This window comes from Pagrus major, chromosome 2 (genome assembly GCF_040436345.1).
Source record: "Pagrus major chromosome 2, Pma_NU_1.0".
NCBI classification, from domain to species: domain Eukaryota; kingdom Metazoa; phylum Chordata; class Actinopteri; order Spariformes; family Sparidae; genus Pagrus; species Pagrus major.
Window position 1 is genome coordinate 9,947,252 of NC_133216.1, and position 288,358 is coordinate 10,235,609.

Here is a 288,358-nt window from a genome sequence, read left to right on the forward strand (position 1 = left end):
GCATCAAGCAGCTCAACATGTCAATATTAAAATGCTATAAAGCTTTGCTAGAATACAATATAACCTAAAATGAGATAAAACAAATATCTCTTCAAAAGAAACAAGAATCTGAACAAATATGAATTAAATATGAATATAAACACATTTTCAGTCAAGAAAAGGTCTTGAAACAGCATTTAGATCTTCAAGTTGGGCAACAGAATTTAACAATTTGATGAAAGAGTAAAATATGACAACAATGAAGAATGGAGGATGAGGCTGCTTTGTGAAACTTGAACTCGTGACCTCAGTGTTTCTGAAATCCTCACTGCGGCCCTGCAGGACGACGTGTTGGATTCAAAGTCTTGTTCATCTTTTAAATTTTGTTAGAGATTCCCTCCAGACATTTTTTAAGGACACATAAAATATACTCTACTACAATAATCATTTGAGTCTGGTATGTTTTTCCCACGAAAAATCTAATTACCTCTTTGAACATTCTCAAAGTTAAATCTGCTCTTTCACTCTCATGTCAGGATGTCTCCTACTTCACCTAAAAGTCATTTTACGGTGAATTTTAAGTTTTGTCCCTCTTGTGTCAGTTGCACATTAGATAGTTGTGTCACAAAATCGTGCTTGTCCACACGTGTTAAAGTTTCCCTCTTCAATAGATGAAAACAGACTTCAAGTGTCAAACTCTGCACAGTGAAGGTCAAAATGTTGAGTTAAATTATCTCCAGCTCGTTTCAATAGTTTGGATTATTTCTGTTGCTCTTTATTGCTTCTATTGAGACTCATTAAAAAGACGATGAGGCCTCGTCAGTCTTCCGTCCCCTCCTCTCCTCCGAGTCCATTCACCGGCCTCTGAGAGCAGAGCTGGGCCTCCTCCCTGCTGTGTGTGCCGGGTTTAGCTGGAGGCCGGCTGAGTCAGTCAGTCACGTCCCCTCGACGGCTGGATCTGGACTGGCCGTGGGCAGCCCCCCAGAGAGGAGGTCCAGCGAGAAGAGGTGAACATTAACCCAGGTCCCATTCTGGGCATCCCACTATTCCCCATAAATCATTAACCCGTCCAGTATCGAGCCGGTGACAGCATCAGCATGACAACATCAATCTGTCAGGATTCCTCCAAACCAGGACTTCTTACAGATTTTCTGCCTCACATGCTAATCGAGTGAATTTAGACTCATTCTGGTGAAAACACACTCGCACTTTCGCCCCGCAGAGACTCATCTGAAACACCTCAGGTGGTCCATTTATTCATTTTGATTGTTTGTTTGTGTGATATGATTTCTTTCAAGTCAAATCCCACTTAGAGAACAATAGAGAAGCCTCATCTCTCAGGTGCTTCGTCCTGTCTAATTATTGTTGTTTTCTTGCACGGTGACAAAGTGAATTTCCTCTCAACATTTAAATTTTGAACAAGATGACAGGGACGTGACAGCTCTGTGTAAGACTGATCACATGTCAAGGTCCTGCAGCAGGTTTCTCACAGCAAATTATAAGAGATGTTCAGTATAGGATTTCACAAATGATTAACCTGCCTGAATAACTGAGGCTCCTTCAATCAGTTCAAGATTCAAGACTCAAATTTAATTTATTATCTTAGGACAGGATCGTACAATATACAGTATATGCTACTCAAAAAAGCAGAAATTATATTAATAGATTAATAAATAATAACTGATAAAAATACATCTTTAAAATATTCAAGTGTGCTTGTCAGACGGCAATAATTTTGTTTATTGACTGAAAGTAATTCATTTTAATAAATTGCCTTCATTGAGAAATCTCTTCTTAGTTTTCAGTGACAGTCTTTCACATTTTTCTTACAGGCTAACATGTAGAAAATACACTGAAATAATAATTTAATGTGCATTTTAAACAAACCCTCAGTCACCAGTATGTTGTCACTCTGGTGTGTGAACAGGTTGCGTGAGCTGTTTGTCGACAGAAGGGGAAAGTGAATCCTGTTTTCCTTTTGCACTGTTTACACTGTAATGATTTCAGAGTATCAGTTTTTCATAAAGTGGCTCAACAAGACCCTGAAATATTCAGGTGTGCAGATTGCACAGTGCAATGTCTGTATGTGTGGCATCTGTGCAAAATGTTAGGTGTGTATGGATGTCGTGGTGTTTATTGATCTGTGTGTGATGCTGCATGTTAACTGTATTTTGATTGTACATGTGTGACAAATTTCTCCTCAAATCTAATTTATTATCAATGTTTTTTTGTATAAATTTAGCATTATAGTACATTTTTAATGATTTATTGAAAATGTAATTGTGAAAATAAGTCCAATTGCTTTCTTCACTTTTGGACTTTGAAGAGATGTTTGGATCCGTCTGATATGGATATTACAGTAGTAACTTCTGTTAAGCACCTTGTATGCTTGTTATTAAGAGCTATACACAAAATAATGGTAACAAAATATCAGTAATTCCTCTTATTTACTTAAAAATGCCTAAAATCCTGTTATTTCTGCTGCCTTTAATGTTGCTTTTATTTTATTTTGTCTTTCCACTTTTACATCAGTGTTACCGCTAACACTTTCTTTAATTTAATCTTTGTTTTCACTAAAGCAGTAAATAAGAGCGCCTTGTCTTGCTTAACACTATGAATAAAAATGTTTCCCTTTTGCAGTAACATACTAAAGAAATCCTCTTTATTTACTATACAGAGTTAATGATTTTCTGATGCTTAATGGACAATAAAATAAACAAGAATCTTAATTTATAGATTACAGGATTAGTTCAAATGAAGACCTCCCCGTCTTTCATATTAAGAATAAAAAAGTGAATGCTAATGAGTCGAATTAAATAACCTGAGATCAAAAGCCACTGGTCTGTTCTCGAGTCCAGCCTAGCTGTCACTGTAGGTGGTGCTGCTGGCGATGTACGGCGAAGGCTACTGACGGATCTCCATGACTGTGCAGGAGCACAACAGAGGCCTCCTTGATGTGAAGCCTTTTGATGGAGGACTCCTGTCACAGCAGCTCCATACATGTGTATGTATTTCTCCACAGAGAGGCTGGCGTTAACTCCGGTCGCAGTGACCAATTAGCCCTGGCAGAGCGGCCTCCTGACCCTTGACCCCTGCTGGGCAGTCTTATCCATTAACCCCTTGGGCCTCAGCTGGAGTTGATGTAGTGTCCTTTCTTCTGGCTCTGCTAAACACACGGCCACATTCAGCCTGCAGCTTCCACTTTCTGTCTCTCTGCCCCTCTCCTCTGTTCCCCGGGTGGCAGCTCGCTCCTCGCGTTGACCTCCGAGTCCTCTGACTCTATTGGTCCGTCGTCACCACGCAGAGTCTTAGAGCATCCTCAGCTTCATAGTGATCATCCTATTGCCTGCTTCTTCTCCCATTCTGAGCTTATGTAATGTCAGCTTTATTTCTGGACTGTGTACAAACTCCCTGAGGGGCAAGTGAGAACATTTTCATGTGGAGATCCATTTTCTAATCTGAATTGTTTTCTCTCCTGTGTTCATGACTTAAGAACTGGTGGTGGAAGAAAGTATTGCAAGGATGATCTTTCTAAGTTTTTGTGAAATCAGTAAAATAAATAAATAAATAAATGAATAACTGGTGGAACAGAGTGAAAAAAACTGTCTATTTACATTATTGTTTTTAATAGTAGTAGTAGTTGTAGTAGCAGTAGCAGAAGTAGTAATAGTAGTAGAAGTAGTGATAATAGTAGTAGTACTAGTGGTAGTCGTAGCAGTAGCAGTAGCAGTAGCAGTAGTAGTTGTAGCAGTAGTAGTAGCAGTAGTGGTAGTGGTAGTATTAGTTGTAGTTGTAGTTGTAGCAGTAGTTGCAGCAGTAGTAGTTGCAGCAGTAGTAGTTGTAGTGGTAGTAGTAATGGTAATAGTAGAAGTCGTAGTTGTAGCACTAGAAGTGGTAGTAGTAGTAGTTGTACTAGTAGTAGTAGTAGTAGTTGTACTAGTACTAGTAGTAGTAGTAGTACTAGTAGTAGTAGTAGTAGTAGTAGTAGGAGTTGTAGTAGTAATGGCAATAGTAGAAGTACAAGTTGTAGTTGTAGCACTAGAAGTAGTAGTCTTTGTAGTAGTGATAATAGTTGTAGTGGTAGTAGTAGCAGTAGTAGTAGTAGCAGTAGTAGTGATAGTAGCTGCAGTAGTTCTGCAGTAGAAGAATCATCACGGCCCACGTTCACAATCAAAATGTTGTGATCAACATTATTTAAATCGTTGGACTGATCTGCAGCACAATGCTGCTTTTTATCACATGATGTAACAATGTTATCCAGAGCAGCAGTTGTGGCAGTTACTGAGCTATGACCACATCTACAGCCGGACTGCTGAGCTGCAGCTCAGGGACATTGTTTTCAGCTGTGGGTTGAGCAGAGAGGCTTGTAGATGATAGGACAGCTCAGATAGGCTAATGTCACCTGAGTGCAATGGAACGACCTCAACTGCTTTCCATATCACCTTACAGACGTATCAAAATCTGCATAATAAAAGCAATAGAGCCAATATTACTTGTAGAAGTAGCAGCAGTATCAGTGATAGGAGGAACTTATATAGTTTTATTGCTTTAAGTTTTATAGTTGATGTCCAGTAAGTCTTAATACTTGTTAAGGAGCTTGAACTTGGCCTGAGGTCAAATGTGTGCATTGCAACTTGGGGTTTAACAATTTATTATATTTCAAGATATAATATGTAATATTTCTGCATTCAAATGTAAAAAAAAAAAAATGACTAGAGCTTCATTATATATTTGTTAAATTGGGTCCTTGTGTGAAGAAATCCTAGTTTTATTTAAGGAAAATGTGGATTGTGGAAATGTGGTCGCCTGTGCAAACACCAGAAACATCACATGATACGTCAGAGAGTAAAGAAGGAAGTCGGCTAATGTGACGAAACATAACATCAATCAAACTTGAATCAAGTTTGTTTATTCTGTTTATTCAGTCATGAAAACAAAGAGTTTGATTATTCAGTTTGTGAAGATCTTTCTCTTCTGATTAAAATGTCTTCCCCAAACCTACACACTGCACCTTTAAAGTTTGCTTCATTAAAGCTTTAAAAAGGATTCAGATTGTCAGTACTCGGCCTGAACTCCCTGCGTTGACCTGCAGCCTCTTGTCATGGAGCCCTGCGGAGGGAAGCCTTGTAATCCACTGATGTTGCTCTATTTGGTTTTGAATGAGGCCTTTGATTTTTAGACCCAGGAAGCCTCTAAAGATCTGACCACGTCCCCTTTGCTCTTTTCTCTGGCAGAAACTGAAATACTGGGAGGCTCATTAGCATCTGTTAGAGTTTGAAACACAACTGTAAGCTCTCTAAACATGAGACATTTAGCTCAGCTGGGAATTAGGGTCTGAATACAAACTCGGTTCACTGTGATCCAAAGAATTTTCTGCTGACCAATTAGAGATAATAGTATTCAGTATTAGTTTACCTTCATCCCTCGTGCTTTATAGTGACTCTTGATATTTGGTGCATAAGCTTAATCAGGGAACACTGGTGTGAAGTTTCTGCTGGTCCTAACTGATTCATTTTCTTTGACCTTATATCTCAACCATCTGATGTTTTGACTACATACAGTTTTCTGTCAGTAATCACTTAAAACATTTTATACAAATGACCTAATTCATATCTGATCAACATGCCTAATTGTAAAGAGTCCGCTCAGTGTTCGCTGATCAAACTCACAGAAGACTGAGAGATCACAATAAATCTGTCCGCATGCTGAGGGTCCTCCTGGAAGTGAAGAGCTTCAGTCTTCGGGACACTTCTGACTGAGTTAAACCAAACGATCGTCACCTCCTCCGCAGCTGTCTGGATCGGCGCTGCATTTTTCCGATCCAAACTTCCTGGGAGCAGAGGATCATGGACTCCCCCTTCAACTCCAGCATGACTCACAGGCAGCAGAGCGTTACAGGGTGAGGTCATGACTGACGACCAGAGCCAAAACTGGACAAATGTTGTCGATCACAACATACAGTGCCGATAACAATTTCTCCAATGACAATATCAGGTGCTGCTTGTAATGATGAACCAATATTTCTGAGTTTGTATTATTACCTTATTAATATTGTAAATGTTAAAATTCTGAGTTTGAATTTCTTCTCCAAAACTACATAGTGCCCCTTTAAAGGTTGATAATTTGTCAGCGTTGTTGAATTTCTGAAGAGGTCTGAGGCAAAACAACAGTTAATCATGCGCGTTGTTACTTTTATTTTTGATCCATGAGCCTTATGAAATATTAAAGCCTTTAATGCATTACCCTCTTGGATGCCTCAGACTTCTTCAACATTTCTAAAAGCAGAAACCCAAACTTGTGTACTGTTTAAAGCCTGATGTCAGTGTTGTGTTTGTATCCCCAAAATAATAAGTGATGAAGGTTTATTTGTTGTGAGAACTTGTTGGTGATTAACATGTGAACACTGAGCATAACGTGAGTTAACCCCGCGTGTGAGCATGGGTACATGTGGTACTGCTTAATATAAACATGATCTTTATCTTGATCCATTGAAGCTGTGTAACTATATTTTTTACAGTGGGCTATATGTCAGTACCAGATAAAGGCTGAGATGAATGACGCTATCATACCATGTCGGGTTCATTGAACTTGTTGCTTCAAATGCAGAGTGCACTTTAGATCTATGAACTTCAAAGAGGCTGTTCGCTTATCACACAGCAACACCACAACATCTTTGTCGAGGCTGTAAACAGGACAAATGCTCTCAGCTGCTCCTGATCTATCTATCTATCTATCTATCTATCTATCTATCTATCTATCTATCTATCTATCTATCTATCTATCTATCTATCTATCATGCAAGAAATAACCAAAGCCACGTATTCATTTTGGAAACAAAAAAACTTTTACTTGAAATGTCAATATTTTCTCAGAAAGTATAAATAATGATTTATGATTGATTTCAATTTTATACAAAAATAATACATTAGGAGGAAAAAAAAAACAAATCATGTCCTGTCACACAAGTATGAGTGCCCTCTGATCAGATGGCAGTAGACGTGCCGATAACAGTCACAAACCAACCAAACATAATAATAACAATGTAATGACCTAATATTGAACAGGAGACTGGATCTGCCACACTTACAACATGAAGGGTTTGATGGTCAAAATGGCCTTTTGGGTAGTGACAGTGAAAGGAAAACGTATTCTTGATGCTGAATTTGGTCCTCAGGTCAACCCTTCCCATCCTTGCCCGGCTAGCTAAACTGTGACTTTGTGTTCAGATGTACAGAAACAAGGTGTAAAAAGGGGGAAAAGATTGTGGTGAGTTGAGTCAGAGGCTGAGCTGAACACAAACACACACAGGCATCACGTTAGCTAGCTATCTTACAGCTAACAGTGAACATTTCTGCAAACCAAAGATACATTCAGTTTGTACAATTCATGTATCATATAGAGATTTCTACAAGTGTCATATCATGTTCAGATTACGTGTATATGAGCTGACTTTTATGTCATGAGGAGGAGGGGATGGTGATGAATGTTGCTTGCCGAGTTTCAGCTTTTGTAAGCGTGAAGCCAACGGATATTGCTAACGATACGTCAGGAACTATTCCAGCCATGTTGGTGACGACAAAACCTGATATTATGTTTTTTGTGCCTTAATAATATAATAATAATATTAATAAAATTGCAGCATATCCGTGGTTTGCAAAAAAGTACATTGCCGACACTTCTTCTGACGATTGGCTTGAATAAACAGAAACAGTCGACTTTGCGCTAATGACATGAAAGTTGACAGCTCGCTTCCTTTCCTATCTGAACACACTTCTGTAGTGCTCACGAGCAGCTGCTCCTCTCCCCTACATTTCTCAGTCTGTGTGGATTCCTGTCTGATTAGAGCAGCTGCTGTCACAACATCGCCCTCATTCATGTCTCTCCTCTTCACTAAACACCAGACTAAGACGGCTGTTTTCTTTCTGAATACTTGTCAATATTTTCATTCTTTCGACCTCAGCGGGGGGTCCTGCGCCTTGATTTATGACGAGGAGTTATTGACAATATTTGTCCTGTTTTGGTATCTCCTCACTTTGGAGCAGGAAGTCGGCGAGGGAGGAGGGAGGAGGGAGGAGGGAGGGCGAGTCCCATTCCTGAAATTCACCTGAACCTGTGTGCAAACAACATGGAGGGGAAGGGCCACGTTTAAAGAGTGTGAGTCAGTTCCCCTGAAGGCAGACGTGGTTTACAGATACTGCAGGCTCACAGACGAATAGAAGCCGTACCTACACTCGACTACTCTCTTATTCTTTGGCATATTTGTCCCACACATCTGCTTTTGCGCCATTTTAACAGGCAGCTCCAGTGTACAATAATTTGTTGGTGACTTCGCTGATAGTGCATAATTCATCTCCAGTCTCAAGTGTGTGGAGTTCTGTGCAGAATCCAGTTATACAAAGCACTGCATACACATATAGACGCATTGCATAGTCCTTTCAAGATTGTCAAAGTCTTTTCAATCACAGTATACACATTGAACAGCTCGACATGATGAATCCCCTCGAGCATTCACCGCCTGCACTTGTGCTAGTACAGTAAACTGAGTGTGAAAGAATAACATGGAAGACTCCTTTAAAGCCCAGTAAGAAGATCAATAACAGGTTATTGTGATTGTCACACAGTTCTGCTCACGTGCTCACGTCGTCCACGAACCTCTCGTGAGTTTTTCCAGCCTTCACAGAGGCTGATTAGTGTCTCTGTCGTGTCCGTGTGTCTTCATATTTCCACCTTAAATCACAGTGTAATATAAGTTGCCTTCATTCAGGTCCGTACCACGCACAGTTTCTGAGCATTTTTCTGGTGCTTTGTTTTTGTTCCTTTTTTTAAAAAAAAAGGAGGCATAAAAAAAAACTGAATACTGTTTTCAAAGATTGTGTTAAAATCATCCTTGTTGATCATTTGTGTGCGACCGAGGGGAATCCAGTCTCTTCCCTTCCACTGTCCCCATTTCTCATCATTCACCGCCTGGCCCGCCGTCGTCACTCCTCTCGTTTGTTGACTGACTCATCATCCAGCCGCGCCGTTGCCGGTTATTAAGAGTTGTCATGGTTATCGCGGTGAGAGGGTGGAAAAATGTGCTCCGGTTGCCGGGCACCGAGGAAGTCAGGTGTACGCTCTCACCAGGCCTGAAGAGGACACTGAAAGGAGGAGGACGAGAGGGAGAGACATGTCAGATAAAGTAGGTCTGTGTTACATAAAACAATAAATACAACCTGTCCGGTAACACAGGTATATACAGTATAATGTCATCATCAACACGGCTGGAAAACAGCTCAGTCCAGTAGTCAGTCAGGTACAGTTCTGAGGTACTCGTCTATTTTATGCTGCTTTATACTCCGTTGCATTAACAGCTGTAGTTGTGTTTACAGGATGAGGCTGTAAATTCAAAACATACTATAGTTTATTAAATATTGTAATAGGTTAATGTAGAGCCACTACTAACTACAACCTTAAAATTACACTCACATGTTAATCAGTTAAAGACATCGTGTTAAAATATTACTTAAGTGAAAATCACCCGTATGTAAAGTACTTTAGTAGAAGTCTTAAAGTATCTGATATTAAATGGAGAAAAGTATCAAAAGTACAAGAAAACGAACAAGAAAATACTTGTATGTATATATTGTACACATGGGGTTGATCTTATATTCTGCATTTTTCTGATGATGATAAAATAAATTAATTCAAAAATGTTCTACTTTGGCTCCAATTAAGTAATCTTCAAAGTAACAAGTAACTAAACTTTTCAAATAAATGTAATGGAGTAAAAAGTACAATATTTGCCTCCAAAATGCAGTGGAGTGGAAGTACAAAGTAGCAGAAAATGTAAGTACAAGTACCTCAAAATTGTACTAAATAACCTTAGTACAGTAAATGTACTTAGTTACATTCCATCACTTGGCATATACAGTATAAAAGAAAGAAACTGCGAGTAGCTGTGCTTTGAATGTCACTATTTTATACCACTCGATCCTTCTTACTCCATCACATTTGTCTAACAGCTGGAGTTATTAGTTATTTGTTACAGATTAAGACCGTAAATAAAAAACACAAGTTATTAAAATACCACTTCATGTACATTTATTTCCTGATATTTATATACTTTTAGAGTATTATTGCTACTTTTACTGAAGTAAATGTTTTGAATACTTCTTCCAACACTGGTAAATACATCACTCCTGCACCTTCATGTGCCACACCTGACCAAATACATTCCTCATCCTTCTTCTCCTGACGCTGAAAAGCCTTGTTTCCATTGAAATGCCTCTTTTTTTGGATTGTTTGTGGAATTTATTTTTTCTCCAGGGGTGGAGGCGGGCAGGCGACCCGGGCGTGACCCTGCGGCCAGCAAATAGCCTCACCTGATAAAGCTGACCCGCAGCTAAGACTTGAGTCATTAGACGGCGGGCTCTTAGCAGAGGTGAGTTTTAAACAGACTCGGGTATAATGGAGGGTTCACGGTAAACAATGAGTGTTATAAAGCCGGAGCATGTTGGTCATGAGAAGAAGTCTGCCCCGGCCAAATAAAGTCCTGATAAGAAAATACCTGGGAGAGCCTGCGGGCTAATTGCTCTCTAAATAAACTGGTTTGTGAAATGCCACAAAGGTGGAAGGTAACAACCAGTACATTTACTCCAGTACTGTACTTAAAAACTATATCGATACTACAATACTTGTGCTTTACTTGAGAATTTCAATTTCATGCTACTTCATACTTTGTATAAATAAATGTAAATATAAATGAAACAATTTATCGACTGAGAAAATAAATCTGCAGATTAACAGAGACACTGTAAATTTTAGTTGACGTTACTTAAAAAAAGTCAGGAAACCAATATCTCAGAATTACCAGGTAAAATAGACTATTTCAGATTTAAGTTGTACGAGCTTAAAAGTTTAGGAGCTTAAAATAATTAGTCTACTTTGCTTCGCAATTTTACCTCGAAGTAAAATCCCTTTGTCAGATTTTACAGTGTAATAAAAAACTTTAAATTTAGATATCTCATTGTTAAATGTAATATTTTGGGTGTTTTGGACTATTGGTCTGACAACACTTCAATTTACTGAGAAAATAAAAAATCTGGAGATTAACTGAGAACAATAATAATAATAATAATAATAATGCAATACACTACTAAAAATTAAATCACTGGTCCCGTTTTTGGCTTTTGTATACTTACAAAAAGTCTAGTTGGAGCTTCTTGTCACGTCAATTTTCGTTATTTTAAACTTGCTTAATTTATAGTTCATCAATAAAACCACTCCATCTGTATAATCCAGTTTTCTTACAGTATTGGGAGAATTAAACCGGTAGTTTCGAATGTTTTTGGCTTTTGGATCCTTACAAAAAGTTATGTTTCATTATTTTAATCTTGCTTAGTTTACAGTCCACCAATGAAGCCACTCCACCTGTAGTTAGTTACTCTAAAACAGTATCTAGAGTATTAAAGTATATCGTGACTAGATTGTATGTTATGTATCATAAATAAGATCTGTATTTTTTATTAGTAGTAGTGGATGTACTGATATATCACTATTTGTATTGGTATTATTTTGTGTAAAAGTCATGTTAAGTGTTTTTTCCACCAATGGGTGCAGCTTTTATCACAGCATACACCTGTTAGCTGTTTTGCAAAAGTATATCAATAAACAGCTGACTGTCCCTGGCTTAGATGCATCTATTTCACGGCATCACAGAGATTTGTTTTCCCTCCTTCCTCCACAGAGGATACACCGCGCTCTGACCTATCATCCCATCAACCCATCAGTCTGTCAGTAGCAGCGCGGCGGTACGAGCGCTCTGCCTCAGCGTGGGAAATTGAGCGTGTGAAAGCACCGTGGACGACATTTCAGGCTAGAGCGATCACCGAGAGCAGGGAGAAGTAGGAAAGAGGAAGAGGTGTAATTACCCAAAAAACTCCACCCCCCCACCATCACCCAGCTCTTCTCATCTCCAGCCCCACTGTAGCATGGAGGAAAGTAGAAGAAGACAAGGGATGAGAACTTTGATTAAGAGCGAGGCTCATTTCCTGATCGCAGAGGAAAACTCTCAGCAGGGAGAGGAAAGTGGAAGGAGGCAGCGTTAATCAAGAGGCGTTCAGGTCGAGGGAGCAGGTGATTGATTAGGAGGAAATAGGAATTCTGAGGAGTAAACTATCCATATATCTGCCTTGCCTGTTAGTTTGAAAGCATCTGAACAACAACAGCAGCCCCAAACAAAAGCAAAATAACTTAAATGATTTGACTTGTGTGCGATTTTGTTGATTTTGAACTGATAAAAATGTATTTACCCAGGAGAGACCCCCGAGTTGCACCATCTTGTTTACAGAAGCGTCCTAATGTGACAGGAATTAAAGAAGTCAGCACACAATCATAACACACACACACACACACTTTTCCAAATTGTAATCTAGTTCCTGCTGTTAGTGTGTGCTTGGATTGAGTGGTGAGGGGTGATTTTTAAGTATCAATGGGTGATGAGTGAGCTGATCAAAGTGTGTGAGTACTTTTTCGAGGGAGATTTGATGACAAGACAGTACTTTCTGTTGCAAAATACTAAAATTACTGCAATAATACCTCAAATGTACCGATGATTCTCATGCAAATACCCCCACATTGTTTCAATCTAAAAACCCACAGACAGACAGACAGAGAGGTGAGAACATGCATCTACAACTGTGGCTCCTCTGGGATGTGACGTATTGCGGGCTAAAGACTCACCGTCTTGCTCGAGGACATGGAGCTGAGGGTGCTGAGGCTGTTGGCGTCCGTGACCACCATGGCTGAGGGGAAGCGTGACGGGTGGGAGTATTGTGGGGGCTCTTGCTTGTGAGGATACACTGCGAAAGGAACGTCAGAGAGATAATTAGACTTCAACACACTCTACACATATTGTAGAAAGTGGGATTAACATGTCATATAGCAGGTCTCGGGCTGTATAAATACTATGAAAGTGGTTATAAAAACACTGGCAGAGTGTTAATGTAATAAAAATAAATAATTAAGTGATAAAAAAATGAAATTAGCAGAAAATGAGCACAATATGATAAATAAACACAATTTCAAGGTTGATATCTGGTTTGAAGCAGCCGTTTTTCTGCAAGATATCACATTTTAATGCTCACAGGATATGTAGTGTGACATTTAATGAAACTCTGGGTGTTTATCTTAGTAATATCTATTCTAAAATATAGTATTTATGAAGGGAACACTTTCTCTTTTTGCTTTAAGTATTGAGAGACAGTCTATAGATTTTATAGATTTATTTTTCCCTGTCAAAGAAGGACAGTTTCATCCTTTCAGACCTCTAAAATGTATCAAATTAAACAATTAAAAAAAGTTTAAATCACTTTTTTTTTTACTTTTCATAACCTACAATGTAAAATCTGACAGCTACTTTACTTTAAAAAAGTCGAGAAACCCAATTATCTCGTAAAGTAAACTAATAATTTTAAGTTATTAAAGCAGAAGTAGAAGTATAGTGTTACTGACTGTGTGAGTGTGTGACGGTAGCCATGAACGGCTGCTGGCTCATGTGGCTGGGGGACTGCTGCATCAGGCTCTGCTGGTGGGGGCTGTGGAGCTGCTGGGAGAACTGGACCGGCTGCAGCGCGGCGAGGCTGCCCGCCACGCTATTGATCACCGGCACCGTCTGAGACTGCGATGTGTTTAAACCTATGAAGAGACACGACCAAGATGTCAGTCAAAACTTGTCGTGACAAAATAAATGAGCTTCTGTGTTGTGAAGGGACGGATGGAGGACTTACTCTGTGCTATGGCCATGACTCCAGATAGAGGCATGATGAGGTTCTGTGTCTGCTGGTGGCTGTGATGGGCGCTGTGGATGTTGGTCAGTGTGCTGACTGGAGGAAGTCCTCCACCTGAACCTGAAATCTGGGGACAAAAACGAAGGAAATACATAAAATTACTGCTTTAATATTTTCTTATAATAGACTACGACACTTAAAAGTCATGAGAGCTTGAGCGTCTGCTGTGTACATCCATATAAATGTATTTTTCAAAGTGAAACAGATGTTGGCTGCTAAACAAACAACAGACATAAATGTTGACTTAGTTCAGATTCTTTTGTACGACACCACACTTGTGTAACTCCACTCATACACGGCACACAAGCAAATACTGATAAGAAAGGAAAGCCGGGGGAAAAAAGTCATACTGAAAATGTCAGAGTAGAGAGCTGTGCGTGAGTTTGTGCAGCACATTGACAGCATTTGCATGTAAGTTTATCAAATGCTTTAAAAAATAACTGCAAAAAAAACAACTTCCACACATGTGCAGTAATGGCTATCGAGCTCTGGATCCTCCCACTCGGAGGGGGTGCTTCGATTTGACTACTGCCAGCTGCCCACAGAGGACAGACACACATCTGCAGATAAGAAACTGTCAGCTCTGACCTGCTGCACACCACACTGCCTGCCCTCCCTGTGGTCATTTCCCATAATGCCGCTCCAAAAAGGCAGAAGTGTTTCGATCTGACAGGGAAGTTCATGAACAGTTTTGAATATTTCAGTTGCAGGACTTGATATTTTACCCTGAACAAGATACTGTACGTGCTTTAAATGGTTGGATTTTTTGGCAAATATTCTGACAGTAAATTACACATCATATATCAAAAGTATTGTTAACTGGAAAGCTTTGGGTCTGTGTGCTGTTTTCCTTGTCACTGATCAAATATTGGACGAGGGCAGAAGGGAGAAACTCTGAAGTAGACTAAAGACAACAGTGGGTATGATCGAATGTTGGCGTCATTTCTCTGGCAGAACAAGCAGCGCTCCACCTGCGTCTCCTCTCTGTGAGGCATTTAATCAATACAAACAGAATGTTTCTTTGTCAGGTTTATTGGCTGAGCGGTGGACATGCCTGGCGCACTCTGGTGAAGGCTGTGTGCTAGGCCAGCCATGGCCTGCCACCCCGGCTCCACCTTCCAAACACAGCAGCACAATGCGCTATTTGTTGGCTCCTGCTAGCGGGTCCATGGGACAGGAGGTTCAGGAACCTGCTTTGTACGTTTATGCTAAACGTTGGCCTGGTCTTATCTAATCTGAGGCCGTGAGGGCCCAGGTGTGTTCACTCACCATCTTGGCATCAGGTGACAGCAGACTGTGGCTGTGGTCCAATCCTCCCGGAGACACCTGCTGGAGCACCGACTGGCTGGACGGCATGGCGTTGCTACTGTGGTGACTGATGGTCGTGGAGGAGGAGACCTCGCCGGGGCCTTGGCTGTAACGCACTGACAGAGAAACACACAGAGGGTTAGATTCACTTGTTTTGGCTCACAGCTGCTGCGTAACTATAACAGTTATATAGGGCAGAGAGATAGTGGCGAGGGCCTCAGTCTGAGCTGCAACACCGCTGTCGCTCCGACCAACCGGGCTCACCTGCTCTTTGACTCAGACAGCGGAGGACAGAGCAAACAAACACACTGAGCCGTCCGCTGCTGCTATCTGCGTAGCTCAGCCAAGGCCATGAGCTGTGTACACGCACTCATTACAGCAAAACTCCCATCAGACTATCTGATCTGACGATGTCCCCAATTACGTCAGTGTCAAGTTTCATACTCAGATGCTTCACAATTTAGGTCTTGCATTGAAAAGTAAAAAGTACTGAAGTAATATCAAGTAGCAGTATAAAGTAGAAGTATATATATGTAATATATTACATTTTCAGATAAATAATACTGATAAATTAAAGTGTCAGCAAATTTTACTGTTTTAGTTGGTTGAGGTTGAGCTAGTTTGAACTTTTTAACGTTTAACTCATAAATTTGTGTCAAGTTTTTAGACATTTTTGGGCACGATATTGGATAATTGTTAAATAAACCATATACGAAGCGAAATTTGGAAGGTTATCATGTTTTCTGATGTAAAATATTTTGAAATTGTAAAACTAATGAAAAACTTCTAAAATCTAAAGCTGTCAGAGAAATATAGTGGAGTAAAAAGTCCACCATCTCCCTCTGACATGTAGTGGGAGGTGGTAGAAAAACAGAAAAATGTACTTTTTTTCAGATATTCAGAGCAAAGCTGCACTGAAAATGACATCCGTCTTTTAGTGCCATCACTTAATCCCGTGTCTAGACTTCTCTCATCAGAGGCCCAAAGGAATGCTTCACCCCGCCACCACCGACAATCAAATGCCTGTTTGCCGATTCAGGCCCCCTCTGATACCAACAGAGTAAACATTACACAATTACAAACAATGTCAAACACATTCTTATCCTGTGGTCTCAGAGAGCCTCCCTCCCTCAGTGACAGTGTAGAGACAGACTCTGTTTGCACTCAGATCTCCCATCTTTCCCCCGAGCCCTCCGGCCCTGACCCAGGTGTGTCAGGCCTGAACGCCCCGCCGAAGTCGGCCAGACATGACAGGAAGCATTGATATACAGCCATTTTTGAGATAAAAAAGAGGGAGAGGCGCTGACACTAAATGTGACCAATGAGGGACGTATTGATTTCCTGTCGCTGCTGGAAACTGGAGCAGGGTGTGTTTGCAGATCTGAAAGTTTGCTTCAAGTGTGAAGGAAACAAATTGGCATCAGTGTTCCTGTATCACCTACATACAACATGTCACTTAGTGAGCTTTAAACTTCTAGGTGATGTTGTTTTTGGACAGTGCCAGGTAAACTGCTAGGCTAAGCTAACCGTCTTTAGGCTCCAGCTTCATATTTAACTTGCATGTGACTGGTGTCGGTCTTAACAAGAAAGCAAACCATTCATTTTCCATAATGTTGAACTATTACTTCAGCTACAAGTACTTTAAACCCAGATGCTGCTATGTCTGAAGCGCAGCCACAGAGCCGTATTTCATCCTAGCTAAAGTACCTGTCCTCCATTTTGTTCAGCCCTCAGACTGCACATTGTCTTCTGCAACATAGTCGCAACCCCACAACACTGCACCATGCCTTGTAAACACTGCCGCAGAACAATAAAGCAGTCCATTGGACTCATGACCCCCATTGCCACACAATAGAAGAGGACTCATAAAAAGGCAGTTATCTCGGTGCTGGGCGACCTCTTAAAGTGTCTCAGGGAGAAAAGGATGCTATTCAGGCCAGTTTTGTTTCTTTGGGTTCGGTAGTAATTTTAACTGCAGGGAGCCTCGAGGTAAATAAGTAAGACTTCAAGAGACTTAAGGGTTTTAAAAAAGCTATAGAGGGAAGATCTGATTTTCTTGAGATGCACCAAGATTATTTTAAAACTGTCCCAACTTTGCCCTGGCAAAAATCCATGAAACACTGAGGAGTCCACTTCAAGAGCTGGGGGAGGGCGAGAACTTCACAAGGGGAGTGGTAGCAAGGATCTTCAGCAGGTTTAAAAGGCTCTAGCTCCCTGTGTGACCCATGTAAAATCAAAGCCGGCCTCCCTGACCCCAGGCAGCGCTCATTGTAGTGGCCCTGCATATGACAGACCTCCTGGGTCTCTGCAGGACGTATCCATGGTCTTTTCTTTGTGGCTCTCGAGGAGACACAGAGCAGTGGAAAGTGCAGAGCTCGACCGTCCTCTCTGTGTGGGCGTGTGATTCCTGTTTTAAGCTAGCCTGAGGTGGCAGCGGAGGATCCCCCCTACTGCTGTATCTGATCTGGAACTTCTGAGTCTGCTGGATTTGTAACGTGCAGAACGATGCTTACACAGCGATGACTCAATTTTATGGTGAATTCAGCTGCGAAATTACCAGCGGAGGAAGAAATATTTACTGTTTACGTAAATAAAAGCACAAATAATCCAGAAATACTCCATTTCAAAAAAGTTATGCATTAAGTATTAGCAAAATGTACCTAAAGTACCAAAAATAACAAACACTTGTCAAGCCGAACTTGTAATGGAAGTATTATATTTCATGTTGTTGTTGATTGTAAGCAAGTTTAAACTACTTCACATATATTGAGTTAGTTTATTGCAGCTGTTCTGTTACACGAGTTTCATCTTTGTCGGCCTGATAGTTTTTCTAATGTTTAAAAGCATTTGAGACGCTTTAAGGGTAAATGTCTCTTCGTTAGGATGCTGAATACAAAATGTTTCTTGCTTGCAATAAGCAAAAAAATCTGCCGATGGTACAATTAAGAATTTAAATTTAAAATGTAAAAAAAGGTGCTATATCTCACTGAGTTATACAATACGATAAGATACGATCTACTTAATTGTCCCTGTAGGGAAATTTGTTTCTATTTTATATTAAGAGGTTTTTGACAAGAAATCAGACAAATATAACTTGAAGTTTTTGTGGCGTAACAGCTCATAGACATCTAAAAACTGACATGGGGCCAGACACTGATTTTTGTAAGCAAGATAGTTTGGAACCAAATGTTTTAATCGTTAACAATATATTTGTAATATTACCATAGGTTGTTTTTTTAACGTAAAATCTTAATCTGAACTGGTCTCAGTTGTCAAAAAAATATACAAATAAGTAAGAAGGAGTATTTGTATCAGGTAATATCCAATAGAAACACACAAGTTAAGTAGCCTCTGAATACCTGCACTATGTATGTTTTGGGGAAGACATCTTAATGAGGGAAAGATCGTCATTGACTGATGTTTATGCCTAAATAAACTGAATAAACAAACTGACCTTTATATTTGGCGGACTCTGCCAGCTTTCTAGCTTCAAACAGTGTTCAGGGACTTTATTTACCTCTAAGAACAGCTTGTTTATTCAGTTATAGAAAAAAAAAATTCCTGAGTTTGTATCATTACCTCATTAATATGTTAAATATTAAAATTTTAATTTTAAAGTTTAAATTTCTTCTCCAAAAACTACGTAGTGCTCCTTTAAGTACAGCACATGTATTTTGTGTACTTGCAAATGACCATGTCTTTGAATCATTATTGCATAATATGATGTAATTTTGTCGACACACAACATATTTATTTAACTAACTTGTTAGTGCAGATCGATGTTTCAGAGTAAAACGCCGTCAATAAGATGGATTACTTGAGCTCAGTAAACGTTATTAGTGGATGAACAGTAGGTAAATATTGCATGTGAAAACACAGGTGCGTGCCTGCTAACGCACTTTGTAATCTCCCTGCGATCAGTTTCATTTCAGAAAGTAAAAAAGGTCACCGCCAAAACGGCACGTCACACTGCTCCACTGTCTATCCAGTTGTGACCAACTGGCCAACGAACTGTAACAGAATCAATAAAAACTCCCAAAGTAAGAGGAGTTTCTTTGATCTGACCCAGCAGTGACCTCTCTCGTATGACTAAAGGTGTGGCGACGCTTTAAGGAGGGGGGTGACTCGCTTTCTCTATAGGCGAAGAAGGGGTCATCAGTCCTGTCTGGCCAGAAAAGAGCCAATACCCCGGTGGACAGCTCCTGCTGCTCCAAGTCTGCACCCAGCCTCTGCAACTATGCTGCTGCCCATAAAGGTGATGGGGGAGGCTTTAAAATCAGTCCTCCTCTGGGCCCAGCAGAGATAAATGAACCTAGGTTACAGTCACTGCAGTCTTCTAATACACCACAGACAATGGGACCTCCTGCTGAGGGAGAGTATAGAGAGTAGAAGTCAGAGGAGCCCCTTATCAAAGGCCTGGGAGATGTAGTAGCAAAGGATTTTAATTGTCCATTAAGCATGCATAATACAGGCCGTGCCCTAGCAACGCAATGAGGTGCCCTGCTGGGATATTATTGTCAGGCCAGGGGCTGACACTGAAAAACAGCTGATGCTGTCGGCAGGATGCCAGCAGGACACCTTGTAAGCAGCCAGCTGAGGGGTTTTTTAGGCGAACAAAGTGCTTTCCGCCATGCAACCGACCCTTCCCTTCTGCAACCTTATCGCTGACCCCTCTGCCTCTGCAACCTGAGGTCAATGCCTGGTCAGGTGTTCTGGGCGACAACAACAAAAAAAAAAACCTCAAGCAAACAGACAATCCACAAGTGGGACCAGTTTATCCAAAGGTAAAAGAGCAAGCCAAGGCAAACAGTTTGTTTTCCCTTCAAAGCTCGCCTCGTGTTCGAACACGAGAGGACAACAATGGGCTGTGAGTGAGTCTCTCAAATCACAGTTTTATGGTGGGTGAGTGATGGCGCGGAGGATAATGCTCCCTGAGGCCTATCAGCTTTGTTTTTATGTCGTATACACCAGGTAGACTCGGTCAATACTAATTAGTCCAAACGCAAACATCGGGTCAGGGTTGAAATGGTCAGAGCAACAACGCACAGCATTTCCTTGTTTTGGCAACTGCCTGAGCCGAGTCATTAGCAACCTGCACGGGAGGAGGAAATGTGGAAATGACGGCGTTATGGCGAGGGGATCTGGATGTGTCTGTCCCCCCCTCCCTGACCCTGGCCTGACCCGGGGCCTGTCACAGGATTGCTGCCCTTTGTGTCGTGCTTCTCCATGCTGACTTTGGAGTGGAGATTGCAGGTACAATGTGGATTGTTCTCAGTGTGTTTTCAAAGATCAGAATAACAATGGCATTTGCTCAGCTCACTCACTCACGCTCATTGATCACTTGTCCCCTCTCTCTCTGCCTCTCTGATCACATCATCACGGCCTCTGACCATCTCTGACAGCAGTTTCACACCGGGGAAAACTAAATCATGCAGTATTGGGCGTAAATACCTGAAATTGGATCTTTAAATTGATGTCAGCGTATGTTTTTAGTGATCCTCTGTCACAAGTTGTAAGCGATGACATTTAAAGGGGGCTGCACATGTTAAAAGATGTTGCATAAAGCTTTTTGTGGCTCCAGAGGGAGTTAAGTTAAATCTGATTAACTGCCTAAAGTGATGTCACTTGAGTCAGCGTTGCTCGAGGACCAGTGATGGAATGTAACTAAGTACATTTACTTAAGTATTGTACTTTTTAAGGTACTTGAACTTTACTTGAGGATTGCCATTTGACACTAACGCTACATATTGTACTTTCACTCCACTACATTCATTTAATAACTTTCCAGAATCTTTGACCAAATTTTCACTGATTGTGTTGCACTGTGGGTAATGTAGGCGCCATGTTTTTTACAATGAAGAAGAATGTGTGGAATAAAAAAGACTATCTGTGGTTCAGTTGTGAGACTTTTTGAGTGGAGTGCTGCACTGCAATCATGACACGTAGCAGAGAAACGTCGCTCGGCGTCTTACTTGGAGGTGAAGCGCTGCTCTGATGATGTGGCGAGCTGTGAGACAGCAGAGGGTTGATGCTGTGCGGCTGTGAAGTGATGGCGTCCATGGCCAGCTTCTGCCTGAAAGCTTCCTCTTTACGCCGGTTGGCGAACCAGTTATAGACTCGCACTTCGGTGACCAGATTAGAGCCGAGGCCCTGAGCTTTGGAGGGGGAGACGCCTCTCTGGAGACACTCAGCTCTGCGGAGAACAGACAGATGCACAAGGTGAAAAAATGGCTTGGATACTGTTTGGGTGACATTTTTCTAGGAAGGTGTCGCGTTTTTCTACCTGTTGCACTCCTCCACTAAAGTTTCCCGCTCCTCCTTGCTGGGGTTCTTCTGCCGTTCGTAGGCCTGATACAGGATTTGCTGGGACGCGGGCCCCCACTTGAAACGGTTACGTCTCATTTTCTTGCTGGAGGGTTCGCTGCCGACCTCGTCACCAGGCTGACCCTGACCGGACGGGTTGAACTCTGGGAAAAAAAACACCGGATCCTGATTGCCTTTGTCTGTCATATTGCTGCCAGAACCGTGAGCTGCCTGGTTGAACTCTGAAAAATAAGAAGAGGTACATTCAATAAAACAGAAAAGTTATTTACAACTTCAGTGAGATCCAGAGGCCCGATTCTACAGGTGCATGATGGAGGAAATGTCCAATCCAACCTGATATCCCTGCAGGTCTGAAACCCAAATAAAAGCACCGTGCTGCTGCCAGCTACACATTACAGGCCGGGGCCAAGCTGTGAGAAACTCAAATATTAACTTACGTCGGAGAATTTCCCGCTGTTTCCTGACGTACCAGGTGTAGAGGGCCGCTCGCTTCTGCGTTTTCATGGGCGTGCCTTTGTTGAGGTGCTGGGAGAGGTGAGACTGGTTGAGCCCTGTGATGTCCACCACCTCCCGTTGGGGGATGTTGTGCTGCTGCATGTAACCTTTGATCATGCGGGCAGCACGCCATGGGTCCTCTCTGGGTTCAGATAAAACACAGGAGCAGAAAACGCACTCATTTCAACACTGAACTACACGCAGCTTTCAGAGGGAAGTAATAAAGGAAAAACAACCTTTACCACTTCAGATTTTATGGCTGAAAGTTTTTTATGTTTGTGTCGTGCTGTTAAATTTAAAGTGAAGAAATGCTCCGTGTACAGAGGACTTTAGATTTCGGTAGTTTTGTTGATATATAAAAAAGTCTTTATTAAAATATTCTGCTCAAATACACATGAACTTGCTCCTTTAACTTCACAGTTTGGAGGCCTCAAGTTTAAAGGGACTGTAGCGATAATAAGGCCCCTGACAGACTTCCCGTTTATCACCGCCGCCCGTTCAATAGGCAGTAAATATTTTCAAAGGTTAGTTCAAGTGGATCCAGGCAGGTTGAGAAACTTGGACTTAGTATTTGTCGCTTTAGCACAAAGATTTGCTTAGATTAGTAAAACAACCATTAATAAAAAATCTAAATTTAAAGGACGAAAAACTGTGTGACAAAACTTCTGGTAATCCTCAAGTAAAAAGATATTTGTGACATTTTTTTTATTTTATAAAATAAAATGCAAAATAAAAGTCACATAAATAAAGTTTGTCTTTTATTTTTAAAGCTGTGACTTGATTGAAATAAAACAAATTGAGAATTAATTGATAATCAGAGGAGAAGCTGATTAAAATTAGCCACAGATATAAATCACACAAAAAAAGGGAAAACACATTAAGTTGCATCCAGTTAAACTTTAACTGTATTTTGCATTAAAATCCTTCATTATTCACAAACACCAACGATTTTTTTGTTTTTGCCTGAGCAGGAACATATTAACAACATAAATAAAACACGTGTGAAACGCAGTCTTACCCTCGGATGAGAGATTAGCAGCTCCAGACACACAGACATCAGTAATTATAGCAAATCTACACACGTCTGTTTGTTTTGGAGAATGTGGAGGCCTGCATCTAAGTCTGCGGGTTAAGTGGGAGATGTTAGTTTATAACTTTTGACAATGAATAACCAGATCTCCATTCACTCTAATCACACGCCACTGTGTATCTTTCAGTTGATGATTTATAGAATAAAATTAATAATAACTTAACCACACGTGGGTTAGTTTTGATATTCTTCCGGTGCTTGTTGGAGCCTCAAATATTAGTTTTACAGTGAATCAGGCGGCTGAAGTGGAGATGATTAGAAATTAAAAACGGATTTACAGGTTTGATGATGAGTTCATGACCCGTGAAAGAAAACGGGGAAAAGGTTATTTTTAAATTTAATTTAATCAGGACGTAGATAATAAAATAAGTATTATTAGTATTAGAATTATTTCTTTGTGTAATTATTAAAAAAATATTATTATCTGTATCAAACTTGTTGATAATATTTTTTTTTTTAAATCCTAAACTCTGATTGGTGCCGGTTCACTTTCTCCTCGTGAGTTTTATCGTCGGGAGGTGGAGTATAGTTAATAATAAATAGATCTTAAGTTCAGCTGATATTTTCCAAAGGTAAAGAAATAATAATCTTTCTGGATAATTAGTAACCAGAACCGAGCCGTGGCGCGTTATTTTAAAACTGTAAACACAGACGGGAAAAGCGCCTTTACGCATTAAAAAAAAAAAAACTTAACTTTTTTTAAAAAACTTTTTAAACTTTCTCCTCAACAGGGAAGTTTAATCTCGTTTTTTAAGAAGTCAGATGTGGTGTAAAAACTCACGCCAACATGCGCTCCACCTCCGCCCTCTGCTCGGCGGCCTCCTCCGTGTTGAGCGACTGGAGCTCCTTCAGGATCGGCGGCGTGTCGTAGTCGTCCCCGTCCTCGGAGCCCTCGTCGCCGGACAGCTTGCCCTTGCTGTGCCCGTTGGTGAGCGTGTGGAAGACGGGCTTGGAGTCGACGTCCGCCGCGCTCATCTTGCCGCTCTGAGGCGCGGCGGGCGACATGGGCAGACTCTCCAGTTTTACTCCAAAGCCCGGCGGGCTGGGGTCCATGTCGTCCAGGGCCTGGATCAGCACATCTCGGGTGACTCCTGAGTCCAGCAGGGCGCTGAGGAGCTCCTGCTGCAGGGATGTCAGCTTGGAAACCATTTTAGAGAACATTAAAAAAACACAACATAGGCCTGCTGGGTGCGCGCTGCAGCAAGAAGAGGGGGGAAAGAGAAAGAGGAGGATGATGATAAAATAAAAAAAAGTGAGAATAAAGTCCCTCTCTTCCTCTCTAGTCCAGTGTTTTTCGGCTTGCTGACACCTGCTCCGAGAGGCTGCTTCACTTCCCTGTTGGAGGGGAGGATGCAGCTACTTTGCCATGATGCTTTGAGAGAGCAGGGGGATATAAAACATGATAATGAGTGGGCCGGCTGATGGGAGCCTTATGTAAATCCACAGAATAAGGCCCGCTCTGGGCCGAGGTGGACATGTGTTTACACTGCTGCACTGCTGCTTTTATTGGCTCCCCTTATCAGCAAAACTTTCATGGACTTTGGACCCTGTTGTATATGCCATAAAGACTTTTAAGAAAAGGCGAGCTGCGCATATTCACATCGCTGGATCTGCTGCTGGGTTGTTTTTTTTTTTTATTGTGGTCTTTATTATGAGGCAGAAGTAGTTCAGAGGGACGCTTTTTAATCATTTCTCTTCTATTTCTGCTACATCTACGTGTTTAAATGCTCTCATTATGACTTAATGGGATTATCGTGGAGGTGTTAATGAGGTGTCCTCATCACTTCATCTGTTTTAATGAAGCTAATAATCTCATTAGTTCTCACATTACCATGTTTATGTTCATGCAGGTGTATGTTCGTGTAAATAAAGATTAACCTAGATTTTTTTTTTAAAATTCTCTCTGAAAAAGCAGCAAATAATACAACATTTAATTTATTTGTTATTTTAAATATAGTAGCCTCTGAACCTTGGGACAAAATTCCTCAGTTAAATTGCCCCAATTGTCTCTTATCTTGGGCACAAACACACCACACAATATAAACTACTCAGGTCCCTTAAATTACTAAATGAAATGCCTCAGTTTTGTCTTTTTATCTGACTTTGGCAAATTTAGAAAAAAAAAAAAACAACAACTCACAAACCTTCACTTGAGCGAGGAGGTAAATAAACTCTTAATCATTGATGTGAATGAGGTTACGAGGGATCACTGAGTGTCACCTGTTGACCTCTGTTTACCTGCAGAAATAATCTGTAAATAAAACTGTAATCAAGTTGGATTTAAGCTGTTTATTCTCATTTTAACACCTCTGGAACAAAGACGGAGGAATAAGGTCAGTGAAACAGGTGCAACGCCGCTTAAAAGTTCAAGCAAACTCATCTAGATTTGATTTTGTAAACTTTATTAAATATTTTTGTTAACACGTTAAATCAGGTGTTTGGCTGCATGTAGTTTTAATAAAGTTTGCACTTAAAATAGGAGTATTTAAGGGAAATAAAGCAGCTGAAATAAACCCTGAAACGTGGATTTGCCTCATTTCACTGTTGATGATTATGTGGAGCCGATGGAGGATCCTCAACCTCAAAGATTAAAAGCTGCTGGATTTCTTGAGGTGAGCAGGAATTTTCTTAATTAATTATTAATATAATAATTTTCAGGTTTAAATGACTGTTCTCTAATCTTTAAGATGAGAACATGTCAGGGGAAAATGTGATATGTGACACACTGGAAGAATGAAAACAGTAAAATAGCACAAATATAAATAAAAACAAAGTTACTATAGTTGGATATTGTTCATTATTGCTGTGGAGACTGGTGTGTTTCTGATTTAGGTCAGCGTGTGTTTGTGTAAGAAGTGATAAAGATTAAATAAACAATATTAAATGGCTTTAAACAACTATGACACTGAAGCCTCTGAAGGAAACTGTTCAAACACCCTTCAGACTGAGTTTCTTTAACTTCACTCTCTGTTACATGTCTGCACAACATTTAAAATGACACTTAGTGGTGAAAATGATATATTCACAATACAAAAATATCTTTATTACCTTTTTCTGATAAACTGTGACTCATAATGTGAATTTAATTGCAACAATAAATATGGAAAGACATATTCAAGGCAAAAAAAGCATTTTTTTCCCCCAAATGTAGTCAACATTAGAGGACTAATCTACTTTCTGAGGGTTTTACACTCAATATTATTTTATTTTTTAATGCTTGTATGATGGCAGACTCACATCTTCTCTTGATGTAATAGAAAATATTAATAAACTCTGTTGTAACGCCTGCTGGAGCCTGAAAACTGACCAGGAACCAGGAGTTAAAATCAGCTTGACCTCCCGTAACACCGGTTAGCTTTAGCAGTGATGGAGTGTAACTAAGTACATTTACTCAAGTACTGTAAGTACAAATTTGAGGTACTTTACTTGAGTATTTCCACTTTCTACTTTATAAAGTGAAGTTCTCACAGGGCAGCGAAGCTTCAGACATATGATGGTTTCACAGATTATGATGTAAGTCTGTAGATTAAACAAGCCAACAGTATATAAATGAGTGAAAGTGGGCTCGACCTTCAACATCTACAGCAGAAAAAAGCAACATTAATACAATAATATTAATCCAAAAACATCAGATATGCACTGTCTGCATATAATGAGCACTTTCATTGTTGATATTTTAAATAAAAATAGCTGATATTACTCTTTTTTTAACTTAAGTTTCAGAATACAGGACAAAGATCTGAATATATCCATCAGCAATGAGCTTCTTTCTCTATGAGCTCAGAGTTTAAAGCAGATAATCCAATGACGCATTTAAAAGAGACTAAATTGGTTTATTAAATATCCTTTTCTCAGTGTTGATCCGGCACCACTTCATTGTAAACAGAAGCAGCGTGACCACACAGAAGCCACTGAACTCCTCTGTGAATATGTACGATGGTTTACAACAAGATACTTAGCCAATTATTGGTTAGACGTGTAATCTTTCAGTGTAGTATCAATGTGGTTGATCATTAGTAATACGCAGGATTGCCCTAAACCTATTATTACCAGGGGCAATATGATGCAGGGGGACTTGTTGTCAACATGCTGTGCAGAAAACTGATGATCCTCACGTAACTTTTAAACATTTTTAAAAACTAGAACGCTACAGGAGGACCGTAAAAATTCAACAAGGTCATTAACAATCCACTGCTGAGTCCCAGAGACACATTAAAGCCTCTGAAGGAATGTTAATGATTTTATTATAGTCACGTCTTAATAAAGAAACTTTTTGTTCTATTCACAAAAACCCTGAGAGGTGTTTCTGCCTCTGCTTTGAGTGTCTTTACACAGATTACAGCGCTGTCTTATCTGCAGCTACTGTTGTATAAAGTTTCCCTGATGGACGCCTCAGCTGCCCTTCGCTCCGCTGTGTAAAGTGCCGGCCGCTGTGTTATGTGGGTAAAGTTAATAACCCAGTGGAAACGGATAAATTACAGTCTGTCTGCAGCTCCGTCATCTCCGCTGACAGGTTAATGACTCCTGTGTCAGTTTTTAGGGCCTCGGAGAAACTGATTGATTTTCTTAATAACAGGATAAATGGGACGATTTGTTGTGTGACAGTGAAGAGTTTCACACAACCGGAGGAGAACAGACGGGTAGATAATGGTTTGAAACTGAAGATATGTTGAGTTAAAGGCACATTAAAGATCTGAAATACATTTGACGCAAACATTTTAAAAGAAATAGTCATGATAATTGACATGAGTGTTAAAAAATGAGACCAATTTGTTCAAATTTAATAGAAAATGTAAAAAAAAAAAAACATGTTTTGTGAAAGCCACTTTTCACCAGGTGACATATAACACACTAAAGTGCGCCTCTTGCCACCTCTGGGTGGGTGACAACACATCTTTCTGGCACTTTCACATGTCTCCATTCAAAATCTGTCAACCATTAACGACAAATAATAACAAGCAGCAAAAACAGTTTATCCAGTAAGCAGAGCATCACCCCTGTTGGGAAAGCGGCCTGAGCACTGGAGCGTAACGTGGAACACGCACTGCCCATTAGACGGTTTCACACAGGTTGAGCAACCGGGGAGGACAGGGACCATCCGGGGCCCGGGACAGTGCACCTGTTCCTGTCTATACCTGTCCATAGATCAGACTTCAAGGTATACGCAGTTGAAGGATACAGCAGCCTGGTATATGTTATGTCTTTGTCGAATAGAGCTCCATTGTTTTTAAAAATCTATTAAAAACACATGAATGGATGTTTATTCTGCCTAAATCCCACATACAACATCCTCCTGCTGTAAAAAAACAAAATGTGTATTAGTCCACAGCTGGAAATAGTCCCCGACAAATGTACTGTTTAGTCCTATTTTACGAGCGTCTGCTAAAAACTACAGTGCCCAGTTGTTTTATTAAATTATTAACAGGTTTTTCAATATGTAAATATAAACGTGTGACCCGTTGTTTTAGATTGATGTCGTCAGTAGGAGCCAGTGTGTAACAGACAGAATGGGGAAGTCAGACAGTATTGTGAGACGGACAAACACACGAATACTTAGTTTTTATATGTTATTTATTGTTTTTTGTATTGTTTTTATTCTATATCAGTCATCAGTCTGTTCATATAACTAGTTGATGATAAGAAATATAAAGAAAGTGGAAAAACGCTGGCTCAATATGCATGTTTTTTTTATAATTTGATGACGTTAGGTTTCCTTTGATATCAACAGCCCACTTTGAAGAAGGCCTCAGGGCTGAAACATCATGAAATTAAAAAGAAATATGAACATGGAGCCAGAGTGCGCGACTTTTCTGGTCTACTTCTAGTGATCAGCGCCTCATTACAGCCTTTGGTTTGCATTATCTTTCTATGAATAAGAAAAATATATAACACACCAGCATGATCCTGATGATGGCAGCCAGCCGTCCTACAAACCCAATGCGTCAGTATTTGAGTTGGGAATGTGACTCAAAAATCAACTTTTCTTAAAAATAGGACCTTTAACAAGACAGAAAAGAAGCAGAAAGAAGCATCGCTGCTCCACAACAATTGTGTTGAGCTCTTCTGGGTTTGCTTTTAGTTATTTTCACACAGGACTCCTCTTCAGACATGTCAAACTATCGACTAAAGGTTTGGAAAGCAGCATGTATTTGATCTGAGTCACCGCTGAAAATAGGAGAATCTAGAAGAGGGAACCTACATTGATTGAAAATATGAACTAATTCTGGGTTCATGGGTTCATTTTTGTTATTATTTAACTTACAGTATTTAACCAAAACTTTTTTTTGCCACTAGTCTCCCCCAAAACCCAAAATAATCTCACCACAGGGTCTGTTGAGTTGCTGTTCAAAAGCTCTCAGTTATCACATGATCATGTCTGAACAGTTGTCGTCATTTTGTTTTTAAGTAATTTTAAGAGCTTGTTGGCCTAAAAATTGAGAGTGAAAGTTTCATGAACTTACATCACACCTGTGTAAGATCACACCTGCTGCAACACGCTGAATTAACATGCGTGATTTTCCTTATTTCGTTGGCGTACACTTGATCTCTGTGACATGTTCATGCTGTCAGGAGAAGCTCCAGGGACACTGTGAGTACTGATGTTGTCTCAAGGTGTGCTTGGCTGCTCTCTGCGTCTTCACTCACCTATGCTGACCTCTGGCTCGTCACCCCGCGGACCGGAACATTTGGAAAGTGACTGAAATAAAAAGGGCAAGGGCTACGTGGTGTGTGCGTGCACTTTCAGGAACCAGCGGCCATGTACCGTTCCACAGACTGAGCTGGACCTTACCCTCAACCTGAACCCTCCGACCGCCCTCCTCCTCCTCCTCCTCCTCCTCCTCAGAGACTGCAGACGACTGTTTGCTGTCATATCTCACTGACATCTGTCTCTGAATGAAGAGGCAGACATGTAAAAGTCTTTTTTCTGAGCGTTATTCACAGTTTTAAAGTTTTGACTTTAAGAAATAGTTTCGCATTTCGGGGAAATATACTGAGTTGCTTTCTTGTCAGGAGTTAGACGATTGATAACAGTCTCATGTCTGAATAGCAAATATGAAGCTTCAGCCAGCAGCCGGTTAGCTTAGCTAAAACATTGAAAACAGCTAGCTCACCTCAGTCAAAAGTTACCAAAAACTGGTTACCAGCACCTGTAAAACTGCTAATGCTACTTGTGGCCTTCCGGCTCAAACCAGCAATTTATTCTGCTAAAAACAAAAAGAAATAAACTCTTCTGGAGCTGACTTTGCGATAACATTTTCCAGAAAACACTAAACGAAAATAATAGTGTAGCTAACTGCTGGTTAGCACGCTAAAATGCAGAGGTTTCCTATGAAGCTACATGAGTCAACATGAAAAAAAACTCAAGCTAGCAAAGTCGTCAATATCTATCGTGTTGTGCTCGAAACATTACAAAAAAAACATATATGACAAGGGAAAATGTTTTTAGTAATTAGAGGCCATTGCTAAAATAAATTCAGAAAACAAGATTTATCAACAACAAACATATTAAAGTATTAGCATATAGCAGCCTAGACCAGTAACACTTTACAGACGCTTCTTTCACAATGTTAGCTTATACTTATTTTGGGCCGCAGTGCATCATGCGACGATGTAATTACACGGTGTGGCCACTATGAAAACTGGCTTCAAAAGCCGGGCGCTCTTCCTGCTAGCTAGCTGCTGGCTTTAGCTTTATATAACATGACAGGTAGACTTTTGATCGCCACATCTCAACTATCGATAATAAGGCAAATAGATGTGTTTCCCAAAATGGAGAAATTCATTGGCCAGCTAGTTGAAGCCACTACAAGGAACTTTCATTTTGATTTTGGCGCCCCCTTTGGACAAAATATGACGATGGTGAAGCAAGGAAAACTTAATTTTCGTGCCGTACTGTACCACGAGACTAGAGGAGCTTCTTTCCTCACGCTGGGAGATTCCTGAATTCATCCTCCGCAGTCGGCCATAAAATAATAATAATAAGTTGTTTAATGTGTAGTAGTACAGGTTCTGTTGCCCATAGACAGAACCAGGCTAGCTGTTGCTAAGCTAACTTAATACGCTGCTGGTTATATTAATATTAAATATACAAATATAAGAATGGTATTGATCGTCTCAACCCAATTAAGCTTATTTGGCAAATTGTTAACTGATTTCTCCTCAAGAAGAAGTGAGCGATCCAAACTTGATACAAGAGGGCAAACTTCCAGACCTCGCCTGAAGAAGAAACGACTTGTAATTTCAGTGTGTTTGTTAGTTTTGGCAAAGAGTCTGAACATTATGTGCTGGAATTTACTCAACCAGGAAGTAAAAGTAGCAAGAAAAACAAACAATCCTCTGAAAATAATTGAAGATTATAGAAATAAAAAGATAAGGAGTCTTTGTCACAAGATCCCCACACAAAACCTCATTAATCATGCAAATCCTCCGGCTATTTTATGATAATCACACGTATAAATCCATCAGTGATCAAACTTTTCCATGAGTGCTTTGATTGCGTCACAGTTTGCCTTCATTGGATGGAGCAGCAGCTTTTGATCTCTATCAGCGCGAATGAGATTTCATCAGACCAGCCATGAATCACGGGAAGATGAAGAGAGATCAGTTTGTTTCTGTTTGCAGCCGACTGATACAAGCGAGGATAAGGAAGAGGAAAGTGATGGAAGACGTTGGGCATCTCATCCGCTCCTCCCGATTCATAAACATGACCTGTGGATGATCCTGCGCCGGGAGAGCTGGGAAGTTCGTAGCGCTGTTGGTGTGTGTGTGTCACAGAGACAGTGTTGGCTCTGTCAACACGCACTGCAGCAGGGTGTGTGTCTGTGTGTGAGTGTGTGTGTGTGACAGAGTGTTTCGATTCGAGCCAAAAGACTTGAAAGTCTCTCGAGCGTGTTTGCTCTTCATGCACAAGGTGTGTGTGTAGTCAGGGATTGAGCTTTTCCTCCTCTTTTCTTTTGTTAAATCACGTCAGATCAGAGCTGCTTTGAGGTTTGGCTCTCAGTCAAGTCACGGCAAATTGGTTTTTGTCTCAGGGTTGTTTGATTACGCCTTACCTTCTCGCTCGTGCACCCTTTTTTTTTATTATGTTTTCGTGCCATGGCAAAGCTAGCTGATAAGACACTCCAAACAGACACAACGGATTTGGGATTTTCCATCCTGTGAAGTCACGAAAGCTCAGACATGCGAGAAAATACTGTCATGAAGTATTTTGTTCGTCGGGGCAGCACGACCCCGAACATCACCCCCGACGATCCGATACTCCCACCACACTTTGGCTGCATCTGAGCCAAGCTTCCCCCGGATACGTCACATGAATCCTGTCCTCTTAGCTGTGATTTCACTTCCTTTATCTGAAGGAACAGGAAGGAGATGTTTGACGGGCAAAGGTCGTGAACCCTCTGCAGGTCAGTTACAGAACCAGTGGGGTCATTGTTACCTGTGGAGCCTCTCAAGGATAAAACCACCCGACCTCCGGCTCACCCCGCCACCCCGACCTCACACGTACAGCACAGGTTCACACATTGAGATGCCTTTTGAGGGCAAATTCTGACATTTGACTGGAAATCTGGGATTGGATTGAGGAATATGGAATAATAAAAGTCTTGAAAGCAGCGACCAGTGTTTCCAGATTCACCTGACAGCATTTGGTCCAATCAGAGCCAAGAACAAAATAATTGGTCCTGTTATTGCTGGTTTTCTGCTTTGTCAGTGTATCAACAGTGTAGCACAACATACAGAACCTGGCAGGTTGTCATAAGAGGTGATGTTACACAACATTTAAACACACAGTGAGTCATTTCTGTGGCAGGCGTCTCTCAATCAAAGAAAAGACGTGAAGTGTTGGAAGTTGTTGTCTTCAATCATTAAACAACCACTGCTGATGAAAGTGTATCTACATGACTCAGGCAGAAATATTCACAGAGGAGGTAATGTTTTGATTTTTTTATTCACATTATGTTTAGTTTTTCTGTCTCCCCGCTAATTAATCAGCCGTCGATGGCCGTTTACTTGATTTTTCCTTGCCGTCAAACTTTAAATCTATTCCCCCTCTCTGCTGTTGTCAGCTGTCGTTACGGTGCAAAATCGTTGCGACCCTCCTCCGCCCCGTTCACCTCCACCTCATCACCTTCAGCCATCCTCTCCATCCCATCACCACCACCAGCTTCTAGGCTCCATCGGGGGGGGGGGGGGGGGGGGGGGGGGGGGTTTCCTATACTGCTCACAGTGTCACCCTCCCTCTTTAAATATAATGGAGCCTAATCACCAAAGACTCTTATTTCTCATCTGATGTGCACATTAAGATTGTATAAAATATCTCCAGACTGAAATCCTCTGATGTTTGAGCTAAATCAGAATAATGACTGGGACAAGAAAAAGGTTTGAAAGGGGGGATCTATCGGTGAAAACATCAAAATGTGAGGCTACAAAAAGTTACCCAAATTATCACAACCTGCCCCAAACTATTTTCTGCATCCAGTTAAATAAAAAGTATGACAAACGGGTGGACAGCTGCCCAACCTGGCAACAATAGTGGCAACAACAAAGTGTACACATGCACATTTTTGATAACTTTCCTGATAATGAAGCTCATGACTGTGATTATATTGGCTCACTCCAGTATTCTCACTCCAAACTCAACATCCACAGAGGTGAAATATAAAGAGAGGGCTCTACAATAACTTCTTGTGCCATGTTTTACCTACTTTTGTGTATTACTGTTTGAATGTTTTTACTCCTGACAATTTGCATCAGGTCATGAGGTGCATTTCCTCCCTGACGTGTCAAAGTTGAATTAAAATGAATCTTTTTAATTTATGGTTGAGTCAGCTTTACTAGAATTCACGTAACTTACACAACTCACATGTTTTTTGACAAAGGTAATGCGTGCAAGTCTCTTAAAATTAAACTTGTAGTTTTCTTTCTGTAATCTGGTGTCAAATATAAAATGAGATCAATAATATATGAAAATGTCAGGATACCGCAAGAGAGGATAGATAGTCAATAACAACTTCATATTGAGAGCGTACTCATTGTGTGTGTGTGTGTGTGTGTGTGTGTGTGTGTGTGTGTGTGTGTGGCTGATGATGATCTCCTCCCAGCTGCTGCTGCTGCTGCTTCTCTCTCCTGCAGGCTGGTGGTCAATATTGACTCAGGGATCGAAGCAACAGCCACTTTATCAGGGTGCACATGTAGGGGGGCAGACCTGCCATCTCTATGGCATCAGGTGGAAAAAAAAAACAGAGAAAAGCTGCTCATCCAGTGTCATACAGTCTGAAAATACTGCAATATGTTGAAATCACAGCAATATTTTGAGGGTATCTTACTTAAAAATGTCACCACTCAGATCCTGTTGGAGGCATAGAAAATGTCTCTTTTCGTACCAAAAGGCCTTTTTAATGCAGGTATTTTGGCTTGTTTTAGTAGAAGAGGCTCAGGTGGTCCACTAACTCATGACAGTGTGAGATAAGCAGATTTTTAGACAGAAAATAAAATGCTAAGTATGAAAATGTCTTTTTCTTGAGCTCTAACGCAGGCAGAGGAGGTTGACAGCAGCGTCACAGTCAGACAGATTGACTCTGAGAAAGTAAATGAGCCAAAAAGCACACGCAGGCACATCGAGGCATGAAAAGAAAACCGTTGCCAACGGCAGGACAAACACACCGTTGTGTTCTTGAGGTCAAAGCAGACGTGGTGTCGTTGATATATGTGTGAGATAAATGTCAACAGAAATACAGTTGATTTTAGACATTTATTTGGAGCAACACTCAAAAATGTGTCGAGCAGAGCTGCTAAAAGCTTAACGCCTCAGCAGGTCGTTCATTTCTCTTCTTCTCTGGAAAACAAAACGTCTATGTTTTTCATCCTGAAAGCACAACTGTACCCAAACAGCGTGCAAAGAATGAAGATGTCCCATCAGCCTGTGCAGATATCCCCTAGTTATCTATTAGTGACTGTTAAACTGGTCAGCACTGGACACATTTGCATGACTCGGACACCGGCTCATGGGCCCCATAACGCTCTGACACTGGCATACAGTTCCTTACCACTGCTTCATTTTGCATAGTTTTCTGTGGTCGAGGAAAAGAAACATAGGGCTGCTTTTGTTTGAGGGTGAAGAGGCAAAGCTGCTGCAGGATGTTGAAGCTGAACCTCTCGCCGGACTCACTGCTGTCACCTAGTGAACGACGGGACGAACAGCTCCCAGTGCGTGCTGAGGTAAGACTTGAGCGTGATGCACCCACTCTCACGCATGCAAAACTGTCGCTGTTCAAATTCAATCGATCAACTTAAATTTGCTTTGTTTTCTTATGTGAGAGTTTTATTGTGCTGGCTGCGCAGCGCCCACAGCACACAGCAATAAAAGTTCAAACACACACACACATCTACAGTATCACCCATGACCTTATTCTGAGCAGACAAACTGTGCCAGGTCCATGTAAGGTGTGTCAGCGTGCGGTAAATCACCTGAGAAAAGAACATGAGTGAATCAGATCCAGGCCGTTAGCTGCTGTACTCGGCGGGAAGTCAAACACGCCTACAAGGAAGAGTTTGTGACGAATTGGGGCGCGATAAGAAGTCTCTTTATTTGGAAACGAGGTTGGAATGCAGTTATCAGATATTTGCTTTGCTCTCGTTAACATCCAAACGCTGTGTGAACTCTTTGTTGTGCTTTGCAGAGAAGTCATTTATGCTATAAGGAAATTAACTAAGACAGTGGCTGCAAAAGATTTTTTTTGGGATTGTGAGGTTACATACAGGATTGAGGAGGTATGACAGTTTGACATATGAGTCTGCAGCTTCTTGACTGGAGTAAAAGCAGAAATATAAAAATATAAAAGTACTTATTTACAAGTTAAAGTCCTGCTTTTCTGCAACCAACTCAAGTAAAAGTATGTAAATATTATCAGCACAGTGTTGATGAGTATGTATTTTATTACTGGATTGTTATTACCGAGTGTAATCAACCCTGTAGAGTCTGTCTAATCGTCCATGAACACACTGAGCTTGTTTAATTTACAGTGACATAACTTTATTTATATAACATGTAGACAGGGCCAGATTTAATAGAAATATTACAATAGGCAGGCTGAAATGTTCAGGGCCCCCTTACATGCACATTTTTAAAAATAGTTTTTGTAAGCAAACAAAATACCTTGACTGCTATGATCATTGTAGCATGAATATTATATATTTATCTATTTATCTATATAAATATATGTAGCTTACAGCTGTGCATCTTTAAGAAATAAATTAATACTGTACATAAACATCGAAATAAAGTTTTTTTTCAAGTTTTATGTTTTTAAAATGTTTTAAATGTGTGTTACACGTTACTCCGCCTGGGTCCGGCCCAGCGTGTAGAGACAATCTTTCAAACTAGTTCAATATCATTTATGTCTGAGATCATAAAATATGCTTTGACAGACAGTTTTGAAACTATGGCTTGTTTATATTTTGAGTGATTTACAGGCATTTATAGACTATAGACATTTATAGACTTCTTCAGTTGGATTTGTGTGTAAAAAAAATGGTGAAACAATATTTTCTACAACTTTGAATTGTTCTTTTGAGTATTTTTACTAAAGATTTGTGACATTTTTCATGTATTTCTCGGTTGGACACCTTCGCATGTGGCGTCAGGAGGGTTGCTGCCAAAAATTAACCAAAATCATCCTGGACTCAGGTTAATGTTCCAGCGGTGGATGAAGTATTGAGATGCTTCACTAAAGTAAAAGTAGCAATACCACACTATGAAAATACTCTACTGCAGGTTAAAGTCCTGCATTCAGTATGAGCAGCAATGTGCTTAAAGCTGAGTGAGGAAAAATATTAATCATACTGTTTATTCTTTTATCTCCAGTGTTTCCAGTTTTTAAGTGAAATGTTACTGTGATTCTTACATTTTAGATATCGTAACATCGTGATACGGCCTAAGTGTCGTCTTCTCCCGGTTTTAAAGGCCGGATTACAGTAAAGTGATGTAATTATCTGAACCTACCAGACTGTTTGTGAAAACTACCGACAGTCGTCACTAAAATCAAATCAAAAATGTCAAGAAGTAGATAAATTACTAAGTTCTTGGCTCTTATTGGAGTGTAACATTATACGTATCATAGTATTACTACTGATTAATGTGAAAATTAAATGTGTGAGGCGAAGATACCTCATATTAGTTGGACAGGTATCAACAATGTTACTATAAGACGGTCGTGTAACTCTTGATCTGCAGATAGCTGAATAATAAATGTAGTGTAGTAAAAGTACAGCATTTGCCTCTGTTAGTGGAGCAGAAGTATAAAGTATCATAAAATGTAAATACTCTTCTTTAAGGACTTTAAATCATTTAACCATACTTAGTTATCCTCCAGCACTTCATGAAGGCAGGACTGTCTGCAGCAGGGCTGATGTGTCAGACAGGTATTTTATAAACAGATCTATTTTTCTGGTTTTACATTATAGAAAAGAAAACAGTGTTTTCAGTCACAACCAATGAAAAAGCTCATCATCAGAGCGTCCTGATGGTCTTTAGGCGACATGTGATCCCGCCTCCCTGCTGCTGTTTTTCTTTCTCTCTCTCTCTCTCTCTCTTTTTTTTTTTCTCCTCGTCTGCGCAATTAGAGATTCAAAAGTAATTACCTGCTCGGCTTCCTCTGCGATTAAACGGCAGGTTCACAGCCCCCTGATTAATGCAGAGGCATGCACAGCTGCCATTAGCAGCCATGAGAGGTGGAACATACTGAGGGAAAGGCTGCAGAACAAACACACTGCTGTCCAGGCTGCATAACACAGGATTACACAACAGCAGCAGAGATGCACACACAACAGTCGTCTAATATCATACTTATATCAGGCACTTTTATTCTATTATTGATCGTTTTTACTTTATTCTCTTACTCTCCACATGCTGCGTGAGACCAGGTTGTGATAAAGTAGTTAAATCCTGATTCTCAAGTACGATTTTTAGACTCAAGCGCACGCATCCTTCCCCAAAGAAAATCTTAGTTTTCCAGCTAAAAACATCTGCGTTTTCCTCATCGTTTTATTATAATTGTGTACGAAATATTGAAAAAACTAGAGTCTGAATGAATAATACAAAAAAAGAAGAAAAAAAACATACACAAGAAAGACTTTATGAAAAAGCCAGCTAAAGACGTCTACTTAAAACTGACTACAATCAGATCTGGGAACAGTCATTTCCTTTTGATGCTCTCCACCACTGGTTTTACATTTACAGTATTAGGCTTGGGTGCTTTATATGCACATATTTAAAAGTTGTGACTGATTTAATTAATATTTAACTACATCTGAATAATATTTATTGCAAAGTGATGACTTCTGGCTATTAGAAAGTCCACTTGCCTGCTCTGTGTCCTCTTTTGTAAGGAGATGTTCAACGTCACAAAGACTTTTACTTTTTATACTTGGAGAGCCTGCAGCCTCTGTAACAGCTCAAAAACTGTACTAAACACTTATTCATGAAGCGATTTTATGGTAATAATTTTGAGCTGATGACATATTTCAGAGGTCTACTGTACAAAGTTACACATTTTTGAAGCATCATGGTGTCAACATAACTGCAATAACTTCTTCAATTGCATCGTCACTCTCCCTCGTCTTTCCCCGTTTCCTGCTTCTCCACTTTCAGTCCGTCCAATAAAGCTGTAAATGCCAAAAATATTTTGATATACTCTATTTACACGGCTGTAAGCCTCACAGATACTGCTGCATCACAGCTGAAGCGGTGCATTTTTAAATACGTTTATTTTTATTGCCAATCAGATTAAAAAAACAGATTCTGATCATCAGAAAATGCTGAATATCGGATCAGATAATCAGGCTGAGGATGAGTCGACCAATAACTTGTACTTTTGATACTTAAGTACATTTAATATAAGATACTTATAGACTTTTACTCAAGTACTATTCATATGAGTGACTTTCACCTTTACCACAGTAATATTTTAACACGATATCATTACTTTTACTTCTTTAAGTGTGACTTTTGGGTACTTTGTGCAACACTGACTATAATGGAAACTCGATTCACAAACATATAACATCTGAGTTAAACTCGAGCTGTTATGAGGCTCTTTAAATCCATCTTTTTCTCTTCAAAAAGATATTTTAAAGACACTTAAATTTATGAGTTGAACCTCCTTCTCTCTGTCCTGCCACTATCCGACACTCATAGATTTTTATTTTGGCCATAAACACGCCAATAACATGAAAATGCGACGGTAGCAACAATGACCTTTAGTGTGAAGATTATTTTTTCTGTCAGCAATTTATTTGCCTGGTCTGACAGATGCAGTGGCAGGTTATCTGTCCGAGTCTATGAGCTCTTTTTATTTCTTTTTTTTTGTTAACAGTTAATGTGTAACCGGGTGTGCGAGAGGAATCAGCACATTTCCTTTTACCTCATACGCAGATCAATGTTGGCGTGGCTTCGCTGCGAGCGAGCTAAATGGGATCATTGTGGAGGCAGACAGTCACACATTTCATCGCGCCTGGAGTTTTGGTATCAGGAGAAGATGTAAAACTACTGATGCAGCCGTACTGGGTGTACTGGAGGAGAAACAACTCATTAAAAATAACAAGAAAAAGCTGAAAAAACATTTTTATAACAACACCTGTCAGTCACAAGTGACGGCAACATCTCAGGTTCATCTGTGGTCGCAACCGTCAACTCGCTAAGCTTCGATCTTTCCATCAACCTGTTTTTACTGTAAACATGAACTTTGATAGGAAAGGGCTCATGGGAGCTCCTCTGAATCTTATACTTTGCTAATTTAAGTCAGCTTTTGAACGTTTAAGATTCTGGCCCGGTGCCACCTAATGTGCAACCAAAGTTATCTATTATTTCATGAGTAAAGAGAAAAGCTTCACACTCAGTCAACCGTGGCGTCTGTCTTGTCCCCCTGCGATCGCTTAAAGCACCTACAGTTACCGTCTTTGTATAGTCATCAGACATGACTCTCTGTTCCTGTAAACCAAAACCCCCGCGGAGCTGCTTTCTATCTTGTTTATGTTATTTTGGTCAGTTTTGATTGAAGTCTGGCTAATTATTCTGCAGGATATTTAATAATCTTCTTCTGATTGTCGACCCCAGCTGAGAAATCACACGATAATTAAAGGGATGAGAAAGAAACTGAATATTCTGTCACACGAAAGTTAATGTTTCTCTACATTTCAGGTTTATTTCTTGTGAAAGAAGGAAAACTTTCACCTTTTTCAGGCCTTCAGATGTCTCAGAGGACGAGATCAAGACCAGAGTCTGCAATCTACTGACGTATCAATACAGTATTTACTGATTAAACTACTTTTGCTCCTCATAAAAAGTGATCCAGTCGTCTATGTGACAGTGGCACCAACCATAATACCACCTGGAAACGCCAAAGTCCTTTCAACAGTCGTCATTTCAGTCAAGACCACAAAATTCAGCCTCGCGGTGGCTTTAGAGGAAAAGTCAAAGATGCATCATCACCATGAATGTTTCAAGTATTTATGCCGATCCGTCCATTAGATGGTCAGATATAAATAAGTGAAAAATGTGGCTGCTGGTGACTTTACATGAAAAGTCAGACGACTGCCAAGGTCATTAAAGGTCCAGTGTGTAGGATTAAGTTGCAGTAGGGGTGAAGTTAAAGATTGCAACCAACTGAACACCTCTCACTTCACTTCACTTTTCTTTCATGTCAGTATATCACATAAACCACTGATCTGCTTCAAATGAAAACACAGGTGGTTCATTTTCAGAACATGGACTGAAAATTAGATTATTTTCTTTCCAAAGCCGCCGCCCCCTCGTCCTCCTCCTCGTCCTCCTCCTCCTCCTCGTCCTCCTCCTCCCTCCTCCCCACCAGTGGACTCTGGACCCGTCTCCACGCTCCTCTGCTCATCCCTAAAATTAATTCATCCGCACATCTCTGTCCCTCCAACACCACATTAACCCCGACCACAGGAGGCATCCTGTTGGAAAAAAATGTCCCTCTCTGGCTTCACGGTGAAACATCAGTTTGACCTTTCCACCTCAGACCCTCTCTCTCTGCTCCTTTCCCACCCTCGTCTAGATTTCAACATGGACTGAAGGCTCGTAGAAACCAGCCAGGTGTTGTACGTGGGCAGAAAAGATTTAAAGCGAGTATCAGCGTGTTAAAAACATTTGTTTTTACACCTGGGATATGAAAATCAACTTAAAATGAAGTTGAACATGTCAGTTGTAGCCATGCATTCGTGAGGAAGACTCATTTCAGAGGGTCACGCCACACTGGCTGCTTTCTGGAGGACAGAGAAACTGTAATTGGGGGCCATTAGCTGTTGACCAGTCATGCAGGGTCGGTTTGTAGATTGAGACATGGTGACTGCACAGTCCCACCGCCTGCATCAGTGTCCCCTACCTGTGTGACTTCCCCACCCCCCGACCTCCCTGAGCAAACCCCCTGCATGACCCCCTCAGTCCACACACACACACACACACACACACAAACACACAATGTCCTTTGGGTTTTTGCGTTGTCTTCAAACAGAGTCAGGGCCAGAGAGACCCGACAGCAATCAAACAAATAAAAAAAAAAGAGACTTTTATAACAGCCTTTAAATCCAGTCAGGGCTGTTTAAACTCATCCGTTACCTGCCTGACAGCACCTGCACTGCTTTGTTGTGAGCCAGGATCACCTCCATCTTACCTCTGCTTCAAACCTGTGCTGCCATCTGACCAACATTTCCAATACATGAAAAGGTTGTAAGCAAGAAAACGCTGAATACAAAAATACTTTAATTCAATACTGATTTCTAGAAAGTTGCCATAAGGCCTTTGCATTAAGATAAAGAATAGCATCTATGAGAATTTATCAATATTATTCATTTATGAGCATTTCTTGACAAATGAACTAGCCTACTAATTGAAAAAGTAAGCTAAGCTAAGCTAAGCTAAACTTAATATCAATCCAAACTAGCCTGAAACCAAAGTAAGTTAAACTAACCTAGAAATGAACTGGACTAAGTTAAGCTAAGCTAATCGCTCAACTAAAGGTAAAGTAACTGAACGCGACTGAATTAAGCTAAACTGGTCTAAAATGAGCTAGCCTAAGCTTAACTTAGCTAAAGTGAACTGGACTAGGTTCAGCTAAGCTAATTGCTAAACTAAACTCACTGAGGTAAACTAACAGACTAAACTGAGCTAAGACATGTTACGATTAGCTAAGATAAACTAGACTTGAACTAACTGAGCTAAACCATGATAAGCTAAATTAAGCTAAGATTAACTAAACTAACCTAAACTAGAAGCCAATTTATACATTTAAAATAAGCTAAGGTAAGCTAAGCTAACTGCTTAACTAATCTAATACTAACGTGATGTAGATGTTAGGTATGAAAGGTTTTCCCATCTGTGATCTCAACATAATGCAAAATATTGTTATCTTAAGTAGCCTACTGGAACAAAATGAGTAGTAAAGTTAATCAACATTTTGTGTAATATTCTTCATTTAGCTTCACTTGGCCTCAGGTGACGGATATTTTCTCAGATCAAACGACTAAACGGACATTAGTTTCATTGTGACGGGCAGATTATTTCTCTCCTGGGTCAGAAAGTCCCAGTTCAAGATTTTAATCAGGACAAAATGTTATAGCAAACTTTTTTTTTTTTTTTGCAGAGGCCCCCTGCAGCCACAGAGCCAAATCAGTGAAGCCAGAGTTTCACAGTCCTTCTCATAAAGAGCTGCCCTGCTTTATGACCCTATTGCCCAACATCACATGCCTTCAGTGGTGGGATATGATCTGAGATAAGGCAAGAAAGTACCGAAACAAGTCTCACTCTCCTCCTTCCTTCCTTACGCTGCTGCTCACACAGGTAAACTGACAGGATGGGGAACAGGCTGAAGTTTGGTGCGGGACAATAAAGTCTCCTGAACGAAACGTAAAGTTCTGCGTCTTCTGATTTCTTCTTCTGAAGAGGTGACGCATCAAGACCGCTTCTTCAGAAGATATCAAAGTGGGATCTGAATCACTGAGATGCCCTTATTGCATACAAGTTTTATAAATCATGTCTTTATGATAAGCTGATTACCTTATCCTTGACAGCAGCGCACAGCGAGGGCCGTAAAGGTGCAGGATTACGAGGTGATGGTCCATAAAGGGTTTGGCTCAGATAAGGTTGGTTTGTGGGAGTGAAAGAGTGGTGACTTTAGGTCAACAGAAACCAGGTTTTCTCACTGACTTACTTACTTACTTACTTACTGCAAAACACCCACATATGTGGTCACATTGTGTCGATTTAAGAATGGCGAGGTTCAGTTTTTTCCAGGAGCAAACTCTCCTTTATGTGTTTCCAGTAGTGTCTCTGCAGACAAGGTCATAAAAATATTGCGGCCCATGAAAGGCAGCCACTTCAACCTTTAACCTGCTCCTCACTTAGTCATGCAGGATGTTTGCTAAGACTTTAAAACTGAGCGTTATGTACTTGTTTGCATAAGTATGTTGTTTTTACGTTTGCTCCGTCGTCGCGTCGACCGTTTCTCTTCCCACTCCGAGGAACTTTATGCCTCCAACGCCATGCCAACAATCACAATGAAATGCCTCCCCGCTGAGAGATGAGTGGCTCTATTAATGAGCCTAATGGCGATACGAGCGATACCTGAGTGAAACTGCGCGGGGTGACTGCTTCTGCCACTTCCCGTAGTTCGGTGCAAACCTCCATGGCTGCGCTCCATTCGGAGGAAACCATTAGAACAAACTGCTCTCGGGTGCAGCAAAGCAGACCGGACGCCATCATTTATGAACCAAATCACCTCTGGGTGCCCCGTGCAAGGACAAAGCACCAACTCTCACAGAGCAAACATGGAGGAACGAAAATCCTTTTTTCATTTTTTCCTCATATTTTGTGTCTTTTGTCACAGTCTAATCTGTAACTATTAATAGCAAGTAGTATTTTCCCTTCAGTCAGGGGAAACTCCACTTTTTCTGCCAAACTTCCTGTTGCATTTCAAACTTTTAATAATAATAATTAACGATGCCGGTAACACAAGCAACATAGCATCATCCCTACAGCTTGGTGCAATGTTTTGACGTAGTAGAGAAGAAACAAATCACCTCTTGAAAGTTCACCAACGCAGCATGAATGTTCCTCCTTTCACGAGACAAACAGGAAGTTATTTTAATCTGAAAGTCTCTTGTTTTTCACATTTACATCCTGGACATGTCAAGTTGTGTAAAACAGTATGAACGTTTTCCTTCGAGGACAGCTTGTTCACTCAGTTTATTATTAAAATCAATCAGTAAAGATTTTTCTCTTCCCTGACACATCGTGCACATTTAAAAGCTGAATTAAATCTTGCTCGAGTCTCATTCGTGTTCAATAAATGTTATGATTATTGTCACTTGATAACAAGGGCTTTCTGGGGCTCTAATTTTAACGTCATAGTCGAGCGTCACAGAGCTGAGCGCTGATCCAACACCTGGCTCCTACAGTCACATCATAAACAAAAAGAGAGATCTGTCATGAAGAGAAAGGTTTCCCTCTTGTGGACAAAGTGTGGAAGTGCATGAAAGCTCAATGACTCATTGAGGACTTTTGAGTCAGGACTAATCAGCCTCAAACACCTAGTACATGTATATGTAGCAGCTTGTAGCCTTTATTGAGAGAGCACAGCTGAGAGTTTGAGAGGAAACACTGGAGAGAGAGGGACCTGAGGACTGAGCCTCCTTACAGGGGTCACATGCTCCCCCAGGTGAGCTACAAGGGCCTCCGACACAGTTATATTATAATAACTGTCATCATAAGTCAAATTAAACGTACCTCAAAGACTATATCTGGTCTTCGCCTGTGAAGCAACCGAGGGACGAATGAAAGCATTTCACGTGAAAAGCGTTTAATTGGTTGAAACATTTCACAGGGTCGAGATCAGAGCTGCTGAAATGAATTCATATTAAAGAGAGAGCTGATGTACGTCTCATTTATTAAGTGCATCAAAGACATCTGTCTGTCTGTCTGTCTGTCTGTCTCTCAGTACGACTGTGTAGCTGTATAAGGCCAAACTGTTATGTAATACTGTTTAATGGTGATGCAGTAATGTACATTATGTAAGGAGAAGAAAAAAAAGCCCTGTTTGTTTATGGTTTTATACATTTATATGCCCTCAACAAGAACGTCGGTGTCTTTTAAAAATGTGCGTCTGTGTTCGGTTGACACGGTGTTGAAGCTGCGGATGTCACTCGGTCAATGTTACTGTTTGTTTTATGCTGAATATGTTCACATTATTGACAGAGCAGCAGCCGTGGATACGTCCTCTTGATGCAGAGTTTCTCCTGTTGCCTAAAAATTGCATCTGTTGAAGACCACAGCTGTGCAGCATTCACACCTCCACTGGAAATTAATATTTTCCTGTTTGTTTAATTATCCTTCATTGCATTTGATCACATTTTATTAACTGTTGCTTATACTTTCCTTTAATTGCACATAAGCTGCTTTGTTACTCGTGTCCTCAGAGAAAAATTTAGCTTCTGGTGCCCATTTTTCTTTCTCCAACCACTGAACACACAGCAGTCATGAGCGCGAAGCAACACATTTTCATTTTCGAGGGTTTTCATGCAGTCAAAGTTGATCTCTAGATGATAAAAACATGTATTTCAGCCTACACACTGTGTCACTCTGTCCCATGCGTCCAGCTATTAACATATTCATGTGGCACTTTTTTTTTCCCCCCCTTGTTGCCACCATCCCTGATGTTTGAGTCTGAGTCATATGCCTCGGTGTTATGCCAGTGTTAAGTCCGCCCACTGGTCATCTCACAGTCTATGTATGAGGCATCTGCAGAGCACAAACATTCACCGCATCAATGAGAGCTACGCTCCGAACAAAACGCCAGGATATTTTCAGCCTGAGCCACAACAACGGCCTTTCTCTGATGCGTTTCAGGTTATTAAAGCGGCTTTCAGGGCCATCGTGTGAGGAGCTGAATAGAGCTGCATGAGAGCAAATGGATAAAAATATGTCGCACTAAAAGGATCTTTTAAAGATCTGAATTTGAATACCGAATGTCTTTAATTGAGAGCATGAGATGCAGCCGGATTTGTGCTTTAACACCGTAATTAAGTCAAATCAATCTGACTCATGCATCTGGAAGTTTTAGGGCCACGGTTCAGACACACAAACTGCATTTTTCACCACTTTAATCATCAAACTTAATGTTTAAAACCTGCCTGAGAAGATATAACATAAAAAAATATGTACTGAATCTTTCAGGCAGCGAGGGTTAATTTCTTTGTCCAGTCAATTATCTGAGCGGTCTATATGTGAATGTGCTCTGACCATGAATTACAGCTCTGTGTGGGAAGATGGATGAAGGCAGCCAGAGGCTACAGTATGAAAGAGAAGCAGGCAGGTATGTGGGGGGGAGAGGAGACGCTGATGGGAAAAACAACGGTGTAAAACATCAGTGAAGGTTCGGTGAAAAGAGCAGACAATAAGCCTGTGACGCACAAGTGAATGTAAATGTACGACCATTATGCTACATCTTGTTTTCCACATTATTCAGTATATGTGAATCAAAGGACGTTAATGTGGTGAATACAATCATTCTGCAGAGAAACTGCAACAAAAAAGCTTTTTCTAATATTTAGGCAAAGTCTTCTAGTTAACTCCACAGGGTATCCTGTTTCGCCCAGTTTGACCTCAGTCTGTCTCTAGAAATTATTCATTAGTCACTTGTCCTTTAATTTGTCTGCTTTCTCAGCTCTGCTGGCTCTGCGTGCTCCTGTTTCTGCAGATTTCCACTGACAGACATCACGTAACTTCCAGCTGAAAACATTACACAAGTGAAACTCAACACTCCTACTGCTTCTGTCAATAAGAAAACAACTGTGACGACGCGGACACAGTGCAAAACATCTCCAGTGTTGCTCCTGTAACAGGTTGTTCTGCTAACAATTTAAAGTAATGTTTCTATAATGACATCATATTGTAATGTATACCATGACATCAGCCCTGATCCAGACACATAATGTCTGGACTGAAGCTGGCGGCAGCCATGTGCACACACGTGCCAACCAAACAGCACCAGCTTCAGGTTCACCTGACTGAAGGTTTGTTTATCGGTGGGATCAGCTGATGTGGTGTTCAAACATGGCTCTGGATGGCAGATTGTTGGACACCACTAGTGTGTGCAGCACTGATGGTAAAACAAAACAAAACAAACTATTGTACAAGCAAAAACATCTCTGATCAGTCTGAACGTGTTTGATTTGTAATACTTTGGACATAAAAGACGATTAAAAAAGCCTTTTGTGGCTCCAGAGGAGGCTGCGTGTACTCCGTGTCCGAGTTGGTGTGATTTAAATGCTGCATCAGTGTGTCACACAGATGAGACGACACCACAGCGACTGACGTCACAGCTACGTGGTTCGTGCTCCTCGTCTCTGAGTGAAGGTCTCACACTTGTTGCCATGGATTGTTTTCCAACACAAGACCACTTCAGCCTCAATAAATCCAACACCGTGAGCACAGGAACCTGCGTAGTGTGTTCGTCTTTGTATTGTCCGTTTTCCATTTCCATTCCATCCAAACATAAAAGCATCGTGGTCCTATTTTTGTTTTTAATAAACCTCTTAAGTACCTGATGCTGGATGTCTCTCATGGTCTTAACATGCAGTTCAAATGAGCGTCTTGCAGAGTTTATGAGCCATCTGCTGATTTGAGGAGCTACTGTAGCTTCAATAATGGATTCATGTATTTGAAGTGTTATCAGTAACTATAATTTAAGAAAATAGTTAAGAAGCCCAAGGTGACTTCCTTAAATTGCTTGTTTTGTCTGACAGTCAGTCCAAAACCATAAAATATCTGGTTTAAAGTGATATAAAAACAGAGAAAAGGAGCTAATTCTCACCTTGAAGAAGCTGGAATTACTTACTTGGTCTGAAATAACCACAATAACCACTTTTGGTGGCTAATTTTAGCATTCATTAGATAGATATTGCTGAGTAATTAGCATGACTCAGTCACTTTAGCACGCTTGTCTGCTTGTGTCAGCTGTTATGCTATAAATGTTAGACAACCGTTATGCTACAAATCAGCATTAGCCACCATACCTTTACTGCTTGTGTTGTTAGCTGCTGTTTAGCAAAAGATAGATAGCCTTTCTTTAAAGAAATTGTTTGACATTTAGGATTCGTTATCTAACAATTAAAGAAGAAGAGTGATAGCCTAGCACTCTCTGAAGTAAATATAAAGCTAGTGCCAACAGCTTGTTAGCCTAGCTGAGCATACGGGGGAACAGCTAACATTAAAGATATACAAACTAGACGTGTTGATAAGTGAGCTTTCGAGATGCTAGTATGTAGATTTTGTTGTCAAGCTAAGACAGTGGTTTCATTTCAAGTCTTTATGCTAACCTAAGTTAGCCGGTACTTGTGGTGGCTTCATATAATTAGCCTAATTATAGCCTGTTTAGCAAAAGTTAGGTAGCCTTGCTTTAAAGGAATGGTGTGATATTTTAGGAAATACACTTGTTTTCTTGCTAACAGTTAGGGAAGAGGATTGTTAGCCTTCCAATCTCAACAGTAAATATTAAGCTAGTGCTAGCAGCTAATTAGCCTAGCTTAGCACACAGGGGATCGCTAAAGATATATAAACTAGATATAATAGGTTAATAAGTGAGCTTTCAAGGTGCTGGTATGTAGATTTTGTTATCGAGCTAGGATAGTCATTTAGCATTTTCTGTCTTTATGCTAAGCTAAGTTAGCTGGTACTTGTGGTAGCTTCATATAAAGGATGATTATGGGAATTATATCCATCTCTTGGTAAGAATACAAATAAGCATTTTTGTGAAATTATTGCACGTGTTTAAATATGAAGCTAACGGCTGCACGCTAGCTTAGCTTAGCATACAGACTGGAAAAAGGAGAAATAAGCTAGCCTGGGTCCGTCCAAAGGTAAAAAAAAACACTCAATTAATGTTCACAATGATAAAATAAAAGGCCACAGTGTAATAAGTCAACAATTAATTTTTATTTTATCGAGTTTATACGATTTTGGTTCTGTAGCAACCTACTGGATATTTCTAATGAAGTGCAATTGTACTCAAGCCGGTTACAGTTGAGAGCAATGACAGGCACACGTTTTGTGCAAAATTTAACAGCATTGGAACGGCTCCTACATATACACAGCAAAAATACATGCCAGAGGAAAACAATACTAAAATCAGTTTACATCGACAATAGTTAGGAAGACTTCCCGCGAACACAACGTCTATCCAAGCTAACACTTGTGGGAAACACATTTCACCCATTGTTGGATTACGGGAGATAAAGACTGAGCAAACATTCAGTCTTTACGCACGGCGAGAAATGTGTGGTGTTATCCAACTCCACGTGCTAAATCCCTCCAACCTGCCCTCACAATCCAAACATTGTGCGTTGCCATTTCAAACTAATTATATTGACATGACGAAATGAAATCCTAAAATCACTGTGCTAGACAAGAGATACACCTGCTTGCAGTTGCTTAATTAAGTAGTCCCAACTCCCAATGTCTGGCAGTACACTCGCAATGCAAATAATAAAAGGTTAGGGTCAATGCAACTGGAACGTATTACAAGACGACACGACCATCTGAAACACAGGGGTGTTGGTAGCCTTGGTAGAGTTGCCTGCAGATGTTTTTATCAATATCACCTTCCTAGCTTCATAGCAATTACTGGGACAAGACACACACCGGCTCAGTCCAATATCTACATACTCAAAAGTGAAAGTTAAATAAATTATCTCGCTTCGAAATGAGCTTTTAATTGTGTCTGATGACGGCAGAAGAAACGGTGATTATTGTCCTCCAAACATGCAGAAACACAGGATTAAAAGATATCTAGGTAGGAGTCGGGAGGTTTTGGTAACCAAGTCTGTAGCGTTGTTACTCGGACATTACAGGCTAAGGTCTGTGTGTGTGTGTGTGTGTGAGCTGTAGTCGCTCCGTCGTCCCTCACAGTGTAAATCTAAAGATCAAACTAAACATCCCTGGAAATGTTTGCACTGGCTTGTGTTGTGTCAAGTGTGTTGGATGTTGTGACATCTTGTTTTCTGAACACGGCTGCTAAAAAAAAATGTCACAGCTGTTGGGTTGTTTTATTTTCGAATCGAAAACGTTAAAGGTTTTTGTTTGTTTGTTTTTTTTTGCATCTACAGACAACAGAATTATTTGAAATAAGTAAAGACGGCAGTAATAAAAGTGAACTCATGCTGCGTGTTCTCGACCGAAAGAAGTAACGACTATCCTGCCCCCAGTTAACCGGCTTTTCCTTTTTCGTGTTCGCACGTTAAAATCTTTGATGATGAATTGTTTAACTGGCGCGCGCGGTATGATTTTTACCATCTAAACCGACAGATGGGGTCTCATAACGGGGTCGGGCAATGCCGCTCGTGAAGGAAAGCAGATGCACCACTACATTCTACAGCTTTCCTTTATTATACAATCAAGGGCCACGTTGAAATCTTTCACAACCTAGAATTTTTAACAGCATCAACAAAAACTACTTCAGTTGCATTCAAATGGCAACTATCGAAAAGTAAACTTACTGTAACATACATATTAAATAGTGTATAGTCCATGCAATTGCGCACGGCCGGTTTTGCATCGTTATGGTATGTCGTTATTAGTGTATGGGAGACATCAGCCACCAGTGCATTTCCGATTTCGGTTTCAGGGAGAAGGACTCCTCAACACCCATCAGAAACTTCTCAGCCAGACTTGAAGAGCAAGATGGCCACTTGGCCCAAGTAGAAGTAAATGAAATGCTTTGTCTCGTGGGTGACGTAGCTGCCGAAGTTCCTCCCGACGATGCAGTGCCAGGTGGGGTTGTACTTTTTGTCAAATTCCTGAAAAAGGTCAAAGAAGAAGAAGAAGAAGAAGAAGAGAGGATCGGTGAACATTAAGTAACAATCAATGAAGAATCAATGGTGGCAATCTGCAAATCAATCCTGTTATCACGACTGAGGCTGAAGCTACCGTGGAGGATGCTGAGGTCACCGTTATCTGTTGATCTGCTGATTATTTTCTGTCTCCAACCCAAAAATATAAGTCATACTGTTAACTAAAATAAATGTTATTCGAGTTAACTTTGATGGACTACTACATCACATATGACCCAAAAACTGTCACATTTGAGAGCCCCAAAAACAAACTAAACTACTTTTGGGGCTTATGAATAAAAACTTTATTGATAACAGTAAATAATTGCAAATTAAAATACAAAAAATGGTCTTCAAAACACTGAAAACCTGTTTTTTCAACCTGATCTAATCATATATTATGATTATGATATTATATTTATCTATTTTGTGTTCGTTTGTCTCTAAATATCTAATATAACATCTGTACTGTCATGTTAGGCAAAGCAAGGCACATTTATTTGTATAGCACCTTTCGTACGCAAGGCAATTCAAAGTGCTTCACATATACAATGATAAAAAACTAATGATAAAAACAAAAATACTAAAAACAGATGATAGCAAGCATGTTAGCTTGTTAGTCGCCTGTAAAGCACTGTGATTTGCGCTAACGTGTGAAGGCTGCAGTATAGACGTATAGATTGAATGCAGCCCGGTACATCGACCGGCTCATTTTAACAGATAAATGCAGAAAAAGACTTGGCGTGATTTCAAAATTATTACATTCTCATATGTATCTCATATATGTATATTTTTTAAAAAGTGTGTTCATCAGCTGATATATTGATATCCCTGATATTCACATGTGCACCAGCTCCAAAAAATCAAGTATCAGATTATCCAGTATAAATAAAAAATGACTGATTAAACCCTAATCAGCGCGTATAAAACAAACAAACACTGGAGGCTGTTTCTGGCCTCGGGGTGGGGGTGGGGGGGGACTCCTGACCTCAGCACTAATAAAATCCTGGTTGCGGCCCTGATCACAAGAGCCTCCGTCTCCACACTGACCAAAAATAGATCAGAGAATAAAAAAGGGCTGTGATTTTTTTTTTTTTGCAGATCATGTGCCAATGATGTAAGCTCACACACACACATCAGAGCTCCACTCTGGATCGTTGTCTCACCTTCTTGATGTAGGCTGCGATGTCCTTCTCTATGTTGTACTTCTCCATGGCCTGCGTGGCACAGTCCACCGCGTCCTGCTGCATGTCCTCGGACATGTCCGCGTTCTTGATCACAGCTTTCCTGTCAGTCATGGTTGAGGATGATGATGGTCGCCTGCTGAGGTGGAGGAAGGAAGGAAAAGGGAAAAAAGGAGCACGTTCACTCACGCAAGCACCGCACTGAAAATTAACACCGCACGTGGTGGTGATGGGGATGGTGTTAGGCCAGCCGGGATCAACGCAAACATCCCGATTTTTTTTTTTTTTTTTTTACGCAGACGATGGAGCCGCTTGGCACCGCGTTTTTTCTCTCATCCGCACTGATTCATAATCATAACTCACAGTTATGTTCACAACTACACGATGACTTTAAGCTTTTTCTCTGCATAGAAACTTGATACAGGTGGAGTTGAATTACTTGGCAAAATCACTTTCGGATAATCTGCATCAGGAGAGCAAAGAGAAAAAAAAAAAGTACCCAGAAATGTGGGAATAATCACGTGCACAGGGCAAAATATGCATCCTGTTATCGACACATAAAGGTGTGAGGAGTCAAATGCTTTATGACATCCCGTAAAATATAAACTCAACGCGATGAGAGCAACTGGGAATCAGAAATATGTCAAGACATGCAAGTCAATCTCACATTACAACCAAAAAAAAAAAATCTGCAACTCACCTTTTCTGGAGCCGCCTGGAAACACTTCTCTCCAACAAACAACAATATGTATCAGACCAAACCAGAGGAGGAGGAAGGTTTTTTTTTTTTTTTAGATGATGCTGCGGCTAATTGCTTTTTAAAGATTTACACAATAAGCATGTAGGTAGGTTGTCTCTCTCCGGCTGTGCTGCTCGTCCACAGCTTCCCCGCCCCTCTGCTGCATGCTGCGCGCTGCCATTGGCCGAGCCGCAGCCTCCCCGTGTGTTGCGAGCGATTTTCTCCAGCTCCTGTCTGCCGGCATCTTATTTCATCCCACAATGCATCATTCACAGTATACACCACTGGCTGTGGGCTAAAGGGAAACGAGACCTTGGCTGCAGGTAGTGTATCATTTGGCTTTTTTTCATCATCAGCCACAAGCTGAGAGACACTGGAGCTGTGTGACCACTGAACGCATCATCTTGTGTTGCGTTTAAAGGGATTAAAGCAAGCCACGTATCTTCCAGTTGCTTTTATCTTTACAAACACATGATTTCTTATATATATTGTTTTAATTTCATGAAGCACAAAAAGCTTTAAAGTGAGTCACACGAGGTGGTTTGTGTTTCAAATAACGACAAACTCAAAGTGTCCTGGTTTGAAAATGTTTTATTGAAAATGCTAAGAGAAAAAAAAAGAAAGATTAAGCAAAGTAAAAACATACAAACTACTATCCCAAATCAAACCCTCATCCCAACCGCCCCAATTTATTATAATTCCTTCATACCAGGCATCTACGACTCCATCCTTTGATCCAACTTCCTGGTCCTCTGTTTTCGTTTTCTTGTAAAATAAAGCCATTACCACTGAAAAACTTTAAAATAGGCATGGGGGGGCCTAAAAAGATGTTGCTCTGGGACTCCCGTTAATTAGTTCTGAATTCAACTCTCATTTGAATCCTGGAAAACTGCTCCCGTTTCCGAGCATCCATCCTTTGCCTATCCCTTCCCTAATCGATCCACTCATCCAGCTCCAAGGATTGGGATCCACTGAGCCACTCCTCCAATCAAAACCTTGAAATACCAGGAAGAAAATCAGAGGCAGACTGTTAGAATAAAATGTCAAGATTTTTGGGCCTAATTATGTTTTTTTGTTCAGTTTTGAGCACTCATGTCAGATCAAAGAAAGAAAAAAAACGCCACTGAGCACAAAAACTCCCTGAAGTTAAAACATTTTAACCAATGAGGACATTTAAAGTTAAAAGCGGGACGCTTTAGCAACAAAGCAGTGATTCAGATTTTTTTTTTTTTTTTACATTTGACAGCAAAGATGTTACACTTACATCACAACACTTGATCTAGGACTGCTTATTCTGTCACAAGTCAGAGTAGCATGTTAAAAATTGTATATATATAGAGATATATATATATATATAACAAAGTACAGCACATATGGCTCTGTTAAATGACATGCATGATATGGAAACCTATCAAAAAAAACGTTCAATTTATGGAATATGAAGCGTACCATTGCCTCGACCTGATTGCTCCTCAATTAGATGTCCTATCCTGACCATACAAATGAAATGTGCTCCACAATGGTTTTATTCCAAATCACTTTAATCCTTCTCTTCAGATGTCTAAAGGAAGACACAAGGGTAAAATACAGTTAAGCATCGGGCTCCCCGTTCAAAACAGCCCACCCCCACATTATCCAATGAGAAGCTATTTCTTTTTAAAAAAATTAAACAAAGACAAAACTCATTTCAGTACTTGCAAAAACATTGAGTGCATGTAATAAAACAACTCAAGGTTTTTGAAGTTCAACACGGCACAATTTCTATTGCAAAAGTTGAGAGGACAGAAAGAAGGGGGGGGGGGGGGGGGGGGGGAGAGAGAGAGAGAGGGAGAGGGAGAGGGAGAAAACAAAAGGACAAAGCAGCTGGAGAGGGTGAGGGGAGAGAGTGAAAGAGGGGGGGAGTACATCTACATACCAAGATCATCCACAAGGACATCGGGACATGAAATGCAAAAATCAAAAATCAATTGCTGACATCTGGAGGAACTCATAAGAGGTAAAAACAGGAGGAAGTACATCAAAAGGGCAAAACATCGGTGGTAGAAAGGTTTAGGAACGGGAGCGAGAGCGGCTGTGACGAGGCGAGTAGCGGGGTGATCCTCTGCCACGGCCACGGGAATTGCTCCGGCTGCGGCTGGCGCTGCGACTGCGGCTCCTGCTCCGGCTGCCACGGCTTCGGGAGCGTGATCTTCCGTAACTTGGGCTGCGGGGACCGTCTAATTTCACACGAATGTAAGCAGTCTCTCCCTGGCAGACACAAGAGAACTTGACATTGAAAAGACAACATTCCTTCCTATGGTGGAAATACCATAGATGGACATGAGGGCCAGGTGTTGCTTCAAACATGTCAGCATTTCCTCAAGTACTCACCTCGACAACAGCAAAGAAACATTATCCATGACAATCAAATCAGTACACATACCTCATGTGAGCGGAATTTGGTGTTGTCCAGCTTTCGAACGGCATAGGTCATGTCTTCTTTGCGCACAAACTCTACAACTCCGGTTCCATCTCTGAAAACGTCGGCGTAGCACACGTCGCCTGCTTCGCGCATGTGATCTTTCAGGTCCTGCCAGCTGCCACTCTGAGGGAGTCCTGAAACACATAAACAAAGTTTTGTCAGCTGTCATGCGGTGAATTTTACAGCGTTGCTCATGGGCGAAAACTTGAAATGTTTGTGGGAACTAAAAGACTCATTTGTTTATTCAAAATCGAAACTGCAGGATTACATAACACAGGAGAGTTCTCACAATGCGGGAACTGGTTTAGCTTGAAAACAAGAAATAGTTTAACACTGATCGTGCTTGTGCCGTTTATTATAAACATTAGTATGAACTGTAGCAAAGTAACACGCTATACTGTATTATTTAGTACATATTATGTGTTACATTCGGGTGTTTAATGACATTTTTATGGTTTCTTCTATACATCTGGCTGAGGAAAGAACATTGTTCCTGACTACAAATAAAATGTTTTAAATAAAATTCATTAAAGTTTGGAATTATAGAGATCATTACTTCAGACTTGCAGCCACAACAGAATTTAAGGACACATTGGTTTGTATATTCATCAGTAACATTACTGTTAAATAACTTATTTACTTGCATTGTTTACATTACATTCGATCCTATTTACTATCACTTTACATTTTATCAGCATCTCCCTGCATTAACTCGCAGCCAAATCCACACTTCATGCATCAAATTAAGGGAGAATTACACTACTCAACATTAGTTAGGGATATTAGGATATGGGTGCATATATGCACATGCATGGATATGCAATAAAATACAAATGACGTGTTGCAATATTATTCACAAAACAAAAAATTCAGATACGTCTCAAAATAAACAATCAAGTGAAACACTAAATTATCCTAATATCACTAACTAATTTTGAGTCGTGTAAACTGACCCAGCCAAATGTGTTTAAAACATCCACATTTAATAAAGTCTATTTTGCTGTCGTATATGTGGAGCACGTCAAACAAAAACAACAACTGGATGGGACAATAAAAGGTTTTATCACGTATTAGAAAACACAATAAATTGATCACACTGAGTTTTCATTATTGGGAAAAAATCCTCCCATCATAACTTTAAAAAGCTGTTTAACTCATAGCTCACATATTTCATTTGACTTTATTTGCATATCCATGCACATGTATATATGCACCCATATCCCAATATTCCCAACTCATTTTAAGTAGTGTATATTTGTGCAGCAAGACCTTATGACTTATTGTTAAGTATTGCTACAGATTCTCTGGTTTGTTTGTTTTTCACAAAAAAAAAAAAAAGATGTGTCCTGTGATGCAATAAAAATATTTGTTTTCTTACAATATGCAAGATTAAAGTGATGTCAGTATGTTTGCAATTTTAGTTTTTATTTTAAAGTCTTAAAAAGGTGCATTATGCAGTTTGGGGGAAGAAATTTTAATCAGAAGAGAAATATCTTCATTTACTGATTGTTTTATGCCTCAACAAACTAAATAAACAAACTGTTTTCATGGCTGAAAAAACTGAATAAAGAAACTGTCCTGACTGAAAAGAGAAACACAATTTCATGCTGTTTTACTTTGTTTATATTTGGCGGACCCTGCCAACTTTCTAGCTTCAAACAGTGCTCTGGGAACATTATTTTCTTCTGCGAACAGCTTGTTTATACAGTTATAGAAAAGATTAATATTTCTGAGTTTGTATTATTACCTTACCGGCACTATGTAGTTTTGGAGAACAAATTTACAACATTAATGCGCTTATAATACAAGAAATATTTATCTTTTCTATAACTGAATAAACGAGCTGCTGTCAACACTGAAGCTAGAAAGATGGCAGGGTCCGCCAAAGCAAAGTACACCAGCATGAAATTGTGTCGTCCTTTAGGGTTAGTTTGTTTATTCAGTCGTGAAAACAAGACCAGAGTTTGTTTAGGCAAATCAGTCAATGAAGAGCGGCCTTTGTTATACAGATGATTATCAGGATAATAATCTGGATCACATTATTAGTAAGGGATATGGGTGCAGATATGCATGTGCATGGATGTGCATGGATGTGCAATTATAGTCAAGTCAAGGAAATGTGTCGCAATATATCCCTAACTAGCTTTGAGTAGTGCATTGAGTAGTAATCGTGACATGAACGTGTCATATCGCGCCATGCTGAGTTTGTTGTGAACTGATCGCACAACTACACTGCCTCTTAAAGTCGCACTCAGCAAAACAATCCTCCAGACAGCAGTCCGAGGGATAGCACTCCTACATTAACAACAGCCTGATGCAACAGCCAAATAAGTGAGCGAGTAGTTTTTTTGCACGCTTACCCGACACAATGACCCTGTACTCCGAGCGTCTGGATGGAGGGCCGTACCTCCCTCTCGGAGCTCCACCGATCCCTCCAAACCCGCCTCTTGAGCCCCTGCCGCTCCGGGGAAACTCCACACGCAGTCTGTAGCCGTCGTAGTCGTACCCATCGCGTCCATAGACCGCATCATCGGCGTCCCTGTTGACAAAACAGTTTACACCTCAGCACACGGAGGGGCTGCGAGCGTCAGACATTCACATGCAGAGGGGGAAACGCTGTCAGACGCTGTCAGACACTGTCAGCCATGTTAGCAGCTAGCTCGATCTGGTTTGCTAATCCGCCTTGCAGACGCGCTCACAACTACAGACATTTAGCTTCGATGTCTTTATATTTTACAGTTTGTTTTTCCATCAGCTGCAAAGAATGCACGCCGAAATGAACATTGCACGTCCAAGCGCACTGTTGTGAGCGCGTTAACTCATCTACAAGCTGCACACAAGACACGGGGTGTTCAAATACACACGGGTAAAACATGAGCGCAAAAGCGGCTGTGTGCAAAAGGTAAGAGTTTATAAAAAGAACTAGGTGAAATGCAAAATCGAAAGCAAAAGCACACAAGTGACGTTTCCTTACTATAGAGCTGTCTGCGTGGGTGACCGGGGAATAGTCTGAGCCCGCCAGTAGTGTGCAAGCACATGAGTCGGGTTAGCCACACAATAGGGGCTGCCTCGGCCCGACAAGCTAGCTGTTAGCCTAGCCTAGCCTAGCCTAGCTTAGCTTCCTCACCTGGGGTCTTCGAACTCAATGAAGGCGAACGGCGGGCCCCCTCTCCGGTTCTTCAGGTCGATGTCTCGGATCGTCCCGTACTTGTAAAACACGTCCTCCACGTCTTTCGTGCGGATGTCGGGGGGCAGGTTGCCCACGTAGATCCGACAGTCGTTGTTTCCAGCAGGGCCTCGCACGACACCCGACATGTTACCGCTAACGGTTAGCTGGCTTTCTTTAAAAAAAATAACGGTCCTTCTTCCTTCTCCGAGGTCCCGCGACAAGATGGCGGAGCGACACCGAGCTCAGGCTCCAGTCAGTCTTGCGGGTCGGGGGGGGAGGACAAAGCGCTCAAATTGGCGCCCGGTTTCGCAGCCGCGGTGTGCAAGAGTATTTACCGGGATCAGCGATGCTCTCGGCGAGGCGCCCTCCACTCCTGGTTTTTCTTCAGGAGCCGCACTCCTTTACCGAGGCATTCACGAGGACCGGAAACACCGCAGCCTCGGCGGACACATCCGCCTTACGAAATAGTCCGCGGGCTCGCAAGGTGCGGCGCCGACGCTTGTTTCTTTAAAGGAGCATTATGTAGTTTTAATCACACCTGACATAAACAGACTAAATAAGCAAACTCTCTTCATTTCACGACTGAATACACAAACTGACCTTAAAGGACGATTTCGTACTGTCTTACTTTGTTTACATGTGGCGGACCCTGCCACCTTTAATAATTTGAATAATTGGGTAATTTGCAACCGTAATCCTGTTTGAGTACTCGAATTACTTTTTCGTTGTAACGAGTATCGTTTTAGTTCTGCAATTCAAGTAATCCATTATTTAGTTACTTTTTCATAAAAGTAATCCATTACTGTCTTTTCCTTTCATACTTCATTCTTGAAATCTCAGATTTTTTTCTTTAATATGGCCCTAAAACTCTGTTGTTGCTTTTAAAGGCCATACGCACTGTAATCGTTTGTATGTACTGTAGGTATGTGTTTGAAAAAAAAAAAGCCAATACGCTTTTTCAAATTCAAATTCAAATTCAAAAAACTTTATTTGTCCCCGGGGGGCAATTCAAGGTAAGGCACGTGGAGCATTTGTACACAACACAACATTTAACAGATATACAGCACAACACAGAACAGTAAGCTAGTTAAAATAAAAAAATATATATAAAAATGTAAAAAGGTATAAAATATAAAAGATTATGAATAGATAATTGTCGTATTTTTGCTTTTATTGGTTCATATGTATTGTTCCTTAGTTGCATTTTTAAACATCATATACTTTCTGCCTCTGCCCACTTCGCTGTCAGACTGTTACATAGAATAAAGAGCTGTAAATGTTATATTGTGTCTGTCATTTCTATTATCACGCTGTGGAGTTATTGATTGTGGGCCGTAAAGAAGGCAGTAATGAGTCAACACGTTCAAAGGTGCATGTACAGTTGGCTACACGCTGTCTGGACAACATGCACAATGAGTCGCAAAGAGGTTTTACCGTAATATTTGGTATCTCCGAAGCACTATACCGCGTTACTTTTCTCAGCAATGCTGGTTCTGGAGGCCTTATTTTCCTCCGAGAACAGCTTGTGTATTCAGTTATGGAAAAGATCAATATTTCTGAGTGTGTGTTATCACCTCATTAATATTGTAAATATTAAAGTTCTGAGTTTGAATTTATTCTCCAAAATCACATAGTGCCGCTTTAATTAGTTGATTTTCTTCACAAAAATGTGAAGAAGTGCCCCTTCCTTTTAAATAAACAATAAAATAAAATGTCCAAAAATTATATTGTACCAACATCTCCAATAACCTTAATTACAGAGCCGGACCAATAAACAGTTTTTTGGGGCCGATACCCATATTAGGGAGTAAAAAAAATGCCATTATCGCTATATCGGCCCATATACACACATTTTACAGTGTAACAATAAACTTTATCGTCTAAAATGACTTAATTGAACTGAAACAGTAAACTCTCCAAGTTTCGTTACCTGCACTGTGTTCTTTAAAACCAAAAAGTTTACATATATCGGCCGATATCAACAACATAGATGCCGATCGAGATATATCTGATAGCCCAATATCAGCCGATAATATCAAACATAGAAGTAAATAAAAGGAAGGGCTACACATAAAATGTGGATCTGTAGTTCTGAATGTGTAGCTCACACAAACATAAATTACATATTTCAAGCTCATGAAAAGGAGACTTTTTCTGACTCCCATTATTCACTCTGTTGTTTTGTGAATAAATGCAATAACTCGTAAATAAGACGTAAGAACTACATTTTATTGTCCTCAAATAAACTGTTATACCTTTTAAACGTACTTTTTATTATGGGTGATAAGACCAGTCAGAATAAAATATAGACTAGAAAACTCCCTCTTGGTCATAACAAAGATAATACAAAAACATACCAGCCTGTATGTAGAAGTGTTGCATTGATAATAAGGATCTTTGTCAAAAGTAGCACAAACTCTTCTATGTGGCAGAACAGTTTAGGTGTTAAGTTTAAGTTTAAAGACCCCTTTATCACAGCGGGTCACTTTTTTTCTTAAGAAATATTTTTTCAGTGTCCTCTGGAAACAGTTTCCATTGTGTTTTATCTTTTTGAGCTCTCAGGGCCACCGTCTCTCCTGGCAATGAGACTGAAACATCAGAAGTGTCTGACATCAGGCTACCTGAAATTCAAGTTTTCAGGTGAAACAAGACTCCACACCAGACTCAACCTGAACACTGTTTTATTGTTTGAATGCTTACACTTGAACTATCAGATTATTACACACTGACACTATTAGAGAAGACTATTCAGAATGACAACACGCAGGAAATCACATTGTGCTGTAAGTTACTGTCGTGCTGATTGTACTTTCCTCCTCCTGCAAATTAGCTTGAAGGTAATTCTGATGCAATATTTCTAACTGTGCACGCTCACACAGAGAAGCTTCAAAGAGATACTCCCACGAAGTTGTACGTCAGAGATTCACTATTTTTAATCACCTTTGTTGTGATCTCTATCTAACATCATTGCTCTGCAGTTAAAATTCAGTTCACGCACAGCACATGGCGAGTTAGCATTTGTGATACGAAGCAGCAGATGCGGGGTTTTAAAGCTTTAATTGTGGCGCTGTCACAAGAGCGAACGGCTCGTCCATAACAAAAGTAAAGCAAACATCTCTCATTTCGATTCATGCATTAGAAATACCCAAGGCCATGTTCTGATTGTCCTCATTTGTCAAGGCAAGAAAACACGCTGTTTCATGTAACATCAACACGAGTGTCAGAACGCTGAAATAGCTAAACGTCTACATTAACGCGTCCTCCTTGTTATGTTAATGGGACAACACAATGCCGATGGACATGTGGCATCTCATCTACTCAGTATGCGTGACAGGAACCATAGTTGCGCTGGCAGGCGTCGCTGTAGTTATCACCGCCGGGGTACTTCCCCTGACATGCCAGACTGTTCGCCTGTGGACGGAGAGGACAAGAAACACTGGTTAGTGGAAGAGTCAAGGATGTATCTGCTGACAGTAACAGGTGGACATGCAGTACCTCTGCTCTCTTGATGAACTGCTCAGTGGCGACTTTCTCGTTCTCTTTGTGTCCTCTCCAGGCTCTGAGCGCAGACGCCTGCAGGGCTCGACCAAAGGAGAACGTCAGGATCCAGGGTTTGGCCAGAGGGCAGTTGTTGATGGCGTTGAGGTGGATGGAGGCCTCCTCCTCGCTCTGACCGCCTGAGAGGAAAGCCACTCCTGCAGGGAAGAGAAAGAAACATTTTATTCTTATTTTGTCTCTGCAAACTTCAAACACATCAGTGTAAATATCCTCTCCAGGCTTACCTGTGACCGCCGGGGGAACCGTGCGGCGCAAGGCGGTGATGGTTGCCATAGCAACCTCCTCTGGGCTGTACTTGGTGGAGCAGCTGTGTCCGCCAGTGACCATGTTGGGTTTGAGGAGAGTGCCCTCCAGGTACACGTGGTGGTCCGACATGGCTTTGTACACAGCAGTCAGGACCTGCGAAGACAGTTGAAGATTATTCATCCCTTCCTCTTCTTTTCATTGTAGTAACAATTTCACACACCCGTGCACAAAGACAAACAGAAACCCGCCTTCTCAGTGATGTACTGGCTGCGTTTCAGGTCATGATCTCCATCAGGCAGAATCTCCGGCTCTATGACGGGCACGATGCCATGCTGGCCGAGAAAGGAGAGATCATCAGAAAGAGACAAAGATGTGCAGGGAAGCTATTGCACCATGTCATACTGGGTCCTGACCTGCTGGCAGATGCTGGAGTAGCGTGCAAGAACGTTTGCGTTCTCTGCGATGGCCAGTTTAGATGGATTGGTGTCACTGACTTTGAGCACACAGCGCCACTTTGCGAAGACAGCGCCATCCTTTTTGTACTGTGCACAGCGCTCTGACAGTCCATCGAGGCCTACGGGAAGAGGTTTAAAAAACACATCCATGAGTTGTCTTGTAACATATGAGCAGGTGACTAAAGCAAAACTGACAGGTCTGACCTTGTGTGGTGGTTTCTCCAGAAGTTCCTGCCAGGGGGACGACACCCTTGTCCACCTGAGGAATGAGAAGCAGAGGATCATCTCACATATTTGATCAGAAAATCAACCTTAAGATTAAAAGGGTGGTTGTGATTTGATACTCCACCTTGACGCCGACCATGATGCCCCTGTCCCTGATCATCTTGACGAAGGACACGCCGTTATCAGTGTGCTGATAGAGAGTCTCATGGAAGAAGATGACCCCTCCGATGCAGCCGTTGATGCGATCGTCCGCACTGAAGAGAATCTGCCTGAACTGTCTGCGGTTCTCCTCCGTGTTCTCCACGCCGACCTGGGCCAGACGCTTGGCCATGCTGCCTGTGATGAACACATGTTGTGCAGGACGTTAGTGTGCACTCTTTGGACTGCTCTCGATGGCATACATATGTGCTCCAAAGTTAGAAAGAGAGAGTGCTACCGACCCACAGACTCGTCTGCAGCCAGGATGCCCTTCCCTGGAGAAACTATGCGTAGAGCAGTCTCATGCAGCTCCCTCTTCTGAGACTCGGAGAGTGTGGGGATCTGGTGCGTCATCCTGAGTGAGTGATTGTCCTTCAGCCTGCAGCCTCTGGTAGAAGATGTGACCTCATGATTGTATTATTCACACATTAACAACCACATAACCTAAGATATTATCCATCCATGAAGCTTGTTAAGACACAAAATGTCTTAAGTCTTTAGTCTCTCATATCAGCTTCTGTAGACACAGTTCTCAAAACATATAACCCAATCAAATGTCTGTCCATAAACCTTTGAGTGCACGACTGTTTGATAAAGGAAATAAAATACTGATTACTTCAATGTCCTGTAATTGTAGATCAGAGGAATTAAGCCACTTATAATTCACCAAATATCACCCAAAGTATTAAGACAATATAAGATATTATTATTAGTCTTTTTGAGGTCTGCTGTGGTGAAATTCACGTATATACACTCATAAAAAACTTGCCTAAAACAGTGACTTTAAGTATTGTTATGACATCTAATTCTTTTATATAGGTTAAATGTAAAGGGTCATACTTAATGCAATGTTTTTCTTCCATGTTGAGTCAATCTGTATAAATGAAATAATAATATAACAGAATAAACAATTTGAAATGCATTAATTTGATGTATAATACTACTAATAAACACATTTTGTTTATTAAGTTACAGATAGTCACATTAAGTCAACATGACAGATATATTTTTGCATTGAATATGACACTTTACATTGCACTCATCCAATAAAATTAGGTAGAAAATGTACATGTAGTTACAAATCTGAAGTCAATGTTTAGTTAAAATTGTTTTTTTAGTGTAGAGTCGCACAAGAAACAGAATAAAGAGGTGGAGAACAGATGCACAGAGGCCAAAAGTAAAATGAACACAATGATTTTTTATCATGTAAAAGAAAGGAAAACATGTCAGCTTGGACATCTCTGCTGCAAACTTAAGACAAAGCAAGTTTATTTATATCACACCAATCAGACACAAGGCGATTCAAAGTGCTTTGCAGGGACGTAGAAAAATAAGACAGTCAAACATTATGAAATGCAAAAAATTGCATTTAAAAGACGATAAAAACAAAATCAAGCAAATAAAAAGTTACAGATTTAAAAGAGGTTATGATTTAAATTAGATCAAATATAAAATCGACTTTAAATACTCAGTTGTCTCCATTACAGTTCTGTTTACATCAACTTGATGCAGGTGCAGTCAGGTGCAGTGAACAAAACCTGAAGTCTGAAAGTATTTTTAAAAAGTAATTAAAGAGTGGTAAAAGTTCTCACCTGACAGAAAGTGAAATGTGTCCTGTCCTCTGATGAGATGAACACTGGCGGAGACTCCCCGTCAGCTCTAGTTTGTATCCAGCTCAAGTGTGTCACACCTCATAAGCCTCCACCCCTGGGCGGCGCTTGCACACCCACCTTCGCCCCACATAAATTAGAAGATTTCTGATGAATCACTGTTCTATTTAAATAAAGAACGTTTTATTTTTGTCACGCAGATGTTTGTTTTTAAAGCTGATACGTCCTTTTAGCATTAATTCAGTCACTTTGTGTTTAATAACTCAAACTAGTGCTTCTAAACTTGCAGTGTTGATGTTAATAAGATGTTCATATCCGTTAATTCAGGTTTTCATACATACTATAGTGTTTTTTAGCTCTAGCTCCATATTCAGGCTGATTGTGAAATAATAAATGTATTCTGTCAGCACCCTCCTACGCCTATAGCAACCCAATTTAAGCGTTCAACCATCCCCCCGTGGCGTGCTATTTTTATTTTAATTAGTAAAAATGGGCCCTGAGGAAAGTTTCAAGTCTCCTGATGATTCGGTCGGCCTTCACCCTCCAATTCACTGGAGTGTTTCAGTCTCAGAGCAATTCATGCACTCGGTGTCTTCCTTTAAATTGTAAAAGAAACGTGTCAGAAATAGAAAATCATTTCCAGGTTCCACTCAATGTAAATGAACAGGCCCAAATTAGACCCAAAAAATTAGGTCAGCTAAATCATTTCCCGTTTTGAAGAAGGGATTTTCAACCTTTTTTCTCCCTCTGTGAGTCCCTGGCTTCTGTTTGAGAGCTCAAAAATATAGAAGTTAGTTTGTTTTAAAACGCTAAAATAGGAAATAAAATGATGCTTTTCTGCAACATAACCAGGATCATTCCCATCTTTCATGTCAAATCCTGATAAGTTTAAGTCCTTCTAAGTTAAAGGTGTCGAATTATGTTCCTCTGCATCGTTTCAGTTCAAGCTGCGTTCAGGAAACTGCATGTTTTCTGTTGTGTGTCCTGTTATATAATGTCACTGTTATATAATGTCAGTGGGACGACTCTGCGGCATTTCAGGGGACTCCTTTCTTCACTATTGTGGGTCAGTGTGCCTCTGAAACGAGATATGGGTCAATGGACTGCCTGCCACTATACAGCCACAACACAGACATGGTGGACCTGCCTAAGACAAGGGCCTGAGAGGGAATTCAATGTCAGGAGGCAGCGGGGAGGAGGAGTCGGTGCTCTCCCATTCAGCAGATACAGATCTAAATAGATACGTGGCTGCCTCCGCCGGGACAATCCTCTTTTTTTCCTCTGTTACCTAATTAAAAAGCATTTAATGATGATGCTTTATCTGGTCCTCAATTTTCTGTCCTATTAAGGTTGTCCTCGATGGGTTTGTGAGCGCTCCTCTAAATAGGTCGACCTACAACTGAAAGTTGGCCTTAATATATCCAGGTACAACGTTCATATGATAACTGATTTAGATTAAGACGTTTGGTCTGTTAAATACAACAGTAGAACTGATTTACTTGTCTCACAGAACCATTTATAGACACATTCAGATAAGTTTAATCTTTAGAGGCTGTTAACTTTGATTCATGATGGTGAAGGAGGATTTTAAAGGCCTTTATTCATCTTAAAGTAGATTTTTGTCAGCTTAAAAGTTGATATTTAAAGTTCATTCTTCACTTGCTGGTCAGATCGTTTTGTTAACTGTCATTTTCGAGGTTCAGGATGAACTTTATCGCCTCAGTTTTTAAGCCAACATTGACAAGACGTCTTCAAAGGGACTGCTCACCCCAAACCTGTAGTTCTCTTTATCCATCTAGATTTTCGTGGTGTGAATTGCAGAGTTTTGGAAATATCAGCCATCGCATAGCCTTCTGTCTTCTGTTGATAGGTAGTTACATAAGTCTTCTGGTCTTGTATGAATACCGAATCTGCTAGAAGACTGTGAGATGCAACTGAAAGCTCTGGAAAAAGCGAGAAAGTGGAGCTTGAGTCAAGATTTTCTTACTGTCAAACCAGTCCTCCATGATCATCAATGAAGTTAAGAGCTCTACATTTATATTGCAGTACAACAGGCAGCAGTATTTAGATCCTTAACTTAAGTAAAAGTACTAATACCACAGTATAAAAATACTCTGTTACAAGGAAAGGTCCTGCTTACTTAAGTAAGAGAACATCAGTATAAGCATCAAATTATAGATAAAGTGCCTAAAGTGCTTATTATACAGAATGTTCCATTTAATTATATTATTGGATTATAATTACTGATGTATTCATATGTAAGCATCACTAATGCTGAAACTGAAGGTGGAGCTAATTTTAATTACTTTATATACTGCCGGGTAGCTTAATCTAACTAATGTTGTCAAATAAATGTATGTGAGGAGTAAAAAGTACACTATGGCTTCCAAAATGTATTGAAGTAGAAGTACAACACTTGAGTAAATGTACTTTGTGTATAAGAAAACTCACATTTGTAAATGTGGACCCTGATTAATGAGTTTATTCTGGCACTCGATTTTTTAAAATGACAATTGCTGGACTCAAAAAGCACATAGTAAAGACAAATCTCTATTTCTATATATATACAGCCATGTCAGTTTGTGTGCTGTAAAACACAATCCAGAAGTTAATGACGACACTTAATAAAGATGCACAGAAATGGAACACTTCTCCCCCATTAACCGACTTTCTTTGGTAATAAATAATATCCAATAATAAATACAAGTACAGGTGAGAGCGAGGAGATCGAAGATAGACGTTAAGGAGTACGAAATGTTTGCTGAAACAATCGAAGCTCGAGGATAAGATACTTTACTGTAAATTAACAAAAAGTAGTAATAATAATATAAGGGTATCTCAAATACTGGCTCATGATTTACTGACGGCAATACAAAATGTGGCAGAACACTGGCTGCAGGACAATAGTAGTTAACAAATCTCTTAATAAACGATATACAAAGGGAAACAGATCCTTCAAACACTGAAAAAATAGAGTTTCTCATTCCCAGTCAGCTTCTGTATTCAGTCCAGTCTCATGCTTCACATGTCTGCTCTGTGGCTGGGCTCAGGTCTACAGGAGGAGACAGTTCAGTGGGAGTAGTAGGAGAATGAAGGATCTGATCACAGTCAAAGTTATCAAAGCAGTCCAGTGAAAGACCTCTCCTCGCTTTGGCTGCCCAGTCGGGATGAGCCCTGAGCTCGAGGATGACGTCGACGGGCGTCTTCTGAAGCATGAGAGAGTCGAACGAAGAGCCGCGAAAGAAGGCCTGCATCTTGAAAGAGTCCAGGTTACGAAGCCGGTTCGCTGGATTCTTGCACAGAAGCTGCATCGATGAAGAGAAATTAGAACAGATGAGTGTGACACGTCAGAAGGATCACAGAGTGTAAGTTAGGGAGAAGAGGATGACATTTACAAACCTCAGTGAGCAGTAACGTCAGAGCAGAGCTGAAGGTGTCAGGTAGGACGTAAGGAAAATCTATGACTTTGTTCAACATGGTGCTGTGGTCCGGCTCTGCAGGGAGAGGAAACTGCAGCAGGAGAAGCACAAACCTCAGTGACCAAGTATAAAGATGGACATACACCGGTCAGCCAAAACATCAATACCACTGACAGACAAACTGAATATCATTGATCATCTCTTTACGTGCAATGTGGGAAACTTTGGGTCCTTTGACACAGAACACCCGTCTAGACACCAGCACAGAACAAGCAGAACCCCTCATAGCTACAGCGCTACCTGATGGAGGAACATGATAAAGAGCTCAAGCCGTCAACCTCCAAAATATCCTGGATCCCAGTACAATCGAGCACCCATGGAGCAGATCGAGTCCGGTCAGGGATATGTCGGCATCCTTTCCTTTTCTTTTTCGTGCACTGATCCGCTTACTTGAACAGCCAGTCAGAGTGATTTCTCTCACCGACAAGCCGCCGCCAATACTGCACGCTCATTTGGCCCTGTTTGTTCCAGAGCTGTTTAGATGGCCGATAAGACCCTGACACACCAGGCCAACGTCAGTGGCACTAGTCGATGCGGTGTGTCCCGCACCGTTGGCTGCATCTTTTTGGCGGCTTTTTGGCCGATCGACCGTGTAGAATTGGCAGCAGTTCGTCAGTGAGAGAAATCGCTGGGATTGGCTGTTCAGGTAAGCAAATCAGTGCATGAAAAGAGAGACGGAAAAAGAAAGAGAAAGCCCCTTGAGCCTGACGCTGTACTATCCAAGATTTCTCTACACACAGTTTGTATATCAGCAGAGAGGTATTTCCTTTCAGGCAGGTGTAAAACGGACAAGCCTGTTGGCCGCCAGCTGCAGTCTTTGTGTGTCTTTGCACGAGCCGGGTACGCAACAGTCAGCCTTCAACGTCCTTTGAAGACATTTTGGTGTGTCAGGGCCTTTATGTTTCAAAGAACATCCACATGAATACCAGGACCTAAGGTTACCCAGCATAACACTGCATTGTAAAGAGATGATGGATGATATTCAGTATAACTGTCAGTGGTTTTAATGGTTTGGCTGATCGATGTGGATATAAATAGATACTTTATTGATCCAGAGGGCAATTAAGCTTCCAGAAGCTTATACGACATAAACAAAACACCAGTAAACAATATAAGAATAGAAACAAGAATACAGATTTAAAAGCACAGCAGTGAAATGACAGGGTAGCCGCCAGAACGACTGCAGAGAGCTGTCATTTCAATAGAGTACGGGCAAACAGAGGTAGTTCAACTGTAAGGTGAGGGTGTTAAAAGTAAGATTAAATTAAATATATTATCAAATACAAAAGCAGAATACAGAGCCAATAAACACAGAGTTGATGTGTCCTCACCTCTCCTTTCACCAGTGAGAACAACATAATGCCGAGGGACCACCAGTCAGCAGCGTGGTTGTACGGACCCCCGGCTAAAACTTCAGGAGCTGTTCACACAAAAACAGGAAAAAAACAACTCAAAAAGATCAACATTAATCATAAAATGAAAAGGGGGAAGCACGAAAACATGTAAATTGCATCACAGGTGCATCAAATCCACAACTGGGTCAACTGGGTCCAATGGGAGCAAAACGCAGGTGGGACTCTGATGTCGCTGTGATGCAGCGAACCAACACGCTGAAGCTCAAGCAGCCACACATGACACTCTGCCGTGAAAAATATTTTATTCACAAGGAAATTAAACCCAAATCTCACCCATGTACTGGATCGTCCCACATATCGTGAACGCTCGTCCTCCACGCTTGAGCCGCCGCGAGAGTCCGAAATCAGAGAGACGAAGGTGACCTGAATTTACAGAGTGAAGCAGGAAATGTTTCTGCAAAAGTATTCAATTCAAATGTGTTGTTTTATGGCTTATGCTCATTTTTCTTATTGACGGATCTATTGTATACGTATTGTTTTTGTGTTAGTTTGTGTGTTGTCCTTCATATGTTGTCTGCTGTGACCTATCTGACTTGTGCCTCTTCTTTAATTTGTCATCGAGCATTTGCAGAACTATTACTTAATCAAATGATCGCTGACTAAAATGTTTGTACAGACCAGAAGTACAAAATATAGACAGTAGACAGTTACCTCGATCGCTTAAAAGTATGTTCTCCATCTGAAAGAAAAACAGCTAAATTATTTTCCTAAAAAGTCATAAATAGAGAATAAATATGTTAAATATTTAATAAAAATCATACCTTTATATCTCTATGCATGATCCCTAGGTCATGAAGGAATCCTAGATGTAACAAACAAAAGACAGGAAGTGAGAATATGTGACATAAATACAAAATAAGGAGCTGTCTATGTGTTTGTCTGTGCCCAAACAGACAAAAACAAATAAAAAAAGTTCAATATGATGAACTCTTGATGCTTAACGTCTGACGAAAACTCACCCAGCGCGCCGCCCAGCTCTGCAGCAAAGAGCCGAACCTCATCCTCCCCAAACTGGCCCTTCAGTAACCAGGAAGTGTACAAGTCTCCAACGCTGCAGTAGTCGCACACTGCAGAGAGGACGAGACACAAACACAGAGAGATACTTATTATGTCTTTGAAAGCAGCAACTGAGCTGACACAAGGCAGCGTGTTCTGAAATAAAATGTCAGAAAATTAGGGGGAAACAATAGATTTTCTCATCTTGTTGCTGGGGAATGAAGGGAGGAAGAAATCAAGTCACAAACACACACATGCCTCTGACTTGTTAAACCTGGATACACTCATATCTGATCACAGTTGATGAGAGCTGGAGCTCATGCAGGAAGCTTTACCCATCGCTCTCATTAGATGGCAGTGTACCTCTTCAGTATCCAGCACTGAGATTTTTCTTTTTAAAGGATGCAGCAGTCGGACTGCGTGTTTGACCACAGGAGAAAAACTGAAAGAAGGGGAAGGAGAGGAGGAGGGAAGAGGGTTGAACTGTGCCATCGTTTCTATACTTATTAACTCACTAATGAAGAGATGGCGCTGCGTCTGCCAGCAGTCCTGCAGATTGTGGATAAATGGGTGTTTGAGCTGCCGCTGCAATGCAACAGTCAACACACACACAGAGTGAATATAACAGTAAGAAGTGGACAGGGAACTTCCTATAATCCATACAGTGTATATATAAAAGAGTGATAACCATCATATATTCAAATGTTACTGATTAATAACTGGAAATTTTATCCTAGTCTGAAAAACTCATGCACTGGATCTACAGATTCAGAGCAGAGAGTTGGTTAAAATGTAATTAAATGAAGAAGAGGAGACTTATTTAGCTTTTTAATTCTTTCATTTTAAAGGTAAGATATTACAGAAAGTCAGATTGCCTGTATTCAGAAACTGTCTTTAAACGAGCTGTCAGGATGATCATAATAATGTCATAACTATACAGTCCGCACTCGGCCACGCCTTGACTGCGGCCGTGGTTACAAAAACATCGGTAAAGCTGATGCAGAAACACGAGCGGTGCTGCCTGCTCAGGCCTGTGTGAGCTGACCAATCAGAGCAGACCGGGCTGTTAGTTACTTAAACGGATATATGTTTTTAGGTGTGTCTTAGGTGTGCTTCGCGCTGCTTCTCCACACAGGGGGAGAGCTGATGGTCATGTACTGCAGGTGATACACTGACTGGGGAAAAGTAGCTCATACAGCCCCACAACAAAAGACCCAAACTATCATAGTAAAGAGACAGTAGCTGCAACGGAGCGTTGAGACAGAGGGGGAAAAATAATACACCTCAGTTTAGATTATCGGCTTTTAAGCACAATAATAAGGCATTTAGTTACCTTTTCCCCACAGCTGATAACTTTACACTATGATACCTGAATGATGACTTCTTCTTTGGACTGCTCCACCGCTCCATACTTCAAGATCTCGGACTTTGGTAGAATCTATGCAACAACAAAAATTATCACACAAAAATATGTTTTAAGTTATTTACAGTGCTGTTATAATACTGATTATTACAAACCTTAACAGCATATGTCTTGTCTTTGAGAACGTCCTTCACTTTCAGGATGGGTCCATATGAGCCTTTGGCTATGAAGCCCAGGACCTGTGAGCACAGAAGTACAGTTCACTCAATGTTTCCACTACTTTGCTTTCTAATTCAGTTGGACAGTTTTGTGTACCTGGAACTGGTCTTGTCCAGGAAAAGTACGCATTGGGAACTCAGGCAGAAACACAGAGATCATAGACCTCTCTGTGACTGACGTCTCGGCTCTGTCCTCTGGAGGCAGCGGGAGTTTGGGGACGGCCGGTCTGACGTCCGGTCCCACTGGCCGAGAAAATACAGCCGAGTGTCCGAGTCTGTGAGTGATGGAGACCCCAATGTTGGACAGGAAGCCATGACTGAATCGACGCTGAGCAGCTGGTCCCTCTCTCTAGATGAAAAAAATAATAAGAACAATGCTTGAATGATGCTTTATGATCAGGAGTCAGATGCAATTAGGTAAAATGACCCAAATACTGCACTTAGTAGGGATGTAACTGATAATAACTCACTTCTCATGGCTGATACTGATAAGATAACAGGTAGTTTCACATTCTTGTATTTTAAAGTTCATAACCTGTAGTTTCTGCACACCTGAGGGTGAGAAAGGCTGGCTTGTTGACTCGATTAAAGCAATTTGCATTAAAGTTTTGTATCATTGGCTCCATTTATCTGCTAAGATTTCACCAATAACATAAAACTCCCAACATCGGGCCGATTATTTATCTGTCTGATTTATATTGTGCATCACTTGTACTTAGTTACACTTTTGTGGTATTTTACACGTAGATAAGGCAGTTTTTTATTTTAATTTTTTTGAGTAAAAGTCTTAAAGTATCTATTAAATGCACTTGAGTATCAAAAGTAAATTGCACACGTAAATGCTGCTGACATGTTAATGCATAAGTAACAACAGTAATGTATTATATGATAATAAAATAATCTGAAAAGAGCAGTTCTGCAGTTTGCTGATTAAACTTCTGCACTTTAACTTGAGAAATCTTTTCAATGCAGAACTTCATTTACATTTCTACAATCTTTTTTACTTATGTGAAAGATCTGAATACATCTTATAGCCAACAAATGCAATGCTGCATAATCCATTTACTCTATAGCTACTAATTATGACTTATCTGCATTTTTAAAGAGATCTAATAATAAAATTTGTATTGAAATTAAACGCACAAAATGTTAAAACATCCCATCTACAAATGAGACACATTTTCTATATCTTATATCTGAAGCTAATCAGCTGCATTAGTGCCACAGTCAAACCAAACATCTATTGACCCTGATGCTGCTTGTTGGAGGGAAGGTCACTGATCACTTAACAGCTGATCAATAGCTCTATTCTCGACAACAGGACCAACCCAGACATCTTGAAGCACGGATTGAATCCGCTTAAAACACGGATTTATTCACACTTTACGACCTTTATTTTGAAAAATCCCGACACAGTAACTTAATTGTGAGCCATTTCACCATCAGCTCTTCAGAAACATGGCATCTGATATTTTCTTATGCCATAATAATTATCATCATAAGCAGTCACTCACCTGACTGTGTCTGCTGATGTCGCTGCCCATAAATAAACCGAAGCATTTCACATTAAGATGCGTAAAAAGGCGTCGGATCGTCGTCGCGCGTCCTGCTGCAGCCGCGCTCCGTCCATTACAGCATCTTTGCTCCACGTGTTTGTGCGCGAGGATGGAGAGATGTTTGCAGACAGTCATCCAGAGAGGGACGAGCTCCATTCCGCTCCAGTTAAAGCTGTCACATTAATGATCAATCATCCTGCCTCCTGCTCCCAAACTTCCTGCACTCACAGACCTGCCTGCCTGACCCATCTTTACATTTTATTCTTTAAACCAACAGCAAACACACAAACACCGCTGAGAGACTGTAACACTTTTATTGACAGAGAAACAATAAGCCAACAGAGCCGATAGAAATGTGAATGCATCTGCTTTTGCAACATGATCTGTTTTTAATTGAAACATTGAGGGCATTTTTTTTTTCTTCTTCTTCTTAAAGGAAAAGTTCACCCAAAAAAATAAAATTCAGTCTTTGTCTTTTCACCTGCAGGTCAATGGAGAGTCAAGTGAAGGATTCCTTGAGCTCCGCAGCAAAACTGTGTTGCAAAATGTTTTCCTAAACAACTGAAGTAGATGGAGACTTGTTTTAAAATATACAAAAAGCAACCAAAACAAACAACAAAAACACAAAATGGCTCCATTCTCCACTGACATAATGTAGCGTGACGTATAGCCGCTTTACCAACTGCACGATCGAAGTTATCTCAGTGCTTTTTCATCCGTAGCTTAGTTAAAATACGTAACTTTGTGTATATATTGTTAATAGTTTACCATTTTTATTCCTTTAGATAAATAACCGTTAACGTGAGCGTGTGACAAGCTATCGTTGTTAGGTCGCCATGACCGTTTCTTACGCTCGGTGCTTGTAAGAGCTGCCAAAAATGAAAGCGACTGACGTATGCGTCTTGTGAAAGCGAGCGGTAAAGCTCGGACCTCAACGCTAGATAAGGGATTGTTCAGTGTCCAGCTACATCTTAATCTATCGATCTTAAAAACACTGTGTACAAATTAAAAGGTAAACTATCATGTGCAAAGAGAACTGTGAAAAGTTAAGTATGTTAACACACTTCAGCTGAAAAAGCACTGAGGTAGCTACAGACGTGTACTACACAGACCTGAAGAGTTAACAGCAGAAGCAAAAGGCTGTGCAGTTCGTAAAATCGATATACGTCACTCTACATTGTGGAGAAGACAGCTCGTCCAGCGAAACCAAAGTCTCCAGAAGCCCCGAAATCCCACATTGATTTGTAAAGATGTTATTCACACCCTCTGTGTGCACTAACGCTTTTAGCTTCGCGGCTACAGTCATGATTTCAGCTTGAAAAAGGTTGCAAATAACATCTTTTATAATCAGTTTGGGATCTCTGGGCTTCTGTAGATGTACGGAGCCATTTTATATAATGTTTTTAGTGTTTTATTTACGCTTTAAAACAAGTCCCCATCTACTTCAGTTGTTTAGCAGAATGCCGCAACACTATTTTGCTGTGAAGCTCCAGAAATGTTTTGTGGACTACGAAACCTCACCCGACTTTTCAATCAGCATGACGGTGAGCAGATAATGACTGAATGTTCATTTTTGGGTGAACTGTTCCTTTAATAGAAATGTGACTGAGATAACAGGCTTAGCAGCACAGTTATACAAGTAATTCAACAGAAATGGTTACAAAAATATCAAAATACTTTGCATAAAAAAGTGCTTTAGTAATAAAATTACAAAACATACACTCAGCGATTAGCTGCAACACATTTGTTTCTTTTTTCTGCCACAATACCATCAAACCAAGTGCCACATGATACAACACGTTGAAACGTTTTCGCTGCTCTGTTCTTGATATATTGCACTGGGGTGAGGTACAGCTAGCCGACAGGTGCAGGTAAAATATAAAATAGCTTTTGTGGTCATTCGTGGGAAACGGCCTTCCTGTCAGGGCGACAGTCATACAGCCACACGTCTTCAAGCTTTAATCGATAAAACACATCTGATATATTTATTTATGGCATTTCAAAATCTAAGTTTTTACAGCTCGCAGCATTGAAGGTGCTTTCCGTTGAGTCTTATTTATTCTAGCAGACTTTGACGTACAGTGTTCCTGAGCCAGCAGGAAAAGGTGCTCTCACTCTCGCTTTTACAGAAGCAGAGGGAAGGAAACAGTGACAGTGAAGTGCGAGCTACATACTGTTAATCTTCCTCGCTACATTCAACGCAACACAAGTGGTCATTGTTTTGAAAGTGTTTGAAATGCAGAGTGATATTTTAGATGGCACACACATAAACATGATAATATATTTGGTCAGAAATGGCACCCTGGTAATCCTGGAGCTGTTTGAGTTCCCTCAAATCTGAGACACACAGGAGTGTTTTAAAAATAAAAGAAAAACTCCAGAATTTCACTTTAAGTTCAGCAGGCTTGTATGATACAGTAAGATATGCCATAAAACTATTTGAAATGCTCAACCATCTCCCTTTTTCATTGAGATTCACAAAGCCAGGCAGATATTCTGACCCCTAAGAGGCAGAGTTTCCCTGATCCCCACACTGAGGGAGCGTGGCAGCTGCTGCTGTGGATCATCCAGTCAAGCCCTGACGTGGTGTGAATGTGCGAGTGTTTGCTGCTTCACTTGCGTCGGCTGAAGATGCTCTTCTTGCTGGAGCTCTTGTCTGCGGAGCTGAGGCCGATGAGGAGCCGAGCCTTCTCATCTTCCTCCTGCTGCTGCAGGCTGTTGTCAGACTTCCCTTCAGACGCTTTCCCCCGCAGGTCTGAGCCTGATGCTGGCTTCAGACGCAGCTTCTCCTTTATCATCTGAGCGGCGAGGAGCAGAAAGAACAAGTTCATATTTACACTTTACTTTTAAAATCACACAGAAGAGCACATTTTGTGTGGATTTAAAGTCCTAAATGTTGTGTACCTGTGCCACAAGTGCTTTCCGGCTGTCCCTCTTCACAGCCATGGCGAAGTCGAGCCACGTCCAGGTGTTGTTGTGGTACTCCAAACAGGGAAGAACCAGGTTCAGGTCCTTCCAGTCCACACTACTCTTCTCTCCCTAAAGACCGGAGAGTTTGTAGAAGCAAGACATAAGTTCAAAAGCTAAAAAAGAACATCTGACTGGAAATAAAAAAGTGTGTTACGTGGTTACCTTTTTTTGGGGGGGACACTTGCTTATTTACAAATCCAGCAATTATGGAGCTGCAATATAATTAATTTGCCAAACATTCACTTTGTTTTTCACTGTTTTTGGTTTCCACGAACTCCTGACGGAAATATCTGGCTCATTAGCTGCTAAATGTTCCACTAAGTTCACCATCTGGTTGCTAAGTGTGATTTTTTTTAAGTCTGAGAGTGAACCTGAACATTCAACAACCGAAACACAAACAAATTCAGCATTTTAATACATATTTTATGTAAGACATGTTTTTTTTTTTAGAAAAATATTCTATATTTATTCTTCCAACTCTTTGTTTTACTATTTATTCTCTTTTATTTGAATTGTTCTTTATTGTATAGTAGCTGCACAGCCTTGATATTGTGCGAACTCACAACTGAAACCTTTCAATCTTGAATCTAGAAACATATTGTACTCTATGCACAGAAAACTCACCTTATAGCTGACACAGAGGGGCACTTGGGGAATCTTGATGTAGATGAAGGAGTTGTTCATAGCAGCTCGCTCCTTCATCTTATCGATGTCATCAACAGGATGCTGGCAGGGAGGAAATTATAAATGCAATTACGTTTCTTTATTCGATTTGTTCTTTACATCCGAGCACAGTCGATCAAAATGCATTAGTACCTCTGGAGCTTTCCTGAACGACCTCCTGACCCCAGCAGTGCGGTTCAGTCCCTGGGCGGCACCTTTGCTGGGGCCCATCGCGCCCATGGTGTCCTCTGACGACTGCCGGGGTTTGACAGGGATACCTGTGACACAGACCACATCAGAATCAGCACTGTGGCCTCTGCGTGACTCTGCACCCTACACCTTATACTCCCACTGAGTCTCTCACACATATCTCAAGGTCATATCCAAAGTGACACAGCCGTTTAATAGCTCAGAGGGATTACATAACACAGTAATGGATTATTCAATACCACACACACACACACACACACACACACACACACACACACACACATCTGGCAGAGAACATGGAAACTATTATTGATCTGGTAGCTGGTATAGATTACAGGCTGGTGATCTCACACAGTGACTAAGAGCTACTCATCTTACTGCTGTCATATCGCAAACATACCCGTGGTAACCAATCTGAACTTGTCTTCCTCATCTGTGACCTCCTCCTCTTCGACATTTCTTCCTGGGAAGAAGAATCCCATCATCCTCTTGAAGAACTGGTACATCAGCTGGATGGTGAGAGGCACCACGTTCACCTGACGATGGACACAATAAATCTTCAATAAAACACGATGCAAATGTTTCTGTGAATGTGGCTGCATGCGATGTGATGTTCTTCACCTCGAAGTGCTCCTTAACAGAGATTCCTCCCACAGGGGGGCGCACTTTACTGAAGATACGCAAAGCGAACTGGCGTCCGGACTGGCAGTTACTTTGAGGACGAAGGACCACCTTTAAGAGAGGAGGGAGTTTATTTTATCCTCATCAGCAAAATAAAGCCTGAGTGAGATTTTGATGTCACTTTAAAAACAGAATACTTTGACATTATTGATGATATGAACACGAGTACGGACAACGACATAAAGGTTAAGTAAACGTAATGAGTCCTTGGTCAGACATGCATCAATGAATCCTTCAAATGTGTGCATGCAACACCGAATATGAAACTCTGATGAGCCACTGGGTGATCCCATCTGAACAGACAAGATGGAGTCAACACAGACATCAAGTCTTGTCACTGTACGTACCCTCACACGCTGCACGGAGTAGACCAGGAAGAGAGTCATAAATATTGCATACTGTCATGGATGACATTGCACTTTATAAACTTAAACCTATAGTTTACATTCAAACCCTTTCCAAACAAGCTCACACAGTGCTGGTTAAACGCATCACCGCTAGATTAAGCTCTCTTTAACAGGATACCAAAGTTTAAATCTGGAGTCCGTGGCAACTTTCCTGCACTGGCGACGATGCATTTTATGTTAACCAGCAATGTCTGGTTTGCCAGAGCTGAAGGAAGGAGCCACCATAGCAGCAGAGCAGGCTACAATGAATAGGAGTATGGCGTCATAAGCATGTTGACAGTGTTTGTGTAATTACTCTTACTGCCAGAAGGGGGAGACAAAAGTTCCACACTGCAGGTTTATAACTGAACTAAAGTCAAATAAATGCGGATTTCATTAAGTTAACTCCAACAAATACCTAAATACTGTCAAATCTGAATAATGAATGGTAAATGTACCTTGTATGCTGCATTGGGCAGCAGGTTGTTCATCGTGAACCACCCTAACTCCAGAAGATGCTCTGCTGTGTCATCAGACTTGTTGAGCTGTGAGAAGAGAGCATTCAGAGTCAAAACGTTATTTAATACTGAATCTTATGATCCACATAAGGAAACGAGACCATCAGGAAGAGGTGATATTTATCATAATTATTCTTAATGCCTGTCACTGGGTTGTCTGTCTTATTTTGACTGGATAAGTGAGAAGAATGTATCTGATTTACTCACCTTACTGTACATGAACCTCTGCAGCTCCAACTCAGCGATGCCGAGCTGTCCGTCCTCTTCGGTCAAACACCAGCGGGCCTGGGCGAAATAGATCTCAGTCCTCCTCACCACACTCACATCCTCTGGAGGCTTACGCAGCTCCAGCTTGTTTGCCCGTTGCAGCTGGAAGTCCTTAAAACACCTGAAGGAAAGAAAGAGATTTAATTTGGCTTGCGTTCCACATCTTTCTCAGTGCTGGATGTGAATGAGTGCTGATGTGAGACCTGATGAGGATGTTGAGCTCTTCACTCTTCATCTGCATGTCGTTCTTCTCCTGGTTTAGCTGGTTCTGCAGTCTGGTGTTGATCTCCATCAGTTCATCACTGCTCAGCTCCTCAGGTTGTGCCTGATGGATGATAGAGAGTTAATGTTTCATTCTTTCAATTCTCTTATTTGATGTCAATTCAGTGCTGTCCATTTTACTTGTAAACATCACAGATCAACCGCTTTTTTCTTACTTGATTCATGTTTACATATTATTTTGTTGAGTAAAATATTTGGTATAAAAGCTGGTTGTGACTCACTCTGATGTTGGAGTAAATCTGTTTCTCGAGGCGTCTGATCTGGGCCAGGTGCTGCCTGACTGCCTCCTGGAGGTGAAGGATGCTGCTGCGCTGCTCCTCAGGGTTACTAGAAATCTCCAGCTGGAAACGCACTCGCTGCTTCTTCTCACTGTGCTCCTACATGTCCACAAGGTTAAAAAAACACTTAATAAACAAAGATGAAACATTGGTAAGGACATGGAAATCATTTGTAAACTGGGTCTGTTAGCCTACCTTGCGTCTGGGCTCCACGTGTAACAACAGGTTGTTGACGATGTCCAGGATCATAGCGTACTGGACCGGGTTAGTGGATATCTCCAGATCATGATGAATGAGGGTGAAGGTGTCCACAGCCCCTGTTAAATAAACAGAAGAAAGCTCTTTAAATGCAAGGCAAGGCATATTCTGTATATTCTTGCATATTCAGTATGCTGGTGAGCAGACATACCAGCCTGTTTTTTAAGCAGATCCTCTTTCTCATGATTATTCCTCAGCTCGGGTGGTTTGATCTGTGTGGCCACCTCTGGGTTGATGTCGTGACTGTAGCTGATGTAGTGCATCCGGCAGCTACAACGTGAGATGATACGCTGAACCTGCTGAGCCTCGTTCACCTGCGCTGGTTGGTTCCAGTCTACAGACGCAGAAAGGACAACTTCAATATCCTTAAAATAGTAGTTAATCAGAGTCCCTCTACAGCAGTACTGTTTGCGTACTTAGGAAAGTATGTTTACAGCGCAGAAGCAGTGTGGTCATTTACCTGCAGTGGTGCTGACCATTCCTCCCACAGCCTGGCCGCTCTCCATCAGCTCCAGCACTGAGTCCAGGTTACGCTGCCTGTGCTCCTCTATGTTTTTCACCTACACACATTAAACAATAAGAAGCAAATCAGAGCAGGAAAAGCACAACACACAACAGGTGACTTACTGTAAAGCCTTGGTTGTGATGTTGTAGTTGCATAGTTAGTTTTTTTTTTTAAACCAGGTTTGTTACACCAGACTAAAAAAATTGCTATGCTATTTGTCAGGGGTGTAACAATGAGGAACATCAGGAACAAGAAAGGACAATATGAAGGTAGATTAACTTTATAAATTACCTTCACCTAAGGACCAGTCTACATTGAATAAGTGCAGAAAGAATTCGTAGTAGTTCCTATCCTTTGATAATACATTGCTCTAACACTACATTTTTCTTTATCCCTAGTTTAATATGAGTTGGAAGAGAAAGTAAAATCATCAAACTTGTACTTGTTAAAAAAACATTTGAACAGAACAGCCTAACATAAGTACAGAGCTGTTCTTACCTCCAGCCACAACTGTCTGTCTTCTTGCTCAGATGGATTTGGCTCCATGGTGGCAAAGTACTGCATGCCATCCAGCAGACAGGTCCAGGTGGTCTTCTGCTTCAGGGTGTCGCTGTACCAGGCCGGGTGGTGTTCACACTGAAGCAGCTGAGCCTTTGCTGCCGACACCAGCACGCAGCCGGCCGTTTCTGTGCCACGCAGCATCATCTGGTAAAATAAAAAAAGAGCACAAGAAAATCAGATTATCGATCTCAATTCATTCATAAAGATTTGCTAGATAACAGATGGAAACAACAAACAAATAAAACAAAATTAAAACTCTATTATGAAGGCACCTGACAGTTGACCAGCTCGATAAACCAGTTGCGGTTGTAGACATCATCGGTCTGACAGGCTGCGATACCACACAGCTGGTCGCTGACACCTGAGTCCTCCTCTGAAAACACCACAAACTTGTCTGTTTCCTCAATCAGTTTCTGGAGCATCGATGTTCCTGAAACAAAAACAAAGAGGTCAGTGCATCCTAAGAGACTCAGCTGTTGTCTTTGTCTGAGTCAAGCTATTTCCTCACCTTCATTTTGACTTTTTTCTGCTCGGCTGACTGTGGGCATGACTGGTGTGGTCGGGGCTGTGGTGGGAGAGTAGTTTGAAGGGGAGCGTTTGAGCTTCTTGGCCTGCAGCTGCGTGTCGATCCTCAGACCCTTCAACGCTTCAGTGGAGAGGTTTCTCTTCAGCACAGATGCCTTTTTATAACCGTCGTACAGCCCAAAGGCGATGTTCCTGTTAGTGGTGGTCCAGGAAGCACGCAGGTCCACCAGGCGCAGTTTGTGAGTGTAAGAGGCATTCGTCTCATCCTTCTGGTTCACCTCCTGTCAGACATATTTCAAAAAGGTCTCAATCATGAGTGCAGCCAGAAGGAAAAGCAGGATTAAAGTCCGGCCATCTGTGGGGTTTTACCTCCTCCATGCGGTTGCTCTGCCGCTGGTAGCTCAGGGAGGACAGGCTGAGCAGGTGAGTCTTCTTCACCTGGGCGTTGATCTGGTGGTCAGCTGTCTCATCCCAGGTGGAGGCCATCAGGTGAACCGTCACCTGAGAGAGCTCACTCACCATCTGAGTCACATTCCACTCAGAGATCAGCCTCCTCATCACAGTGCCAGCTGAGGAACACACACACATGAACCCACATTAAAAAAAACATACAACCACTTTAATCATTTGTTTTTTCTTGAATGGTTTTGATGCTAACACCCATACCTTGTGGAATAAGTCTCTGTGCCCCTCGAGTGAAGACGTGGCCTTTGTTGCACTCCACTTGGATACCTCTCTGCTGGGCAAAGGAGGCCCAGTAATGCACCTGAAAGACACACAATATGCAGAAATGTACACATACCAGTGTGAAGAAATAAAGTGGAAGAACTAAATCATCTGTTATGAATCAAGGTACAGACTGAACTGTGTAAGTGAATGCAAACGCAAACATAAAGCAGACTTTTACTTGACTGTTGCTGGAGGACGGCCTAGAAAAACACTTACTTGTAGTTGTGGGAAGGCAGCTGTGTAGGACATCTGTTTGTAGTGCTGACCCAGCTTCTTGCGGACCGGCCTCAGGCTGTGGAAGAGCTTGCCTCTGCAGATTGGACGAGATACACCCGTCCAGGTCGCCCAAAAGTTCTGCATCCAACGCAGGGTGCTGCTGTACAGCAGGATTCTGGGCTGGGAGGCTTCTGTAAAATAAAAAAATATATGACTGTCGACAGCAAAAGTTTCGGATGACATTTTGAATTGTTGGTATTACAGGAACATGTTTTGTTCTGATAGGAAGACTCAGCTCAACTAGATAAAATGTCTAACAGAGTCGCTCGTACCTGTGCCACAGTGCTGGTTAAGGTCCATGGTGATGGAGAGGTTGAGGTTCTCAGAGCGAAAGGCTCTGTAGGAGTCATGAGGTTGTCCTGAGGTCACATCTGCAACGTTCTCCGCACAGCAGAGCATTACAGCATGGTGGTCATGGGGGTTGCCATGGCAAAGCCATTGGAGGTCGAGGGTCATACACAGGTTGGGCAGGTGTAGAAAACAGATATCATCATACCTAGTGTGGAAAAAAGACATTTGTATCACTGATTCTTTACAAATACAGTTAAAAGTTGCACTATATTCACCTCTGATGGCTTCACTTACTTCGATGCTGTCCTCACATTTACATCCAAATCTCCTTTAAAAACAAACTGCCCCGGGTTCCAGTCGTAGTTCAGCTTATTCCACTCCCAGTGCAGGTTTTCAGTGGTGTTGTAAGGGTCCTGTAAGAAAGCAAGATCCATCTTAGATTAGGTGATTTATTATCACAACTGTTGTGAGATCCACTTCAGTTGAGTTTTGTGATTTTACCTCTGTAGCCAGCTGATGAAGATTGGCCTGATCGATGTCCATCACCCAGCGCCCGTGCATAAGGAGACGACTTTTGTCCCACCAGGCCAGAGGAGGTGAGGGATCAACTGTGGGTTTGGTCAGCAGGTCAACGGACTGGCCAATCAGAGTCCAGGCAGGGTCCCAACACGGCCCCCAAACAATAGTGTAGAGATTTATGTTAGCTGTAAGAAAAATAGAGAATATTGAATGAGAGACAAAAACATTGAGAATTTTAGAGAGTAAACCTCAAATTACCCAACAGGAGGATTGATGTTTATGACTGTCTTGCATCATACTGATTATGATTCACCAGTTGATGCATCAACTCTCTGCCTCGACTTCAGGAAACAAAATCATTTTACTTCCCTTCTGAACAAGAATAAGTGATAGCTGCTACAAACTTTTATTTCCACTATTATTATCTGTGACTTTCTGGTTATTTACTTAAACGTTACTCTCTAATAATGAGTCTATGCATTTTACAACATTTATCACCATGCATATGCAGGATTTCTGCTTTTTAACTTTGGTTTTGCAAATTCAAAATCCGTGACAATTCAGGGACAATGAAAAGCTGCGTGTATATGATGGGACCGCATAATAAAAACCAAACAGACAAAGAATGGCATGTTGACAGCATGACTTGCATGACTCACATTTGAAATCATAGTAGAACTTGAGCGGTGGCATGTTCCTGTGGACCGTCACGTCTCCCCACGGTGGACCAAGTGGGACAACCGCTTTGCGATGAGCTCTGACCTGTCCGTCCTGCTCGGTCCCGATCAGACGCCCTGACAGCTTCCAGTCCCGGATCTCAAACAGGTAACGAGGGTAATCCCGAATTCTCACTGGCACATCGGAAAGAGAGGGAAAACATCAATTACTTTTGTATGTGTGGAAAAAACCTCAAAACATTGAGGCTTTAATTTCATTTTAGTTTCAAGTCAATTTTTGGCAACTTACCCAAAAATGCAGTCAGTTTAAACTTGACGGCACGGCACCACTGGACCACCAGAGGGAGTCCGTCTCTGGGGAAGGGACTGATCCCGTCGATGTCCCTCAGCTGCTCTCTCACCCTGTCTGGTCCATGAAGGGATTGATCAGCCAGGACCACCAGCTCCAAGTCTGACACTGTCCAGGTCAGCAGGGACTTCCTCATAGGTGTGTTGGCGTAGAGGCGGCGCGAGCGCTGGATGTAGATCTCAATGTGCTTCTTCTCCAGAGAACTATACAGCTCTTCGATCTTTCTGGCAGGGAGAAGTTCTCCGTGCTGCTTGCGCAGATCTGCCACCTTCTTATCCAGAAGCTGAAGACGCTTTGCACTTTCCTTACTCTCGTCCTTCATGAGCTCGTAGTTGTCTCGCAGCTTGATTTCAAAGATGTCGTCCAAGAAGACAAACGAGAACTGGCTGATCTTGAACACGAGATCCGGAGGCAGGCGTCGGATGGTAGTGTCTTTGCTTTGGGAGCGATGCAGAGTCTTCAGCCACTTCTGCACACTGATGGCCATGTCAAAGGTGTTTGAGAAATCGTACTGGTAAGGAAACTCAACCGCCATAGAGGGGCAAGTGAGGACCCAGACACGGTTGTGAGGAGTGATGAGGAAGGGGAAGATGTCTCTGTGCAGCTGCATCTCGGTCAGCTCTTCGTACATTTCAACATCTAGATCTTTAAAAGTGACGATGTTGTGGCCGTCAAAGTTGAAGATCAGGGAGGGAGAACGCATGCGAAGGGAACCAGCATGCTTTGATACTGAGACGGACTCAGTGTGCAGGAGGATATAGTTCTGTTTGCTAACATGGGCTGTCAGACGAGTGCAGCCCAGTTCAACACGCACACACAGAACTCTGCTCTGGCCTGAACTGATTTCACTCTCTGGAGATTTGACCGGACTATCTTCGCCTTTCTCTCCACAAAGCATGAGCCAACAAGCCTGAGCTTCAGTCAGGTGCTGATATAACACCATGTGGTCCGGTGGCGTCCATTCAACTGTGAACTCCTCTTCACATTGAACCTGATTGAGACGGAAAATATGATTGCTGACACAGAGATTCATTCAATCCAGAAAAAAGACAACTGATCGTGATGTGATTACCTGTAAGGTGTGGGTGGTGATGTGGTAGGTCAAGGCTATCGTGGTGAGTTTGAGCACAGGGTTGGGGGTTTGGGAGGCGGGGCAACATGACTCCATGTTCTCTGTGAGTGTTTTGATCGCTGACAAGCTGACACCTTGAAGAGAGACTGTGGAGCTCTCTGCAGAGCCCAGGACACTGACGGTGTCCATCCGCAAAGACACGGCTCCTGAAGAGAACACAGGCAAGTAAAAGATGATGATTAAAGGTAACAGTAGAGAGCCAAAGCAGAAATGTTTGTGTATCCTGTGGTCATTGATCACACAAGATGTATACACAATAACATGGATGCAAAGGGGCATTTGTAAGAGGAGGGACTATTTACCAACTCTAAACTGGTTTTATGTGACTAAACAATAGCGATCCTTTAACTGACTCGTTTGAGCTTCCCATATAATTGAGCATTGTAGTCCCTGTAGACAACAAGAGCGTTTTCTTGACAAAAAAAAGTGTAAAAGCAGCAGAATTAGGACCTGACTTTTTCATAAAACCACTATAAGGCACAGTTTATGTCCCATGCAGTGAATTCCCGAACAAAGCCAGCAGAGCAGCGAACACCTCTTCGTTACCGCGCTACATTCTTAAATACTCGGAAATAACTCACCTGCCAGATTCGACAGTGTGAACACATTAACATCCTCCAGACAGCAGTCCAGTTTAAACAGCAGGTGTAGCTGTGAGGAGTGGGTGGGCTGGACAGCATCGTCACTAGAGGGAGACACCGAGGCCACGTCTGACAGCTGTGGCCCCGTGTCCCGAGGAACACAGATGAGGGACAGCAGGCGAGACAGACACAGTGCACATGTTTCTGAAAGCTCCACTTGGAGCCCTTTCAGATTGGACTCCACGCTCAAACTCGGAGCATGGCTGCTCGTCTCCATGTGGGGTCGGTTGAAACTGCCCTGGAGGGATGAGATTAAAAACAATCAACCAATCAGTCAATCAGATATGACAACAAACCCTTTGACTAACTAAGTTACTGATCAAAAACTACTTTAAATTGGAACAGCTTGTTCTGATTGAACAGCTTTGATCTAATTTGTGGTTGGAAAACCTGGTGGATTCAGACAATCTGTTTAAAACTATCATGCAAATAATTATAGAAACAAGAAAAGAGAAGCATGCTTAGGACTTGAAAATCAAAAAATGTGAATTATTTTATATAAGATGTTTTATACAAACAATAAAAACAAGTTTGTTCTGTGTCTCCTACCTGAAGACTGAGCGAGTCTAAAATTAGTGCCTCTCCCCACACGTGTTTGCCAGGAGGGTGGGGTGCTTGTTGGATATGAGAGCCCTGACCCACTCTCCACCAGAAGTTGTCCAGGGACAGTGAGGCACGCTGGTGCACGTTCTGGGACTCTGGGCTCTCTGTGTCATCTTTAATGTCAAGGAGATGCAGCAGTTCTGCAGACACAGGAAACACAAGTCAGCGTAAAATATATTTTTGAGGACACACAGTCAAAGGTCCTGTTCACAGTTTGTTGTATCAACAAGAGTCCTGAGTGATCCGATCACGTCTCGCCTCCCAAAAGCTGTTTGAACAGCAGTTTTAACTGATTTCTCCATTTTTCCACCATTTTATTGGTGGTAAACATCAAATTTTACAAACACAGTAAACAGTAGCTAGTAAAGGCTACTTCTTTGTCTTGTCATATCTTTATATATTTTTTTGATCTTCTTATCTGTAAATATGTCTTATCGTTTGTATACAGTAACTCTCCTGTTACTTATAAACTTTATTACCTACCTGCCCTTTGCTTCTTTTGTTTAAGAATTCTTTGTTTGTCAATACACACTTGATTTCTTTTTGTCTGCTCTTGTCTTTATTTACTTTGGTTTAGGTTTCAATATACATTTCTGTGAAGGAAACAATAAAAAGCACGATTGGTTGATTATTGGGTTTGAGGCAATTGCACTAAACAAAAGACTTTTGACATATAAGGTTGCAGAGGTATTGCGATTTAAGTTGTTAGGAATACAAACATAAGCTACTAAAAGCTAAGAAAGGAGTGCAAGTTAATGTGTAACGTTTAAAGGGCACTCTAAGAAAAGATCTTATCTAATCTAGTTTGGCATGTTTGAAAAAGGCTGACCCAAATGTCACCTACGGAGTAAAAACCGTGAAGAGTGAGTGAAAGAAATTGTGTTGCAACAATAGTACAGGATTTACATATGATGTAAAGTCATAACATGAAGTGCTATTGCTGAGGTTATTCTTTAACACAACAATGCCCTCATTTTGCAAAGCAGCAATAACATCATATGACGTTCACGTGCTTCTCTCTGCATGTGTGCAGCATGTGAAACACCTGCAGTACCTGCACTGGCAGACAGGAAACCAAGAGCAAAAGGCGTCGTGTCTCCCAGCTGAACGCTCACGTTGACGTTGGACACAGAGGAGGTGATCTTCACGGGAGCATCCAGGTGAGGGAGGCGCCTGAGGAAAAGGAGGGTGGGCAAGTAATCTAATGGACTACACAACACAATAACATCATGGACCAACACAATACAGAATGAGTGATGCGCAAACACAAACATGGGTAAGAGGGAGAAGATGATAAAAAAAGGTGTTAGATGATTATTTTCACTGCAGCGGGAGATTTTTAGTCAAGCGGTTTTCTTTTGAAACTCGCCTTTTTCTATGAGCTGCCTTCCGGTGGATTAGCTGTTCCCATGGAAATAGATTTAGCCAATGAGAGAACTCCTGATGACGGTAGTGGATGATGCAAGTGTTGACCGTGAATGACCCCGCGATGTCCATCGATGTTACCTAAAAGCAGAAAAATGTCAAAATAATGTCAAATATGAGTCATAGTCTTGTGCTGCGACCACCGAGCAGCTTCCTCACCTGCAGCGTTGTCTTCAGAGCGTTCACACAAAGGATCCTTTGCCGACTTTGTGAGAGGAGAAGTCCATCTGCCAATAATAAAAAAGAAGTGTTACTCAAAAGTGTTCTTCCTTCATCCAACTATGTGCATTGCGTCTGGCACCCAGCTGTCCACTCACCCTCTAGAAGGAGCTCCAGGCTGCTCTGGGGAAAGCTCAGCTCAGGAGTGAAGCTTTTAAGAGGAAGCTGCTCGTCGTCACGTCCATAGCACACTTTTAAAGACTTCAGGGTCCAGTTCAGGTGTCTGCGCAGGAAGTCATAAAAGGTTTAAAATCGATAAGTCGTTAAATAGGGAATCAAATTGTGCACAACAACAATAACTTTATGCATCTGATGGTAAAATGTTGACTCACCTTTTCTGGCTGTGCATGGAGAGGGTTACATTTGTGTTATCAAATTCCACATTGACCTTGTGAGGAATCAGCTGATGGAGCCGCTCCACAGTCTCAGTCTGGATGAACTCAGTGTTTTCACACTCTGAAAGGAAACAGTATTAAAACTATTAAAACATATTATGTGAGGTGTAATCAAAAATGTCAAGAAAGCCATTAAAATTCTTAAAATGTGTTGGAAATAGGTCATGTTACATGGAAATACCTATAAATACCTAACAAAGCTTATGTGTCATTTCCTCTTTTGTCCCTTAACAGTCTGTATTTATAGAGGCAAAACTGCCAACCTGAACCATGTCTGTGCTACTGATGTTTAAGTGTAAACAAAACATTTCTTAAACATCTCATTCAGTGAATAATGACCTAAAAGACCTGTAGATGTATAGACAATAATGAAAAAACAGCAAGAAACACACTCTGCTTCAAATATGTGACATGATTTAAATAACTTTTTCTTACTTTTTAAATTAATTGGGCTTGGCTTTCTTTGATTTGGGAGGTTAAACTGTATCTATTTTAAGCATGTGGACATTTCAAGCACCTACAGAGGTCAATAAAGCTCTATGAAATGATCTTGTCCTCATTTCCTTGCTGACTAGCAGAACAGCTAAGAATATCAAAGACAACGGTACACATTAAGGTATTTTAGAAGAAGCAGAAGATCACTGATGTGAAGCCAGTGGAAAAACAGCTATTATGGTTGTAATTCAGGGTTACAAATACACAAGTAGAGAGAATTTGGAAAATACAGGAATACACTCATACAACCAACCCAGCAACATCTTCAGAGTAAACAGTGCTGCTTTTTGATGATCTTGTACATTTACAACAAAACTGCAGGGTGGATACTTTGTTAGGGCTATAAGGACACTTGCCCTGGATTATGGCATGAAGGACTGTCATAACATGTCAAGTGTTCAACTATGACACAACAAAAAATGGAAAAAACTGATATGAAAATGGCACCAAAAATAAAAGAATCAGGGGCAAAGGGAAACTGATAAAGTGTTGGAAATTTAAATCAGTTGTTAAATTATTCTTATAATCAGTTTGCATTTGCTCACCTGAGGCATTGTGAATGCTCTTTTCGGGAGATTGAGGCACCAGGAGTTGGCTGAGAAATAGTCCCTCATGCAGCTCTGCTATAAGCGTCCTCACATTCAGGGACAAACAGCCCGGCTTCATCTCTGGCAGGCTCACATCTCCAGACAGCAGCAGGCTCAGGGCCACTTCAGCCAAACATATATCCTACAACAGAGAGAGTCAGAGAGTTAGTCGCACACACTTTCAAATCACAAGTTCCTGTTCCAGTGAAAACAGCAGAACTTACCAACTGGCTGCTTTTAAGCACTTTACTGCTGAGCTGCCCGACTGAGAAGTCCCACGCCAGCCTGTAATACAAGTAAATACGCTGAAGCTCGGTCCTTGGTCAGGATGTTCAATCAATCTTCAATCAGTCTTTATTAGTATAGCGCTAATTCACAACAAAAGTCATCTCATGACACTTTCCAAATTGAGCAGGTCTAGACCATACGCCTTGATTAATTATTTACAGAGACCCAACATTCCCCCCCATGAGCCAGCACTTGGTGACAGTGGCAGGAAAAACTGCCTTTTAACAGGCAGAAACCTCGGCGCAGAACCGGACTCAATGGTGGACGGCCATCTACTTAATTTATTAATTAAATCAGATCAATGGCCGACAGAGATTACAGAGTGTGGACTGTGTAGTTACCTTTTACTCTGGTGGTCAAGTAACAAGGTGATGCCTGTAATAGTCATGTGCCACAGAGACTCTGACAGCGCGATGTTCAGCACCATCACATTGATGGAGCTGATGTGGAATGACAGCAGCTGAAACCGCGAGATAGGAAGTTAAGATATTGCCCAATAAATATCAGTTTTGCAAAAGATTGACCAACAGCGAGGCTCCATACTTGTGACAGAAAGCGCAGCGTTGTGGGGCTGACTGTAATCTTCCCAGACTTTTCCCCATGGCTCTTCTTCACCAGAGGTCTGAGCGGTGCTTGCAGGTCAAACCTAACTCTGGTTTCGCCGACACACAACGCCAGGTATCTCCTAATGACACAACCATGAAGTACCGTCTCAAATAACAGAATTATATGCTTTTGTATACGAGGGTTAAGCAACTAGAACTGATTTGTTAAAAGATTTGTAACTCAAACTATGAATCTAACAAAGAAATGTGAGAACTTACGGCAAATCCTGGTTCAGAAGTTTACTTGAAATCCATATTCTGTCAATTTCCTGCCAAAAGAGAGTCACAGTTATGGGCTAGTTATGGGCTACATCGCGATACACAGTATACAATCTCTGTATTTTGAAATCTCCTAAAAAACACTTCATAAATGCTAGGACTGGACAACAAATGGCTACTATTCTGTCACGCATGAACTAAACAGCGGCCACCTGTAACCCGAACGTTTCTCTTGAGTTGAGGAGAAAAAGAAAACAGGAACTCGATTACAGGCGTCTCTCCAGCTGAACTAACTCAGGGAAAAACAAGGTGCTGTCTGGTGATGTTGCTCCCCTCATAACAAAGCAACCCAGTATGTCTTAAAGGTACATTTCACAATTTCAACTGTTACAGGAGGCAGGATATTTTACAGTTTAACAATTAACTTGAGTGTCTAAAATACATCAGTGCACTGAAACAGTAAAACCCACTGGGAATTTAATAATTATAAATCATGTCAAGCATCTTTTTCTGCATTATAACCTCTAAAAATAAAGTTTTCATATCAGTGCATGACAGGAAAAATATACGCCGATCCCATTATCTGTAATAGGCTGATAATATCTCCTGGTATGTTCAGATAAACGCATCACTTTACTGTAACGCAGCTTTTCAAACCAGGAAATGACAACACTTTCGCCATATCACGATATGACGACATCAAGAACAAGTCCAAAAAGGTACCTTTGACATATTTTGTGACAGTAAACAAACAACATATGATGTGTTCTGAGTCAGACGTCGTCCCCTGACATGGTAAATGGGCTCACAACATAAATGTCATGTAAACACAGTGTGTCTTACCAGAGTATGCTGGGGCTGAAACTGGATACTAACTCCCTGGACAGAAAACAGCCCTACTGATTTGATCTTGAGATCAGCATTCAGTGCTGTATGGAAGAATCGCACAGCCAGGGTAGATATGAGCCACCTAGAAAGGAGACGACAAGAGCAGAAATATTTGATTTTTCTTCTTGAATTTATGTAGAAAATCTGGGTTAAATTTTTACCAGCAGTGTTGTCAGTGCTTCAGTGGCAGTCACAGTAGAAACTGACACATTTCTTACCTGAAAATGACCCATAACACCACAGTCCCAAGCAGAAGAATTGCAAGGAAGGAAACCAACAAGAGAGACATTGTGTCCCAAGTTGTTCACACCCAGATCTTGGACATGGGTCTGGCTGCTCCTCTATCAGCTATCAGCTGCTGTCAGAGAGAGAGAGAGAAGTGCACTTCAGCTTCAACACACCTCACAGCCAGGTGTCTGTAGCTACGTGGCTGCTACAAAACAACGATCAATAACTTGTCTATCAAGTGTCTGACTGAGGCTTTTGCATATTCACACACGTTAGAGGGTGTTTTCTTCAGCTAACGGTGAACAGCTGGCCTCTCAGTGCTAACACTGCTAATTAACTACAGTGTTGTTACAAACCGAACATGGAAACGGCACCTAGCTAAACTTTACCACTCAGCCGTGTGTAAAAAAAAACCTTTACCTCAACTTGCTCCTCGTTCACGACCCACCGGTGGCAAAACTGTGACTCATTGCTACGAGGCAGCAGCGTTAGCTCAAAGTGCCCAAACACGAAACAGTTAAAGATATCTGCCGCCGCGTCATCCACAAAATCAGTAGCAAATCTGTGCTAGCATGCTAACGCTGCGGGTAACCTAGCATAGCCGCGGCAACTTGAGCGCTATTTTTTGTTCACTGCCGGCTTCCGTAAGGACAAGTTAAGCATCGAGCGTACTCACCCCGACATGTTCAAGGTGTTGTTGTTTCACAGCACAGTGCTGCACAGAGCAGCTTCACCTGACAGCCAGCTAGTTCTCAGCTCAGACAGTAAACACTCACAGCTCAGCTCAGCTCAGCTCGGCTCGGCTCTGGTCCGCCCTGCTCTGCTCAGCTGGCTGCTCCTTTCACCTGCAGCCGGGAGAGGAGCTGGAGCTGCTCAGGCTAAGATCAACCTCAAACTTAAAGCAGTCCACCTCCACTTCATAAACACCAGACATGTGACTCAAGTCAGGCAGTACAAGTCTTAACAACTTCCTTACTTTTAAACGTATCTGTTCAGTCTGCCTTTTATGTAGTGTCTTATACTTTTTATTATAATTTAAATGTGTTTTTATTTACATCTTCCTGCTGTTTTCATTCTTACAACAGGTTTTGTGCAGTATTACATTTTATTTCCTTTGCTTCCTATCCATTTTATTGCAATTTGTTTGCATTAGTCTCTTAACCTGTTTTTATATCATGTTCTTTTTTCAATCACTTTGAATTGCATTTGAAAGGTGCTATATAAATAAAGTTTGATTGATTGATTAAGTCACTTTTCCCCTCCTAGGAAACATTTGTCTTACCTGCAGTATCCAGCCTTTATAAAGAGAAAACACAAGGTGTCACTGCCTGTCAAATAATCATTATCCTACCTGGTCAAGTAGTACGACAAAGAAATTAATTTGTTTATTGCGATTCAGGGAAATAAATGTTTATAATAACTTTCTTATTGTCTTCTCAATTAAAAAAATATTCCCTCACCCATCACTTTTCAAGAGCCAAGAGACCAACAGCCAGACAAAGAAAAAAGTCGTTTCAAGTTGTTTATTTTCTGTCGAGTCAATTTGCAACCTCAGTCGATTTGAATCTACATCTCTGATATACACCCACTAAAAACGATTCATACAAAGGTAAAACTGAGAAAACAGACAGTAGTAATCAAACTATTTGAAATGTTAAAGAGAAAGATTTTATTTCAACCAAGATGTTATTTCACAAATGCTACATTATACTGAATGCATTTATCTGTAGTCAGCTTGCTCCTACACACACTTGAATTGCCAAGCAGCAGTACAAGAGTCCCAAACCCCTAAAAACTTCAGGTTCACTGCACGTCATTGGGTTTTGGTAATTTGATGAGCAGCAAATGTATGGGACTATACAACATCAACAATAGGGCAGGTCCTGCATTGTTACATCATGTTGTGGTGCCGTTTCCTCAATCAAATTACCGCATTTTACCCATTTAAGTGTCTTTATAAAGCTCTTAGGGAGTGCTACTGGGAGTGAAAAAGTAGTATAAAGCCTTTTGTGGCTCCAGAGGAAGCTGCATGTCATCTGATAAATTGCCTCCAGTGATGTCACTCGGTGGCTAAATTGCATTTTGGGAATTGAAGGTGTCAGGTTTTGAAATATGATCAAAACTGATACATCAGAACCAGAGATGTCGCCTTTTTATTCCATACCTTCGTCTTCCTTTTTTAAAACCTGGTGCCTCCGTTATCTGCAATGTAACTTAGCCACTGAGCGACATTACTGGAGGTAATTTATCAGATTACATGCAGCTTCTTCTGAAGCTACAAAAGGCTTTATGCCAGTTTTTTTCACATATGCAGTAGTACTCCCCAAAACCTGTAAACACCCTTTAATGTGTAAAATTGGAGGAATTACCCTTTAAGAGCACTAACAGGGACATGCACGATGCACAGAAGGTGAACTGTGGGAGGGTCAACAAGTCGGGGCTCATAATTCGTTACAAATAAGTCGCATGAAATTGATTTTTTGCCCACGTCTCCGCTGTATTGATAGGAACAGCGTTTATTGGAAAAATGTCCAACAAATTGAACAAGTGGTCCTTTTACAAAGTGCTGTCGATGCGACTGTGCCTCAAGGCACGCTTTCAGGGAAAGATTAATCTCACACTGCCAGCCTAAAGATAATTGAGTTGTCATTACTGTAAGATTTATACTACAGGTGCCTCGTATAGCAACTCATCATCAAATGAACTGGTGAGAAATTGATTGCGCACAATCTTCCAGGCGAGCCTCTTCATCTCACGCAGCAGCTTTCTGTCTGTTGTGTTTGGCAAACCACTCGTCGCTTTTATCTTCAGCCATGGCCTGAAATCATAAAAGCATGACGACAGCACAGTGAATATCCAGCACATGTTGCATATTTAATGTGGAGGGGGGAAAAACTGGAGCAGCACCAACCTTATCAAGCAAGTCATTTCCTTTGGGGTCCACCATGGACAGCTGCCTGAAAGCCTCGTCTCCCACAAAGCAGATTTCATGACCATCCTGAAACAAAAACATGGTCCAGTTAACATTTTTAACAGAGATTCATTTCACTTGATTACAGCGTCATATTGGTTCAGCACTCACTGGGTCAGCCAAGATAACCACTTCCACTGTGGCTTTTCCAGGAGTGTCCAGGCTGACTAATGGGGTGAGAATTTTCTGATTTTCCTTTTTCATCAAGGCTTCAAGGTCAGGCAGCTGTGGAATGAATTATAATATTGATGAAAATTATGATTATGACGATGCTTTTCCTGTAATATTCACACAAGGACGTGTCCATGAAATAATGTCTTACTTGCTCCCGTGGGCATGAAAACGCAATTCTCCCAAATGCTGTCCCATGATCTACTGTCCCACTGATATCGTGAAGCTCCAGTTTACACTTAAGATAAAAAATATATAATGAAAACACTTAGATTGCAGAAGACAAAATACAAAACATGGCTATTTATTTCACAGTTGACTCACTTGAGTGTCTGCAAATCCCATCAGCACTGTTTTCTTTTCCTCATTCTTTTCCATCACCTTCATTCCCAAGAGAGCCGTCCAGTACTGGGTCGATTTCTGGAGGTCTGATACCCCGAGACAGACCTTCTGCACTGGGTCTGAGAAAAAAATGATCAAAGGTTGCAGGTGATTGGTAACAGAGGTAAAAACAGTATGGCACACTGAAACACCTACAACGACCATACTGCACTCAATGCCCTCTGCTCAGTGCTGTATGAAGGATATAGTCACATACACATTTACATTTAGGAAATAACGACAGTAAGCCCTACTTCAAGAAACTAAACCATACTGCGCAGTCGTGACATGGTTATTTTACCATATTTTTTTGTTCAAGCATATTTAAAAGTCGTAATAGCAGCAGATCAGAATTATTCTTCAGTAGATATTATTATTTAAGGATTAATCAATGAGTGGTTTACTGAGTAAAATACAAGATAGTGACACATGTTTACTGAGTCTGACTCTAAAATTAAATTACTTTCACAATAAAATGCTATGAAACAAAGCAAATCTTTGCATTTTTGAAGCTGCAACCAACTACTATTTGATAATTTTGCTGTGTGTGTGATAAAATGACTGTTATTATTAAGTAATTTTTAAAACTGAACTCTCCTGAGAGAAGAGACAGAAGTCATTCCTGTGACACTGACCACTGGGAGGCTGCTCTTTGTCCACAAGGTAGAAAGGATACCCTCCTGGAGCCTGGGTCCGATACAGAGCCTCTCCTACCTCAGTAAGAGGCCACCCCAGACGTTTAGCATTACTTACAGCTTGGCTGGACTGCAGAGTGAGCCCCTATAGTGAAAACATATATGACAATATCTCTTTACAAAGCTGTTGTACCCTACATAACACAACATGCTGCTCTCCTCTGTAAAGTTCCCAAATGAACTCTCACCTACCAAGAAGTCATTGCCAAGCTGATACTCTCCAACCCCATAATTGTATGTCAGCTCAGCGACAAAATGGTCATCTTCTGGACCAAAGCCAACCATCGTCTTGCTCCACTTCCCATCGTAAGGTCTGTGTGGATAAAGGTTGAAGGCAGCGGTCAGTATTAGGATATTAACAGCTTTTAACTCTGATGAGCTGAGGACAAAGTTCAGTTAGCTAAAGATGCCTCATATCATATCTACCCATTACAAGTTGCTTTGCAGCCTTCCTCAAACTCTTCATGACGTAAAATCTAAAATGGATGAGAAGAGATAAGATAATAAGCATGAAGTATTAGAACATGTGTATCAAAACACTCGAGTTTCGCTCATATGACATAAGAAGAATTAGCTTAACTAACAGCTAGCAAAGTAACGTTGTGCAACACTCTGCCTGAGATTAGCTTATCACCAACTTAAGATCCATCAATGGATTCAGTCCCATTAAATGAAGCCCAGAAAACAGTACCTTCATGCCCAGCACATCTCGGTAAAACGTGGCTGTTTTGGTCCTGTCACCAACTTTGAAAACAAAGTGCAGCGCTCGTCTCAAAGCCATACTTCTTGACAGATGTTGTGATGTGCGTATTGTAGATCGGTGTGCAGGCAACGACTGAGCGTCCTTGGTGATCGATGATTCTGTCGTCGATTGGGGGAAGCTAAATACAAAATACCGGTATTTACAACTGTAAATACAAATTCTAGCTATTATTTCAGTTTGTATCGATTGCTTAACATTAATATACTATCATGGACGAGCGAAACAATTTTACGAAACATACAAAGCAAAATAAAAAGTAATAAAACTATGTACGCCACCCCCACTCACTCAGACTAATGGTATCACCGACTATCCCGCATTCTCTCGCGAGGTTACAGCTGGGCAGCTACTTTAGCTAAAAAAAAGTAAAGAAAAATCATTTAAAAAGGATCAAAAGGAAATGTAATTGTCTAGTTTGGTAATATTTTAAGGCAAAACACCAACGCGAAGGGAATTATTAACATTAACCAATATACTAGATTCATTTTAAACGCGTAAATGTAGTTTTATGTACGCGACAGTTGGCGGCGCTAAGTAGGCTAGCTTGTGTTTGTACTCTGAGAACAAGCGAAGAAGAAACAGGACAAACATGGCGGCGTACATGAGAGGCGTGATATGTCTTCTTTCCACAGAGAAAAATGCCTTTCTGACCCGGGGAAGCGGTATTATTGTGGGATCGAAACGGTATGTACGCGGACTGAGGAGGAAACCGGTCAGAGTCTTGTTCCCTGAAGATGGGACGGATAAGGTTAATGTTAAGCAGACGTCTCAGTCTCAGCCGGCAGGGCTAAACGTCAAGAGGGAGAGGGAGGTAAAAGTCACCGCTACAACAACAAGGCATCAGGAGGAAAGTGACTTTGTGAAGGCGAGGATTAATGTGCAGTCAACTGTAAAGGATGCTCATGTGACAGTGACAAAGGATCAAGTTGACGGACTGCGCTTCGAGAGGGCTTTTCCTGGAGACAAAAGACTGGCGTAAGTAAGAGCAGTAGTGGATTATTGCAATGACTGTCACAGGTCACAACACTGGCATTCAAACAAAGAGGGCTATTGTTAATCATTAGATGTTATAACCCTTGTTTCACTTTGATCAGGTGGCAAATAGGATTTAAAAAAAGGATTAAAATATCTAGCAGTGTCTAACATAATTGAACTAGCTTCACATCGACCAACTACAGCATTAATATGTGTAAATGTTTGGTCAGATTCATAATTGTGCTCACTGAGCCCTCAATAAGATCATTACATACTTTAAGAGAAACATTTAATGTTTGAGTAGTTTGGCATTATCCTTTGAATGAAAAAAACAAAAACATAGTGAAAATATGTCAATATTCCTCAAAGCAAGGTATAAAAAAAGTTTCTCATGTTCACACTGCCTGTTATCGATCATGTTTTCTCAATTTCTCTGTCCTTCAGGAGGTTAGTCAGTGTTGCCCGTTCGAGGACTTTCCGGGAGCACCAGGGTAAAGTCCTCCTGGAGGGCCGCCGTTTGATCTGTGACGCCCTGGATGCTGGAGCCAACCCGCAGATGGTGTTCTTCAGTACAGTGGATCGGCTCCGGGAGCTGCCTTTAGACAAGTTGAAAAGAGCCACGCTCGTCAAAGTCAAGTTTGAGGACATCAAGATCTGGTCTGATCTCGTGGCCCCACAAGGGGTGATGGGTGAGGGTCATTTGTTTTGTTTTGGTTCATCATGAAGCACAGATGCTCTTGAGTTGTTGTTGACTTTGACTTCTTCTTCTGCAGCCATATTTTCTCGGCCTGACCCCTCACGGTTGAACTTCGCAAATAGTGGTCATTCAGTGCCGTTGTCCCTGATATGCGACAACATCCGAGACCCTGGAAACCTTGGGACTATGTTGCGATGTGCTGCTGCTGCTGGCTGCCATAATGTCCTGCTCACTAAAGGTATGCTCAGGTTATTAATTAAATATGTGAACAAGAAAAGTCCCTTGAAATGAGCTTTGCGTCTTTGCTTGTAGTGTTTCAAATCTGTTTACTTTTTTCCACTGACAGGTTGTGTTGATGCTTGGGAGCCTAAAGTTCTGCGTGCAGCAATGGGCGCCCATTTCCGCCTTCCCATCTACCCTAGCTTGGGCTGGAATGATGTTGAAAATCACCTCCCTAAACCTGTGACTGTCCATGTGGCTGACAGCAGCTGTGACACAAGCAGAGAAACAAATGATTCTCAGGTTTCTCACAAACTGTCCAAAGCAGGAGACTATGGCTGGGTCAGCGCAAGGCCTAATAACAAAAAGATGCGCTACGAGGAGTACGATTCTGATTCTGACTCGGATAATGAATTTGAGGGACTCTCACTTCCGAGAGTGGACACGAAGCTGTACCACGAGAGCTGGGCTCAGAGCCCCGCTGCTCTTGTGGTTGGTGGAGAGACACACGGTCTGAGTGTAGAAGCGGTCCAGTTGGCTGAGAAAACGGCCGGCCACAGGCTCTTTATTCCTGTCGTGCCTGATGTGGACAGCTTGAATTCAGCCATGGCCGCCAGTATCCTTCTGTTTGAGGGCAGGAAGCAACTTTTGAAGCTAATGCAGACATCTGGGAGGAAATGGAAATCTAAAGTTGAGCAGCAGATTTCATGATGTTTGTTCTAAATATCAGTACGTGACTTTTGGTGTACATGTGTGCAAATAATAAAACACTGAATTTCTGTGATATAATCATCTGGATTCATGCCCAGCGAATTTATGTCTTGTTTCCCTTTCATGTTTCTTCTTTTTAGGGCTGCAGATAAATTAAATTTTCATCATCAGTCAATCTGATTTTAATAATTTAATATTTTTTGTCTATAGTAGACAGTCAGTCAGACTCACCACAGCTAACGCTCTTTATAAGTCTTCTCTTTCATCATACAAATGTCAAACATGTTTGAAATTAAATTTGTGTCCTCACTGAGCTATTTATCAGCGTAAAGTGGAGTGGAAGTATGAAGTAGCAGAAAATAGAAATACTCAAGCACAAGTACCTCAAAATCAAGCAAATATACATAGTTACATTCTCTAAGAGCCTTAAATAGACGACTGAACCTGAGGCACATTTGTTCTGGAGGGGACCAGACTTCCCATCTTTTCCACATTGTCGATGCAAATATGCAGAACTCACTTCCCGCCTGGACTTAGCACATGAACAAACATTCAGTTCATCTGCATATCGTCTCCTTTAATAACTGGAATATTTGCATTGAGTTTCTTTATTTAAACACTTCTAACAGAGGAACCTGCGAGTCGTTGCATTGTGTGAATTTATAATTCTAACTTTATCGATGGGACTTAAAGAGGAACCAAACTTTGTGCTTGCCAGTGAATTTTTAATGGGTGTGAGAAGTCATGACTGAAGTAACAGAATACAGGGATTTATACATTCAACACTTTCCCAATGCCGTTTTTTTTGTGCCTTCAGAAATAACCCGGCCTTTTCATTAGGGGACCTTCACAGAAAATCCTCGTAATGACTTTGAGATGAGAACCACCATTAACAACTGGCAAGAGATGACTTTCACTCACAGCGTAACACACACAACAAGACACGGGGTTTAAAACATCAGTCATTGGTCTGTTACAAGCAAGTATAATGTGATCTTTACTGTATGTGCACCTGTCATACTGGTTTGTTTTCTTTAAATAGGGCCATAAAGGCTTACGGCTACATCCAACTGAGATTTAGCACATCTGCACTACATGTGAATTACAAAATGCATTTTATTCTTTCTCAACATCATTCAGAAACCAAAAGTAACAACAAGGATCTTGCAGACAAAACACAAAGCAAAGAATCAGCTGAATAAGTAGGTCCATCGGGTAATTCTCTGGTTTTTCTCTAGAGTTCAGAAAAGCTATCGAGTGAAAAAAAACCAACACTTTTCTTGAGGCCAAAACAAACAAAAAAGAACCAACAGAATCTCCGTATATATTACTGTAGGGACTATCATCAATGCAAGGCACCACAGGAGAAAGAGGACTCCATGAAAAGAGGAACATGTCTAAAAAAATGTTAAAATGTCAGTAAAAAGTGAGACATCTCTCTAACAGTCTGACAGAGTCAGGGGGGAGGTGGGAGAGAGAGAGAGGGTGAGGGGCGTAGCGAGAGGTCAGGGTTTGGATGATGGAGTGAGTCCCATATAGTGTGTCCAATTTATATTTGGACTTCCTCTTTAGATGGGCTCCGGTTTGAGCTTTTCAGCCAGGAAGTCGCCCACAAACTGCTCCACTACGGTCGGCGTGATCTCCTCGACGTCGCGGACGTACTTGGCCCGGGCCGACATGTCCAGGATCGTGAGCAGAGGCGCCGCTTCCGGGAGGTTCGTGTAGTCCCGCAGGGAGTCGGTCATGTCATCCTGAAGCGAAAGAGAAAAAAGAAACGCAGTGATTAATGTGATGTTGCATGATGTTACAGCGTGGTCCTTACATGTGGGGATGAATCATTTCCTACTGGGAACAGGCCCAAACCAGAGCCTCTGTTTGAAGAGACTTATTTACAGGTTTTATTGGGAAGTGGAGAAAGCTCAGAGGAAAGAAGGAATGACTTGATCACATTTCAAAGCAAATTCAAAAATGTTTGGGTACAAAATGTCTCTGCTCTGATAATATAACCTTTACCATCAGTTTCTTGTTATCAAGATAAATCTGAGGCAAGCAGAAACACTTTTGCAGGAAAAAATTAAGTGCAGATTTGCTGCACACTGTGAGGTCCAAGTCTAATGAAAAATCACTGAGTCATTGCAGATCACTTACATATATTTTGAAAATGCCATAAAATTGTGCAAAAAGATACCAGGATATCACATCCCTATGAGCGACAGGATACTTTTTTGTGTTATTTTAATTATAATGAAGAGAATGTACAAACAAGAGGACAAGTATCTGGAAAAAATACTGCTGATGGATGGAAATGGGGTTCAGTGGAGCCTCCCTACCAAGGAAAAGTGCATAGAAACTGAAGAAGACTATATGGAGGAAAACACTGACATCATTTGAGATCGCAAGAAGCTCTAGTGGAAGAAAAGGAGGAGAGAAGGACTCAAAACAATGACGAAGACTAAGGAAAGGACAGCTGATTCAGTTGATCAAACCGAGAGTGGAACAAGAACTTTGTCCTTTTTTTCTGTTGTACTTTCTTTATTAGGTTTGTTTATTTACATGTTCCATCATCTCACAATTCATCACGGTGCTGAATCAATGCCCTGTTTTAAAACACTCCTCAAAGCACACTTATATAAAGCTGCTTTTAACTCTGATTCAGATGATTATCTTTGTTTTATTATGTTTTTACTTATTTTTCTCTCCCTGTTTTAGTCATCCTGTTGCCTTTATATTTGCCCTTCTAATACTCGCGTCTCCTTTTGACTCTTTCATTGTGTTTTATGTTTTAGTGCAACTATACTTGGTAACTCTGTTTTTTAGTGCTATTTAAATAAAGTTTTTAAAGTTATTTTTGTTATCTGTTCATCCTGTATGTTTATAAATATTGAATCATCAATAAAAACCAAAGTGCAAAAAAAAAAAAGAAAGAAGAACATGGAAACTTTATGGAAAGTGCAACATCTCATTGCCGGCAGTGTGCAGGAAATCAGTTTCTTTTGCATGATTTCATTTTCTTACACATTTTTTGATGAGGTGTGCACTGGACAGCTTTTAAGCCGCGGAGGGAGGAGCTCAGTGCATTTCCACCGCTAGAACCAGGGTTAAATTAATCTCCGGGGACATTATTTTACCTCAGGAAAGTTCCTGCTCAGGGGCGAGGAACCTAAAAAAGAAGGAAGGGTCATTACGTCACTGAATCTTGCTTTGGTCACAGCTGTTTTGAAGTCTATGGGAGATGCATGGAGAAACACACTAAAAACCAACATATCTTTCTTCATCAGAACTCATACAACCTAGATAAGTTTGGTTTTAGTGCGTTTCTCCATGCATCTCCCAATGATTTCAATAAAGCTGGCACCAAAGCGAGATCCGGGTACTTTGGGTGTAAACATAGCTTTAGTTTTTTAACTTTTGGGACTTGTTATTTTTAAATTAATGGGCAATTTGACCTCTTCAGGAGTCTTTAAAACCTGTTGACCTTTAAGTCTTAAAGACCTGTTGTCTTATGCAAACTGAGAAGTTGTCCCAAGTAGAAATAGCTTGTTTTGGGGAGTTGCAAGTCAAAAAAGAAGCACTGGTTTAGACATCACATCTTCATCTACAGTAAAAACAAACTAGTAATCTTCAGGTGCAGCGACGTCACCTGAAAAACACGCAGCAGGATTACGAGTGACGCAGTTTCAGTGACTGATAAACATGCAAATCAAACACTGGACACGTTCCAGGAGAGAAGTTACTCATCTCTGTGCCGCTCATCAGTTCAGACTTGCTCGTTGTGAAGGAAACTAGGACAGCGCCCATTACTTGAACTGTGCTACATTGAGATTACCCCGTAAAATTCAGAACTGCCTGGCACAATCTTTATTAATTCACACTTCTTGAAAGAGAATATGAAACTCTGTGCCGTCTTCCTGCAGGCAGCCAGCCCAGAGAGACCAGAGAGCTGCTGCTTAGTCACGCAACCTGCTGCGTGGAGAGACGGGAAGGAACCAGGTGGGGGTCCAACAACATCTCTCCTTTAAGAAAGCTCGCTCACATCTGATACGTGTCATCGCTGACTATCTGAACAACATGTGGGCAGGAGGGAGAGAGAGAGAGCGGCGCAGAGCTGTGAAGGAATGTGTTTCAAATAGATTTGATTCCAGTTCCTATTTCTTTGCCGTGGTTTTGTTCTGCCTGAGGCTCGATGTCACCTCTCACCCTTTAACGTGTCGGGATCACAAACCCTTGAATCACGAGCACGAAGGCAGGCAGCAACTTTTAAGCAAGCTCGAAGGAGTCATTAATTATTGAGGCTGAATGAGAAATCACAGCCTTTTGTAATTCAGCTTCAGTTCCAGGCGAGGCCGCTTGTGGAAATTGGCATTCCTGCCTCGACAGAGATCCTCATCGAGTGTTCTCGGAGTCAAATAGATTTCATGGGTTTACGCTTTGTAAGGTCACACAGTTGACTTATTAAAGACAGTACAGCTAATATCATTTGAGGCATTCTCCTTTCCTCATGACAGCATGACCTGATTTCCCCTCAGCTTAGCTCACTGGCTCAGAGGGAGAGTCGCAGAGATTAAAGATCACTTTCATATGGAAAAGATTATGTTGAAAATGCAGAACTAACAAGAAAGGGCCAGAGGGTGGCACTGCAACAAAGAGTTGGACTCCTCACAGAGGCAGCTCCTCTGATGTTAATACTGTTACTGATTTATGCTCCAGTGTGAGTTTTGTCAAAACAAAGTCAAAGATGAAGCGACTCTGGATGGATTTCCTGCTACATATATAACGCACCCTCTCTGCCGCGTCCTCCCCGTTATCAGAAAATCCAACGCTATTCTTGCTAAATGGATCAAACCACACAATCAGCTCTGAGGCTTCTCATTGAATAGCTTTGGCGGCGCTGCTACCTAAAAAGGATAAGTATGCCAAGATGAAGCCTGTGACCTCTACTTTGCAGAACTGCTAACAGATGGAACAGATGAGCTGCAGTGTGCTGCTTTGTTGAAGGCAGCTAACTTCCTCGTTTTATTACGCTGCAAATCACCATACATTAACCACTTAATACACACAGATGTAGGCTGTCACTAAGGACAACACTGTTACGAGTGAAATAGCGCCCGATTCTCCTGCAACATGCCCTCACGCAGCCGTAGATTACAGATCATCTGGGTGTAAAGAAACCACAAAGGGAGAAATTCCACAATCTGTCACCGTGGCCTTTCCAGCCCCTCCGATATGAGGAGATGTAATCTCAGCGTCAGTCTTCGCCCCCGTAGGAAGTCATGCATCTTCTTTTGTTTGGCTTCTCGGCTTGTGTAAACTGCTTCTAGTGAGGTGCAGCTATTCCACAGGCCCCCCGCCCTCTGCAGCTCAGCCCAGAACAAAAAAGACAAAGGGCCTCTCTGCTGCAGCCTGCGCTCACAGCTGTGATAAGGCTCAGCGTGTGTTTACCGTGTGGAACCTGCTGGGCCGTGTCAGGCTTATTCTGATTATGGATGCACTGTGGCATTTCACAGACGATGACCATCTGATAAGGCCTGAACTGAGACTGATAACAGCCCTCCCCCGCTGGCCTCTGAGTCCATCTCACTGGCCAGCTTTGATGTCTTGAGATAAAAAACACTATTTTTGTGTGAGACCATGCATTAAATGGAGAGATGACCTCATCGTGACCTACATTCACACTATGTAAAGTGGAAAATGGATTTATTGAGCTTCAATGCAACTTTTCTAACTTCTGACAGAAGAAACTTTGTGTGTGTGTATATTTAATAAATACTAGAAGGCTACATTTCATGCTAGCTCCTCTGTGACATGAGAACGCTAACATGCTCACAATGACAGTGCTAACACGCTGATGTGTAGAGGGTGTAGTGTTTAGCTCGTTCACCATCTCAGTTCAGGGCGTTAGCATGCTAACATTTACTAATCAGCAACAAACACATCATCAGTTTGCAGGAATTTGCTCATAAACATAATGTAGAAGATATAATTCTGACCTGATGATGGCGCTAGATAACGTGTCACTGGATCACAAAGTTATTGCAGTTTATCCTGAGGGAGACATTGATGTCATGGCTGCTGACTCACAGGCACAAATGTGAATATAGCTGCAACTAACTTATTTCACTGATAAATTGATTAATCGTTTGGTCGATGAAACTTCAGAAAACAACGAAAAATGCTCATGAATATCCTCGATCAATAGTCCCAATCCCAAGAATACTTAAAGTTTGAGTTTTGTTTCTTATTTATATTGTTTATATTACTCTTATTGCTTTTTTACTCATTACTTATTACTGTTTTAACTGATGCTCTATAAAAAGGCCCAATAAAGGATTATCTTATCTTATCTTATCTTAAAAGCTGGATATTTCAATATTTGAGAGCGTGGAACTATCAAGGATCATTTTTGGGGTATTTCTGCTTGAAACAACAGACAAGTAATCAAATATAGAAATGATTGCAGATTTAGTTTAAGTCAATTGACTTATCTTTTTTGTATTTTGTTTGTTTTTGTTATTTCAAGTGATGCTGCTTGTGTTTTGTTTTTCACCTGTGTTTTGTGTAATGTAATTTAAATGTGCTCTACGAATAAACTTGACTTGATTTGAGTCATTAGGATAAATTCAGTGGGCACAATGAATGTGTTGCAGTCCGTCCAACTGTTGTTGAGACGTGTCCCACGAAACAACAAATGTGAATGTAGCAGCAGCGAACAGTTATTTTCATTATCAAATAATCTCCTGATTATTTCCTTAAATAACTGATCAGTTGTTTGGTTTATAAAAAAGTAGCATAGCCAGACCTCCACAGCACCGTGTCAGTGCTGGAGAGGAGTCTGGCTGCACCAAGTCTCATCACACAGCTGCCTTGGACGGCACTTTACCCCAGATGCAGTGAAGGGGCTCATGCAAAATAGTGTAGGGTGCCATTAATGAACAGGTTAGTGTTCGAGTAACTTTCCATTTTCAGTGTGTAGGTTGTTGCGGGGGAAATAGGCGATTAATGACAGGCTTTTTTCCGAACAGTCTACATCCAACAGACACAACAGTGACAACTGCCCATCAAAACATCCTCGAGGCCGAGGTGACCTCATCAAACATCTCACAAATGTCTTGTTTTTGTCTGACCAACAGTCCAAAACCCCAAAATATACAAAATGACAGTAATGTAAGACCAAGGAAAACAGCAGATGTTCACATCGGAGAGCCAGGAACCATTTTTGCTTGTAAAAAAAAGGCATTTAATCGAATATCAAGATTAAATTTTAAGTCAGTTGACTAAAGTCATTTGGATTCTTTCACGGGGCACCATGAACATCTGTACTTCTGTGTCTTTGCAATCCATCCTCAACTCAGAACCACAAATTTGAACCTCATGGTGGCATAACGAGAAAAGTCAGGGGACCAACAAAGACGGTGGTTGTCGTCCTGTGTGGGAGAGACTGTCAACAGAGTGTCACAGCAATCCATCTAATAGCTGTTGAGATGTTTCAGTCTGAACCAAAGTGTTGGACCGATCGACGAGTAAAAGACAGAAGACTGTGGCTGCTAACGTGGCTAAAAACATCGTTTTCATTAAGTTTTACACACAAAATCAAGCACGGGAAAATAAAGCGTTGGAGAGCAGAATCACGGGAAACAGTCGCTGCCGCTCGCCACAAAAATCAATTAAGTTCTTATGTGACTGGATAAAACCACCAGAGTTCATTTCGCATGCAGCAGCCAGTTCACAGCAGAAATGAAAGAACAAAAGATCTTTCATTCGGCGTTTATAAATCACTATACGGCTCTGTGGCGTAACAAGATCCTGTGTCATTTCTGCTCAGCCTCCCCCTGAGAGACTGCCAACATACTGCTGTCTCATGGACACAGAAAACCCAGCAGCTGGTCTGGCAAGAAGCGTGCGACTACCAGGGCTAACCCGGGCCAAGGTGCAGGAGTCTGAGCCCAGAGCCTGAAACGGGAAGTGATATCTGACCGTGAACCCGATCTGGAAATGAAAGCTGGTGATTTCATAGCCGGTTGAACCAGAGCCAGGAAATTATACCTGTGCTACATGGACATAAAAATATCTGCCTTAGCATGTGTGCCACAGGGGAAACAAAGCAGACTATAACACAAGACGCTTCTGGATCACCACGAGCTCCAGGGCAACAGTGTCTCTTTGTGTCAGGTCACATAAATATTGGCGCACCGACAGTGAATACAAAACACCGGACTTAAGCTTTTCTCCTTCTGTGTTTCGTGTGTCAGGAACATTTCGAGGCTGACATCAAGACGGAGGCATCGGACAGACGCAGGGTCAGACAGTTAGCACATGTGCGAGCCCCACGGCCCGAAACCCGAGCCCGCCCTTGGTGTGTGTGACACGAGAAACCAGTGCGGTCGTCCCAACTGGGCGGAAGGGGAGCTGGAGGGCAGAGAGCAGGCGCGCTGGGGAGAGGTAGCTAATCTGGTAATTATGTCTGCTGCTGCTAACTCCACCAGCTCTGGAAAGGTCGAGACAGAACAACATGAGATAACGAGAGTTATGAAAACTCCAGGGTCCGTCCCACACAGCGAAGACGTGGGAGGAGATAAACAAGGAGCCGATGGAGGGATTATTTGGACGCAGTCTGAGGGAGGAGGGAGAGTCTGCTGGCACGCTCTGCGTCTACCCATCATGATAAGGGCACCCAGTTGAATTCTGGGTAGTGGATAAGAGTGAGTGTGACTCTTGCAGGTTCAAGAGGCAACAATAGGGGCTTCTAGTGCTGCATTTTCAACACAGACAAGGTGTCGGGTGCAGACATCGGTGATCAAAGCCAAATATTGATCAAACATTGATCGATATCAGCTCACTAAAGATATATTAGTATCAGTGGACTACTACAGACAGTAAATAAGTGGATGGAGCCTCCGGGTGTGAAAAGTGAAGCCAAAGCTGCACACTTCCTAATGTCCAGCAGGGGCCGACTGCACTGGTTTCAAAAAGATGTTAAGATTCTATATGAGCTTATGAGAAAATGACCCTTCTTCTTACTCGATTTATTAACTCAGTCAACAGTTTCCGAAAGAGTTTAAGGTCTCAGTTGCTGGTTTCAGGTCGTCTTCAACACGATAAAGCAGGGTATAAGGCTTTAAGGCGTGGCTACCTTGCGATTGACAAGTCAGGCTGTATACTGTATGTGATGACTGAAGCACAGCACCAAGCACGGCACCACAGACAGATGAGTTACTGTATGTCGGACAAGAACACACGCAGCTATAGGCTCGACTTCAGCCATGCAGAGTCTATGTGAAATGGCATTTCACTCTGTCTTGAGTGGCCTTTGAGTGGCTTATCTCACCTCTCCAGCCACAAAGAACAGCAGCGGCGTCTCCTCCTCCTTGGCTTTGTACTTTGCCATAAGCTTCTCCGCTATTGGCTGAATGAGCTCCTTGGCTGGCTCCAGTTCACCTTCCTCCTCGGCGTCTGAAGGGAGCAGGAAAAAGACACAGAAAGATGTTTAAAAGTATGGAAAAGAGACACTTTGGGGAGGAACAATGCACAGATGAGTGAAGTGAGAGACAAGGAAGGAAATAACAGATACATGAGCACATGAAAGGAGCTGTACAGATGTTGTCTGTCTTGTTTTTTAAATCAAGTTTGACCTGAAAAGACATCAGGATGGTCTCAAATCTTGAGGGTCACCTCTATTTTTTGGTGCCGTTTTATGATCATGTCCCAGTAGCATAAGGTCCTATATTAATGTCCAAGACATTTTCTATGCTAATTCACAAACCTCCAGCATTGCACCTCCTCTATTAACATATAAATAGAGAGATAAGCACTAGAACGCAGCCCACAGACCTTTGGACCTTTTAGCACTGGAAGAATTTTCCACAGACTCTGACATTCAATACGCTTCACGTAAATGCCACTTGATTCACACACAAGAGACCGCGGTCTACTCACCCACAAACAGGACGAGGCAGGGCCCCTCGTGGAGCTGCACGGCGTTGGACTCGCTGAGCTCCAGCACGGGCCGAGGGTGCCAGGGAAAGAGCCGGCACTCCGGGTCGTTCAGCACCTCCACGCGGCCCTGTCGCGTGATCATGTGACCTTCTGCGTCCAGCAGAATCAGCGTGGGAATACCTGGCGAGGGAGAAAGAGGAGGTCAGGGAGGTTATGTTTCCCCCGCGTTTGTTTGTCAGGAGGGTTACATAAAAACTAATGAAAAGATTTTATGAAGCTTGGATGGAGGATGGGTCTCGGCCCAGAATAGACCCCATTAAATCTTTGGTGTGGCTCTGGATCAAGCGACGGATCCAGGATTTTTTTTCACTTTCTTTAACATTGTGAAACGGGACGTATCTTGACATTTTTGTTAATTTCTCAGGGAATGCTGCATGGATCCTGATGAAAAAAAAAAATCGGGCGTATTTAGGCGGCTGGTATCTATGAACGAGTAAAAAAGGGACCACTACTGTTTGTGCCACTCTAGTTTGATGTTTCTTTGCTCCTTGATCTCCTTGAAGCAGAGGTGTTTCTGGTCCGCCATCTTGCAAGCTGACCCCAAAACTCTTATCTGAAGACTCAGAAGACTTGGCACATTCAACCAACACGAGATGGCGGACGTTGCTTCACACTTCAGAGGAAAGGATGTCTTATTACTCTGAACACATTTCCTCTTTTTCTCCTTTTTTGCATCGTCTCCTTGCATCTCGCCTAGCATCCTTGTTGGGAGGGAATAAGACAAAATGAGCCTTAGTTTTCAATTACTCACCTTTGCCTACTCGAGGAGGTTAGAAGAAAAGCAAAAACAGCACTGAAGCAACTCAAGCTGTTGTTGTAACGTAAACTTCTGCCATCTCGTGACTCTTCTGTTGTTTGCTTTTGTTTGTTACCAATCAACTGGTTAAATATTGTTTTTACATTTTAAAGTGGCGACAGAAAACTTCCCCCCGTGGCGGTTCCAAGTGGTATTATTTTCGCCGCTGCTTTTGCAAAGACAACTGGATCCTTTCCTTTTTCCTGTCACAAATAATAACACAGGAAAAAACAAGAGTTTATTCAGTCATTTAGTCCGTAATACAAATGGACCGTCAGTTATCCTTCCTTTTTCCTGGTGACAGCGTGCTCGACCGCATAAAGCCCATGATCTGTGGATCTTTACAAATCAAGACTAGACAGTCTGACAGTGGCATAGCTGTCAGTACTGACAATTGAATTTAATCTTGAGCTTAAAATCAAATAGTGGATTCAGAGAGTTGTGAAACCCTCAGACAAGATGCAAGAGAGGGAAACGTGGATGCAATTTCAGAGCCTTGGGATGAACCAAAAGAGAAGAGGGCAGGAAATGGGCAAAAGCGTGGGAGGTAATTCGGGTCATTTCCGTTAATTATCACCTCATGACGCAGCCTGCTCCGTCTCCCACTGAGATTTTCTTTGCTGTGAGGATGATTTAGGCTGTTTTTGACCTCTTTTTGTGTCGTTAGTGGCTTTCACCTCTCTCCTCCTCCGTCTGCTCTCACTCCTGACGTTCCCTTCTTCTTTTCCTCTTTCTCACATCATTGGATCTCACCGTCCCTCTGATTACAATCTCCCTCCCTCATTAGCAGCCTTATCATAAACAGACACCAATGTGAGTGAGCGTGTTCCTGTCTGCGCATGTGGAGCGAAGTCAACAGAGGTGGGGGCCCAACATGACGTGCATGGGTCTGAGTGCGGGAGGGGTGGGGGGCAGCGTCGACTCGTTGCTCCGTGCATTCCTCACATTGTTTGCATGAGAGGCCGGAGAGAGCCGGCTCTCAGCTAACTTCATCCACAGTCGTCTGCACACGCAGAGGAGGGAATGAGGAGAAGTGAGGAGGGAGGAGAGGGAGGAGAGGGAGAGGCAGCACTTCCTTGGTGAACAAGACTGTAAACTTGATAACCGGCCCACATTCTTCAGGCTGCAGGGCAATCTGTGTTGCTGTTTGCCTGCCCGGCACAGAGAGCTGTCAGCCATCGCGCCAGCCCTTCAGAGTGTGACATAACCAAACTCGACAGCAAAAATACACTCTTCTCAGCTTAAAGGCCCGAAGGAGGAAGTGGCTGTGAAATACCTTGTATTCCATAGAGTCTGTTGAGTCGTGATCGCCGAGCCTCGTCTGGATACGGCACCGCCAACCACGGCATCTCGCTGAAGTACTGCTTGAAGGACTCCTCCGACCTGGAGGTAACACAACAGATGGTGATTCAGGGTTCTCGATTAACAGCCGAGCAGAGAAGACTTATGATTATTTACGGCCTTGACAGATGTGCGCGTCGATCGTACCTGTCAGCGCTGACGAACACGATCTCAAACTTCTTTCCCGACTCTTTGACGGTTCGATACGATTCCACCAAAACCCGGGTCAAACTGCGGCACGGCGGGCACTGACAGAGAGGAAAAAAAGGGGATAAAGGGACATGAGTGCCTGAACAAACTGTACACAACGCTTCGGGTATTTCCAAACTCTCCTCCACGTCACCAAACATCTTTCTACAAACTAGTAATTCTCTCTTGTTTTGTATCCAGCTTCTTTCCAATGTAGCCCCAAACTCTTAAACACTAATCCTGCTGTAATACTCAAGCTTGAGAGAGTGTTTGTTGCTCTGTGAGTGTGTGTGTGTGTGTGTGTGTGTGTGTAAGTGTGTGTGTGTGTGTGTGTGTGTGTTTGGAGAGCCCACACTCTCTCCAGGCAGGGGGAGCGGTGGTATGGCTGGCATTAAGATGACATCAGCGTGCCATGGCAGCAGGAAGGAAAACAGACCAGTCTTGACTTCCAACTTCTCTCTCTCCCTTATGCTATCTTTATTCTGTCTGTCAGCTTTCCCACCGTAGAGATAGACCGTCAAATATCAACACTGAACACTCACAATAACCTCCGTGACTGTGCTAAGAGAAACGTCAGGAAAAGTATCTCTGTACTTGGTTTCAGAGACATTAGAGTAGATTTTCTTTGAGGTTTTTTGTTATTTCTGTATCATAAATTAGCTTAAATATTGTTATTTTCTGGTTTGGAAGGCTAAATTACAGTTACATGGTACAATTCTCTGGAATTGGTGAAATTAACAATGACTGCCATGACCTATTTGGTCATCATATTTTTATTTTTTATTTTCTTTGTTGCAAAATATCTTATAGATGCACCTCAGTATGCAGTGATTAACCGATTTCACGATTAACTTTGGTTTAAAATGTCTTGGTTTTGTAACAGTAAAGGCTCTGCAGAGTGTTTCTGCTTTCACTCTAAGGAAATGTGACATTATGGTACATAATAAAATAAAAAAATGGTTACACAGTGAGGAACGTTTAAAAAAATACAGACAATTAACCGGCACAAGCAGCAGACTGCAGGCGGAAACAACAAATCCCGAGAAGCAACAGAAATCAGTGCTAGAATATTGGCAGATTATCAATCGATGTAATTGGCGAAAACATTTATCTTCATGAAGCTTTACAATGGTGAGAAGCAATGCATTAGTATATCGACAAGTTTTTCTGAGGTACTTTTAATCTTCTTTATCTTCTACTTGATATCGGTTTTCAGTCTCCTTGATTTCTAATGAGCTGTATCGGCCCTGCTAAAGCCATATTGGTCGACTCCTACTTTATATACTGGTTTCAGACACCTGGATACGATTTTATCCTGATTTTGAGACAATCTACCTGGAGTACTCTGATAGAAATCAGGATACTGAGGCATGTAAACACTTTATCCTGCTTTCTAAACATATGGAAGTTGTTGATGGAACAAGAAGAAATCAAGATTTATCATATCGTATGTAAACGAACTCAATCTAGGTGCAGTTGTGTCTGTATATTAATATGTAGAAGTATTTTACATAACTTTTATTTTTAATGTGAAAACAAATAAATAAAATAAGTTCTCATTAATAATATCTGACATGTCGTAACCTATCCATCCTACTTTATTGACTAGATGCAGACAGTATTTCATTACCATTCAAGCTGATTGTAGCGGATACAGTATGTCAAGCAGGTTTATTGATCCGGTCATAAATACTCATCATACTGACACAAAGAGGACGGTGGGAGGGAGAGTGAAGCAGCACAAAGCCTGGATCGACTCACTGCTCATTAATTGTCTTCTTCCTCGGTTGCTCATAGAAGTAAACACTGTGCGTTTGTGCTTTCTGCTCATTATAGTTCGCACGATGCGGCGTCGACTTATTTGGGCTTTTGTTTGTGATTGAACTAGTTTTTAGCTGCGGTTTAACTGTAATAAGTTAAAAGAAACATCCTCTGATGCTGCAGGGGAAACAGTAAATGCACAGTAAAATGTAGGTCATGCTTCTCTGCCACGGGCCATTTCAGGTCCCCGAACATCAAGGAGGAAAAAAAACTTAACGTGCACTACTGTGTCGACGGATGCCAAGGCCAGGTGTTGGCATTTCACGTTTGTAAAATTACTTTAATAGGGGGATAGATTTACACGAGTAACCAGGGGGAAAAAAATGCAGCACATAAACTCCCGTAATGGCTTTTGTGACTTGTCCTTTTCAATTTTGTATGGGTCTGGGGTGCGAGCCAGCCTTCAGGCGTCACTGTTCTGACGGGCCGGTCTCTGAGGCTGCCGCTCTGGCAGCTGCTGTGCTGACTGAGCCCGCGCCGCATCTCATCAGGAGCGGTCCGCAGATGATTTAATGCCTTTCATGCATCACTGAGTCATGACCTTTACTGGATATCAGCAGGTCCAGCAGAGAAGGAGACAATAGTGATGATGTCAGCGGGGCGTGGTCGCCAGTGACGGCTTCAAAAAAAGGTCCATAGGTGGCGGTGAAAGGACTGACAGGGATAGTTAACCACTGTTAATGTAAACACACAATCACAATGGAGTCGCCTCCGCCCTCCTGCTCCTCTCTCTTATCTGTCTCCACTAACTGCTCCGTCGCTTCCTGCTCCGCTCCGCTCTGCCGCCGCTGCCCTTTCTTCTCACCAAGAAACAGGAGTTAGGAAGCAAAGTAAAGTAAAAAATCTTTGCCCTTCTTCTGTCTTTTCTCTACTCACCCAGTGTGCTGAGAAATAAACTCCCACATAGTGTCCCTCCAGAGAGCTGCTGTCTGTTGTCTGCCTGTTGTTCCTGAGCAGAGGCCCTGCCACCACCTCTGCAAATGGCTTCGGTCCCCAGGGGAACTCCAGGCCTGGGAGAGGGGAGGAAAGTGGAGCAGGGCAAAGGAAAGGGATGGAAAAAGAAAAAAAATCACAAAAGATAAGAAAACAAGAGAAGGAGTCTACAGCCATCCTAGCAGCTCTGCAAGGCTATATGAGTTACAACAGCTAAAGGCTATCATCAGCATGCTAATGTTTACTATTTTAACCAGCGTAGTTTAGCATGGTGATGCTGGGGAAAGGTCAGGGGATCTCCAAAGTCATTAAGATTCAAGGTTTATTTTGTTGAGTTGTGCACTTATGTACATTATCTAACAATATTCAAACCCAGAGAAATCTGTTATTGCATTCAAGGTATCGATGCATCACATTTGGTCGCCTGCCGCTAAAACTTCTGGCAGAGAGTCGGAGAGTAAAACTTTAAACATTATCTCCCCGAGTCATGTCAGATAGATTTTCGTCCGCAGTGATGGTTGCTTAACAATGAAGACGACAACTCCCATGATCCCACGTTACTTCACGACGTAATCAAACTGAAGATTTTGTTTTTCATTGTTTTGATTAGGATATTATCATATCCTCTGTGGGCCGTGAACATCTGTAGGAAATTTCACGGAAATTTTAAGTATCGTTTTGTCCGGAGGCCAAATACTTTCAGTTTAGAGTCATAGATGACTAAGGAAACCAGAAAATATTCCCAACTTAGAAGCTGGAACCAGAGATTATTATAATAACACCAGATTCATTTTTTGTCTGACAATTGATTGTGGCCGACCAATACTGGATTTTTTGGGGGAAAACCGATACCAATATTAGTGAGTATAAAAAAAATCCAGATATCGATATACCGGCCAAAGCGGTGCATATCGGACAACACATTTGTGGAAATCAATATATCTGAGATAATCTTTGCTCTAAACCAAAGACTGTCATGGCTGTTCATTATCAAACACTGATGCTTCCTTGTCTTGTCTAAGTTACTTACAGGCTTTTTTGTGACATCTGTTCTCAGAAATAGACACCAGATTCAAAATATGGTTTTAATGACGACTGAAAGCGTCGCCTCTCAAGCAAATGAAGGTTGCCAGAAATTCTTCCCTCCTGCTCTCTTCTGCACTTTCTCATTTCCTTTTCAATCTGTCTTCATTGTTGCCGTCGAGCTCTGGAGATGCATTTGGCACGGCAGGCGAATTAAAAAGGAGGTAATCATAAATAAAACCTTCTATGGCTGGTTCATAATGGCCTCTTTATGCGAGCGTGGTTGTCTAGGGCTTCATTAGGCAGGAACGACACGTCTGCACTGCGCTGCAGCGGCCTTTTATTGTTGTCCTGATTGTAAAAGTGCACTCCATCTTTGCGCTGCGGGCTAGTCTGCCGCCACTCAAGTCAGGCCTTTCATCGAGAGTGAAAGGCAGAGGGTCCTGAATCGTTCACCCGCACCTCCCAGTCTCGATGTATGGCAAACTTTTAGTGCCCTTTTCCTCTCCTAACCGTAGCTGCTGGGGCTGAATTGATTTGTCACGTCAGGAGCTGCTCTCAGTCTGCCTCAACATATCAAAATGTGCTATAAAACAAAGAAGCAGGCCTGTTTTTTTCTTTGAAAGCATGCAGCATAGTCAGAAATTTAAGGAATAATCAAGAGCCTGGGCCTGCATTTGCTGCCGGGGCCAGAGATTAATCTCTTCTGCAGCCACGTCTAGTTTGGAGGAACAGTTAATGAATCGTGGATAATACTGCAGGCTTGGACTGGCTTTCATTAACCAGGCTGCAGAATCTGTCACAATCATGTGAAATCCATTCTGTGCAGCCATAGTGCTGCTATTCTCCCTCCTCACATGACCAGTGGCACTTTTTTTCATGCTGACCTGACAGCGATGTTTAAAAATATTGAGATCTTCGCAGCCACAGAGGACGTCCTCTGTGCAGCCAAGGAATGCAAGCCCGCTCTTGTTAATTCTCTGCCTCCACTTCAAAGTGCAGAAATTATAGGGTTTGCAGATGAGGGAGTGAGACATGGACACGCTATAATATTCATGCAGCACCATAATTATGGCAGCATCAACACAAACGAGGGGAGGAAAAAGTTATTGCAAAATGTTTGAGCCAAATGTGGAATGATGTGGCGCTGCAGGATCTCCACATGGAGCTCTGATGGAGTATTTGGTAAACATCATTACAGAGGATGACTGTTGTGTCTGTGTATGCAGGTGTGACTGTACATTTTGGTTTACTCAAATTCCTGGAGTTCATCTCACTCGTTTAAACTGTACAATACACTTTGGTTAATTAAATACGTCTAGTCAGAACACCGCGCTACAGTATTTGGAGTTGTTGCACAGTAAAGTTTTATTATCATTACTCCACTTGTTTGAATTTTATTAGCACTCACAGCACTTTAACATTAAGTGTCTTTCCATTCACCTGCTTTATGCACATTTTCAAATTGCATAGGAATAGAAAAGAAGAGGAGTGGTAGTGCTGGGGACAAAACAAAACAAAAAAACTGTTGAAATATGGGCGTAAAACGCCAGGCTGGTGGGGAAAAGTTGGTGTATCAATAAAAACAAAATTAACCATCGACTAGTCGCTTATTAGCACACATATCAGTTGCATAATGGCTCTTTATTAGTCATTACAGAGCACTTATTTAAAAGTTTTTAAGACTTTTTCCTCAATAATCTCCTAATTACTGCTCATTGATAGTAAGTACGGAAGTTGTTGAACTGATGGTGTGATCGGAAAAAAAACGACTCAGTCTTTAACTCAAAACTTCCACTTATAAGAGAAGTCTTGCTCATAACTAATTTACAAGTAGAAACAATTAGTTATGAGCTGATAAACTAATAAAGAGCCTATATGCTACTAATATACAGGCTAAGAAGCAACTAGTCAATGGTTAATATCTGTACCTTGATGTAAAGTGTTAGTGTTAGTGTTTCCATCGAGGAGATGAAAAATGGCGGCAGACAAAAACATCAGATCTCGGATGTATTAAGAAAGATGGAAATGGTGACGCCCCTCAGCCCTGGTGAACAATTAGTCCCAGTGGACACTCATGGTATTGCAATGACATAACCTTTGACAGGACACCTGCGACTGTTTACACGATTAATCATTACTCTTTGTACCAGCACCGATGAGACGACCATGTTATTGTCAGACTTGCATCTGGATTTATAAAAGACCAACGTAACTGTTTCTTTGCCTGTCATCTGTCTGTCATCTACATTTTCCTTATTCTTCTTTAAAAAGATGAGGGTATTTTATCGCAGCAGCTTGACTTTATCCTGGTCATTTAAATCGATTTTTCAAAGTACGATCGATTTGTGACACCCCCTGATGATGGACGGTGTCCTAGAGCCCAGAAATGATAAAGTGTGTGATAAGAAAAGGAGGAAACAGCAATGCATATGTGCAACAACATGATGGCAAACTTCTTTTTTAGCTCATGTGCTCGGCAAGTACACTCAAGTGAGTGGGCACCATCTTTGAGTCTGGTCCCCAGCTCTTTTAATAAGTCCATTTCCCATATTATTCTCCATTATTTCAGGTTCGGCTGTCACTCACACAATGGCTTAATGGCAGCTGAGTGGTGAATTAATGCTACCAACTCTGGATGTGACCAGCTGGTACTATTCAGATAAAAAGCACTAATGCACATTTTTGGGGCACCTTGCCTCGGGGGAATTCAGTTCCTACCTGCTGCTGTTTTATGAGGGACAGGTGGAGGAGATACGCTGATGTGAACCCAGAGTGAGTGAGTTTGGGTGCGTTACTGTCTTTCTGCCATTGGTTAAAGAGACTATATTCAAGGAGAAGTGGTTTTCTATCCATTACCCACAGCCCAGAGAGGCTAAAGAATGCTACCCACCAAGAATTCATGGTTACACAGGTTTGACAAAATGTAGAGAAACCAATCTATGTTTTTCTGTCCTTTTGACCCTCAAATGTCTTCCTATTACCTCATTAAACTGCTGTATTTTTATGGTTGAATGGTTGGTGGTTGGGGTTGAGGTTAACCATTCAGGAAAAGAGGATTAAGGTCAGAGCTTGAGGTGAGGGACTAAAAATAAATCATCGTCATGTCTTCACTAATAATAAACCACGAGCTGTATGAGCGCGTGCGGCTGCTGATCTCACCTTTAGGGTCATCTCTGACCACCAGCAGACCGTTTCGACACACCACTTTCCCCGTAGTTGCGTCCACAAACACCAGAGATGGGATACTGGTTACCTTGTACTTGTTCCACAGCTTCATCTGTAAAAAAAGAGAAAAAAAACATGAGAGGAGATGTTAGGAAAGAAATGTGGATGGAAAGAGCGAGTCTTAAATTATGTCTTCAGTGCAGCTACGATACGCTCTCCTGAAACACGACAGTGTAAACGAAACAAACGTCAACTGAACCTCATATATATTTTACAGGACAAACACCCTCTCTGTTGTTTAAAAGACACTCGGGAGACCAGAAGGTAGAATAAAATATACAGGAGTGCAGTCAGCCCTGAGGTGAATTAGCAGAGGGTGAGAAGCACACTGCTGCACTTTAAAGAGGCTGAACTGGAGCAAACCCCTGCTGTCCCTGCTGTGTCATGAATAAGAGTAAAAAGTGGGAATGCAGCTGAAAAAAGGAACATTTTCACTGCAGTAAAGACGAAATTTGAGCCTTGTGAATTATTGCAGCTTCTGGGACAGACGGTTCATACTTTCATAGGCATTTATGAGCGCCCATTGGCCTCGAGCGCAATCATAATACCTCCAATATGAAGCGCCGAAACAAATACGACCTCATAAAGTCAAGAGAAGAGGCTTTACGGTCTGAAATTTGTGCATGAAACCGACGCTATTTATAGAGTTCAGCGATCAGTGGAGTCCTTAACATCAAAGGGCAGATCAAGCATTTCACATATCTGAGACTCGCTTTCCATATCAGAGGGAAGAGTCCTACGCCGTGAATAGAAAATAGCCGTGTCTTGTTAAGAGCGGCGTTCGGCACTGTGCAATGTTGCTGCTTCAGCAAGTACAGAAGAAGGAGAAGGAGAAGAAGAAGAAGAGGAAGAAGAAGAAGAAGAAGGGGATCCCTCGCATGAAATCCCAGAGCAGCTTAGGAAATTCAGACGGGGAAATGAGAAACACCTTCTCTAGAGAGCTACAGTGTAAGAGCGTGTTTCAGCCTCTTGTATTTAACCTATATCCTTCCTGACCGGTACGAGTAGTGTGAAGAAGCAAGAATAAATACTGGATAAATATGCACACGTTACTTATTCTTTATTTCTTTGCACTGCTTGTAGCCTTTAAAACATACAGAACAGACTTCCAAGTGTATGTTTATGGTGTTGGCTGTGGATTTAACCGTATTTATCAGTGTCTGTTGTCTTCGTTCCTCGCTGGATGTCTATTTCGGTGTACTACAGAGAGAGCAATGTGAACTGAAATTCTTTCTAGGTGTCCACAAACTCGGCCAATAAGGTTCAAGTCTGGCAGTCCACAAAACATTTCAGGAGCTTCACAGCAAAACGGTGTTGCAAAACCGAAAGCAAACATAAATTAGCTTCATACAGCCCTTCTGGCGTAATCAATCAATCTTTCTGGAAGCTCCAAGATCCCGAATTGTTCTGAAGAAGACGTAACTTTTAGCGTAGCAGCTCCAGTGAAGACTTCAGCTTCAAAAAGGGTGTAAATAACATCTTCACAAATCAATTTTATGATCTCGGAGCTTCTGGAGACTTGGATTACACAGGATGAGCAGACTTTCCCTCGGCATGGGGGCGAGTAGACTCCGACTGAATATTAATTTCTTTATGTGGACTTTGCAGGGAATTACATTAAAACAGAAACAGATCGCAAAATTGTCAAGAGGAGAAGAAGTAAAAATAAACACATTTAATACAGTACTATCCAATTTACTACCTGCTGCACCCTGCCAAGCACTTAAGCACCCATTTAATATAATGATTTGTGCTGTCTGGATGCTGCAGTAGTTGTTCTAATAGCTTGTGTGCCAATTGAAGCGAGTGCTGCTTTTCTCGAGGCTCGGTGCAATAAGCTTGGAGTTGGGTTACTGAAGGTTGATGAAAACCTTTCGTTGCTCTTATTGTGAAAACAGTGACTTCACCGCGGCGGCCGAGCTCACAGATCCTCTGAATGAGAGAGAAGAAAGCTCGCACTGTGTATGTTTTACGCATACTGTCACCGCGCGTCTCTTCTTTCCACGAGCTGCACACAAGTCGCACTCGCCAGAGGTCGACCACAGGCCCTCTCGGACAGCGGAGGTCAGACGGTCTGTCCCAGGGACAAGACGACCCGGAGCCTCCCGACAATGTTGGTCTGGAAGTTGGTCAAAAGCAAAACTTCAGCGTCTGCCACAGTCAACAGTTTTACCACACGTTCCATGCTGCTCTGGAAACTCAATCTCGGCTCACAAATTGATGGGGTTAGGGGCATTAACTGTGACTGTCTCCGAGAGCTAACGCGCCTGACACCATTTCAACCGGCTGCCTGCTGTCACCCCGGCTGATGATGTGAGATTGAGAGCAGGATTTAGGTGAAAGAGTGTGTGAGAGGGACAGGGAACTAGAGAAAAAAAAGCAGAGCGATAGGGTGATTGGTTCTGCACTAGGTCTAAAGTGTCGAGAAATGTATTGCGTGTCGAGGCTCCACACGGAGGTACGTGACAGCGTGATGTGATTTTGAACAGTCAGGTGCTCAAAGAGACAAATAACATGTGAAACTTAAAACATCTGCTTTCTCACTAGATCCCTGTTTGAAGCCAACACTCTCTTATAAAGGTGCAATATGTAAGAATTTTTGTTTAAAGCATTAAAAAAATTATTTAAATTATCAACAGAGTGTGAAGAAATAACAGTTTTGACTTTTTGACGTCTATATATCGTCTTAGAAAGATATCTACTGAAGTTAGCATGCTATCCAGCTAGCATCGACCAGTCCCAAGCTCCTGTGGTGGACTCTCTCCCCCCCAACTGCTAAGGTCGGCATGCTAACATGCTCATTATGACAGTGCTTGCATGGTGAACAGGGCTGCAACTATCAATAGGTTCCTTATCAGTTAATCTGTAGATTATTTTCACCATTCATCTGTTGATCATTTTGTCCAAACATTTTCATCATTATTTCGACTGATTTCATCCAAAGAAACATCTTAAAATAGCTTCTTTTGTCCAGACAACAGCCCGAAACCAATGAATCCTCATTTATCATCATAAATGACAAATAAATATTTAAATTTAAGAGGCTAGACGCAGCAAATGTTTGAAATTTTGCTTGAACATCACTGAAATGATTCATCGATTATCAAAATAGCTGGCAATCGACTTTCTTTCCACCGACTAATCAATCAGGCGACCAATCGCTGCAGCTGTAACGGTGATCGAATGTGTGCCGTGTTCGTCACCAAGCTTAGCATTTTTGCATGCTAACATTTGTTTATTAGCACATAAAACACAGCTGAGGCTGATGGCTAAAAATACAACCCACCCAGTCTATTGCCACACTAATGCACATCCTCTAAGATAACGTGAAGGGATACTTATTTTAAGAGTAGTGGAAGGTGGCTGTGAACCAGATCGTCGTTTCACTGCTCTCATGCTGCAGCATCGAGAGAGCAGCTGAGAGATTTGTGTAGCAACCTAAGAGGCAGAACCAATTCCTCCTCTTTGTCTTGCCACTAATTTACTGCATCCTTGAATCATGTCTGCCTGGTGATTTGGCTGCAGATCAGAGTAGCTCAGTATGCTAAATCCTCCGAGGGGTTCAGATCTGCCTTTAGAATGAAAGGGCTGTTATGATTTCGGGTGGGGGGGGGGATGACTGACCTTGTAACTACAAAAGCAACATGTCCTGGAGTCTGTCGCTCAAAAACACAAAACAAATGGATTTCAGCACCTTGAAAGATGATTCATTGAGCATGGGAAGAGGTGGAAACGCTGAGTTTTCATTGTCATCCACTTCTGAATCCTAAATCTTCCTTCAAGACACCAGCTCAACACTCTTCCCTCTGCTGTCCTCCTCCTGAATAGAAAACATGAGGATCGCTGCCTCATCCACTACCCCCCCAAAACACTGTTTCACTGTCGAGAGCCACAGGCTGTCGATACTATCCGAGGCAATAAATACAGCATGTGACATGATATGTTGTACCAGAAAACACACATAAATCATCCTGTCAAATCTGCCCTCTTTATCTGGCTTTGTAGAAGAGGTGTTAAGGATCTGTTTGTCAGTTTTATGAGTCCGAACATGACTCATTTTATTTAAGTGTTTCTTACGTGCTGCTGGATGTAAGCTGAGAATATTAAAAGGAAGAGTCTGGGGAAATATTTGCTTTCATGCGGAGAGTTACATGAGAATTGATACCACTCTCAAACCTGTTTGAGAAATAGGAAGCAACAGCTAGCAGCTGGTTAGCTTAGCCTACAGCTAGCAAAACCCAAACAGGAAATATTCTGGCACAGTCAACCCAGCAGAACCACAACGTGTAGTTCTTACACTTTGGTTTTTGTACGATTTATACAAACAAGATACAACGCTGGTATACCAGTTACCTTTGGACAAAGCCAGGTTAGCTTAGCTGTTCCCAGTCTATATGCTAAGCTAACCTAAACTACCTCCCTGCCTGCAGTAGCTTCATATTCATTATAGAGGTATTTCCCAAAATCTTCTGCAGATTAACCACCAATCACCAAACAGCCATTAGTTGCAGCCACAACTGCTCTCCGTGCTGATTTATGTTGAAGAAATACAAAAAAAAAGTCTCCCCAGCAGAGCAGTCAGAGGCTAATTAGCATGCAAACTGCTTGCAGACTGTATTCACTGCATCTAGATTGCATGTGGCCGGTCCCAGCTTCCTCCAAGGGCGCCTCTATTCATTACCGATATCAACAGAGTGTGTAACTATATAGCCGGGCAGTATGCTCGGATATATAGTTACACACCGCTTTAAGGATGCTGCTAACCCCCCGCAGAGAGCTCGCCAACTCTTAAGGCTCGAGGGAGAGCTGGAAATCCATACTAACAATCCATTTACTCTCTTGGACATGCAGGCATTATCCTCACACTGCGCCCGGTGCTCATCATGCTAATTGGATCACGCATGGCTGCGGATCCATATCGAGAAGAGGGAGCAAATCAGCCCGCTGTGGGTCCAGAGCAGATCAGTGTGCAACGGACGTACCGGGGCTGAACATCTTATCGCCACACTGATGAAAGAAAACGCAGATTATTTCTAGATGTGGCTAAATTTGTATGATGGGGATCAATGCTGGGGTTTATTTCCTACCCACTCTAAACTGCAAGGGAGCCAAAAAAAAAAAATAAAAAAAAGGAAGGGGGACAAACCTCCTCCAGAGAAATCCACATTTCCATGTTAACTGTCATGCATGGCGTTTCACTTTCATGCCTCTTTGCTCTGTTGCACTTTATGGCAACACTCTGCTCTTTAAGAGGAGGTTAGTTTACGCTGAGAACCCCCAAAAGATTTAAGGGCTTAACGTTACACATCTGTACACATCTGCTTCAGTTTTGACCCAGCCCAACGTCCCGGCAGTTAAACTCGGCCTCTGCCGCTAACCGTCGGGCCTCTGCAGCGGCGCTGGTGCGTTGAGAGAACTAGAGTGGAAGAAATTTCATCACTCAACGTGCCCAATTCACCTCATCATTGTTCCAGCTCCCATCTCCTCACAGATCTGCTTTCACTGGGCCGGTCAGGCCCGAGGCATCTGCCAAAACGCTCCCATCGCTGCTTCATTACAACAGCGCCACTACAAAGGAAAGTCAGCCCTTTACAACAGAGGAGATGAGAGGTATCCTGCTGTGATGCTGATAGCAGCACAGCCCTTTATCTTTGAGCACTATATCAGGGACAAATGGTGATAATCCAGCAGATATCTTGGAAACAAAAGGGCTGAAATGTTCATGTTATTCATCCCAACAACTCGCTGTATTCATTATTTATAACTGCACATAGTAGATTTGTGGAATTTAATTTAACCTACTCAGGAATTCATGAACCCATTTATTATCAGGCAGTAACGCTCCTCATATAATCTTTTTTTATTCATGTCAAGGGGGATTTTTCAGCGCAGTTTTACAGCACAAGCTGGGGAATTGTGCTCCACTTTATCCAGAGAGGACAGAGAGGAAACTATGTCCCAGCTTGATTTGATTTAAATCTTGATATGCGGGGGAGTTTTCCAAAATAAAATAAAAAAAAAAAAAAGGTTTCAACATTGCTCTCCAGCACCGATCGATGGGTTTGTGTGAAAGCCATTTGTTAGAAGACGGGAGGTTGTCAGTCTGATGGACTGACCGGCCCCCCTGAAGACATGTTCAACAAAAGGCATTTGTCTTTTATTAGGACTTTTTTATTGAGAGTGCCTGCAGGCGGTGTGATCTCTGACCGTAAAGATTTACTGTAGTGGCGTCAGGGCGAGCAGGCTGGACTGGACTCCTGGTTTGCCTCTTGGCAGGCTCTAACACAAGCCGAGGTCACCTGTGCAACACGGATTCAAACTAACATGCCAGCCCATTCACCAGGATATAAAGTTTCTGCAAACCACAGATACGTCCGAGGTCGACATTTGTACCAAACGTGGCATATTACGTTCACATTACATGCTTATTAGCAGTTTGAGCCACACCACTGGAGATTTTTGAGGACACCTGGGGACATTTCCTGCCGTTTCTGTCGTTTCTAAACCGGGTGTTTTCTTCATGGCGACCAGAACTGGCTATTTTTCACAGGAAGTTGGACACAAAACAGGTATTTTAAGCCAAACCACAATGCTTCCTCACCCTAACCAAAGGGTTTTTTGTGTATAAACCTTATCAGAGCAGAGTAAAACAATGACAAACGAAGTTGCAACATCAAGAAATCTCCAGGTTTAGCTCATCTGTGGTTTCTGCCTCAGCTGACGTTTATTCGGGCGATTGTGTTGAACGTGCTGGTGCACAGCAGCACCGACAGTTCGCTCATCACGTGTCGGGCAGCTTTCAGGGTAAAATCTAAAAAAAACAAAAAACATTCTGCATTTTCTTCTCAGTCTTGGGTCGAAGACAAAACTTCTCCTGAACACGCTGCTGTAACTCCCTTCTGGCAGGGCCCCCGCAGCCAGTTTAGACTTACATTCCTCCACGCTGCACCCCACCTCTGCTCAATCTGCTCCCGAGGCTCTCAGCAACTGCCTGTATCCACTTCAAAACCCTGTTGCTGCTCTTCATGGCTACAAAGGGAGCCCCCACCCAGCCACCCACCTACCTCTTACCCATACTTCAGCCAACACCACGCAGGCTAGTGTGTGTGCGTTGCTTAGCGCTTCCATCTGTGCCGCTTTGACCCGACTATCGCTTTACCCCGGTCAAGAGTCTTCACCGCCTCGGCTCCCCCGGTGGTGAAATACACATCTCAAAGACTGTGACAGCTGCAGAGTCGCTGCCCTTTCTCTGCACTAGACTGATGACCTATCTCTTAATATGCTTCATTTCCAAGGCGTTTTGCCACCTCAGAACTACGCTTTCATCTTTAGGTGCTTTACTGTCACCTGATTTTTTCTCTCTCTCGAGTGTCATCTATATTCCCAAAATACAAAAAAGTACAGGCCATTCACTCCAAACCTCCGCGCTCCACACTGTGCTTATTACAGGAGGCTCATCTTGCACTAGCGCGTCCATTGTGATGTGGCAAATGCACTTTCCCAGCGAAAACCGTCGAGCCGAGAGAGAACACAGCGGGCTTCGCGCCATCCTGAGCCTCCTCGATGCAAAAACGTCGCCGCTATCTCCTGTATTTTTATTAATCCTAAAAACATCCTCCATCCGAGCCCATTTTTCGGTGGTGGATGCTCCAGAACGCAGACGAAGGCGGGGAGGAGGGGGGGGGAGAGACGCCGGCTAAATTGCTTTTTCGATAAAGGCCCCCCGTTGCCGCGGCAACCGCACCCCTCCCACACACACACACACACACAAAGTCAGGACATGTCACCGAGTGCCAGACACATTGTGGGCTCTTAGTTAATAATTCAGTGATAAATTAACGGTTTTGTGAGGAAAACAGGTGCCAGAATGTCAGAGGGCTTAGGGTAAATAACCCAGAGGAAGAAAAAAAAAGGGGGAGAAAGAGGGAGAAAGAGAGGAAGAGGGAGGTGTGTGGGTGTTTCCCCCTCTACTAGCCTTGTGTGGAGGCACAAAAGCGACCCCCTGAATACAGCCTCTAAATCCAAACTTGGACCCTGCATGGCGAGAAGTTTTTATGTAGTGAAGACCGCGGTATAAAAAAAAAAAAAGCAGGGGGGGGGATTGTAAAGGAGTAAAAAAGCCAGGGCTCAATAGGTATCTGCAGCATTGTCTCTCCACAGGCGTGGGCTGCCCTTGAGGCCTACATTCGGCGAAGGCCAAAAGGTCAGGACGGCAGGGGGTTGCATTCTTCACTCCCAGCGGTGTTTGGACCGGTCCGCCTGCCTCCCTAACCCCCTGATAGCCTTTACTGTTCTTCCATTTCTCTCTCCGGCGATCCCTCTTCCTTTATGATGCGTTACAAAAGAGCAAAGTGTAAACCTATTTCACACACACAGACACACAGAGGCCATACCCACACTAGCGTGGAAAAAATGTAAATTGCATCCTTTTCTCTCCGCTCCAACCTCCCGTCCACGCTAAACTGACATTTTCAACCACACGAACGCATCTTTTTGAAAAACGCTCTCCGTCCGAGGAGAATAAAATTAAAAACAGCAGCGCTCTAGACGTTGATGTCTGGTTATCATGTGATTTGAGGCATCTGCTTGTCCTGTGATGCATTTTTTAAGAAGGCTGACTTGCTGCCACGCTCCCTTCACATGCTATATTTTTGTAAATAATGGTGGAGATGGGATGAAACTGCAGGCTTGTGCCAAATAATCACCAGACAATGTTTTTAATTAACCTTTAAAACCTGAAATAAAATGAAGCCTAAAAAAAAACCACTGCTTTGTTCTTGTATTGCAGTTTAGAGGCAGAGCTAATTAGTAAAAGCATCACATGAATGATGAGGAACAGTGAAAGATAAGATAACATACACAATAACGACACCATAGATAAGCTAATACAGTATGATTACCGTTGATTTTGTTACCACTGGGCTATTATTGAAAACAGTATACCGCTGCAATGGGCATTTTGTTTTTAGTGTTTTCTTTTATACATAACTTGTAAACTAGCTAACACTAGTTGGCTAATGTAATACTAGCTAATCCTTAATGCTAGGTTAACTCTGTCGGGCGGGGTTAGAACAACTACTATAACCAGTTAGTCAGACGTGCTAACGTTTACGCGTACATACGCAGTGGAGTGGCCTTGTGTAGTCACCCTAGCGCTGGGTTAGCTGGGTTAGCCTAGTTAGCTGGCTTCTTAGCCAACTGGTTAGCGAGACATGCTAAAGTTTTACGCATACATAGTGGTGGATGGACTTTAGATAACGTCTAACCCCACACATTTCAGTTAGCTAATAAAATACTGACTGTAACACAGTTAGCTGGGTTAGGATTAGGCTACAATTGTTCACCAATTAGCCAGACACGCTAACATTTGCTCATACATACTAAACAGTGGATGGTTTTTGTTTTTACACAACTTCTAAGCTAACAAAATCCAGTTAGCTGATAGCTGCAGTGAATAGCTAGGTTACCTGGGTTATTACAGTAAGCCAGTTAGCCATACATGCTAACGTTTACACATGCATATACCCAGAATTAGTCTTTCTGATAGCAACTTTCAGAAAAGAGTGAAATGAAATGAAAAGTAGATCTCTCACACAAACAGTCACTTGTTATGTTTGTCCTGATGACCTTATTCAGGTGAGTCTCTGCAGGTAAATCATTAAAATCTGCTGCAAGTCAGCAGTAATGATTTACCTCAACGCTTTTCCCAGGACGACATTGTGTCATGATTTCTCAGTTATGTTGTAACTCACACCTTCAACCATCAGCCTGCATTTCATCAAGTCGAGGCCTGCAGGATCTGACAGATGGAGACGATATCGAGGCCGGTTCTGGCTCTGGACCAGCTGGACCGGCTCTATCAGTTACCTCCGCGTGACCCTCCGAGACTGGCATCGTACTCTCACCGGTGATCGGCCAACTCATGACCTGGAAAGCCCGGTGCATTTTTTTGCAAGTTATTTTTCACAACGTAGCGCCAAAAGTTAATACAACACACACTCTCTCTCAACTGGAATCTAATACAACGTGGGATGATTGTGGTCAGAAACCGTTAACGTCAGAAAACCACTTTGTATAGCCTCATTAAGTCTGTGCACTTGGGAGGAAATCTCAGTCCATTACGTATTAATATCGAGACAAAACACACATTAGAATAAGCCTTTCAGCGCAACGGGATTTTTTACGCACATGCCTCTTACACTTACTGCTCAATTAGCGACACTCTGCAAACAGACCCGCAGCACCCTGCGCATTAATTCTTCCCATAAGCCTACACGTTACCATTTCTCCGGTTCCCCTCCCTGGTTTCCTGGAGCGCCGGCGGACGAGGGAGGGGGAGGTTGGTTGGGTGTCGGGTTTAGACAGCTTCCCTGGTGCGACCTCTGTTTGACCTCACATTTAACTCCCACCGCTCCTCCTCCTCCTCCTCGTGCTGGAGCCCTGGGAAGTCTTCACGGAGCCGCAGCTCAATCCCTGATCCCCATCACAACACAACACATTAATATTTATGGAAATTTGAAGGCAACATTTCAGACACATTATCAGCGTTTTGTGCACAATCAGGGCAGCGCTGGATTCTACATGCGACGATCAAGCCGACAGATCTCCAACATTTAGGTGGCTCCTTTATGGGCCGATCTCTTCGTGAGAAAATAAACCGCACGCATGCAATTTCCAGTATGAAACTGATTTATAATGGCATTCAAATGGTGACTGTATCACTGCATCCTGGCATCGCTTAAGAAGAAGCAAACCAGACAACTGCCGACGCACACAAAACACAGACTACATGTCAAACAAAGGCGCCTTTAGACTGTCACACTGTGCGAGACTGATCTAATAAAGTCCCGGGGCTCATGCTTTGAATATGAAGCAATTCAATGAATGAGATTTGACTGTAGCGCTGGCATCATCTTCGCTTTTAAAAACCCTCAAGACAGTGAGAGGAGCAGATTGAGAAAGTGGCTGCAGGGAAACAAAAAGACAAAAAGAGGGATGTGTTTGTGTTAGAGCTCGTCCGGTATATCGTTTAGTCGATATTAGCCTGCCACAGATCGACGTACATGTTGTCGATATCAACTGAAATGCAAAGTTTACCGTTTCAGTTCACTGATGTCATTAAAAAAGGTGCATGTGTAAGAATTGGTCACCTGTCAAGTTTATTGGCTACTCAAACCAAATAGGGGGGCCGCATATCACAAAGGGTAACCGCTAACTGCTGCTAACTGCGGCTGCAATTAGCAAGTTTACATTTTAGACGCTTTTGTCCAAAGTGACTTACAGTAATTCATACATTCATACACTGATGGCAGTGGCTGCCATGCAAGGTGCCGACCAACACATCAGGAGCAGTTCGGGGACACTTTGACATGCAGACCAGGGGAATCGAACCAGCGACCTTCCAATAACAAGACGCTGGCTCTACCCCTGAGCCACAGCCGCCTTTTTACTCCCCTGTATCCGTATCAGCCCCAAACACTACCGGTCGGATTCACAGAAAATGAAAATAATGATGAGTTGCAGCTCTGCAGGGTTTAATGTTGATTGTTTGGTTTGTAACTGAGAGTCGTTGCAGCAGTTTAAAGTAGGATTTTGGTCCTAAATCACACAGTCGCATTTCTGACGCAGCCTCTCTGAGGTTCAGACTTCAGTGGAAGTGTCTCACAGTAACGATCTAAGAGCATCATCCGAGGATTTCATCATGTCTCTCTCATAACGCCACTGAGGGATTTTACTGTCAACCTAAAAAAAAAGCCGGATAGTCCATTTAGATCTGGAATTATAGTTCTGAACACATCCAATAAAGCAACAATATACACAATAAGTGCCTTGATGTTGAAACACTGTGTGCTTGGCAGCGTGAGTGTATATTTTTCAGTCCAATCTTACCCTCCACAGGCAGCGAGGAGCCTCGTAAATCACAATGACACCCTGCGTCTGGTCTGCCTCGTAAAACAACAGACTTCTGACAGAGGTAGCACTCAGCATGTGAACAGACACACAAACAAACACATATAGATGCTATATATAGACATGTGAGCCTCACAACATCCTGGAAAACAGAGTCCAACTTCTCACAAATCTACCTTCTGCTCCACAACGTCTGAGGGGAAGTGATATTCTTACTCTTTCTGTCCATTACCTGAGCGACAGTGACATTTGGATACATGGTGACACTTTATATCCGTCCATTAGCCCGTTTCCTCCTCTAGTCTTACGCTCATTAAAAGTCACATCTGTTTGGCTGGCCCCCGTGCATTTTATAGCCGAGCTGTACATCTGGACCCCTCTCGTATCTCCTCTCCCCTTACACTCCACGCACGCCTTTTTCCTCGGCTTATCCCACCGCCCCCGCCGCCCTATCCGACACTTTTTTCCAGACTCCCATAAGCTCCCTCTCCAACTGAATCAGCCCGTATTGGCCAGTTGAAGATGCTCTTGGGTGCAGATTTAATTTCATCCAGATTAAAATGTGGCAGAAAAACATCATACGAATCAAATATCCGCCAAGTCTGGGCCGCATGTCTGGGAAAAACCTTGAAAGCAGGCACACACAGCAAAACATACCCGTTTATGTTGCGTTATCAATGAAATACCACTTAATTATGGACTGTAATTAATGCAGGTGAACATTTAAAAAAGGTCCTTATGTTTTATCTCGACTCCTACAATTTAATTGGGACATGGGGGATAGTGTTTCACTACGTTTCCATCATGACAGAGTGTCTTACAAAGCAGGATGAAGAAAAAACAGTAGATAAAAAGGAAACAAAGACGGTGGAAATAAAAATTCAACTGCGAGGACACCGACAGCAATAAAACACAGAACATAAAAAGGACATTGTAAAAAATGCTTCCCTGTACAACTGAGATGCTACTGATCTGGCCTCCAGAGCCTCGACGGCTAAAGACCAGGTCACCTTTTGTTATGAGTCCTCGGTACAACCTGTAGCGCTCTGCCAGAAGACCCGAGGCGACGCTGTTTAAAAACAGGTCTGATGTGTAGCTGGGAGCCAAACCCCTGCTGAGCCTCAAAATAAACATCCATCAATTTTCTAGATACTTAAGGGGTCAGGACTGTGGTGGCAGCACAGCAAGTGAAGTGTTTTTTTTTCTTCTCCTTCTTACGACTTCCTCCAGTTTCTCTTGGGAGATCTCCAACAGCTCCCAGTGCTGATGAGGGGCTGGAGGGTCGGGGGGCGTCTGAACCACCTCGGCTGGGAGCGTCATTTCTCCTCCCTGTTGCAAGTTTCAGGCATGAGTGTGACATCAAAAGGTATCGATAAGCTCGGAGGCATACTGTACGATTCCCGTGGATCCTCAACGATTCTGGTTCTTGAATATCATCCCTATTTGTCCCCTGAGCTCCAGGTACCGGTCGGAGCAGCAAAACCCAGCTCTCCGTTTTTGGCTTTAAAAAGGTTCTGTTGCTGGTTTAACCTCTAAACTACGGATTTCATGTTTTCTCGACCAACTGTCTTAAATCCAGAGACACGCAATCTTTTCCGATATGAATTTCTCTCAATGAACTCGATCAACAGCTGCACTGACACTGTCAATTTCAAAAAGTAAACCATATGCACAATATTTAGGTTTGTTCCTGTCTTTCCAGAAACCATCTTCCAAAGTCCACTTTGTCGGAGCCGTCAAAGACTCAAACCTGAGCCGAAAAAGTGCGTTCAATCTCCCCTCTAGGTCCATTAAGTGGCTCCTCTTCTAGATCTTCTCCAGCTGATCGGCCTGCAGAACATCACAAACTCCAGATCAGCTCCCAAATTTCATTTCAGGTGTTTTGTCAACGACTGTTCAAACAGCAAGAATCTGGGTCGAAGGTTCAACAACATTAAAATCCCAGATTGTCTCTGAACAGAAGGTTTTCCAAACAGTCTCTACCCACAGCTAAATTACTATAAACAACATACGTAATGTGAGAAAACGAAGATGATGAAGTGTTTATCTTGATGGATTACATACCTCAAACAAGTGTCGTGCCTCTACGGGCCCATTTTCAGTGAATGTCTTGCAAAAAGCTCACGGTATGCTGATTTGGAGAACGGTTAGCGGGAAAGTAAAACATTACATTTGAAGCTAATTGGCTAAAACCACCAGTGTAGCTTTGAATTTCAATCACGGCATCAGAATAACGAGCAACAAATCGTATAATGGCTCATAAAACAACATATGCATCGTGCTGCCTGTCCTACATGATTAATCTGAAACCTCACACAGGCACCGTTGAGTCCTCGACTGCTGGACGCTGCTGAACTGTGTCGTGAGGGTTTTAGAAACGTAAACAAACATCGGAGAGGCAGAACGAGCAGCAAGAGACCTGATGAAAGACGGCTTGAACAGACGGGCGGACGGAGGAGGGCGAGAGACACGAGTGTCAATTTTCAGGGTCACATCCCCCCTCAGAGAGCTGATCTTCAAGGCAAAGCTGAGGTTCAAAGGTCAAGCCTTTAATAGCCCCGCTGAAACAGCAACGGCCTTCAAGTCATCCGTTCACACCTAACCTCCGTGCAACCCCTGATCCTCCCTGACACCGACGTCTCAGCTTTTAAACTAAAAAAAAGGAAAAAAAAAAACCTCCCTCTGCTTTTACTGGGATTTGTCTCGTACACACCTGTGAAGACTCTCAGAAGGAAACGCAGCCAAGAAATAAAAGCTGCAGCTTTCCCCCCCCCCCTCCTTGATTCGCTGAGATAAAGCGAGCCGTCCAGCGTCTGCACTTGAAGCTTCCCCCTGCATCAAAAACACCGAGCGGCATCAGAGGAGAGAGTGTGCGCTCGGCGGTGTGTTTGTAATTCAGCTCCGCAAGCCTGACAGACGGATCTGAGGCCTCCCACGGATGCAGGCAGAGGTCACCGGCACTCGCTAAGCCTCGGTTTCCTACAGATTCTTCTGATATCTTATTTCAGCAGTTCAGGGCCGACGTTATGTAATCCTCAACACATCTCCTTTATTCATTTTTACCGTTTTACCGCTGGAAAATGCTTGAACCACCGGCAATTAAAACCCTGTATCAGCGTGATGCTGTTTGCTCGAAAGCAAAAGGACGACGAGAAGGAAATAACAACCCCGACGTGGATTTAATTCAGCAAACGGTTGGGAAGCGTCTTCGATTGACGAGCCGACAGGACCGTTTCTGATTCCTCGTTTAAAATCATTTAAAATCCAGCAGCTTGTTGAGTTCAGAAACCTGGCTGAGTCTGAACACAGTGTGGGAGTTAAGTTATAAATCACTCATAGCAGCAGACAAGGTCGTTCTTCATGAAGCGTTGTCATGGAGGAGATGGTGGGAAACAAAGTAATGATCAAGCTGGAGGGCATGTTTTGTAAAAGGCTACATGATATATTGTGCTGCACAGTGATAATTTATGCTGCATTCACTTGTAGTGGGAATTGCTGATGGTGCCAATTCGGAAAACCGATAGTCCGACATTCACACCGACTTCACGCCGTGTTTAGTCAGCTGTGTGGAGACGGGAGAGGAGTGTTTGAACTTCTCTCCCCACGTTCTCTTATTTCATTATTATTTGTAGACATTTTCATGCGAACAACATTATTAACGTCTTCCAGATGAGACGGCCTGTAAATCTGCTCCTTCATCTCCACACGTCACGTCGGCCCTGTCTCTCTGTGACGGACAGATTTTCCCTCTGCTGTCCGGCGCGGCTGCTCGGAGCAACTATTAACACCTCATTGTAGTATCAGTTGGTTTTTGAGTCTCAAATACTGACGCTTTGGGATTGTAGGTCGGGTTGCCTGCCAATCCGAAAGCGTCAATATTTGACGAGTTGGGAACGAGACTCAAAAATCAACCATCTTACAAAAAGGAGCTTGAATCTGCAGATTAACAGAATCATCGTTTATGCTATAAAATGTCTAAAAAGAGCCCAAAGTGGCGTCCAACCAACATTCACTTACTATCATGACATTTAAGAAGCTGGAACCAGTAAATATTTGACATTTTTGCTTGAAACTTCCTTCGACCAACAATCAAATATGTGACGTTACTTTGCAATTTATTCAAATATCCTGAAGCGTGTTTCCTCTCGTGCAATGTATCGTGTCTATTGTGCCTGTCGTTACACCTGCCCAGGGACTGCAGTTGAAAATTAGCCAGGATGGCTAAACTAGCACATGTACAGGAACGTTAACAATGTGCAACGTCCCTGTAACTCTGAACTGTGTAATTAAAAAAGAAAAAATGACTGAAACTTCAAAATGATTATCAATTTTCAGCTCTAAACGCAGCCTCTCACGAGCCAGTCGTAGCTCTGTGCAATCAACACCGGAGCTTCTGATCACACGTACGTCAGCTGCTGCCAAAAGCTTCTGTCTTCATTCTCCCCACAAATCAAAGCTTTAAACTCTTAAAGTGTTTTAAATATATATCAGGCTCTAATTAAAACTGATTTCTGAGCAGTTCATAGATATTATCAATGACTGCAGCTCTGCGAAGACATGATTACCTTTGGTTGAGATGTTGAGACTTTCTTTTTTATAAATTACCGTCCATCTCCAGTGTTTTACACATTTGTGAAGCAGATCTTGGGATCTGTAAATCAGGTTTAACATTTAGAAAAGAGGGTAAAACATGGTGCAGCTTTGTGTTTTCAAGATCAGTTCATTCCTTTATAGAAAGAGCGACAAAGGGGCGGCAAACATGAGCTGGAACGACGGATCTTTATCTGTGTGTTCGTGGTTAAAAAGCTCTGGAAAGCACACCAATAAATCCAGGACTGAAAATTAATAACAGGACTCTGCTTCCATACTGTACGTCACAGGCCGTTAGCTCGGGGGACCTTTGTGAGTAGAAAATGGGAGTCTGGTTCAAAGTGTGGGGAAGGGATGTCCTTCAGTGCCTGGACTTCCTCCAACAGTTCACTGGACTCAGCTACAGGAAACCTGCACAGAACTGCAGCCAGAACAAACTGTAAGAGGTGGAAGAAGAGGATGAACCATGAATGACTCTCCTGAGCCGCTTGTATAAGAAACAAAAACTGCTTTTTAAACAATTCAGTAAGCGTCTTACGTCAGGAAACACGACTAAACCACATTTCCTAAGAGCATAAAAAGAAAGATAAAGCAACAATGACGTCCTCCTAACGAGAAGACCCTGAATGCATCATTGCCACATACTGGTTTTGAAAAGCCGTCCAGGGAAATGTGATTAATGTTTTCCACAAACTCAGGAGGAGGGAGTCCCAGGAGATTTTGGACACAGAGACAGAAAGAGAGTTGCACTTTTCAAAGTAGTCGAGTTCAGTAATAGGCTAGCATTAAACTGACGAGTCCATTGCCAAAGAAAGGGAGGCCCTCCCATTAATATGAGTCATGGAAGACCACAAGCAGTGGTCATAAAAACGCAACAGCCAAGAGCAAATTAAACGGCAACACAAGAAAAAAAAAAAGGAATTAAACGGTTTTCCGTGCAATCTGGGGAAAAAAGACAATCACCAGCTTATTTTATCGTCTTCATTAGACCAGATGTTCCAACGTCATCCCCGATCCTGACAGCTCGCGTTGACCTCCGTGCAGACAAAGAGGACACACATGGGTGAGGTGCAGCTCTGCCTGCGTCTGTGGCGGCCAGGAATGTGCTGTGGGTTTACTGGGTTTATAAATAACCGTCAGAAACAGGCAGACACAAAAGGCGCTGCTGTTCTGAGCCGGACCACTCTCACATAGCACCCTCTCCACCCTCCAGGTTACTACCAGCGTCTCACCGGAGCAGTTAGCACCAGTGCACGACCCACCCAGCCTGCCTGCCTGCCTGCCTGCCTGCATGTGTGTATCCCTGCAGCTCCTGCATCACCAGACAAGAATAGTCAAAGCAGCCTTTAAGGGCAGACAAGGTGGTAGTGTGTGTGTGTGTGTGTGTGGGTTAACCTGGGTGTTATTTCACGTTATCATTTAAAAGTTGATATTGTACTTTGCATTGTATAATTTTATAAACTGTGATTGTTTAGGTGAGTTTAGTCAAGTTTGTATTTTGTACAGGGTGGCAGGCGCAACCATTTATCCAATACTTTAAGAGATTTTTAACCCTTTATCCATTTGCTTGTTTTAGCTCATTTCAACCGTCAAGCCGATGCTTTAAGCTAACTAAGTACGTTAGTCTTTAGCCATCAATCCATTGATTTATGCTAACTAGGTATATCAGATTATTGCTTTTGTTGACCTTTTACAACCATTTTTCAATACTTAAGCTAACTATTTCTACTGTATTATCACTAGCTATCGAGGCCCATTTTAAGCATTAATATATAATCTCTTTTTAGATGGCTAAGAGCATGGATTTGACGATTAAAGTTAACAGTTATTTCCAATACTTAAAGCTAACTTTCAACTGTTTATAAATCATCTTTTGCTATTTAGGTCTATTTAACCATTCATCTATTACCTTATTTTAGCTAACTTTAAATGCCTATTCTTTACTATTTATTTATTACTTGCTTTTGCTATAGTTAGGTCAGTGTGAGCGGGGAGGTTTAGTTTATTGCATTCATTTTGTCAAGGACCAAGCAACAAAAATATTAATTTCATAACATGAAAAGATACATATTGTAGCCTATCGTTACACAATTTAAGTACGAGCCAATTTCCATCTGCAGGGACAGTCTCTCAGCAGGTAAAAGCTTGCTAACTTTTTCATGCACTTTCAATTGCAACATGTGGTGTGCAAGTCTGAGTATTTTATCTTTATGTAATTGTAATTTATATATATTTTTTTCAGTTTTGTGAGCTCCTCCACCATCTTTCCACACACCTGCAGAAACACCCCCTGGGGGTAACAGAGCAATACAACCCACCTGACTGGGACCAAACTGACAACAGACAACACATCGGCTCAAACAGCAATAAGGTAGCTTCAGAAATAATGAGACAGTGTGGCTGTAAGGATGTGGCTGCGTAGCATAATGGCATGAAAAGTGGCAGGCAGTCTTTTTTTGAAAAGCAGCGAGTGTTTCTGTGCAAAGAAAAAACTATTGGCTGTGCCAGAGCTGATAGGAACAGATTATGACGAGAATCAATCCGTGCTGCCACATTACAGCGTTCATCCCTTTTTCTCCCGGTTGCTGGGGAGCAGGAGCCTGCTGCTGTCTGCGCCTGGAGCTCGACCAAGATAGAAATCAGCCTGGTTTTTATCTCTCAGTCCTCTCGTCACCTTTCCAGTCCTCCCCTCTCTCCATCCTCCACCCTTTTCTCTTTTTTCTTTTTTAAATGAAGGACAGTAATGGTATGCATTGAGGTCGTCTGAGAGGCGGGGAATGAGGGAGGAGGGGGTGAAAAGGTGATAGGCTGCACAATAGCCAGTCACACCGCATTTTAAATGCTTTTCTCCGACACACAGTAGAAATGGAAAGTGAGGAGTGCTTGGACAATATGTCCTTATGTATGTCCTGTTCTACGCGCTGTGGAAAATTGGATTGTGATGCCGATTTCTACTCTCCCCAGTGTTATTTGTCAGTGACACATTTTTCTCTCAAAAAAACACCACAAAGAAAATACATCATCCGAACCAGCTCTATTTTCCCTGGCCAGGAAGCAAGGTTCCTCTCCTTATAGGGCGCTTACCACAGAGATGAGGGAAAACAACGGGAGACTGAAATTAAATGTGTCTGCGTCAAATTTATCATGTCTGTTAACACCTCGATCCAACTCCGTCCCTCCTAAACACTCAAACTATCCATTTCAGTCGCAGACATTGAAAGAGAATACGGATCGTTTTAGATATACACCTTTAAATGCTGACTTTTTCTCGACGTTTTGCCGTTTTTGAAAAGGACGACATAATGTTTTCTGCACTGGCTGGAAGACACGGTGTTTTGTAAGGCAATATGTTTTTTGAGGGGAACATTTCCTGGCAGCGATTTCCATTTTTCCCCTGTGGGTGTGATGTGATTGACAGAGAGCACGGTGCAGTTGTGTTGCACGCACTGATGTGAAAAATACTCAACTTTGGGAAAGTGAAATAACACAATACAACGGGAGGGGAACTCTCGAAAGCCAAACCTCTGTTGTTTGATTTGACGGATTACGTACCTCTGGCAATTTTCACATTTGTCGTGGCTCTTTTTTTATACAACGTAGAAAAATCAATAAGAGGCGACGGCTTCGTCTGAGGGGACGAGAATATAAAGGCTTTATATTGTCGTCTATGCATCTGTGTTCAAACTTACCAGTTTTGATAAATGATTAATTACCTTCGCCAAGGAGGTTATGTTTCGCTCGTGTCCATTTGTTGGCTGGTCGGCAACAAGAATTTTCTGTTTCTCTCTTGTTACACTGCTGTGCTTTATGCTCTGCTTAGGTTTAGACACAAAATCCACTTAGTTAGGGTTTGGAAAGAAATACCTATTTTGTTCGCCATGGATGGAGATGAAAAATAGGCGCATTTTTAGCCACAAAAACGGCTGGAAATGTCCCCAGGTGTCCTCAAAAATATCCAGTCTGTGACTCGAACTGCGGTCGGCTGTTTGGCAGCCTTGTGGGTTTGTAATAACGCCACCACCGTCCCCTCCACCTCCTGATGTGAAAGGCGGCTAATAAGCATTTAATGTGAACGTGATATGCCACGTTTGGTACAAATGTCAAGCTTGGAAGTAGCTGTGGTTTGCAGAAAAGTGCTAACATTATATCTTGGCGACTGGGCTGTGGTTGGTTGGTTGGTTTCAGCCCAGGATGGGTTCTGCCCAGAATAGATCCCCTTAACTTGGTGTGGATCCGAGGATGGGTTGAGGAAGTTTTCCTAACTTTCTTTAACGTTGCAAGATGGGGATGTGGATCTAACGGATTTAAATCATATCTTATTTAATATTGGATTAGGTTTGATTGAATTAAAGGAGACTGTTTGGGATTGGCGGAGGTATACACTCTACTGAGTGCCATTCTAGTTGTTAGAGGGACTCGGTGAGAAAATATTCAATTAATTGTTCCTTCCAGTTTATCAGATTTGTTAAGAAGGATTCACGTCGTCACACAGCAAATAAAGTTGTCCTTAAACGTTCTCCTTCGCTCTCACAGCCACCGTGCGGTTGTGTGCAGCCCGGTCTTGAACTTTTACAGGCCCATTCACAGCATTAACGTCAGTGTTTAGCCACATGCAGAGCGTCTACAGCTGCTCGATGTAGAGCGGATCTAATTAAATGCTGTTCCACATTAACAGGATTGAGCGAACCTACAGATTTCTGCCTGCTCCCTCCGGCCTGTGAGTGGCACTCGGTGTAATGCACACGAGCAGGAACCGGATGAAGCGCTTCCTGGAATATACACACATCCTGCCAGACACAAGCGAAACCGACATCCGTACACGCCGATGACCGGCGCGCATTGTGCCGTGGGGTGGTGGAACATGGCGGCGGCGCTACAGACGCACAATGGGGCAAAGTGGATGGATCGTCACAGTGAAGCTGCTTTTCAAGGCTTAGGGTTTTTTTTTTTATGTAGCTCCGGGCAATATCTAGAGGTGTAACCTGTAATGTCACCCTCAATCTCAGTCTCAGTCTAATTACAGGTTTAGCTCCACCTCACTCATCTGGATTGAAGTTAATATATTCTGTCTTTGCCTGCAGTCATTTTGTTGTCACTGGGCTTTAGGGCTTTGGATGAAAACCCATGTAGCTCGTGTTTTGCTCTGATTGCTGCCAAATACCAACCAGGAAACTGTGGTCTGTCAAACCCCATAGTACATGTGGTGGCCTACAGAGATCACTGTTTGTATGTGGCTGCATTTCCCAACGTAAACCAGCTGAATCTGAGTGCTGAATGGTGGTTTGTCCATATCGGACGAGGCACGTCTCGATGAGAGCAGGACGATGATGCTACATGCTAATTAATTGGCATCATGCGTGACAACGACCCTGTAGACTCCCGACTCCACATCTTCTACTTGTATCCAGCTGGAGAACTCGGCAGTCTGACTGGACAAAATAAAAAAGGCATGACGATATCCGAGCTGAGAGCTTTCAGATATAAACAACAGGCCGGTGTCCTTACAAATATGCGAGATCCGCAGCACGATCTGCTCTCCCGGCTCTCTGTTTATGTGCTCACTCACATTTGTTGAGACAACAGAACAACTGGTTGAGATCTCGGCGGTCGCTGCTTCAGATGACTGACTGCAATGACCGCGCAAGACACGAGTTTGCTCAAATAATATTTATAATTTCTGGCAGATAACCTACCACGAGCAGACCGCACAGCCTGCTCTCTGCTGCTGCACGTCACTCCCGCTCACCTCAAAATTTATAGACCTGAAACATTTCCTTGCCATTTCATTTACCCCTATATCATAACAGCCCACTTAAAAACAGCTTGAATTCACTCTCATAGGGCAAGTAGAACAAGACACGTAGAGGAAATGGCCACCGAGGTCCTGACATTAACAATCTTCACATTATTTTTATTGCATCATGACAGTGATAACTGCAATGTGCAGCCTGAGGCATGCCTGAAGTACACAACCATGAATGTACTCAGTAGGAATAAACCAAACCCATGCTGTTACCACGCTACCATTAAAAATAAATAAATAAAACTGTGGTTTGTTGGCTTCTGCAGAGGCTAAAAATCCAAAAAGGCCCAGCAGTGGTCGAGAGACTCCCACAACATACAGTATGTGCTGTGTGACACAGAAATACTTTTACTTCCTTACAATTAGTAGCTCTGAAGCAGAGAGTAAAGTTAAAGGTGCAATATGTAAGAATCTCCACCTATTGAATTCATACTCAGAACAAACAGAGGGCAACATATCAGCATGAAACCACAATCTGTAGCTGCTGTTAGCTACTTAGCTCGGTTAGCTGTGCATCTAGTGGTCTGGGAGTGTTTGTGTTAACACTGCTAGCACAGGAGCTTTGAATCGGGACAGGCCATAGCTAGCTGGTTAGCATGCTAACTTCAATAGCCATTTCTGCAACACACTTCATAGACTTCCTAACATCAAATCTGTAAATTGTTCACATTATGTTGATAAATTGGTTGATTTTTCAACTTGCATTCTTACATTTTCCACCTTTAAGCCCAAAGAAGACAAATAAAACATCACCGCCGTCATTTTTTCGCTATGTGTGTGTCAACCAGCGCATCTTTTATTAGCATCTGTATTCTTGGAGGCAGAGGATGAAGAGAAGAGGGCTCCCAGAAGCTACAACGATAATCTTGTCAAGGCTAATTTTGCAGTGTTGATCACAGGGAAGGTTTGACCTCACAGTGGAGCCAGACAAAAGAGCAAGTGGAGAATCATCATCCAGACACCAAGTATATCTACACTTTCAGGCAAATCCGACCAGAAGTTGCTGAGACGTATAGCTTTGGATCATTTTACATGTTAACGCTGTATGCAGCTTTTTGTTGATGAGTCTTTTTGTCTCTGGCAAGAAATGAATCTGGGAAGCAGTTCTGCGACATGATCGCGTTCCCAGAGGAATACAATGTTCACTTGTTGTAGCCAGATCAGTCTGGGTGGTCCAGCCAAGTGAGCAGCAAATGGACCAGGCTGGACTGGTTCAGCCCAGATTGGACTTTTGTATAGGACACTTTTTTTTCCCTCCAACGCATTTCCCTCCTGTGAAATGACAGACCTGACAATGCTGCCATTTTTCATTTTTAATGAGCTCACAAGCATCTTGAATCGCCTTTCTGTTTCCACGGGGAGATTCAGTCAGCAGTTTTCATACATCATACGACAAAAACAAACGAAAAAAAAAAAGACACTCTCTGGCCTACATGGAATCACCGTGGACTATGAAGACAAAAGGGACATGATGCAATGCTGCTTTTATAATTGATTTGGTTCCACAGTCCAGTCGATAATGGTCTACAGAAATCCAATAACCGCTAATTGCTCCTCCAAACATGAGCGCTTGGCTCGTAATGACTCCACGTCTTTCACACACTGTCAATTTTTTTTCTTATGTCTCTATAACTACAGCTCATCTTGTGCTTCAACCCTGTAATGAATTCACAGCGCGGCGGTCCTCCCTTCTTTAGATCTTAATCATTAAGTGAAGTAATTGCCCAAGATTGCTCAGGGTCCACTCGGCCATTTGAAGCCCACCAGTCTGGTCCCTTAGCAACAGAGATCTGCAGCCCGAAGATGATTTCCTGTGTCAGTCAAATTGCAATCAGAGCTTTTAGCCGTTGTGAGAGCATCTATTCTCGACAGCTGCATACATCCTGGTTTTAGGGATAAAATTCTTACTTTTATACTTATCGTAACCATTAATCCTGTCACTCTGTTCATGAACTGTTTGTCCAACACAAACCTCTCAGCACAGCAGAAGAGAAAGAAAGTGTTGCAGGCGTAGATCGGTTTAAAAATCACAACATACTTTCCTAATTGGGGGAAGCTAAAAAGCACTCCGGACAGCAAAACGTCTGTGTCGCCTTTCTTTCCATTCTCTGGGAAATCCTAACGTCAAGAAAAAGGCATCGGGAGGTTTATTCGATTAATCCAAACAGCTGCTTAATTGCTGCGGCGCTGTGTACCATTAGGCCGTGATGAGCAGCACAGAGCTGCGCTTTAGAGGAGTGAAAAATAAGGCACACATCCTGGTCAAAGATCCCTTTCATTGTGCTAATGATATCTCAGGCTAAAGGCGGATGCCTGGTAGAAAAAAAAAAAGATACTTCGAAGAGATCGGTGGAAGAAGACAAACAGCAGGGTGCGACTGTTTTGGTCGCACTTCCAAAAATCTCTCCACTGCGACTTAACATCGGTGGCACCGGTGTGCTTAAAATTCAGGAGTTTAGTTTTTAAACAGCCGGAGGTTTAATCAACGTTTCTTGTTGCCTGTGCTGTGATTTAAATGAAGATTTCAGTTTACAGTCATTTACATAATGTGCTACGAAGGAGTGCACCACAAAAACTGTTTTGTGTATTATGTATGATGCTATGCTTAAATAATCAATGCTGTATTCTTTATATGACTTTAAAAAAAGAACATTACATGGTAAAATGAACAAAACATTATTCCTGTCTAGACTTTTAAATGAGTTCACATCTACATTATATTACATTAACTAACCATGACCATTTAGTTGCATTTTTGGAGGCAGTGCGACGAAATTTTACAACTAAGAGCAGCTGTGCAACTTATAAATATAGCATATATCCCAGTAAGAAAGGTGAAAACACTATTTATGCACAGTTTAAACTAGTTGTTGACAATTTATGTTTCTTATATTATCTGGTTTTAGGAGGTGCTGCAATCTCCTTTTAAAATAATCATGGAAAATGACCTTCTCCTCGAGCACTACTTTACTTTGTTTCTTTAACTTTGTGCTGGTGCTCCTAGAAATGTTCAGTAAGGAGCACTGGTGCTACTAGTGGAAGGAGTAAGCCTGGAGCCCTGTTATATTATATCTGCAGCCAAATATGGAAACTAAACTCCACATATTTTGGAAAGTTGATCATTTTCCAGTTCATTTTTCTCCAAAACAAAAGATAGTAATGAAGATAAATATGCATGTTCTGGGTTAATGTGCGTTTTATTACCGTTTGTTCTCTTTTACAAATACATCCATGTGTTCGCGTCAGCTGAATGATGAAACGAGACCTTCCAGCCGCTCTTCGTGCAACACTGTGGTTGAATGTTTAAAATGATGTCATCTCCATCATCCCACCGCGGTTCGTGGACTGATCCTAATCGTGACAATGCTGCTGGATTGTTTAGTCGTATAGAGAAATGGGGAAAGTCATCCACCCCTGCAGCTGGAGGACGTGGCTGCTTTAAGGACACTGAAGTCACAAAGGGAGCGAGCAGTCTTGTTTGAGCGGGGGACTTTATCAACGGTAATGGCCCATATTGAAATAAATCTCTGGAGCAGGAGTGTAGTATTGATGCTTAACAAGCCCTGTCAAGAGACGGCTTTGCATATATTGAGCAGCATTGTGGGAGCTGATGAGGCGCCGCTCCAGTACTCAGGAAGAACAGGGCTCACATTCTTCCACTATATCCAAACACACATATTCACAGACAGAAACTAGTTCTTGTGAATCACCTGAAAAACCCTGCTAATAATTAATACCATCTCAACAGCAATGCTGCCCTTAAGTACACCCGTAAAAGCCTATTAGCCCCATGTATCAGCATGCTCTAATTGTTTGTTTGAAGTGGATTTCTGGAGTGTCACTGCCTTTCAGGCCCTCCTCTAGCGCTCCCTCTCACTCAAACTGAGTGACAACAACGCTGGTCGCGGCCCGGGGGCAGAGGGCAGGAATCACTCAGCGAGGGCTGAAATGAAAAGAGCAGCCCTCGTACGGTTGGCACGGGCCAAACCGGCGGAGAAGCTGCGAGCAGCGACGTTTTAAGTCCCCGTAACTAGCAGCACATCCTGGGGCTGCCGGCCGCCTAAGCCCGAGACCGAGCGCCAGCCCCTCCACCCCTCAGCCGTCCGGCTCCCCAGCGCCTGGGCCTTGATCTACAATTACCACCCGTCACTTGCCGTTCCCTTGAAGAAAAGAGGCCGTTTGTTGCATGAAGGGATAAATGGGTGAATGATTACATTTTTAATCAAGCTGAAAGAATCTCTTCAGCGATAAAACGAGTGGTGGAGAGATCTACAGAACCCCCGGTGTGATAACAAGCTTCACTGAGATGTTTGACCTTAACTACAAGAAATGGATCTACATATGGAAGGAATACCATGCAAAAAAAAAACTGTACTGATTTTTAGAAGGCAAACAGACTCTTAAGGCGACAATGAAGGAATGTGACAGAATATTTCTTGAAAGGGGGAAACAACAAAGCGTTTCCTTCCTCTCTGCATCCTTCTGGTCTCTGTGGTCTCTGTGTGGAGAGGTTGAACAGAGAGCGATATCAAAGCAGATTATAAACAATGCATGACAAACACACTGCATCCTGAAGTGGAGCCTACAGTGATGTCCATCTTGCTGACTTAGGATATAAAAAAAACATACAAACAACCACCAAAAGTATAGCTATGGTCTTGATCACCTGTCGGAGGTGCCAGATGCAATCGAGGCGCACAAACAAAACAATAATGCGAGCAAAAAATGGCAGCCGCGCTCCGGCAGGCAGCTTATATCTATAATTCAGCATCTCTGGCGTTCATGTACAAGTTTGAGTCAAGGTTTCAAAGCCAAAGTAACTTCCGTGTAAGCAGCTCTGCAGTATTTCCAAACATTTAAATTTGCAGCAGCTCTCAGCATGATTGGTTGATGTTGACAACACAGCGGGGTGCCTGGCCTATTGAGGGAGCTTGTTGCAGAGAGAGGAAAAGGCTGGAGGAGGAGGAGAGTGGGGGGGCGGTAAAGAGGATTACGAGGGGCCAGCGACGAGGGGGCTATTGTTAGAGCCTGAGAAAGTGTGCGGTAAGGGTAGCACACACTCTGGAAACCAACTCGAAACTCTGGCCGTCCAGATGAATAACAGGAAGCTGTGAGATACAGGTCCGCACAATAACGCACACTTCTAGCACATAATCACTGTAATTACTTTAATGTTCACATCTCCATCTCTGCGCGAGAAAGATTTATGAAGACGGGCGATCAGCAAAATGTGTCCAGCGTGAAAAATATACATATCATGGGAGCAATGCAGTGTTCGAGTGAACTGCCCGTTTAGCATAATTTTGACCAAAGCAATTGGCTGTTGGAGTGTTTCCATTTTTCAGCGGCTGCGTTTTTGGCAGGCTGAGATGACAGAGTGCTGCTCATCAGGGAAATGGCTGGGCAGGAGGATGTTGCTGAGAGGCAAAACCCACCATGTCTGTAAATGCAATTATCAAAAAGACCTTGAGCCGGGGCCATGAACGACGAATGTGTGCCGGTATTAAAGCTCGACAAATTTGCGACAAAAGAAAATCCAATACAATTCAGTTGCTGTTGCACATTAAAAGGCCCTGAAAACATATTTTCTCAATCAGCTTCCTACAATGAGCAACGGGGTCTTTCATGAACACACACACTTTTCTGCCAAAGGTATGAAAAGGTTCTGATCATTTCCCACGAGAGGTTTCTATCTGTGCTCATTTTCCGAGCTCTTCTCACTGGTTTGAAGTGGGCTCGGCTCAGGTGGACATCACATACTCCCATGCACTGATTTGCATGGAAACGTGACGACAGTAGTGCTGATTGATAAATCGTGTTTTCATTGTCACCTCGAAATGAACACGAGCAGTAAAAACTCAGATTACATGCAGCTTCCTCTGGAGCCACAAAAGGCTTTATGCTACTTTTTTTACATATGTAGTAGCACTCACCAAGACCTGTAAACACCATTTAATGTTTAATTTGGTGGAGTTGTCCTTTAACTTTGTTTTCTTTAGGGGCTTGATGATACTCTGTATTCATCTCTCCACCCCCAAAACATCCAATTCTTTAACGACCACCGACCAGAGTATCATCAGGCAGAAGAAAACACATACATCACTTAAATAGAAAGAAACCTGACCCAGTTTGCTCGTCCTGCTCTCTTTTGTGTTTAAGGGAAGAGGACACTGCTGCGGGGGTGGAGTCTATAAAAAACAACATAGCGAAATGGTGTGAGTGCACAAGTGTGAGTCCAAGCCCCTCAGGTTGATAATAAATCTTCCGAGTTGTCCTGCCCACACTTAAGTGTCAGTTCCCACTCCGAGTCTCAACCTCTGACCATTAGACTTTCAATTCTATTTACTTTCCAAAAAGGGCACCACAGTCCAGCAAATCCCTGCGAGCCAGTTACGAAAAAAAAAAAAAAAAAAATTCTTGAAGCTACATTACATCCTTTGAAATTCTTTCAACAGCGAAGGAAACAGCTGCAGTTGCACTATGTTGACCAAGCTAGCACACTGCAGTAATTATTTCAGTCCTCATGCTGGCATCCTGCTACAGCTGCTCACACTTCACCACTGGCAAACACAAAACCAGGCCCAGGATCGCGGTTGCAGCCTCGCTCTTGTTTCTTGTCTCTCAATCTGTTAATTTAGTGCCAAGTACACAAACCGTATTAAACGTTGCCCGCGCCACTAAACCCCCAAACCACCAGCATATTTCCCTCTGGCGTCTATATAAACAGACTGTGACTGGAACAGATTTCCATCATTCAGATAAAGAAGTGCTATCTGCGTGTTTGCATAATGAGGAGCAGTGCTAAGTCTCGCTGTACTGCATAAATGCTGCACAAAATCAGAAGTTACATTCATAATTACGGCGTGTCGATATAAAAGCCGCGTCTGAATGGAGATCAAAAGCGTGGTAGTCTGAGGAATTTTTACATGGAATATTATGACGTGTAATGGCAGCAATTTGAAGATCAAAGATGGTGCAGATCAGTGAAAATGCACCATTTCCTTCCGCCTTCATCGCCCAAAAAAAAGGAAAGAAGGTTGCAGGGTTGCCTCCGACTCTTTTGGCTTATTCTGATGTCCTGTGGGCGATACCGTCAAACACGAATCATCAAGGATGAAGAGGCGGCCTAATTAAAAGATGATTCTCAGACCGGCAGGTTTGGCTTTCAAGGCCAGAATAACTCAAGGGTCTCACAACGGAAAGGGAGTCTGAGTGTTTAAAAGGAAAGGAAAAAAAAAAGACCACCCTCAACAGGAGGCTGTAAAGCAAGAAATAATAGACCAAACACCTGCAGGAACTCGTGTTGTTTCACAGAGTGATCGTGTTTTTTCTGTTTCAGACAAAAGAACTTGAAATATTTAGCGTACACCTTCAGCAGCACAGCTCCTGCTCCATTTCCTCAAGATTCACGGCCCTGTTCTGAAGCCAGAAGACTGAAATTCAAAATGGTCACACATGAGAAACCCCAGTGTATTATTACCTAATAATCCCGGGCAGTGTGTGGTACACCCATTTCTCAAAACTGGCAACTAGCCGGGCCACAAAAGACATGCAATCTGTTATCTCTATCCATGAACTTATATAAACCGCTGTGCTTTCTGCGGAAATATTCGGAGCTTTGAAGCCAGGCCAGATATTTAACTTGGCTCCGTTTTCACTTTCTGGGATTGGATAAAGGAAGCGCATGTTAAAGGAGGCCTGGAAAAGCAGGAGAATGTACAGCCAGCTACATTTCCCTTCAGCATTATACGTTGTTCTGTACATCAAACTGTCAGATCCTTCAGTTCTACCTTGTGGGAACGGCTGTAGCTTCAAGACAACCAATAAAAGTCTTTCTGCAAATACTGCCTTGATATTTAGTGATTATGCTCTGATGCCAGTAATTAGAGGGTAATTACAGTATACATTATGAACATATCTCCACCCAACTGGCAAGTCCCTACCCAGATTTTGTTCTCTCACCACAACAAATTTAAGGAGGATTCCTTGCACTCCCTCGGCCTCTCAAGCTTAAAGTAGTCAAAGTGAGGACAAGCAGAGTTTCATAAAGCACCTGTGAGTTTTTCAGCCTTGCAGAAAGTTCTGGTTAATATTTTCCTGCAGATTTCCTTCCTTTTTTTTTTAACAGATCTCTGGACAAGGTTTCTATCTGCAGTTCATCTCGAAGCACTCGGACGGCGAGCACCTGGAGCAACAAAGCATTGAGGGGAAGCGATGAAGAGATGATGAAGATGCCTTTGTTTCTCAAGGGGGGCTCGGCCACACAGCGAACTCTGCGCCAGAAATGATTCCACATGTAGAGTTTTCAGCTACAATCAGCTACTCTTTGCACAGCGCGGATCAAAACTTCCTTTCTCTTTGAGCCTGGTTCCATTCAAACCAAAAAAAATCATCATATTTTCATTTGTAGCAATAATTCTTCTAGTTTCACCCTTGCTCTCTGTTTCTTTAAAAAGCATAGCACATACCTCTGGCTCTTGCTGCACACCATAATTATATGATAGATGAAAAGAGGGGAGGGGGATAGGTATATGACTTGGCAGAAACTCTAACATTCCTCACATGAAACCTTCATCTGGCTTCAGTTCATCAGCTTTATATGTTTCTGTGGGGGATTGTGTGCACACAAACAGTTGGCCATTGATGCGGCTCCTCTGACGGCACTTAATGATCCCACTATAGTCTATATTTCACCTTTAGAAAAAGGCAGGCTCGCTGACCACAACACAGGCCGCGGTTGTCAGAGCGGAACCTGCTACCACTGGACTTAAAGAGCACACCTGCTGCGTCCAAAACCAGCAGCAGCGCTGCGAAATGAGCAGGTGGCGAGTGACATACTGGTGAGCTGTGGAGCAGAGGGAGGGTTAAGTATTTCGTCCGTGTTTATCCACTCCCTTCGCTCGCACGGTCTCCTGACTCAATTTAACACCTCGCAGGCTGCAAGTCCTATCAACAGGAATGGTCTCGCTTTAAGCTTCTGTGGGTTCATTTCCTTCAGAGAAAGACACCGTAAAAGACATGAGCCGCAGGTCCTGTTCACGTCAAGGATCAGGAAAAACATTGTGTGAGTGCTTGAGCAACAATGGAGCATTATATTTGGCCATCTTAAAGGATGTTTCTTAACCCTTAACCTCTAACTGAACACTGCAGGTCACTGCGCCTCCTCTGTCTGTTGACATGCTATTTTAAAAAGACTGGAAGTCATAAAATTGCTACTCACAGACATTTTCGTAGGACAGTCTGTAGTTAGCATCGCCCTGGTTCCCTTGACAAAAACCCAATGAGATTTTTCGGATTTTGGATTTTTGCACAAAATGAAGCTTTGTGAGAAACAAAAGTTTATGATACACGTTTTTCAGCAAGATAATCTGAAAGAGCTAAATTAAGAATCAACATCACCCCCACTAAGCTTCCTACCAAACACTTCACTATGAATTGATGAATCTCCATGTTGTAAAGTCAGAGTTTGAATAGTTTGCAAGCAACTCAACCCAGTCTCACTCAGCCACATGTAAGCAACCGTTGTTTTAAGACAACTAAAAGCTTCAAAATTAACAAGTAGAGTATTTACTGACATATTTTATTTTGTAAAACAAAATGTGAAACCTTGACTTTTAGACAAATGAACTGTAAGTGGTTTTAAGATTCCTTCCTGCAGCACTATATCCTGGTGCCAGATACAAGTTAATGCATTTTATTTGAAGCCATATACTGTATGTGGGTGTAAACTGAAATTTATAAAGATTTCCTTTCACTGTTGGATGAAATTCAGACATCAAATGATGATTTATAGCTAAAATAAATGTTGTGAGGGTGGAATCATGATCCTTGTGCAACATTTTGGATGATGTATATCTTCTTGACAAAGCTAAACCCTGAAGTGGAAGAATTTGTGAAACTTTATATGACTCAATGTAGCATACCAATAGAGGAAATCAACAGAAAAACTGTTTATGACTAAAAAAACCACATGGGAATGTCTTTTTTGGCCAAATCAGCAAATCAAATACCTCACAAATTAAATTATTTCAGTTCTGCAGTCATCCTCACTGATGCGCAACTTTGCCTATGAGGTCCAATGCAAACCAAACGCAACCGATTTCTAATGTCCGTAATCACAACTGTTACTAATGCCAAAACACCAACCTTCAATATCTGTAGCTCAACCAAATTCCTGCCATTCTGCAGCCAAAACAGACGAGACATTGTCATGATTTGGATTTCTCTTTAGCTCGTGGTTCATGGACACCAACCCAGGCAGAACCAATGTAGCTGCCACAGCGGCAGCCTGGAAAAGAGGGCGAATAAGTGAATCCAGAAAGGACCCCGAAAGAGCTTTAATCAATACAGATATTCAACAGTGTCTTATTGATTTCAGGCACAACAGTCAGGCTGGGTGGCCCAGGCACCCTGAGGCTCACTGAGACTGGTTACGGTCTTCCAGACTGCCAATTAGCATGCTAACTGCTTTATAATGCCATGTTGATTAATGGTTGTATAGTGAGTGCGTGATGGAGGTTTAATTAACAAAATATTCACACCAGAATATGCTCACATTTCACTAGCAAAGATTGTGTGTTAAGAGTCCATAAAAAGAGAGAAAATGCATCATAGCACCTCTGAAAAAGTGGCTAATGCTGCTACATTAGGATGTAAAACTGACTGCTGCCATCACTCTGCAGGAAATCAATTTAATGATCAACAATTTGAGATAAGAGTCCTGTGTTTCCTCCTCCACAGCACCAATCGTCATGTGTCTCAACACGGAGTGAAAAGAAAGAAGCCGGCCACCATCACCACGACTCCAGTGTGCCAGTAATCTCTCTTTGAGGCCCCCGGCGTCTCTAATTGCCTGGACACTTGTGTCCGAGGGCTGCACTCGTTCCTCAGAGAAAAGATGAGACCCCTCGTGCTCCTTACAACAGGCTTAAGCTGATAAACCCTTTCATTCAACATGGCCGTGGGATCGGTGCTCCGTGCAAACAGATTGGGTAAAAAAAGACTAATCAAAACAGCGATTAGCCCCCAACACAGAGGCAGAGCTAAGCCACAGCGCAGCCTCAGCAGGGGGTCTCAATCTCTCAACCACTAAAAGTGTCTGGTGATTTGTGTGCGAGGCTTTTTTCTGACAAACACATTCCTCTGAGCGAATACACGAGCTGGAAAATGTGTGGAATGTGTGCGGTGGGGTTTTTTATTGAACAGAGACGTAGCAGAGTTGATTTCAAAATGGGTTGTGACAGCTGAAGAAATGTACAAAGGCAGAAAATACTCCAGGCCTGCAGCATGAATCTTCTCTCTGAGGGGGTTCAATGAGAATCCCTTTTTCCTCTTTCAGATCAGCACCTCCCATGACACACTTTCTTCCCCGTCATGCTTCATGTTACACCAGCCATCATGAGCCTTCCTCGTAATTTTTCCGCTCGCTACCAAGCCAGCAACATTGCCAGTGCCTCCATATGGGCTGCCATCAGTGCATCATCTGGCCTATTGCTCTTGTATATTATACAGACTCTGCGTGTTTCTCAGCAGCAAGGTCAAGTTGTGCGCTTGTTTACTTGACTTGCAGTGAACAAACAAGCCGGACTTCAACATTCACTTCATTCTGTGCAGCTACTGTAAACAAAGGCTATATAGAAAGGCTGTTTTTGTCTGGAGTAGGAGGTTTTATAGGCGGACAGACATTTTGCATTCAGGTACATCAGCATTCAGGTAAAACATATATTTTAATTTAATAATATTTAATAATATTTTTCCTTATTTTAAAATCACAGCACAAGCAACAGTTGCACTTTTAGTTGCAGATTTTTGGGTGCATGTGCAACCAAAATAGTCACATATTGGTGCCCCGTATGAGGAACAAAATTTCATTTTTAGGTTCAAGCATCAAAGCTACTTGGTTTGATTAAAGGTGAAAACATAAAGGTTTGGGTAAAAATAGACCCTTTCACAGCATTGACCACATGTTACGAAGGCAACAAATACAAGCCATTTCAGCACAGTAGTCGAAGGACTAGGCGAACTGTCTTGGAAAGAAACAAAAAAACAAAACAATTAGCAGCTCAAGAACCAAATTTTTTTTCTTAGTGGTTGGTGGAGACCAAAACAGAGCAACAAGAACAATAAATACCGGGCTAACATTACACACTTGTTTGCTAATGTGTTCGCCTCAACGTATCAACTTTACAAAGGTGATAATATAAAAAGGTATCGTTGTGCTGCTTACAAATATATAAAACAAAGCAAAGAACATTTTCTTCTGAAGCCACTATTTGCAGAATTATGAAATTATGAACATAGCGCCCCTAGAAGTTACTATTATAAACTATCATCAGAATTACTGTGCTTCACCACAGGCTTTCAGCGCCAGTATCCAGTGCATCCAGCTGAAGAATAAGCCCTGCTTCATCCTGGTAGTGTAATGTTACTGATAATACAATGGTATGAATCAATTTATAGGCAACACTGCACCATTATTTGTTTTCCACATTAGCTTGCCCACCAGTGACCTTGAGTAATAGCTCACAAATGTATTCTACAGAATCACGTGACTCGGGGCGTGCTACGACAGATACCAACTGGGAATATCAACATATCCGTTTGTCCAAGTAGATATAATGTGCAATTATGCGGGCAGGGTGTCAAATAACACGGGTGAACTCAGTGAACCTGGCTGCAGATGTTCAGGATGTTTAGATTAATCATCAATATAAAGACACATTAAATTATCTAAATTGAGGAATGTTTGTGTGCAGTCTCCTGGAGGAGCAGGAGCTGGGCGTTGCCTGGAAAATGATTCCAAGTGACTGATTATTATAAAAATAATGAGCAAACTACAGGCCATGAGATCCGCTTCAGCTAGACTTCCCTCAATTTCTCTCCACTTTTACTACACGCAACGTGCCAACCTAGCAAGGACAGCATTTAAATTAGCTACACAATACTCGTGTCTCGTTGAGATGTTGAGCGCCGACAAAAAAAAAAAAAAAGTACATTTGAAGATGCTGACTTATAATTCTTCGTTCTGTCAGCAACTGTTAAAACTCTTAACTTGCTACCAGGATTCTTCTGGGAGGCTGTCTGTGGTGGCATCTGACCTTATTAGACACATGATATATCCTCAGCTGGCTCATTATCCTGTCTGAGATTAACAGCTCGCTGTAACTGAAGCCTAGGAGCAAAGTAAGGATCAACCAACAGTTAGAAGCAACTAATCTGAATTATGTGAGGTCAGCAAAGTTGAAACATCGCCTAATTTTTATTTAAAAAAAAAAAACAGTGAGCTAGAAAATGAAAAAGAAAGATTGCGTGACTTGTCCTGATCTCCCGGTGGAAATAGGGCGCTGGAGCGCAAGCTTCTCTGCGACTGTCAAAAAGACTGTGACAAAGTGCTATTTCTGGATTTTAATATTGTTCGGATTCCTCTGGTGCTCTCTGCGAACATCCTCAGTCTGTCCGTTGCTGAGAGACTGTGAGGTTGGCGGGTTCGTGAGCACACGCTGACACGCTGTCACAGGATATCACTGTCGAGATGTGGCACATGGAGAATACTTACCCAGTTAAACTTAAATTTCATGTGAGGAATAGCTTCATATTTTAGGGAAATGAATGCCAGAAGATCTTCATCCTTATAAAAAAGGATGTCATGATAAATGTTAAGCTTGGAAAATCACATAAAGTTGTCATAATTTGGTTGACAATATTAAAATCCCTCACTGTAATTACAGTGACGGACAATAAACAAGATTGACTGCGTTGCCCTGGAGTCTAACAGTATCTTTCTGATTCCAGGAGAAGATGTGGGCTGGATGCTGCTCTGTCAGGCAGCATTCAGAGACCCACAAAGCCCACAGGAGCAGAGTGGAGCATTTTCTCCATCCACATACAGAACTCTCCTCGCCTGAAGGAGCGACTGCCATTCTCTTTCCTCTCTGGCCTTATAAAAACACGACGACTGGTCCGACATTTCTGCAACGTCACCCGTCATGTTCCCTATCAGTCACTTTCAATTGACTTCAAAATGGATGCACAGTACCAGTACAGGAAAGTGAAACAATAATACATGAAATATTGCAATACTACAGTAAAACTACATAAATAGGCCCATTGTTTATAGCTGTTTATTTTTAACTGTTTATCAATTACTTTTAGCTAACCATTTTTTTTATCTTACTAGCCTACTAACCATTTTAACTGTTTTTAATCCATTACCTTTACTTAAGTACTTAAAAAGCTTCTTTTAGCTAACTATTTCAAATGTGTACCCATTACTTTTAGCTAACTTTTAACCCTTTATCTATTAGGCTACTTTAAGCTAACTATTTCAACTGTTTTTGCTTTGAACTATTTGGAATATTTCTTTTAGCTAATTATTTTGGACTGTTTATCCATTAGCCTACTTTCAGCTAGTTCTATTCATTAGCTTACTTTTAGCTAAATATATCCATTAGCCTACTTTCAGTTAACTATATCCAGTAGCCTACTTTCAGTTAACTATATGCATTAGCCTACTTTTAGCTAACTATTTCAACCTTTTATCCATTACTTTTAGCATCACAAAGATATATCATCCAACCATAATGCTTATTTTCCCTCAAAGCACAAATATGTGGATTTGTTTTTTAATTAAATTCTTTTTTAAAAAAAACAATTTGATAGAGCTTCTCCACAATCTTTTCATGCACCACCTGGCAACTGCAGAAATACCCCCTGGTAAGTCATTGAGAATCACCATTGGACACAGTCCTCCTGTAATCAGTACAAAATGGGATGGGATTATTGTGATTATTTTTTGGCAACATAACAGAAAACAGCCTCACAAAAGTGAGGAAAAAGGTGGCCTGATTTCTCAGACTGCATGCTTGTCGGCCGCTCGATAAAAATCCATTCGCCACATGCAACAGCTAATACAGTGGGGCTGGTGCCAGTGTGCCATGCTGCACGCTGAGACAGTGGGTCTCTTTGTATGGCGGTCTTCTTTTCAGACAGGAGCAGGAGCTGCAGGAGCACTTACACTTGGATGAAAACGCCACAGTGAGGGGGGGTTTGCAGCTTGCATATGCACAACAGTGCAGCCATCCCGGGCAGCCGAGTGGTGGTCACATGGAAGGGAAAGGGTTATCGTCCAAGGGGAAACTTGTCACGCCAGAAATTTTCACACTATGAATAAATTTACATCAAATCAATGCTGCCACTCACTGATAGAGCAGATATCCTGAAGGAGATAGGTTTCGTCAAGACAGTCCAAAAGCACGTATCCCATCATTGTGTCTTTTTCATTTAAGCCAAAGAAATATGATCAGTGGTGATTATGAGGGGGAAACTGGGCAATCACAAAGAGCCAACATTCAATCTATGAGGAGATAACAAAAGGAAGACGAAAGACAGCTCTGGATGGCAGGATGCCCCTGGGGCGGTTATGCTGTTATTATGTTGGAAAGGGCTGCTGAGCTGCGGTGTGGGGCAATTAGAGACCGGAGGATTGAGTGGGGGGAGGGTCCAGGCACAACAACCCGTCCATGAAGTGTTCTCAGCTCGGAGGAACAAACCTCCCGCATACGACAGCAGTAGCCTTTTTTAAAAAAAAAATAGACATAACAGATGATGGTGGATTTATGAATTGGAATAACAACCATCTGCTTATTTCCATGGAAAGAAGCTTGGTCTAAGCTGCTTTTCTGTCAACAGTAAAATCCAAAAGTCATGTCATGCTGAACTTTATGCTGCCCTGGACTGAATGATTTGACTGGTAAGTATGTGACAATTGGGGCTGGTTTGGGGGATAATGCATGCAAGCAGGATGAATCATCTGTTGTTCTCATCGAGAGCTCCTGCAGACACTGCGGTGAACACATTAGCCATGTCTATTATCTTTAACGTCACTCCGCTTTGGAAAGTCCTGACTACAAAACCACACGGAGTCCAGGAGCAGTCCAGCTGGAGAACACAGGGACAAAGAGGAAAAAGTCAATCCCAGAGTATCGTTTCATTGGTTCATGAGCTGCAGACAGAGGTCGCAGCCTTACAGCTTTTGTGTGTTGTCTAGATAACGGAAGTAGAAACAGATTGAGTTGCGAGAAGGAATGGTTTTTTACGAGACACACAGTGCGACTGTTCCCTAAACTCTCACTTGGGTAACTTCAGCCTCTGAACTTCACCTCTGATAAGATCTCTATTGTCGCCTCTCATAATATTACAGATCTCCCAGTAAAGAGGACACAATGGGCAGTGAAAGGAGACAGTAACACAAGCTTGGTGGTGTGAGATGTAGCAGTTGGTATTGCCAAGTATCCTGAGCCTCCACAAACACACTCGGCGTCCATGCCCTCTGGTCCCGAACGGCTTCAGCGGAGCAGGTGTCTGCCCACATTCTTTACATAAGCTCTTGTCAAACATGGCGCACAGCAACAAGGCCTCACAGCTGCAGGACAATGGAGTCACATTAAACTACAGCACGGCAGCCAGGCATGCACACTTCAAGCCAGAGTCAAGGTAACGGACTCCACAAGGTCAGCTTACACAATGTACAAAAGTGAGCGCGAGACAAAAAAACCTACTGGTGTGAACTGGAATGTATGAATAGTTAACACATCTCTTCTTGTTAGTTCATTAATAGGAAACAAATGATAAAACTGTTGTTGACGTGATCCATATTCACAACCGAGCTGACACAAAACAAACATGGCAAACATCCAATCAGTCATTAAAAAAACCCACAGGACTCTACCAGAGGCGCAAAAATGCAGAGATTGTAATCACATACATGCCTCATGAACGCCTGAAGCACTTCCTGTAGTTTATTGTGTGTAATAAAGAAGTCATAATATGTAATTTAAACAAGATTACTATCCAGTTAAAGGTATTTTGCCAACACACACAGCTGCCTTTACGTAAATCGAAGGCAGGCCTTAAAGTATTTTAGGGCTGAGCCACATTGTGGGAATCGAAAGCGCCTGAATTACATGAAGCCAGAAAACTCAGAGCATCACAGATGAGTTGGGCAATTAGACACTTGGAAAAAGAAAGTCCCATCGCAGTCCGCAGATACATGGACCCAAGGGTGAGTACGCAAAAGTGTGAATAATACATGTCATTTGTTAAACTAGGAGTAGGGGAAAAGTCTGCTAGATGCTAGGCTAATTTATGCAACGTAATATAAAGATAAAGGAGTGACAGCTTTTTCTGGAACCGATTGTGTTAAATCAGAATATGATATTGTTTCATATGAATCACAGCCTCCTGAAGTTAACGTGGCAGTAGGGCTGGGCTCATCAGACTTCAATATTTTAAGGCATCGACCAAATTTCCTTGACACTATCAGGTATCGAAAAATTTCTTGTCATTCGATACCAAATTTCAATACGTGAGGAGTCAATCTCATCAGCGTCAGCGTGCCAATAAGCATGCAGCATGATTGTTAAAACAGGTTTCAGAAAAAAACTTTTAAAAAATCTGTTTTATAAGTGCGTTTTTTAATCTTATTTAACAATACAAAGAACAATAACGCTCCGTCTCAGTCACTCACTGTCACTTCCTTTAGTATTCAAACATGAAACTGGAGTTCAACAGTGGTTTCAGGGTTTCACTAGTCATTTAATCTGCTGGGGTCAAATGCCTTCAAGTAAGGATCAGCTTATTTTCCCATTTAGTCCCTGAGCCAACTTCATAATAGTCTACTTACTTACTACTAAACCCTCTGTGCTTTGATCAGAGTCAGGAATCTAAACGCGACTGCCACTGTTTCAGGTTCACAGCTTTATATGGTGGAGTAGTAGCCATGTGAGACCACTCCTGCCGACTTCAGATCAGTTCAGTTGGGGCTACTGCATTGAGGGATTTAGTTTTCATTCCACATACACCATCCTTAAATGATCTTCCTGAGAGAAAGTCATTTACTTCCAATTGTCTTTGAATTAAGATCAGACCTGCTGTTAAGAAGCAGTCAGAAATGTCATCCTGGTGACCTTAAAGCCCTCAGTTTGATCTGCTGTTCAGACCATACATGAAGTTTGTTCCCATGAGCTGGAGCATGTGACGCATACATCCTCCCTGAATCCTACAATTAACTCTTAAAAGCCTCTCGATTACACATGTCCCACATCACAGAAGCCTCAAAAATGTCACGTTCTTGTTGATGTTATTAGCCCACACTGCGCGAGCGAACACAACAAAGGAGGAAACATCTGAAACGGGCCCACAAAACCTGAACTCAACACTGACAGATCAAGAAGGGAGAATTACCGACTGCAGATAAAACAGCTCAGGCCCCTTTTCAAGTTATTTCTCCCGTCGCAGGGCGAGGAGCTATGATGGGCAGGGTGCACCGCAAGTTTGCAGCAGATCTGTGACATACTGATGAAAGGCGTCCATTCTGAAGCCCCCTCGCACCCTTAGCTGCTGGCCGTGAGCCGAGCGAGCGGGCGTCCTGCCTCTGGGGGCCGGCTAAAGAGCAGAACCGCCGACCAGGAGGACTTGAACAAGAGGCCTTTCTCTCCCTGCGATGTGATCCTCCCCCCCTCTCTCAGACTCCTGCAGCAAGAGCTCTGGCAGCATCTCGGCTTGTGTTCCCCCTCTTTGGTCAAGTCGGGTTTTTCACATCGCGTTGGCCAAAAGGCTTTAATTGATTTACACGGGACTCTCTCACTCCTGCTGCACAAGTCCATGTAAGGCAGTGCCAGCAAGGCAGCCAGAAGACAGCTGGCCGTCCCCTGTGCAACAAGCAGACGTCCACTCGCTGGGCTCGTGCTATTTGAAGGTCCCACAAGACAAACATTGTGGATATCCTCTACGCTGCTCAGAAACAGTGTTCTGACCTCTTAGCCTGTCTGGCTTTAAGAGTGACACAGCACGAGGAGTGGAAAATGTCAAGTAAGAACGACTACTGACATTTTCCACTCCATTAACGTATAAATGACCCATGTGCAACCCTTCTAAAAACAAAGTCAGTCAGACATGGACAGACGAGGGCGAGGGCTGGTGTAAAAAATATACACACAGTATAAATATAGAATTCAGACTTTTTTCTCAGAATTTGGAGTTGAAACTCTTTTTTTCTTGGATTTCAAACTTTTTTCTCAGAAGTCTGACTTTAGTTTTCTGAATTTAGACTTTTTTTTCCTCAAAATACTGACTTTTTTCCTCGTAATTCACTTTTTTTGCCTGAATTCAGACTTTTTTTTTGTCTGAATTCAGACTTTAATCGCAGAATTCTGACTTTAAGATCCTGAGACTTTTTCCTCTGACTTTAATTGAAGAGATTGAGAGATTAAAGTGAAGAATTGTGAGAAAAAAAGTCAGAATTGTGGGGGGAAAAAAGAAAAAAATCAGAACCCCCCAAAAAAATGTCAGTGGCACTTATCCTCTTCCTTAGACATGCACATGAGGAAACAACAGAATTAAATCCACTGGCACCAAGATGTAAAAGGGCCAATTCCACCTTTCAGTCTATTTATGTTGGTTATAAAACCACTGGACAGCGACAAGAGACTTTCCACCGACCTCACCGAGGACGGATTAAATGAAGTTTGGCCTCGACTTTAAGTTAAGAACACCAGACTTTTCTTTTCTCTCTGTATTTAATCAAGAATATTATCCCTGCTTGATCTAATAACAAACATTTCCTGCAACGGGAAGGCCTGGATAACCCCTGAGTATAAAAAGAAAAGAGGACAGCCTCCAGTGAGTGGTGGATAGCCAAGTGAGTGCAGGGCAGGAGGAGGGAGGAGCAGCAGAGAGGAGGAGGAGGAGGAGGAGGTGCAGTCAGATTCTTAGGTGGGCGGTGAGGCTCTGAAAGACGCGATTGAAGAGAAATTGCATCCTTCAGGAGATGAGCTCAGCCTGCAGTCACAAGTCGAAAAGAGCCTGAGAGGCGAGGTGAGAGGGCCACTTAAGTCTCTGCGGACCCACAACATCAACACGGCCCGCCACTGGGTCAACATCGCTCCGCAATTAGGTCAGTGTGCAGCACATATACTGTGCAGGAGAGCCTCTTCAGTGACTGTAATGTTCAAGGACGTCTGCAGCAGCATCCTCCTCTGTTACTCAGACTTTGTCCATTTCTGTCGGCAGCCATCTTCACTCTTCACGATTTGCGAATTACGAGTCTCGTGGTTGAATTAGACACTAATAATTATACCATAAAAAATCAATTTTGTGCATTTGTGCATGACACATAAATCCCCACACAACAGGCAACTAATTAGGAATGCAACCAACATTCATTTTCATTATCAGCTAATCTGCCGATTACACGCAGAATACTTTTTTATGACTCGTTTTGTATGAATAAATGTCATAATACAGCAAAAAATATCAATTATAAATTCCCACAATCGGCATTTTTGCTCAAGGAAAATGATTGAAACAAATAATCAATTATCAAAATCATGGCTGATTAATTTTCTGCTCATTGTAGCTAATTAATTCAACAAAACCCCGTAGGAAAAAAAGGAAATAAACAACTTGAATTATGAATAGAAACATTATATAAAAAATGTCCACTGTGATAAATGTATCAGGCTGCAGCGTGAATGAATGCACAGATTCCAGCCTACACAGCTGCACCATTATAATAAAATTTAAATGCCAGCATGCATAAATCATGAATTAACTAATGGATGATGAGTGGTGACGACACGCTCTGCACGCCTCTGGAGATGTCACATTTATAAAGCACTGTAACTGTACTAAAGCTGCTGACTCAAACAGGAATTTTACACTGCTGCTGTGGCGTAATGGTGACAGAGAACAGGCCGAAGGTTGGACGAAGCCCAAACAGGACCAGGCCTTGGCAAACCAGACACACGCTCTACATTCATACAGCCGATAGACCCACCGGCAATGCTTGTGTTGCTGCCACAGACATTTTCCTCGAGCTGTTAGACCACAATAACGCTGCACTGTGACGACGGATGGATGTGCTCCGCCCCGACAACAACAGGACAACCCCCCACACTCCCCTGTCATCCCCCCAGCCTCATTCAAGCCTGGACTTCATTATGAGGTGTACCGGAAATCATCACCGGCAATCTGAAAGAATTTACAAGACAATGATGCAGCCCGAGTCATGGCTCAGCCACACAAAGACCAGCCAGGGGTGAAGTGACTCAGTGTGGAAAAAACAATGACGAGATGCAGGCGACCAAACATTTTAGGCCACCGTGGTTTTATACACATATTAAAAATGACATGACTAAGGTTATAAAATATCTTTACTTGCTGTAGGTTGAGAGAAAATATTTCCTCGGAGAGTATAATCAGACCGGATCTTCACGAGCAGGGGGTCAAAATCCTCTTCAGCATTATTTGGACCGTTTTACTGTGCAAACAAAATCAGCACTCACTGACACGCATGACTGATACAACGCAAACACAGCTGACTGACCACAGCGTCTTTGTGTTGCCTCATCTGCAATTACATTTAGATTAGTTTTTAAAAAAGAGAGACCTGTGCTGCAAACAGGACACCGAGGTGACCCACTGACATCCTGCAGCACACACACACACACACACACAATGCAGAAGGAGACTTTGCTTCATGTTTGTGCAGCTGCAAATTTCACTAACTGGGAAATGAAACCTCCACCAGATGTATTCTTTTATTTTGCAGGGAAGAAGTTATTTACCCGCAAGATGTTTGGGAGTGATTTCTGAATTAGAAGCAGAAACGGTCTGACTCAGTAAAGATGGAAACGATGGGGTTGAATATGGATATAAAACTGCTGATTGTTGTGTGTGCACATGCATGCAAGAATGTTTAATATGTGGATTTAGATCTTGTAGATGCAGGTATATATCTGTTCCTGCTTATTTTCACACTACCTGTATTGTAAGTAATATTATATGTCTAATTTACCAGTAATCAATTTAAGTTTAATTATTAAAAAACTATATCTATACATGTTTACATGTCAACATGAATAAATAAAAAAAAAATTCACAAATTAAAAGAGACCGTCTTAAAAATTAAACGTCCTTCAAAAACCAATTCATCAAAATATTACAGTTAAAAATCTGCGAGGTGGTAAAAATGTTGCAATTTAATAATATAATAACATTCTAAAATAAAAATATGTTTTTGTTGTCTATTGTTTGATGAAAAGCAGATGTTTACACTACATTTTAAATTAATCCAAGTTTTCTCATGATTTAAATTAGACAAATATATATAAAAAAAGGGCTTAAATCAAAAGTAGTGAACTGGAAATCATACAAGCATCGTTGACAGTGTCAGGAAGCCTGTAGTATAACAGGGGAGATGATGGCAAAATAAAAGGCCACACACTGGCTACACATGCAGCAACATGGATGATATGATGGAAGATACAATAACAGCTCTGAGATAATAAAAAAATAATACGAGCAGAAATGAGAAGACAAAAGGAAATTAAGTCTCTTTATGTCTCCTCTGCTGTTAATAAGTGAGGGACGTCTGGCCTGAAACATTTAGACTATCTTGTTAAATGATAATGGCTGCTTCACTGGCTCTGAGTGTTATAATCAAAAACTGTGAAACACGATTAGAGAATTAAATCCTCAGGAAATCTCTATTTTTTTTATTAACATTTCACACAATTGGCTGCTTTTTTAAAACTCTGTCTTAATTAAATGTATTTTTTCTGTACATGTATAGAAAAAAAAGTGTATTTGCTTGTTTTATAGGCAGATACTGTGCAGATGACAGAAGTCCAGTCAATGAATCTGATTAAAAAAAGAGGTTAAGAAACTAATTTACTGACCCACATTAAAACACATACACCTGAGCAGTGACAGGAGGAGCAGACATGGCCTGCAGGGAAGCTTCTCCTGCGGTCAACAACCCCGGAGAGAGCCTCCAGAGAGAGGCAGCAGTGTCCCCCTCTTCATCACCACGACCCATCTTACCTTTTTGTGTCTGTCTTTGAAAGGTAACGCAGGCCATGGCATCTCCTGCAAAAAGTCCTGCCAGTGTTTCTGGTCCTGATCCGACGAGATGAAGACGATTTCCAATTTGTCCTTGTGCTCCGACGTCTTTTTGAACCTGCTGTAAAACTCGCACAGGCTCCCGTTGAACTGCTTGCACGGGGCGTTCAGGCTGCATCCGAAGAAGAGCCCGACCAGGGAGAGCTTGGCGCCCAGCGACTGCACGTCCACCTCGGCTTTCTCGCTGTTGACGAGCCGCTCCCCGAGTAGACCCACCAGAAACTCCGACATCGCGGCGTACAGGTTCCCCCCCCTCGAAACACACACAACCGTGACCCTCAGCCGAGGCTGCTGCGCATGTAAACCGCTGCGTTCAGGCGACAGCCGGCACTTCCTCCGCCTCCGCTGTGAGGTTTTGTTAGGTGAGCTCCCGGCCCCTGCGAGGCGTTGCGGTGCGTGTCTCACCGCGGCTCGTGCTCCGGTGTGTGAGCGCTGTGCAGGAATGCGCTCCGACTAAAAGCCCCGACTGCACCAGCGGCAGCGCTCCTCTCCCTCCCCACAGCCTCCGCTCCACTTCCAGCATGACATGTGCTTATTGTGCTCACACGGATCACACCTCATCACTGTAGGGATGTGCGTTTTGGACGTGTTTTAGAAGATTTATTAAGAAATGTCTGAGGTGACGTGTGTGTTTGTCTCCAAACTTTAGATTAAAAGCAGCTTGATTCTAAGTCTGGCATATAAATGCATTTTATTTTGTTTAATACTTCGGATTTCTTAATTTAATTAGCTTTACTTGACAACAGTAAATAAAAATCTGCACATTTTTAAAAAAGATAAGGTCGCGCTACTTTTCTGTGGATGTGCTGCCACCTAGTGTTCATAAAAGGGAACAACATAGTTAGGGACATTTAACTGTTTCACTTGATTGTTTAAACTCTGACATATCTGAATTTGTGAAACATTTGTGACACATTTCATTTGACTTTTATTGCGTATGCATGCAAACGCATATATGCACCCATATCCTAATATCCCTAACTAATCTTGAGTATTGTAATCATGAATCATAAACTTTACTAACAGAGCACCAAACAGATTAAAGTACAAAGTGCCTTACATAAATAAAATGAAATAAAGTACCAAAATGATTAAACTGATAAAATATGGCCTGCAAGAGGGGCAAATTTAAATTCTAAATTAATGAACAATAAACATCAAGTTTATTCCTATAAAATAAGAAAGCAAGTCAGATAAAATCTGGGTATGCCTTCGAATAAGAGCATTAAAAGAAGACACTGACTCAAACAGCCTTATTTCCTCGGACAGGTCATCCGAGTCAAGAGTAAAGTGGAGCCAGGCCGCGAAGAGCTTCAAAAATAATCATAAGGATTTTAAAATCCATCCAAATGTGAAAGAAAGTAGGCTTGAGTGGTGAAAAACACTTCTAGTATCAACAACAACTTTGTTCAGATGTTCGAGGCAGGGCTGCAACTGATGATTATTTTCATTATAAATTAATCGGACGATTCATTTCTACAATAATCGTTTGGTCTATAAAATGTGAAAGAAATCACAAAAGCCCCAAAAAACAGTCCAAAAACCAAACACTCTTCATTTACTGTCATAAATAACAAAGAGAAACAGAAAATCCTTACATTTGAAGGACCTTTTTGTAAGAAAAGCTGATTTTTGAGTCTCATTCCCAGCTCATTAAATAATTACACTCTGGGTTTCCAAACTCATCGAAAACTGACGCTTTGGGATGGTAGGACTGGTCGGCTGCCATCCCAAAGCCTCAGTTTTTAATGAATTGGGAGTGAGACTCAAAAATCAATCTTTTTACAAATAGGACCTTTAAGAAGCTTTAAAAAGCAAACATTTTTGCATCAAACCATTAATCATTATGACTACAGTTATATACTAATCCATTAGCTTTAGTTCTGATGCCTGTCCCCCCAAAATTCATCCAACATGTTGTGAGATAGGGCTGCAGGACATGGTTTAGACAAATCATTTTGCAAATTATTGTGATAGATATTATGATTTCAGTATGATTCAAATTGAGTATTTTCATTTTCTGGTACAACGTCACATACTTCCGTGGTGCACGGGGAAGGAAAAGTCTTAAAGGTGAAAAACATTCCTAGTATCAATGAATACTTTGCTCAAATGTTCTAGTTAGGTCTGCGATTTTAGAGATTATTCTCTAGATTAATCAGTCTATAAAATTGTGAAAAATGCCCATCATAATTTCTGAGAGCACAAAGTGATGTCTCTAAATAGTTTCTTTTGTCCAACCAACAGTCCAAAAACCAAAAGACTCTTCATTTGCTAAAGAAAAAGCAGAACATTCTTCCATTTAAGAAGCTGGAACCAGCACGTTTGACATTTTTGCTTGCAAAATGACAGAAATGATTAGTTGATTATCAAAATAGTTGGCGATTAACTTTCTTCTGATAATTTAAATTGCAGTTCTAGTTCCAATCCCTGTCCCTCAGAACAAAAACAATTATTTTGACAGATATTAGGATTGTTATATGATTCATGATTAGTGTGACTGATCAGTTTGCATCATTTTCATTTTCACTGAAAAAAACTATTAATATCACGATGATTGGATATTTGTTGAGGTCCGTATCAAACAAACATGTTTTCTTACATCTGGAGAACAAGATTTGTAGGCCAGGACTGTCTGCAGCGCCACAGTACCTGATCATATTGTGATTGCATTTTAATTGAATGTGCAGCCCTGTTCTGAGACTTGCACATTTAAGCTTCTGGCCTTCATCAGGGTCATCATACAACACAAAGAACGACTTCTTCTGCCACAAATGTTCATCATCAAGTGCCACTTTATTTGAGTCCTACTGTAAGGCAACAAAAATCACACACAATGGTCACAATAAACAAAACATCCTAAGATATTTTTATAGTCAACTAGTGTTTGAGAATTACATTACATTTGAGGAAATGTATCAAACTCAGATAAAACAGGATTAAGAGATTGCACATTAGGTAGAAATGAAAAAGTTACATCCACTCAGGCATTGTTTGTCTACTGCAGATATCCAGTAATGGTTTCATTGAATAGCTGAATATAACAGAGGATGCTGGATATTTTGGTTGTAAACTTGCACAGTTGCTGATTTGAATTACAGTAGGAGATTGACCTTGATTATCGGAGGAGCGGAAACTGAATGGTGGTAAACTTCACAGTTTGACGGTGAAGAAATGCTGAATTTTAATGACTGATGTGAGCAGCGACGTTTCCTTCAGTCCTCGGTGAACATCATCTTCACCAGGTTCGCTTTCATGCATTCGTCCTCCACCAACTTCTGAGGCTGAAACAGGTTTACAGAGGGTTGACTTTTAACATTTGCACAGATCTTATTATCACATTTATATACATTTACCTGAGAAACATTTAGAGTAAACTGAATGTAAGCTAATCCATGTCAAGTAAAGTCATTCTTACCGTGCCGTATCGCAGCAGAGTGGGAACTCCGGTCAGCTTCAGTGTCTTCTTGAAGTCGTTATTTGGATTCTTCCAACTGAAGCATGAAAAAACATTATTAGACACATTTGAAAGAGCAGACTTGGAAAGGCTGAGGAGGATTTTTTAGCTTTTCAACATGAAAAAAATCTGAAAAATTAAAATAAAAAATTAACCGATAAATGGAATTTAATGGATTAATTTAAAGTCTGGTAAATAATCATTACTTGGTGCTCTAATCAAATCCATTATTTGCATTATTTAGCCGATCATTCTGATGGCACTTTCTGGTTTTCTAGAAATGTCATAATTTAAAATTGACAATGTGTCCACAATGACTGGCTCTTTAGTTTATCAGCTGTCTAACATGTACATTTAAAATAATATCCACCTTTTTATCTTAATTCTGAAACGATCAGCTGATAAAACTATACGCTGACCAACAGAAAATGTGTCAATTTTTGGTGATCACTTAACATTTTAGTATCCATACTTGTTACTGGTTAGTGTCTTAACGAATACAAAGAATTACTTGTCTTTCCGTTTTATATCATTTTAAGTATTTGGATTTTTGTTACACTGTAAGTTTGATTTTAAAGGCATTACATTGTAGAGTTGAAACTATTCATCAATTAGTTGTCAACTATTAAATTCATTGACAATTACAATTGCTTGATTAGTTTGAGTAATAATGTAAAGGAAAGGATTTCTCTGATTTCATCTTTAATCTGAATATTCTCCAGTTTCTTTACTCGTCTATGGCAGTAAACTGAACATCTAGGTTGTGGACAAAACCTTTTTTTTTTTTTTTTTTTTACTATTTTCTGACAATTTACAGACAAAACAACTAACCGATTAATCGAGAGATCAATGAAAATAATCACTTGCAGCCCTATAACACTGGATTCTGATTGCCATAAAAAATATTCAGCAGATAAATGTGATTGTTAGCTGCAGCTGTAACATGCTGTGCTCAGGTGTTGACATGATGAACAGTTACACCATAAAACATTGAAATTATTCAGATTAAAACACTGACTAGGCTCTTTCTCCAACTTGACAGTAGATGAAGACCGAGCCCTCAGGAAGATGAGTCATCTCTTGTCTCACAAATGGCTCGGCTGAGAGTGAAGAAGAGACACTTGACTGAGAAACAATGCACCACATTTGACATAAACAAGCATCGTGATCCTTCACAGTAAAACAGTTTACATCCACGTCACTGCCACACAGATGAAAAGTTTGCTAACACGAGGTCACATGACCAAAAATCTCAATCAGGTCTGCTCAGAATGAAAGTACGAGCATCTCACGGGTTTTGTTATCTATGTAGAGCATAAATGAAGTTACCCGTCTCGCAGTCTGGACACCAGCTCTTTCCCTGGGCGTCTTTATCGCCAGAGAAATAAGCGAAAATATCCTTTCCCTTTCTGTCAGACACAGCCTTGCAGAATTCATCATACCCATGCACGTTTACTTCTTCGTAATGGGCCATCGTTTAGACAGAGCGAACGTCAAAACAGACAAATGCACTAATGAACATCAACTATTATGGTTATAGCTGTTAAATCTGTGAGGCACAAACAAGTGATGAAAGAAATACTGCTGCTCTGAGCACCGAACCTGGTAGAAATACTCCAAACTTCACGGTACCACTTCCGGTTTGTGCAAAGGTCCTTAAAGTGACCGTGTACCTTGATGATTTTATTACGAATTTATAACATCTATTTTTCCACGAGAAATAAAATGATTCGATAACACAATGACACGTTTTTTATAATCTTCATATAATATTACAGAAGCAACTTATTTAAAATATTAATAGCATTTTATTAAAAATGCGTTTGAGTTCATGTTTGGCTTCTTTGCCGACCCGTAGTTGGTAAAAGCTACTTCCGCCTAGCGGCGTTCTGTTGTTGTCATGGCGGCGGTTCAAAATGTTGACAAGCTTGCGTTAAATTTTAAAACGTTAAACATGCGCTATGTTTTAATTAGCCTCCAGTTTGCGACGTTGTGTGCATAGCTGACGTATAATTCACATATATAAGTTAACAAGTAGTTATAAGCGAAGTCGAAATGGTCGAATGGATGACGTTGGGATTAACTTGATGTTGGCAAACTGCAAGTCAAAAGCGTAGTTAGCTAGCTAATGCTAACCGTCATTAGCATTAGTTAGAAATCGAGAACTGAGTGCTACTTTGGCAGGACCGGGCTGTTGTTTTGACTGAAAATGACTACGCAGTTCTTGCAGAGTGTGATTTCCGTAGGACAGCAGAGTCAAGTGAGAGACTGGGTGGTCTCAGGTACAACCCGAAACGGTCACAGCAGCAGTCTAACTCATGGGATGTCTCAAACAAAGGTAAACAACAGTGGCAGATGCATATGAAGCCTGTGAATGTTAAATTGCAGCTTTATTTACGATAGCGCATGCTATCTACGCTCATTTGCTAGTTTATTTGGCACTAACTATTGTTAGCTATACTCAAATTAGCCCTGAAATAAATCCTAACTTTATCAAGGCTATAATGTTCATTGTTTGTCCAAATTGTTGTAGAGAGGTGTTGGTGATCGAGGAGACTGTGGTGTGTGGTGTTGTTAAAGTTGATGCATTGCACTAAAAGTAATTTCTTAGTTTTGACCACCTATATTTGTGACGGAAGACTAGATATTATATAGCACAGTGTACAGTGTACTGTACAGCCCTCAAGTGACCTTAAATGTGAATTAATACCTCTTTTAACATTTCAAATAAAAGATGTTGGGTTGTGCTTTAAAGGGGCACTATGTAGTTTTTGGAGAAACTCAGACTTTTTATATTTTACGATAATAATAATATTAACGAGGTAATTATACAAACTCAGAAGTATTTATTTTTTCCATAACTGAACAAACAAGCTGTTCTCAGAGGAAAATTCAAGACTGATTGGTATTTTTTCACCACAGCTATTGTTCAATGAAGCCATCCCTGCAAGTACCAGCAACCGTGCCACCCATGTTCGCCTGCCAGCCCCCATTGTGATAGAGAGGCTGCTGCCGCTGCAGGAGGAGCGTGAGAACGTGAACAGCGCTCGCAGCTCCGTTAGCTTCACTGCTCTCTCTGAGGAGAGACTACACGCTGCGGTTCAGCTGGCCCAGCGAGATCTGAGACGAAGGCGCCTTGAGTCACTGACCAAATCCCCTGCCAAACCCTCTCAGGAGGCCTCCCTCCTTGAAACGAGTGATGTGGAGCTGCTTCAGGTAAATGATCTAGCTTAATGGCGCAAAGTTTATAAGTAATAGCTTATTGATTTATGTCCCACCCAAGGAATGATTGCCACTTTGTTCAGTCGGTGACTGAAGGGAGTCTTTTTCTCTCTTTACAGGAGCTTGGAGCCACTCCGAGCAAGACAAAGTTAAAGGCCTCTAGTCCAAAAGATAAAGCAGCCCGACCTGGAGCCAAACTGTCGGACTTCACATCCCAGAAGTCCTCCATGCCTCGAACTAGCCTGTCACCCCCAACCAGAGACACTGGCCTAAGACAACTAGAAGGAGGCAAACAGGCTCCTTTAAGCCAGGAGATCCACAAGCTGCAATATGAGCTGGAAGTCTATATTCAGAAAGTAGAAGAGCTAGCCAACAGAGGTGACTCACAAAAACAACTTGTTACACTATGCCCTTGTCTTACTGTTGATTATATGTTTTGTGGTACTACTTAGCTTGAAAAGGTTATCACAGTTATTACACGTATGATTATGAGTAGTAATGAATAATGGGATCTAAACAACAGGAGAGAAAATAGAGGAGCCGCTGGAGCCTGAGGAGCAAAACAAGTTGGACATACGCAGACAGAAGCAGGCAGCGCGCTCAGCACGCATCATCTATGTTCTCCAACAACAGGTAGTTAAATAACTACCACACGTAATAGAAAATAAACCTTTGCTGACGTCTTAATTTCCCTTGTATGTATAAACACTGTTCTACTAAATTGTTACTTAAAAGGTGAAAGAGATACAAGAAGATATAGAGAAACTACGAAGCCTGAACATGTGGAAGACCAAAAAGGTACATCTTCACAGAGACCATTCATTAACTTGTTTATAACAATACAACACTGAAAGCAATAAGGACAATTACTTTTTGGGTCTCCTGTTAATATTAATGTTAATTTTAATTTGCTTAGAGGTGATTCTGTAAGGTTTTACCAGCTCCAACGCTCAGTAAAAATCATAGAATTATCTGTTACACAATCATGTTAAACTGATTTACGTTCTGTTCCCCTTTCAGTCCATGGCAATAAACAGGCTGGCAGCTGCCCACCGTGGGACACTCAGGGCCTTACAGGTTGTTCTACAACAGCTTTCAGATGTATCTCATGGGAAGGTCCCCCCTTACTACAAAGAGCTGGGCCAGCTGATCCGCCAGCTCTCTTTGTGCTCAGCCAAGGTGCAAGTGGAACAGGGTTCGGCTGTGCCGGAGACGGCCCTGGACATCCTACAGAAACTAGAGGTGAGGAGCAGAACGTGTTTGGATGAAGCGCTTTTGTTGCATGTCATTCCCTCATCTCTCTCCTCACTTTTCCTGTCTGTTTATTCACTGATTCAACCCTAAAAAAATATCTTTAAAAAATGAAATTAAAAATTAAAGATAGTGTACAAAGTACAAATTTAGAATAATACAACAGGACAATAATACCAAACAGCAACAACTGACAGAAAACCTAAATATTTTTTTATAGCCGAACAGTGTAATGTTTTTACAGAACATATCAGTCACCTGGCCGCAATGATCCCAATTACCACAGTCACCCCAACTGATCATGTTTTTTACCTACCGAAGACAAAACTGAAGGCTAAAATATCCGAAACATACATCAAGTAAAGAAAACTGCAGCAGAGGTCTGTTTGTGGGTTAAAGATGAATTAGTTTAATTGACCAACTTTAGCAATACGATTACTTTATTTAAGCCTAAATTAACTTTCCCAGTGACTTTCTGTCCTCCAAACTTGTGATATTATGTATAGAAAATTTTACAGTTCTTGGAGCATTAATCTGATGATACAAATACCCTCAAATTTAAGCTAAGTCAACACTTAACTTGTAGTCATTTGTTTAATATCATCCTCATACTTTATGTTTATTGTTTGTCTATATATGCAGCTTGTCTGCTTAGCTTTTAAAGTGGATCATGCCAAATATAAATTTCTTGTCCCTCTATTCCTCCTAGACTTTGGATTCTGCCCTCAGTAAACAAGAGATGCTTGAAAAGATGCAGGCCCGAGCACGCCCTCCACACAGGAAGTCTCCTCATCGCAGCACGTCACCAATGAGTGCACCCAAGGGTCCCAGTACCTCATCTGTACTGGGACCTTGCAAACCTACAAAACCCAAAAGAGGTGTCCATGGTGAGTGTTTATTTTTCCTGGAGTACTTTAAAACCCCTTTATGTGTCTTTATCAAGGTGTTTGTGCATGTGTAACTTTAAGAATCATTTTCTACTCTGTTTTTATTTTTCTACCCTCAGCAACTGTATTTATTAACACAATTTCAACCCTTATGAATGTAATATAATTGCATAATCATCAACTTAAGTGGTACATGTTCTGAAAAATCCTCTTAAAACTGCATAGAGATTTTAACCTTTTGATGAAGGCCAAACTGTTTAGTCTCCCGTGTATGTGGAAGTCACCTAAGGGCTTTTGTGCGTTTTGTGTTTGGGCCTCCCTCTGTGCTTAAATGCAGCTGAAAATTGATAGAGAGCCATGGAGAAGTGAAAGAAAAACAGGAAGTGAAAAGCAGAACCCTGGACTTCGGTCCCCTGCTGCTTAGTTTTATGAGCAGTTATCACCTGCTGGTTCTTATTGCGCTAAGAGGCATCCTGGAGAAAAGAGGACACAAACCCCTCTAGTGAGCTTTAGCAGCATCTAGAGCTCCCTGGAAACCAACTTAAGTCCGTCTACCAATTATGAAGCAGTCAGGAGGGATCCAGCTGCTTGTCAAGAATGATGGCTAATTGTGTAATTGGTGGTTTGGTGTTCGCTCATAATGCCTTCGCTCCCCAGGTTCCAAACCGATTTACTTGAGGTTGATAATGATGAGGATGACTATTGTTTGCTGTTACCGTAGCTTTTCCTTGATTTTTAATTAAATAAGCATGAATTAAAAAAAGGGTTTCGTCTTTAATTTGTGTCAGCAGGTAGGAGAATGAACTCACAGAAGCCCAAAACCACTTCTCACCAGCCCTTGAGCAGAAGAGAGGTGCTCAGGGCCGGCCTGGAGAGCCTCGCCCAACAGAGGGAGCTGAGAGAGCTGCAGAGACGAGCTCAGACAAACACCACCCGCAGAAAAGGAGGGGCTCCACACTCGGGGAGAAATAAGGCTGACATTATAATGAAGGTGTTGGATTGACACTTTATATTATTATACATTGTATAAGAAGCAATACGATTTTTAAAATTTTTTAAATCCATTGTGAAAAGATGTATAAAAGTGTGCCAGATGAGATTTAAACAACGTGACGATCATGTAAATAATCTAAGCATGTATTTTATCTTTTTTGCCATAATGTCATCAGATCAAAGACGCAGGTTTCCAGCAGCCTACAGTCTCCTCTCAGCTCCGAGTGAACCAGCTCCCTCAAAAAGAGCCCTCTGTGCCCTGGATTCCCACATCCCCTCACTCTCCTCCTCCACAACGGTGAACCTTTTATCTCTCTGCAAACATGATGACACATGAGATTTTTTAAATCAAAACCCATTATTGTTCACCAGTGTCTTTGCTCTTAGTCACTCTCGGCACACAGTGGGTGATTTGCACCATTGCATAACTAAGGTTTTATTGCTGTAATGTTTGCAATTCTTATCTCAAGGTAACACTTTGCATCCAGTAGGGATCTGCTCATTAATGCACTGTGAACTAATGTGCTGTTAACACAAAGACATGTAAAAATAGAAAGAAAAACAAAATCAGTCTGTGCAAGCAGTGCCAGGAGAGACTTGTTGAGTAAGTTGTTCATTTTTCAGCCAGAAGGTGGACGTGAGCAGAAAAATAGCCTAAAAGCTGCTGGACTAATACCTTCCACTCACTGTATGATTGTAGGCTTCGCAAAATTGGTATCCCCTCAATATAAATGTAACATATGATGGTAAAAGACAGCAGATAATCAATCATACTAAGTTAATGGGATAAGAAACACCAAAAATATAGCTCAAAGAAAATCACTAGTTTGTCTGTTCCCTCAGGAATGGTGACTGCTACAAAAATGTGACGTGAAAGAAAAGCCCTCTGATGTTGCAAGTTTTTTGTGTAAAGTGGCTCTTTTTCTTCAGATTTCCATGATCCTTAACTTGCTTATTCCTTTTTTCTAACTTATTATTCTTTCTCTCCTCTGCTTTCTTCTCAATAGATCCCCTCAAAGGAGAAGACCAGAGCCGCGTTGTCTCTTCTCCCCCGTGAAGCGCTCACCCAGCCCTTCAAAGCAGAAGGTGGCCGGTGGTTTGGCAGCAGAGCAGCCGGCCTTGAGCTCAGAAAATAAGAGACAAGCTCAGAATGAAGCATTAAGGTGAAGCCAGTCTCCTACATAATTCAGACAGATTTTAATCTCTCCAGTTTATTAGATAGAAAACACATTTTGGAAATCATACATCAGATTGTCTGTCCTAGAAAAAAATAGAGGAAAAAGCAAAATGGATGGATTCTATAAAAAAAGATTGTTAATGTATTCAGTGAGTTATTTCTAACCTCTGTGGCAGACCCCACTCGCCGAGAGCCACAGGCAATACTTTGATTCTAATTCAAATATAATTCTTTCCAATTTAATATAGGTGCCTGCCAGATTGAGGCCATTTCTCTTTATGAGTGATTAATTGCTCTCCTCTTTTCAGTGCTTATAAGCACCTCATTGATTGAGTGCTGCAAATATGTTTCTGTTTAATCAAACCTTAATTACTACAATTTTGCTTTGCCATTAATCAGGGGCAACAGCCTGATTGTAGCGATGAGGATTATATATTATAAACGGTGTGTGGAATGCTTAATCGAGTTTGCATTTTGCTTCATGTGGTGATTACTGGCTTGGTACAGGAAAGCCTGGCTGGATAAGATGACGATGCAGAGACTAAAGGAGCTCAACCAGCTGAGTAAAGAAGAGGCTGAACGCATTCAGATACTAAGGTACAGTAGAAATATGATTACAGTTTTAGGGGATGTAAACAGAAGGGCACAATGTTGTAGCAGTTAATGATATTGATCCGATTACACACTGGCAGAAAATGACACTTCAAAAATAAGAAAAAAAACAATGAATACAATTCGTTTCATGCTTTTAGTGAGTAAAAAAAATGGATTTCTCTAAAGAAAAGTCCCCATATCTCACTAAAATGCTACTTTAATGTGATTGTGTCTTGAATAAAGTTTAATGAGATATTTTGACTAGAAATTAGACAGATACACTTGGTAAGATTTTGCAGTGCAGCCAAAATAACTGATGCTTTATTGATCCCGTTCTGTAGCAAGCTACACAGAAAAATGTGCCAACGATTAAAACAGTTGACTGTGAAATAAAACATTAAAAATTCAACTAAAAAGACAGATTCAATTTAGCTTAAAGGTTCCCTGTGGAATTTTAGACCTGTAGTAGTACTATGGAGCTGTTCTTCCATGATTGGGTCCCCATTATCTTTAGCACGAGGATGCACATAAAGACACAAGAGCAAAACACAGTCAAGGCAGATTTTTACGTGGAGAGAGCGCAACAGGGCATCTCAGAAGAGTAGAGTGTGAATGCAGTCAACACACACGACGCGATACACAGTCCAGTGGTGTCCCACTATTCCACTGAACAACAGGTGGCGGTAACACACCAAGGTACTATATGCTGAAAAGAAGAAGACTGCAGGCTAGTAAACAATGCTGGATTTAGCATACGTCAGAATTAAGCTTTAAAACTTCTTTATGAGGAAGGAAATGCACATGACATTTTTAGTATATATAGGCTTAGATTGGTGAGTAACACTGAAAGTTAATACAACTTTTGTTTGTTAATGTTCAAACTCCGCAGGGCCCCTTTAGGGACAGGATCATTGTAATGTTGGCAGAAGGCTCGTAGAACTTTCTTCAGAGGCTCCTCAGAGGTCGCAGACTATAATAATTATTTTGTACAGGACATAGGACACATCTAAGTATATATTATTAAGTCATTTATGAACATTCAGTAATGCCACTGCCCAGAGCAGTAATCCACACAGTAATCTGCCGTACAGCTCAATGCAGCCGACCTCACAATTAAATGAACAGTTACACTGGGAATTGCAACATGGACATAATTACCAAGAAACAATAGAACTGAAAACAATGCAGGTTGTGAGCAGCATCCCCTCAGCACCAGAGAAAACATATGTTCCTATAGATCACCTCTTAATTCCTGATTAGACATTGGACAGTTAAACTCTACAGGGCACTGTAGAGTTTACATGTTTTAATCCCTTGTCTTAATTTATTGGCCACATGTGAGCAGATTTAAAAAAAACATTTTTAGTTCCACCTGAGCATTTCTTAATATGACAAGATGAAATGTCTGCCATGAAAACTCTTTGTTAGGCCATCAAATATGCTGAGAAAACAAAGCAAACAAGCACTTGGTTGCTTGCCCATACAACAACTGTCTCAGTATCAAGTTTTAAAAATGTTGTCTGGGAATAAAATGTCTCATTCAGTCTCTTGAAGTTCAAGCTATTCAGCCACAGAGCCTCTCTGGTGACAGCTTGCAGCGTGGGCGTGTTTTGGTTTACAGGTCTGAAGTTGTCTCGCCAACTCAGTGGGCTGAGAGAGCCGAGCAGAAGGCCAGAGAGAGAATTCAGCCCCTGCTGGATGAAGCACAGGTAGGAAGACTTTTCACTTTATTTTACTTTCCTGTAGAAAACAATCAATACATTGTATTTGTTCAAATAAAACACAGAGCATTTTAAAACATTTACCGTCAATAAGATATACTGTTACTTTTTGAGTATCAGTCTTGTTTATATGGATTAAGAGGGGACAAATGATGTTTGCTTTGCACCAGTGTGACTGCCTTTGTTTCTTTCTCTTTACCTTCAGCAGATTGGTGAGTCTAGGAACAAGATCAGCTCCTCACTGAGGGATCGACTGTCTGAGCAGGCTGCAGAGAGGGTGAGCTGCTCTGCTGCTGCCAATAGTTCACAATTGACAGCAGATTTGGTCTTGAAACTTAGAATTTGGTGGTCATGGCTTGTGTTCCACAGGCTGCAGAGAGTGCCGAGCAGCTGAGCGAGGCCCTGCTGGAGGATCTGTTGGAGGACACTGCACGGGCGGCGTGGGCGGCTGAGGCAGACAGACAGTTAGAGGGCATGGCTGAGCGTAGGCTGCAGGCCCCCACCCTGGAGAGTATGCTGCTTCGTATGGAGGAGATACAGGTGAGAGAAGCCCACCAACCAACAGAAGGTCAGCCTAGAGCCCGAAAAGGTCAACAGTGATCGGGTTGATATTTATAGTGAACTGTTGTGACAGCTTTGGTCTGGTGTTGTTTAATGATGCAGCGTCTAGTCTTGATCTTGACGTTGGTCACTATTGGCAGGTGGATAATCTATTTATAAAATGTGTTTCTCTGTATGTGTCTGAGCAGAGAGATCAGGAGGAAGTGAGGAGACGGTTTGCTTCCATCACTTATTCAGACCCTCTTTACTGGGACCGACCAGGACCAGCAGGTAATGAAACAAAAACTAAATCTGTTTATCTTGCTGCATGTAGAGATGATTTCCCTTAGGTCTCCTGTAGGTGGAAGCAGTGCTACAACTGAGGGAGTCAGTAAATACTTGTCATTCTGTCTATGCTCTTCTTGTTTTTTTCATATGTCTATGTGTGTCCCCTGCTCCACCCTATCCCTCTCAACACCCACTACCACTACCCCCTTCCTCCTCTTCCTCTCTGTTCTTCCCAGGACCCCAGTGCTATGCCCCGGGCTCAAGGCCAGCCTCTCCTCAGCCAATTAGGCTTTCAAGGTCGGTGCCGAGGCAGAGCTCTGCGGCTGATATTGTCTTAGAGAAACCTGTGGAGACTGGGTGAGCAACTATGTCCTCTGCCCTCGTTTTACTAAGAAATCATTCCTACATCTCATCTTTCACTGATAGCTCCCCCTGCTTGCTGTTTTATTCATCATAAAGAGGCATATTTTGGAGTGTTCTCAGAATATTAACTGGAGTGCAGCGTCAGGGGTTGACCTATTTAACTTCCCTCTCATTCATTAGAGCTGAAATTATAGGCCTGAGCTGCCAGTGTAAGTAATCATGGCTCTGGCACAATATTGATAATTATGTGATATATAATCCTCCGTTTAAAAAGTATACACTTGTATAGTTTGATTTAGATTTGGTCACTTTCAATAAGAGAAAATATATAATTGCAGTAAAGACTTCATTTGGTTGCACTACACTGCCAAAACTCAAAATCTTACTGAGTATATTTGTCTAATTTCAGGTCAAAATATCTCATTGCACTTAATATAAAACACACATACCTAGAAAGTAACATAATAACACAAAATAGTCAACTTTTGTTTTACCTATTACAAGCTAGAAACACCTTGTATTCATGTTTTTAATTTATTTTTCAAGTGGCATTTTTTCCAGCCTCTGAAACCAAGAGCAACAGGAAGTCATTATAATGAGGCCTCTAGACGTGATGCAAAGTAAAGTGGTTAATGTATTTCCAACAATGCACAGTTAGTTTTTTCCGCATGATGTGTCATTGCCCCATAAGCGCCGTCCCACCGGGAGGCCTTACTCATCCTGAAAAAATATCTTGGTGGCTACCATACCCAGGGCACAGTCTATTCCTGACTCTGGCAACAGACTCTACAGGGAGACCCTCCACTGCCCAGGGCTTTGGCTGCAGCTGCTGTCCTGTTTAAATTAATGAGGAACTTGGAAGGAAGAGAAAAGAAAGTGGAGGGACTAGAAGTTGTAGACACAGCCAAGCCAGCAGGATGCTGCTTCTGACAAATTTGAGCAGCACCATTAGTAAATTAAAATCAGTCAGATTTTGAGTGCCTCAGGTTCAGTTCCATCTATGGAAACTTGGCCCCCCAGACACTCTGACTCATCTAATACTCTTCTTAACACATCCATCAAGTAATAACTCTATTTTTTGGCAAACAGCCCCGGCGCTTGGAAGTATTTAGTGTCAGGTCTTTTTGAAGAGGTGTTATGTTTTTTTCTACGAGTTATTCTGGTTTCAGAGGTACTCAGCCTTGCAGCTTCTTAGTAAGGACAAAGTCATTTGAGAACTGCCAGCTCATTTGTTCTCAAACTCGTTGAATCCCTGCGGTTTTCAAACTGAGACAGACCTGCCTGCATGGCTTTCATCCTTAGCCCAAATTAGTATGCCTTTAAAAAGTACTTGCACCCTGCTGGACCTTTTCATGTTTTCTCTTTAAACACATGAAATCACAGTAGATGTAATAAAGATTTTTTGACCACAAATCAGTAGAAAAAAAATGCTTTGATGTCAAAGTGAGGTCTAATCTCTGCAAACTGACCTCCAATTAATTACAAAAGGAACAAACAAGATGGCAATTTATGGAAAAATAGTGACTATCAACCCTTTAATAAGTATCTAATATTTATGATAAAATGTATACTAATCGACTTACAAGTATTGTCTACGTTAAAGGTATATTGTGCGGGATTTTCCTTAAATAGAAATGTATCCACGAGTTTCCTGGAGAGGCCACTAGGGAGGTTACTGGAGAAAACAATTCTAGGTGATACTTCTGTTGCTTGGTTGAACTAGCGTCAGTAACAGTATTATAATAACTGACACACAGGTGGCACTTTCAAGGCTTTAAAAGCATCAGTAAGTGGTTTAATCAATAACAATAGTGTTAATAGTAATAACCTAGATCTCCACGGATGAATGATACACCAAATGATACAACAATGTTAGTTCCAGTTTAGTGAGTGGGGAATAAGGTGGACGGACTCATACAAAAGCGGACTCTCTCAATCATTATTTATGTCTTACTAGAAGTGTGCGGTAGTGTCCGTATCTGCCCTCTACCTGTATTTTTGTATTTTCTTATTTTTGCTGGTTTTGGGATGTTGGTGGGTGTCGACCTTCACATAGCCCCAAGCCAATAACTGCTTGCAGGTTGTGTGGTTGGAATAAAAAAAGTAGCAACCGAGATACATCACTGTACCGTCTCTCTGCTCTTGGTCTCTTATTGGTGTTTGACCGAGGGCGGGGTTAAGCTACATACACTCACTCTCTAGCCCACTCAACCATTGCTGCTCTCCGTCTGTGTTGCTTCGACTGGTGTGTTTACAAAAAGCACCGACAAATACTGCAGAGTATACCTATAAAGACAGGAGGAGTGTATATCAGTGTGTTGTGGCGAAGCATTTTACAAACATGTTCGTTAATTATTCAGCTCAGCCTTTCAGGACTAGTCTGCTATTTACAAGAAGTGGCTGATATGTGTTCTCTGTAAAGTGAATCTACTGATTGATGTTTTTAATGGGAACATCAGAGGTTTAAGCCCACAGTTGAGTGCTAACTGTTTGTTTCATTTGTACATTAATTAAAATATTCCCTTAGTAAAGGCAGCATAGAGAGTGTGTAGTTATGCTGTCTGCTGACTCACACATAATGGCAGGACAGAATCTCTTTTCCATTAGATGCTCCAGTGCAATAATGAAACAGTTAGATGAAGGAGGGGTTGCTAAAAGTGTCCCAATCAGCGCGACTGCATAAACTTTGTTTGTATTGATGACGGTTCTGTGTATGAAAAGTGCCTGCGTCATGTGCTGCGGCCCCACGATTGCTTGCCGTGTAGTCATTCCACTCGTTGTCATTCGAAAAATAATTACCATCGATTCTGATACATTCTCAACATTAGTCACCTCTGCCCCGCTCTGAATGAAGACCCAACCAATTCAGTAGTCGCTTTGCCGGCTGCTTGGACGAGTGAGTGGCTCCGTCTTGAAAAAAAAAAATCTTATTTTTCATACTTAATTCATGCCAAATTAATAGCCAAGTGGCAGAGGGAGTTTTTCTGTGCTGACACAAAAGGGCCGACCAACAAAGATGCTGCCAATAAATGCGACACTTGCCACGAGCAGACGGGTGCATTATGCTTATTTCCCAATGGAGTTTTCTTTTCTTATCACTACAACGAGGTGTGAGCAGAAAATTGGTGTAGACAGATAACAGCCCGTTTTCCACCGTGTTTAATCCCCCCAAGAAGTAATAAAGGTGAAAGTTGGGAGTCGTTTGGAGTGAGGTAGAGAGAGAAACTGTGCTTATTAGGCACGTTGTTTTATAGAGCTGTCTTCAGGGGCGCAGAAGTTGCTTTCGTAAACTGGCCTGAGCTTTGAGGGAGATGAGTCAGCGACCTGATCTACAGCGTTGTGGGCTAAAATGACCCATTTAACAACACATACCAGGGGAGATGAAGTGAGGAAAAGTTTTTGTTGCAGAACCACGCAGCCTGTTGCATCAGAAATACCAAAGCTAAAACAAATGATACACCAAGAACAGATTAACACTTGTGTGTAATGTCAGTGTGTATCTCTGATGGAGGACATGTCAGAATGTGTATGTCTTTAACAGAAAGTAATAGGATCTGAGTTCCACAGTTCAGATAATAATTGTGAAATGACATTTGACAGCTCGTCTCCATCTGCAGCCCGAGGAAATGAGCAGCATTAGTGTCAAAGAAAAGAGTCTAGATTTAACAGTAATGCCTCGCTTTAATGCCGGGGAGTAACCAGTCAACACGCTGACCTCACTGAGGGAAGTAATCCTCCAGATAATGAAAAAATATTATTACAAAGAACATTTCAGTCCCAGAAGGTTTTCAGTTCAGTCTGGATATTTGTATACCTGCCAGCAGTTCAGATCATTAGTACACTTGCGCAGTGTTCAGCAGAAAGTGAATACTGGCGTTTAGGAGAGAGGAAAACTTGAATAAGAACAGAATTATTGATGGCATTGATTAAGCTTTGCTTACACAGCAACTAAGCAGCTGATTAAAAGAGAGCTTACATCAGCTCCTTTGGAAGAAAATAGCCTAAAAATGCCTGTTTTGGTGTTAGTTGTTGTGTTAAACCTCTGTCAGTGTTCAGTGTAGCAGAATGGAGAGGTTTAATATTGGGGCTTTGTGTGAAGGTCTCATCATGTGTGCCGACTCAGCCCTGATTGGTTGTATATAACCCACATTTCTCAGCCCGGAGAGACGCATCAGTCGCTGCAGAGTGCAGGGAAATAGAGTCATGAATGCAATCATGTGCCACACAAACACACATTTAACAACAAAGAGGAAGGTTATTTGTGACAGTGACACTAAAGAGTGTTGTTTGATGACTGCGAGGGACACTGATATCAAATTATATAAAGCAGATCTTATTTCATTTACTCAGGCTATTCTTTTAGTGTCTTCTGAGGCTTGTTATGGTGTCTTTTGAGTCACGACTTACAACTGCAGGGCCTGTCAGAAGAGAGTTTCTCTTCACCGTTCGTGGGAAGGTAGTTCAATATTTTGACACTTCCTTTATCTATTTCCAAAACATCTATTATTCTACACCTTTGCTGCCTTTGTGCTTGCCTTGCTGCTGTCAAACGACCACTGAAATAATAGAGTGAGAGATTTCATCTCTGAAAACATCGGCACAGCGGCAGATAAGGTTTACGTATCCATGGTGAGGAGCCCAGACACAGACCCCAATTGTCCCCCCCGGCTTGGCTAATGCCGCCCGACCTACCGCTGCTCCATCAGCAGGTCAAACAAATCAATGAGAAGATGAAAGCACCACTCAGCAATATTCTGAACCTTTCATGTATTTTTATCTGCTCTTTCACTCCTCCACCACTCTTTTTTAGAGCTACAGTCGTCCTCTCAGGACATGTATGTGTAGCACACTAAATGGCTGCACTGTTGATGTGCAGTTGCGATGGCTTCCACCCTCTGCATTGCAGTAATCTACAATAATCACAATTAATTTTCCTCCACAGTGTTCATCCTCCATCTGTTTGTTACTGCACAAAACTTTCCTGTAGTTCTCAAAAGCTCACCAGGGCTTCTGTGAGTCTGGCTTGGATCACCAACCGACAATCTCTGTGCCACGTTTGTCTTTGTCCAACTCGGATTCAGTTCAGCCTGCATGACACAGCATGTATGGCACTGTCCTCTGCCAGGTCAACTGCTTCCCAGCCTGGGTGATGCAAAGCTGGAGCTTTTGTAGAGAAATGAGTGGGCTAACTTGAGGTGATCTCTTGCCAGTGCTATTCATCTGTTTTGGTTTGTGTATGCCGCGTCCAGGCCAAGTTGTAGGTGGGTGAGTGTGAGGGGTAGAGGATGTTTTTTTTGTCTTTTTTAGTTATTCAGCCATCTTCTTTGTGATTAGGGATGAGAATCACAGAGTAGGTCACGGTATGATGCTATTACGATAAGTTGCCCTTGGTGGAAGAGGTGGAAGTATTCAGATGTTGTAGTTAAGTAAAAGTAGTGATATCACAGTGTAGAAATACTCTGTTACAAGCAAAAGTCATGCATTTAAGTATTTACTACACAAAAGTACCAAAAAGTAAAAGTACTCACTATGAAGTAGTTCATATATATCTCAAAATTGTACTAAAGTACAGTACTTGAGTAAATGTAACGATTGTATCATGATAAATTAATTCTGTGTGACCTGATACATGGCAAGAGAAACATCTACAATACTGTACATCAAGATGTCTGTTGTAGTGCGAGTTTCATATACTGTTATATTCCCTGACCTATTTGTTGCGTCTCTGTCACGCTTTTTCACAGATAACTATGCTACATCAATCTGCCCTTGGAGAAAATATGTCTTGTCACAATGTCTGAATGGTGTTTTGTTGACAGGAAATAGGGCCGAGGTCTTGGTCGTGTTTCAATACGACACAAAAAGCATGGGTGCTATTTCGACTTTATAAATAGGAAATGAATTTGCAAGTTGCTGCTTTGTTGCTTTTCACCACATCTGCCCCAGATGCCCCTCAGAGGACAAATCGACCCATTTCGGCCTGGAAGCCAAGTTAACTGTGGTGGCACTTTGATTTTTACGGCCACCCCGCGGTTTGCAGCTCCCACACAGTCAAAACAGAAACAAGTTCAGCCGAGGCAGGGGAGCACAATAGAGGGAGGCACTTTGCTTTGGTAGCTGCCGCAACACTAAATATAGCAGCGAGAGCGGTGTCGCAGGAGCCAGGCTGATTTGTCCAAGCAGAGAGGATTATAAAGCCAGACCATGGCGATGCCCAGCTGAGCCCCTACTCACTCTGAGCAAAGGGGCAGGCGAGAGAGGAGGCCTGCTCTCTGACACCTCTCCTAACCTCATCATCTTCGGCCACCTATCAGGCACAACAAGTGACTCTGGTCAATCACAGCGCTGCACTCAATAAACCAGTTTGCCTCTTCTCTACAGCCCTCAGAAGCCCTTAACTCAGTTCATACGATGTGAACGATCAAGGTAATAAAAAGGTGACGTGCTTGCCTTCCTCTCATGTTTCCTCAGACACAGCATCCTCTCTGAGAACAGCCTGACAGAGGAGGCAGCCCAAGATGAGCAGCAGCCCGGACCCAGCGCCGTGTTCCCAGGCCCAGTGGAGCGAGGCGGGGGGACTGTTATCACTGTGCCAGGCAGCATGCTGAGAAACATCCGGCGGTACCGGGAAGACTACGAGGCCTACCTGCGCATTGTGGCTCACGAGGCCGTCGGCAGCTTCAACCCCTGGGCCGTGGCCAGCAGGTACAAACTGACTAAACGGTTGACAGACTCTTAAGTTTATCCGTTGTCTTCTTTTTGTGTCGTTGAGGTGATGTAAAGATATTTTGACTGCATAAAATGAGACGTTTTCCTGCTCTCGTGTTCGACGGACATTATGTGCAGTCTGAAGAGCTCGCTCTGAGAGGATCATGCAGAGGTTATGGTTTGCATAGCGTGTCTCTACTGTTCACCGTTGTTCTCTCCCACTCACACATTTGCATATTTAACAGAACTGTTAAGTTGCCGCAGTGCAGAATGCAGAAAACTCCCTCTCATCTACGAGACCACGTTGAATCCATGTCTTTGTATCAGTTACAATCATTTATAAGTCTGTCTTTTTTTCTCTCTGTGTCACAGGGACTATGAACTGCAATATAAATAGTTTTTGCTTAAATTCAGAGCTGAAAAGTCCAGTCACACCCAGGGGATCTGACTGCTTGTGTCGCTCGCTCATTATCAGTCTCACATCAATGAGTTTTCAAGAGATGGATCTGCACTTTTCTGAATTTGGAGTAAAATAAGGGTATTGTGTGAAGCCATCCAATTATCTCAGAGAGAACACATACGTGGAGGCATGTAGACCCCCTGCTGTTCTGCCACAGTGCAGAAACCTGTCGGCGTGATGAGATGGTAATGAGCGGCTTGATGTTGCTGCAGAGCCGAACCCCCTGGAGGATCGCGTTCATTCTGTCTGCTAACAGACTGATTGCAAAATTGCAAAACTTCATTCAAACCTCAGCACAGAGAAAACACAGAAAACAAACACACTTGAAGCCTCATTTGAAGTTTTCAAATTCACTTTTTACACTGTCGGCTCGGTGATGAGATTTCATTACATTTGGAGGGTTAAACATCCAGAATATGAAGAGTCGTTCAGCAGCGCTAGCATGGCTTTTCACATATTAGTCTGTTCCCAATCCTTAACAGTAGATTGTTGGCTTTCTGTTTCAGTCTGGATGCAGTGCTGAGAGCAAAGTGTTGTTGTCTTGACTCAACACACAGCTACTCTGATTGTTCTGTTGCACTGACAACTTAACGATTTGGCGTTTTCGGGGCTCTGTAAGAGTGTACACCACTTTCACTTATCCCCCCATGTCCGTGCTTTAGTCTCTGTGTGCACTGACCCAGATAATGCTGAAAAACACTGAAAGTTAGCTCGTTGCTGCACTCAGCTCACCAATCTTTTGAGTTATTTTCCCTCATTTAATGCCTTACAAGGCATAAGACGGAGAGTTTTTCATGTTCAACTCTGAAAGTCAGTAGACATGGTTAGGAAAAACCTGCTTTAATAGCATGTTCTGTATTTTTGAAGATAATGACACAAGGTCAATAATAAACTGATGGCAGGGATGTCAAGAGCCAGTAGCTCTTGAATGCTCCAGTGCAAAGACATCGGCCACTTCTATCAGTGAAGGTCATCTCAATTTCAGATAGACTGATAGCAGTCAGTAAAGCGAATATGAGCCGATACCGATGATACCAGCCAACTAAAAACGGCAGATTCTTTTCATCAAGATCCATGCAATATTCCCATTATGAGAAATTAACCAAAATGCCGAAAAATGCTGTATCTCGCAGTGTTGAAGAAGGTGAGAAAGGATTTCTCTATCCACGCCAAAAGTTAATGGTGTCTGTTCTGGCAGACACCCATCCTCCATCCAAGTTTCATGGAAGTCAGTGTTTAATCCTGCTATCAAACCAGCAACAAATCAACGAACAGACACGGATGAAAACATAACCTCCTGGGCGGAAGTAATAATGGGCTTATATAATAACAATCACACCGTCTAGATTCTTTTAGTTTTGTGAAATAGTAGTAATAGAGGTCAAATCAATTTCATTGTGATGTAAACCATGATTGTTTTTAGACGTTAGACTTTGACTTTTCTTGCAAATGAAAGTTGTTATTTAACTTTCAGAAGAAGCCGACTCCCAGGAGCCGTCTTTGAAACTTGGTTTTGAAGAAAATAACTTTTTTTCCCTTTAATGACTTCGTTGTTTGTTGTCCCTCAGCCTGGCGGACGAGTTGCTGTCGGAGGCTGTTGCTGACGTGGCTGCAGGGTTTCAGGACGTCGTGGAGGAGTACACCGAGGCCATCTTCACCTCAGAGTTTCTCCAGCCTGTCCAGTCGCCAGTCGCCACAGCATCATGGATGTAGCAGTTTCTTACAAATGACTATAATATGTATTTATTTTGGTGAAAAAAATCTGCTTTTTGGCAGATTTAAATATCTCTGGGATCTTTTTGTCAAACAAGGACTATGATTATTTACCATTTTTCTTCTTTCTTTGTCAATATACACAGATCTGTACATTGAGAACTGTTTGTAGATATCTACTTTTGATGTGACAACATGAGACTTTATTTAATTGCGATTGTAGATATTTTTTTAAATGAAGCTGCAGCAGATGATGAGATTGTCGAATTGCACAAGGAGCATTAGTCACATTACTCTTTACGGTTCATCTGTATCTGTGATTGAATTCCGCCGGGAAAGTTAGTTTAGTTTAGATAAGCTTGGAGAGACCATTACGACATTACAGAGGATTATAAGATTACCGCCCTCCCCTCGCACTTGGTTTAAATCTCCCTGAGGATTACTGACACTTTCTATTTTCACGTTGGAATATGGAAATAAATTAATTGCATACGGTCTCCACCAAAACGATGGAGGAAGCCAAGGGCATGTGTTTAATCTATTGTAACATGAGTTCTTCTTGTGCTTTGATGTTTAAAGGCAGGAGAAGACTGTATTCCCCTCACTGGTCGATGTTTTATCCCAGTATTGTGATCACTGTGAGCAGATGAAGCATAAAGAGTAATGAAGTCTTCTTTTAAGAGTTTTGTATCGGTTTAGGACGACCTTATAATGATCCGTTTTAGTGCTTTTGCTCATTTTTCCAAATAAAATGTGCACACTAGTTTATATACTGTTGTTCCAGTCCGACTGAATCCTGCTTAATAATGGTGTGAAGTGTCAGCGGCGAATGCAAAATAAACAAGATGGATTTTGGCACACCAAGAAACTGTCCGAGTCCCTTGAGAGCGACATGAAAGCCACGCAGGCAGAGCAGAGGGGACACATCCAGATGTTGCGCTGGCCTGTGGGGAGCAGCCTTTGACAGGGGACATAAAGTGACTGAATGAATTAGCTCCCATTGAATCAGCCGCCCCTACTTTCTCTCAGGCTGGGCTCTGCTCTACGTGGGCGTCTGAATACGTGCAGGCTTTCACAGGCTCGAGCTCGGTGCACATTTCTCCTCTTTCGATCGAGGACAAATAGGAAACATTGGGCTCAGGCTAAGGGCAGCGTTGCTGTCTTCACACCGACGTAAAGAGCTGAGGTTGTTCTGACATTCGGGAATGGGAGACAAGATAATCAAGAGCTAATTTCTAATTGTTCATTGTTATGGTTCAGGAATTTCAAATGTTTCTGTCAAGAGAAGTTCAAAAGACAAAGCTGAATATTTTCATTTGTGACAGCTCAGCAGGCTCCGCTTAGCGTCTCACTGTGAGTCTGTCTTGTTGGCAAACCAGAGAACAGTGAAATCCATTCTCTGCTTTGTTATTTTAAACATGTATTTCTCTAGATTTTGACTTTCTTTGCCTTTTTATCGATTCAAAGCATGAACATTCACAAACACAATTAACAGTGTTTTGCACATTATTCTAATCTGTAATGGTCAGAGAGCTTCGACCTTGCCGGCAGCCAGCGCTGACTCATTATCAGAGCTAATTTCAGAACTGCAGAGGACACAATATGACTGCAATACATTCATGCTGCTTTGAGGGGGAGACTTACAGGTACATCCAGGCTGCTTTGTGACACTTTCGAAACATTTTCAGCTGCTGTTCAGTACCGAAACCAGATGGATATGAGATCTTTTATGTCTTATTGCACCTGTTTGCTGTTCTCAAGGGATTACGCTGCTGGTGCTGAAGTGTAGGAAAGATGAGTTATGCTGAGTCCTCGCTTGGTGATCTTTCGTGCAAATTCCCATTCCATGTTCCTTTTAGTCAAATTATTTTGAGGGCTGCCTGAGATTTCATAAAACACCTGTGACTACTGGAAGTCTTTTGACTGTTTGCATCATTAATTCAGTCACAGCTCTGCTTTGTTGGTATGAATAATGGTGTCAGAACCAGCGGCTAGTCATGGAGTTGTTGTGTGAAACAAGCAGAGTCCCTCCAGAGAGCTAACTAAACTCACACAGTTGGATTATGAGAGTGAAAAAGATGATCTATCAGCCTCAAAGCAGATGTGAGTCTGAAGCTGAGCGGGTACCACAGAGTTGTCTGGAAAAACTCAATATTTTTCATAATTTTTTCATCACAGTGTGAGATACAATGAGAATAGTCTCCGACACGGAGAATAACAGCAGGAGGAGCAGCGTGACCTTCTTCCCTCACCAGTGCATCACTCATCAACTCGTTCAACTTCCTGCTTTTTCAACAATCATTACAGGGAACAGAGAGCGAATGAGCCAAAGCCAAATACTGCCTGCTGCTGAACTAAGCCTCTGTTGTTTATTTAATGTTTAGCGAATAATGCATGACAATAAGCCACTTTTTGATTATCATATCTCAAAGAAAATGAATCAAAAGAGGATTATGTTGAATCAAAGGACAGAATTATTCATATCCAACACTTGAACAATACCCCCATTTAGAAATACTCTTAGAAGGTTTCCTCCTAATTGTAGCATAAAGTAGTTTAAAATATAAATAATTAAAAGGAAACTCCTTTAATTTTTCTCATTAATGTGTGTTCACAGTTCCTGAGGAGTACTACTGCACATGTGAAAAAAGTGGTTTTGTCTTTCATGGCTCCAGAGGAAGCTGCATGTGATCTGATAAATTACCTCTAGTGATGAGTTGCATTGTGGGAAACGTAGGCACCAGGTCTTTAATAATATCACACTGTTCGACTCGACACAGCAGAACCAGAGACATCACCTTTTCCATTCCACATATTCTTCTTCCTTTTCAAAACCTGTTGCCTACGTTACCCACAATGCAACTTAGCCACTGAGTGACATCAATCAAATAATTATGTATTTATGCACTTAATAAAACCCTTGAAATGTCAAGTGCTTGAAGACAAGGTCAGAGGTCAGAGGTCAGAGTCGAGCTTCACTGCATGCCTTGTGCGTGTGCAGTGGACCAATGTTACCTCTCATTATCTACACAAAAGCTTCCAGGTGGATAGCAATTACAGAAGGGTCAGAACCAAATGAAATGTGTCCTTCATCAGTAGAAGTAAGAATAAGTAATGCGTCTGTGTGACACGGCTGAGTAGTTCTCACTCCACAGTCCCTGCATGTGAAGAAGTGCCAGTCTACTTTCTCAGCTTGTGTAAGAGTCGCTGTGACACATGAGCGGATGAATATTTTAGTATAAATCATATTTTCAAAGTGCAGAATCATGAGCTTTAAGTTTGGTACTGAGTATTTGTTGTGCTTTTCCGCCCACAATGTTGCTGAGTTGTTTTCTCAGAGAGGAAATCTGCACCTGAGGTGCTAAATTCAGGTTTGCTGACTGCCAAGTACAGTTGTGACTCTTTAATGGCTCCCAGAAAGCCTTATGTTGCCGAAACAGGTCTTACCTTCACTGTCTAAAAGTCTCACAGTGGTAATAAACAGCTGGGCTCCTGTGTGCTTGTACTCTTTTATCAAAGTAAGAGTTTACCATGAATTTGAGCTGCAGCCAACAAGAAGTATCTGTCACTCCAGGTCTGGTGCTTATTCCAGGAGGCTGGCATCAGAGGAGCAGAGCTACAGGAGGTAGTGTGGAGGTGGAACAGGTCAATGAGGTAGGAAGAGGCCTTGTTGTGGAGGCTTTGACTTTGATCCTGTGTTGTGGGACAGGGAGCCAGTGGAGGTTCTGGAGGACAGGGTTGATGTGGTCACTGGAGCGGGAGAGGGTGAGTAGGCAAGCAGCAGAGCGGAGTTAATTCAGGACTTCAGATGATGCAGTATATAATTCTGTCGCAGTCGTCAATTCATGATGTGATGAAGGCATGGATCAGAGCTTCAGCAGCAGAGGAGGAGAGTGATGGGCAGAGATGAGCTATGTTTGTGAGGTGATGGAAGAAGGTAGTCCTGGTGATTTGACTGACATATTTCAAAGGAGAGGTTGGTGTCTAAAATGACTCCGACGCTGCAGATGTGTGTATGGAGTGGAGTTATCAATGGTGAGGCAGAAGTTATGAGTGGAGTCATAATACTTAGACGTCTTCGACATAACATCAAAACTGATGTTTCTTCACATTCTGTTGCTAATTTTAGCTCATTTTTGTACGTTTTAAACTTACATTTCCACCTTTAAAGCAGAAGTGGAATATAATTTCAGCACTCTCTCTGGGAAAGACTTCTTGCTACGTTACCAAACAACGAGGGCTTGTTGTTACCCTGAAGGAGCAGCCCAATATCACAAAAGGATTGCAGAGGATTAAAAACGGCAGGGTTGTTTTCATTTATTTTTTTTCCCTTTTGCATGTCGGCGTGACACGGGTGAAATCGGTCTCTTCTGATGTGAAACTACTGTGCAATTTCAGACCTCAATGGCAGGGAGAGAGACATTTCTATTTATTCAATTAGCCTTTTTTTCTCACTTGTTTCCAGTCAGTACAGCCATTTGGTGTAATCAGTGCTATCTGTCTTGTTGGCTTCCTGGATTTTTAGGCTTTTTCCTGTCAGTTTTCCGTCGAGGGATCTCAGTTCAATGATCTGGGCCAGATGTGTATTGTCACTGGCTTTCCTGAACAACACAAATTGGCTGCGTGTATTCCTGGTAGAGTTTGGTAATGCAGCATGTCCGGCTCTCGGATTCAAGGATGACGGTTCAGCCACAGGCATTTTCCTCTATCAATATTCATTTGTGTGGACGAGGCTGCCAAATGACACCATGACCAGAGCATCCTGGGACTGTGTGACCTCATGTGTGGCCACAGAGGAAGAGCTGCACTACATCGTGACCACTTAGACTATAAAAACGTGTGCCAGTGAGGAAACCTATGTTGCACCAATTTAGGTCAAGTAGCACAAGTCAAGATTAAAAAAGGAATTAGAAACACATATTAGGTAAAACATCTGTCAGATTAGACCAGATCTCACAGCTGGATTAAAAGGATTTAAAGCTGAGAGAGCATGATTCATATGCTTCAGTTCTCTTCATCCCTGGAAAGTACATAAAGAGAGAAAAAGAAATCAGTCTGACAGATGCTCGAGCAGAGGGCTTCATTTTGATGGGCTTGGTTTTATTTTGCAACACTTCTCGTCAAAGCCCCAAAAGATTTTCTCTCTTCTGTCTGGGTGACTGGCCCCGTGTGACCGAGGTGGCACCTGCTGCTCCGGTGATGGATGGGTGGATGACAGGGGTGGCGGCTGTCACCCCTTCATCCTTAGGCTGCAGTGATTCATTGTCCTGCTGCTCTTCATCCCAACACCTCATCTACTCTGTAACCACATCCTGCATAGGGATAATATACAACACAGGCTGCCTGTGTGACATTACAATGACTTTTATCGACTTTATATGTAATATTATGTTTAATTCATGCAATATGCCTGTGCAGACCTCTAATTCTGCTGTGATTTAATGTTGTATCTCATAAAGATATGCAATAACCAAACCATGTATAAGAGACAACATATTGAGACACTCACAATGACTTTTAACCTGCTTTATTTGTAATATTTTTGTATAATTCTTGTAATATTTGTGTGCAGACTTATGATTCATGTCCTTCTGCTTCTTTTACTATCTCTGCCAAGGACGTTTCGCCTGTGTCCGTTTATCTGTTTGTTTCTCCGTTGGTTTGTCATCAGGATTACAAAAAAACTACTGAACAGATTTCCATAAAAACTTGGATGGAGGATGGGTCTCAGCCCAGAATAGACCCCATTAACTATTGGTGTGGATCTGGAAAAAGGGACAGAGCCAGGAAGTTTTTCTCACTTGCTTTAAAGGGGCACTATGTAGTTTTGGAGAAGAAATTTAAACTCAGACTTTAAATATTGACAATACTAATGAAGTAATAATACAATTCAGAAATATTCACCTTTTCCATACGTGAATAAACAAGCTGTTCTCAGAGGAAAATAAGGTCCCCAGAACACTGTTTGAAGCTAGAAAGGTGGCAGGGTCCGCCACATGTAAACAAAGTAAAACAGTATGAAATTGTGTTGTCCTTTAAGGTCAGTTTGTTTATTCAGTTTATTCAGTCATGAAAATGAAGAGAGTTTGTTTATTTAGTGTGTTAAGGCATAAAAAAAAATCAGTGAATGAAGATCTCTCACTTCTGATTAAAATGTCTTTCCCCTGTAATTACATAGTGCACCTTTAACTTCTCAGGGAATGATTCATGGATCTTGAAAAATCATGCGTATTTAGGTGGCTGGTATCTATGCACCAGTACAATTTGATGGGGATTAAAAAAGGATTAAATCCAGTTCCAGCAGATTTAAATATGTTTTATCTGACATTGGATTAGGCTTGATTGAATTAAAGGGGACTGTTGGGCCTCGGCGGAGGTATGCGCTCTATTGAGTGTCATTCTAGTTTAGATAATGCAATAATCACATCCTTGGAGACAACAGTGAGACTCACACTGACCTACTTTATATTTAATATTCGGTGTTTTCACCCTGCATAAGGAAACATATACAACACAAGCTTCCTTTATGATATTACAATGACTTATCTGCTAAATGTAATATTATACTGAATTCATGCAATATGCATGTGCAGACTAGTTATTTAGATGTGATGTATTGTTCTTCACCCTCATAATAAACTCTTTTATTCAGCCCAGAGATGCGATAACCTTGAGAGACAGCATATTGTGACACTCATGACACTTTATGTTTAGTATTCTGCTCAGTTCTCATAACATTTGTGTTCAGACACGTGATTTATTGTCCTGTTCTTTCTTCTTCATACCTCTTCTCTATATCCTCTTCTATACAGTAGATGTGTAACAACCCCACCCTGCATGAGGAAAATATGCAACATGCTGCTTGTTTGACATTGCGATGACTTTTATCAGTTTTTAATCTACTTTTATGTTTAATTCATGAAATATGCCACTGCAGACCCATAATTCTGCTGAGATTTATCGTCATATCTCATAGTATATTCTTTTATTTAGCCTGATGTGCACTAACCACACCTTGGACAACATATTGTGACCCTTGACACACAAAATAACTTTGACCTACTTGATTTTTTTATGTACTGCGGGGATCAGGACAAGCGCGTCGCTGGTTTCAGACACACCGTTTTTTCATAGTTTGAAGAAAAGGTGTGTTGGACTGAAACGTGCTGTTTCATTGTGAGATAAGTCATGGTTGTTTACAATAATGAAAACATTATTAATTCATCCAATAAGACTCGCGATTCTGATGTGATTCATTGTTCTTCATCGCCATATTCATCATAATAAACTCTTTTATTTAACATAGATGTGTTGCATTAAACATGGGAGACAACATATGCATGTGTGACCCTCAGGCTGACTTTGACCTACTTCATAATGTATGTAAATGTGTGCGCAGACTTATGATTTATGTCCTTCATAGCTCTTCATACAGTCACAACCACACCCTGCACTGGGAGAAAACACAACACGTGCTACATCTGTTTGGTTTAAATGCAATAAAAACGTGTAAATCCTGTGATATTTGTGCACAGACTTGTGATCCTGCAGATAAAGATCCAACAGGAGTCAGATTGGAAAATGGAAAAACTCTGATGAAATGAGTCGTGCCAGTGACGAAACACACCAGCTGCTGAATAAAGCTTCTGAATTCACTTGAGCAGCTGTATTTCTGTCTTCATTTGGCGACACTTCTTCTTCTTCTTCTTCTTCTAATTCTTCTTGAGCATTTATTTTATTTTTTTTATTTGCAAAGTCAGGAGGCGGTGTGAGGGAAGAGGGACGGACGCCCTTCAGCCGCAGCAGCCGCGGACGTGCGCGCACCGCTGGAGGCAGTCGAGCTGCAGACCGGGGCTCGTTTGGAGGAACTCTGGCTGATGTTAGCGGCGGAGAGGAGTGCAGAGGAGACGGGGGAGCTGCTGAGAAAGGCATGACATGTGAGCCAAGTCTGCACAGATACAACAAATACCCAAAGTATGCGTGCGGCAGGGGCGGGTCGATGCTCGGAGGGACTTGACACAGGTGAATGAGCGCCCAGCTGCACGTCCCTCTCTGCTTTTTTTTTAAATTTTATCCTGCTTTCCCTCTCCACGGCTCCTGTCGCTGCTTCACCCTGCGCGGCGTCAAGGTGCAGCGGGGACGGGAGGGAGGAAGAGCCGCTGTTTGATTAACTATCCGACATCATCGTGCGCAGAGGAGGAACAACGCGACGGCTTTTAAGCCGCTGAGTGACCGCAGAGAGAGAGCGAGACGCACACACTGGAGAGGACACTATGTCAAAGGAGAGCAGAGGAAAAGGTAAGGGGGACGCTGCATGCTTGGTCTCGTGCTCACAGGTAGAAAACGTGCGTCTCGTGCTGCTGCTGCTGCTGCTGCTGCCGCTGGATGTTGGCGCGCACAGCTGCACGGATGGATGGAGGCGATCTGGAGGAATGCGTGTCCGACAGCCCCGGTCCGGTCCTCGTATCTGTCTGTCCTGGTGTTGCAACGAAATGTGTGACCCGTGAGATTCAGTGACGCTGCAGGGTCAAATGCAAAAAAACAAAAACAGACTGACTGACCAAATATTGACAGGTGAGCTGTTAGTGACCCACAGACACGCCTGCAGATCAGTGTGTCTACAACTGTGTGGCTGACCCTGTCTGAATATGGGGTGACACTATTTTTAGCAACAGCCATTGAAATTCAGGATGTGACCACAGCAATAAAAAAAAATAAATAAAAAAAAAAACTTTCGCAAAGGAAGTGGGGCTGAGATTCACAGCCAGGTCACACACGACAGAGAAAGCATCAGACCGTAAATCAGAAAATAAACAGGAATGATGAGGAATAACACAAAGGAGTTCAATGCTTTGCTATTAATAGCAGGCTGCCCTTCATGCAGCTCATTTGATTGTGAAATTGGATGTGTGGTATGTGAGAGAGTTTTGACAGGAGAGAATAAACGAGCCGTCTGAAGTCGTGACATTTCTGCAGCATACAAAGGTTGTTTTTTTTGTCACCTGTTTCAAAAGATTCCTCTGCTGCTCACACGTGCCACCTGTTGCATTGTGCTGTTGGTTTTAATGTACCGGTGCTTTCAAGTCGTGCTGTATTTATTGTCTGGATTGTCTGTCTCGGTGCAGCAGCATCGTTTCATCATGTTTTTCAGACTTTGTGTACACGACACATTTCTGTTTTTGGTTTGCCTTGATTTGAAATTTGAAATGTGGGTGACTTTTATTCAGCCGGAGTTCCTGGCTTTATTTCTTATATGCCGTCGTGCATCTGCCCTGCTGAAGAGCCTTTGAGCAAGCCGACTGAAGCCCTTCCAGCTTCAGGCTTTCTGCTCTGCGTGTGGCCTTTGTGCTCTGACCTTTCTCCACGGGGGGCGAGAGCGGAGGGGGAATTTCCCTGCAGGGAATCGATAAAATATCAGATCATTTTGGCTCTCAGTAATGAGTGTCACAACAGAGGGGAGATTTTATTCATTCAGTGAGGTCTGGGTTTGGGTTTGCTGCCTCAGAAGCATCCTCCTTTTACACAAGGGTGCAGTGACATACACAGTGGAAAGTCTCCAGAATTATATGCATAAAATATGTTCCTTTTTTTTTTCAACAAGCTGATTCAAACACAGTGCCAGGCTGAGGTGTGGAGTCGCATTAACCCGTTCAACTCTGGATTTATACGTAAACTCTCCCTTCAGCTCTTTAAATTCAGAAAGAATGAATTTTCTGTATCTGCTACTTCCCACACGTCGGGTAGCTATTGTCTACTGTATCCATGCTGCTTTCAGTGAGTGAGTTATTCAAGACTTTTTAACACAGCACTCTTAAAACCTAGTGCCTAGAGAAACCTAGAGATATTCTGGCTTGCATCATTTTCACATTCTTCCGTGCTACTACACACATATTGAATTTTCTGAAGGGGGTTTCTCATGACTGTGCACAAAAAAATCTGTCTGTCAGGTGCTAGGAAGTACTACTACTAAAATAAAGCGTTGGTTTGGTCTGGAGACCACAAGTTAGTAAATGAAAAGAGTCTGGTAGTGTGGAGTTAGAAAGAAGTGAGTTTACCCAACACATCCTCGTACCTAATCGACTTAACAGGACGATTGCCAGTCCCTCCGGAAAAACATCATACAGTAGATCACCGTTCCCGAAAACAACGCGACTCCTGCAGCGACACACGTACTGGACGTACCTTCATTACGTACGTAGCTGCAGTTAAATGATGCACGTGAAATAATTCACTGCGGTCTCCTGAATGAAAGTCCTGTGCTTGTTTAACCCAACCGTCCACCCCAGCCTACACCTTACGCAGACTTTTTCGCTCTTAATGCTACTCGCTACCTGACTTCCTCCTTTGCTGCCGCAAGAACTGCTACAGCCAGTAGAGGTCGCCGCCTAGCAAGAAACAAAAAAATGTGTCGTTATAAGCTGCTTTCAAAGTCAACGTATATGCTCTTTTTTTCTGACAATAACGGGTCATTGCTGGTGTACTGTTGGGGATCCAGTTGCATTGTGGGTATTGTAGGCTGCAGGCTTTGACATTAAAAAGATATCTCTTGTTTTGTTGCATCGATTTTCGATCTCTTGTTTAACATTGTGAGGCTAACAATGATATAGGAGTGCATTGCTAAATCGATAGACCACTCTTTTAACAATCATTAGCTACGTCACGACAATTTGAGATCGAGTTATGAGGATTTGAACAAAGACCGGCAGCACAGCAGACTCAACATGAGTCACAAACCAATAAAAGGGTTGAGAAACGGTCCTTCTCACAAATACGAAAGGGCCGATCCTGAATATCCTTCTCATTTTGGAACTGAGGTGCAGATATTTTGGGTTGGGTTTATTTGCATGTTGGCTGTGTACTAATTTGTCTAAATATACGTTTTTGTACATATAGACGTTGGCGCAGCCTCTCAGGTCACCATGTGTTTGTTTTACTCGAGAAATCAAGCAGTCCTGTTTTTAGAAGACAATCTCGCAAGACAAATTAGACTCTCTAAATGCGCAGAAAACATTTTTTTCTTTATCTCACCGGCTGCAACTGGATGTCTTCTCCAGTTAATCTTAATTATATTGCACTGAGCCACACCGTAAAATTCACTCACTAATGGAAACAACACTGTGAGGCCTTAAATTATTTCAGCAGAGCTCTATAAAATCATGTTAACCCTGCGATGCTCCAGCAGACCGGTGGCAGATTGATGGCAGCGCGCAGTATGTGTGAGGTTACTGTTGGTACACTCATATCTCAAGCATGCAGTGTGTCATTAAATGTAGCTTGACCTCAGTTCACAGCACAACTTGGGCTGTAGAGCGATTCTCATGGAAGTGTTCTTCAGAGTCCTGCCAATATGGCCAGGACAGACTTTTTAATTTCATGACTTTCACTTATGTCCGCAGATCTTATCTTAGTCATTTTCAATTATAGGAGGGCTGCAGGGGATCCCACACTTCTTAAATCTAATTTCAATTTTCTGTCTTCATTCACTCGAGAGCAAAATCTGCATTATTATCTAGAATAGGCACTGTGTAGTACTGTAAAAAGCACGAGTAATAAAGGCGTGCTGTGTATTTAACAACCAGCGTTTATAGACTGTTTAAGCGTTTACAGTTTGCAGTGTCTTCTTTCAGTCTCTGCAGTAACGTCTGTGGCCCTGTGCCCAGATTCAGCGACTGTCAATTAAAACCGAGGAGACTCCCAGTTTTAATCATTCAAATATTGAAAGATAATTTGAGCAGAGTAATAAGGATTTAGGAATTATGAGGGCTGTGCTGTGTAAAGATTCGCTCCTCAAATTGAAGGAGCTATGACTCATTTAAAAAAACATTAATGGATCTGGTCCACACTGAAATACTGAAGTATTGGATGGATTGCCATGAACGTTTGCACAGACATTGATTGTCCCCGGATGACGAATCCCAATAATGTTTTACGATCCTCTGAATTTTAATTCAGGACCGTCACTCAATGTTTTATTTTATGCGTTGAAATTTCTCAATATTTTCTCAATGGATTGCTCCAAAATCTTGTACAGATATTCATGCCTCCCAGAGGATGAACCCCAAATGACTTTGCTGAGCCTCTGACTTTCCCTTAAGTGCCGTCATGAGGTTTATATTTGCAGTCTTGTGTGAAATTTCTTGACAAATATTGGATGAATTGCCGTGAAATTCCCTACAAAATTCATTGTCCATAGAGGCTCAATCCTGCTGACTTTGGTGACCCCTTTACCTTTTTCTCTGGCGCCACCATCAGGTCAAGATTTTAGCGTAATTTTAATGCCAATCAGCAAATGTTAGAATGCTAACACGCTAAGCTAAGTTGGTGAACATGTTAAAGACTATACTTGTGAAACATCAGCCTGTTAGTACCCCATAAAAAATCTTTAGAAAAATGACACCATGTGATATGTGGCCTGCCACTGGGCTGGATTTCTCCCTCAAAAATGAAGGTCACATTACAGCGTGAAGGAAGCGCTTCTGCCATTGCGTAACCAAAACAGAAGAGGCATTGTTTTCCCCGGGTAACGGTGGAACAACTTGAATAACAGTGGAAACTCTACACTGCACTGAGGAGGCAGAGAAGGTGAACTGTTTAAGCTACCTATTCAAAGCACTGAGATTGGGATTTCATGGTCAAATTGGGATTCTTACAGTTGTTTTTTTGTTTTGGACAGTAACCAGAACGTTAGCGTTAGCCATGTTGCTAATGCTGACAGCGGCGCCACGAGTAATACCACAGGGAAATGCTAGGAGAGGGGAATTTTGAAAAGTTTCCACTTCAAGTTGTGTTCAACGCTATGGAAATACCAGTGAGTAAAGAAGTAGGGCTGAGGTTGGCAACAATACGTGGGTAACTCCGAGGACATTCATATGGGAGACCGGGGTTCATGTGACTCAAACCATGACGTCTTTCTCTTTCCCGCCATTAGGAGGAAACTAAAAAACACGAACAAACCTAATGGTTGAGCTAACGGCCTCACAGAGCTGCTAGCATAGCTGTTGAATCTTGTTGAATAAACAGTCGACGCTGCCAACTGGCTGTCGGCCATTTCACTAAATCTTTCTCATTTAATTGTTCCTTCTGCGGGGAAATACAGATGCTCATTCCTAGCTGCGCTCTGCTTCTCATTCAAACACTTTCACACCTGCGAACATCTCAGACTTTTCATCGGCCACCGAGGAGTTACAGCAGAGGGTGCATCCTTTAACGGGACCCGCGATTTAATCAGCTGCTATGGGAATTCGAAACCGTTCACACTTCAGTTACACACCTGTTTCTGTTTCCTTGTAGCTGCAGTACTTCCACCCCACTGCATTAGCTGCTGCTGGAAGCCAGAGAGGCATTACGCTGCCAAACCTCTTTAAGAACTTTTGCTTTTCTAATCAGCCTCGCTCATCTTCGTCATCCATCCTCCCAGAGTCGAACTGACCCCTGCTGCTCGTCCTCCCTTAGATTCATAGACCGTTCCAGGGCTCTGTGTGAGGTGTAGCACCGTTTTGCATTTTGCATTCCTCATATTAGATGAAATTGGATGCGACTGAAGGTGTTTTTTTTTATTTTTATGTGCTGTCCAAATAAAATAAATGGGAAGCCTACCTGCTGTTTCGCTGAGATTCAGCGTCGAGCTAAAAATAGCTATGGCCGAAGGATGCTGATGAACAGTCTCCCCCTCCTCTCTCTGCTTCCTTCTCTCTCTCTCTGAACAGGTGAATAAAGTGAGAACCATTTGCCAGTGTTTGATGCTGTCAGTGATTCCCCCAAAACCCAGGTCCTATCACTCAGTTTATGACACGATAAACACTTTACACTGCAACAGCATTGCTTTGTGTGGCGTCGTCGTGCTGGCAAATGGTCCCCAGACAGCCTGCTCGACAAGCAGCACCACAATGTTCTCTGAATGCTACAGAGGCGTGTGCTAATGCATTCAGCCCGTGACCTCTGCTATTTATTTGATCATACAAAACAGTGTTAATTTAAATTTAATAGCTGTTTGTCATGGGGAAGCACACCGGGCTTGTGTCGGGGAGCAGCTACTCACAATGCGCACAGCAGCTGGCCCGCTGCTGTTTGAGGCTCACCTGGAGCCGGAGCACCAGCCGACTTGTTGTTTGTCACGGCCAAGTGTCTTGACGTCACACTGATTTTCTGAATGCAGAGTGGAAGGCAGAAACAGTGTTTTTCTTTTTCGCCTCGCCTTTTCAGATTTCTGGCTATGAAGAAGCTCTTGGGCTCTTGAGAAAGGCACAATTACTCAGCTCTCCAATACTCGCCTCTTAATAAACACATTTAGTTTAAAATCCTGTGCGAAGTGCAGGCTGGTTCATACCATTTTTTCTGTTTTTGCTGATATATTGGAAGCACCTGTCAAAGAGCATCCAGCTGAATTGTCAATCACTCAGTCAGCTTGTCAACGGGCTTTTTAAGAACTGTCCATAGTAAAGCTGAAACGATTAGTCAATTGACTGAAGTCAGTCAACAGAAAATAAGCAGGGATTTTGATGATCAATTGAAAACATTTGCCTTTTTTCTTTGACTTATACGATAGTGAAAGTAATATTTTTAAAGTCTGGGCAGTGTGTCCGACAACACATGCCGATTCAATGGTCAGCCCCTCATCAAGCTCTGCTGAAGCCTGATAACGACCCATTCATTTGAATCAGGTGTGTTGTGGCAGGGAAACATCTCAAACATGCAGGAAAGGGGGGCCTGAGGACCAGGTTGGAAAAACACTGGGTGGAAGATGTGATGGGAATTTTCTGGTACTTTCAAGTATTTTACAGGCTAATCAAAAAGTAATTGCCTGATTAATCTAAAATGAAAACAACTATTAGCTGGCTTACCCTTAAGCCCTATTCGGACGGTACTAGATGTCCCCAGTATTACCCAGGGACCTCTGGTAATTTGTAATAATTGCAGGGGACGTCTGTGATCTTAATCCCGTGTGAATCTGCCTTGTCTGTGATTTCTAAAGTAAAAATTCCACTTTTATTACCTAGCATATTTGCCAAACACAGAGGTCATGTGATGATAGTGTACAGTACAGTGCCGATTGACTTGTTGGTGAAGTAAGAAATTTGATTGCGTGCTCTTAATAGGTTGAACAGCATTCAGCAGCTGTGCTGTGGGGTCGATTATATTGACAGTTAAAGGCAACAAAAGGCTGTCGTAATCAAGTACAGCCACAAAGCATTTGTCACTTGATCTAAATGAGCTGCAAATGTGTGTTTATGCTGGTAACACTTGTAGAAAGACGGTAAATCAACTCTGAACTATACTGATAATGTGGCTGCTGAACAGCAGACGCCTCGCCTTCTGAAACTTGTTGTTACATGGAGCCTTTACATCATATCCAGGAGATTCTGAGTAAAATATGGACTTATCCTGTGCGAGAGCGCCACACGAAAACACAGCCGTGAGGTGGTCATCTCTAAATCCCATCAGGTCCCCTGGTGACACTAGTCCGGTGCGACTAGGGCTTAGTTTATCTTATCCAGGGCTCCATGCAGTAAGACTGCTTTTGAGGTTAAAGATTGTTCTACGACAAGCAAATTTACAAAAGTTTAGGCTACAAAGGTTTTGATTCATTGTAATGGTTTTATGGTTAACTCTCGACACTCTCGTTGGATCGTTTTCAGCCCAGAAAGCATCAGTTTTCAGTTAAAGAGCTCTGATAAACCCACTGTGCACCACCCACCTAACACCAAAAACTAGCATCTTAGTGGTGAACATAGGGGAGTATTTAGCGGCCAAAAAGCTAGATATTTTGGTGGACAGACATATGGCTCCAAATGTTGTGCTGTGTCTTCTGGATCTTTCACCTAACGCAGATTTAAAGACAACCTGAGATGACGTTTATGTTTTTCTCAGGCAGCCATTGATTTCCATCCATATTAAACTGCTCTATAAATCAAATGTGAAACCTGTTGAACATACTGTAGATAATCTAGATTAGCTTTCAAGCTAACTTGTTTCCTTCTGAATGTCATAATCTCGAATTTGAATCATGTAAGAAAACTGTATTGAGGACGCAGGTACAGCCGATATATACGGTTTATGATCTCCTCACTTGGAAGCTGTAATTAACTGAATGCCTCCTCACTCAGTACATATCCAAATTAAACTCATGAGAGCGTGGACTTTATAATGAACCGCCTTCACATGCAGTCATCCTCAGACTGGACATGCAGTCCTATACGTGCTCACTGTTGCGTGGACGGAAGGGGAGAGTGTGCAGGATTAGTAATGATGATTATCACCTAGTTGCAGCGTAGCAGTCCATTAGCGGTCGATGCTGCCGCTGATCTGCATAGCTGCAGTGCAGATAAATAGCATCCAGGATGATGTCTGGACGCTGAATCTGTGACTGATTCAACATTTCTGACATCAATCCCCTCTACGTCTCTCGCTGGCTGCAGAGATTGATTTTAACTGTGTGCTGAAATGAGGTATAATTAAATTAGAGAACAGGCTATTAATAGCCATTTCCAGCTCACAGAGGACCAGACAGACTTTATTGTTTACTTTTTGTGCACTGTAGGATGTTCACTGTGGCATAAACCGACGCAGCAGACGCAGATTTAAAATGTGTGTGTGGATTTGTGTGCAGTACCTCCTCAGGTCCACGTGGTTTCCATCTTTACTGGGGCATGCTGGATATTAAAATGAGGGCACAGGCACTTCTCATTTCCTCCCATTACTCCATCCACAGAAGGAAAACATTATTGGATTTCCTCTTGACATGGTAGATATGACATTCTGATGTTGTGACTTGTCCAATATTCACTCAGAAGAGGTTTGCATCATCACACAGCCCTCCCGCCCATCCTCTCCGCGTGACGTCAGCCGTCGCCATGACCTGGTTGCTCTTTCGGGTGACGCTAGTTGCTTCGAGTTCCTCGTATATTAAATGCTGCTAATTACAAAATGAGGAAATGGCACTGGCGTAGCTTACTGACCATCTGGGTTGGAGAGGAGTCAGGGCATTGAGAATTACAGCTCTGGCAAGAAGAAATTCTTTTAGGATGGAGGGAGTCCTCCTATGGGGCCGTCCTCAACGCTGAGGGCTCGATCATTATTCTTAAAACCGAGAGCACTTCATGAGTAACTTGCTGATTTTCTGGCTGTGTCTCTGTGTCCAGAAATGAATCTGTGGGTCTAGAAATAGGCTGTTTTTACAACTAACCCATTGCTCTTTGTTCTGGTGCTTTGACTGTTTGGTTTGGTTAGTCTGTTGAGGACCCCAGATAAAAGAGACAACAACTCTGTTGATAAGACTCAATCTACGGTAACAACAAAAAGCACAACTCTCAGTTTCAAGTGATTATACATCAATGAAAACATCATGAATATATATACAAACCATTTCTGCCAGTAGATCCCATCGTTCACACTGGACCTTTAAACATCCTCTGAACAGACAAAAATGAAAAACATCAGCTCTGTGTGGAGTGATCGGGAGCCTTCAGATGTCTCGAGATGTGCTATTTATTCGTTGGGCTGATGCATTAAATAAAAACCAACCAGTCCCTTTTAAGTAACACTGGTGTGCCTCAGTAAATATTTTAGGCGGTTGTACTTGACTCCAGAGGGTTTATAATCCATTTTGTGTCAGGAATTACCACACTTATCACTCTGTTTACTCCACTTTTGAGACGCAAGTACAGTTTTTAAAGGAAATGCTCATATCGTCTGAGATTGGTGGAAATGGTGCCCTTCTTTGAAAGCCACCTGCAAGATGAATTCAACTGCAATTACTGTAAATGCAGCTGCATGATGATCAGACCCATCTTAAGAGACCCAGAACCAGATTAAATACTCTTAAACCTTTGAACTGTGTGATTGATATGCATAATATGTACTCAGAGCCCACTGGGGCCCGAGGTGTTAGAGCTCGATTTCTGAAAAATCATCGTCCTTTAAATAACCTCTTCCAACACACACACCGAACAGGCTTTTAATACTTTATCTTGTTTTTACCTGCATTTTTGTTCATGTTCATCATTGATTTTACTTTGAATATAACCTTAACATTCATCATCTTAGCGAATACTTGAGGTAAACTCGAGGTTGAGGCACCTTTTCAGCTCATTGTCCAGACAGCTGGAGGCAGCTGAGCAGTCCAGAGTTAGATGTTATCTGCTTAGTATGATTTTGGCAGAGTAGTTGAGGCGTATATGTGTAATAGGGAAGACGGAAAGATGAATGAGTTCAGTTATGACCCTTTCAGGAGCTGCACTTGAGCTATTTCTTACTTCTCAGTTACCATCCTGAGTCTGCTTCAACGGAGAGAACTACACGTTTATATTACAGCCCTACAGGTTAACGTGCCTGTATTGAATTTTACCTAAATCTTAGTGAATCGATGGAAAATAAAGTATAGATTAATAAATTATAGGGTTTGTAGACGGAGAGCTTTTCTCCCACTGTGAATATCACATCACATATGAGTCATGCAGGATGAAAGATGTTCTTTGCTCACTTATTATACTGTTAAGATTCACTTAGAGAAAAGAAAACTTGATTTTGCTTTCTGAGCCATAAATACAGACGAAGCAAATCTGCGGCAAATCATCACCACAGGCGCTGCTTGGTATTTATGTGATTTCTTACCCCTTCTCCGTAGTGATCTTGTTGGAAAACGTCAAATACAGGAATCCCGTTTTTACTTGAGTCACCTCCACCCAAGAAAATGAAGAATATAGCAGAATACTGTCTAAATATTTTTCTACAATAGCAGCGTGTGCTTCTCCCCTCTGATGTTGTTTGACACAACTAAACCAAAGCATCTTCAATTCATTCACACTGCCGGATAAAAACCCCTGAAGCTAAACCAGGTGGCCTCTGCTGTCAGAGAGTCAATTGTTAGGTGAAAGATGCAGCCCACTAGGTTTTTCTTTTGCAACAAGCTTAGGTGATTCTCTGCTGGTGAAGTCAATTTCTTTCTTTGTAAGCTGCTTAGAGCGTAATACTAGACCACGGAGGGAAGTTTGCTTAACTCAGTACGGCACAAGTCCTTTCGGCTGTTTCTTTGGCTCAGTAGGTAAAAGCATTTTTTGGTGATTAAAATCCACCAAACAAGTTCTCTTGCCTTGAGGAAGATTTTGATTGTCTTCATGTCAGTGTCTTTAGTTTAACAGTTTCACTATTGAAATATAAAAACTGTCATTAAATTGATATTTTTGTCCACGTCGACATACACCTCTGTAATGTACGTGTCCACAGGGGCGTCATTTGATGTGAGGGCAACACTTCTCAAATTTCCCCAAATCTCTGATGGCCACTAGCTGCACCCGACTGGACGATGGCACCCGTGGGCTGCGTGCTTTGGGTTTTTGTTTTGAAACCCTCTCTTTTACTACACAAATAGCTCACTTAAGTGTGTTTCTGAAGACATTTTTGACAAGAAGTTGGCCATGCAGTTGCAGAATCTGTCTTCAGTGTGACTTGACTATTTAGTATTTTGTTGTTTTCCAGGAGGCAGAATTCAACTTCACACAAATCAGAAGCAGGCGCGGCGACCCCCCGTCTCACCGAACGCTCCTGTCTGCTGCCAGAATGCATTGCACAGCTTCCTGACAATGAATGGGACGTGTGGAAATGATCGATCCCGTGGACACGTACCATCAATCACTCGTCCTGTTTTCTCATTTGAAACACAAAAAGGGAGAAATGTACATTTTAGTTTTGCATTGCATAAAGCTGTAGCGTCATTGTTTTATCATAGGCTAGATAGCTGCTCAGCTGTGGCTCACTCAACACTTAATGTGAACTCGGTCCAGACAGATGCTGATGTGTACTTCAGTTATACTGCTAATAACGCTCTGTCGGCCCATTAAAAGGAAAGTTACAGGTTTGCCGCAAGTTTGTTTACTCAGTCTCTCGTTCATTATGGTGCAATAACTCTGGCAGCCTGTCAGCTGATGTCGGGCAAACACAGACACGTCTCTCAGCCGGCTGAGAGGAATATGAGCATTTCTGGCATTTGATTTGCTTTCTTTAAAATTAAAAACCTAGCAGCGATACCTATAAAACACACATTGACTGTAAAAAGGGATGATTAAATGTGATTTCAATTGTCCTTCAACACTTGTATTTCTTGGTTACAGCTGCAGTAGTTTACTTGGAAAAAAACACAACTGTACTAATTAAGCCTTCCTAACAGCGAAGGTAAATTCTTACAATCCTTATTACATTCCTTATAACTCAGCACTAACTCTAAATACATAAGAAGACGCTGCAGTTTAACAAGTAGTCTGCCTACTGTTTGAAGGTGTTTAACGTTAGCCCCGGTGACTCACAGCAGGGTTTCCTACCCTCTTGTGCCGTCACGTCCCGGAGCCGTGTGTTAACTGAATGCAGACAGAGCAAACTGAACCCTCTGTCAAACCCCTGGTAACACAGTGAACATGAACATTGGAGTCGTGTGTCTGATAACTTTACTTTCAACTCCTGAGGGAAATAGCTGTCTCTTTAGCTATATTAATGCTCAACTATGTTTACCAGCTAGTTGCTAACTGTCTGCTGTCAGGTGCTGAGCAGGGAGTGTACAGTGGATTTATTAGTTTTTTGAGAACAGCTGGAGAATATTGATCCGAGTGGCTTTAAAAAGCAAAGACAGACCTATATTATATAGCCAAAAAAAAAGCTCTTTGCCTGAAATACACCTATTACAGAATGGCATTTTCAGGTCTATGTCCACAGAAATCTCATAAGACTGAGCCATCCATGTCCCACTCTTACAAGGAAAGTCATACAGTCAACATTTGACCCACGGGTGCCCGGTGACAAATTAAAATCTCAGCATTACCTCGACACACGTGTAGCAGCTGCAGCCGTGTGTGTGCAGTAAAGATGGAGATTCATACCTGTATGCAGGTGACAGATAGGGGGTATAACCCGCAATTGCAATGGTGCAGCTCCAGTAATCAATGCTGTCAGCAACTATTTCAACCAGCTGCTGACTTCTGTGTCACCTCTGCTGGAAGAGGATAATGGAAAGAAAGAGATGAAAGAAAGATGAGATGAATCACAAGCAGCCTTGTGTTGTCTTGCTCTGAAGTAAAGCTTTTAGATACCTACACACAGATTGTCTTTGAACAGAGCCCAGTGAAGTGCCAGGCTTCTCCCCGCCTCTGCCTTTCTCAATGCCAGTTTCCATAAGTTGCACATTCGGCTTCAAAGCCAAGATGTTTTGGCTTCATATACTTTACTTTCGCAGACAAAAGCAATTTGATCAGAGGTTTTGATGTTTAAGGTTGTTTGAATATTGTAAAACAGAATTTCAGCATATCTAATTAGTGACTGCAACATAAAAACACCTCATTTATAAAGTGCCGATTGACCACACAGCTAATCCTTTAAACAATTAGACAAGAATTTGCTAGCTGTAAAACAAACACCAAGCAGCGGAGCTGATAGCAGAGTGTGAGCTGTAGTTTCTCCGGTAAACACACCGACCTCTTCAGCTGTTGCAGCTGCAGTGTCTCTGGACTAGTTAGACAGAGCAGCAGGAGGCGGTCAAGGAGGCCAAATAGGTTGTTGTGTTTACCGGGGAAACTACATCTTATAAACCGCCATGTCACAGCCACACTATGAGTTAACAGTCCGGGTCAAGCCCAGAGAATGCAACCAACGAAGGCAACCAGTCAGTCATCAAAGAAAATCAGTGGGATCCATAACAATGGGTCATGGTGAGCATGCTAGCGTGCTGGTGTTAGCCTTTAGCTTAAAGCGCCTTTGTGCGTCACAGACCTGCGTTAACATACACAAACTGTTTTCTGTCTATTTTAATTACTTGTTGACGCTGTGTAATTTCTTGCAGTTAATTTTAAAACAAACACTTTCTTCCTCTGGTTTAGCCATTCACACAGAGCTTTCATTTTAATTATTAAACACCATGCGTTGCTAAATCAGTCACACCTAATATGCTTGGGACTACAATCCAATTACACCAATACAGATTTCCAGTACACGCTTAAGTGAATAAGCCTCAGTCGACAAAAAGAGTGAGATACAGTTTATACATGAAGGAGAAGTCTCCTCCCTGTAGTCCTCAACAGCTTAAATCAACATGCCGATCGCAGTGACTTTCTAATAGATGAGAAAAGGAGGAACATCCTCTCACCATAATCAAAAAGTTACTATTCCCTGTTACTGGCTTCCAGGTACATGCAGGATGATCTGCTCGGATCTGCACTCCTGCTGGTTGTGTTATCATAATCTGTAGTTCTTTGAAGCATTGACTCAGTATCCGTGGGTATATAGTGTACAGTAATGCCCTGCGGGAAGCAACAGCAGTCTTTTCCATTACCCGGTGGGGAAGGCATCGCTTGGTGATAGGCACTCCGGTGTGAAGCTCCAGCCACACGAGCAATTGCTTAGATATCCTAAACCTTATAAGAGATACAAAATGCATGTACAACTCCGGGAGTGACGTGAGTCCCCTGCGAGCAGAATATATGCGGGTATCTGTGCCTGAGCAGTGGACGCACTGAATAAAACTCACTTGAAGGGCCTCAAAAGGTGACCGACAGTGGATCCAGTGCTCTAAACACATTAAAGCCCTTGATGGAGAGAGCTGTCTGGCACATGTTTAGGCCGGCAGCTGGCTTGAGATGCCTGCATCAGGAGTGATTTTATATTTCAGAGTAGTTTCTTTACTTCTGTTCGTTCTGTGTGGACCATCAGGTCCTCTTTCCACTCGGCTTGTTTGCTGTCAGAACTGTTGCACACAGCAACGCCTCTACGCATCCTTATGCCTCCTCAAAATGGCTCTCTCAAATCCTCTGACAAATAGAAAGCCCACAAGAGAGTGACGGGTCAGGTGATGTAAGATGCTTAACAACTGGCAGAAATGTCACATAGGCAGTGTTGCCAACTGTTTTTCAATGAAAGTAAGTCAGCACCAGCTCCAAAAGTAGCTAATAATCGGCAGATGACATCATACGCTCATTTACGTATAGCTTAGTGGTTCTGTTGGTTGCAGTGATTATTTTTCCAAATTATCACAGACTCACTACAGGGAAATTTTAAATTTGAAGTTGAAAAATCTACAAAGGGAGGGAGAAGAGCAAGCAAACCATTGAAATACTTGCAAGATCAAAGAAAGCATTTACATATTTCGAAGCTGTAAAACACCCTTATTCAGAGAGAACGAGCGATAGAGAAGCTCTAACAAACTATTAACATATTACAAGCTCCATTACAGAGAAAGTTACAAAGTGAGAGGGTGATAGGCCCTACCAGACCTAACTGCTGAGATGGAGAGATTTCACTGCTGAGGATCCGTGGACTGCCCCCTCTCTGCTTACTCTGAAGCATTGGAATGAATTACAGGATGCGTTTGAATATATTTTTCAGCCTTTCCCTGATGGTCAGAATAAGTCACGAAAGCTTTTTAGAAATAAAGGTGCCAAGAGGGCCAAAGTCATCAGGTGGAGCTGGTGGTACACGTACCACAGTTATTTTGTGGCGTTTCAGGTAATTTTTCCACTCATGACACATATTTCCCTGCTGTGTAAGAGCCAGTCCTGGATGCTATGTCTCTAGTTAGCATGGTTGATCTTCAGGATATGGGGAAGTTTGAACACCTGCAACCACAGCCAAACTTGTTCCCCGAGTTGGGCCAGTTCATTGTCATCCTAAAACTATTTTCTCATGCACCATAAAGTGAAACGTGCTGATTGAAAATGTCTTGTTTGTAAGCCAAGCAGCCAAACAGGGTTTGAACGACGTAAGTCTTACATTACTCGTTACCATTTTAGGACTAATTAGCGCTAAAGTGCAATATAAGAACAATGTTGTTTCTTTATTTCCTTTCCTTATATGTGGACCATCAGCTGGATACTGACTTTTTGCAGCAAAGCAGAATAATGTGCAGTTCTTATGATTTACGTACGTTCTGGTCAAGAGTTTGCTGAGAATTTCAGATGTTTTTATTCCTCCTGTTTTCATTTTGTTTAAGTAGGGGGAGACATGTATTCATTTCCATACAGAGAAGTAGTGCATTCCTGAAAATAGTCATCATCTGAATGGTTTGCAGTAATTGCTGTTTTCTGTGGGAGCAGAAAATTGCATAATTTGGCCAGATTGTATGTTGAGCTCCCCCACTGGCAGTTTTAAACGACACAGATTATTAGAGACGGTATATAAGGGATGCCTGTGCATAAAGGATAAATGCCGCTGTTGGTGAATATGTTGCTGCATAATCAATGCTCACTCAAGTACTAAACTAATCTGTGCCTGAGCCTCCTCACTCAGCATCCAGTGTAGGCCAAGATGACAGGGTTAAAGGCTCTGCGGTGGTTCAGGGATCCCTGAGCCCCTGGATAACAATTTGCTGACGGCCAAAAATCCAGGATGTCATGATTCTCCCTGTCAGCTGCATTTTACAGTGGTAAAATAAAAATCAGATATTATAGGTAAGAGGTTTGTGGCTTAATACGATGACAAGGAGTGATGACGAGTGACAGTGTTGTCAGAAGCTGAACGGTTGAAGTGTCACTGTAAGCCCAAATCTGCATGGTGACAGAAATGAGTGTATCACCAGACAACTTGTTTGTTTCTGGGTACAGTGTCGACAGATAACAAAGAAGCAGCATACAAACAGAAATAATGAATTGGTGTGTTATCGGCAGTGTTGGGTAGCGTTACTTTTTTAAAATGGACATGAAAGAGTGGACTTTTCAAGGGTGATGCCAACACACAAATTTAAAGCCAAACCTCCGGGCGGTATACTGTGTAAATTACAAAACTGATGGATGGAAAGTGTTGAGTATCCCAGGAGGGCAGCATCTCCTCCAGCAAAAAGTCTGTACAGAATATATGAAAATGCATGACAACGTGGACCGTTTTCTGTCAAGAATTGTATGGTGCCATTTGGGCTTTCTGGTTTTATTAAGCATGGCCTAATTCCCATCATTTATATGAAAGTAGCAATTTCCTAAATCTCGCCGGTGGCCACATTGTGTCTAAGCTGTCAAGTCGGGAAGGATGCAGTGGACTCAGACGATGGGAAAATGAACCGTCAAGATTTGGCCCTGGGCCACGACATGGGAGACATCTGGTTCATTACAGCTACAGGAAGAGTTACTTAAGGCTTATCAAAGTCACTGTCCCAGAGAGGAAGAAAACATCTAGGAAACTCAGGGAAACTTTAAATGACATTAAAAGTAACTCAGTATGCCCCGAAATACAACTTCCAGTGGTTTAACTTCACACCACATCACTGTTGGTCGTGGTTAGAGCTGCAACATCTGTTTTGCAAAACACTGCTTTCAACCTGATGTGAGGTCACCCTGAACACACACAGTTTAGCAGTAGTGTACTTTTAGAAATCATATGCTGCAGTAGGTTGTTGTTTGCAATGGTTTTATATCTGGGTACTTGAGGTTGAATATTGTCAACAAATGGTTGAGTGCTCTAAATCCTTTTTCATCCCTGCTCTTGTATCAGAAGGTCATAAAAAATGTGCCCGGCTTCCTCGCTGAGACACTTGTGTGTGATGACACCGCTCAAAGGAAAGTCCATTTGGATCTTTATACCTGCTGTGATACTCCAAAGGCCATCTCAACCCACCTGGGGCATTTACGCTTTGCTTTTTTTTTAGGCTATCAACCAAGTGCTTGCTTATCCTTGAGATCTGAGATTAATGGCACGACCCTTGCCTGTCATTCTTCCAGTCTAAAAGCAAAGATGTTCTGACTTTTTTTTCTGACCCACAGGATCATCACGAAAGCACAGCGCCACTCATTGGTGTCTGCAGAACATCGCACAAGAATCAGTCGACAGCTCCGATGAGGAGTTCTTTGATGCCAGAGGTTAGTATTACATTTCATTCCCCCATTTTATCCTGTCTTCACTATGTAGTTTTTCTGTCCCACCGTCAGCAATAGCCTCAGGAATGACCTGCTTTTTGTTCAAGTTACTTGCCCGCCCGTGTGTCTTCATACAGCGATGCCCGATTAGCAGTTTTTTAAAGCACCGTTTATTGTCACATTTTGCCAAGAAACACTTAAAAACCTAAAAATATTCAGTTCACCGCAGTTACGACAAACGGTTTAAACTATTCACTGAGTTGCAGACTATTTCCCGTCAGTTGACTAATTGATTTAATCAAGTTAATGTTCACTTTGAGTAAAAGTGGAAGAACCTCGTCCTTATAAAACTCTTTAAAGTTCACATTATGGGAAGCCCGGTGTTACGGCTTGTTAACTTCCTTGTTCCATGTGGCGAATGAGGGCAGTTACCGTGGGGAAATGTAGGACAAGTGTAATGAATGAATCATGAAAATCCACACACCACAGTTCTGCTCATTACTGTATGTTCTGGTGCGGGGTGGTGTGAGGTAAAGTGCATCTGTGGATCCTTGTAGCGACTTCAGAAGACAGTGTGGTTGCAGAACAAACGAGGGAGGATGGACAACAAATGGATCATTTATTAACTTCCTTCTTTCCTAATTGTTTTAAATTGATTTCACTGTCCACTTTAACTGCAGAGGATCCTTGTAAAATGTATTCAAGATGTCAGACCGACCAGAAATAGACACAGTTGAGAACTGGTTGGGCTGCTAGCCTTTTCACAGTCCCAGAGGGAGTTCATCAGCGAATAAGTGGAATACTTATCCCACCAATTATCCACTCCAAGTGCCTATCCCCCGAGAGAAGCATAGATACTGATCAATTATGTGTTGTTATTATAACGTGTCCTTCTTTTACATTAATTCAGCCAATAGCCAGGGGTGTGACGAGAGTTTCTGGTGTTCAACATTTCTTCATATGATAAAAAAACAGATTGGAGGCCGACTTTAAGAGCTGCGCTATAAAGTCACATTCCCTCCTCTTCTGTCCCTCACTTTAACTTTTGTTTATCTCATTTTCCCTTCACTCCACCTGTATCTATCTTTTCATTCACCTCCCTCCCTTAATTTTGATTTCCCCTCACTCTCTTCCACTCACATATTCTGTTTGGCGAAAACACTCCTAGAAAGCATGAAATATTTATCCTTATCACAGCTTGTCACAGAGCAGAGCCGTGCGACCGAAGTCAAGGCGCCTGTCAAGGAATCACCAGGGGATGAGATAACATGTGCATGCGTTGTGCGCAAACAGATGTATCTCATCATCCTCACACTATCTGCAGCTCGAGAGTCCACACTCAGCAATGAAATATCTAGACTGAGTGTGAAGGAACACAGATGTCCTTTATCTATTTTAATTAAATAGCATGGGAGGAGACTGCAGGAGCAAACAGAAGCAAAGAAATGACCAGATGTTTCCTGTGTGTTTGGTTGTATTACATATTATTTATTACACTGATCAGCTTTCTTGCCAAAAGTCGGACGAGGCGATAGATAATGCTCATGTTTGCACGATAATATGAAGCTACAGTTAGCTTACCGTAGCATAAAGACTAGAAGCAAGGGGAAGGAGCTAGCCTAGCTCTGCACAAATGTAAAAAAAAAGAAATGAAAAACAGTCCTACTGGCGCCAGTGCTCACTATTAGTTAATTATATCTCATTTGTTTAATCCACACACGTTGTGGTTTTACAGACTTCCGTTGAGACTCCAGGAAGTCACTGCGCACAGCCAAAAAGTATTCAGGACATGTCTGGACACCCACATGAAACCACAAACTGTTTCACACTTTGGTTGTTGTATAGTGTGTCACATTGAGAGCTTTAGAGGTGCTGTTAGGCAGATTTCTTTACCGTCAGACGGAGCCAGTGTAGCTGTTTGCCCCTGTTTTCTGTCATTTTGCTAAGCTAAGCTAAAATGCTGCTTGCTGAAGCTTCACAATCAAATGTGTATTGCACTTGGTTTGTTGCAGCCACTATCCATGTGATGTTATTGTGTTTCAGTTACGAATTACGAAAATGAAAGATGATCTTTCATTTCAGGTTTTTATTTTCCTGTTTTTAATTGGCTCATTATTTTCTGGCTTCTGTTCTGAGACCAAACATTTCACATCTCACATCATTCTGTTATCTCTCAGTGACGCACAACATTTGAAGGACTTTGTGGCAGGCCAGTGTTGCTGAGGTCTTGGGTTGTGAAAAACCTTGCATTATCCTTTCAAGCTGAATGAAAACTTGGCTGTTCCAGTCCTCAGAGAGGCTTCATTACAGCAGGGGTGACATTAAAAGATGACATATAACAAAGCTGGTTTAATTTTGTACAAACAAGAGGAGAAGGTGTTGGGCTGTTTTTTTTTTCTTCTGGCGGTTGCAGTGTGACTTTATTGTCTGTGGTCAGAGGGAAAGTGGAGCTCGGTCTTTCCAAAAAGGCAACAGGGAAAGTTATTCCAAACATAAACATATGCTCGAAGGATGCCTCCCTTAAAAGGGAAACCAGAACAAGGTCATAAAAGGGTTGTTGAAATTATGGCTCGCTACAGTCGCTTGTTAACTTTAACTCTCAATCCAGCTGCTTTCATCTGGTCTGGAGGGTTTTTATGTCCACCAGGCACGCTGGATAGATGTTTTCTTTATCCTGAAGTAATGTCAGCTTTTAATAGAAAAGCAAAAGTGAAAGATTTCGTCTGCAGAATGATTGAGGGGGGTGTTTGTCATATTATAGGCCTACCACTCAAACCATCACAATAAGCTTGGGGGAGTTTTATTTATGTGGTTATGATGAATGCTTTCATCCACACTGTGGAGCCCAGTGGACTCAGAATAACCACGAAAATGTATGAAGACTGTCAGGAATTTGCTCGGTTTTCTGTTAAAAAGATGAGCCGGGCTGTTATTGTTTCTCTCTTTTTTATGCTGCTTCTTACCATTTTTCTTGTCTCTCTATATATCATTTTGCATCTACAGGAGCGAACCCTGCAGGCAATAGATTTGGGATTTGAATTTTGATGTTTAGAAAAGACTATATTTCGATTCTCTTTATGTCACTTGGCCAGTGGCCGGCAAGGTAGTGCTGATGACAAATGCAGTCCACAATTATTTGATATTTTCTTCTGTTGTTCCTCTGTAATCCAGCTGATTGGATTAGAAATTAAACAACGAACACGAGGTGTAAGAGATGACTGTTATCCACGAGGATGTCTTCGTATATTAACAATCATATTAAATCAACAATATAAGATGAATCACCCTTTTTTTATGTAATTTGCCCCAGAAATTTTAGGAGAATGCAGCAGCACAGTGATCTTAAATATGAAGACAAAGCAACCAGGTAGTTATTTTATTCAAGGTTCAAGATTAATTTAATCAGATCGCCAGTCCAACACAAGATTGCACTACAAAATGTAGTGTTGAGGAAAGAAGCTGCTGCATAAATGTTATTTCCTAACCGATTGTGTCTCACTTCTTGAGGAACTGGACTGAAAGCAAAGCAAGAAGTGAAAATGGCGGTGGTACACATCACACGCCCCAACCATAACCAACTGTACAAGACTGTTCCTTAAATAATAGCTATGATGCAAGCTATGATTTAGAGAAGAAAGTATTAAAAAAATACAAAATAAAATGAAGGTAAATTGACTTTTTTTTTTGCAGTTTTCCTTATCTGAATCAAGGTAATAAGTTGTATGCTAGTACAGCTGTACAGCTTGTTTAACCCTTCAAGGCAAATTTGTGATTTAGACAAATAAAATTCAGTTCAGTCATACAGAAAATAATTCTGAGCACTAGACACCAGACTTTTGTCACAATGTATTCACAGATGGTGAAATATTACCAATGTAAATCTGACTGTCAGAGAGAGAAGCAGATAAAAAATTCATCATCATCTGTGTGTGTTGTTTCTGATGAGAACTGAGACCGAGGTTCAGTTTCCGTCAGTCGCTGTTGTCGTGTGTCAGCCAGTGTTTGTGTGACAAGGTGTGGAGCCAGCACAGCTGTTGGCTGGATGGTCTGATGCTGTCATCTCTGTTGATCAACTCCTCTGACATCCGCACAGCTGCCACTGGCAGAGCCCCCAGTCGTCGTCACAGCCCCCCTCGAGCTGCAGGCAGCGATGATGAAAACAGAAGTGTATCACAGGCCGCTGTCAGAGCAGAGAGTCTCAGACCGACATGCAGACGCACAGAAAGATCAAAGTGAAGATATCGAGTGGCCTCTTGACCCCGTCCACCTCTGGCGTCACCTCTACTGTTGAACAGAAAATGTTCATTTCTCACCAGAGGCAGGTGAAGCTCAAGTTTATCTACAATCCAGACACAGGAGCACTCAAATGTGAGTGTTCAAATGAAAGGAAGGAGATAAGAAGACATTTGAAGCTCATGTCGAAAGAAGAAAAGCAAAATCCAAAGCAATCTTCTCATGAAAAGGTCACGTTTTTCATTCTATTGCTTCATTCATGAAATATACTTATCTCCTATGGGGTCGCTTGAAGCTGTCAGTGTAGTTTTACTATATAATACAGGCTCTTTAACCACTTACTGCGAAGAGAGCCATGCATTTATTTTCTTTGATGTTGCTTCTCCGCAAAAACACCTTTTACTGAATAATTTGTGCTCACTTTAATATTACTGGGTCTTCTCAGTGTGATCATATAGTTCACTCTGCCAATAGCACCATCTCATCATCATCATCTTGTTGAAAAAGCTTAACGGGATTCAAGACTGAATTTTAAATATTTGCTTAACAAGATGAAACAGACAGAAAAATGTGGGTTTGTTTTGAGGATCAGGGTCAGTTTTAATATTTATGAGATGTGAAGACAATATTTAAATTTCTGTAGCCTTTTTGTGTTTGTTTTTGAAAATCTGATGGATAAAAAGCTCCAGAGAATGACATTTCTTGATAATTTAGTCCCGATGCTGGAATAAAATTCTGCTCATTAACTGTTTCAGTGTGTCAGATTAGGATCACAGTGCAAAAGAGGTGTTTCAGGAGTACAGAACGTTCTGTGTCGTGTCCTCTCGTAAACGTTTATGTGTGCACAGGATCTTGCAGCAAAGTGTTCCAGCTCTTTCACGGCTGCTCATACCACCTTTTTGCACCAGGTATTTATGCGTAATTGCTTTCACTTCCTCTTTTTTTTTTTTTTACCGCATATAAAGAGTCTCCTCTCATGCGTGTGAAACCACGAGAGTTTAAAACGCTTAATTTTTTTCATCAGGCCCTGTGTGTGCGCCCTCAGGCTGCTCGAGCGAATGCCAACTTAATCGTCGCTTGTTTATTGATGTGAGCCGTTGACAAATTTGCTGTGTGTTAATCCAGATTTGTTATTTGATGACATGAATTCAAATAATGAGGCGAATTGACAAATTGAGCCTGAAAGGAAATTCACGGTGTTGGCCGCTCCCGCAGTTTGACGCCATAATAAATTGCCACAGGAGGTAAACCATGTTTGTATGCAAGCAGGACATCTATTTGTTATGAGGCTGCCAGCTCATTATATTGCTGTATTCCACTCTGCACTGATTGTGGATGCAAACTGCGGTGACTTTGTTTTGCCAGATGGAAAACCAAGTCTCTTGACAAGAGTTATTAATGAAGGTCAGAATAATTATAAAACTTGCTGGTACATCTAAACAGTATATGCACATGGTTACTAGTAAACTGAATCTGACCACACAGGAATAATTTGACATTTTGGGGGGGGAAAAAATGTTCTTGCCAAGAGTTGGATGAGATCCCACTATCATGTTTCTCCGGTCAATATGAAGCTACAGCCAGCACCTGCTTCACTTCCTTAGCAATGGTGGGATGTGCTCACTTTGCATATTTAAAGCCTGGCAGAATAATGATGAACCAGCTGTAGCCATGAAAGACAGGAACACAAGGATTTTCATTAGTCATGCCTGGAAAAAACAAAGGCGTGTGTGACCATCTTTAATATCACCGAAGGACAGAAATGATTTAGTTTGGAGATGGGTTTTAATCACAGGAAACAAGCTGGAACGAGTCTCTTGACCTGCTCTTCAGAAGAAAGAATGGAGTCAAATATGACCCCCAGGTTTCTGTTGCATAGGGAGCTGAGGAACCCAGCTGATGTTTCAGCTTCACGGTTGCACAATGTGGACCAATTTGTAAAACTACGTTGTTATTGTTTAGCTGCAAGAAGTTTTGCTGCATCTGCTGTTTGATTTCGGTTGAACAATAATGCAGTGGTGTAAGGCTATTAGGGTCATGATGGACCAATGGACTCATGGTTGGTTGGTTTGTTCGCATGATGACACAAAAACTGCTAAATGCATTTCCAAGAAACTTGGATGGAGGATGAGTCTCTGCCCAGAATAGACCACATTAGCTTTTGGTTGGATCTGGATGAAGGTAAAGATCCAGGAATGTTTTTCTTACATACTAATTCATGGATCGTTATGAAAAAAAATCAGGCGTATTTAGATGGCTGGTATCTGCGAGTGAGTACAGTTTGATGCAGATTAAACAACACGATGGAGATTACGTTTTATATTGTACCAGTACACTGCATAAGTGCTTATCAGAGAGAGAAGGTCGTGCAGCTGGCGCAGTTTTGTAGAACATGGAAGACATTTAAGTAATCAGTGTTTTATTATGAACATGCAAATGAATTTTTATTGAAGAAAGGTTACAAAAATGTTTGTGTATGCTGCCATTATATCATTATAGAAAACTGGAATTGGCAGATCAGTTTTTTTTTTTAAATTGGAAATTGGAATCAGCCAAAAAATTGCATTCGGTGCATCTCAGCCTCGAATGTATCGAAGGTCACTGATGTCAAGAAGAACTAACATGGAGCAGAGAACTGAATCTACATACTTGCTACGAGGTCACTTAAAGGAGAGATAGTTAACTAATTAAACACATTTCTTCTGAAACCTTTGATTAAAAATGGCACTTTAGAAATAGGTTTATAGTTGACTGAATTGACGCAATCAAGGTTTGATTTTTTGTTCATTCAAGGGGGTTGTGCAACAGCGCTTTTGAGACCGAAAGTAAAGTTTCCAGTGACTCATGAGCTGTTGAGAACAGTGACAATAGAGGGACCCACAGTGTCGTGACTCTTTAGGAAAACGTATTGGGATTACGTCTTGAGAACATGTTGTAGACTTCATTGCTGTTGTTGTTTTGTAAGAGAGATTGGTTCAATGTGAAAAGCTGGTCCTCACAAAGATAGCAAAGCAAATAGCCTTACACACTTCTTATTCCACATTGATTTTGTTTGTGTGAGCTGTTGGTGAGAGAACGACAGTGTGTTCATCAGCGTGTGTAAAGTAATCCAGTCCATCCGCTCGCCTGTCTTCGTTTCACCTTAATCTCACATCTGTGTGACAGGTCCGAGGACGAGCAAATGGGAGATGAATTCTGTCTTGTTTTTGTCTATTTTTGTTGCATGTTTCATGGATAGATTCATCAGCCGGTGTATTTACTCAACCTTCCCGTATCTTCACTTCGTCCTGGAAAGAGACTTTGTTTTCATGCTTGTTTTTTGTTTAACAAGTTATCTCATAAAGTTACGAGCGGAGGCAGATTTAATGTTGTGGATCGGTCGACTTTGGACCCGAGAACAGTTGATTAGATTCTGGCAAAAATCCAGATCTTGCATTTCTTAGACAAGTGTTGTTTTTTAAGAATTATGCTGCCTTCACGTCCTGGTGGTAAAGTGCAAAGTCCAGGTCCTCCGAGACTAAACATGAATTGATTTATGCAGCATTTTATTGGGAAATCAAACCAAGATGATGTAAATGTAAGCTAGCTGGGAATCTGCCCAATTTTGTGCTTAAGGAGTGCAGAAAAAGACCTCCTGCTTGCACCAAACACCTCCCGCAGTGGATTTGAGCCACTGCAAACCAGACATTTGCCATTCTGAACCAGTCCCCGCAGGTGGTGATTTCACTGATTACGTCTTTCTCTCTGGTTGAAGGTTTGTTGATCAGTGAAATCGGCTGCTGCAGTGTGTGATTTTAAAGAGATTATTTGCTGAACAGCATCTGAAAGACACAGACACAGAATATACAGTTTATTTGTGGGAACATAAAAGACTTTAATGATTCTCGTAGAGCGGGTATGGAGTGAATACAGATAGGAGTTTAGTAGAAGACAAAGGTTTATAAAAATAGCTAAGAACATTACAGTTTTATTAACAATACAAAGTAAACAGCATACATATGTGTAATTACTGTATAGAGATTCTTACGTGAAGTGCTGCGGCTTGCAAAAGCACATTATAAAAAGAGAATTGAATAGCCAACTGAACTATAATCCATCAGTAACAGAATAGCTTTCAGTGTTGCCAAGTGTCCCCTATTGACCAGGCTGTAGAAACAGAGGGGCACTGTAGAGGAAAATGACTGGATGCAAAAGCATGTATAGAGAAGACAAGACACAATAGTTCATACTGAGCCAACATACAGCTTGAAACAACACAAACAAGATGCATAAAAGGTAAAACAACAAACAAAAAATGCCAACGTATAAACCACACAAAGGCAGTAAGTTAAAATGAATTGTGTGGTTTTCAAATTTAAACATGTCTGTAAAGAACAATGAAGATAAATGTAATTTTTTGTTTTGTTTAAAATATAACAGGATAAGTGAGATCTTTCACCTGCTGGTGGTTCTTGAGGAAATGTCAAGGGATCACCAAAGTCAGTATGATTCATCCTCTGAGGACCATGAATATATGCACCAAATGTCATGGGAATTCATCCAATAGCTGTTGAGATATTTCAGTCTGGACCAAAGTGGTGGTCTGAATGATTAACATCCCATGAAGCTGTTCTAACTTTACTAAATATACATGTTTAACTACGTGTGTGCCTTTCTTCCATGCCATGTAAGCACTGGGATGAATACTTAAAGAATGAAATAATGAGTACTCGTCTTTGTAACATTTCTTATTCACTTTTTAAAATCCGATTACAGCTGTTTTGTCTGCTAGTGAGCTACACTCGTGCTGTTTCAATGCCATCCATCATCGGTAGCCTACTTACCTGACAGACTCATTCTGTTTATGTCATTTTACAGGATAATCCCCAAAGCAATCTCATTTTCGTAGTGCGTCATCGGAAGTTGAACGGGTCCAGAATAAAGCCAGAAGTAGTATTTTTGGCAATTCCACTGCTGCAACTAATGCATGATGATGAGATCAAGAAATTGATAGAAAAATTAGAGCGGTGGAGGTCGGGCGAGGCAGTTTGGTCATCGTTTAACAATCATGGCATCTCTTCCTCTATCTTCTACCCTGACACTTACTCACCGTGAGCTGACAGGTTGAAGGATGTTTCTAAATCTCTCCTCTCTCCCTCGGGGCTGATGGCTGCAGGCACATCTCGCACTTCTGTTTCTCTTTTTGCCTCTTGTTCAAATCGGATTTTGCTTTCCTCTCCTCAAGCAGCAGATGTGCCAGCTTCAATTGGTTTATTCGCTTGATTATTTGTGCCTTTCATTTGTCTGTGTTGCACCTGATATCTGCAGATTGACAGGTGTTAGTGGAGGTATTTTTTTATTCAGCTGAAACACATTCTGCCTCTCAGAGGAGCTTCTGTTTTGGCTGCGAGCATCTCTGCTCAGCTCTTCCCTGCAGGAGATGATTCAGTAACCTGCATTTTCCAGATTTGGCGTAAAGACTGCTTTGCATTCTCCCCCTGTCCAAACACAGGCTTTCTTACATCCTGCCACGCTTTGTTCTGATCCAATATGCATCTCTCTGCGAGAGGCTCTTTCTCGCCGCTCTCTATTTTCCCTGCATATTTGAATCTGCGAGTGTAATGTCCATGCATCATTTTATTCTGCTCAGTATTGTATGACCAGAGGGGAGAGAGGGCACCGAAGGGGGTGAGGGAGTCGGAGCAGATAGCGAAAGACAAACTGTGACCAGTAGAGCGGCCGCTGTGTGATCCAAATAGACAGGCTGTGTAGACCTGCGTCAGAGTCTTTCAGAGCTGCCAGGCGGGAATGTGAAAGAGGGGAGAGAGCTCTGTCAGGTTGAGGATTTTCTTCCTGCATGACTCATCCTGTCTTTGGCTGTCTTGGATGAAACTCTGTGACCAGAAGACAACTGTGTTGGTCATGCTGAACCACACAGCACACCTGGCTTGTCTTTGTGGTTGAAAAATTTCATTTTCTCCACTACAAGAAAACTTGCCATTGACTGTGACATAGTGGTCTTCCACGTGGGGGTAAAGACCTCTGCACAGACTTAATTGAGGTGCTGCTGGGAATGACAGGAGATCTCTCACTGTGTGTGTACGAGGCAGCAGGTAAAGGACCCAAATGCAACCGGGCAGACAGGAACAGTTCATTAATTGAAACAGTACCCACTGAGCAAAAAAATATCCAAAAGTGGTGCTTCAGAATGACATTACAGAAGTTCAACCTTTTTGCCTCAACCTCTGTCGCCTGCATGAGGCATTTGAACGAGTAAGTAGGATCGAGACCGTCATGAACGGTTGGCTTTACCAGTCACCACTGGTCTCTCTGGAGGCTTTCTTCACAACCAGTTTGACTGTTCATGTTTGGTGCCTAGAAGAACCTGTATGTTAGTGATCTCACCATATTAAGAAATATCTCCCCACTTTGGACACCATTATGTCATCCATCATGTACCCAGTACCATTGCATCATTCTTACTGCACATAATATTTTCTTATCTGCATGGGAGCTGAGCACATTTCATACCAGTTACCACTGACACCATCACCTCTCTTCTTACACACCCATATTTCCATCATAACCCCTTATCCGTCACTTCTCACCAAAATCATCCAGCAGCAGGTAGTGTGGATGAAAATGTAACAGTACTTCTCATGGAGGATGATGCAGTAATTCAGACTAAAAAATACCTAGAAGTCCATCTTAATAAACATGTTACACTGCTGTCTTTTGGGTCTATTTAGTCCAGTTAAACATCATTAAAGCCAGATTTGCATTTTTATTGCACAGCTTGCAAGTGTTGGCAGACACAGCACAATAGCTATTCCATTTGTGTTCAGCCATGTGAAAGATATGTGTTTACTAGACTCCTGTTGTTTGCCATGTTGTTGGCCGTCATGTGGCAGTTTTTGTTTACTTCACATGCCGCACATTAAGCTGTCCGTTCCTCTTGGCATAAACAGCATGTGCCGTTCGCTGAGCCAAAGCCACACCCGACAGGCACCGATCTGATCTGTGTTGGTAAGGTATGCATTCTGGCGTCTGTAAGTGTTACTCTCTTCAAATGTTTATTTGTCTTATGAATTGGAGATGTCTGTTATAGTTTTGCACAGTGGAATGGCAGTGGCTATTCCCTTTTGTGGCTGTGCTGGGGCCGCAGGTTGAGGATAGCTGATCCAACAAACTGATCTGAGCGGCCAGTGATATTATCGGGGTGGAGCTGGACCTCCGGTGGTGAAAGGAGGATGCTGGCCAAGCTATGTGGCATCTTGTACAATGTCTCCCACCGAAGCACAGGAGCACATTCAGTGAAAGACTAATTCAACCGAGGTGCACAACGGAGCGCCAGAGGAAGTCGTTCCTGCCTGTGGCCATCAGAATTTTTAACTCATCCCTCAGAGTGTATCACTCTCTGAGTCAACAGACTGGACCTTGTTTACTCTGCAATGTCATGCAGTATTCTGCTGTTCTTGTTGTTGCATTCATTTATACTGTTAACCATTATTTCATATTACAGAAATATATATACAAAGTTGTCACATATTATAGTTTTATGTCCATATTTTGTTTAGTTATTTTTATGTTAAGTACTTAATTTTTTCTTACACATTATATATTTTATTCTTACATATAAGAATGTTTTATCTTTCCCTGTTTAAATCTTGTTTATATCTGCAGTGTGATATTTTTTATCATAGAAGGAGCGACTGTAACGTACACAATTTCCCACACAGGGATCAATAAAGTATTTCTGGTTCTGATTATATCTGACGTGAACTTGCATTGGGGGAATTTGAACCTGCTGGATTCTCTGCTAATCAGTGCCTGGTCATTAAAGTTACACCCGATGGCAATCAAGCACAGAGTGAATCTGAATCTCGTCGTTTTTAATGTAAAGCTCTGATGAAATCTTATCCGGATGTGCGTTTGAATATTGATTTTTGTTGCCCACTGTGTAAAGTAGTTTATTGTTTTGAACTTCAAGAACAATGGGTCACCATATTATTGACACGCGGGGTGAAGAATGGGACTCTGTCTTTGGTGCACTGTCTGACTCCTTTTTGTGTGTGTGTGTGTGTGTGTGTGTGTGTGTGTGTGTGTGTGTGTGTGTGTCCCAGCAGATGTGATGGAGGGGAAGAGCGCCATTCTGCTGGGCATGAGTCAGTGGAACTCAAATGACCTGGTGGAGCAGATTGAAACTCTGGGACACATGGAGGACCAGTCACATGGTACACACACACACACACACACACACACACACACACACACACACACACACACACACACACACACACACACACACACACACACACACGAGAATTTATAATCACTCTCACGCTCTCATAAACACGATGAGGTGTGTGTTTTGCTTGCTCACACGTCCATAATGAAGGTTCAAATTGTCTGCAATGAGTCTTTCACTGACTGATGATAATGGAGGTCTGCAGATGGACTGTAGCGTCTATTTAAAGGTGCATTTAGTCATTTTTTACCACTCGGGGGTAGAAACAGTGAAAAAACTATACTGATTTCAGACTATGCTGACTCATTAGCCATGCTAATATAAAAAGTGTCACACATGGCAGGTTTCACATCAAATAGTTAAAATAAAAAGGACTTGTAAACATTTAGTTATTGATGTTTTGGATGAGCATGAATAAACATATTCACACACTATGTGAATATACTCGCAAGCAGGAGATAAACGTAAGGGTGACTGAGGTCTAACATGCAGATTCGTGATGTGTTTCCAGCTCAGTACTCCTTCTTGGCACTCGTCGATGCCCGAGGAAGAGCACCGAGCTCGAAACATGATGTGCTCGTCCTTCTTTGTGCTCTGCTCTGTCTGTGCCGCAGTGTATTTATGCGCATCTAAAGCATCACTTGAAATAAAATTCACTTTTTTCCAGCAAAGAGGTTCCAATCTTTTTCACTACTCTTCAAGGGTACCATCAAAATTCGAACAAAACCTGACAGGACTACAAATGTGTTGAACACAGACATGTGTGGATGTTCAGCTTCCTTTTGCTCTGTGTTCTTGACCAATCCAAGAAATGAGTTAATGAGGCACAGATGAAGCAAACATGGGAACATTTTCTTCCCTGCTCAATGAACAGATTTTCCTCCTTCCTTCCTTTCTTTGTAGTTTAATGTCTACCCTCCCTTAATGCTGTCACATCAAGGCCCTGAAGACTAACGTGGCAACTGCTGTTCTCTATTTTTGCCTGAGCCGCAGATCGAAAAACATTTCTTGATCCTGCCTTCAAGAAAAAACTTCTCTCTTAATTCAGTAAAATCAACAATGTCTACATCTGCTGTGTTTGTGTGTTGTTGGTAGAATCATCCAAAACAATACAACCGACTGTGCAGAGGAGCAGAAATATTTGTGAACCAGGACTATCATGTTTCAGCAGGTTTCTATGTGAGTCATCAACACAGACTTTAAACGATGTGATTCTTTTAATGAAGTCTTCCGGTGAGGTGGTTATTGAATTATGAAAGTCTCTGGTGTGATTTTTCAACCCCAGTAACTGAATCACACATCGCCCAGGGACTCAACAGCACAGTTTTGTTCAGACACAATAAGAAAAGTTGAGTTTGTGCCTTCGCAGATCATGAATCAGAGCTGGGATTCATGCAGAACGCTGCGTTTTAATAGAATAGTTGAACTCCCACAGCACCGGGTTTCATGTGAGAGAAAATTCAGTTAGATTCAGAGTAGATTTTTAACTTCACTCTCCATTATGGTTTTAGGTCATTCTGTGCAAAACGTCCATTTTTCTGTCCCTGGCCTTTACAGAGAAACTACACCCGAACACTTGAGACTTAAATTGCTACTTCTTTTTACCTATTTCCTGCAGAACTATGAAGAAATTACATGGTTAAGTCCACAGTCTCTTTTCAGTTGTAAGAAAATGTCGCATTTATCTCAAGATTTCATATGAAGCTTTTAGTAGACGTCACAAAGTAGAATACAAATGGATTTAATTACATGATTTAGTGGGTTTTACATGATTGACAGCATGGGGTTTGATGCACTTTAGGAGCCATTTTGTTCGATGAATATTGTCACTGGTGTTACTGTCATTGGGGTTACTTCCTTATGGGTAACACCAGTTTAAAAAAAAAAGTCATTAAGCTTTCTTTTATCTGTAGTCAAAGAGTCAATGAGTCATCGAACAGTGTTAGAAAAATAACTCAATTTTCACACATTTTGCGCTTCCAAAAGTGGATGTTTCTGTAGAATGAGTCTTTTAGGGTTGTGAAGGTTAAGTGTTAGTGATCAACATACCTTAAACTTACAGTTTGCAAAATGGGGAGGACCCTAACACAAAACACCACAGGCAGGCAGGCAGGTTAAGAAACAAAAAGCGAGTTTTGATAATGTTAGCTGAAGTGCAAAAATGTAAAAATGCAGGCAACAACACTGACATAAAAACAGGCTGGGGAAAATCCAAAAGACTAAAGAGAGATACAAAAACTAAATGAAGTACAAACCAAGAATAAGAATTGCAAAAAATGCAAGGGCAGAAAACATGAGGAGCAAACACAGTCACACCGGGAACAAAACAGATGAGCTGACAAAGAGAGTAAAAGACACTTAAGAGAGGGAAGACTTATATGAGACAGCTGAAACTAATCTGGCAATCAAAAGAGATGGGGAAAACACAAAGGCAGGAAGTGGAAAGTAAAACATGAAACATGAGGATAAATTTACCAAAATAAAACAGTAAACAACTGAACCAAAAAAACAAACCATGACAGTAACGGTACACAGAAGTCATGGTTTGGTACGAGTTCAGCATAATGGGACAAAAAGCCACAAAAAGTCCCAAATGCATAGTGCTAGGTTTCTTTTTTATTGTTGTCCAACAGACAGTGGTGCAAGTTACAGTTTCTTCCACCTACTTCCACTCGAGATAGGTACAGCCTGTACGCATTAAGCAGTCAACAGTCTCACATAGATCCTATTTTTGTGCAGGGAAACAAATGTAAATGTGATGTAAATGCCAAATGCTTTCTTCTTTCTTCTCTAAATGCCAGTTGCAATCTGGTTTCACATCTAGAGGCTTAAAAATAGCAGCGAGAAAGTTGTTGAGCTGTTTTCGCCTCATTCAGGTGATTGACCAACGCAATTGGCAGAATGAATGTTAGTATGTTTCTGCAAAACCGTAGAGAGGCTAAAACTGGATGTTTATTTTATTTATCTTCTTCTTTTTAAAAAAAATGATGATTACATAAAATCTAAGGGATACACCTGCATCCACCTGCATCCACAAAAAATGAATAATTACATAAACATTTTAGGAAGGAAGAAAAAAAAAGTTTCTGTTTCTCTCTTGTCACAATGCTGTGCTTATGGTCTGCTTAGGTTGAGGCAAAAAAAACCAAACACTTGGTTTATTGGGTTGGGAAATCATCATGGTTTGACTTAAAATACCTGTTTTGATCGCTACCATCACAGATGGAGTTCCTGTGAAAAGCCAATTTGTTGCCACAGACACCGCTGGAAATGTCTCCAGATGTCATTAAAAATATCCAGCGATGTGATTCAAACTGCGGTCGTCCGTTTGGCAGCCTTGTAGAGTTGAAATAACGCCACCACCTTCCTGTCCACCTCCTGCTATGACAGGTGGCTAATAAGCTTATTACACCCTTACCATACTGTATACAGAAATAAAGATTCATATCAGGGTTTTTAAGCTATTTAGCTTCCTCATTTTTTCTGTCATCAGCCAAATCTTGAACCTCCACAAAACAAATAGAAGAAAATCAATGATTATAACATTGTTTCACAAAATATTGTGCTTTACAGCTCCTTTGTCTTCCTAATCCTCATAGCATGGCACATGGTCTCTGGTTTTGTTTACTGATAAATGGAGCACCTCTCGTCGTTAAAGGTCAGCTCTGAGATTTGACAAACTGGAGCGGACGCTTTTAATCACTGCGATTCAGTGAGCGTGTAGTCCGGACCGGTCCTGCAGAGATGAAAGAACCTGCTCCTGCAGGGATGCTGTACTAAGTCGTGTGGCGATAACTGAGGAAGTGGGTACATTGTGAATATTTAAAACCCCCACACACCCCATGAACAGACCGCTCACAAAAGCTGTAATGACCTGTGAAGTGTTCCACTGCAGCAGCAGTACAAGTCAGAGTTATTGTAGTGCTCCAGAATAATGTTTACAGCAGCTGCGCCTGTCAAAATAAAGGAAACAACAGTTTTTCATGAACAAAACGCAAAGAGCTGCCCCATTTGTTAAAGGACGGATTTAGATTCCTTCTTGTCTGTCTTAAAGCATTTTATTGTTGTCAACAAATCCCAACATCAACACTGAATCAATCCTACAGTACTAACGAAAATACAGAATATCACCGCTCCTATTCTTTAAAACACTACTAAGATGTCATGTGTACGTCAAAGATGTCTCTGCAATCAGCCTCAGATAGACATTTCAAGTGTGTGTCTTCTAAAATTATGATGTTTGTAGTATAAAAGTGTGTCCCTGGACACTGTTTTGTTGCAAAGGCGCAGCGGGGAGATACCTATTGGCTGGCACTTGAAAGTTTGTTGCCAAGATAAAAATACAGTAATAAACCCATGTACGACTGCCAGGAGAAACAGTTGATTCAGCTAACTGAGTTATGTGTGAACTTGAGAACGCCTTTTATAATATAATGTGAAATCTCACTGAGACTAGAGTGAAGAAAAGAGATATTAACTGTTTTAATATAGAGCCTATCTGGTGTGTGAATATTGTATTAATACGTTTAGATAAATCCAAACCTATCCTGGAAACTGTCCTGTGAACTCATGAATCTAGCATCGTTAGTTGAAGTGGCTATCATCTTTTCATTTGTACTGTACATGTAATAAGGTACTTACAATATTGACATTTCTGCAAAACGCGTAGGGCTGCTCGATTATGGCAAAAATCATAATCACGATTATTTTGATTGATATTGTAATCACGATTATTAAAGACGATTATTCATTGATTTGAGAACAAGCATTTATTGAACTTTTAACTCTGGTATTTCTTTTACCACGATAAGTTTGAACTGAAAAACAAGAAAAATGCAAATAAATAAGAAAAATATATTAATAAAATGAATTAAATAATATGTAAAAATAAAAAAACATAGGTCCGTTGTGGTGGCAAAATATAATGCTGTTGACACTTCTCTTGCAACTTTTCCGTGACATTCGTCATAAAGGGCAGGCAGCGCAATTCTGCTGAAATGGTGACGTGATGGCAACACTTACTACCGCTTGTCCAATGTGTTAATCAGTTTATTGAACCCCGGCTCGCTAACGGTGTTGATAGGGCACATGTCTTTGGCAATCATGTATGTGACGGCATCCGTTATTTCTTCATGCCTGCGGGAGCTGGGTGGATATGCCGTGGCATTGTAAAGTGTGTCCTTAATCGAGAACGGTGTGGCGGCGGCAGGAGTCGAGGAGCTTTCATTTGTTTTGTTCCTTCACTGCTTGGTCATGTATTACTCTGTGTGTGGACTTTAAATGGTTAAATAAATTGGTCGTGTTCCCTTGAGGTGCAGACACGGTCGCGTGACATATCTTGCACAATATCTTCGTTTGTTCCGAGTCAGACTCCTCGAAACCGAAGTGTTTCAACACCACAGAATTCGCTGGATCTTTCTTCCCGACCAAAGGCTCCTTTCTGCCATCGTCTACCGTCTTCTACACATTTTTTCCAAACACCCACTGGCAACACACACCGGCGTGGCTGAAAGCGAAACTGTTCAGGCGGGGTCGGGGCAGAGCGGAGTGCACAGGTGGAGATGGAAGGGTTCGCTGCATTTACCACACAAGACACGGCGTGCGGCAGAATGATCGTTTTATTACGATTATCTTGTTTTCATGATCGAGGGAAGCCAAAATCGAAATCGAAATCAAAATTCAATTAATCGCCCAGCCCTAAAAACGCGTCATTTCACGTTCATGTTTATTACCTGACTTTCATGACAGGAGGAGTTAAGGCCGTGATAGTGGGTCCAGTCTGCGTTTCGACACTGGTTAGTTTTAAGAAGACCTCGGGACATTTTCCAGCTGTGTTTGTGGCGACAAAAAAACAATACTTTTGACGTGAAGTCGGGCCATCTCCAGCTGTGTTTGCGGAAACTAAACCACATGTTTTTTTCACTAGACCTCGGGGGATCTTCAGATGTGCTTGTGGTGACACAAACAGGTATTTTAAGCCAAAACTTGATGCTGTCCTAACCCTAACAGAGTGGTTTTTATGCCTAAACCTAACCAGAGCATAAGAACAGCATTGTCACAGGACAAAAACTGAAAATTGTACCAAAAAAACCTATTAACTTATCTGTGGTTTTGCAGAAACATACCTTGCCAACATTTATTCTGACGATTGTGTTGTGACTACTGGTATATGAGTGGGTTCACTCATAGTGAGGAACCCACAGATAATTAGCACCTGTCTAGCAACTCTCAGCTCATTGTTTTGGCTTTACGACCCAAAACTTGTCATAGCAGGCAGCTGTTCTTAGCTAAAAAGCTCTTAAATTCAACAACACACTACCTGCTGGGCACCAAACAGCAGACAGACACAGTTAGTGACTGTAGCCGGTGAACATAAAGTAGCACATAGCAGCTAATGAGCCACATATTTCCCTCAGGAGTTGGTGGAGACATAAACAGAGTTATACGGTGCATTTTGGACTAACATCGATCACGTAAACACAACTCCAAATGAATACAAATGTTTTGCTTTTGTCAGTGGCATGTTCACAGCTTGTTTTGGCTGCCCCTCAAGTGTCCAAAAAAACAAAACAACCCTGTTATTGCAGGTTTAAGGAGGATGTAAATGAATCACTCCCATTTGTGAATGAAAGTGGCTGTTTGTCAGCTTTAAGTAGGCACACTTGAAGCAAAATTAAATCGAAGACCAATTTAAAAACACACATCGCAAAGCACACAGCGAGGTGGCAAAAGAGAGCCGCTGATTGGATAGGACCGGAGGGTGATGTGGTTGGTAGCTTCCTGCAGCCGCTGTCGTTAGTTACTCTTACTCTCTTGGCTCCTGCATCAGATGTCATATCTTAAAAAAAACAAACCAAGGGCCTTCTCTGAACGCCATTCCTACAATTAATGACAGGGTGTCTGGTGCTGGAGCGGCACATCAGTGGTGCTCGAGAAGTTAAGTACACTCAGTGCCCATTGAAAAAAATAACCCTGCCATAGAGGGCTGGGGATATGTTACCTTAAATGGAGTGTGTTATGTATAAGGTGTCTGTAGGGGTTTGAAGCCGGTGTTTACGCAGAGTGGGAGCCGCCGGAGCGAGACGTTATTACGTAGCCATGCGGCGTGTCTTCTTTAAAACTGTATGTGCCCTCAGTTGCTTCAGACTGACACCCGCTGAGGCCATCTCTCTTTATCTTGTATCATGTATGAAAACATCACGAGTAGGCCGGCCTGGTCTTCTTTATGAAACAGACAGTGCGGCAAAGATTAGACGCTCCTACAGTAATGTAATCAATGTGAAGCTGCGTCTCGTACAGCAGGTGCTTTCCATTTCAATCACACCGCACGACTCAGACGGCAAAGCGTGTGTGCAAACACTGCTAATACCGCATGAATTTGTTTTCCAGCAAACCTATCATCAAACCTGACTTCAGACTCAGACTGGGAATGTTTGTTCCAGTGCACGTTTAATCTCACACACTGCTGCTGAGGATTTTACTCGACTGTCTTAAGTTCAATGGCGTTCTTCCTCTCTGTGTCTCAAGTCACCCAAAATAGAAACACTCCCCACAAACACAGTGCTGCATACAAATGTGCATATGCCTGCTGCCTGCTGAGGTTCTGCCTTGTTTGTTTGTTTACATCCTACACTCTTGGGGGCACAGGGATATTAAAAGACATATATTTAGCTGAGCTAAAGCTGGGCATAGCAACAACAAAAACAACAGCAAAAAAAAAGAGTAGCTGAAGTCATCTGGGAATCCAGAAACAGATCGCTCATGGAGGTGCAGATATTCTCAAATAAGTTCAAGAAACGTGAAGAGAACAGGGTGATGTTTTAAAGCCATTGTGTTGCAAGGAGACAGAGTGTGTTCAACAAGTTTGACCAGCAATTTGATTTTAGTTCATCACAGACATTTTCTCAGTATAAGCGAATATGCCGAGCAGCAAATTTATGTTGTTGCCATTATATTCTGGTGCATTTAATGCCTTTATTAGAGAGTGATAGCGGGCAGGTGACATGAAATGTGGAAGAGAGAGATGCACTAAAGGTGTGCAGGTGGATTTGAGCTGGATGTTGGAGTTCATGGTCTGTGTCACAGGGACGTTTGAGGGTAATTTAGAAAAGTGTCGCCATTACGTTTATCCACAAGAGAGCCCTGACAGATGTGTTTTTAACTGCAAAATGTCTGCTCTGTATGTATGATATGTTGTCACAACCGATTTAATCAAGATTATTTTAATTTTAGGCCACCTGTGGGCAGCACAACAAGTTGTAAACACACTATTTACATATTATCACCTTTTAAAATTGATATGATAAACACCCATTTAAACATCTTGCATGGACCAACATAATCATCCAGGTGTTTCTGCCCACATACTGATGGTAAGTCCAAAATTTACTCTCTGTTTAGCTCTGTGTTTATGCTCTTTAGCAGCTAAATGCTCCACTGTGTTCACCAGCTAGTCGCTCACTTAGTTGCTAAAGTTGCTCAGGTGGCGTACACTGACCTCATACAGTTTTTTAGTTGGAAACATCTGCCTGCTGTGGCTGAAAACGATCCTGCTGAACACGGTGAAAATGAACTAAAAAATCTGACTCACCAGATGTTAGTGTTTTATTATTCCCTGGCGTCATGGGGAAACAACAAAAGCAACAATAACAACCCCTAAGCCTGCAGCCTACACACTGAGAATGGTTAACATTAGGTGATGCATCATTAATTGAAAAATACTGATCATTAAACTTTCAAATATGTCAGAATTGACCTTTAAAAATCCAGTAGCATGTGGGTGTTAGTACATCTGTGGAGCTTGGAGCCTCTATTTTGTCCCTAAATGGGTCTGAACTGTGTGAAAACTGTTGTGAGTCACAAATAACCAAAACAGCTAGAGCTATTGCAATTTGCTTACTGACCTCATTGCTTATGATTTACCATTTTTGGTTGATAATAAAAGGTGTAGAAGAAGACAGGATCAGACTGCGGTGTTGTGCAGGTCAGTACAGTGGGTGTCTGGATTTCTCTCAGTCTCTTCAGCAGCCGAGCGGTGACATCCACTACCCTTTGATCACACATATTTGTCAGTTCCTCGAATGCGTCTCGGGGTTTATAACCTCTCTCCCTTTGCTCTCCATTATTCCTTTACTCGCTCTTGTTCTCCTCAGCTTCTCCAGCCATCCATTTCCCCCTGGCCTCTCTTCACCTCATCATGTTCATATATTTCTCCCTCTCTGTCTTCCTTCATTCATGACTCCAGAAGCCACGGGGGCGACTGTAAACAGTTTTGGTCCCTATAGAGGCAACTGTGATGGAAACCTCAATGACGGAGAGCGATGCCCGGAGCACAACTGCCCCTTATTTTCCACTGTATTCTTCTTCTTCTTTGTCTCTGCTCAGTCACGTCCTGTGATCAGCCACCGCTTCAACATCTTTCAGGCTCTCCATCTGTTCGCTCTGCAAACACTCTTATCTAGTATGTTTATTCTGTGCTCTTTTCATCACCATCTTTTCCACTTCATTCAATGACCGATGCTGTATAATGTAGTCAAACCTGAAATAGCCACGTTACATAACTGATTACGGATGATAAACAAAAACTCTGACTTGGCTGCTCTCTTGGTGTGTTGCTGCCAAGCCGGGATAACATTAGCTAAAATGGCTACGTCAGTTTGGAGATGGAGGAGATGACTAAGTGATAAGCCCTGCCAAAAACAACCCAACACAGACCTTTTTTTATTCTAGCACCATAATATATGGTGGGAATATAATTCAACCTAAAGTGCCCCGAAGAGAAATATATTTCAGTGAATGGGAGAATGATTTTCCATTTTCTATGGAGCACCACAGCTCTCTCTTCTACATGCACCCTGTAGCTCTATTCAGAAACACACGCAGAGAGAGGGAGTGACGGGAAACATAAATCTAAGGTCTCATCTGTATTCTGCCCACCGCCTCCCCCGTGGTCATTTTTAGCACAAGATGCTTGCATCGGCACAGTCGCCCTGTCACTTAAATCACCATTAAATTAATGTTTTCTCTTTTTTTTTTTATCCTGTTGGAAAACAAAACAGCTCGGAGAGGCTGGAAGCTGCAAAGACAAAAGCAATTTCTCTGCAGAATTTTAATGGAAGATGGCAAACAAGAAAGAAGGTGCGGTGAGGTGATGATTACAAGTGACTGACCTTAAAGGGACAGTTCACGTCTACTTTTTCTCCAACCTGTAGTGCTATTCTTCCATCTAGATTATTTTGGTGTGAGTTGCAGAGTTTTGGAGATATCAGCCATAGAGATGTCTGCCTTCTCTTGAATATAGTCGAACTAGATGGCACTCGACATGTGATGCTCAAAGCACCAAAAAAATGCAATTTGAAAAACTTAACAGCGATGTGTCATAGTTTGAGTTTGGGGTTTTATTTTGAAGTTCTGCCTCTCGTGTCGTGTTTAGCTTTTCATTTCCTCCCTTTGTGTGATTTCCCGTCTTTTTTTCTGTGTTCACCTGTGTCCTCTTAGTGGACGACAGGGCTTGTGTCGAATGTAAACATCGGTTGCGTCCTCCTCAGCTAAGCTGTAACGTTAGCTTGCTGGGTTAGCTTATCTAACTAGCCTCTTGTCCATGAGTAGATGCATGTTTCCGTCCGTGCGAAGAGGCAGTCGGTGGGCATAGTCTGGTAGCTCCGAGCGTCACACGTCAAGTCCCATCTAGTTCTGTTATAGTCAAGAGAAGGCAGATGCCTTTATGACTGATATCTCTAAAACTAAGCAGCTGACACCAAAACAATCCAGATGGATAAATAGCACTACAGGTCAGAGGAAAAATATCCATTTTTGATTTTGGGGTCAACTGTCCCTTTAAGACTCAGCTCTCCATGTCAGAAGTATCGTTCTGCCTCACCTCTTGTTTTTACAGCCTCCTTAGCTGTAATTGTACCTTTGTCAGTAGATGCTCTTTCCCCAGTTTGTCTGTATTTCTGTTGTCAGTCTGTGTCCGTTTGTATCGTCTATCTTTCGATGTGTGGTTACATGTGCATTTGTCTAAAAGGATATGAAGTAAGGATTGCTGTGTGATCGCACGTCGAGAACACATAATCACACCTAAACAACAGTGTCGCCGCCTGGAGCTCCAGAGAGAATGGGCTGGGGAGGAGGGGAGAGAATGAGGGAGGAGGAGGAGGTGGAGGAGGAGAGACTGTATGAAATGAAAAAGAACAAACCCGTGCAGAACACTGTCACTCTCAGCTCCGCATAGATTTCTCCTGCTGATGGTTAACACTTTCCTTGACCCGTTAGAAATGTTGATTGAACGTTCTTGTCTGTGTCAACTAGAGATGGGTCAACACCACTTAAACTCTTCAGTTATACACTATAAATTACTGAGTACTGTATGGTATGTTTCTTCACGTGTTATCCTTACAACTGCGAATCATGCCCACAATTAGTCACCCCACCTGGAAGACTGAGCCCTCGTCTATTGTGGCGTTTTTAACTGTATGAATCATTTTGTCTCTATTAAAGCCATAGATATACTTGCTTTTAACTAAGCATACGCGTGCACAAGATGTCTCGTGATCCTTTTTGCACATCTTTAGAAATTAATGCTGGGCTTTTGCAAGATGCTTTTGTGTTTTGCAAAAAAAATGGTGAGGGCCCAAATGCAAACATAGAGGCAGGCAGGAAGACATTAAAAAAAGCAAGCTTTAATGGAAGGAAAAAATCGAAGCGACGCACTAAACTGAAGACAAACCAGAAGCCAAAGAACAAAGCAGCAACACAGAGGATACACAAGGACAGGGGAACAGGCACGGGAACACAGGAGATGCAGACGAACTGACAAAGACTGAGACAAAGACAGACGTAAATACACAACGACTAATACACACACATACACACAAATAAAACACAGGTGTACACAGAGAATGGGCAGAAAAAGGACAAAGATAGGAAGTGGAAAGTCACAACAAGACACATGAGATGACAAAAAACTGGAAATGACAAGTGGATTCCTCCAGTAACACACAAAGCTCATCGGCAAGCATGCAAACAATTCTGCCCAATATGCTGCCAATTGTGTACGTGAATGTGTGGTTAAAAAGCACATACAGTATATCTTCAGCCTAAGCTGAGAATGTGCCTTTCTTGTGTGTTTTGCTTAAATTAGCTGAATAAATAGATGATGCAGGACTTAAAACCCATCAGTGAGCATTGGTGAAGTCTGTGTGGTAGATATAAAGCTACAGCTACGGTACAGTTAGCTTATTAGCTCATCATAAAGACTGGAAACAGGGAGAAATAGTTAGCCTGGTGACTTTAGATTTGTGCTTATTAAACAAACTGGATGTGACATGTTAATTATTAAGCCTCAGGGGTGCATGTAGAACTTGAGCGATAAAAGCTGTTTCTTCTTGTCTTCTAGTCTTTATGCTAAGCTAAGCTAAGCTAACCATACCATCTCCTGGCTGTAACTTCATATTCACATTTTCAGACAAGGAAGCAAATAAGCGTAATTCCCAAAATGTTTCAACTTTTGCGTTGCACACTTTTTCTTTTTTTTTTTGCATCCGATGCTGGTGCAACGTTATCTTATTTCTTTATATTATCTCCAAGTGCTTTATCAAGTTGCCCAAGCATCCAACATTGAATGCGCTTCGAAACCTCAAATTGCCCAAAATATATTCATACAGCTGTTGCTTCCACCTTTATCTGACCTTTACATGACATTTCCGGCTCCACTTGTCGATAGTTTGTTTTGGATTGCAACTTTTTTTTTGTTTTTTTTTATGCCAGACAGCTGCAGATAGTGAACATCAGATCAGTACGTCTCTCGTTACAGTGACTCAGTGAGCCTCTGCTCACTTCTGCCTGCTGTATATGTGTGTTAATGTGCGTGGGAGTGTTTGTTGCGGTACAGCAGTGGCAGCATATAGACCGGGAGCAGCTGGGCTTGTTAGGGACAGACTGCGTGTGTGTCAGAATATATATGTGTCTCTGAGTCCGTTTATGTGCTGCATTGCCTTATGGTGTGTGTGTGTGCGTGGGGGGGTCAGCAGGTTTGTCATGCAGTGGAGCTGGTGGCGTCTCCTGGGGTCTTTTCACAGTAGGGCGACACGGCAGACCATGATGCCAACAGCCGTGAACAGATGGCTGAGCCTGTTAGCATGCCTGTACTGTGCCAGGGGTCAGAGGGGGCTGTTCAGCCAGTCAGGAGACAGCATTCCTCCAAATGAGCACCCTAACCTGTTGCTACTTAACTGCACACACTTTTGAATCACAACTAAGTGATACATGACTTCTTCACCTTTCTGGACTATTTCTCCAGAATCCTATATATAGTAACAAAAAAATGTATTCGCTCATGTTTTTTTCATAAAACCTCTCGTCATATTCTCTTCATTAGAGGAGTCCCCGTTGCCAAGTGGTCTAACGTTCATGGAGTCGATGTCCTTGGTTTTATTCAGACTGGGGACTTTTGTCAAATATTCCAAAAAAAATGTTGATGTTGACCTTTACTAATCCAGATGCAATGGAAGACAGGAAATGGAAGACATTGTTCAGTTAGTCCGTGTAAAGAAATTAATTATGGAGCATTTTAGCCTCTTTCAGCTCATTGTGTTGGTTTTTACAGCCCGCAACTTCACTGTTTTGGTTCAGTCTCACTGTCACTCTCATCAGCATTCACCTGCATCAACAAAGCAGCTAGTTGGTGAACATGGCGGGTAATTAATCTGCTTAAAAATCCATGTATTTTTCTTAGGAGTTGGTGGAGACCAAAACAGAGCTAAAAAATGGCTGAATCAGACTATCCCTGTTTTTCCGATGTCATCTTGTTCAATAATGAAGTGGCTGAGAGGCTAAAAGGTGCTCCACCTGCAATAAAGACACTTCACAATATTATGAGCCTATTGCAGTGTAAGAACCGCTAATGATGTCTTTAATGACATATATTTCTAGAGAGTATCGTCCCACACCTTTTGTACTTGAAGGTGTTAATCACTTCCAACAAATGTAATCAGGGGCTTTGTTCTGCTTTCTAAATTTCTCCTTTTGTTTCTCGAAACCACAGCATGTTGAATCGAGCTGAAGGTTTAGAGGCAAAAATAATTTGCAAGAAGAAACCAGCGCTGCTGTTTTCTGTGCACGTCTTCCAGGGAGCACAGATAATTCATCGTGATACTGTCTCTCTCTAATGAGTTGATTCACACTCCAGCAGGCAGGAAACTTTGAGGGCATTTTGCCATTTTCATACTCCCTGGGAAGATATAAATCTGTAGTCTGGAAGCCAATCTTCCTGATGATGAATTCAATCTTTTGCCGCTCGCTCGCTTGCGTCCTCCTGCTCTTGTTTTTTTCTCATCCGCGCAATCGAAGGTGATAAATGTGCGATGGTGAAAGAAGTGGTCGAGACCTGAGAGGAGGAAGATTCGGGGGGAGTTAAAGAGAAAACAAAAACTCTGCATGGTTGAGACAATGCTGGGTTCTGTGGGAAAATGACATTTTAAATCATAGTTACACGGACAGAATGACACACGAGAGGGATCCAAACAGGGATCGATACATCAATATTTCATCCACTCTCATTCAGCTCCAGTAGACTTCTCTGGAGAGCCCTTTCATCTTCGCGACCTTCCTTTTCGAGTAAATTGTCTCGTCCTTTTCTCTGGAAGATAAGTTAGGAGATATCCTGCACTGCAAATGCACTGATGCACTGTATGTACCTGCTGTGAGTGTGTGCCTGACTGGGTTTTAAGTCACTGGAAACGACCCTGGTGCTGCTGAAATGTGGCACTGTCAACTTTCCACAGGGTGCTTTTGAGGTGAGGTCATTTGTTTGGAGGGGATGAGCAGCGCGGGGAGAGAGCTACTAAATACCACTAAGCTTCATAAAGCACATATTGACTGGCAGGACTCTGAGAGGGAGGACGAGAAAAGAAAACAGAGATACAGACAGACAGATAGAAAAAATCCCCCAGCAGCAGCACGAATCTACCGCAGGAGGAAAAAAACGATTGGCCCTCGTAACCGCAGGAAGCCAGTTTATACCACTGAGGAAGATGGGTTTTGTCAGTTTGTTCCAATATCAGACAAATGTCTTACTTATCTTTGAATTCAGGAGCAGCCCAGCATGTGTGCTGCTCTCACAAACCACGAGGTGTGCGAAGCGCTGTCATTTCCTCCGACTGTCTTTCCTACAATCTGCTGAACGCAGCTGTTTGCTGCAGATTGGCAGTCAGAACATTTTCCAGCACAATGCTTTGAGTGAGATGCAGCCCATTTTTTTTCACATCGGCTATGTTCGAGTGAGCGTGTGTGCTTGAATACGCTATTATTGTCTGTCCTTACGTATTCAGCTATAAAACAATTATGAATGTTTGTGTTTTACTTGATTAACTGAATGTTGAACACATGAAAGATACTGTGTGACTGAATCGTGATCCATAAATGTGTTGCTTCTCGAGGGACCAGAAATCTAAACTACACTGATGCTGTAACATTTCCTGACCCCCAAACCACAGAAATCATATTTCACCCGATCAGCCACAGGAATTGTAGTCTGAAACCTATTTCAGCATTCTGCTTTAAGGCACAGCTCCAACCCACCTAAAATAATTTTATTTATCTGTATTTCAGTCACACAAGCTTCAGGGGGATTTTGTTGGTGTGAAAATGGTCGAATTGCAATTTCTTGAAAACCCGTCTCAACTCTAAGTGCTCTTCACCCTCAGACTATTTTTATTTAAAGGTGTTACAGTGCAGATCTTTAGTATCACTTGATGGTGTAACTGTTGTGTACTGTGGAAAAAAAACTAGCATGAGACTGTCATTTTAACTTTTACCCACAGCCAAATACTTGTGACTTACTCCAGTGTTGGGCAAGATACTTGGAAAATGTGATCAATTACTCATTACATAAGACTCATTGACAAAAATCTAATTATTCAACAGCTGAAGAAATAAGTTACTTTAATCATTATTTAACCTTTGTTGCTCAGCATAGCTCCGTCAAAGACGCTCAGCCAGACAAGTACAATATGTAAACCAAAGTGCTTTGACAAACTAACAAAAGCAGGCAACTCAGGAAGACAATATTACAGAATAGACACTCAACAGTCAAGCCAAACACAAGGAAGCCTAGTCTAAGGTGAGTTAAAACAAGAATACAGAACAGAAAATGTAAAAACACACAAAAAAAGAGTCATTACGAGTCATTACGAGTAAAAGGAATAAAAGGAAAAGTAATGCGAAAATTAAAGCCTCCCTCCGGTCAGTGTTTCTTCCTGTCTAATGGTCACACTTCTTTCTCAAACAGAGAACAGAGAATGGGGGCATTGTAAGTAGGGTTATATGTAGTTATTATTATGGCAACCAGACTGCCTTTCTAGCAAGATCAACATCACTAGCATGGATTAGCGATACCATGAATATTAGCAGGGATAGGTTACATTTACATTTAGACATCTGTACTCTACATTTACTGCCACTAGACAACTGAGATTATGCTACAGTCATACGTCATTATTCCACATTAGCAACAACATAAATTAAGTGACTTTAAGCCAAAAATTAAATGTCAAAAAATATTTGGCAAACAGTGTGGCTCATCAACATTGCTAGGAAAGTACTCAGAAAATTCGAAAATGTGAAATATCATAAAAAGACCTTTATTAATTTTGAATGATCCACACCCACTGCGGAAATGCTCTGAGGCACCAATACTTCAGTAAAGACAAAGTTGGCCTTGCTATATTAAATGAGGTGGAACACAACCTCTTCATGTCCAGAGTGAACCCTCCTCACAAACAAATCAGTAGAGGATCTTTGGCAATGTTATCAGTTTAGTACAGTTGTTCATCCACGAGTGAACCCTCTTCCCAAACAAATCAGTAAAGGATCTTTGGCAATGTCCAGTTCAGATCGTCATTAGTAGATGGAGGTATGATTGCATTATTCCTTTTAAAGTATGACATGTTATGCCCTCACATCATGTATTCCCCAAAGAGCTTTTGGAAAAGACGAATGCCGAGCAGAAAGAGCAGCAGAGAGACAACAAAAAACTTGTTTGAGACTGAACACATTAGGATTTAGGACTTGAACTTGACTCTGAACGATTATTTTTTAAAAATCGATAACCACTTAGTCTGTAAAATATCAAAGTAGTGAAAAAAATGCCCAAGGTGACATCCTCTATCCATTTACTTTGTCCAACCAACAGTCTGAAGCCCAAATATATCCAGTTTACAATGATATAACGCTGAGAAAAGCAGATTAAAGACGCTGAAATCAGGATATTTATCATATTTTGCTTGAAAGATGTCTAAATGAATCGACTATCAAAATAGTTGCTGGCTCATTTTATGTACACTGACCAATCGATTAAATGTCTGATTGTTGCAGCTCAACAGTAAAAAGGTCTTTCAGTATCTTGCATAAAAATATTGGGTCTCAAAAGCATAATAATTGCCCCACAAATACGTACAACTGCCTTTACATCAAACAAGGCAGAGTTTTACTACACGCTGTCACATCCCTCAATGTTGTCCCTCTCCTGCAGTGTTTGCACCCTCAGATACTTTACAAGGTTTTTGGAGGAACTTTCTTCCCCCTACCTCCCTCTGTCAGAAAAAAGAAAACCTCCCTCCATTGATTTCCTGTTACTTTGTGACCAAAATAGTTCAGTGCTCCGAGTCCCCTGTGTGTGCTGAGCTGCTCTAGACAAACAGGCAGTCGGAGGCAGGCTGAGGGCTGGGAATGCAGTAGAAAGGAGATGACAGCGCGTGAGTCTGTGAGAGTCTCCCATGACGGTCGGTCCCAGACGAGGAGTCCAAATAAACAACGAGCGAGCTGTAGCCGGCAGAGCACAGAGCCATGCCTTGAACCTGGAGTGAGAAAATAGAAAGGGAGACAGGAGAGAGCTCAGGAATAAGATGACACAGCGTGCAGAGGCTTCCGGAGAGGGTAATGAGTTTGGCCAGGTTCCCGTGAAATGCTGCGCCACACGGCGAGGGGAAGGGATGCTTCTGGTCGTCACAGTTATAAAAATGTCCACATCCCTTCATCCTTTGCCTTCGAGACAATCCATTGTTTCTCTAAATCCAATTACATGTGACGGCCATAGATGCAGCAGCAGAGAAACAACCACGCTGCTGCTGTTTACTGCCACTATCGACTTCTGAATCTTACTTACACTGTTTGAGCCTGCGGGTACACTGACGCGACCCCCAGTTTGGAGTACGAATGAAGAGAGATGAAAAGGCTTTAGTCATATTGACCATATTCACTGATCAATATCCATTTATGCTTCTGCTATCGGTGCAACTGGATGAAGTGGCTCCTGGAATGACCCTTTCTTTCCTCTTTTCTTTCCTCACTTCCTGCTTCAACCCTTTCCTCACCCACTACAGAGGGTCTCTACCAGCTTGGCGGTCCACGCTGTCCCCCTCAGAGCAGCATTGAAGGACTGGAGGACATAGAGGTAAGATTATGAACAGCCCTTAGAAGTACCCAGTTATTTGTCTTCCTGTATAGCTCCACGGCTTTCGCAAAATGCCGCCTCTATTCTTGAGTCTCTCCTTTCAAGTCTGTCTTTTTTAACCCATTCGCAGAGTAAATGTAAGACGCATGTGCTGCTGCTGGTGGTGCACGGGGGGAATATCTTGGACACAGCAGGCGGAGACCCAAGCACAAAGGCTGGCGACGTGGCCACCCTGGCCTCGGTGCTGGAGAAGGTGACGCGGGGGCATTTTCAGGCTGCCAGCGAACACGTGATGATCAAGCTGGTGCCATGTCCGGCAGTGTGCGCTGAAGCCTTCTCTCTGGTGTCCAAGTGAGTGCTGTCGCCAGAACACTTGTCATTTTAAGTGTCTCATACCTGGATAAAGGCCAGATGTGGTTTAATACACTTTTGTGCACACTGGTGACAAATTAAAGGAAAAACCTTCCAAAGCTTGTGAAGGGCACGCAGGCTGATTTGATGAGTTGAAAATGATCTGAAACACATGCTGTGCCCTTCAAAGTCCCTAGATCTCAACCACATTGAACATCTGTATGAGCATGTTAGATAGCGCTCCCCATCAGCATCATCAAAACATGAAAACAGGGTTAAAATATTAATGTCAACGAGCATTAAAGCTGTTCTGAAGACTCAAACCTTACCAAGACTTTGATTGCTTTAACTGAACTGGTGCTCTGTGAGAGTTAGCGGTATGCTAAAGGTGTCTTCTCCTTTTCTCAGAGTTTCTTTGGAGGAAATAAATGATGTGGTAAAAGCCTCAAACACTTTGATGGGATATTGTAATCACATCTGAGGTCAACTAATAATGGATGAGGGATGTGATAGTGAGTTTAGCTGCTTTATTGATTATGTTGCTACCAATTAGGAAACAATGAACAATCTGAAATGCCCTGAGGCGTCAATACTTCACTAATGACAAAGTTGACCGTGTTATATTAAATGAGGTGGAACACAACCTTATGTATTTAAAAGCAGACATAGTAGACATAGACGAGTCAAGTGTCTTCTTTTGGTAAATGTTGCCATATTACTGACAGGAACAATCCAGTTTTGTTTTCGGTTTATATTCCACACGCTGCTCAACAGACTGTTGTTTTAGCTACAAAGGTTGTCCCTAAACCTTGTTATACTGTAGCTAATGCTAAGCTAACTTAGTTTATCACTGCTATCCAGGGCCACCAATTATTGCCATTTTCATGTCCAGAGTGAACCCTCTTCCCAGACAAATCAATAAAGGATCTTTGGCAAAGTCCAGTTCAGATCGTCATTAGCAGATGGAGGTATGATCAAAAGATCCCTTTTAAAGTTTGATTGCTAATATCAACTGCAGCTCCTTCCACAGGCTGCAGATTGATGTGGTTAAACTTAGGAGGTGTAAGACTGTGTGGAGCTCGGTCACTCAGTAAGATTTTGTTGGAAAGACTCTGCTCTTAGAGAGAGAATCCGAGCAGCAACAAGGACTCTACTAGAAGAACTAATCCGCCCCTAATAGCTGACACCTGTTAAAAATGTAATATTAGTTAAAAAACAAGAAGTTGGGGTGGTGTCGGCTGATTTTTGGCCGTGTGTTGCTGGTCAGCTGAATGAGCCAGTGATTGTGAAGCATTCATGACTCAGCTAATGTGAGGACCGCTCAAGTGCTCTGCCTGAAATAACTCAATGCTGCATCTCACCCAAGTGAGTTTCACATGTTACAGGATGAAAATCGCAGGTGTAAATAATTAAATCAGTGATCGATGGATTCTATTTAAAGCTGCTTCCGTTTCAGGGTCCTGTTGTCTCGCATGTTTGCTGACCGTCACACTGTCACAGCTTACTGAGTGTCATGGTTTGGCTTTTTGTTTAGTTATTTCTTGTTTTATTTTGGTAGATTTATCCTCATGTGTCATGTTTTACTCTCCACTTCCTGTCATTGTGTTTTTTTCCTCCACCTTTTGTGATTGCAATGTTAGTTTCACCTGTCTCTTATTAGTCTTCCCTCCCTTGTGTATTTAAATCGGTCTTTTTCCCTCACTGTTTGTCAGTTCGTCTGTTTTCATCCTGCATCTCCTGCATCTGTTCTCGTGGTTTCCCTGTGTTCCTGATTTGTTCCATTTGTTTATGGTTTGTCCTCCATTTTTGTTTCACTCTGTGTCTTTTTTTTTGTCAACTATAACACTTTGAGCCATCGTTCATGTTATTAGTAACACCTGTGCTTCTCCTGCTATGAGGAGTAAAAATGTCTGCTGTGAAAAAAGGGCTATCTTGTGTCTCAAACTATTTGGTGAGGTGTTTTGAGCGATTAGATTGAAACAGATTGTTTTTGACACTGGGTAGCAATCCAACCTGCCCAAGATGTTTGGAATAACTGCTGCATTTTGTGTTTTCATATTCAACCAACGTTATCACCAGGGCTTTTTCTCTTTACAGAGACATTTGAGAAATCTGCCCAGGATGAGAGAATTAGCATAGATGCAAAAATGCGTGGTTGGCTAGGACGATGGTGAAGGTTAATCGAGAAAATATAGTAACCAAAGACCCTTAAACAGTTAATTAGTATTCTGATGACATTTCCCAGCCCATGCAAGCATGTGGCCATGCACAATATTTAACTCTTAACCTTTTTAAATGCTGCTGGTTTTTAATTGTTAAGTCCTGGAGGTGTCTCCTTACTGAATGTCATTGTACAGTTTGATAATGAGGTAGGATCTTTTTCTCTAATTATCTGCTGTCAATTTGTATGCAGGTTTCATGTGTGGTATCATTTTCAGAGTGGCAGTTATTATGAATAATTCCCTGATTTATAAATTAAACAGTATTATCTCCATTTTTAAAAGACGTATTTCCTTGCAATAATCTCTGTAAAGCGCTGAAGTCCTTGGCTGGAAGATGCTTTTGAGATGCAGGCGGTGAAAACATGTCTGCGTTCACGTATTTGCTCTTTTTTTAGGCAGTCTGTGCTTAGAGCTGCTTAGGCGTAACTAATGATTTCATTTCACATTTAATGTCACATGTCCCAGTGGTCAACAGTTTTTTTTTCTTCTTTTTTCTTTGACAGTGTCACTTAGTTGCTCTGCTGCTTTCCAATTATATGCTATGGATGTTGTTGTCTGAATTGTCACTAATCAGCGTGGCAGAGAGAATGTGTTTGGCAGTCTAGTCGAGGCTCCTGTCTTGTTCTGTGATTGACGTTCAGCAGGAGTGAAGTTCCTGACTGGGAAGTGAGACGAGTGTAAAGAGATTTGAGTGCTGTATCTGCGCGGCAGCTTGACGTCCGCTTAGCTTTCACCACATCACCAGATGAAATATTTAAAACAACAGCTTCCCATGGGAGTCGAGCAGAATCGAGTTATTGCCGCATCAGGATTGCCTGTTCTTGTATGAAACACATACACGATTTACATTCGGGCATGAAATTGTGCTTGAAAAGAAACCCATTCTTTTTAAAATGCTATGTCTAAAAAGATGTAAGCTGTTGGGAAAGAAATGAAGTAATAAATGATTAAATAAACGGTCAATTAAAAAGAGAAATAATTAATTTATATGCACAAACCAAAAAATATAGAAAGCACTGTATAATGAACTGACTCCACATTATTTCTTGGTCTTTAATAAGATTTATCTTCCTGCAGCAGGTTTTATTTGTCCATTAGTAGACTTTGTTTTTCTTCAGCAGGATTAAGTTCTAACAGGATTTTGTTAAAAAACCCAGAGTGGTTGTAACCTCAGAAAGCAGCTTAAGGTGCATTTCAATTTGTTATTCACTTCAATAGTCAAGCTAAAGTTTGGCGTGTGGAGAGGAAAGCAAATCGTACGTTAAAAAAAAAGACATAAATAAAGCTACGGCCATGAGAATAAACTCTCGCGAGTGTAAATAAATAAGAGTGGAAAGTGAAAGTTGCTGCTTTTTCTGGTGAGTTAATGGGCGTCAACCCATGATGACGTGTGTCAAGAAGCATCCTCCTCATGTGCTCAGCTGTTGGTTTTGTTCACTTGATACTGTTGGTCAACTTGCTTGTTCAGGAAGGATTACCTCCATATATTCCTTGTTTGTCTTACTAAGACTGTACTGTATGACTTTGTCTTTCTCCCGTCCCTCTGGGCTGTGGGCAAAAAGCAACAAATACTCATCTTTAATCGACACCAACACGACATGATACACCCATCTTCTCTCTCTCTGGGTTCAACACACCCCTCTCGTTGCACATGGCGCTCTCACTCTGTTACACTCATACCTGACCCTCTTAAAGCAATTACAATCAAAGTGCTATAAATGTTAATGAAGTAATTATTTTACTCAAGAGTAAACTTAATTCTGCATGTCCAAAGCAATGCTGTGGGATTATTTGCAGTGATATAACTGACCACAGCATGCTATAAAGCATAAAGAAATACATTTATCATAGATTTTGTAGAAACTATTTTAAAGAACATATATATATCTACACACAACAGTGACTTCTGGAGTCATTTTTGTCAGAGAATTTTGCTTCCGGGTCTAAAATTACAAACCAGAAGTGACATAGTTAAAGGGAGTCAGACAAAGAAGAATGACTTGATCTAAATGGTTGTTCGAACACTTTTCGTTGACACAAGAGGTTGTAAATTTATTTCCACACGCACATGATGGACCTCAAACTTAAAATCATGAGCCTGTAGGTGACCAAGAGACCAGGAACAGATTAGGATTAGAAAATAAAATGAAATTATAACAGAAATTGAGTTATAATGTGGGGAGACCCAGTGGAGAAATGGACATCATTAGCTAATGATGGCTAACGCTGCTCACATGACTTTTAAGGTTTGTTATCATATTTCAGGCCATAAGAAAACTAGTACTGGTTGTCAATTAATACTGTACTTTACTATGTGGATAATAAGTCAATTAGAGACAATATTCAAACCCAAACTGATAATAAAGTACTGTTTCTGTGATAAGCTAATATCCAGCAATATATTGTTCTAGCTCTATTTTCTAAACCGTGAGTATTAAGAACCAAAGTTGGACCAAAATTCAGCTCATTTGCTGCCAGTTGAAAATCTTCTGAAAACAATAAGATGCGAATATGTGTTTGAACTCTCCACTGACATTAGACAGAGCTTACTTAGCCCAGATGGCTCCAGGTCTTGAACATACCCTCTCAGTATGTGCAGTCAGTAGGCATTCAAACACGCCTACGCGGCAACAAACACAACACTCATTCAACTCCACTTTTGTCAGTTAGCCGTGTTTGCTCTAATGACAGTGTTGGACTTGTGGGTGTGCGGAGCCTCATTTATTTGCATGCCAACATAAACATCAGAGGAATAGGCAGCCCCGCGGGAAGGACTCGCTGCTGTGTGGGTAATTTACTCGCATTCTGGGTAACAGCTTGGCTGGAAATCGCACCGCAGAGTGGAGGTGGCAAAATCGCTTAGCGCCTCAAAGACAAACTTTCACATAAACACACCACTTTTGTCTCAGGGCTTGATAATTCCTTATGTACCGTTGGGTGTCCCAATAGAGAATGAAGATGTTTTTCAGCGTGTGTTGTCCTTGTTGCCCGGCGTGTCGAAGGCCCGCTGTGCTCCGAGGTGCTCTGAGTGCTCATTATTTGCTCTGCCTGCTAATGAATGTACCTGGCAGCGCTGGCTGGGAGCTGGGTGTCAAGACAGCACACACGTGTAATCTGTAAACACACTCGCATGTATACATCCCACACAAAAACAGCCAGAAAGGAGCTCACACCATAGCACGTCCAATTAACAGAGACGGTGAAAAGTCTCTGAAATTGATTTCCTCACGCAGCCAACACACACGCCTCTGTCACAGTTTGAAAGGAGAGAAACATTTTTATTTAAAGCTTCGACTCAGTGTCATTGTAAAGATCAGCTCCCTGTCAGAGAAAGCAGAGGAGGGTGAGAAGGAAGTCCATTTGTCCGTCTGCACAGCGAGTGACCTCAGTTCAGGGAGACAGAGACTCATTATCTTGGCCATCGGCGGTGGTGGACGTGCTGCTACAGTTTCTGGGCCTTCTCCCTAATTAGGAAGCTTCTGCAGAGGCCCGCTGCTGTTCATGTTAATTGTGCAAAAACATTGTGCAGTGCTAAGCCAGCCATTAGGAGACGGGGAGAGCAATTATGCAGGAATGTGACAGACTTCAGAGTAGTCAGTGCGACATTATGTGGAGAGAGGCAAGAGGGTGGCAAGATAATAGATGCCGTCCCAAGGTTATGCAGCGAGAGATGAGGCAGATTCGACGTTTTAATCGGCTCAATCCTCCATATCTTCTCTCCGCTTCTCTACAAACCTTGAGGAAGACTTCTGTACATCTCTAGAAGGGTTATATAATTACCCTGCATTTAGGTGTCACTGAGTGGCAGAAAAATTAACATGGTTGAAGTGATAACCTGTAAATGAAAGATAACCTTGCAGCCCAACTAAAGCCAAGTGCTCGCTCCTAACAGTGCAGCAAATTAGGCTTTTTGAGCCTTTTTTTCCCTCTTATGTAAGTGACTCTTCAAAGATGTGCGCTTTGGTGACACCTCAATATGACCTCAGCACAGTCTCAGTCAATATCGCTTGCATTTTTACTAATTAGAGCAGAGAGATGTGAGTGGGGGTAAATGCCGCCGCTTGTGAACAAATGACTCACATCTTGAAATGACAGAAGCAGAGTCGTCACAGTGATGTGAGGCATGCTCCTCTGCCATTCAGGGCTCGGTTGATGTGCCTCTTTTTGATGTGCAAACAGCCTCCCCAGTAGCATAATTAAAGATTTTATATTGCAGAAAGTGAGATGTCAGTCTTTTTTTGACTATAAGGCAGGTCTAAGTGTGATATAAGCTGTGAAAGCATCAAAATCCTCAATCCACGGAAAAATATGACTTCAAACGTGCCGTCAGAACTTCCGTAAAGTTTTGATGTTCAGCTTAGTTTTCAAATACAGCAGTCTGGTCAGTGACCCTTCTGAGTTTGACGCTGTAGTTGCCCCTCTAGTGCGCTAGTATAAAGGGCGAGATAACTATTTTGTGCTTGGGGTGGTTGTGTGGGTCATTCACAGGACAGCAGAGCCCTTCATGTGCATAACTGGGGGGTAGATAGAGCATCATAGTTTGCAGTAGAGCCCTGCGCGGGGCTGTTTTCTTCATCCCGCTCCTCCATTACCGCCTGTTCCCATGAAAATTTTTAACATTCACTCCTGCATATTAGATACCCCAATGCAGGGCTGTAGTTTGAAGCTTCAGGCCACTAACAAGACCGCTGGATTTGATGAGCTTGGAGTGTTGTGGTGTCACAACTATACAGTCGGCATCCCTGGCCACACCCCCCGCACATCCCTGGTTTTAAAAACACTAGCAGACCTGATTCAGAAATATGGTGGGTGGTGCCTTCTCCGGCCGGTGAGAGCTGGCCAATCAGAGCAGACCGGGCTTTACGGGAAGCGGGCCTTAAAGAGACAGGGGCTAAAAAACATTTTCAGACAGAGGCTGAATAGAGCAGCTGCAGCAATGGACAGTATGAGGAAAATGCTTTTTTTCAACATTAGGGCACGCAAACGTTTTCTAGTAGGCACAGAAAATAAAAGTATGAACCTGAAATTGAGCATAGATGGGACCTTTAATTATCCGCCATCTCTGTGCTGACTGATGGATGTCAAGTTTGTCTTTCCTGCAGCCTGTTTGTTGACATTTTGGACGAACACATGCTCCTAATTAAGGATTTAAATCTGCAGTCATATACTAGGCCATTAAAATCCAGACTATAGAGCACCATCTGCTTCTGACAGCAAATACACCACTCTCCATCAAAACTGTACGCCTGGTATCACAGCCACTACTATATCGATCACTGGCATTTTAGAGGAAATTATTCTTAAATCAAGATTAATTATAGCCATTAACTGCAGATGGGTTCTGGATGGTTTGGTGGGGCGACGCTTTCCAAAGCACATGTTTGTATAGACAAAAGTGTTAATGATCGCCTCACATTAATTAGGACCATCGATTCTGAACAGAGAATAACCTGCAGCCCTCGAGGACGTTAGACCTTCAAACTGCCTCAGCAAACAACCCGGAGAACAGTTTGGCTCGTGCACACACACGCCCATGAACAAACAAATAATTTATGTGCACTCTTTTGAATGTAAAACAGTGGCTGCTCTGCGGTAATGATACATACAAGTGCTTGCATAATCAAGTAATTATGCAACACAAATAATGAGCGTCTCACCTGACATTTGTCGAGCAGTGCGGCAGGTGGTAGACCTCTGTTCCTGTCCTGCGACTTGTGAACCCCGTTCAGAGGCAGAGCTGTGTTTGGAATAGTAATTGGAGCTTTTTGTTTTGACTTCTTACTCAATAAGCGTCTTGTTAACAAGACCTTAATATGATTTAATAAGATCAGGGGCAGGTGACCAAACCCTCAGCGATATTGTACTTGTCATTTCAGTTCCAAAACCCAATAAACAAGCACCTGGTAAAGAAAAATCATCGTAGTTTAAGTCATGACACAGCGAGTTTTCCTCCAAGAGCATTATGTTTCCACGCGTCTGTGCTTGAGTTTTCTGAGCTGAATATTTCAAACAGGAAGTCACTCTTGTTATGCAAATAACCGTGCGCAGTACCGTTCCAGTGAATATATAACAAAGGTTTCCATTTTTCCCTGTTTTCTTACAAATCTGCATCTCAAAGCGTAGTCTCAGAAAGCTGCCCTCGAGAGCACACAGTGGCAGAGCTGACACCGCAGAGGCAAACAGGATTTCAGGAAGCTCGAGGTGATCTACCGACAGCTACACATCAGAGACACGTCCTCGGATGTGACTCCCCTCGTAGCTGCCACGTGTGAAGCTAAAGGAGAAACACAGCGAGTATGCTTTTGGTTCGAGAACAAAGAAGTCAAACATACTAACGTTCATTTAGCGTTTACTGGAAAAACATTAGAATCATAAGAAAACCTTGTTCTTACATGAGCATTATAGTTCACTAATACAGTATGAGCTAGAGCAGGTTCAGTACATCAACACTGCAGTGTCATAGGCTGGTCTGTTGTTGATGAGCTGATTCTTCTCTGCATTTATTGATCTTAATATTTAGAGCAATTAAGATATTTTTCAGTTATATGTCAGCTTGTAATGATAAAAATGTGATATTAGATAATGTTTAAAAGCTTTAAATCTCAAGTGTCATTAGTTAAAGGTGCAATATGTCAGAATTTAAGATGAAAACATTCAAAAATAAACTAAAATTATCAACAGAATGTGAAGAAACAACAGTTTTGTGTATTGTTATGTTAGCATGCTAACTACCTAGCTGCGAGAGGTGATAATCCGACAGTAAACAACACCAACCCTCCCCTGGTGTGATGAATTCCCAGTCCGGGCACAGTCAGCTAATTTGACCTCTAACAGCACAGCTAGCTGAGCTACCTAGCTAATGACAGCGACTGTACAGTTAGCAGCAGGTCGCAGTTACTCTGGTTATATGCTGCCCCACTTTGTTTGAATTCGAGCATGCTAACCAGCTAGCCCCGGCCCATCTTGGTCCAAAGCTCTTTTGCTAGTGGTGTAAAAACACCAACACTAATGTGTCCACCCTCAATTCCTCAGTTTCTTCAAGTTATGTTACCGTCCACATTTACATGCTCATTGATTTAAACAATTATAATTTGATTAAGGCAATAAAACAAAGGCAGAGCAATGTAAACATTATTATCTTACTATATTAATATAATTATTCTTGTAATTGAAGCAGGCATAATCCCAGTAACGTGTGATTATAACTGATGTTTGATTGCGTTATGATTACACACATGATTGCAGGTTTTGATCAGTGCTCAAATTGCACGGTTGATTTTCATCCCATCATCTTACATAGAGGAAGATCTTAATGATGGTGTCAGACTAAGACTTGCAGGTGCTCTTTTTACATCTCTATTTAAAGAGTGATGTTACACTAATCAGTCGCTGGAGTTCACAAAGCAGGTATCAGGCAGGAAAATACAGCGTTAAGGGTTTCATTTTGTACTCATTTAGCCAGTTTTCTTCACTAAATGTTTTTAAATATACATGGATAATAGGAACTACTTTTACGGAAATACATACTTTAATTCAGTTGGCGTGCCTGTGTGCATTTAAATAGGATCAGGATCAGATTATTCCTTCATGATAGCAAAAGAAGATTGATCTATTACAGATTACTCTATGTGTTAATATGCGCTGACTATTTTTCACTATCTATTTACTACTGTTTTTTAATATCTTTGGTGAAGATGTTGACAATCCTTTTATGGCTTCCCAGTTTAATTTTTACATATTTTTGTCAAACAGAGCAGGTTGACAGAAACATTTTTCACTCTATTTACTCTGTCAGGTGAAGTAAATAATTGCCTGCCAACACAGATCTGCCACTGTGTATGCGATGATGTTGGCAGCGGGGACTGTGGAGGTGGATTTATCCACTGTAGATGTCACAGACCGACTGGTGAACACGGTGTTGCTAGGGGAGAAACAATCAAATTAAGTGTCCGAACAGGTTTCCTAAAGCCCGCAGAATGGGACTTTGTAATTGCAACATAAATTTCCCATTGCTGCTATATCCATGTGGTAGCACAGAGTCATGAATGTAATTAGAGGGGGAAAAAAAAATCTAAAATTTGGAAAGATTTATCAGGATAATGAAAAGTGCTTTGAACCTGAAAATTGGACTATAATGAGAAATTTAGACAATCATGCCGTCATTGTAAGCAATCAAGTAAATTACTTAATCTGACTAATATACAACAGGACATTCACACTCAGTGAATATTATTAAGTCTCAATTGTTACCAGAGTAGGAAAAAAAACATTTCCCTGCATAGCAGGTACACAGACTTATTATTAGTTACTATGGCAACACAGTGTCGACTCTAATTAAACAAAGTTTATTAATCCCAAGAGGCACAGTGGGCCTGCTTGGTTTTACTGCCAGCCCAATTATCAGAACAACGGGAACATTTCACACGTTTTGGAAAATGCAGGCATCTGCTTATTTAGTGAGTTTAGTTAGATTATATTGGTATTTATTTAATGTCAAGCTGTGAGGATCATTTTAACCTAATGAAAGTATAAGTATTTGTATGGCCTGTTTTTGACGGGTGTCACCTTGAGTTTGTGCTTTTCACAATTGTAACATCTAGCCATAGAAGGTGTTGTATGATTCATGGTTTCAGAGTTTGAAAGCACTGAGAGACAGATTTCAAATAGTGGCTTTCCGTCTTTTCATGGAACTTTGTTGGCTAAAAGAAAAATATCGAATGGTTTCTGGGAGGTGGAGCCAGGCCACCTCTTTTCTTCTCCTTGCTTTCAGTTTTGGTGTTTAGCCAGGCTTAACAATGTCACACGTCTATTTCTGTATTCAATAGACTGAACAGAGATGAAATTATTATTGATCGTATAATCTAAGCCGTATCCTGGTGAGCAACTGTGTACCTACCAAAATGTTGCATCATATACATTTTTATGTCGGCCTTCATACCTGTGGAGAGGTCGTGCCCCTCTGTGTAGTGAGGTGTCCGTGGCCGCTGACTTATTTCAGCCTTGGTGTGGCGTCGCTGCTTCTTCCAGTAATCCTAGCACCTGATGGATGATGACGGTGCTGCTCAAGGAAAGAGCGCAGGGCAACACCATCTTTTACTGTTTCCCTATGCTGTCACATAAAGTGTTCCCGCTTGATCCGTGTCTGCACCGTCAATGTGACACACACACACACACACACACACACACACACACACACACACACACACACACACACACACACACACACACACACACACACACATCCATTAAAGTCTACACAGCTGTAACGACACAAATACTCTGCTCTTATGGCTGATACCTGTGCAGGTTTTCTTGTGTTTTATTCCTTGAGATAACATCCATCTTCCTTATCTTCCTCGTGTACACACACACACACGCACAAACGAACACACACACACAGTCGGATTGCCTCAAATCAGATAGAGTGCACTGTGAACAGATTGGATGAGACGTTGATAAATGTAAGAAGACAAGTGGAAGAGAATCAAAGAAGCATCTCCTGAAGAATCTTTGATTTTAGACATGTTGACCTTAATTTAATGAACATAACCTTCATTTCTTTTGGCATTACTGTGACGTAGAAAGTGATGACGACCATTTTACAAAGTTGAAATGAAAAAACTCCTCAAGCACTTTAAAATGATCAACCCTTCATTCCCGTCATCCCTCTTTTCTTCCTCCTCTTCCAGCCTGAACCCATACAGCTATGACGAGAGCTGTGTCTCCAGCAGCGTCGACCACCTTCCCCTGGCTGCTCTCCCCCTCCTCGCCATCGTCTCTCCTCGCTACCAGGACGCCGTGGCGACGGTGATCGCCCGGGCCAACCAAGTCTACCACAGCTTCCTGCAGTCAGAGGACGGGCAGGGATTCACGGGTCAGGTCTGTCTCGCCTTCGTCTGGTTGGAGAGGAGAGAGGAAAACTCCTTGACTCTAGGAGTTGTCATCATTGAATAATGGGCTGCAGGGTGTTTAATAGATGTCAATGATTGTCAGAGGAAGTGAAGATTGCTTTTGAGTGGGCTATGTAATCTGTGGGAGCTCAGGTCCTCTGAGGGCTCCAGATCTCTACTGTTTTAGTGGACCGCAATTCAATCTCTGTACATAACAGCTAGTGGGCGCTTAACAGGGAGATGTAAAAGCGGCAAGTTCAGTCCAATAAGTAAACAAAAAAACTCACAAAATGTCAAGAAAGGAAATATTTTTACACCAATTTTTTCTCATCAAACAAAAAAAATATACCCTCTGAATTCAAGTGTCTCACTTTTATTGAACTAAAATGAGCTTAATTGCCTCGTTAACTCATCGTAAACAACACTTGCTTTGAACTCGACACAAACAAAATAAAACCCACCAAAACAGTCTTGGTTTGTCTTTTCACAATCATCTGTGGTTTGGTCAAAATAAATCCTCAGTTCACAGAGAAGATGTGAAAAGATTCTGGCTCTACGCTCAACTCTCTCACTGCTCTCCCTCTTCATACCTTCCCTGTCCTCGTCTGCTGTGTCTTCTCGCCCCCCAAAGTCGTAGTCCTGGTCAGAGCCGCTGTAAATCGCCTCCATACTGTATCCCCTGTCTTTGAACTGGCATCCGTTGGTCTCGGAGCCTGTGTTCAGTCCCAGTCTGGTGTCCAGCCGTGTTCACTGAGGTCACGGTCCCGGCAGACTCCAGGCTTCAGTTAGCTCCATGGCTAACTGAGCTACTTGCTAACGGCAGCTAGTCGCTTCAGCCAAAGATAGCTACCTATAATAAGCAGCAGTTAGCAGTTATGCCGTCCCCTGCATTTTTGGAGCAACCTTCAATTTCTGTCCATTTCTTACAAATTACACCTTTAACAGCTGCTTAAATCATATTAATTACTCTAAATGTAATTAAGGTGAGGTTAACAAGTATAAAAGCAGTGTCAAGCAAATGGTTGTTGTTTTCCTGCAGTTCATTCATTTTGTCTATGGGTTGCTGTAGTGCGCATTTGAAATGTGGCCTTGATGGCATATAATTGAGAGGCACTGTTACAATCCTGATTAGCCAATCAGCAGCAACAAAAGGTACAATTTAATAATCACACACTGGTGATTGCATTAAAGGTAATTACATTAATTATTGATTGGCTTTTGCTATTGTGGATAGATTGGTTGTGATAGGTCGATACTTCCTGCACTCATTGTATTTATATCCTGGTGTATAATGTAGATGAGTGTGAAAGTCCACTTATTTCTACAACTTGGTTTGTTCGTTCAGATGATTGAACTCAGCACTCTGAAGTTTTTCCTCTACAGATTGATCTCTGTGTAATTGCCTTTATTACAATCAGCTGTGTGGTCTTTCATTCCCACACTGCAGATTTCTCATTGTTCATTTCTTGTGGACACAGTAGTAGTCACATGGATCTATACAGGGGACACCACTTAACTTAGAAACAGGAGTTTTCACAGTTTATTTATTTATTTATCAGTTTATTTGACAGGGACAATACATGTAGGCATCGTTACACCTAATTAAAATGAAACCGATGCAGTGTTTAAGGGCTTGAAGCAATGTCTAATTTGCAGTCGTTGTCCCTGGTTAGGGTTTTGAGGAATAAAACACATGACACAACACTCTAATATAGATATAAAACTTTCCAATTACAATAATATAGAAAAGCTTTGGAGTATGCAGTGTTCTCACTGCAAAAGTGACCCAATTAAGCAGCATTAACGGGAAGAACAGGACAATTCAGTTATTCTAACTTTTGAGTGTTCACACGTTGTTTCAACTGTTGATTTCCTTCCTCAAATGTTTGGTTCTGTCCACAATCTGAAGATTTTCACTTTACTGTCATAAGAGACTAAAGAAACCGGATGATGAGAAGCTGGAATCTGAATATGTTTGGTGTTTTATGACTCAAAACGTTGCTGATTAACTTAATAGTCAACAACTAACTCATGTTAGTGTTAATATTGCATTTTGTTTCAATGCCAGTGCTGGTGTCTTTGCAGCCATTTTAATCTGCCCTCTGTTGAGCCCTCTGCAGTTCTTTCTCAGCAAGTAGGAGGTATCACACAGAAGCTATCAGATATTCCCGATACCTCTGACTGGGAATTATAAGACACCCAGTCAGACGTGTTAAAAAACAAAAGGTGAGCTTTAATAACGTAAAGCTGAAGTAAGACAAAAAACTAAAGAAAACTAAACTCAGAACAAACCGTAAAAGCATGGGGAACAAAACCAGGAACACTGAAAACACATGATGAGCAAACGCAGGAAGACAGGAGGAGTAAAACATCTCTGGGGATTAGACGGGAGGGAAGACAAACACACTAAGACAGAGAATAAGGCAAAACATGACACCCAAGGAGAAAACAAGGCGCATACGAAAAGGAAGAGCTGCTCACATTTGCAAAACATTTAAACAAATAGAGAAAGCGGGCGAAAAAGCTCTGGATTGATACAAAGCAAATTAAAAAACACAAGTATTAACCTTCAAACTTGTCTTTAAACACATTGTTTTCTTATATACCAACTTTCAAAACCAGTGTGCCATGACAGCTTTATATAGAAAGTCTCATTTCTGAATTCCACTCATACACCTCTCCAATTTTCCTCCCGTTAAAGCTTTCACTGACTGAGTGCACCATATGTGAAGGGCGTCTAAATTGCTTATTTTCCGAGCAGGTATGCCTGATGGGGGACTGTGTGGGCGGCGTGCTGTGCTTCGATGCTCTGTGCTTCAGCAACCACCAGAGGCCCGGCAGCCCCAACAACAGCAGCAGGAACAACAGCACCGAGAGCCTGAAGGTAGGAGAACACTGTCACAGTGTATGGAGGGCTGGGAGAGCCGGTGACAAAACATTTTACTGTTGATGAATTATTGAGCGATCGCTGCAAATGATCAGGATTACAAGCCTGTTTTGGACCTTGTTTTAATCAGTGGAGTTAATTATTACATGATCATCAGGGGCAGTGTCATTGGCACGACTCCTTGTCCCCTCTAGTAAACAAGCTGAGACTCTGATGCATGATATTCAAAAAAATTCTCGCACAAAAAATGTTGTAAATAAAAACTCTCAGTGGAGGTTAATGCTGTGTGAGTGGATCACCAGTTGTGGGCAATCTACTCCAGAGCGCAACAAAGACTGTTTTTACTGAGGAAGATAAATTCTTAATGTGGACAAAATGATAATTTATCACAGTGTTTTATTGGTCTTTCATTGAGTCACTGCTGTAAGATTACAGGGCCACAGCAGACAACAGACACCTGGGGCCTTTCTCTGGACCCTCCCCACTCCCACTCCATCGTCACTCTGTTTGTACACTCGCAGCTGAATGAATAGATGACGATATTAAATGTCTATCTTAGTTTGAATAGTTTATTTACGTATCAGGGGTAGATGCTGACTTGCTGATCAACTTCCACCAACACCTATAACCAACTTCCACTTCCTGGTTTGGCATTGTGGACGTGCATAGGGGGATGCTGTAGGGGATAGTTTGAGACAGGCCAATAGTCAAAAAGGTCACCTCCATCTTGGCTGACCCATCCTGCCCTTTTCACCAGCAGTTCCACTTGTAGGGTCCGTTTGCTCAGAAGCTCCAGAGCAGAGAAGTTTTTGTGCTGCCATTAGCCATGAACTATATTCTACCTTTTATTGTTGCACTACTGTCGACGTATGTACAGAAGGTTTCTCCCATGCTTTTTTATGCTGCTCCTAAATTACCCTCTAAATGTAGGGTGATTTGATGAGGAGCTCTTTCTTTCTGAGCCTCATTTTAAGGAGTACCTGCAGCTTCCGTGCTACATATTCATCATATTTGTGCTGAACTGAACCTCCTGTAGCAGCTTGTCATTTGATGTCTTTTCTCTCTGCTGAGCGTTGCCTGACCCCCACTTTCCGATATGTCTGTTGCTCCCTCCCTTTCCTCCCATTTGCCATTCAAATCCACTCACATCTAATAGATCCACTCTCACACAGCCACAGTTTTCTTCCTCCCACATTTAAACCGTTCACCTGGGGAAATGCATCACTCCCCTCCGATTATGTGTAATTCCCTGGTGCACCCACTGCTGTCAGTGTATGAGACTTTTACGGTACGTTACACAATCTCCTTTCTCCTCTCAGGATAACTCGGGCCTGCTCGGGGAGTCCAGCCCGGGTCTGAGTTCTAGCAAGAGGCTGAGTAAGAGCAACATCGATATCTCTGCCCCCAACGAAGGGCACGGCCAGGGCGGGCCGCCGCTCAGCCGCAAGCAGAGCGACTCGTACGATGGAGACACCTCGTCCACGGGCCAGCACAGCTTTTTCTCCAGGTGAGGCAGTACGCAAGAACATGGCCACATACAGGGCAATGTTTCAGTATGTACTGTGAAACAATAAAGGAGTGTTCATGCTGTCTCTCCATTAAATATCTTTGTGTTTTGGGATTATGTTGCAGGCTATTATAGGTGATGTTGAAAAGTCAATAGGTGGAGTTACGGTTCATGATTCATAGTTATAGTTTTACATGCAATTTTGCACCGCTGAAGGGAAAGACATTGATTTTTAGCCACATAAATTTCCATAAATAGATATTCTTGCTGTTCTTTTTAATCAGTTAACAATTTCTTGATTAATATATCAGCAAATACTATATCATGATATACAATTACATTTACCCTAATAGAGGAGTTTAACCACATTGGTTTTATCATGTAGTATTTGCGCTGTATATTATATATATGAATCCAGAAATGTAAAAACAACATGATAATCAGTAATTTTTGATATATAACAACATTTAGTTCACACAAACACTCACGTCTTGCACACCAGACATAGAGTCGTATTAGAAATTCTGTAAAGTTGAATTTGTCTTGAAAGCGATATGATGACCCAGATGTTGCATGCTCTTGGCTCTCATCCAGCTTTTAGTGGAATGTGTCGCCCTGTCTCGCCCCTGCTCCTTATCAATATTTGCAGCTTGACTGCCCCGCCTGCCTACCTGCCTCTGCTGGGCTATAAATAGCCTGTTTGAGCCTGTGCCAGCCAGTCTGTGTGGCAGACCGAGCGGTTGAATTTAGCCGGGTCAGGGTGGCTGGAGGGGGTGCCATGTCGACTCACTTCAGGCGACCAGTGTTCTCTTTCCAGATCACACACTCCACTAGGTTCACACCATCACACTCACAGAGTCGCTTAACGGAGGATCCCATCAGTTCACAGTTATGCCAAATTGTGTTCACGGCGGTGCACCTCTCACCTTTCACTTCCTGTTACACACCTGACTATGCCCGAGCCTCGCTGTGTGGAGGGTTACCTCTGCTCCTGGAAGTGCTCTTTCCCCCTTCACTTCCCACTGGGTATTCCCAAGTCAGCAGGAGGGCTTATTAAATATCCTTTTCTCAGACATCATCCACTCTATCAGAACGGCCTCACAGATGACTGTATACATCTGCTTTACTCCATTTCAGATGTTTCCGTGTGCACTTTGCTCTGCTGTGGCCTGGAGTGGGAATTGCCTGTGAGATCATGTGCAAATGTAGTTCTGTTATAATGAAAACCCAGGAGAGTGCACACAGTGTAGCAAGCATACTTTTTCCTTCACTCTATTCTGTCTTTTTTAGGGACGTGTGTTTTGGCTAAATTGACAGATTTTTAAACAGATCGTAATAAAAAAAACTTATCAACATGAGAGAAAACAAACACCTTAATGGGCACAATTGACAACATCCATTTAGTCTAAAGTGCTCAGAAAAAAAAGATGATGTGCATTTAGAGCTACTGAGAGGTTTAGTGCATGCTTAATGCACGAGAAGAAACCTATTTGCAATGCTTTAATTCCAATCATGGGCAAATCTATTCGCTGCTACATCAAGAAGCTGAGCAGTTTGAGACACGTCATATGTTCATTGCTCATTAGGTCTCAAAACATGTCAACCATTCACTCAATAACAGTTAGCCAATAAAACTAATATTTGTCATATTTACTTAACATATTGGTAACAATCTGCAGTTCAATGAGAAGTGCTAAAGCTGCAAAAATGGAAATTTTGCTCATCCTGTCAGCGAACATAACACTTTGCACCAACTGGCAGTGTTTTATGTGAAAAAAGCCCTTCTCAGAGCATGAATTTTTATTGAAATAAATGCAACATATCCACATGGAGTCCATTCAGAGAAGTAGAGAACAGTCAAGTCTTTAAATAATAACTAACTCAGTTTCTGTGAAACATGGTGTTCGGCACAGATATCTGGTAATTTGAGGGGTTACAGATCCAGTCTGACAAGTCATATTGATCACATTTTTATGTAGGCAAATCTTTTTTTTAAAAAAAATAATACATCATCAAATACTATGTATGTATGCGCCCAGCATACAGTACCGCCCTAATGCCAGCTAGCTAACATTAGTGACGGTAAGGTAGCATGAGCAATGTTAACTAGTGTCAGCGACATTAGCCTTAGCTAGCGCTTGTGCATTAGCACTAGCGATGTTAGTGTAAGCAATGTAAGCATTAGCTAGTGAGCTTTAGCAACAACAACGTTAGCTACAACAAACTGGCAACCAGGGGGCAGATGACTAAAACAACAGTGGTGTTGTGACGTGAATGCAATGGAAAGGGGGCAGATGGAAGGCCACATTTAGTGTCTGAATGTAATCAATATTAATAAATATTGTAGCCCTTGAGGCTAACGTTAGCTAGCATAATACTGTTAACAGAAACGTACAATCTCACCTCCAGTTCTTGCTGAAAAATAGAAAACCCGTCTTGGCACATTGGCACTGCTTTTGTTTTGTTTTTTTCTCAGTATGACGCCTTACTCGTACTAACAAGTTGTTGCACCACACTAATCTCCATTTTGTTTAAGTCTGCTTACCCATGAGATCATATAAGAGCCCAGCTTCAGAGTAGATCAGATAAACAGTTCTCGAGACAGACATACAGATGGAGTCCTTGCTTTATAGATAAGTAGCTCACTCTCTCTTCAGCCACACATATACTATTACAAGTAGTACTTTTGTGCCATTTGGAAGAAGTCACTAATTATAAGGATATCTTGCAGCAGTTATAAATTAAGGCAGACAAACAGACAGACTGATGTGTTTGGAAGCAGTGAAGGAGTGGACACTACGAAAGAGAGGACAAAAAAACAAAATGGAACGGAAGGCAATCAGAGCACTATTGATTTGGCTTTTAAAGATGTCTGGAGACTGTCGGCTAATCCTTTCTCCCCAAGCAGGACTTAATGGGGAAATGTTGGCTCGCTAGAGAGCAGAGCGAGCTCGTCAGTCAGCAGAAGGTTGTGGCTGAGACCGGCTCGGCTGTTCAAACAGCTGCGAGCGTGATGCAGGCCGAGAGAAGAGCTGCTCAGAATGAGTCATAAAGGCCCGGCGCTGACAACGACCCCAGAATGTTAAAACGAGCCAACTCGTGGATCAGGACAAAGCAGAAGCATCACTGACTCATCTGTGCCAAGGCCGAGACATTTGCCTTCCCTGTTTCAGCATGAACATTATTGACATTTAATCTTTTAATATTAAAACTATCATTGTATACTCATCCTGTTGCTCGTAGCTGCAGCCACTCTTTGTCATCAAGTAAAACATCCTGTATTATCAATGCTGACCCCACTTTTGTATTTATTACATACCTAAAGTCACATTTACCGACTTTTACTACCAACTCTCATTGTTTATGGTGAACAAAGCTTTTTAAAGTGATATCTGCAGCCTAATCAGAGTTTCAGTTATAGATATAAATGCTTTAATGTGGAGCCCTCCAGACTTTCTGTTGATGGGGGAAAAAAAATGATGAATATTTAATACTTTGTTGGATTTTCTATTCCCACTCTTGTCACTTTAATATTTTAACTTTATTTCATTCCCCAGTCATTTGATGTTTTTTGATCCATTTTATCCCTCTTGTTGTTGTTTTTGTTTCTTATCTAAGCTTGTTAAGAAAAGTGCTGTACCAATAATTTATTATTATAAAGTTTATTATACAAATACAACCCAATCATCCCACTGTTCCACACTGGCCATCTTGATAATGTGAAGCCAGTAAATTAGCATTGTGAAGTTTGCTCTTTGGGTGCTTGCTCTTACAGTCGTTCCCTATCTGCAAAGGACCACAAATTTGGACTGATTTGATTGGCCCATTTTGTCCTTTGTCCTTTGTCTTTTCCCCAGTTTGATGAAGGAGAGTGTGGAGGTGCGTGGCGGCAGCAGCACCAGTCTGGTGTTGAACCCCGGTCGATTCGACTTCGAGGTGTCGGACTGCTTCCTGCTGGGCTGTCCGCTGGGCCTCGTGCTGGCCATGAGACGCACTGTGCTGCCTGCCGTCCAGGGTACGAATCAGACTTTTGCCAAACGTGTCAGAGAATTAAATTGCACATGCACACACAGATAACAGCTATTTTTGAACTGCACTCAACTGTATGAAAGGTGTTTAATTGAAATGTGACAGCAATATGACATAGCTGGATCGTCTCATCATTTTCATCTTTTAAATTGAATTTCCCCAAGGAATAATAACTTCTTCTTCATTTTCTTCTTCTTCTTCTTCTTCTTTCTTGTTTTTCTTCTCCTCAGAACAAGCTTTAACTCATAAAAACAGGGACCAAACACAATCACCTGTATTTTCTAAATTCTATTTCTGGTGTTTCCAAATGACCGTGTAATATTGCTCGCACCAAAATCCTGTTCCTAATGGCTTTTCCTGTCCATTTTGTTTTTTTGACCCTCAGTGAGCCAGCTCCATCCGGCCTGCTCTCAGATTTTCAACCTGTTTTACCCCTCGGACCCTTCAGCCTCTAGACTGGAGCCACTGCTGCAGCCTCTCTTCCACAAGTTGCCACCGTTTGCTGTGCCACGCTACCAGCGGTACCCTCTGGGAGATGGACGCTCAATGCTTATAGGTAGGACGGGTGAATCCATCCTTGAAATCAATTTACCAACGTGGGGAGACACGAGAGCAGCTCCTCCTGAATATTTCATTGGTTCATCTATTTTCTGGTGTAATTGTAATGCCATATTAATAACCTTTTGGATTTTGCATTTCAAAGCTGGCGTGAAACCTTTGAGGAATCCTGTCATTGGGACTAGATTAGAGCAGCAGGGAGACTCAGTGACGAAGTAATGTGAATTTCCACAGGTGCACTTGTGCACAGAGCCTCGATCCCATCTGTGTGAGCCGGCCCTGCAGAGGCATAGCTAAATCCTGCCCCCAAAGCCTCAAGTTTGAAGTAATTATACTTCATCTTCTCATGGTGCAGGAACTTTAGCCTGCCACCCCCCTCTAAGGATCAGGCACAGTATGTGAGATATTAGTCTACTAGATGTGGCACAGTACTGCTGTAATCCCCCTGGAGGGCCTGGTTGTAGAGAGTGAGTCCTTAATGAGCCACTGATTTATTTGAAGCATGTTTTAGCCCACTTTTGGGACAGAGAGACTCACTCTAAACAGCAGCCATGACACTTTGCTTGGCTTCCTTGCTCTTGTATCCACTAACTCACTGAGAGAAAGTAGGACTGGTCGCTTGAGTTCGGGTTTCAGCCTGCGAGCATGAACCCACATCAGAAGACGTTGTGGTTTGCTGCAAGGTTTTTTAACATTTAAAACCCTTTTAGTCATATGCAATAATCAGAAATATGTATAACTTTTGAGAAAAGTGTTAAATGTGCCATCTTGGTGATATAGAAAATACATTTCCGTTATCCTTTTTACTATATTAGTGTATTCTTTAGTGAGATAGGAAGAGAAACGTGTATGATGCACGAAGAGTATTTGATTGCCAGTTACTTGTGGAATTGCTGGCAATTTTGCATTTTTTTCCCCTGAATGATTTAAAATCACAGTGACACTCTTTACTAGGTTGGACATAGCAGTTTTGTCAGATCCCTAAAACCATATATTAATCCAAAGACTTAAGAATTATCATATTTTAAAAACATACCTTGGGGACAACCATATTGTACCAAATATAACAGGTTGACACAGTTTTGTCTCTTGCACAAAATAAATAAAATAAATAAAATCTGTAAAAACCAAAAAAACAAAAAACGACCTCAGTAGTCATCAGAACAGCTACAGTTATTACCTCCCTAAATTTTCAACAATTATGAATATCCCCCCCAAAAATGCTGCAGCCAATCAGCAAATAGCAGTTGGTTGGTGGCAGTAGCTCAGTTGGCTTGGGGGTCGGAAGGTTGCTCATTCAAGACCCGCTCGGACCAGTCTACAGGAGTCTGGACCGATAGCTGGAGAGGTGCCAGTTCACCTCCTGAGCACTGCCAAGGTGCCCTTGGGCAAGGCACTGAACCCCTAAAGGCTCCTGGCGCCTCATACAGGGCAGCCCTCTGCTCTGACACCTCTCCATACATTAATGCATGTACAGTATAGGTCCTGTCTGTGCATGTGTGTGTATTTTGGGGCTGTGTTTCTTCTTCTTCTTCTTCTCCTCCTTCTCCTTCTTCTTGTTCTTCTTCTCCTTCTCCTCCTTCTTCTTCCTCCTCTTCTTCTTCTTTTTAAATGTAAGACGCAGCTTAATGTCTCCTGTTTCTACTGTACTGTATGTCTCTGCACTGTCACACATTATAAAATCAACTGCAGGACCCTCTATGTTAAGTTGATGAGAAAATGTATTTGACAGTTCACTGTAAGAAGAGGGCCGAGTGGTCGCAGCGGTCTTTAATCAAGGCTTCAACGCCAGCACAAGTTTTTAAAATCCATCAGTGGTGGCTTTTAGAGAACAGAAGATACTCTCAACACTGTGCCAGCGCTCCCTCACTGCCAAATATTAAGCGAGCATTGTGGCATTTTCTATAAAGGTCCTGTCATGTTTGAATGAAGCTGTTCCAGAACATTTAGCCATTGGTGGTGGAGATAGATGAGGCCAGTAATGTTATGTATTCCACGTCAGAAAGGAGCTTCTCTAACTGACTCACCCTAAATCACTGTGCCTTCATCTCGTGTTCAATAAATCAGTTTCCATCATCTTCCTGTTTAAACACCAAACGCATGAGTGATCCTCGTGTATCCCTCATATTGTACACACGGCAGTACATAACGGAGTGTTTTTACCCATGTAAACTGGATGCCCAAGCTGTGATTTATTAACTTAATCATGTGCAGCCAGTCACAAAGCGTGATGATAGTAGTGCTGATAAAGGAGATGGAGTGTAAAAGCAGACACAAGTCGCAGACTTGCAGCAATACGGGTTTTAATTACGGGTTTGCATCTCTGCTCCGTTGACCGAGCTCGGATGCTGTCACGTTTGGTGTTAATTTAAAAAAAACGTAGACAGGTGCACACGCAGGCAGACATACGAACGCACAGAAGTAACAGCGGCACACATCGCCCATTTCCTGCTCTGTAATGTGGTAATTAGTTGTTATGCAGGAGTGAAGAGCCAATCAAATCAGGCTCCTGTGGGTATGACACTGACATCAACACCCGTCAACAGTGGAAGCTTTATTATGATGAATGCAGCTAATATAGAGAGAATGAGCCCTCCTCCTATTGATTTCCAGCTATGCTCCAGTGGGAAATATGATCATCCAGGACAGCAAATGCACATGGAATTATAGTCATTTTTATAAGTATTGATCACATGGCTGTAATGGTGTTTTAATGTTAGGTTGTGGTGTGTCTCTGTGGCGAGGACTGGAGGGTGTTGTAGTTAAAAGTCTCTTTCCGTTCCTTTTTGTTACAAAGACGTTTCAAGGCCACAGTGCAATCATCCTCCCTTACCTTATGAATTCTCTGCTCGTCCTTCCCCTTACCACTGTCATCACTCTCCCCTGCCTCGTGCTTGAATCATAATCTTTCTGTTTCTGGTCATTTAATGGGACTGAACTTTAGCTTTTAATGCTTTTTCCCCCTCTGTGTCCGTCCTTCCTACCATCCCATGCAGTGTTTTGATCCTCTGCTCTCTCTGCTTCTTCCCCGGCACATCTCTGAGAAATTTCATGCATGTTTCACAAAATGCTTCAGTCAGGGGCTCTTTCTCTCCGTCAGAATAATCTCCCCCTTCCTCTCTGCCTCGCTCTGCTTATTGTGCTGTGAAAGAAAGTCAGAGCCGTGCTAATGTTCCCAAGGCTGAAAGAGAGTAGGGCTCCTCTGAGCGCCGTGGGGCACATTAGTGATAACAGATTGCAGTGTGTGACCTCAGAGCAGGTAAACAAATCACTGCAAACAGTGCACAGTATCTATAGTTAGAAACAGTGACATTCACTAGTCATCATAGCGGTGCATGAGAGTGGCATTTCATTTGCCTTCTGTTGTGGATATCAATTATTTCACTGTTTCCAACCTGTTAGTTTTAGAAATCCTGCCCAGTCGTGTAAAAAAAATCTATCCAGAGATTTCACAACCCCAAAAACCTGTAAAAGTGATAAGATTTGACCGCTGCACCTCACAACAAATATTTTCTGTTAATTTAAATGACTACCACTGCTAGGACAAATCAATGAATATGAGACCCAAGTTCATTTTGTTAGTTAGTTGTCATTCAGTGCTTGAGCACCGTCAGATATTATTTAAAAAGGCTACAGCATTCGCCCTCTAATAGCATTTAATGATTGAAATTGCTGTAAAAAGAGGATGGTAATTAAGACTCCAGTGGCAAACTACGTTTTAAAATCTCTCAGTGATTCAGACCCTCAGAGAACAGAAAAGTCTTTTACGCACCACTCTACAGTAAATAAAGCCATATAGATGACATATTCTTTAACCTAATTTCAATTATTTTAATTAGCCTAAACCATTCATATTTTCTCATCTAACAAGATACATTCTCTGATCCTTTAAAAGCAGACCCATTTCAGAGAAAACCATCCACTCTAGCATCTCTTATACGAACACAACAACTGTCAGATTCCATCATCTGCATCATCCTGATGTGGCTGGGTCTTTGCCCTGACAGTGGGTATGTATGTAGTGGCCACACATGATTCTCCCTCATGTCTGAGAGGCCGGCTGTTAATCTGTATTCTGCTGCCGTAGCCAATCTTTCACATACTAAACACGAGGCAACATGTGGCTGCATCTGACGGCCTATTAACACCCATTCCAGCAGACAGATAGAGAGAGAGAGTTAATCTGTCAATAACCGGCTGCAACATGAAACAAAATGGACAATTCTGGGCGAGAATTTGCCACAAGGTACAAAAATTGAAATGCAGTGGAGATTACGTCCGTCTAATGTTTAGTGTGAGTGGAAGTCATGTAAACAGAGGATTGTGTCAGAGGCAAAGGTTAAGAGAATCATTTCTTTCCAGAGATGCAGCAAGATTCCTCTTTCCCAGAAAAGACACAACGTGTTCTGCGTAACATTTGCAGGCGTGCGGCACACTCACTCTCATTTTTATCTAAACTCCCCTCAGCCATGCTGCTCCGGCTCTCGGTTTATACCCGGTATCCACTTCATCACATCAGTAAGACATCCTACGGGATTGGTGCATGTTACAGTAAATGGGAGCTTGTAAATGACATGACACAGAAGTGAGGTCACCTGCGCATTGAATCTTGTTTGTGACATGCATACAAATACAGTCTATAGATTACATCCCATTCAATAGTGTAAGTTGTCACTGAGGTTGAGCCATATCTTGTGTCATAATGGATCCACATCAACATGAAAGGCTTGGTAATGGGATAATGAGCACTCTTTAGAGTCTGCTTGAAAAAACATTCTGAGTTTCATAATGCAGGTAGGAGAAGAAAAACAGCGTGGGAGTGCTCATAAAGAAAGAGACCGGCCTGCTGTGTTGTTCAGCTTCCTGTTGTTATGAAATCCTGTTTGCCGGAAGTTGCATTACATTCAGTGCGAGTCTCCTTTTGTCCTCAAGATGTATTGCAGTCTTTACGATAAATGTGATATTGGTCTGAGCTGGTAGACACGTGCTTCTCCCACGATTAAATTATTGATGAAATGCTTCTTCCAGGCTCTGCGTCTTTGGGAATAACAAGTAGATCCATGATGTCTGGTGAAGCCAGGTCTCCAGGGAACTCTTTTTCCTATTATGCAGTATTACCTCTCTAACTATGAAAGATCTGCGTGGAGACGTGCCAGTGGGAGAGAAGAAGCCAACCTGATAAAATTATTCTGCTTGTCAGCAGGAGCCGAGAGCATGAAGCCTCTGTCATTGTGCTCACACTTTCTTGTCTTTGGTTTTCTTTGATATACCGCAAGCAAGCAAGTCAATACACAGCAAGAGGCTTTCTTATTAGGCAAAATAACAGCATTGATTTAAAGATTGATGCCAGTCAGTTGTTGTGTGATCAAAGCATTTCCTTTCCTCTCCCCTCTCTGTTTGTCCTTGCCTTCTCTCTCTTCCTCCCACCCCTCTCCTCAACCTCCCTTAGCGGAAAGTATCCAAGGCAATACAGACGTGTTTCTGGAAGGTGATCAAACTCCTGGAGGCCCAGCTTTGCAGCCATCCTCAGAGACAAAGACCGAAGGAGGTGGAGGAGGAGGAGGAGGAGGAGGAGAAGAGGGGGGTCGCAGAGCCAGTGTGACCAGTGTGGAAAGTGAAACGTCGGTTTGCTCCATGAGCCAGCTGGGAAACACCATCGCTAATAGTGAGTGGGAGTGAGGCTACACTGTCCTGTCTCATGTAGTCAATTATTTCCTGTAGATGAATTCAGGTTCATGAGGTTTCAAAGATTTCCACAAGTATTCTTGAATATGCGTGTGTGTTTCCAGTTTCCAGCAGCTGGTGGGGCTCCAAGAGGCTGGATTATGCTTTGTACTGCCCTGACGTGCTGACGACCTTCCCAACGGTGGCTCTGCCTCACCTTTTTCACGCCTCCTACTGGGAGTCTACTGACGTTGCAGCTTTTGTTCTCCGGCAGGTGGGCCAGCCTTATTGACAGCTTATCTTTTTCTCCAGCAACTTTTACAGATCTTGCAAAATGTATGTTAATTTTACCTAAAATGCCTATCCCAGTCCAGCCCAAAGTAAATTCAAAGCTGTTGTTGAACCATTTGGAGTACAGGCATGGTTTTGGGCTCTTTTGAAAGCTGATTTCTTTTATTCGAGCTGTCCGAAGCTCTGTAAATGCTTCTGGCATTTGTCTGTAGGAGTTTTAATAAGCTGAATTATTTATTTCTTTTTTCTTTTTAATGCAAAAATAACCCTACAGATGACCTATAACTGCCCCTATTAGCTGGAAAACACAATGAATCCACATCATATAGTCTTACATGGTCCAAGTTAAAATTAGATAACAATATCACTGAAAATGAACACTGAACAACTGGATATATTCAGGTGCCAAAAAGCAATTTTATGACCGCAAAGTACCCCTGCTTGAGAGTTACAGGGGCAAAAACCCATCATTGTTCTTTATTTCCTGATTAGTGCTAACTTTGGGCATATAAAATATTCAAATACTAGTGCTAAGGTGGAAAAACAGCCAATTCAAAGAGCAAAATGCATAAACCTACATAAACTTGCATAATTTTCAAGTTCTAGGGCTTTAAAACCTGATATAAACTATATATTACTGGAATTAAAATCTCACTGGCTACATGATGCATCAGTCATCTGGGGACTGGTGTGTAAGTGGCTCAGGAGAGAAGATATGGAATAGAGAGTGGGTCACTAGTCTACATGATCACCCATTGGCTGTTGCAGGCTTTAGGACAGGCGTAGAAGCTCATATCTGCTCAAATGAGCCGTCAATCAAGCAGCTGCCATCTCATGGTCTAGCAGCTGTAGAGGGATAATGGCACTGCTGTAAAATGAGAGATGTATGGCATGAAAAGCATTTAAATTGAGGCACTTGCCTATTTGCTTAGCGTCTGTATTGTTTGGCAAACAAGCCAGACATCCTGCGGGCAGCTTAACAAGTTAGGAGGAGTACTGTCTGAATATTTTAATTGGCCTACTCTGCCCTTTTTTTTTCTCACGGAAATTACAGTATAAGTGCATAATTAGTATAACTTATTTCCAGCAGCAACTACCATCATCTAAAGGCTTTTCAGATTAAATCTTCACAACAAGACAAAAAAAAAAACGTTTGCAGGGAAAAGTTTGCTGGCTGGTAGCTCAGAAGACTGAACATCAGTAAGCACGTTGCTTCGGGAGAAGATGTAAGAACTTAAAAAAAAAATATGGTACATCTCCAGTTTCTTGTTAACACCATGAGTTTGCATACATAGCCTGTCCTCTTTGATGTAAAAATTGTACTCTGCTTCAAATCCAAGGCCTCAGGCTTTGTTTGCCTCTGTGTTGTTATAATCAAATGAGAGCAGCTGGAAGCCGCTTGCTGTCACTGCATGATCTGCTCAGCTCTTTGTAACACGTACGTTAAAATGTTTCAGACTGTGTAATGTTGTATAACATAACAAAACCACCGACAAGAAGGCTGTAGGAGGTAGAAAGTGGAGGCACTGGACAGAGGCGTTAAGTTGGAAATAGTCTTTTCATGTGGTTTAGTTTTAGAAACTTGTCTTGGCATTTCTTGCAGGGTAGATGCCAGATTTACCAGGTCCTACACTGGTCTTGACACAAGAAAGTATATATAGGAGACAACAAAACAAGCTTAAAAACAAACAAAGAAAAAAGTCATGATATAAAAATAGCATATAAAGTGACAGAATAAAAGTTTCTTGTGGAAATATAAAAATAATTCAAAGAATAATCAGTGAACGGCAATATGTTGCGGTTTTAAAAAAGAGTGTCCTAGGATTGAACCTTGGGGAACTCCGCATACCCTTCTAATTATTTCTGTAACATAACTGCTTGTAGGTAAGACATGAACCAACTTACGACTTCCAGAAAGTCCAAACCAGTGCCAATTCTCTTGTTACCCAAAAAGTTGATTCTGTCCTCTTTAACACGGGCTACGCCATGTTTTAGACAGAGTGCCACTCCACAGGTCCTGGAAGATTTCACTGCCCCAGACAACTGGAAGAAATTCTGGTCAAATATTATCTGTGTTAACTGAGCCTAAAAACAATGCAATGAGACAGCTGATGCCATGAACCACCAACCCAAACCCAAGGCAACCCAAACAACTTTGGATTGAGACTCAACAATCAAATATAGTTGAAAGAGTGGTAAGATGGTTGATTGTTGAGTCTCATTCCAACGCTGTGTTGGTCCGAGTGTCTGTGTTTGTGTTCAATTCAGCCTGTGACTGAACCAAGCACTCACCAGATACTCAGGTTATTTCCGTCCAGCTTCTTTTTTGCCTCTCCTCTTTGTACGTTCTTGAAGAAAAAGTACATTTCCCCTCCAGTAAGCAGTCAACAAAGACAAAGAGAGACAAATTACAGTACACCTTACAGTGGAGGGTGTCAGAATCTCTGTGGGTTGTCTCTGCAGAAAGGTTGAGAGTGAAGATAAATCCACTTTCTACTCCGGCAAAGTTTAAAAAATAAAGTCTCAGCTCTTTCCCGCAGCGGAGGAGAATCTGTTGTGCCTGCTGCGTTTATTTCCCCAGAGGCCCCAGCTCTGCCCACCTTTAAAGTAAAACAGTGTGAAATTGCATTTTCCTTTAATTTTGTTTATCAGTTTATTCTTTCATGAAAAATCAATGAATCAAGATTTCTTTTATGATTTTAATTTCTTCTCCAAAACTTCATAGTGCACCTTTAGATATGTAGGACTTCAACAGATTTTCCAAGTAAAAATGGATAAAGGAAACTCTAGTTTTAAATGCTCCATCCTCAGTGACTTTTCAGGTTGTTCTCATAGTTTAAGGTAATGAAATGTGACTCTGTAATGTTTTATTCTCTCTTCTCTTTTGCCATTTCTTTGAACCAAACACCATTTCTTGTAGAACAGCTGTTGCCATTTAATGGTGTCTTCTTGCTGCACAAAAGAAAGATGCTGCTTCGCTGTTCAAGGGCTCCTGCTGCACAGATGACACCCTGAATATCTTATAACCACAAGTCTGGCAGCCAGCCAGTGATGTCGTCAGTACTCCTTTATGACGTGTAATTGGGGACGAGGAGAAATGAAGATAATAAGAAATGAACAATTAACCATGAATATGGCGAGAGGTCGTTTCAAGACATCTTATATTATGTTGAGAATATATATTGAGTTATGACACGTGGATCTGCAGCTCAGAATGCACTACATGATATAAAGCCTTACTTTTACCTTGTTTTAGTCTTGATGAGTGATGGTCAAGATTCTGGAGATTTCTGCAAAATTAAGTGAAGGTCGCTATCACCAATCAGCACTTCATCTTGCGCAAGGATGTTTATGATTCATCTCACACCTCGCAGTTGAGCCTCAGACAAGTGGGAGTCCTTTCATCAAGCGTGTTTGATTTTATGACTGAAATCTTAACAAAGCTGTGCAGGATTCTTCAGTTTCTGCTGGTTTATAAAAAGGGCACGACTTTAATGTGCATGATTCAGAAAATAAATGTGTGCTGCCAACTCCTTTACGGTTGGTTAGGATTTTAAAGGTCTGCAAATGTGTTCTCAGCTAAAGTGACTCTTCGGTCATTTCCATATCTCTATCATCAACTTTCTGAAGTCACAATTACCCGACTGTATAGTCTCATCGTGCCAACTCTGCATATATTTTAAGCACAAAGTGGGAATTAAACCGTGAGCCCTGGCTGCCTGAGCTGTCCGTGAATATGTCTTTGACAATGATTGTATTCAGGTGCGTCTGTGATGAAGACAAGGATCTTCACTGAATCCCTAGACAGCAACAATTAGCAGGACAAAAAATTAATGAAGAAACAAGACAAGTGTCATCACGTCATGTCCTATTAGAAGCCACTGAAGACACAGTCTTTGAACTTGATCATTAGAAAGCAGAGCGGCAGGAGAAGAAAAACAGAATGATTTTTTTTTTTCACCGCTGCCACTGTCTGCCGCACATGTCTTCTTTGTCAGGAAACGTGAGTGGAATAAGGAGAGCGTGCAGGAAAAAAGAAGAAGTGCTATCGATGCCATTAGGAAGCTAATAAAGCTGAAGATCATTATTTTGGTTCAGCGGTTTTTCAGCTCCACTTAATGCCGCGTCATATTAAAGAGTTAAAGCCAAATTATTGCTCACAGTGCAAGTTCAGCATGTGAGAGAATGTTTGTCTTCGTCTGATCCGTTAGGAATGATACGCACGACCTCTTCAAGTAGTGACTGGTAATTTTCTTTGAGTACTCCAAATCACCCCTCAGCCTGTAATCTGTGTCAGTGATGCTCTTGTCGCAAATGCTTTCCATTAAAATTGTGATTTATGATCGCTAAACATAACAGCAGATTTCACCTCCAGGCTTTAGGCGATTCCTTATTATTATTATTGTCTATTCTTTACTGCGTCAGTGCTCAGATAAGAGTCTATACTTGTAGACAAACCTGCTCTGTCTGTTTAAAGGGGCACTATGTTGTTCTGGAGAAGACATTCACAATATTAATGAGGTAATAATAAATATTTATCTTTTCCATAACTGAATAAACAAGCTGTTCTCAGAGGATAATAAGGTCCCCAGTACACTGTTTGAAGCTAGAAAGGTGGCAGGGTCCGCCAAATATAGTAGTAAGTATAACAGAATGAAATTGTCCTATAAGGTCAGTTTGTTTATTCTGTTTATTTAGTTGTGAAAAGGACAAGAGTTGTTTATTTAGTTTGTTTAGGCATAAAATATCATCATTGTCATTTTTATTTCTGATTAAAATGTCCTCCTCAAAACTACAGAGTGCACCTTTAATGTAAGAATGGATTTCTTGTGTGTGCAAATTCCCGCTCTTATACGTGCATGTGTTTATTGGCAGCTCATGAGATGCGACTGTTTGAAGACCCAGGAAGCACACAACCAGGACTCGGCTCCATTCTCTCCCTCCAGCCCGCGAGAAAAATGGCTCAGAAGGAGGACACACGTCAAACTAAGGGTAATAAATTATTCGGTGCTTTACTTTGTATAAATATACTTTTGCCCCAGTTTGCTCCTGCTGGCGAAATCGCCAACACAAGTGTGATTTTATGGCTCCTCAATTAACATTTAGGAGCTCATTTTCAAACTTTATGTGAACAAATTCATGAATACTTTAACACAGCGCTCCGGCTCAGACGCAATATATTATACAAGCTGGAATATCGTCTCCAGAAATACAACCGCCCACACAGCAGAGATTGTTCTTCTGTCACAATGGCCTTGCATTCATTCAGACTAAAAATACATTTATCTCTAACTGCTGAGGTTGTAGTGCTTAAGCGCTGTGACCTGAATTTCTTAAAATACTCCCACACTTTCACCTTGAAGCACTGAAGCAGGCAGACACACAATTACTTGATGCTTCTGAGCTCTGCCGTGTGGAACAATCAAGGTCACGTTGCTGTTTCATGCTCCTTTTATCTGCCATTTTCTAAAGACAAGAGTTTAGTGACTGCTTGCCTTTATTGAAGCCATAAATAGAGCAGTGCAACCGTGGAAGTACCATGGAAACATATCTATATTTCAGTCTACGAAGGTGTCCTTCTTTCAGTGTAATCCTGTTCGTGTCCTCACCTCGGCAACGTGACGTGTTTTTGATGTAAGCGCTTAAAGAAAAGTTAGGGAGATTTAGTCGAGATTGAATCGGGGCACAGCCAGCTCATCTGCTGCAGAATGATACTATTCACAGAGAGCTGGCTTCTATTTCTAATCTCCCTCTGCTGTGGTAAGAGGTCTTTGTCACAGCTGGAGCAGGACCACTAGTGTGGCTGTTGTTTCTTGTACATGCTGCTCTTTTCGCAGGCGGGGGTCTGACTCTGCAACTCATCTCTTCCACACGTCGCCTGTGAGTGGATGGCGATACTACGCATGTTGCTTTCCTGTTTTCACATTTGACCGCACAGAGTGCCAAGTGAACTGTGTCAGGGAAATATAACTACATATCGAACACTGTCAAGCCTCCTCAAGTCACGCAGTAGCTGTGATGATTTATGTGCCGAGTGTGCTGGTGTGCATATACGTTCCGCTCACTCTGCTTGTTCGCCACATCACCGGATCAGTAAATAAGACCTCACACTGGCAAACAATTCATTGTTGACAAAACAAAACAGCTGGAGATGTTGAACTTCCTCGTTAGGTGCCACAGCTTTTAAATCAGTTTTCATTAGCTGATGTATTGGAACAGTAAAATACGACAACGACATGGATCCCATTAGCACTTGACAGTATTTGTTATGTGCAGATGGTCCATTATTTTTTGGTGAGTGCTGTCGATGAACAGCACTTTATTTTCAAGTAAACAAAATGCCATGCCAGCCTCGGACTCTTCATGAAATCATTGCGATAAACAAAGATGGGGTTGACACGTTACATTTACTGCTGTTGTTTTGTATACTCATGAAGTCATGTATTTTATATTCTTTTAAAAAGTTAACATTTTATCAGCGCTTCACAAGTATAAATCCTGTGTGGAGGAAGTGTTATCTTTTATCAACAGCAGGGTGTTGAAAAAGAGCAAAATTCTCCAGCTTAAACTAAAGGTTACAGAAATGGCAGAGAACCTGGAAGGAGAATTAAACTTTCTGTCATGGAGGCCCACAACAGAGTATAAGAAATATGCTATTAAACTGCAACCATTCCAGTAAGTAGAGATTTAGGGATTAGTGTTTCTCTGCTTGCTCACTAGGAGGTACTCACTGAATGGCGCAATAAGGAGAAAATAACAAGCCAAGAAAGCTTAAAAGAACTTAACTCTCTTTTCTGGAAGGTCCCGCAAAGCGTACTACACATCAAAGCAGGGAAAACTTCACCCTTGCTGTGCAGTGCTGAATGTCTGAAGGGCTAACGACACCAGTAGTGATTTCAGTGCATCATCACTGTGGTTTAGGCATGCATAGAAGTAAATACATAGTCACACGTCCAATAGTTTATATCTTATCATTCCATGCGCTGCCCCCTGTTCTCTTACACTTAGTTATATGTGTGATTTTGAAGGGGTCTTTAAACCTTTTTTTTAACTGAACACTGCAGTGTGAAGAAGCAGAAACAAGATACAAATGCAGCATTCACATATTATTCACCTTTAAGATGATGTGATGAACTTGTTAGCGAACAGATGCCTAAATACAATCGCGATTCCAAAAAAGTTGCGATGCTGTTTAAAACATAAATTAAACAGACTGTGGTAATGTGCTAATCCTTGTTAATTTTGATGTATGCTCAATTGAAAACAGGTAAACAGGTTTACTTGTAACAGTTGATACTGTTACCATTGGGTATGAAAGGGGCATCCTCGAAGGGCTCAGTTGCAAAAAAATAAAAAATAAAAGGCCCTCTCTAGAGCTAGTGTTTGGTTTGTCTGTGTTGGGCTACCGTAGAAACATGGTGGTGCAACATGGTGGACTGTGTGGATGAGGACCAAACCCCGCTGAGGATATAAAAGGCTCATTCTAAGTTAACAGAAACACTATGTAAACATAATTATTATAATCATTTCTGCCAAGCGATCTCTCTAAATCTTTCACACTGCACTTTAATTGTGTGATAAAACCTCTCAGTGTCTTTTTCAGAGCTTTGTACCTCATCTCATGCTTGTCATCAGTATAAACTAAGATTTGTTTTAGAACATCACAGAAGCAGCACTAAAAAGTAAAAACCTTAACCCGAGTATCCTGACTGAACTGTGTTTTATGCTCCTTCTTGTTATGTTGTAGAACGTCACCGGCAACCACAGGGTTAATGATGTCATTGCCACCGAGGATGGACCTCAAACTCTGGTGGGTCGCTTCATGTACGGCCCCTTGGACATGGTCACTCTGACTGGAGAAAAGGTGAAGAGCAGCAACATGATTGATTACTGCAGATATACATGTGTGTATTCAAGTCTTAACATGAATCTCTGCCTGTTGACCCGCTCTGCTCCTCTCAGGTGGACATCTTACTAATGACACAACCTCAGTCTGGCCGCTGGGTGCACTTTGACACAGAGGTGACCAACAGCAGCGGCAGGGTCGCGTATACCATACCCAAGAGCAAGAAGCTCGGCCTGGGAGTCTATCCGATTAAAATGGTGGTCAAGTAAGCATCCTTGTAGCACGTACTCGTAGTCGTCATAGGAAAAAGGAGAGACTTATAGAATTAAGTCCTTTATCCATACCCTGTAATGGTGTGTTAGCGTCTAGCTAGAGGTTGCAATATTGAAGGGAGTAATAACCATGTGTAGCAAATGCTTTTTCTTACGCAACCTCTCTCCTTTTCTATCCAAGGGGGGATCAAACGAGTGCAGAGGCCTACCTGACTGTGTTGCCACGGGGCATGGAGTGTGTGGTCTTCAGCATTGATGGCTCTTTTGCTGCCAGTGTTTCAATCATGGGCAGTGACCCCAAGGTCCGCCCCGGGGCTGTTGATGTCGTCAGGTCAGTGGTAACAGCCTCTGAATGTATGTGCGTGTGTGCTTGTGCATTAAGGTTCATGTTCTCTCCATGATAACACCACTGCAGTCTATCAAAATGAATAACTCGTTTGATGTTATGTATTCACATGCAGGCACTGGCAGGACCTGGGGTATCTCATTATCTACATCACAGGCCGCCCTGACATGCAGAAGCAGCGCGTGGTATCCTGGCTGTCACAGCATAACTTTCCCCACGGGATGATCTTCTTCTCTGAAGGCCTAGTTCATGATCCTCTGCGGCAAAAGACCATCTTCCTCAGGAACCTCATACAGGAGGTACACCACTAAAGACAAAGCATTACGTGTGTTTATGAGCGCAGTTATAACGCATCATGAATGCATTATAATACACTATGAATGCTCCCTAACACACTGTTGCTGTGGTCTTCACAGAAACCAGTCTTTCATATTAGTCACGTGACACATTTTGCTCCTCACCCTGCAGTGAGCTCTATTCCTTGCGGGCTCATAGATTTGTCGCCTTGGGTTGGGCTGCATCGAAATGCCACGCACATGTCCAACAGATTATTTCCTCTCTCACCAGTGTCACATTAAGATCAACTCTGCTTACGGCTCCATGAAGGACATCTCTGTTTACAACATGCTCGGCCTCAGCCCTTCACAGATTTATATTGTTGGCAGACCTTCGAAGAAGTACCAAAATCAGTGCCAGGTAGTTACATTTTCGTTAATGTCTTTCTCTAGCAGCAGTTAATGGCGTTTCTGTCTGCCTCTTTCAATTAAAACGCTTTGGCTTTCCTCCTGGTTCTTTCCATTTACTCTAATCTTCTTACGACTCGCTGTTTTTCTAACCTCTTCTCTGTGTTGTATATGCAGTTCCTGAGCGATGGCTATGCAGCGCACCTCTCCACCCTTCAGTTTGGGCACAGAGCCAGACCTAAGAAATCCCCTTCGGTTCGTATGGTCTTAAGAAAAGGCTCTTTTGGTCTCTCGGCGAAGCCTGACTTCCTGTGTAAGCGCACCCACCTGCGTAGGACCATGTCGGTGCAACAGCCTGATCCGCCATGCACGCCCAACCCCAAGCCTGAGCGAGCCCAGAGCCAGCCGGAGTCAGATAAGGACCACGGGGGCGGAGGAGCAGGTGGAGGAGGAGGAGGTGGTGGTGGACAAGTCACATGGGGACGGGCCTCCATGCATCGCGGAGACACCACTCCCTGACGGCAAGAAAGAGACGGAAGGATTTCAGGAGGATAAAAGTGGAGAACAAAGGGGTCTTAGTGTGGAGGGCCAAGGTGAGGGCTCATTGTTTATTTAAGGAGATTTAATGGACAATTCTACGACCTAGTATGGCAGTTTTTGCTGTCAGTAAAAATACCTTCGTTCTTGCCAAGTTAGATGCCGAGATTTGAAAACACAGTGACACTGGTAAAATAAATTCAGACAGGAGAAGAGACAGAAGCAGTCAGATGATCGAACACAAGCTTCAGGCTGATAAAACAAATGTGAACAGAAATAATATGACCCAAAAACAGTTTACAGAGCAAGTTCTTTAGAGGCCAAGTTCAATATTCAACTTTGACTCTTGCTGTAGTTTGTACAGATTTCATGCACAATGAGGGATTATTACCAACATTTCAGATGCACTTTCTTTCACTTTTTAGTAGCTTAGATAATCTGGCTAAACTTTTTGCTCTTGGCTTGTTTACAGCCTGTCTGATCACTTGTGTCTCGCCCATCTGGACCTGCACAGTATGGTGTGTCTCATTCTGTCTGAATCAGCATGCTGCCCTAAACGATGCAGGTTTCTCTCTGGACAGACCGGTGCAGGGCTGTACTGTACTGTCATACTCTGTTTAAAACTCCAAAATGGAGAAATAAGGAATGATGTTTAGTTTTGTAAAACACTGGTGAGCTGTTTTGAAGAAGGTATGCATTTAATAAAGAGGAAAAGACAGTATTTCAGTCTAGTCGCCTGTGAGCAAAGCAGTCTAAAGGGGCTCTGTGGACTCCATTTGCAAACTAACGTTAGGTGAAGGTCTCATTTTTCTCGTCACTTCACAATCTGATCACATATCACCAATAACAATGTGATTAATATGTGTAAATTGTTAAAAATTGTTACGTACAGCCCCTTTAAAGGAGCACTGTTGTTGGGACTCAGAGACAGATTAGAATATCCTGACTTTTAATCCCCCGTATGGGTCAAGCTTCAGAAATGCTGGATGCTACAATTTTGCTAATGCAACTTGACAGTGTCTTTAATTACATGCCCTCCTTAGATAGCTCTTCCCACAACCACCGAATACATTATACAACTTTTTTTCACAAGGAGGGAGAACTGAACTTCAGAAATCGGTGGAGTGTACTTTTATTTGCCAGAGCAGATCAGTGACATGCATCAGTCCCACATATTTTGTTAAAACCCCATCAACATAGTCTCCTGGTCCCACAGCAGGGGGAAAAGGGATGAAATGTGCAAACATCAAATCATGGTGATACACGACTGACATTTTCTCAACAGTAGAAAACAAAGGTCCTGTACGGGTCAAAGCAAACGTCTTCACCTCCTGTTTTAGTCGTGCAGAGGTTTTGTCAGACAGCCTGCAATCAGAAGTTTGTCAAGAGCATCAAAGCGGTGAAGTTTGTCAGAATTGGCCTCTTCGGGTTGCTGCGACACCTTTGAAGTTGTGTTTGATTGTTTCCCGCAGAATAACAATCGCTGTCACATTTCTGAGGTGACATGAATTGATCCTCTTTGAATAATGCAGCCTTTCACCTTTAAGAGCCCGAGGCTCTGCAGCACTTTGACGCAAACACAGATTGATTTTGCTCGCTACTGTTGAGTCCCAGCAAAGTCAATAAACTTCCGCTTTGATTAGAGTATGTGCTGTGACATACCTGATACATTAAGGTCTTTACACTCACAGAGGCATTTATATTTTTATAAATAAACTCAAGTCTAAGAACACAAAATTAGAATTCATTAGAAAGAATTATTGAAAGAAACAAAGTAGGACGTAACAAACGGAGTGATTTTTTGGGGTGCTTAATATTCCTGTGGCAAGAGATGCCATTATTAGCAGCAGCTCCCTGGGAGGACTGAATATAAATTTGCCCATGATTATGATTATTCAAGTACTGATGAGTTACAAATACTGCGTGTCTTCATGCTGGAAATCCACTGATTTCTACTTTTAGGGATATTGTCTTTGCAATTATGTAGATTGGAGCTGTGTCATCATGAGAGCCTGTAGGGAAAACAGCACCAATCAGTTTTGTTAACTTTTCCTCAAATGTGTGTGACTTCACTAATTTTCCTCTCTCATTCGACAGTGTCACCTCTACCTACTGTACATTGGATCCTCTGCTGGCAATCCCTCACAGCTCAGCTTTACCTCCTGCTTGGCCCTCTACACTTTACCACCTGTTCGGCCATTTTTCCGTGACCTGCTCGATGGATAATGTAGTCTTCGTGCCTGAAATGTTGAGCCATTGCTGGGGATGGCAATGATTTTTTGTGAATGTCTGTTTCGAGCTCGAACTGTGTCTAATCGTAAAATCAAAAGAATGTATCAGACAGTTGATAAACACACATATTCGTGCCCACACACACGCTTTAGAGGATGGAAAATGTTACGAACCTGTTGAGACTTGAGCAACAGATCACTGACAGGTGGTCATGTTGGCTGAGTCCTCCGCCCATGTAAATACTCATCACACATCATCCTCGTGTGGGCCTCTGGACACAGAAACGCTGTGACATTTAGGTTCAATCTGTACACGAGCTCTGCGATGTGGAGCCCAAATCATCCGACCTCTGCCCCCGTTTCACTCCCACTGTTAGATATTGTGGCCGCCCCTCTTTCCTTTCCTTCAAACCAGTGAGGCAAACCATGCCTTTCGACAGCCGCCTCAGACCCGGGTTCCACAGCCGCTGAAGCGCTGTAGCTTGCGCGTCTCGGCCCCTGAGGTTGCATTTTGCACTATGGAAGCACACCGCAGCGGTTCCCCATTTAGCTGCGGTACTCCCTTCAGAAACAAAGAGTTGTATTTGTATTTAATTGTATTTGTAGCTTTCGTTTCTCCTGCATATTGTGCACTGTCGCTGCCTGTCGGTTACTGTAACTACTCGAGGATGAAACATGTAGTTTGTAGGAAAGTGTTGGTTTGACCAAAAAAATGTTTACAGATTGATGGACTCAGTCGTAAAAAGTGATCAGAACTTGTTTATCTATAATTAAAATGACAGTGTGTAATTGTCATTATTAGCAACATTAGTGTTGTTGCTTGGTAGTTTGCAGTAGCTTGCAGGATATTGTACAATAGACCCCATGCCAGTTGAATTTCCACTTTACTACAGCTGCACTGGAACCAATAGATTTGTGATGAATCTGATGCTGTCTTGTGCACTCGAGGTTGAATTGAGTCTTAACTGTGGCCATGTTTAAAACTCTGTGCAAGTCAAACATATTTTTCTATGAGGAAATATTGTAAAAAGAAATATTTTCAATGTATGTTTTTGGACCTTTTGTTGTTTGACTTGTTGAATGGTTGATTTTTGGCCTTAAATTGTTTTTTCATGTTGAGTAGAGATACAAAACTATTAGATTTGTTTGACCAAAGTATTGAGTTTTATTGTTCGATCATTACAAAGTGCATTTTATCTAGTAGGTATTTTGCTTTTTTCGGATTCTGTATATGTGTGTGCATGTGTGAGTGAGTGTCTGTAGTGGGTATATTTGTTGTAGAGTTGTATTTACTGTGAACGTGAAGACAGCTATGATGTGTGTGCGGAGGAATCAGAGCACGCAGGGAGGCCAGTGTTAACGTACCTGCATGTTCTCACTGCAGCTCACTACTGCCGGCTTTTCAGAACTGAGCGTGTATTATTTTTTTACAGGTTTGGATTGAAGCACTGTGTCAGAGGATTACTCGGTCGAGATTTATGAAAGAAAAAGGGGCTTCTGAGATCTTAGAGTATCTTGGTTTAACTGAAAACCTGCATAGCAGAGCGGAAAGTGAAAACCCAGGAGGGAGCTGTCTTCGACCCGTTTTCTTTCACTGCCTAGGTGGTCCAGTAATTATCTATTTGATTACTACTAAGTATGTACGACTCCCTGTAGTGCAGCCCCTGTAATTGCAGTGCACCAATTAGCATTCCTTGGTAAATGTATAATATTGTAGAAACAATACTCAAATACTTAACTCCATTTTGTTTTGCATTTAGATTGTTGATACTGAAACAACAACAAGATCACTCCCATCAACGTATACACAATAATCAAATGGACTCTTAAGTCTGGATAACACTGATATTTTGATTTGATGGTACATGTGGAGGAGGAGGAGTGAAATATTTATGCTGGGCAGCAACAATGTTAGTAAATGGCAAATAACGACCTGATGGTTAAATGGTGATTGTAATGTGCAATTACTCTATATTGTTCAGTAATGACTCAACTGTCATGTTTGTGGTTTTCTTAACTAATAATAGAGTAGCTGTATTTGTATATAAATAATTCATGGACACAAATTCAACCACTACATGTTGAGTAAAATCCAAATTGGTACTGATAAATAACTGTAGACATTTACTTTGGACCCGACTAACAATTTAAAATTATTTATAAGCATAATAATGTTTTTAAGGAAAATAGATTATTGTATTCTGCCCCTTTCTACAAGCTCTGCTGATGTATTATCAGAAGATTTATGTATTCAATCTTCAAATACATCTAATTAACCTCTCATTCACCGAATCATGACTTAACTATTAACCCAATTTGCCATTTATTAACAGTTCTTTATGGTGTGACAGCTTCTTTTGAAAATGGTTGATTTGAGTATTTGACGCCGGCCTTTTGACCAATGAGGGAAAAAAAAACACCTGGTTTCACTGATACAAAGAATCTTGTTTTGTACAGATCTTCTGTGATGATGAACATGTTATTGTGTTTATTGGACTCGGTCCGTCTTTCATCGTTGCATAAATAAAGATATTTCACAGTTGGAGAATTTAGTTTTGCTCCAGATGAGTCTTGTTATTCCTTCCACATGCTCCTCATCCCCAGAGATGGGCGCTGAATCACCTGCGATAATATGTTTTATACTTCAAGGTCAGGAGTTTTACTGTGGGGCATGAGACTTGGCTGAGATATCCTAGAATTTGCAAGGCTTCTGGGTTGTAAAGCCACACTTAGAAAGCTCAATCCAACTACCAATTCCCTCATGAAACTTGACAACAACTGGTTTGACTGAGCACTTACAGATTACTGACATTGGAGGGACTGACTTTTACTGTAGCAGCCACAGCTGTTGGCCTTATTCTGCCTCACAATCATCAGAGCAGCACTGCTGCTTAACCAATAAATGGCTACAAGCCTGTGCTGATTGCTGGAAATAAACCCAGTCATCCATTCACTGCAGCATGAGGCTGTACAGCTTAATGCTAACATCCTGATGATTAACAGGTACAATATTTAACATGTTTGCCATCTTAGTTTAGCATGTTAGCATTCTAACATTTGTAGATTACCAATAAATGTACTGAGGTTCAGTTTATTTAGTATTTACTCAAAAATAACTGAACAAAAACTGAACGAAATACCAATGCAGGTGTTGTGTCAAAGTGTGCCCCCCACTGTCTTGATTTAAGTTGTGTTATTTCCTGTTTTACTTTGCAGTTATATCTTTCTGTGTCATGTCTCACTTTCTACTTCCTCCCTTTGTCTGTTTTCCCTCCTTTTTCACTCTCAGCTTGTCTTTTCTGTCCTGCCCTTGTGTTCCTGTGTCTCCCATTCCCATCTCCCTGTTCTGTGTTTCTGGCTGTTCATTCCTGATTCCTCGCATTCTTCCTGGCTTGTACTTTGCTTTTCACTTTGTTTAGCTTTTTTGTTTGGTCTTTGTATTTTGTATTTTATTGATTTGGATTTCAGGCTTTTGTTATTAAAGCTTGCATTTTGTTTAGTTACTTGTCTGCCTGTGTGTCTGCGTTTGGGTCCCCTTTGTTGAACCAAGACAGGCACCATGAATTTCTGTACAAAATTAAATAGAAATTCATCCAACACTTAGATATTTCTGGACCAATTGGTGCTGGGTCGCCCACAAACCGACGCAGCAGCTGGCATGGCTAAAAAAATGATATTTAAACATTTACAGCTCCATAATAACTGAGCCAACTCTATGTACTAAAAAAAAGACCATGTTATATGATTGAAAACTCCAGAACAACTACCATAATTGTACTAATCAATCCTAATAAATGGTTACAACATGTATGACAACAACCTTTAGCTGTTCAGAGAGTTTTGTGAATGGTTGAACTGAGTTGGGTCATTATATCAAATACATATCAATAGGCTTGTTGAGTATTCAGCTATTGAGCCTGAATCTGTTTAATAATGTTTCCATAATCATGTCCTTTAACAGTTCACTGAACAGATCCTAAAAAAATATGAGCAATTTTATCAAACTGATGAATTCCCTCATCACTGTGAAGGTGACGAGGACAATGACCTCCGTATAAAGTGTTATATCCTACCCCAGGCATCTGCTATAATGAGCCGGAGCTCTGATTCTCCAAGCCACGTTTAACAGCATTAGTAACATATGGTCTGGGAAAACAGGCAAGAAATTGTTCCCCCGCGAACGGAAGGATTGCTGGTTTCTTATACCACGAGCTTCATGATTCACATGAAAGATAGCTCAAGTCAACCACAGTGAAAGCTGCGATTTAAGTGATTAAAACTTAGTCCTCCTAATTTGTTCTCCCTGTTGTTATAACCGTTT

General features: G+C 41.8%; 12 protein-coding genes across 18 annotated transcripts; 3 read left to right on the plus strand and 9 right to left on the minus strand.

Annotated features, from left to right (window-relative positions):
* Window positions 1–6,800: 6,800 nt before the first annotated feature.
* On the minus strand, window positions 6,801–24,440 carry hnf1ba (HNF1 homeobox Ba). The gene is made up of 10 exons (XM_073482357.1): window positions 23,804–24,440; window positions 21,875–22,074; window positions 21,397–21,658; window positions 21,086–21,306; window positions 15,075–15,229; window positions 13,746–13,872; window positions 13,471–13,653; window positions 12,700–12,818; window positions 12,270–12,314; window positions 6,801–9,116 (listed from the first exon to the last, which is right to left on the minus strand). The coding sequence occupies exons 1-10, from the start codon at window positions 24,181–24,183 to the stop codon at window positions 9,096–9,098; spliced, it is 1,713 nt and encodes a 570-aa protein (XP_073338458.1). The 5' UTR covers window positions 24,184–24,440; the 3' UTR covers window positions 6,801–9,095.
* Window positions 24,441–49,002: 24,562 nt separating this feature from the next.
* dynll2a (dynein, light chain, LC8-type 2a) lies at window positions 49,003–52,951 on the minus strand. 2 transcript variants are annotated; one of them, XM_073489482.1, is made up of 3 exons: window positions 52,801–52,951; window positions 52,083–52,236; window positions 49,003–50,883 (listed from the first exon to the last, which is right to left on the minus strand). In XM_073489482.1, the coding sequence occupies exons 2-3, from the start codon at window positions 52,212–52,214 to the stop codon at window positions 50,746–50,748; spliced, it is 270 nt and encodes an 89-aa protein (XP_073345583.1). In that variant the 5' UTR covers window positions 52,215–52,236; window positions 52,801–52,951; the 3' UTR covers window positions 49,003–50,745. The 2 variants fall into 2 exon arrangements, with proteins under 2 accessions (XP_073345583.1, XP_073345574.1); XM_073489473.1 differs by having other exon boundaries at window positions 52,083–52,239.
* Window positions 52,952–53,412: 461 nt separating this feature from the next.
* Window positions 53,413–58,910, minus strand: srsf1a (serine and arginine rich splicing factor 1a). Of its 2 annotated transcripts, XR_012180558.1 has the most exons (5): window positions 58,428–58,910; window positions 57,661–57,839; window positions 55,262–55,434; window positions 54,289–55,086; window positions 53,413–53,834 (listed from the first exon to the last, which is right to left on the minus strand). XR_012180558.1 is itself a non-coding variant. In XM_073489516.1 (4 exons), exons 1-4 carry the CDS (start codon window positions 58,613–58,615, stop codon window positions 54,889–54,891), a joined length of 738 nt encoding a protein of 245 aa, XP_073345617.1. In that variant the 5' UTR covers window positions 58,616–58,904; the 3' UTR covers window positions 53,413–54,888. The 2 variants fall into 2 exon arrangements, 1 of the variants encoding a protein (XP_073345617.1); XM_073489516.1 differs by having other exon boundaries at window positions 53,413–55,086; window positions 58,428–58,904.
* Window positions 58,911–61,787: 2,877 nt separating this feature from the next.
* Window positions 61,788–63,505, minus strand: aldoca (aldolase C, fructose-bisphosphate, a). The gene is made up of 8 exons (XM_073487281.1): window positions 63,394–63,505; window positions 63,078–63,289; window positions 62,933–62,987; window positions 62,687–62,847; window positions 62,522–62,605; window positions 62,252–62,426; window positions 61,965–62,164; window positions 61,788–61,880 (listed from the first exon to the last, which is right to left on the minus strand). Exons 1-8 carry the CDS (start codon window positions 63,503–63,505, stop codon window positions 61,788–61,790), a joined length of 1,092 nt encoding a protein of 363 aa, XP_073343382.1.
* A 4,270-nt stretch (window positions 63,506–67,775) lies between these two features.
* On the minus strand, window positions 67,776–73,776 carry LOC141012492 (ribosomal protein S6 kinase-related protein-like). The gene is made up of 12 exons (XM_073485992.1): window positions 73,747–73,776; window positions 72,330–72,581; window positions 72,170–72,253; window positions 72,021–72,089; window positions 71,167–71,236; window positions 70,615–70,722; window positions 70,417–70,457; window positions 70,307–70,334; window positions 69,929–70,018; window positions 69,572–69,660; window positions 68,161–68,271; window positions 67,776–68,066 (listed from the first exon to the last, which is right to left on the minus strand). Exons 1-12 carry the CDS (start codon window positions 73,774–73,776, stop codon window positions 67,776–67,778), a joined length of 1,263 nt encoding a protein of 420 aa, XP_073342093.1.
* A 307-nt stretch (window positions 73,777–74,083) lies between these two features.
* Window positions 74,084–93,221, minus strand: LOC141010815 (bridge-like lipid transfer protein family member 2). 2 transcript variants are annotated; one of them, XM_073483936.1, is made up of 40 exons: window positions 93,135–93,221; window positions 92,449–92,588; window positions 92,186–92,312; window positions 91,343–91,392; window positions 91,062–91,203; window positions 90,860–90,978; window positions 90,455–90,515; window positions 90,189–90,372; window positions 89,086–89,209; window positions 88,852–88,976; window positions 88,694–88,761; window positions 88,479–88,615; window positions 88,164–88,282; window positions 87,056–87,249; window positions 86,447–86,744; window positions 85,806–86,011; window positions 84,674–85,724; window positions 84,367–84,558; window positions 83,690–83,892; window positions 83,483–83,601; window positions 83,170–83,393; window positions 82,838–83,028; window positions 82,559–82,658; window positions 82,262–82,461; window positions 81,876–82,173; window positions 81,640–81,797; window positions 81,305–81,511; window positions 80,762–80,861; window positions 80,453–80,635; window positions 80,239–80,360; window positions 79,987–80,142; window positions 79,687–79,808; window positions 79,424–79,604; window positions 79,157–79,243; window positions 78,253–78,363; window positions 78,032–78,167; window positions 77,575–77,699; window positions 77,383–77,484; window positions 76,693–76,827; window positions 74,084–76,586 (listed from the first exon to the last, which is right to left on the minus strand). In XM_073483936.1, exons 2-40 carry the CDS (start codon window positions 92,517–92,519, stop codon window positions 76,401–76,403), a joined length of 6,714 nt encoding a protein of 2,237 aa, XP_073340037.1. In that variant the 5' UTR covers window positions 92,520–92,588; window positions 93,135–93,221; the 3' UTR covers window positions 74,084–76,400. The 2 variants fall into 2 exon arrangements, with proteins under 2 accessions (XP_073340037.1, XP_073340029.1); XM_073483928.1 differs by lacking the exon at window positions 93,135–93,221 and adding an exon at window positions 92,879–92,973.
* Window positions 93,222–93,967: 746 nt separating this feature from the next.
* Window positions 93,968–97,495, minus strand: glod4 (glyoxalase domain containing 4). Its single transcript, XM_073492205.1, has 9 exons — window positions 97,368–97,495; window positions 97,103–97,152; window positions 96,869–96,989; window positions 96,617–96,761; window positions 95,925–96,061; window positions 95,752–95,838; window positions 95,541–95,654; window positions 95,370–95,456; window positions 93,968–95,276 (listed from the first exon to the last, which is right to left on the minus strand). Exons 1-9 carry the CDS (start codon window positions 97,455–97,457, stop codon window positions 95,211–95,213), a joined length of 897 nt encoding a protein of 298 aa, XP_073348306.1. The 5' UTR covers window positions 97,458–97,495; the 3' UTR covers window positions 93,968–95,210.
* Window positions 97,496–97,846: 351 nt separating this feature from the next.
* mrm3a (mitochondrial rRNA methyltransferase 3a) lies at window positions 97,847–100,120 on the plus strand. Its single transcript, XM_073489208.1, has 4 exons — window positions 97,847–98,414; window positions 98,859–99,103; window positions 99,188–99,349; window positions 99,458–100,120. The coding sequence occupies exons 1-4, from the start codon at window positions 98,029–98,031 to the stop codon at window positions 100,039–100,041; spliced, it is 1,377 nt and encodes a 458-aa protein (XP_073345309.1). The 5' UTR covers window positions 97,847–98,028; the 3' UTR covers window positions 100,042–100,120.
* Window positions 100,121–100,745: 625 nt separating this feature from the next.
* nxn (nucleoredoxin) lies at window positions 100,746–165,077 on the minus strand. The gene is made up of 8 exons (XM_073487759.1): window positions 164,547–165,077; window positions 119,297–119,414; window positions 115,055–115,188; window positions 112,316–112,416; window positions 112,104–112,210; window positions 109,972–110,151; window positions 109,364–109,488; window positions 100,746–101,792 (listed from the first exon to the last, which is right to left on the minus strand). Exons 1-8 carry the CDS (start codon window positions 164,853–164,855, stop codon window positions 101,610–101,612), a joined length of 1,257 nt encoding a protein of 418 aa, XP_073343860.1. The 5' UTR covers window positions 164,856–165,077; the 3' UTR covers window positions 100,746–101,609.
* A 2,324-nt stretch (window positions 165,078–167,401) lies between these two features.
* Window positions 167,402–169,664, minus strand: txndc17 (thioredoxin domain containing 17). The gene is made up of 4 exons (XM_073486646.1): window positions 169,411–169,664; window positions 169,100–169,181; window positions 168,043–168,118; window positions 167,402–167,908 (listed from the first exon to the last, which is right to left on the minus strand). Exons 1-4 carry the CDS (start codon window positions 169,553–169,555, stop codon window positions 167,840–167,842), a joined length of 372 nt encoding a protein of 123 aa, XP_073342747.1. The 5' UTR covers window positions 169,556–169,664; the 3' UTR covers window positions 167,402–167,839.
* A 297-nt stretch (window positions 169,665–169,961) lies between these two features.
* kiaa0753 (KIAA0753 ortholog) lies at window positions 169,962–188,766 on the plus strand. 4 transcript variants are annotated; one of them, XM_073480749.1, is made up of 18 exons: window positions 169,962–170,419; window positions 171,004–171,297; window positions 171,423–171,681; window positions 171,827–171,936; window positions 172,039–172,101; window positions 172,324–172,545; window positions 173,264–173,441; window positions 174,233–174,432; window positions 174,611–174,732; window positions 175,442–175,597; window positions 176,119–176,208; window positions 177,827–177,914; window positions 178,135–178,203; window positions 178,296–178,466; window positions 178,676–178,757; window positions 178,991–179,111; window positions 185,589–185,822; window positions 187,854–188,766. In XM_073480749.1, exons 1-18 carry the CDS (start codon window positions 170,291–170,293, stop codon window positions 187,996–187,998), a joined length of 2,733 nt encoding a protein of 910 aa, XP_073336850.1. In that variant the 5' UTR covers window positions 169,962–170,290; the 3' UTR covers window positions 187,999–188,766. The 4 variants fall into 4 exon arrangements, with proteins under 4 accessions (XP_073336850.1, XP_073336831.1, XP_073336839.1 ...); XM_073480730.1 differs by having other exon boundaries at window positions 169,973–170,419; window positions 178,132–178,203; XM_073480738.1 differs by having other exon boundaries at window positions 170,198–170,419; window positions 174,230–174,432.
* Window positions 188,767–196,174: 7,408 nt separating this feature from the next.
* Window positions 196,175–281,788, plus strand: pitpnm3 (PITPNM family member 3). Its single transcript, XM_073488596.1, has 19 exons — window positions 196,175–196,296; window positions 213,720–213,815; window positions 226,148–226,258; window positions 244,653–244,723; window positions 244,854–245,074; window positions 256,986–257,175; window positions 259,948–260,070; window positions 261,393–261,580; window positions 265,438–265,595; window positions 265,995–266,165; window positions 271,617–271,832; window positions 271,957–272,105; window positions 276,998–277,114; window positions 279,870–279,986; window positions 280,085–280,233; window positions 280,422–280,571; window positions 280,702–280,885; window positions 281,154–281,282; window positions 281,447–281,788. Exons 1-19 carry the CDS (start codon window positions 196,272–196,274, stop codon window positions 281,786–281,788), a joined length of 2,907 nt encoding a protein of 968 aa, XP_073344697.1. The 5' UTR covers window positions 196,175–196,271.
* The last annotated feature ends 6,570 nt before the right edge of the window (window positions 281,789–288,358 follow it).

What these genes read in the sequence shown, in the direction of transcription:
- hnf1ba (XM_073482357.1), bottom strand. Translation starts at nt 24,183, where the DNA reads ATGTTCTCTAAAATGGTTTCCAAGCTGACATCCCTGCAGCAGGAGCTC. An exon ending in GAGCAGCGCTTCACCTCCAA is followed by an intron (nt 15,230 to 21,085) that starts GTAAGACGCCGA and finishes TTTCTCTGTCAG; the next exon opens with TGCGTTACAGCCAAGGCCCC. An exon ending in AGTCATGGCCATAGCACAGA is followed by an intron (nt 13,654 to 13,745) that starts GTAAGTCCTCCA and finishes GTCTCTTCATAG; the next exon opens with GTTTAAACACATCGCAGTCT.
- dynll2a (XM_073489482.1), bottom strand. Translation starts at nt 52,214, where the DNA reads ATGACTGACAGGAAAGCTGTGATCAAGAACGCGGACATGTCCGAGGAC. An exon ending in TCGCAGCCTACATCAAGAAG is followed by an intron (nt 50,884 to 52,082) that starts GTGAGACAACGA and finishes GACCTTTTTCAG; the next exon opens with GAATTTGACAAAAAGTACAA.
- srsf1a (XM_073489516.1), bottom strand. Translation starts at nt 58,615, where the DNA reads ATGTCGGGTGTCGTGCGAGGCCCTGCTGGAAACAACGACTGTCGGATC. An exon ending in ATTGAGTTCGAAGACCCCAG is followed by an intron (nt 57,840 to 58,427) that starts GTGAGGAAGCTA and finishes TTTTGTCAACAG; the next exon opens with GGACGCCGATGATGCGGTCT. An exon ending in GTACAGGGTCATTGTGTCGG is followed by an intron (nt 55,435 to 57,660) that starts GTAAGCGTGCAA and finishes TATGTGTTTCAG; the next exon opens with GACTCCCTCAGAGTGGCAGC.
- aldoca (XM_073487281.1), bottom strand. Translation starts at nt 63,505, where the DNA reads ATGACGCACCAGATCCCCACACTCTCCGAGTCTCAGAAGAGGGAGCTG. An exon ending in GCATCATGGTCGGCGTCAAG is followed by an intron (nt 62,988 to 63,077) that starts GTGGAGTATCAA and finishes CTCATTCCTCAG; the next exon opens with GTGGACAAGGGTGTCGTCCC. An exon ending in GCCAGTACATCACTGAGAAG is followed by an intron (nt 62,427 to 62,521) that starts GCGGGTTTCTGT and finishes CTGTCTTCGCAG; the next exon opens with GTCCTGACTGCTGTGTACAA.
- LOC141012492 (XM_073485992.1), bottom strand. Translation starts at nt 73,776, where the DNA reads ATGGGCAGCGACATCAGCAGACACAGTCAG. An exon ending in ACAAGACATATGCTGTTAAG is followed by an intron (nt 72,090 to 72,169) that starts GTTTGTAATAAT and finishes GTTGTTGCATAG; the next exon opens with ATTCTACCAAAGTCCGAGAT. An exon ending in TCTCACTGGTGAAAGGAGAG is followed by an intron (nt 68,272 to 69,571) that starts GTGAGGACACAT and finishes CTCCTGCTGCAG; the next exon opens with TTTCCTCTCCCTGCAGAGCC.
- LOC141010815 (XM_073483936.1), bottom strand. Translation starts at nt 92,519, where the DNA reads ATGTCTCTCTTGTTGGTTTCCTTCCTTGCAATTCTTCTGCTTGGGACT. An exon ending in AGAAAAAAGTCAAAATGAAG is followed by an intron (nt 81,798 to 81,875) that starts GTGAGGAAATAG and finishes TTTTTGTTTCAG; the next exon opens with GAACATCGATGCTCCAGAAA. An exon ending in GAGCTCAACATCCTCATCAG is followed by an intron (nt 79,605 to 79,686) that starts GTCTCACATCAG and finishes TCTTTCCTTCAG; the next exon opens with GTGTTTTAAGGACTTCCAGC.
- glod4 (XM_073492205.1), bottom strand. Translation starts at nt 97,457, where the DNA reads ATGGCTTTGAGACGAGCGCTGCACTTTGTTTTCAAAGTTGGTGACAGG. An exon ending in GAGATGTGCTGGGCATGAAG is followed by an intron (nt 97,153 to 97,367) that starts GTACTGTTTTCT and finishes CATCCATTTTAG; the next exon opens with ATTTTACGTCATGAAGAGTT. An exon ending in TGCAAAGCAACTTGTAATGG is followed by an intron (nt 96,990 to 97,102) that starts GTAGATATGATA and finishes TTATCCACACAG; the next exon opens with ACCTTACGATGGGAAGTGGA.
- mrm3a (XM_073489208.1), top strand. Translation starts at nt 98,029, where the DNA reads ATGGCGGCGTACATGAGAGGCGTGATATGTCTTCTTTCCACAGAGAAA. An exon ending in CCTGGAGACAAAAGACTGGC is followed by an intron (nt 98,415 to 98,858) that starts GTAAGTAAGAGC and finishes TCTGTCCTTCAG; the next exon opens with GAGGTTAGTCAGTGTTGCCC. An exon ending in GGCCCCACAAGGGGTGATGG is followed by an intron (nt 99,104 to 99,187) that starts GTGAGGGTCATT and finishes CTTCTTCTGCAG; the next exon opens with CCATATTTTCTCGGCCTGAC.
- nxn (XM_073487759.1), bottom strand. Translation starts at nt 164,855, where the DNA reads ATGTCGGAGTTTCTGGTGGGTCTACTCGGGGAGCGGCTCGTCAACAGC. An exon ending in CAGACTCTATGGAATACAAG is followed by an intron (nt 110,152 to 112,103) that starts GTATTTCACAGC and finishes CTCCCTCGCCAG; the next exon opens with GTATTCCCACGCTGATTCTG. An exon ending in TGTTCTTTGTGGCTGGAGAG is followed by an intron (nt 101,793 to 109,363) that starts GTGAGATAAGCC and finishes CTTTCGCTTCAG; the next exon opens with GATGACATGACCGACTCCCT.
- txndc17 (XM_073486646.1), bottom strand. Translation starts at nt 169,555, where the DNA reads ATGGCCCATTACGAAGAAGTAAACGTGCATGGGTATGATGAATTCTGC. An exon ending in CAAGTTGGAGAAAGAGCCTA is followed by an intron (nt 168,119 to 169,099) that starts GTCAGTGTTTTA and finishes TTCATGCTTCAG; the next exon opens with TTGGAAGAATCCAAATAACG. An exon ending in CTCTGCTGCGATACGGCACG is followed by an intron (nt 167,909 to 168,042) that starts GTAAGAATGACT and finishes AACCTGTTTCAG; the next exon opens with CCTCAGAAGTTGGTGGAGGA.
- kiaa0753 (XM_073480723.1), top strand. Translation starts at nt 170,291, where the DNA reads ATGACTACGCAGTTCTTGCAGAGTGTGATTTCCGTAGGACAGCAGAGT. An exon ending in ATGGGATGTCTCAAACAAAG is followed by an intron (nt 170,420 to 171,003) that starts GTAAACAACAGT and finishes TTTTCACCACAG; the next exon opens with CTATTGTTCAATGAAGCCAT. An exon ending in CCCTGCTGGATGAAGCACAG is followed by an intron (nt 177,915 to 178,131) that starts GTAGGAAGACTT and finishes CTTTACCTTCAG; the next exon opens with CAGATTGGTGAGTCTAGGAA.
- pitpnm3 (XM_073488596.1), top strand. Translation starts at nt 196,272, where the DNA reads ATGTCAAAGGAGAGCAGAGGAAAAG. An exon ending in GGACACACGTCAAACTAAGG is followed by an intron (nt 277,115 to 279,869) that starts GTAATAAATTAT and finishes GTTATGTTGTAG; the next exon opens with AACGTCACCGGCAACCACAG. An exon ending in TCAGGAACCTCATACAGGAG is followed by an intron (nt 280,886 to 281,153) that starts GTACACCACTAA and finishes CTCTCTCACCAG; the next exon opens with TGTCACATTAAGATCAACTC.